Here is a 288,358-nt window from a genome sequence, read left to right on the forward strand (position 1 = left end):
AGCCCGTAAACAGACATATATAACACCCACAGGCCATACACAGACATATATCACACACACAGTCCGTACACAGACATATATCACACACACAACCCGTACACAGACATATATCACACACACAGTCCATGCACAGGCATATATCACACTAACACACAGCCCGTACACAGACATATATCACACACGCAGCCTGTACACACATAATATATCACACACACACAGCCCATACACAGACATATCACACACGCAGCCAGTACACAGATATATATAACACACACAGCCCGCACACAGACATATATCACACAAACAGCCAGTACACAGACATATATCGCACACACAGTCCGTACACAGGCATATATCACACACACAGCCCGTACACAGACATATATCACACACACAGCCCGTACACAGGCAGCCTGTACACAGACATATATCGCACACACAGGCCGTACACAGACATATATCACACACACAGCCCGTACACAGACATATATCACACAAACAGCCCGTACACAGACATATATCACACACACAGTCCTTACACAGACATATATCACACTAACACACAGCCCGTACACAGACATATATCACACACACAGTCCGTACACAGATAATATATCACACACACACAGCCCATACACAGACATATATCACACACGCAGCCCGTACACAGATATATATAACACACACAGCCCGCACACAGACATATATCATACACACACAGCCCGTACACAGACACATATCACACACACGCACAGCCCATACAGACATATATCTCACACACACACACACAGCCCGTACAGACATATATCAGACACACACAGCCCGTACACAGACACATATCACACACACCGCCCTTACACAGACATATATCACACACACAGCCCATGCACAGACATATATAACACACACAGTCCGTGCACAGGCATATATTACACAAACACACAGCCCGTACACAGACATATATCACACACACAGCCCATATACAGAGACATATATCACACACACGGCCTGTACACAGACATATATCACACAAACAGCCCGTACACAAGCATATATCACACACCCAGCCCGTACAGACATATGTCACACACACACAGCCCGCACACAGACATATATCACACACACAGCCCGTACAGACATATATCTCACACAGCACGTACACAAACATATATCACACACACAGCCCGTACAGACGTATATCACACACACAGCCCGTAAACAGACATATATAACACCCACAGGCCATACACAGACATATATCACACACACAGTACGTACACAGACATATATCACACACACAACCCGTACAGACATATATCACACACACAACCCGTACACAGACATATATCACACACACAGTCCTTGCACAGGCATATATCACACTAACACACAGCCCGTACACAGACATATATCACACACGCAGCCTGTACACAGATAATATATCACACACACACAGCCCATACACAGACATATCACACACGCAGCCCGTACACAGATATATATAACACACACAGCCCGCACACAGACATATATCACACACACGGCCCGTACACAGACATATATCACACACCGGGCCCGTACACAGACGTATATCACACACACAGCCCGTACACAAGCATATATCACACACCCAGCCCGTACACAGACATATGTCACACACACACAGCCCGCACACAGACATATATCACACACACAGCCCGTACACAGACATATAACTCACACTGCCCGTACACAGATATATATCACACACACACAGCCTGCACACAGACATATATCACACTCACAGCCCGTACACAGACATATATCACACTCACAGCCCGTACACAGACATATATCACACACACACACTTCCCGTACAGACACATAACTCACACTGCCCGTACACAGATATATATCACACACACACAACCCGTACACAGACATATATAACACCCACAGTCCATACACAGACGTATATCACACACACAGCCCGTACACAAACATATATCACACACACAGCCCGTACAGACGTATATCACACACACAGCCCGTAAACAGACATGTATAACAACCACAGGCCATACACAGACATATATCACACACACAACCCGTACACAGACACAGATCACACACACACACAGCTCCTACACAGACATATATCACACACACAGTCCGTACAGACATATATCTCACACAGTCCTTACACAGACATATATCACACACACAGTCCGTACACATACATATCACACACGCAGCCCGTACACAGGCAGCCTGTACACAGACATATATCGCACACAAGCAGCCTGTACACAGACATATATCGCACACAGCCCATACACAGACATATATCACACACAACCTGTACAGACATATATCACACACACAGCCCGTACAGACATATATCACACACACAGCCCGTACAGACATATATCTCACACATACACAGCCAGCCCGTACACAGACATATATCGCACACACAGCCCGTACACAGGCAGCCTGTACACAGACATATATCGCACACAGCCCATACACAGACATATATCACACACAACCTGTACAGACATATATCACACACACAGCCCGTACAGACATATATCACACACACAGCCCGTACAGACATATATATCTCACACACACACACACACAGCCCGTACACAGCCATATATCACACACACAGCCCATACACAGACATATATCACACACACAGCCTGTACACAGACATATATCACACACACAGCCCGGACACAGACATATATCACACAAACAGCCCGTACACAGGCATATATCACACACACAGCCCGTACACAGATATATATTACACAGCCTGTACAGACATATATCACACACGCAGCCCGTACAGACATATATCACACATGCAGCCCGTACAGACATATATCTCACACACACACACAGCCCATACAGACAGCCCGTACAGACACATATCGCACAAACAGCCCGTACAGACAGCCTGTACACAGCCATATATCACGTAGACATATATCACACACACAGACCGTACACAGACATATCACACACACAGTCCGTACACAGACATAATCACACACACAGCCCGTACAGACAAATATCACACACACAGTCCGTAGGCATACAAATTGGCAGGAAATAGCAGCGAACCCGGGGACTGGGAGAAATTTAGAACTCAGCAGAGGAGGACAAAGGGTTTGATTAGGGCAGGGAAAATGGAGTACGAGAAGAAGCTTGCAGGGAACATTAAGACGGATTGCAAAAGTTTCTATAGATATGTAAAGAGAAAAAGGTTAGTAAAAACAAACGTAGGTCCCCTGCAGTCAGAATCAGGGGAAGTCATAACGGGGAACAAAGAAATGGCGGACCAATTGAACAAGTACTTTGGTTCGGTATTCACTGAGGAGGACACAAACAACCTTCCGGATATAAAAGGGGTCGGAGGGTCTAGTAAGGAGGAGGAACTGAGGGAAATCCTTATTAGTCAGGAAATTGTGTTGGGGAAATTGATGGGATTGAAGGCCGATAAATCCCCAGGGCCTGATGGACTGCATCCCAGAGTACTTAAGGAAGTGGCCTTGGAAATAGTGGATGCATTGACAGTCATTTTCCAACATTCCATTGACTCTGGATCAGTTCCTATGGAGTGGAGGGTAGCCAATGTAACCCCACTTTTTAAAAAAGGAGGGAGAGAGAAAACAGGGAATTACAGACCGGTCAGCCTGACATCGGTAGTGGGTAAAATGATGGAATCAATTATTAAGGATGTCATAGCAGTGCATTTGGAAAGAGGTAATATGATAGGTCCAAGTCAACATGGATTTGTGAAAGGGAAATCATGCTTGACAAATCTTCTGGAATTTTTTGAGGATGTTTCCAGTAGAGTGGACAAGGGAGAACCAGTTGATGTGGTATATTTGGACTTTCAGAAGGCTTTCGACAAGGTCCCACACAAGAGATTAATGTGCAAAGTTAAAGCACATGGGATTGGGGGTAGTGTGCTGACATGGATTGAGAACTGGTTGTCAGACAGGAAGCAAAGAGTAGGAGTAAATGGGGACTTTTCAGAATGGCAGGCAGTGACTAGTGGGGTACCGCAAGGTTCTGTGCTGGGGCCCCAGCTGTTTACACTGTACATTAATGATTTAGACGAGGGGATTAAATGTAGTATCTCCAAATTTGCGGATGACACTAAGTTGGGTGGCAGTGTGAGCTGCAAGGAGGATTCTATGAGGCTGCAGAGCGACTTGGATAGGTTAGGTGAGTGAGCAAATGCATGGCAGATGAAGTATAATGTGGATAAATGTGAGGTTATCCACTTTGGTGGTAAAAACAGAGAGACAGACTATTATCTGAATGGTGACAGATTAGGAAAAGGGGAGGTGCAAAGAGACCTGGGTGTCATGGTACATCAGTCATTGAAGGTTGGCATGCAGGTACAGTAGGCGGTTAAGAAAGCAAATGGCATGTTGGCCTTCATAGCGAGGGGATTTGAGTACAAGGGCAGGGAGGTGTTGCTACAATTGTACAGGGCCTTGGTGAGGCCACACCTGGAGTATTGTGTACAGTTTTGGTCTCCTAACCTGAGGAAGGACATTCTTGCTATTGAGGGAGTGCAGCGAAGGTTCACCAGACTGATTCCCGGGATGGCGGGACTGACCTATCAAGAAAGACTGGATCAACTGGGCTTGTATTCACTGGAGTTCAGAAGAATGAGAGGGGACCTCATAGAAACGTTTAAAATTCTGACGGGGTTAGACATGTTAGATGCAGGAAGAATGTTCCCAATGTTGGGGAAGTCCAGAACCAGGGGACACAGTCTAAGGATAAGGGGGAAGCCATTTAGGACCGAGATGAGGAGGAATTTCTTCACCCAGAGAGTGGTGAACCTGTGGAATTCTCTACCACAGAAAGTTGTTGAGGCCAATTCACTAAATATATTCAAAAAGGAGTTAGATGAAATCCTTACTACTAGGGGAATCAAGGGGTATGGTGAGAAAGCAGGAATGGGGTACTGAAGTTGCATGTTCAGCCATGAACTCATTGAATGGCGGTGCAGGCTAGAAGGGCCGAATGGCCTACTCCTGCACCTATTTTCTATCTTTCTATGTTTCTATATCACACACACAGCCCGTACACAGACACATATCACACACACACAGCCCGTACACAGACATATATTATACACCCAGCCCGTACACAGACATATGTCACACACACACTGCCCGTACACACATATATATCACACACACAGCCCATACAGACATATAACTCACACTGCCCGTACACAGATATATATCACACACACACAACCCGTACACAGACATATATAACAACCACAGGCCATACACAGACGTATATCACACACACAGCCCGTACACAAACATATATCACACACACAGCCCGTACAGACGTATATCACACACACAGCCCGTAAACAGACATATATAACACCCACAGGCCATACACAGACATATATCACACACACAGCCCGTACACAGACACAGATCACACACACACACAGCCCCTACACAGACATATATCACACACACAGCCAATGCACAGACAGATATCACACACACAGTCCGTACAGACATATATCTCACACACACACTGCCCATACACAGACAGCCCGTACACAGACATATATCGCACACACAGGCCGTACACTGGCATATATCACACACACAGTCCGTACACAGACATATATCACACACACAGCCCGTACACAGACATATATCAAACACACAGGCCGTACACAGGCATATATCACACACACAGTCCGTACACAGACATATATCACACAAACAGCCCGTACACAGACATATATCACATACAAACAGCCCGTACAGACATATATCTCACACATACACAGCCAGCCCGTACACAGACATATATCGCACACACAGGCCGTACACAGGCATGTATCACACACACAGCCCATACACAGACATATATCACACACAGCCTGTACAGACATATATCACACACACACAGCCCATACAGACATATATCACACACACAGCCCATACACAGACATATATCACACACAGCCTGTACAGACATATATCACACACACACAGCCCGTACAGACATATATCACACACACAGCCCGTACACAGACATATATCACACACACAGCCTGTACACAGATATATATCACACACACAGCCCGGACACTGACATATATCACACAAACAGCCCGTACACAGACATATATCACACACACAGTCCGTACAGACATATCACACACACGCAGCCCGTACACAGACATATATCACACACGCAGCCCGCACACAGACATATATCACACACACACAGCCCGTACACAGACATATATCACACACAGGCCGTACACAGATATATATCACACACACACAGCCTGTACACAGACATATATCGCACGCACAGGCCGTACACAGGCATATATCACACACACAGCCCATACACAGACATATATCGCACGCACAGGCCGTACACAGGCATATATCACACACACAGCCCGTACACAGATATATATTACACAGCCTGTACAGACATATATGACACACGCAGTCCGTACAGACATATATCACACACGCAGTCCGTACAGACATATATCTCACACACACACACAGCCCGTACAGACATATATCGCACAAACAGCCCGTACAGACAGCCTGTACACAGCCATATATCACGTAGACATATATCACACACACAGCCCGTACACAGACATATCACACACACAGTCCGTACACAGACATATCACACACACAGTCCGTACACAGACATATCACACACACAGTCCGTACACAGACATAATCACACACACAGCCCGTACAGACAAATATCACACACACAGTCCGTAGGCATACAAATTGGCAGGAAATAGCAGCGGACCCGGGGACTGGGAGAAATTTAGAACTCAGCAGAGGAGGACAAAGGGTTTGATTAGGGCAGGGAAAATGGAGTATGAGTAGAAGCTTGCAGGGAACATTAAGACGGATTGCAAAAGTTTCTATAGATATGTAAAGAGAAAAAGGTTAGTAAAAACAAACGTAGGTCCCCTGCAGTCAGAATCAGGAGAAGTCATAACGGGGAACAAAGAAATGGCGGACCAATTGAACAAGTACTTTGGTTCGGTATTCACTGAGGAGGACACAAACAACCTTCCGGATATAAAAGGGGTCGGAGGGTCTAGTAAGGAGGAGGAACTGAGGGAAATCCTTATTAGTCGGGAAATTGTGTTGGGGAAATTGATGGGATTGAAGGCCGATAAATCCCCAGGGCCTGATGGACTGCATCCCAGAGTACTTAAGGAGGTGGCCTTGGAAATAGTGGATGCATTGACAGTCATTTTCCAACATTCCATTGACTCTGGATCAGTTCCTATGGAGTGGAGGGTAGCCAATGTAACCCCACTTTTTAAAAAAGGAGGGAGAGAGAAAACAGGGAATTACAGACCGGTCAGCCTGACATCGGTAGTGGGTAAAATGATGGAATCAATTATTAAGGATGTCATAGCAGTGCATTTGGAAAGAGGTAATATGATAGGTCCAAGTCAACATGGATTTGTGAAAGGGAAATCATGCTTGACAAATCTTCTGGAATTTTTTGAGGATGTTTCCAGTAGAGTGGACAAGGGAGAACCAGTTGATGTGGTATATTTGGACTTTCAGAAGGCTTTCGACAAGGTCCCACACAAGAGATTAATGTGCAAAGTTAAAGCACATGGGATTGGGGGTAGTGTGCTGACATGGATTGAGAACTGGTTGTCAGACAGGAAGCAAAGAGTAGGAGTAAATGGGGACTTTTCAGAATGGCAGGCAATGACTAGTGGGGTACCGCAAGGTTCTGTGCTGGGGCCCCAGCTGTTTACACTGTACATTAATGATTTAGACGAGGGGATTAAATGTAGTATCTCCAAATTTGCGGATGACACTAAGTTGGGTGACAGTGTGAGCTGCAAGGAGGATTCTATGAGGCTGCAGAGCGACTTGGATAGGTTAGGTGAGTGGGCAAATGCATGGCAAATGAAGTATAATGTGAATAAATGTGAGGTTATCCACTTTGGTGGTAAAAACAGAGAGACAGACTATTATCTGAATGGTGACAGATTAGGAAAAGGGGAGGTGCAAAGAGACCTGGGTGTCATGGTACATTAGTCATTGAAGGTTGGCATGCAGGTACAGCAGGCGGTTAAGAAAGCAAATGGCATGTTGGCCTTCATAGCGAGGGGATTTGGGTACAAGGGCAGGGAGGTGTTGCTACAATTGTACAGGGCCTTGGTGAGGCCACACCTGGAGTATTGTGTACAGTTTTGGTCTCCTAACCTGAGGAAGGACATTCTTGCTATTGAGGGAGTGCAGCGAAGGTTCACCAGACTGATTCCCGGGATGGCGGGACTGACCTATCAAGAAAGACTGGATCAACTGGGCTTGTATTCACTGGAGTTCAGAAGAATGAGAGGGGACCTCATAGAAACGTTTAAAATTCTGACGGGGTTAGACAGGTTAGATGCAGGAAGAATGTTCCCAATGTTGGGGAAGTCCAGAACCAGGGGACACAGTCTAAGGATAAGGGGGAAGCCATTTAGGACCGAGATGAGGAGGAATTTCTTCACCCAGAGAGTGGTGAACCTGTGGAATTCTCTACCACAGAAAGTTGTTGAGGCCAAATCACTAAATATATTCAAAAAGAAGTTAGATGAAGTCCTTACTACTAGGGGAATCACAGGGTATGGTGAGAAAGCAGGAATGGGGTACTGAAGTTGCATGTTCAGCCATGAACTCATTGAATGGCGGTGCAGGCTAGAGGGGCCGAATGGCCTACTCCTGCACCTATTTTCTATGTTTCTATGACATATATCACACACGCAGCCCATACAGACATATATCACACACACAGCCCGTACACAGACATATCACACACAAACAGCCCGTACAAACATATATCACACACACAGCCCGTATACAGACATATCACACACAGTCCATACAGACATATCACACACACACACAGCCCGTACACAGACATATATCTCACACACACAGGCCATACACAGGCATATATATATCACACAGCCCGTACTCAGACATATATCACACAAACACAGCCCGTACACAGCCATATATCACACACAGTCCATACAGACATATATCACACGCACACAGCCAGTACACGGACATATATCACACGCACACAGCCCGTACACAGACATATATCGTGTACACAGGCATATATATCACACACAGCCAGTACTCAAACATATATCACACAAACACAGCCCGTACACAGACATATATCACACACACAGGTTTCCAATTTACCGACATCAGACGCGCTCAGGCCTTTGGGAAGCTCGTGGATTCAAATCAGGAACCACGTGACTGTCGAGGCCCCGTCTCCGACTGTGGGAGTGGGCGGGGCGATGCTGGAGCTTTGCCGGGCAGCGATTGGTGCGGCAAGCTCTCAATCAGCTGCTTTCACCCAATAGCAGCGACGGGGCACATCTACCCCTTCAGCGCAATATGCGCATGCACTTGATCCCCGGATGCTGACGGTTGGCGAAGGGAGAAAAATGGCGGAAATTTAGCGAAAGGGGGATTGGAGCCTCTGAGGGTGAGTGTCCCGGGGAGAGAGGGAGCCGGGGGCTGAGGGTGAGTGTCCCGGGGGGGAGAAGGAGAGGGAGCCGGGGGCTGAGGGAGAGTGTCCCGGGGGGGAGAGGGAGCCGTGGGCTGAGGGTGAGTGTCTCGGGGGGTAGAGGGAGCCGGGGGCTGAGGGAGAGTGTCCAGGGGGGGAGAAGGAGAGGGAGCCGGGGGCTGAGGGAGCGTGTCCCGGGGGGAGAGGGAGCCGTGGGCTGAGGGTGAGTGTCTCGGGGGGAGAGGGAGCCGTGGGCTGAGGGTGAGTGTCTCGGGGGGAGAAGGAGAGGGAGCCGGGGGGCTGAGGGTGAGTGTCCCGGGGGAGAAGGAGAGGGAGCCGGGGGCTGAGGGTGAGTGTCTCGGGGGGGAGAGGGAGCCGGGGGCTGAGGGAGAGTGTCCCGGGGGGAGAAGGAGAGGGAGCCGGGGGGCTGAGGGTGAGTGTCCCGGGGGAGAAGGAGAGGGAGCCGGGGGCTGAGGGAGCGTGTCCCGGGGGCTGAGGGTGAATGTCCCGGGGGGAGAAGGAGAGGGAGCCGGGGGCTGAGGGTGGGTGTCCCGGGGAGAGAGGGAGCCGGGGGCTGAGGATGAGTGTCCCGGGGGGCGAAGGAGAGGGAGCCGGGGGCTGAGGGTGAGTGTCCCGGGGGAGAAGGAGAGGGAGCCGGGGTCTGAGGGTGAGTGTCCCGGGGTCTGAGGGTGAGGGAGCCGGGGGGCTGAGGGAGAGGGAGCCGGGGGGCTGAGGGAGAGTGCCCCGGGGAGAGAGGGAGAGGGCGCCGGGGGCTGAGGGAGAGTGTCCCGGGGGGAGAGGGAGCCGGGGGCTGAGGGTGAATGTCCCGGGGGGAGAAGGAGAGGGAGCCGGGGGCTGAGGGTGAGTGTCCCCGGGGGCTGAGGGAGAGTGTCCCCGGGGGAGAGGGAGCCGGGGTCTGAGGGTGAGTATCCCGGGGGTAGACCCTTTCACGAGACCCTTTCTCTGTTTATATTACACCCGACCCTGTCCCTGTTTATATTACACCGGACCCTGTCCCTGTTTATATTACACCGGACCCTGTCCCTGTTTATATTACGCTAGACCCTGTCTCATTTATATTACGCTAGACCCTGTCTCTGTTGATATTACACTGGACCCAGTCCCTGTTTATATCGCACTAGACAAAGTATCTGTTAATATTGCATACTCCCTGTCTCTGTTCATTATACGAGACGCTGTATAATGAACAGTGACAGGGAGTAATGTAACATGAACAGATATACAGTTTATACTGCGCAAGACACTCTCACTCTTTATATTACACTCACTCTGTCTCTGTTTATATTACATAGAAGCTGACTCTGTTTATATTACAAAGAACCTGTCTCTGTTTATATGACACTGGACTCTGGCCCTGTTTAAATTACACTGGATTCTGTCTCTGTTTATGAAGCACAAAACCGTGTCCCTGTTTATGTTACACTAGCCCCTGGCCTTATTTATATTACACTAGTCCCTGTCTCTGTTTATATTACACGAGACCCTCTCTCTGTTTATATTACACAAGAACCTGTCTCTGTTTATATTATACCGGACCCTGTCCCTGTTTATATTACACTGGGCCCTGTCTCTGTTTATATTACACTGGACCCTGTCTGTTTATATTACACTGGACCATGTCTTTGTTTATATTACACTGGATCTTGTCTCTGTTTATATTACACTGGGCCCAGTTTCTGTTTATATTACACTGCAGTCTGTCTCTGTTTATGAAGCACGACACTGTGTCCCTGTTTATATTGCACTAGCCCCTGTCTCTGTTTATATTACACTGGACCCTGTCCCTGTTTATATTACACTGGACACTGTCCCTGTTTATATTACACTGGACCCTGTCCCTGTTTATATTACACTGGACCCTGTTCCTGTTTATATTACACTAGACCCTGTCCCTGTTTAAATTACACTGAAGTCTGTCTCTGTTTATGAAGCACGACACCGTGTCCCTATTTGTGTAATACTGGCCCCTGGCCATGTTTATATTACACTTGACCCTGTCTCTGTTTATATTACACTGGACCCTGTCACTGTTTATATTGCACTGGACCCTGTTCCTGTTTAAATTACACTGGAGTCGGTCTCTGTTTATGAAGCACGATATCGTGTCCCTGTTTATATTGCACTCGGCCCTGTATCTATTTATATTACACCGGATCCTGTCTCTGTTTATATTACACTAGACCCTGTCGCTGTTTATATTACACTAGACCCTGTCTCTGTTTATATTACACTGGACCCTGTCTCTGTTTATATTCCTGTTTATATTACACCAGACCCTGTCTCCGTTAATATTACACTGGAACTTGTCTCTGTTTATATTATACGAGTCCCTGTTTATATTACACTAGACCCTGTCTCTGTTTATATTCCTGTTTATATTACGCCAGACCCTGTCTCTGTTGATATTACACTGGACCCTGTCCCTGTTTAGATTGCACTAGGCCCTGTCTCTGTTTATATTACACAAGATCCTGTCTCTGTTTATCTTGCACTCGATCCTGTCTCTGTTTATGTTACACTAGACCCTGCCTCTGTTTATATTACGCTAGGCCCTGTCTCTGTTTATATTACACTAGGCCCTGTCTCTGTTTATAGGCCCTGTCTCTCTTTATATTACACCAGGCCCTGTCTCTGTTTATATTACACCAGACCCTGTCCCTGTATATATTACACTAGATCCTGTCTCTTTTTATATTACACTAGACCCTGTCTCTGTTTATGTTACACTGGACCCTGTCTCTGTTTATATTACACTGGACCATGTCTCTGTTTATATTACACTAGACCTTGTCTCTGTTTATATTACACTGGACCATGTCTCTGTTTATATTACACTAGACCCTGTCTCTTTTTATATTACACTGGACCATGTCACTGTTTATATTGCACTAGACCCTGTCCCTGTTTATATTACACTAGACCCCGTCTCTGTTTATATTCCTGTTTATATTACACCAGACCCTGTCTCTGTTTATATTACACTGGACCCTGTCTCTATTTATATTATACGAGTCCCTGTTTATATTACACTAGACCCTGTCTCTGTTTATATTCCTGTTTATATTACACCAGACCCTGTCTCTGTTTATATTACACTAGACCCTGTCTCTCTTTATATTACACAAGATCCTGTCTCTGTTTATCTTGCACTAGATCCTGTCTCTGTTTAAATTACACTGGAGTCGGTCTCTGTTTATGAAGCACGACATCGTGTCCCTGTTTATATTGCACTCGGCCCTGTATCTATTTATATTACACCGTATCCTGTCTCTGTTTATATTACACTAGACCCTGTCGCTGTTTATATTACACTAGACCTTGTCTCTGTTTATATTACACTGGACCCTGTCTCTGTTTATATTCCTGTTTATATTACACCAGACCCTGTCTCTGTTTATATTACACTGGAACTTGTCTCTGTTTATATTATACGAGTCCCTGTTTATATTACACTAGACCCTGTCTCTGTTTATATTACACTGGACCCTGTCCCTGTTTAGATTGCACTAGGCCCTGTCTCTGCTTATATTACACAAGATCCTGTCTCTGTTTATCTTGCACTCGATCCTGTCTCTGTTTATGTTACACTAGACCCTGCCTCTGTTTATATTACGCTAGGCCCTGTCTCTGTTTATATTACACTTGGCCCTGTCTCTGTTTATAGGCCCTGTCTCTCTTTATATTACATGAGATCGTGTCTCTGTTTATATTACACTAGACCCTGTCCCTGTATATATTACACGAGATCGTGTGTCTGTTTATGTTACACCAGACCCTGTCCCTGTTTATATTGCTCTGGACCCTGTCCCTGTTTATATTACTCTGGACCTTGTCTCTGTTGAGATTACAATCGACCCTGTCTCTGTTTATATTACACTTGACCCTGTCTCTTTTCATATTACACTCGACACTGTCTCTGTTTATATTGCACTGAACCCTATCTCTGTTTATATTGCACTGGACCCTGTCTCTGTTTATATTACACTGGACCCTGTCTCTGTTTATATTACACTGGACCCTTTCTCTGTTTATATTACACTAGACCCTGTCCCTGTTTATATTACACTAGATCCTGTCTCTTTTTATATTACACTCGACCCTGTCTCTGTTTATGTTACACTGGACCCTGTCTCTTTTCATATTACACTAGACCCTGTCTCTATTTATATTGCACTGAACACTGTCTCTGTTTATATTGCACTGAACCCTGTCTCTGTTTATATTGCACTGAATGCTGTCTCTGTTTATATTACACTGGACCATGTCTCTGTTTATATTGGACAAGATCCTGTCCCTGTTTATATTACACTGGACCATGTCTCTTTTCATTTAAACTAGACCATGTCTCTGTTTATATTGCACTGGACCCTGTCTCTGTTTATATTACACCGGACCCTGTCTCTGTTTATATTACGCTGGACCCTGTCCCTGTTTATATTATACTGGGCCCTGTCCCTGTTTATATTACACTGGACCCTTTCTCTGTTTATATTACACTGGACCCTGTCCCATAGAAACATAGAAAATAGGTGCAGGAGTAGGCCATTCGGCCCTTCTAGCTTGCACCGCCATTCAATGAGTTCATGGCTGAACATTCAACTTCAGTACCCCATTCCTGCTTTCTCGCCATACCCCTTGATCCCCCTAGCAGTAAGGACCTCATCTAACTCCTTTTTGAATATATTTAGTGAATTGGCCTCAACAACTTTCTGTGGTAGAGAATTCCACAGGTTCACCACTCTCTGGGTGAAGAAGTTCCTCCGCATCTCGGTCCTAAATGGCTTACCCCTTATCCTTAGACTGTGACCCCTGGTTCTGGACTTCCCCAACATTGGGAACATTCTTCCTGCATCTAACCTGTCTAACCCCGTCAGAATTTTATATGTTTCTATGAGGTCCCCTCTCATTCTTCTGAACTCCAGTGAATACAAGCCCAGTTGATCCAGTCTTTCTTGATAGGTCAGTCCCGCCATCCCGGGAATCAGTCTGGTGAACCTTCGCTGCACTCCCTCAATAGCAAGAATGTCCTTCCTCAGGTTAGGAGACCAAAACTGTGCACAATACTCCAGGTGTGGCCTCACCAAGGCCCTGTACAATTGTAGTAACACCTCCCTGCCCCTGTACTCAAATCCCCTTGCTATGAAGGCCAACATGCCATTTGCTTTCTTAACCGCCTGCTGCACCTGCATGCCAACCTTCAATGACTGATGTACCATGACACCCAGGTCTCTTTGCACCTCCCCTTTTCCTAATCTGTCACCATTCAGATAATAGTCTGTCTCTCTGTTTTTACCACCAAAGTGGATAACCTCACATTTATCCACATTATACTTCATCTGCCATTCATTTGCTCACTCACCTAACCTATCCAAGTCGCTCTGCAGCCTCACAGCATCCTCCTCGCAGCTCACACTGCCACCCAACTTAGTGTCATCCGCAAATTTGGAGATACTACATTTAATCCCCTCATCTAAATCATTAATGTACAGTGTAAACAGCTGGGGCCCCAGCACAGAACCTTGCGGTACCCCACTAGTCACTGCCTGCCATTCTGAAAAGTACCCATTTACTCCTACTCTTTGCTTCCTGTCTGACAACCAGTTCTCAATCCATGTCAGTACACTACCCCCAATCCCATGTGCTCTAACTTTGCACATCAATCTCTTGTGTGGGACCTTGTCGAACGCCTTCTGAAAGTCCAAATATACCACATCAACTGGTTCTCCCTTATCCACTCTACTGGAAACATCCTCAAAAAATTCCAGAAGATTTGTCAAGCATGATTTCCCTTTCACAAATCCATGCTGACTTGGACCTATCATGTCACCTCTTTCCAAATGCACTGCTATGACATCCTTAATAATTGATTCCATCATTTTACCCACTACCGATGTCAGGCTGACCGGTCTATAATTCCCTGTTTTCTCTCTCCCTCCTTTTTTAAAAAGTGGGGTTACATTGGCTACCCTCCACTCCATAGGAACTGATCCAGAGTCAATGGAATGTTGGAAAATGACTGTCAACGCATCCACTATTTCCAAGGCCACCTCCTTAAGTACTCTGGGATGCAGTCCATCAGGCCCTGGGGATTTATCGGCCTTCAATCCCATCAATTTCCCCAACACAATTTCCCGGCTAATAAGGATTTCCCTCAGTTCCTCCTCCTTACTAGACCCCCCGACCCCTTTTATAACCGGAAGGTTGTTCGTGTCCTCCTTCGTGAATACCGAACCAAAGTACTTGTTCAATTGGTCCGCCATTTCTTTGTTCCCAGTTATGACTTCCCCTGATTCTGACTGCAGGGGACCTACATTTGTCTTTACTAACCTTTTTCTCTTTACATATCTATAGAAACTTTTGCAATCCGTCTTAATGTTCCCTGCAAGCTTCTTCTCATACTCCATTTTCCCTGCCCTAATCAAACCCTTTGTCCTCCTCTGCTGAGTTCTAAATTTCTCCCAGTCCCCAGGTTCGCTGCTATTTCTGGCCAATTTGTATGCCACTTCCTTGGCTTTAATACTATCCCTGATTTCCCTTGATAGCCACGGTTGAGCCACCTTTTATTTCTATGCCAGACAGGAATGTACAATTGTTGTAATTCATCCATACGGTCTCTAAATGTCTGCCATTGCCCATCCACTGTCAACCCCTTAAGTATCATTCGCCAATCCATCTCAGCCAATTCACGCCTCATACCTTCAAAGTTAGCCTTCTTTAAGTTCTGGACCATGGTCTCTGAATTAACTGTTTCATTCTCCATCCCTGTTTATATTACGCTGGACCTTCTCCCTGTTTATATTACGCTGGACCTTCTCCCTGTTTATATTGCACTTGAACCTGTGTCTGTTTATATTAAGCTCGTACCTGTCTCTGTTTATATTACACGAGTCCCTATCCCTGTTTATGTTACACTAGACCCTGTCTCTGTTTATATTCCTGTTTATATTACACTGGACCCTGTCCCTGTTTATTTTATACTCGACCCTGTCCCAGTTTGTATCACACATGACCCTGTCTTTGTCGATATTACACTGGACCCTATCCCTGTTTATATTACACTGGACCCTGTCCCTGTTTATATTACACTGGACCCTGTCCCTGTTTATATTGCACTCTGCCCTTTCTCTGTTAATATTACACGAGTCCAGATCCCTGTTTATGTTACACTAGACCCTGTCTCTGTTTATATTCCTGATAATATTACACTGGACCCTGTCCCTGTTTATATTACACTGGACCCTGTCCCTGTTTATATTACACTGGACCCTGTCCCTGTTTATATTACACTGGACCCTGTCCCTGTTTATATTACACTGGACCCTGTCACTGTTTATATTACACTGGACCCTGTCACTGTTTATATTACACTGGACCCTGTCACTGTTTGTATTACACTGGACCCTGTCTCTGTTGAAATTACACTGGACCCTGTCCCTTGTTAAATTACACTCGACCCTGTCTCTGTTTATGTTACACTAGGCCCTGTCTCTGTTTATATTACACGAGGCCCTGTCTCTGTTTATAGGCCCTGTCTCTGTTTATATTACACCATGCACTGTCCCTGTTGGTATCACACTAGACCCTGTTCCTGTTTATATCACACTCGACCCTGTCCCTGTTTATTTCACACTAGACCCCGTCCCTGTTTGTATCACGCTGGACCCTGTCTTTGTTTATTTTGCACTAGATCCTGTCCCTGTTTATATTACGCTGGACCCCGTCCCTGTTTATATTACGTTGGACCCTGTCCCTGTTTATATTACGCTGGACCCTGTCCCTGTTTATATTACGCTGGACCCTGTCCCTGTTTATATTACGCTGGACCCTGTCCCTGTTTATATTACGCTGGACCCTGTCCATGTTTATATTACGCTGGACCCTGTCCCTGTTTATATTATGCTGGACAATGTTCCTGTTTATATTACGCTGGATCGTGTCCCTGTTTATATTACGCTGGACCCTGTCCCTGTTTATATTACACTAGACCCTGTCCCTGTTTCTATCACACTGGACCCGGTCTCTGTTTATATTACACTGGACCCGGTCTCTGTTTATATTACACTGGACCCGGTCTCTGTTAATGTCACACTAGATCCTGTCCCTGTTTATATTACACTAGACCCTGTCTGTGTTTATATTACACGGGACCCTGCCCCTGTTTATATTACGATGGACCCTGTCCCTGTTTATATTATGCTCGACCTTGTCCTTGTTTATATTACGCTCAACCCTGTCCCTGTTTATTTTACGCTCAACCCTGTCCCCTGTTTATATTGCACTCGAACCGGTCTCTGTTTATATTACACTCGAACCTGTCCCTGTTTATATCACACTGGACCCTGTCCCTGTTTATATTACACTAGACTATGTCTCTGTTTATATTACACTCAACTATGTCTCTGTTTATATTACACAAGACCCTGTCCCTGTTTATATTGCACGAGACCCTGTCCCTGTTTATATTGCACTCGGCCCTGTCTCTGTTTATATTGCACAAGACCCTGTCTCTGTTCATATTACACTCGATTCTGTCTCTGTTTATCTTACACGAGACCTTGTCTCTATTTATATTACACTAGGCCCGGTCTCTGTTTATATTGCACTCGGCCCGGTCTCTGTTTATATTGCACTCGGCCCGGTCTCTGTTTATATTACACTAGGCCCTGTCTCTGTTTATAATCACTAGATCCTGTCTCTGTTTATATTGCACTCGACCCTGTTTCTGTTTACATTACACTCGACTCTGTCTCTGTTTATATTGCTCTAGTCCCTGTCGCTTTTTATATTACGCTACACCCTGTCCCTGTTTATATTACATTAGACCCTGTCTATGTTTATATTACCCTAAACAGTACCAAAGAGTGACTGACGGTGTCTGTCCTACACACAGCTGTCAATCCTACACTGACACACACTGCCATAGAGTGAGTGGCAGTGTCTGTCCTATACACACCTGTCAATCACTCACTGACACACAGTACCAGAGAGTGAGTGACAGTGTCTGTCCTGTACACACCTGTCAATCCTACACTGACACACAGTACCACAAAGTGACCGATAAAGTGTCTAGTCTATCCTAATCAAGCAATGTAAAACTATCTCATTGGACCAATGAGTGACAGAAACAATCTCTGTCCCTTTTCACCAGACCAGTGAGTGTAGAACTGAACCCAGCCAGAGTCAGCACCTTCAGGGTGGGGAATCAGTGAATGTGGAACTGAACCCAGCCCGAGTCAGCACCTTCAGGGGAGTGAGAGGGAGGGGAATCAGTGCGTGTAGAACTGAACCCAACCAGTGATGGTCATGATAATTAGGAGCATAGGACAAGCTGCCTTCAGACGTGCGATGTGTTTGAATTTCAGGACAGGCAGGAGGAAGACTCGATGGGGCAGGGATTTACTGCTTTCGAGGAACAAGAGAGGAAAGAATGTTTCATAGAATCTAGAATTGTCTGTTGTGAATTTCTGTCCTGCACTTGCAGTAATGATTTTTGTAAACTCCTTTTCCAGGGTATCAGAAGGGCAGGATTTGCAGACCGGGAACTCAATCCAAACATCACGTCAAGATCTGATGGAATCACTCGATTCACCAGGACCTGAATATCATTGACCTTTGAATGTGGAAGGAGAAATATTTGTCTGTTCTGTCTGGAAACAGATTTCACACATCAGTGTGACTGGAAAAGCACTGAGACACACACATCCGAGTGAGTGTGTTCCAGTGCACTGACTGTGGAAAGAGCTTTAACCAGTTACATTGCCTGACAAAACATCGCACCATTCACAGCGGGGAGAAACTGTACACGTGTTCAGTATGTGGACCAGGCTTCAACTGATCATCCAACCTGGAGAGACACAAGGAGACCCGCAGCATGGAGAAACCGTGGGAATGTGGGGACTGTGGGAAGGGATTCAATTACCAATCTGAGCTGGAAGTTCATCGGCGCAGTCACACTGGGGAGAGGCCGTTTACCTGCTCTGGGTGTGGGAGGGGATTCAGTACATCATCCAACCTGCTGATACCAGCGAATTCACACTGGGGAGAGGCCATTCACCTGCTCCGTGTGTGGGAAGGGATTCCCTCTGTCATCCTGCCTGCTGAGACACCAGCGAATTCACACTGGGGAGAGGCCATTCACCTGCTCCGTGTGTGGGTCGGGATTCCCTGTCTCATCCCACCTGCTGAGACACCAGCGAGTTCACACTGTGGAGAGACCGTTTACCTGCTCCGTGTGTGGGAAGCGATACACTTGCTCATCCCACCTGCTGAGACACCAGCGAGTTCACACTGGGGAGAGGCCATTTACCTGCTCCGAGTGTGGGAAGGGATGCACTCAATTATCCAACCTGCTGACATACCAGCGATTTCACACTGGGGAGAGGCCATTCACCTGCTCTCAGTGTGGGAAGGGATTCCTTGTCTCATCCCACCTGCTGACACACCAGCGAGTTCACACTGGGGTGAGGCAGTTCACTTGGTCCGAGTGTGGGAAGCGATACACTCGCTCATCCCACCTGCTGAGACACCAGCGAGTTCACACTGGGGAGAGGCTATTTACCTGCTCCGAGTTTGGGAAGGGATGCACTCAATTATCCAACCTGCTGAGGCACCAGCGAGTTCACAACTGACTGCAGGGTTTGGATTCTGCTGCTGTCCCAGACTGAATCGTGTCCATTCTGACAGTTGGGCTTGCTTTCTGCTGATACTGATCACCCGTATAATTGGGCTGGAGTTTAATATTTGAGATATTTCACCAAATTAATCAACGGGAATAAGGTCAGATAAAAAAATAACGCTGATTGTGTTTGCATCCATACTTCACTCTTTAAAAAACATAAGAAATAGGAGCAGGAGTCGGCCATCGTCCACTTGAGCCTGCTCTGCCATTTAATAAGATCATGGCTGATCTGATCTTGGGCACAGCTCCACTTCCTTGCCCACTCCCCATAACCCTTCACTCCATTATCGTTCAAAAATCTGTCTATCTCCACCTTAAATCTATTCAATGACCCAGCTTCCACAGCTCTCTGGAGCAGAGAATTCCAAACATTTATGACCCTCTGAGAAAATAAATTTCTCCTCATTTCCATTCTAAATCGGTAACCCCTTATTCTCAAACTATGCCCCCTAGTTCTAGATTTCCCCACGAGAGGAAACATCCTCTCTTCATCTACCTTGTCGAACCCCCTCAGTATCTTTATGAGCTTTTCAATAAGATCATCTCTCATTCTTCTAAACTCCCAATGAGTATAGGCCCAACCTGCTCAACCTTTCTTCATAAGTCAATCCCTTCACCTCAGGAATCAAACTAGTGAAGCTTCTCTGAACTGTCTCCAATGTAAGCATATCCCGCCTTAAATAATTAGATCAAAACTGTACCCAGTACGCTAGGTGTGGCCTCACCAATAACCTGTACAGTTGTAGCTTACTTCTCTGCTTTTATACTCTATCCCCCTTGCAATAAAGGCCAACATTCCATTTGCCTTCCTAATCACTTGCTGTACCTGCATACTGACTTTTTGTGTTTCATGCACAACTACCCCCAGGTCTCTCTGTTGTCGAAATCTCGACCTCCGAAAAGAATGACTCCGACACTTACAGCTCCGGTCGAAGTTTCTTTAATTTACTTGCTCGCAAGGGGTAGGTTACACTCAGTCAAGGGCTAAGTGAACACCTCCGCAATGGTTCAGTTTAACAAGATATTTATACAGTAAAACCCAAGTTATGGCCTCTCCCTGTGTATTGCTCTGTCTCACAGTCATTGAATACAGATAAAGAGTTAATTACTATATCCTGGTCCTGACATGGTATCCAGATATTTCCTTTTGTCAGGGTTATCAGTTGGCCAGCCGGCCATTACTCCATGAGTCATAGGTAATGGGCTATCACCTGTCTTGTATTGTGTCAGGATTGTTCCAATTTCCTGGTCAGTTTATCTGTTTGCATCAAATGGATGAGGTCTCGGAAAGAGATAATGGCTAGAAGATAAGGGTGGGGTGACATGGAACTCCTGTAGTGTAGACAATAGGAAAGCACCATGGGGGGGTACTTGTCTCAGCATGACTTGTCTCCTAGCTGCCTCAAACCAGGTTTAGCTGTTTATGCAAGCTGACTGCTAAAATGCAGAAAGTTCTGGAAGGGCCAGGACTCCATTTTGATCAAAAGGCACACAAATACCGTATGGTATCAGCTTCGATAAAAATACATTTCCACATTCCCCCATTTTGTCCTTCACAAGGACAACTTAATCCATTCTGATCTTGTACAGTCTCTCCATTTCCATTTCCACACAAGAGCCTTCAGCAGTTGTTGTTTCCATAACTCTAGCCGTGGTCTCGGTAGGTAACATAGTTTCTCCCACCCTGGCACAGCAACACTTAACGATGACAAATAATAGATACAGGGCGAAGACTATCAGCAGGAATATGATCAAACCCTGTACCACAGATTTCCCCAGGGCTCCCAACCATCCTGATGCCCAACCCCACAAGGTGATACCGTCCTGGCCAACTGTCTGTTTATACTCTATTACCTTTTTCCTGATTTTTTCAGCTAGACTGCCGATATCTTCTGATTTATCTGGGATATACGTACAGCATTCTTCACCTGTTAATGCGCATGTTCCTCCCTCCTTGGCTAGGAGATAATCTGAGGCCATACGATTTTGGAGAGCCACTGTTCGAATAGCTACCATTTCGTCATTTATCCCTTCAAAGGCTTGGGAATTTGCGTTGGCTACTGATTCCACTAAGTTAGCCAGTTCCCGTAACTGCCATTCGGTCGATGCTATTCCATAGGGTGGCACCATTACCTTGAATATTCCGTTTAGCCACGTCAAATCCCGTTTTAATCTATGACTTCCATAGGCCTCCCTTAGAGTCCTTACTGATCTGATGAGGGGTACCACATACCCTAAGTAACAGGACCCTGTCCAGTTGGCCGGTAACCATAGGTAGGCTTTATGGCCACAAATAAAGTAAGTGCAATTATAGGACGTCAGCTCCTGGTCCTTTCGCACTGTCCCTACTCGAGTGGTCTCACCTTCCCACCCTTCACCTGGGGCTTTGTTATGGACTGTTGTCCAGCCAACGGTTGCTATCTTTCTCTCAGTGGGATTAATTGTGGCTTGCCATTTAATCATTTGGGAACACTTGCTGCGTCCCATTTCTGGTCCTGTAGTCTCATTACTCACTAGGCATATTATACCTTCAGGATTTCCTATTCTGGGAGTAATGCTTAGGAAGGGAGGCTGATGGTTATTATCATAATTGGGCTGGTACCATCCCTGGAAGGCTGTAAGTTTATACCCTGCCGACCTCCATTCTGTTTGCTCCTTCGTTTCTGGTCCCTTAGTTAGTTTTGTCCTATTTTGCACTGTCAACCATTCTACCATTTCTGATTCGTTAAAGGGGACAGACCTCAGGGGAATACCCCCTTCAGAGTGGACAGGTACATGGGAACATATCCAACAACTCGCGAAGTTTCTTTCTTAAGCATACTTATGACTCAGTGCCATAAATACGTTTACGTGCAATTCCCTTCGGTGGCGGGTCTGTACCCCTTGTGTAATCAATAATGTGAAGCAAAACCCTGTCAAGCCCAGCACCATCAGTCCCCATAGTCCATACAGTTCCTTATTCAGTCTTCCTTTTTCTGTTCCTCTGGTTCCTTCTTCCCTTCCTCCTGGTCGGGTGTCCGTTTGCAATGGGATGCGTGGATCCATGTTGGTCTTTCCTTTACCTTGATTGCAGTATTGGTCGCCAGCAAGACCTGGTATGGTCCTTCGAATCTTGGCTGTAGTCTGCTTTTTCTTTTAAAAATCTTGATGTAAACGAATTCCCCTGGCTCCAGGTTATGACACTTCCCTTCCGCTGGCTTGACTTGGGCTTCCTTTACCTGTGAATGAAAGCTGGAAATACATTTGGTTAGTGCAATACAATAATTCAACATATTTTCCTCCATTTTGTGGATGTCCATCTGTTTTGCAGTAAATGGTGCTGTAAAAGGTAGTCGTTGGGGACGTCCCATAACTATCTCATGCGGTGACAGGCCTGTTGTTCTGTTGGTTGCAGATCGCATTACCATCAAAGCTAAGGGCAGCAGTTCTGTCCATTTCAGTCCAGTGTCATTGCATAGTTTTGCCAGTTTATTTTTAAGCATTCCATTATATCTTTCAACAAGTCCAGCTGATTGTGGATGATAACTGCAATGAAAACGTTGATTAATCTGTAAAGCTTTACACATTTCTCTTATAACAGTTCCTGTGAAATGTGACCCGTTATCACTAGAAAGCTTAGCAGGGATTCTGAAGCGCGGTACAATTTCTTTTAACAAACATTTAGCAACAGTAGTGGCATCGGCTTTCTTACATGGAAAGGCTTCAATCCATCTAGGGAACACATCTACAATAACTAATACATACTTGAATCCCATACACATAGGTAATTCAATAAAATCCATTTGTAAATGTACAAAAGGCCCGACTGGATTTGGGTGGGAGGCAGATTCTACTTTTTCCGTCTTACCCGGATTCATTGTTTGACAGGTAACACAATTTTCACAGATTTGTTTTGCAATTGCTGAAATACCTGGTGCATACCAAGTTGCCAAAATATAATCTGCCAATCCCCCTTTGCCCGCATGTGTGAATGTATGAACACATCGGGCAATCCATGGAAGTAAGGATCTGGGGGCCACCAAGCGGCCATCATGGTGAACCCATATTCCTTCTGGATTTTTATAACATTGATCCTTCGTCCAGGTCACCACCTCCTCCATACTGGCCTGTGTCTGAAAGGCCAGCACGTCATTAATAGTGGGTGGCGGGTCTGAGCATTTTTTTTCCTTAGTGGGAACAATGACACCTGCATCCCCCCTTTAGACAGAGCTGCTGACTTAGCTGCATTATCAGCTCTGGCGTTCCCAAGTGCCACCTCATTCGACTGGCCTGTATGTGCTTGGCATTTGATAATGGCAAGTTTCAAGGGGCATTGAATGGCTCGCAGAAGATTTTCCACTTGTTCTGCATTTTTGATAGGGGTTCCTGAAGAAGCCAGGTACCCGCGAATCTTCCAAATTTGTCCATAGTCATGTGATACCCCAAAAGCATACCTGGAGTCAGTGTAGATATTAACTGTGTGTCCTTCAGCCAGAATACAGGCTTGAGTTAACGCAAACAATTCGGCTTGTTGGGCTGAAAAGGAGTCTGGAAGAGAGGCTGTTTCGACAACATTAAACTGAGTTACAATTGCATAAGCCGCTCTAGGTTGGCCGCTATCATTTCGTAGGGCTGATCCGTCAACATAGTACATTAGATCAGGGTTACACATTGGTACATCTGTTAGATTGGTACGTGGTTTAGTCTCTAATTCGGTTACCATTTCACATGAATGGGGTTCGCCGTCTTCTTCCGTGGGGAGTAGAGTGGCTGGATTTAAGGTAGTGATAAGGTTTTGATAAGGTTCGGATTTGATGACCGTTCGACCTCATATTTAGTGGTTCTTGCGGAGGTTAGGTGTTGGGTGGCACACTTAGTAAGTAAAATCTCAACAGAGTGTGGGATATACAAAATGGTCTGATGATTTAGAGTTATTTTCTGAGCCTGTTGCATAATAAGCTGCTGCCAATGAAGGAAGACATCCTGGTAGTCGGCATGCCACTGGGTCTACTGAAATATGCTACCGGTGTGCTGCCTGTCCCCATGTAACTGAGTCAAAACAGATTGTGCAAAACCCGACTTGTGATGCACAAATAAGTTGAATAGCTTAGTGTAATCTGGTAATCCCAAGGCTGGTGCTGAAGTGAGGGACTGCTTAAGGTTCTGGAAAGCATTCCGGGATACTTCATTCCACATCCTTTAAGCATTGTGAGAATATAGTAGATTCATTCACAGCTCGTAGGTCATGGACAAACTTCCATTTGTGTGGGCTTCTGAACTGGACGAATCTGTGTGTTACACGGACTTCTCATTTATGCTTATAGTGATTCACAGATCACAGAATGTAAAGTACTTGTTTTCTAATTTTATTAAAAGGCTTCCAAACCCAAGATTTTTCCAATACACCCAAAATGTTGATCAAGGAGATCACCTGAAATATCTCAAAATCCCAATTCAACTATTATACTGCCACTCTTTATCAAAAAAATCCTCTTACTGAGCTAGAAGCTTTTGTACCAAGATTTTACACCAAGGACAATGAGAGTGTACTCCCCCAGCCTGCACCTCGAGAGACCCACAAAGGCTTTTAAAAAAAAAAAGGCACTACAACTTTTAACCACCGGGACCATGTCTCAACAAACCTATCCTTTGTGCATTTCCGAGCTCCGTAACCTCTCATCCGAATAAATCCACACCTGCGCTTCTAACTTAAAATGTCTTAAACTTCCCACATACAGGACAACACTATGAAGGGTTAAAAAACTTCACTTTGTTTGAAAAAGTGGGTGGAGCTAAAACAAACAGGCAGCTCCACAACCTTTCCAAACAGGTTTCCAGACACAAGGAAGAAACCACAGAAGCACTCTCATTCAAAGACAAGACATTCATGCACTCTTATTCAAAGACAAGACATTCACAAGTCTCTCCATTCAATAAAGCTTTTTCTTTTGCTAGCTTCATTTTTTTATTTGAATCCATAAGTCACTATCAGGTTCTCTTTTTTTTTTACATTTGATTTACTTTCTCTGTTAATTTTACATGGGCTTGAAGAATCGGAACCCAGGCCTTTTCTATTACTGTCCTTTTTTTTTCTACCTGGATATCTGTTTATAAGACACTCCTCGAGACAAGTTGTTCTCTCTAAATTAAATGAACCATCGGGTGGAAATGGCCTGTTTTCACCCTTAGTCCACTTTACCGTTTTTTGTTTCTTTGGTCAATTGAAGACTGACCACAATTCTGGAGCATGACATAGGTTGGTGTGTTTTTTGTGGTGTTTTAACTTGCTCCGGCATCCATTCTGGATGATTAAGATTTTCCACAGTTTCTGATCTCACAATCCTTTCGGCCAACCGAGTTCTCTACGCCCACTTCTCCTGGCCGTTACGTGGCCTGAAAAGGCTCTTAATTTGGGCTCAGTCTGGGTGTGAGAGATATGTTGGCACGAACCAACTGTAGTTGATCAATCAGTTACTGTTTCTTTTCTTAATCAATTCTTGTGTTTTTTTTTTTCCGAATCACAACTTTCCCGAGTGACTCTTCCCGTTTCTCTAATGGCAATGACTCACAAAGGTATTGCACACAACAGTAGTACAAGGACAACAAACAATATTCCCGCGAGTACACAAATCATAACCTTACACCTTATTTAAACAAATTCTCAGTCTGCGTTGTACGCCACTACAGACCGAGTCCTTAACTTATCCAAATAAAAACTGATAAAACTTAAGGTTCCGGACCCAAACTCTTTGATCGATTGCGCTTTCTTTTTTTTCTAGTCTTATCACATAAGAACCCCTTCCGAATTAAAAACAATAAAAATCTTATCACATAAGAACCTGGAACCCTTAGCGCTCCCTTACCTACTGAAACCTTCCCCGGGCTGTTTCGAGATTTTTTCCAGAACCTGTTCTCTTCTGCTGGCGAGCTGAGAAAGAAATGGTTATAAAAAAAAATACCTTTAGCTTTTAAATATCGAGTCTTGTAGATTGCAGTACCTCCCCTGTGGACAACAGATTACATATGCGATTCAACAGTGAAGAAACCTCTTGTGAGCAAAAGGCTCACCTTGTTTGGCCACTGAAGCCTTTCACTGGAGAGGCACTATGCCAGTATCCGTTTTACTCACAGGACAGAGAGTATGCATCTCGGTGGAACCTCCAAGTAATAACTGTCGAAATCTCGACCTCCGAAAAGAATGACTCCGACACTTACAGCTCCGGTCGAAGTTTCTTTAATTTACTTGCTCGCAAGGGGTAGGTTACACTCAGTCAAGGGCTAAGTGAACACCTCCGCAATGGTTCAGTTTAACAAGATATTTATACAGTAAAACCCAAGTTATGGCCTCTCCCTGTGTATTGCTCTGTCTCACAGTCAGTGAATACAGATAAAGAGTTAATTACTATATCCTGGTCCTGACATGGTATCCAGATATTTCCTTTTGTCAGGGTTATCAGTTGGCCAGCCGGCCATTACTCCATGAGTCATAGGTAATGGGTTATCACCTGTCTTGTATTGTGTCAGGATTGTTCCAATTTCCTGGTCAGTTTATCTGTTTGCATCAAATGGATGAGGTCTCGGAAAGAAGATAATGGCTAGAAGATAAGGGTGGGGTGACATGGAACTCCTGTAGTGTAGACAATAGGAAAGCACCATGGGGGGGGGGGGGTACTTGTCTCAGCATGACTTGTCTCCTAGCTGTCTGATGGCCATCAGCCATCTCAAACCAGGTTTAGCTGTTTATGCAAGCTGACTGCTAAAATGCAGAAAGTTCTGGAAGAGCCACGACTCCATTTTGATCAAAAGGCACACAAATACCGTATGGTATCAGCTTAGATAAAAATAAATTTCCACACTGTACTGCAGCACTTTGCAATTTTTCTCCATTTAAATTATAATTTGCTTTTCTAATTTTTCTGCCAAAGTGGATAACCTCACATTTTCCCACATTATACTCCATCTGCCAAATTTTTGCCCACTCACTTAGTCTGTCTATATCCCGTTACAGATTGTTTGTGTCCTCCTCACAATTTGCTTTCCCACCCATCTTTGTATCACCAGGAAACATGGCTACATTAAACTTGATCCCCTCATCCGAGACATTAATATAGATTATAAATAGGTGAGGCCCCAGCACCGATCCCTGCGGCACTTCACCAGTTACTGATTGCCAACCAGAAAATGACCCATTTATCCCAACTCTCTGTTTTCTGTTAGTTAACCAATCCTCTATCCATGCTAATATATTACCCCCAAACCAAGTGAACTTTTATCTTGTCAAATGCCTTCTATCCAGATACACCACATCCACTGGTTGCCCTTATCCACCCTGCTCGTGACATCCTCAAAGTACTCCAGCAAATTTGTGAAATGAGAGTTCCTTTTCATAAAACCATGCTGAATCTGCTCGACTGTATTGTGCTTTTCCAAATCTCCCGCGACTGCTTCCTTAATAACAGACTCCAGCATTTTTCCAATGACAGATGTTAGGCTAATTGATCTATAGATTCCTGCTTTTTGTCTGCCTCCTTTTGTAAGGACAAAGCAGCCCACTTGATTGGCCCTGCATCCACCACATTAAACATTCACTCCCTCCACCACTGGCGCACCGTGGCTGCAGTGTGTAACATCTACAAGATGCACTGCAGCAACTCTCCAAGGCTTCGTTGGCAGCACCTCCCAAACCTGCCACCTAGAAGGACAAGGGCAGCAGGCGCATGGAAACAGCATCACCTGCAAGTTCCCCTCCAAGTTACTCATCATCCTGATTTGGAAATATATCGGCTGTTCCTTCATAGTCGCTGGGTCAAAATCCTGGCACTCCCTCGCTAACAGCACTGTGGGAGCACCTTCACCACATGGACTGCAGCGGTTCAAGAATGCAGCTCACTCTCACTTCTCCGGGTCGATTAGGGATGGACAATATATGCTGACCTGGAGAGGGCAATAAATGCTGGCCTGGAGAGGGCCACCCACATCTGAAGAATGAATAAAGAAAGGAATCAAATTAATCAGAATGCACCAGATTAAAGTGACAATTCATTTGACCCAGACTCATTGGAAGTGAATAGTATTAAGATCGATCCGGAGAAAGGGGCAGGGGAAACACAGATACAAACAGAGACACAAATGTAGGCACACAGACATAAGCACAGACATATATCACGCACACACAAGTAGAGTCATCCCCTCAAACACACACAAAGCCCGTACACAGACATATATTGCACACACAGCCCTACACACATATATCACACACACACAGCCCGTTCACAGATATATATCACACACACACAGCCCGTTTACAAACATATATCACACACACACAGCCCGTACACAGGCATATAATCACACACAGCCTGTACACAGACATATATCTCACACACAGCCCGTACACAGACATATATCACGTACACAGACATATATCACACACACAGCCCGTACACAGCCATCACACACACAGCCCATACACAAACATATATCTCACACACTCACAGCCCGTACACAGACATATACCACAAACACAGCCTGTACACAGACATATATCATACACACAGCCGTACGCAGACATATATCACACACATTAAGCGCGTACAGATATATATGACACACACAGCGCATACAGACATATATTACTTGCCATAGAGGGAGTACAGCGAATGTTCACCAGACTGATTTTTGGGATGGTAGGACTGTCATATGAGAAGAGATTGGGTCGACGAGTCCTGCAGTCACCAGAGTTTAGAAGAATGAGAGGGGATCTCATTGAAACGTATAAAATTCTGACTGGGTTGGATAGATTGGATGCTGGGAAGATGTTTCCCCTGGGTGGGAAGTCCAGAACAAGGGGTTACAGTCTAAGGATATGGGGTCGGAAATTTAGGACCAAGATGAGGAGAATTTTTTGAACCTGTGGAATTCTCTACCACAGAAGACTGTGGAGGCCAAGTCACTGAATATATTTAAGAGGGACTTAGATTTCTAGAAACAAAAGACATCAAGGGGTATGGGAAAAAAGCGGGACTATGGTGTTGAGATAGAGGATCAGCCATGATCATATTGAATGGTGGTGCAGACTCGAAAGGCCGAATGGCCTACTACTGCTCCTAGTTTCTATGTTTCTGTATATCACACATACACAGCCCGTACAGATATATATCACATACTCAGCCCGTACACAGACATATATCACACACACAGCCCGTAGACAGACATATCTCAAACAGACATATCTCACACACTCAGCCCGTACACATACATATATCACACACACAGCCCATACAGATATATATCACATACTCAGCCCGTACACATACATATATCACACACACAGCCCATACAGACATATATCACACACACAGCCCGTACAGACATATATTACACACACAACCTGTACACAGATATACATCACACACACATGCCAGTACACAGACATATATCACACACACAGCCCGTACACAGACATATCTCACACATAGGGGGAGACGCACGAACGACCATTCTCGGGGCCCTCCCCGCTCCTGATGCTAGTTTACATGACGTCACACAGACTGCGTTGCTACGTTACGGACGTCACACGCGCTGGGGCGGTTACGCGGCAGGTTTCAAATCAGGAACCACGTGACTGGGAGCGGCCCCGCCTCTGGCTGTGGGAGTGGGCGGGGCGTTTCTGGAGCTGGGAGCGGCCGCCATTGGTCGGGCTGCTGTTAATTCTCTGTCTTCACCGAATAGTAGCGTCGGATCACATTGATCCCTAAGCGCGCTCTGAACTCCCAATGCGCGTGTCATACATCCCCGGATGTTGACGGTTGGTGAAAGAAAACCAAATGGCGGAAAGTCAGCGGAGAGAGATCGAAGCCGCTGAGGGTGAGTGTTCCCCGGTGAGAGGGAGCCGGGGGCCGGACTGTGGGGAAAGTGCAGGGCCCAGAATGGGAGCGGATCCTCCAGCTGTACCTGCTCTGGGAGTGTTTGATAGGACAGTGTAGAGGGAGCTTTACTGTGCATTAACTTATACACATTGCAGTTTAGGAGAATTGGGTGAACTTATTGAAATATAGAAAATAGGTGCAGGAGTCGGCCATTCGACCCTGCACCACCATTCAATAAGATCATGGCTGATCATTCCCTCAGTACCCCTTTCCTGCTTTCTCTCCATACCCCTTGATCCCCTTTAGCCGTAAGGGCCATATCTAACTCCCTCATGATCGGTCCAAGTCAGCATAGATTTATGAAAGTGAAATCATACTTGTCAAATCTTCTAGAACTTTTTGAGGATGTAACTAGTAGAGTGGACAAGGGAGAACCTGTGGCTGTGGTGTATTTGGACTTTCAAAAAGCTTTTGATAAGGTCCCACACAAGAGATGGTTGTGCAAAATTAAAGCACATGGTATTGGAAGTAATGTACTGACGTGGATAGAGAACTGGTTGGCAGGCAGGAAGCAGAGAATCAGGATAAACGGGTCCTTTTCAGAATGGCAGGCAGTGACTAGTGGGGTGCCGCAGGGCTCAGTGCTGGGACCCCAGTTCTTTACAATATACATCAATGATTTGGATGAAGGAATTGAGTAATATCTCCAAGTTTGCAGATGACACTAAACTGGGTGGCGGTGTGAGCTGTGAGGAGGACACTAAGAGGCTGCAGGGTGACTTGGACAGGTTAGGTGAGTGGGCAAATGCATGACAGATGCAGTATAATGTGGATGAATGAAAGGTTATCCACTTTGGTGGCAAAAACGTGAAGGTAGAATATTATCTGGATGGTGGCAGATTAGGAAACGGAGAGGTGCAATGGGACCTGGGTGTCATGGTACATAAGTCATTGAAAGTTGGCATGCAGGGATAGCAGGCGGTGAAGGCGTCAAATAGCATGTTGGCGGCCTTCATTGCTAGGGGATTTGAGTATAGCAGCAGGGAGATCTTACTGCAGTTGTACAGGGCCTTGGTGAGGCCTCACCTCTAATATTGTGTTCAGTTTTGCTCACCTAATCTGAGGAAGGATGTTCTTGCTATTGAGGGAGTGCAGTGAAGGTTCACCAGACTGAATGGCAGGACTGACATATGAGGAAAAACTGGATTGGCTGTGCCTGTATTCACTGGAGTTTAGAAAAATGAGAAGGGATCTCATAGAAACATATAAAATTCTGGACCGGTTAAATGCAGGAAGAATGTTCCCGATATTGATGAAATCCAGAACCAGGGGTCACAGTCTAAGGATAAGGGGAAGCCATTTAGGACCGCGATGAGGAGAAACTTCTTCATCAGAGTTGTGAACCGGTGAAATTCTCTACCGCAGAGAGTTTTTGATGCCAGTCCATTCGATATGTTCAAGAGGGAGTTAGATATGGCCCTTATGGCTAAAGGGATCAAGGGGTATGGAGCGAAAGCAGGAAATGGATACTGAGGTGAATGATCAGCCATGATATTGAATGGTGGTGCAGGCTTGAAGGGCCGAATCGCCTACTCCTGCACCTATTTTCTATGTTTCTATTTTTAATAATTGATTCCAACATTTTCCACACCACTAATGTCAGGCTAACCAGTCTATAATTCCCTGTTTTCTCTCCCTCCTTTTTCATAGTGGTGTTACATTAGCTACCCTCCAGTCCATAGGAACTGATCCAGAGTTGATAGACTGCTGGAAAATGATTACCAATGCATCCACTATTTCTTGGGCCACTTCCTCAACTACTCTGGGATGCAGACTATCAGGCCCAGGGGATTTATCGGCCTTCAATCCCATCAATTTCCAAAACACAATTTCCTGACTAATAAGGATGTCCTTCAGTTCCTCCTTCTCTCTAGACCCCTAGTATTTCCAGAAGGTTCTTTGTGTCTTCCTTCATGAAGACAGACCAAAGTATTTGTTCAATTGGTCTGCCATTTCTTTGTTCCCCATTATAAATTCTCCTGATTCTGACTGCAAGGGACCTACATTTGTCTTCACTAATCTTCTTTTTCTCTTCACGTATCTATAGAAGCTTTTGCAGTCAGTTTTTATGTTCCCAGTAAGCTTCTTCTCATACTCTATTTTCCCCCTCCTAATTAAACCCTTTGTCCTCCTCTGCTGAATTCTAAATTTCTCCCAGTCCTCAGGTTTGCTGCTTTATTTTGGCCAATTTATTCCTTGGATTTAACACTATTCTTAATTTCCCTTGTTAGCCATGGTTGAGCTACCTTCCCTGTTTTATTTTTACTCCAGACCAGGATGTACAATTGTTGAAGTTCACCCATGTGATCTTTAAATGTTTTTCTTTGCCAATTAACCATCAACCCTTTAATTATCATTCGCCAGTCTATTCTAGCCAATTCACACCTCATACCATTGAAGTTACCTTTCCCTAAGTTCAGGACCCTGGTCGCTGAATTAACTGTCACTCTCCATCTTAATAAAGAAATCTACCATATTATGGTCACTCTTCCCCAAGGGGCCTTGCACAACAAGATTGCTAATTAGTCCTTTCTCATTATATATCACCCAGTCTAGGATGGCCAGCTCTCTGGTTGGTTCCTCGACATATTGGTCGAGAAAACCATCCCTAATACACTCCAGGAAATCCTCCTTCACTGTATTGCTACCAGTTTGGTTAGCCCAATCTATATGTTGATTAATGTCGCCCATGATAACTGCTGTACCCTTATTGCATGCATCCCTAATATCTTGTTTGATGCTGTCCCCAACCTCACTACTACTGTTTGATGGTCTGCACACAACTCCCACTAAAGTTTTCTGCCCTTTGGTATTCCGCAGCTCTACCCATACAGATTCCACATAGTCCAAGCTGATGTCCTTCCCTATTGCGTTAATTTCCTCTTTAACCAGCAATGCTGCCCCACCTTCTTTTCCCTTCTGTCTATCCCTCCTGAATGTTGAATAACCCTGGATGTTGAATTCCCAGCCTTGGTCACCCTGGAGCCATATCTCCATAATGCCAATTATATCATATTCAATAATAGCTGCCTGCACAGTTAATTCCTCCTCCTTATTTCGAATACTCCTCACATTGAGGCACAGAGCCTTCAGGCTTGTCTTTTTAACACCCTTTGCCCTTTTAAAATTTTGTTCTAATGTGGTCATTTTTGATTTTCACCTTGGGTTTCTCTTCCCTCCACTTTTACTTTTCTTCTTTCTATCTTTTGCTTCTGCCCTAATTCTACTTCCCTCTGTCTCCCTGGATAGGTTCCCATCCCCTGCCATATTAGTTTAACCGCTCCCCAATAGCAGGAGCAAACACTCCCCGAGGACATTGGTTCCGGTCCTGCCCAGGTGCAGACCTTCCGGTTTGTACTGGTTCCACCTCCCCCAGAACCGGCTCCAATGTCTCAGGAATTTGAATCCCTCACTCTTGCACCATTCCTCAAGCCATGTATTCATCTTGGCTAACCTGCAATTCCTACTCAGACTAGCATGTGGGACTGGTAGTAATCCTGAGGTTATTACCTTTGAGGTCCTACTTATTAATTTAACTCCTAGCTCCCTAAATTCAGCTTGTAGGACCTCATCCTGTTTTTTACCTATATGCACCACGACAACTGGCTGTTCACCCTCCCCCTCAAATGTCCTGCAGCTGCTCTGAGACATCCTTGACCCTTCCACCAGTGAGGCAACATACCATCCTGGAGTCTGATTTGCGGCCACAGAAACGTCTATCTATTCCTCTTACAATAGAATCCCCAACAACTGTAGCTCTCCCACTCTTTTTCCTGCCCTCCTGTGCAGCAGAGCCACCCATGGTGCCATAAATTTGGCTGCTGCTGCCCTCCCCTAGTGAGTCACTCTCCCGCACCCCCCCCACTCCCTACAGCACCCAAGGCGGTGTATCTGTTTTGGAGGGGGATGACCGCAAGGGACCCCTGCACTACCTTCCTTCCACTGCTCTTCCTAATGGTCGCCCATTCCCTATCTACCTGAGTAACCTTTAGCTGTGGTGTGACCAACTCATTAAACATGCTATTCACGACATCCTTAGCATTGCGGATGCTCCAGAGCGAATCCATGCGCAGCTCCAGTGCCGCAAATGGTCTGTCAGGTGCTGCAGCAGGATACACTTCCTGCACATGTAGTCGTCAGGGACATTGGAAGCATACCTGAGTTCCCACATCGCACAGGAGGAGCATGACACGTGTCTTGAACTCTCCTGCCATGACTTCACCCTTCATTAATTTAATTTGGCAACAATGTCAAAGGTTACCGACTGATAAGGGAAACGAAAAAGAAGAAAAACTACTCACCAATCACTTACCCCCTTGGCTGTGACGTTGCCCTTCGATTTCTTTTTACTTCTTTGCCTTCTTTCGCTGCTGCAGCTAGCCTCCTCGATGACTCACCGCTCCTCCGACTGCTAGGCCTTTCATAGACCTCTCCCGGACTCCCGCACCGCCTCCTCCGATCTGCTGCCGCTCCGACTGCTGGGCCTTTTATAGACCTCCCCCGGACTCCTGCATCCAGTACATTGGCACTCAGCAACCGGTCCCTTGCCCTGAGGAACCGGTCCCTTGCCCTGAGGAACCGGTCCCTTGCCCCTGAGCAACCAGTCCCTTGGCCCTTAGCAACCAGTCCCTTGGCCCTTAGCAACCAGTCCCTTAGGCCTCAGCCACCCGTCCCTTGTCCCTCAGCAACCGATCTCTTGGCCCTCAGCAACCGGTCCCTTGGCCCTTACCAACCGGTCACTTGGCCCTCTGCCACCAGTGCCAAGGCTCTCAGCAAACGGTTACTTGGCCCTTCGTACCCAACCATTGGATCTAAGCAATCCGTCCCTTGGCCCTGAACCACCATGGCTTTCCCCTCGGCAACTTACAGCTTTGCCCTCAGCCACCGGTCCCTTGGCCCTCAGCCACCGGTCCCTTGGCCCTCAGCCACCGGTCCCTTGGCCCTCAGCCCTTGGTCCTGAGCCCTCACAACTCTTAATGATGCCGCCCATAATTTTCTATATTGAAGTTCATAACCTCAGGAACAGAAATGGTATAGAGCAGGGCGGGGAACAGAGTAACATTGGTAATGACAGGGTAATGTAGAGGGAGCTCTGTATTGTACCGGCCCTAGGAGTGCTCGATGCTGACACTCTGTATAAAGTCGAGGTAGGAACAGAAGCAGGCCATTCAGCCCCTCGAGCCTGTTCCCCCATTCAGTGAGATCATCTTTGATCTGCCGTGGCTCTGTATCCTTTTACACCCTTGCCTGACAAACATCTATTGATCTCAGATTTAAAATTATTTCAGTGCTAGCACCTGCTGCTTTTTGTGTGAGAGAATCCCACACTTCTACCACCCTTTATGTGAAGAAGTGTTTCCGAACTTCTTTCCTGAATGGCCTGGCTTTGATTTTCAGGTTGTGCCCCCTTCTCCTGGAATCCTCCGCCAACAGAAAACGTTTCTCTCGATTTACCTTAACAATTCCTTTTCACATCCTAAAAACCTGAATCAAATGGACTCACCCCTTAACCTTCTGTATTCTGGGAATTCAAGCCCAGTTTATATAATTTCTCCTCATAATTTAACCCTTGGAGCCTAAGTAATAGTCTGGTGAATCAGTGCTGTGCTCCCTCCCTGAGGCGTGGTGCCCAGAACTGACTGTAGTTCTCCAGATGGGGTCTTTCCAGAGCTCTGTACAGCTGGAGCACCAACAATCCATTAGCCCTTTGTTATTTTTGTACCTATCCCCGAGCTTTCACTGATTTAACTACTTGGGCCCCTAAATCTCTCTGCTCATCCACAGCTCCTAGCTTCTCGCCAGTTACAGATGTGTGTGCACGTGTCTGTGTGTATGTGTGTGCACGTGTCTGTATGTGTGTGTGGGTCTCTGTGTGTGTGTGTGTGTGTCTGTGTATGTGTGTGCACCTGTCTGTGTATGTCTGCCGATCTGTTTGCATGTCTGTGTTCCACCTTCCCCTTATTCCGTTCCTTTCTAAATACTGTTCAGTACCAATATGTCTGGCCATTCACCTCCCCAGAAAATGCTGAATTTTCTGTTTAAATTGCTGTATTCTGATTATTTGATTCTGGTATTTAAGAGCAGTAAACATCTCCTGGAAACCCTCAGAATGAATCTCTATTTGGAATAATTCACCAGTCCGGCGACTGCCCCAACTCACCCTACGTATCTGCCTGTCCCGCTATCGTTCCCCGGTGAGTTACAGACTGAAACAGTGAAGGGGTTACATAGGGTAGATGTTGCGATGATTTTACCCTGTGTGGGGAGTCCAAAACTAGTGGTCATAAATATTAGATACTCACTAATAAATCCAATCAGGAATTCAGGAGAAGCCTTTTCAATCCGAGAGGTTAGAATATAGAGCTTGCTAGCACATCGAGTAGTTAAGGTGAATGGCAGAGTGCCTTTAAGGGGAAGCCAGCTGAGTACATGAGGCAGAAAGGAATGAAATATATGATGATTGGGTGAGGTGTAGTAAGGTGGGTGGAGACTCGTGTGGAGAGTAAACTCCGGCATGAACTAGTTAGGCTGAATGGCCTGTTTCTGTGTTATAAATTCAATGTCATTCTATGGTGAATTCTGAAAAGTCACAGTACAGCACTCGAAACAATCTTCAGCAATGGGCTGGGTGTCACGGGGTCAAACCTTCGACCTTTCACCCCTACCAATCTGAAGATCTTGTGTAAAATGGATGTGGGGAGTTCAGACACAGTCCTTAGTGAGAGGTCAGATTTGTACCAAACAAGGCCCTAAATCTTGCAATGCTACGGGGAAAGGGCGGGAAAGTGGGACCAGCTGAGATATTCTTGCAGAGAGCTAGCACGGGCTAAATGGTCTCCTTCTGTGCTGTAACCATTCTAGGATTCTATGAAATCGGCAGACTAGCTGTTGCATGCTGATCAAGTGCCTTCAAAAGCCTATTTAAAACCTATCTGGTTTAAATTCACTACAGACATAACCCATTCTCTCCTGGTCCTTCCGTATGTGTGGGTGTGTGGTTGTGTGTTTGTTTCTGTGTGTGGGTATGTGTTTGAGTGTGTGTGCGTGTGCTTCTGTATGTGGGTGTGTTTCGGTGTGTGGATGTGTTTCTGGAGGCCTGTGTATGTGTTTTCCCACCATTGAAGCACTGACCACACTTGATCAGCTCTGCTGGGCAGGCCACATTGTCTGCATGCCAGACACGAGGTTCCCAAAGCAAGCGCTCTACTCTGAACTCCTTCACGGCAAACAAGCCAAAGGTGTGGCAGAGGAAACGTTACAAGGAGACCCTGAAAGCCTCCCTGATAAAGTGCAACATTCCCACCGACACCTGGTAGTCCCTGGCCAAAGACCGCCCTAAGTGGAGGAAGTGCATCCGGGAGGGCGCTGAGCACCTCGAGTCTCATTGCCGAGAGCATGCAGAAATCAAGCGCAGTGTCGAAATCTCGACCTCCGAAAAGAATGACTCTGACACTTACAGCTCCGGTCGAAGTTTCTTTAATTTACTTGCTCGCACGGGGTAGGTTACACTCCGTCAAGGGCTAACTGAACACCTCCGAAATGGTTCAGTTTAACAAGATATTTATACAGTAAAACCCAAGTTATGGCCTCTCCCTGTGTATTGCTCTGTCTCACAGTCAGTGAATACAGATAAAGAGTTAATTACTATATCCTGGTCCTGACATGGTATCCAGATATTTCCTTTTGTCAGGGTTATCAGTTGGCCAGCCGGCCATTACTCCATGAGTCATAGGTAATGGGCTATCACCTGTCTTGTATTGTGTCAGGATTGTTCCAATTTCCTGGTCAGTTTATCTGTTTGCATCAAATGGATGAGGTCTCGGAAAGAAGATAATGGCTAGAAGATAAGGGTGGGGTGACATGGAACTCCTGTAGTGTAGACAATAGGAGAGCACCATGGGGGGAGGGGGTTATTTGTCTCAGCATGACTTGTCTCCTAGCTGTCTGATGGCCATCAGCCATCTCAAACCAGGTTTAGCTGTTTATGCAAGCTGACTGCTAAAATGCAGAAAGTTCTGGAAGGGCCAGGACTCCATTTTGATCAAAAAGCACACAAATACCGTATGGTATCAGCTTAGATAAAAATACATTTCCACAGCAGGCAGCGGAAAGAGCGTGTGGCAAACCTGTCCCACCCACCCTTTCCCTCAACGACTATCTGTCCCACGTGTGTCAGGGACTGTGGTTCTCGTATTGGACTGTTCAGTCACCTAAGGACTCATTTTAAGAGTGGAAGCAAGTCTTCTTTGATTCTAAGGGACTGCGTATGATGATTGATGTATGTGTTTCTGTATGTGTGGGTATGTATGTCTATGTCTGTTTCTGTACGTGTGTTTCTGCATGTGTGGATATATGTGTCTGTGTGTTTCTGTACATGTATTTCTGCAAGTGTGTGTATGTGTTTCAGTTTGTATATGTATGTGTGTCTATATACAGACACACAGAACTCTACCTAACTAAACTCTATCAATCTGAGTCTTGAATTTTTCAATTGGGCATCAGCCTCAACAGACTATTTAGGGAGAGAATTCCAGATTTGTGCTACCCTCTGTGTGAACAAGTGCTTCCTGACATCACACCTGAACGGCCCAGCTTTAATGTGAAGGTTGTGCACCTTTTTCTGATGGTTGCTAAGGGCTGAGGGCCAAAGCACCTGTTGCTCAGAGTCAAGGGACCGTTTCCTTGGGGCCAAGGGACCGTTTCCTTGGGGCCAAGGGACCGTTTCCTTGGGGCCAAGGGACCGTTTCCTTGGGGCCAAGGGACCGTTTCCTTGGGGCCAAGGGACCGTTTCCTTGGGGCCAAGGGACCGTTTCCTTAGGGCCAAGGGACCGTTTCCTTAGGGCCAAGGGACCGGTTGCTGAGAACCAAAGGACCGGTTGTTGAGGGCCAAGGGACCAGTTGCTGAGTGCTAAAGACTGGTTGCTACGTGGCAACAGTTGGCTGCTAATGGCCAAGGGACCGGTTGCTGAGTGCCAATGGACTGGATGCTAAGAGAAAAACAACCGATGACTGAGGGCTGAGGATCGGGCGGCTGAGTCTCAAGGGTCTTGTCGCTGAGGGCCAAAGTACCGGTTGCTAAGGGCGAAGGGACCGGTGGCTGAGGGCCAAAGGACCAGTTGCTCAGGACAAAGGGACCTGTTGCTTAGGCTCAAGGGACGGGTTCATTCGGGCAAAGGGACTGGTTGCTAAGCACCAAGGGACCAGTTGCTAAGGGATAAGAGGCTGATTGCTTAGTTCCAAGAGACTGGATGCTAAGAGCAAAACAACCAGTGACTGATGGCTAAGGATCGGGCGGCTGAGTGTCAAGGGACTTGTCGCTGAGGGCCAAAGCACAGGTTGGTAAAGGCCAAATGTTGGTTGCTGTGGGCCAAGGAACCATTTGCTAAGGGAGAAAAGACTGAGTGCCCAGGGACCGGTGGCTGAGTGCCCAGGGACCGGTGGCTGAGTGCCCAGGGACCAATTGCGAAGTGCCTAAAGAACAATTGCTAAGGGCCAAGGGACTGATCCCGATGTTGGGGAAGTCCAGTCTAAGGATAAGGGGTAGGCCATTTAGGACTGAGATGAGGAGAAACTTCTTCACTCAGAGAGTTGTAAACCTGTGGAATTCTCTAACACAGAGAGTTGTTGATGCCAGTTCATTAGATATATTCAAGGGGAAGTTAGTTATGGCCCTTAAAGCTAAATGGATAAAAGGGTATGGAGAGAAAGCAGGAAAGAGGTACTGAGGTGAATGATCAGCCATGATCTTATTGAATGGTGGTGCAGGCTCGAAGGACCGAATGGTCTACTTCTGCAACTATTTTTCTATGTTTCTATGTTACACTGGGTCTGAATGTATTACATTCACACACTGAGGGAAGGGAAGGGGGAGGGTTACACTGGGTCTGGATGTATTACATTCACACATTGAGGGAAGGGAAGGGAAGGGAAGGGGGAGGGTTACACTGGGTCTGGATGTATTACATTCACACATTAAGGGAAGGGGGAGGGTTACACAGGGTCTGGATGTATTACATTCACACACTGAGGGAAGGGAAGTGGGAGCAGAGGTATTTTATATATACTCACGAATCGACAGTATAATTTCAAAGTATAAGGATGACCCCAAATTCGGGATACAGTTAATACTGAGGAGGCCTGTGAAAATACGCAATGTTAATGAACTTGTATGTTGGGCATGGAAATGGGAAATTAATTCCAATATAGATAGGTGTGAGGTGGTGCATCTTGGTAGGGTGAATAAAGAGGTTGGTAAATGAGTGTTTAAATGAAGGAGAGCAGCAAAGGGAATGGGGGGGACAGATACACAAATAATGAAAAGCAGGTTAAAAGGCCATGAAAATGCAAACCAAGCACTGGGGTCCGTTTCGAGAGTAAGGAATTGCAAAGCAGAGAAGTTATGTTCAATCTATATAGACCCTTGGATAGACCAGACTTGGAGTGCTGTGTACAGTCCTGCTCTCCATACTACACAAAGCACATAGAGACACTGGGGAAGGTGCAACACACATTGAGAACGATGATACCAGAACTGAGAGGTTTACATATCCAGAATGACTGAACATGCTGGGGCTCATTCTCTAGAGAAGACAAGGCTGAAGGATGATCTAATAGAGACGTTTAAAATTATGAAGGAGTTTAATCGGGTCAATGTAAAGCAGATGTTACCATGTGTGGGAGTCCAACACTAGATCATAAATATAAACTACTCACTAATAAATCCAATAAGGAATTCAGGAGAAAGCTCTTTATTCAGAGAGTGGTTGGAAAGTACAGCTTGCTAATACGTGGGGTAGTTGAGGTGAGCAGCATAGATGCCTTTAAGGGGAAGCCAGATCAGAATATAAGGGAGAAAGGAATCGAAGGATATGATAGGCTGAATGAAGTAAGTTGGGAGGTGGTGGTGTGGAGCATTATCACCGACATGGACCTGTGGGGCTGAATGGTCTGTTTCTTTACTGTAAATAATATATAATTTTCTGGTGAATTCTGAAAAGACATGATACAGCACTCGAAACAAACTTCAGTAAGGGCCTAGGTGTCACAGAGGGTCACCTTGCACCCCTACTGATCTGAACAACTTGCACAAAATGAATGTGGGGAATTCAAAGACAGTCCTCAGTGAGGGATCAGATGTGTGTGTGTGGTATGTAACAAGCTCTGAGTCTGGAACCTTTCAGTTGAGGGAGAGTGTTCCCGATTCCCACTACCCTTTGTGTGAAGAAATGCTTCCTGACATCACACCTGAACAGCCGAGCTTTAACTTTAAGGTTATGCCCCTTGTTCTGGTCTCCCAGCAGATGAAATAGTATCCCTGTATCATCTTAAACACCCCACTAATATCAGCCTTCATTTTATATATTAAAGGAAATAAAATGCTCGTCTGTGCCACCTTAATCCTTTTAACCCCCTTTATCATTCTGATGAATCTGTGCTGAACCCCCGCCAAAGGTAATACATTATTCATGAGGTTTGAGGTCCAGAACTGTATGCAGTGCTCTCGATGGAATCATCCCTTGCATGGTTTAGTATCCGTGGATACAATTCATCCACTCCTGAGGATTTATCATCTTTACGTTTTACTAGTTTAGAAATTCAGCAACAGAAATGGTCTGGAGTGGGATGGGGGACAGAGTAACATTGGTAATGTCAAGGTAATGTAGAGGGAGCTCAATAGCTCACCAGTTCTGGCTACTGCTCCAGCTCGCCCTACGTATCTGTCTGTCCCACTATCCTTCCTCGGTGGGTCTGAATGTTGCAGACTGACACAGTGAAAGATCCAGTGACTGATTCCCACCAGCCCGAGCTCTCCACGTTCTCACTGATGAAACCTCTGTTCACGGGAAGCAGGCTCTGTTTGATTGTTTAGGTTCTGTAACCCCTGGCCCTGTATTACTGCTGTCAGAACAATGGTCTGTATTCAGAAATCAACCTTACTGCATTGATCACAGCTTTATATCCGTGTCTTGTTTCTCATCAGGATCAGTGTCTGAGGACATGGTGTTCGGAGGAGGAATGAGGCTGGGCGATGATTTGGAAATCGCAGGAAGTGTGAAGAGGAAACCACTGCAGGGAATCTCTGCAGTGCCTAATAACACATTCAAAAAGGTAATTCTATAAGACAGGTGTATCAGAGTATTAGCACTGACTGTTCAGGGTCCAAGATATCTCACTTGAACGGGTTTCTTGAGGCAGATTGGAAATAGACCCACAGACCGTTTGATGGGACAGTGTCGAGGGAGATTTACTCTCTCTCTATCGCGTGGTTCCTCAATTTCGTTTATTTCTCTCTTTCACTATCTGCCTCATTTTATTTCTCTCTCTCTCTACCTCACTCTCTTCTCTCCACCTCTGTTTCATCTACAATTGCTCTCTCTCCCCTCCTCATTTTCTCTCTCATTCACCTTTTCTCACCTCTCTTTACCTCGCATTTCTCTCTGCCTCGCTGTCTCACTCTACCTTTCTAATCTCTGCTTAGTGGTCCGTCATTCTGCTTCACGCTCAGTCCCTCTTTCCACCTCTTTTGTCACTCTCTCTTCTCTGCCTCAGTCTCTCTCTCGTCATCCCAGCCGCTGTTTCCTTTTTCCTTCCTCTCTAAAACTCTGCCTCATTCTCTCTCTCCAACTCCCTTGGATTCTTGTCTCTCTCCCTGTGTGTCTCACTTATTTTGCTGCTTGTTTCCTCACACTCTCCCCTTCTCTGTCAGTCTTTCTTTATCTTACTCTCCCTTCTCTCTTGCTATCTTTGTCTCTCCTTCTGTCTTTCTCCATTCTGTCTCTGTTTCTTCCCTCTCTCCCCTGTGTCTCACACTCCCCCACTTCTCCCGTTTTCTCTCTCTATCTACCGGGATTCCTGATGTAACAGGACTGTATGAACCAAAGGCTTTAACACACCCAGCCCGTGCTCTAAACACATTGCATGAGCTGATCACATCTTCTGCAGCCCCCAGTTTTAAAATGTGCTGCCCAGGATGTGCCGGGCCCCACCAGGGGCTTGGAAACCTGCAAGATTTAGCGGTTAATCTAGAGGGAAGTTTGCTTTAGGTTCCAATGTGTGTCTCTACATCTAATCCAGTCCCATTTCCAAACTCATTTTATTACATTACATGGTTCAGTGACACATCCGCCCACATATGTACACGTTGCCTCCGATGTGCTTCTCCGTTTTATATTTGACAGCTGGTCTCTGTTTTTGAAGCAGTTCGGTCATTTTGTAAATTTATCTGAAATGTTTGAACATTTGGCAAGCAATTCCTGCTGATCTGCTGAACGGATTTCCATATAGGACACAGATGTCTCGAAGGAGCAGGCTTTCCAGTCACGTTTAAAGTGTTATTCTCCAGACCGCCTAGCAGTGGAGGCAAACTTGGGGGAAATATGTTGGCACATTTATAAAATGAGTAAAATACACAGTAGAGGTGTTTAAAGTTATGAAGGGGCCAAGGGACCGGTTGCTAAGGGCCAAGGGACCGGTTGCTAAGGGCCAAGGGACCGGTGACTGAGGGCAAAGCCATGGTGGTTCAGGGCCAAGGGACCGGCTGCTTCGAGCCAATGGTTGGGTACTAATGGCCAAGTGAATGGTTGCCAAAGGCCTTGGCACTGGTGGCAGAGGGCCAAGAGACCTGTTGCTAAGGGCCTAGAGACTAGTTGCTAAGGGCCGAGGGAGCTGGTGCAACAGGCCAAGGGTCTGGTTGCTAAGGGCCGAAGGCCTGGTTGCGAAGGGCCAAGGGGCCAGTTGCTGTGGACTTAGGATCAGGTGACTGAGCATGAAGGGACTGGTGGCTGAGGGCCAAGGCACTGGTTGCTATGGGCCAATGTTGGTTGCTGTGGGGCAAGAGACCGGTTGCTACGGGCCAACAAAACAGTTGCTAAGGGCCAAGGGCCTGGTTACTTCGTTCCAAGGGACCAGTTGCTAAGGGCCAAGGGACCGGTGACTGAGGGCCAAGGGACCGGTGACTGAGGGCCAAGGGACCGGTTGCTTCTAGGTGCCTTGCTGCTAGGAGCGATACGACTGGTGGCTGAGGGCTAAGGATCGCGTGGCTGAGCGCGAAGGGACTGGTGGCTGAGGGCCAAGTGCCTTGCTGCTAAGAGTGAAACAACAGTGGCTGAGAGCTGAGGAAACGTTGCTCAGGGCGAAGAGACCAGTGGCTGAGGGGGGAGAAAGGTCAGAGAGTCCCATTGACTCCGATGCACACTGCTCCTGGGGATGGACTGGGGAGAAAGGTCAGAGGGAGTCCCATTGACTCAGATACACACTAGTCCTGGGAATGGACTGGGGAGAAAGGTCAGATAGAGTCCCATTGATTCAGATACACACTGGTCCTGGGGGACTGGGGAGAAAGGTCAGATAGTCCTATTGCCTCAGATACACACTGGTCCTGGGGGACTGGGGGGAAAGGTCAGAGAGAGTCCCATTGACTCAGATGCACACTGATCCTGGGGGACTGGGGAGAAAGGTCAGGTAGTCCCATTGACTCAGATACACACTAGACCTGGCGGACTGAGGGGAAAGGTCAGAGAATCCCATTGACTCAGATACACACTGGTCCTTGGGGGGCTGGGGAGAAAGGTCAGACAGTCCCATTGATTCAGATACACACTGATCCTGGGGATGGACTGAGGAGAAAGGTCAGAGAGAGTCCCATTGACCCAGATACACACTGGTCCTGGGGGACTGGGTGGAAAGGTCAGAGAGAGTCCCATTGACTCAGATACACACTGGTCCTGGGGATGGACTGGGGAGAAAGGTCAGAGCGAGTCACATTGACTCAGATACACACTGGTCCTGGGGGAGGACTGAGGAGAAAGGTCAGAGAGAGTCCCATTGACTCAGATACACACTGGTCCTGGGGATGGACTGCGGTGAAAGGTCAGAGAGTATAAATTCCTGGATTCTTTTACCTCAATCTGGTTCAGTAAAATTACTGAGTCGAATACCTCTTGTGCTTTGAACAAAGCTGTCTTTATTACCGGCCAGTAAGACCTATCAGACGGAAGATATACTCTCTGGATAGAGCGTACACACTCCCTAAGGATAGATGAAGTTACATCGTAAAGCGTTAACAGTTATACAGTTTTGAAATCAGATAACAAAATACAAATGGATTGACAGTCTAACTCAGCCACTCATTAGTCAATCTATATGAGATGTTTTTCTTGAAAGCTCAAGCATTGCCTCTAAATGTTCCAATCTAGTGGTGTGACTATTAGCTGAGACCTTGCAATTCTGCAGATTTATTTCATGTTACAATTAGATGTTATTGGCAGGATTAGTGACTTGAAACCTTGAGAAAGACTGTTAGCTATGCTGATGTTGCACTATTTGCAATCTGACATTCTCCCAGTTATTCTTCCATGGCTTATACATTTTCATATATCCCGTTTACTTTACTGTCCTTAATTCCATATATTCTGTTCAGATATCCACAAGAGTACCATTGACTCAGATACACACTGGTCCTGGGGATGGATTGGGGAGAAAGGTCAGAGAGTCCCATTGATTCAGATACACACTGGTCCTGGGGGACTGGGGAGTTAGGTCAGATAGTCCCATTGACTCAGATACACACTGGTCCTGGGGATGCATTGGGGAGAAAGGTCAGAGCGAGTCCCGTTGACTCAGATACACACTGGTACTGGGGGACTGGGGAGAAAGGTCCGATCGAGTCCCATTCATTAAGATACACACTGGTCCTGGCGGACTGGGGAGAAAGGTCAGAGAGAGTCCCATTGACTCAGATACACACTGGTCCTAGGGGACTGGGGGGAAAGGTCAGATAGAGTCCCATTGACTCAGATACACACTGGTCCTGGGGGACTGGGGAGAAAGGTCAGAGTCCCATTGACTTAGATACACACTAGTCCTGGGGGACTGAGGAGAACGGTCAGAGAGTCCCATTGACTCAGATACACACTGGTCCTGGGGGACTAGGGAGAAAGGTCAAATAGAGTCCCATTGATTCAGATACACACTGGTGCTGGGGGACTGGGGTGAAAGGTCAGAGAGAGTCCCATTGACTCAGATAAACACTGGTCCTGGGGGACTGGGGAGAAAGGTCAGAGAGAGTCCCATTGACTCAGATACACACTGGTCCTGGGGGACTGGGGGGAAAGGTCAGAGAGTCCCATTGACTCTGATACACACTGGTCCTGGGGATGGACATGGGAGAAAGGTCAGAGAGAGTCCCATTGACTCAGATACACACTGGTACTGGGGGACTGGGGAGAAAGGTCCGATCGAGTCCCATTCATTCAGATACACACTGGTGCTGGGGGACTGGGGAGAAAGGTCAGAGAGTCCCATTGACTTAGATACACACTGGAACTTGGGGACTGGGGGGAAAGGGTCAGAGCGAGTCCCATTGACTCAGATACACACTGATCCTGGGGGACTGGGGAGAAAGGTCAGGTAGTCCCATTGACTCAGATACACACTAGACCTGGCGGACTGAGGGGAAAGGTCGGAGAGTCCCATTGACTCAGATACACACTGGTCCTTGGGGGACTGGAGAGAAAGGTCAAATAGAGTCCCATTGATTCAGATACACACTGGTCCTGGGGGACTGGGGAGAAAGGTCAGAGAGTCCCATTGACTCAGATGCACACTGATCCTGCGGATGGATTGGGGTGAAAGGTCAGAGCGAGTCCCATTGACCCCGATACACATTGGTTCTAGGGGACTGGGGGGAAAGGTCAGATCGAGTCCCATTGACTCAGATACACATTGGTCCTGGGGGACTGGGGAGAAAGGTCAGAGAGTCCCATTGATTCAGATACACACTGGTCCTGGGGGACTGGGGAGAAAGGTCAGGTAGTCCCATTGACTCAGATACACACTAGACCTGGCGGACTGAGGGGAAAGGTCGGAGAGTCCCATTGACTCAGATACACACTGGTCCTTGGGGGACTGGGGAGAAAGGTCAAATAGAGTCCCATTGACTCAGATACACACTGGACCTGGGGATGGATTGGGGAGAAAGGTCAGAGAGTCCCATTGCCTGGGATACACACTGGTCCTGGGGATGGACTGGGGAGAAAGGTCAGAGCGAGTCCCATTGACTCAGATACACACTGGTCCTGGGGGACTGGGGAGAAAGGTCAGAGAGAGTCCCATTGAATCAGCTACACACTGGTCCTGGGGGACTGGGGAGAAAGGTCAGAGAGTCCCATTGACTCAGATGCACACTGATCCTGGGGGACTGGGGAGAAAGGTCAGAGAGAGTCCCATTGACTCAGATGCACACTGATCCTGGGGATGGACTGAGGAGAAAGGTCAGAGAGTCCCATTGCCTGGGATACACACTGGTCCTGGGGATGGACTGGGGAGAAAGGTCAGAGCGAGTCCCATTGATTCAGATACACACTGGTCCTGGGGGACTGGGGAGAAAGGTCAGAGAGTCCCATTGATTCAGATACACACTGGTGCTGGGGGACTGGGGAGAAAGGTCAGAGAGTCCCATTGACTCAGATACACACTGGTCCTGGGGATGGACTGCGGTGAAAGGTCAGAGAGTATAAATTCCTGGATTCTTTTACCTCAATCTGGTTCAGTAAAATTACTGAGTCGAATACCTCTTGTGCTTTGAACAAAGCTGTCTTTATTACCGGCCAGTAAGACCTATCAGACAGAAGATATACTCTCTGGATAGAGCGTACACACTCCCTAAGGATAGGTGAAGTTACATCGTAAAGCGTTAACAGTTATACAGTTTTGAAATCAGATAACAAAATACAAATGGATTGACAGTCTAACTCAGCCACTCATTAGTCAATCTATATGAGATGTTTTTCTTGAAAGCTCAAGCATTGCCTCTAAATGTTCCAATCTAGTGGTGTGACTATTAGCTGAGACCTTGCAATTCTGCAGATTTATTTCATGTTACAATTAGATGTTATTGGCAGGATTAGTGACTTGAAACCTTGAGAAAGACTGTTAGCTATGCTGATGTTGCACTATTTGCAATCTGACATTCTCCCAGCTATTCTTCCATGGCTTATACATTTTCATATATCCCGTTTACTTTACTGTCCTGAATTCCATATATTCCGTTCAGATATCCACAAGAGTACCATTGACTCAGATACACACTGGTCCTGGGGATGCATTGGGGAGAAAGGTCAGAGAGTCCCATTGATTCAGATACACACTGGTCCTGGGGATGCATTGGGGAGAAAGGTCAGAGCGAGTCCCGTTGACTCAGATACACACTGGTCCTGGGGGACTGGGGAGTTAGGTCAGATAGTCGCATTGACTCAGATACACACTAGACCTGGCGGACTCAGGGGAAAGGTCAGAGAGTCCCATTGACTCAGATACACACTGGTCCTGGGGATGGATTGGGGAGAAAGGTCAGAGCGAGTCGCATTGACTCAGTAACACACTGGTCCTGGGGGACTGGGGGGAAACGTCAGAGAGAGTCCCATTGACTCAGATACACACTGGTTCTGGGGGAATGGGTAGAAAGGTCAGAGTGTCCCATTCATTCAGATACACACTGGTCCTGGGGGACTGGGGGGAAATGTCAGAGAGAGTCCCATTGACTCAGATACACACTGGTTCTGGGGGAATGGGTAGAAAGGTCAGAGTGTCCCATTGACTCAGATACACACTGGTATGGGGACTGGGGTGAAAGGTCAGAGCAAGTCCCATTGACCCCGATACACACTGGTCCTAGGGTACTGGGGGGGAAAGGTCAGATAGAGTCCCATTGACTCAGATACACACTGGTCCTGGAGGACTGGGGAGAAAGGTCAGAGTCCCATTGACTCAGCTACACACTGGTCCTGGGGGACTGGGGAGAAAGGTCAGAGAGAGTCCCATTGACTCAGATACACACTGGTCCTGGGGATGGACTGGGGGAGAAAGGTCAGAGAGTCCCATTGACTCAGATACACACTGGTCCTGGGGATGGACTGGGGAGAAAGGTCAGAGAGTCCCATTGACTCAGATACACACTGGTCCTGGGGGACTGGAGGGAAAGGTCAGAGAGAGAGTCCGATTGACTCAGATACACACTGGTCCTGGGGATGGATTGGGGAGAAAGGTCAGAGCGAGTCCCATTGACCCAGATACACACTGGTTCTGGGGGACTGGGGAGAAAGGTCAGATAGAGTCCCATTGATTCAGATACACACTGGTCCTGGGGGACTGGGTAGATAGGTCAGAGAGTCCCATTGACTCAGATACACACTGGTCCTGGGGGACTGGGGAGAAAGGTCAGAAAGTCCCATTGACCCAGATACACACTGGTCCTGGGGATGGATTTGGGAGAAAGGTCAGAGCGAGTCCCATTGACTCAGATACACACTGGTCCTGGGAATGGACTGGGGAGAAAGGTCAGAGCGAGTCCCATTGACTCAGATACACACTGGTCCTGGGGGACTGGGGATAAAGGTCCGATCGACTCCCATTGACCCAGATACACACTGGTCCTGGGGGACTGGGGAGAAAGGTCAGAGCGAGTCCCGTTGACTCAGATACACACTGGTCCTGGGAATGGACTGGGGAGAAAGGTCAGAGCGAGTCCCATTGGCTCAGATACACACTGGTCCTGGAGGACTGGGGGGAAAGGTCAAATAGAGTCCCATTGATTCAGATACACACTGGTGCTGGGGGACTGGCGTGAAAGGTCAGAGAGAGTCCCATTGACTCAGATAAACACTGGTCCTGGGGGACTGGGGAGAAAGGTCAAATAGAGTCCCATTGATTCAGATACACACTGGTGCTGGGGGACTGGCGTGAAAGGTCAGAGAGAGTCCCATTGACTCACATAAACACTGGTCCTGGGGACTGACTGGGGAGAAAGGTCAGAGAATCCAATTCACTCTGATACACACTGGTCCTGGGGATGGACTGGGGAGAAAGGTCAGAGAGTCCCATTGACTCAGATACACACTGGACCTGGGAATGGATTGGGGAGAAAGGTCAGAGAGTCGCATTGACGCAGATGAACAGTGGTCCTGGGGGACTGGGGAGAAAGGTCAGAGAGAGTCCCAATGCCTGGGATACACACTGGTCCTGGGGATGGACTGGGGAGAAAGGTCAGAGCGAGTCCCATTGACTCAGATACACACTGGTCCTGGGGGACTGGGGAGAAAGGTCAGAGAGTCCCATTGATTCAGATACACACTGGTGCTGGGGGACTGGGGAGAAAGGTCAGAGAGTCCCATTGACTCAGATACACACTGGTCCTGGGGATGGACTGCGGTGAAAGGTCAGAGCGTATAAATTCCTGGATTCTTTTACCTCAATCTGGTTCAGTAAAATTACTGAGTCGAATACCTCTTGTGCTTTGAACAAAGCTGTCTTTATTACCGGCCAGTAAGACCTATCAGACAGAAGATATACTCTCTGGATAGAGCGTACACACTCCCTAAGGATAGGTGAAGTTACATCGTAAAGCGTTAACAGTTATACAGTTTTGAAATCAGATAACAAAATACAAATGGATTGACAGTCTAACTCAGCCACTCATTAGTCAATCTATATGAGATGTTTTTCTTGAAAGCTCAAGCATTGCCTCTAAATGTTCCAATCTAGTGGTGTGACTATTAGCTGAGACCTTGCAATTCTGCAGATTTATTTCATGTTACAATTAGATGTTATTGGCAGGATTAGTGACTTGAAACCTTGAGAAAGACTGTTAGCTATGCTGATGTTGCACTATTTGCAATCTGACATTCTCCCAGCTATTCTTCCATGGCTTATACATTTTCATATATCCCGTTTACTTTACTGTCCTTAATTCCATATATTCTGTTCAGATATCCACCAGAGTACCATTGACTCAGATACACACTGGTCCTGGGGGACTGGGTGGAAAGGGCAGAGAGAGTCCCATTGACTCAGATACACACTGGTCCTGGGGGACTTGGGAGAAAGGTCAGAGAGTCCCATTGACTTAGATACACACTAGTCCTGGGGGACTGAGGAGAACGGTCAGATAGAGTCCCATTGATTCAGATACACACTGGTGCTGGGGGACTGGGGAGCAAGGTCAGAGAGAGTCCGATTGACTCAGATACACACTGGTCCTGGGGGACTGGGGAGAAAGGTCAGAGAGTCCCATTGATTCAGATACACATTGGTCCTGGGGGACTGGGGAGAAAGGTCAGATAGTCCCATTGACTCAGATACACACTGGTCCTGGGGATGCATTGGGGAGAAAGGTCAGAGCGAGTCCCGTTGACTCAGATACACACGGGGACTGGGGAGAAAGGTCAGAGAGAGTCCCATTCATTCAGATACACATTGGTCCTGGGGGACTGGGGAGAAAGGTCAGAGAGAGTCCCATTGACTCAGATGCACACTGCTCTTGTGGATGGACTGGGGAGAAAGGTCAGAGAGTCGCATTGACTCAGATGAACAGTGGTCCTGGGGGACTGGGGAGAAAGGTCAGAGAGAGTCCCATTGACTCAGATACACACTGGTCCTTGTGGACTGGGGGGAAATGGAAGAGAGAGTCCCATTGACTCAGATACACACTGGTCCTGGGGGACTGGGGGGAAAGGTCAGAGAGTCCGATTGACACAGATACACACTGGGACTGGGGGGAAAGGTCAGAGTGAGTCCCATTGACTCCGATACACACTGGTCCTGGGGATGGATTGGGGCGAAAGGTCAGAGCGAGTCCCATTGACTCAGATACACACTGGTCCTGGGGATGGACTGGGGAGAAAGGTCAGAGTCCCATTGACTCAGCTACACACTGGTCCTGGGGGACTGGGGAGAGAAAGGTCAGAGAGTCCCATTGACTTAGATACACACTAGTCCTGGGGGACTGAGGAGAACGGTCAGATAGAGTCCCATTGATTCAGATACACACTGGTGCTGGCGGACTGGGGAGAAAGGTCAGAGAGAGTCCCATTGACTCAGATACACACTGGACCTGGGAATGGATTGGGGAGAAAGGTCAGAGAGTCGCATTGACGCAGATGAACAGTGGTCCTGGGGGACTGGGGAGAAAGGTCAGAGAGAGTCCCAATGCCTGGGATACACACTGGTCCTGGGGATGGACTGGGGAGAAAGGTCAGAGCGAGTCCCATTGACTCAGATACACACTGGTCCTGGGGGACTGGGGAGAAAGGTCAGAGAGTCCCATTGATTCAGATACACACTGGTGCTGGGGGACTGGGGAGAAAGGTCAGAGAGTCCCATTGACTCAGATACACACTGGTCCTGGGGATGGACTGCGGTGAAAGGTCAGAGCGTATAAATTCCTGGATTCTTTTACCTCAATCTGGTTCAGTAAAATTACTGAGTCGAATACCTCTTGTGCTTTGAACAAAGCTGTCTTTATTACCGGCCAGTAAGACCTATCAGACAGAAGATATACTCTCTGGATAGAGCGTACACACTCCCTAAGGATAGGTGAAGTTACATCGTAAAGCGTTAACAGTTATACAGTTTTGAAATCAGATAACAAAATACAAATGGATTGACAGTCTAACTCAGCCACTCATTAGTCAATCTATATGAGATGTTTTTCTTGAAAGCTCAAGCATTGCCTCTAAATGTTCCAATCTAGTGGTGTGACTATTAGCTGAGACCTTGCAATTCTGCAGATTTATTTCATGTTACAATTAGATGTTATTGGCAGGATTAGTGACTTGAAACCTTGAGAAAGACTGTTAGCTATGCTGATGTTGCACTATTTGCAATCTGACATTCTCCCAGCTATTCTTCCATGGCTTATACATTTTCATATATCCCGTTTACTTTACTGTCCTTAATTCCATATATTCTGTTCAGATATCCACCAGAGTACCATTGACTCAGATACACACTGGTCCTGGGGGACTGGGTGGAAAGGGCAGAGAGAGTCCCATTGACTCAGATACACACTGGTCCTGGGGGACTTGGGAGAAAGGTCAGAGAGTCCCATTGACTTAGATACACACTAGTCCTGGGGGACTGAGGAGAACGGTCAGATAGAGTCCCATTGATTCAGATACACACTGGTGCTGGGGGACTGGGGAGCAAGGTCAGAGAGAGTCCGATTGACTCAGATACACACTGGTCCTGGGGGACTGGGGAGAAAGGTCAGAGAGTCCCATTGATTCAGATACACATTGGTCCTGGGGGACTGGGGAGAAAGGTCAGATAGTCCCATTGACTCAGATACACACTGGTCCTGGGGATGCATTGGGGAGAAAGGTCAGAGCGAGTCCCGTTGACTCAGATACACACGGGGACTGGGGAGAAAGGTCAGAGAGAGTCCCATTCATTCAGATACACATTGGTCCTGGGGGACTGGGGAGAAAGGTCAGAGAGAGTCCCATTGACTCAGATGCACACTGCTCTTGTGGATGGACTGGGGAGAAAGGTCAGAGAGTCGCATTGACTCAGATGAACAGTGGTCCTGGGGGACTGGGGAGAAAGGTCAGAGAGAGTCCCATTGACTCAGATACACACTGGTCCTTGTGGACTGGGGGGAAATGGAAGAGAGAGTCCCATTGACTCAGATACACACTGGTCCTGGGGGACTGGGGGGAAAGGTCAGAGAGTCCGATTGACACAGATACACACTGGGACTGGGGGGAAAGGTCAGAGTGAGTCCCATTGACTCCGATACACACTGGTCCTGGGGATGGATTGGGGCGAAAGGTCAGAGCGAGTCCCATTGACTCAGATACACACTGGTCCTGGGGATGGACTGGGGAGAAAGGTCAGAGTCCCATTGACTCAGCTACACACTGGTCCTGGGGGACTGGGGAGAGAAAGGTCAGAGAGTCCCATTGACTTAGATACACACTAGTCCTGGGGGACTGAGGAGAACGGTCAGATAGAGTCCCATTGATTCAGATACACACTGGTGCTGGCGGACTGGGGAGAAAGGTCAGAGAGAGTCCCATTGACTCAGATACACACTGGTCCTGGGGGGACTGGGGAGTAAGGTCAGGTAAAGTCCCATTGACTCAGATACACACTGGTCCTGGGGGACTGGGGAGAAAGGTCAGAGCGAGTCCCATTGACTCAGATACACACTGGTCCTGGGGGATTGGGGGGAAAGGTCAGAGAGAGTCCCAGTGACTCAGATACACACTGGTCCTTGTGGACTGGGGGGAAATGGAAGAGAGAGTCCGATTGACTCAGCTGCACATTGGTCCTCGGGAAGACTGGGGGGAAAGTTCAGAGAAAGTCCCATTGACTCCGATTCACACTGGTCCTGTGGGACTGGGGGGAAAGGTCAGAGTGAGTCCCATTGACTCCGATACACACTGGTCCTGGGGATGGATTGGGGAGAAAGGTCAGAGAGAGTCCCATTGACTCAGATACACACTGGTCCTGGGGATGGACTGGGGGAGAAAGGTCAGAGAGTCCCATTGACTCAGATACACACTGGTCCTGGGGGACTGGGGAGAAAGGTCAGATAGAGTCCCATTGATTCAGATACACATTGGTCCTGGGGGACTGGGGAGGAAGGTCAGAGAGTCCCATTGACTCAGATGCACACTGCTCCTGTGGATATCTGAACGGAATATATGGAATTAAGGACAGTAAAGTAAACGGGATATATGAAAATGTGTAAGCCATGGAAGAATAGCTGGGAGAATGTCAGATTGCAAATAGTGCAACATCAGCATAGCTAACAGTCTGTCTCAAGGTTTCAAGTCACTAATCCTGCCAATAATATATAATTGTAACATGAAATACATCTGCAGAATTGCAAGGTCTCAGTAAATAGTCACACCATTAGATTGAAACATTTGGAGGCAATACTTGAGCTTTCAAGAAGAACATCTCATATGGATTGACTAATGAGTGGCTGAGTTGGACTGTCAATCCATTTGTATTTTGTTATCTGATTTCAAAACTGTATAACTGTTAACGCTTTACGATGTAACTTCACCTATCCGTAGGGAGTGTGTACGCTCTATCCAGAGAGTATATCTTCTGTCTGATAGGTCTTACTGGCCGGTAATAAAGACTGCTTTGTTCAAAGCACAAGAGGTATTCGACTCAGTAATTTTACTGAACCAGATTGAGGTAAAAGAATCCGGGAATTAACATTTGGTGTCAGAAGTGGGATCTCAACGGACGACTGCCGAAAACTTGCGAATTAAGAGCCAGACTAGCCTTGGACGAGACGAGGGGAAAATGGCCACTGGAGTGAGTATGATTTCAATACTGCTCCAGTTTCCCCCGGTTTCAAAAGTCTGAGGAAAGTTTAGCCACTCGCTGGTTCTCAGGTAGTGTCTGAACGAGATCCAGGACAATCTGGTGAATACCTTTCAAACTTAGAATAGGGATAGAGATAGGGAAATTGCGCGATGACTCAAACCAAGCGGCGACTTGGAAAGGGAAAGATAGTTAGAGCTAGATAGGGATAGATGATCAATCATGGATCCAAAAAAAAAAAATTAATAGGAAAGAAAAGAGACTCTTGTGAATGTCTGTTTAAATGAGAAATGCTTCTGTGACTTTTACTGTAAAAAAAAAAGCCGGGGAGTTGTGGTTTGTTTTATCTCAAACAGAATGAAAGTTTCTTTTAACCCTTCGTAGTGTTGTCCTGTATGTGGGAAGTTTAAGAGTGTGAACCTTATTGAATTACGTATATTCGGATGATAAGTTGCGGAGCCAGGAAATGCCCAAAGAATAGATTTGTTAAAAAAGAAAAAATTACATGGTCCCGGTGGTTAAAAAAAAAAGAAAAACTTGTTGAAAGCAAACATTCAGAGAAGGCACAGCAAAACAACTGAGATGGATTCAAAAGGATTTAAAAAAAAAAAAATTATATTAAATAACACGACCTTGAGGCTGGAACAATTGAGATAACGAAAAGCAGTCCACAGCCTACGTGCCAGACTTCTCTCTAGTTATAAAAAAAAGTAACGTACTAAATAGGTGCTGAAAGAAAAAAAATGTTCTGAGATTTTAAATTATGAAAAATATAAAATCACTCCTGTCCAATTGGCAGAAAAACTCCATTAAATTAGGGCTTTCATTGACTGATTGAATTTAAACTGCGCAGTAACGCGAAAGGATAGGGAAATTTGGAGACTGAAAGAAATTAATTGAGGCTCATAAGAAATCAAAATTAGAAAATTAGGCTCACAGGGAATAAAATGGGGATTTAAATAGAAGATAGGTGTTCAACTCAGGTACGACGTCGACCTTGTATATCACTTGGCCCGTCTAGGCTCTGATTGAATTTAAAAAAAAAAAACCCCGCAGCAACTCGGAAGGTAGGGCCGAAGCGAACACGCAGTAACGTAAACGCGCAGTGACGCCGACGCGTAGTGACGCAGAGGCGCAGCAACGCGAATCGCGAAAGTCAGTGCTAATGGCAGTAAGTCTGTAAGTCTTAAAGTGTTTAGAGTTTTAAGTAAAGTTAAAGTATCTTAACTCGCGCGGCGACGCGAGCCACGGGTCGACGCGGATTGCGCGGCGACGTGAACTGCGAGGCAACGCGGATTGCGCGGCGACGTGAACTGCGAGGCGACGTGATAGTTTAGTATTGAAATCGCGTGGCGACGCGAACCGCGCGGCGACGCGGGTAAGTGTTAGCATTAGTAAAGTTTGGTTATTTGGAGTTAGTTAAAGTCCGTGTTAGTTCTGTAAAGTCTGTCTATTTTTAAGTTTGTTTAAATTGCATGACGACACGAACGCGTAGCGACACAGTAATACGAGGGGCAGTGTGAAAATGGGTAATCAGTTAGATAAAACCACGGATGCGGATAATCCGCTACAAAAGCTATGTGAGGAATTCCCTGAAAGAGCTGAAGACTTTAGAAAATTATCAGGAGCCCTGAACAAATCATTAGGGGATGACCAGTGGCCTCTAAGTGACACTAGAAGCGTAGAGGTAAAAAAAAAGCACAGGGATTAATTTGGAGAAGGGGACGAGGAAAAGGGGATAAAAAAAATGTAATTGCAACCTGTCAGAAATTAAAAGATGCATCACTTCTATCGAGTTGGCAAACAAATGCTATTAAATTAGGACTTGCATTGACAGAGGGAACACATGTTAAAACTGTAGACGTCTTTTTAAAAAAAAAAAGAGAATGTGCGCACGAGAAACTTGCTAAGAGATCCTCTGGGACCTCTGAGAAAGGTATTGATCAACTACAAGTTAAAATGGCTGGCTTTGTGTTAACCGAGGCTGATGATGAAATTGATGAGTGGCCACTGACTCAGCGCCCAACGGCGCCTCCCGCATCCCCTGGCCTCTTGCTCCAGTCCTCTTCCCAACACCCTCCACCTAACACTCCGGTAAAAAGAGTTAGGAACAACCACATATCACCAAAGCAACAAACCCAAACTGACTCCTCATCCTCTGATAGCGATTCGGATCCCCAGTTCACAGGCAATATAGCCGAAAGGACCAGATCTCACACTCGAAAGGGCAGAACTATATCTCAACATCACAAACAGTCCCGTAAATCTTCTAGTCAACCTACCAGTCCAAGTTGTGAAAGACATAGCAAACACCCCCGCCGATCGAGACGCAGAACTGTCAAGCAGTCAGACAGCTCTGAAACATCCTCCGGCCTAGAAATGATTTCCAAGATCCCAAAGTCCCGACACCAATTCCCTGTCAGACCAATGCCAAACCCTGATGCACAACAAGCTGCAGACCACCTCTCTATAGATGTCTGTGATCTTCAAACAACTATTTGATTGCTCACGCTATCCGGACAGATGGAAAGGGCAGTTAGATATTATTGGCAGAAAAAGAAAGGGGAGGGGGGAGGTGCGCCCCCAACCCGGGTCAAGACTGAATACGTGACTAGAAAGGAAGAGCCATCTCGGGAGGAAGGATCAATAGAACCGTAGTGTGGCATACAGGATTGGATGGATAAGCAAGGATACGGTTATACTAAACAACCAAATGGCCCGAGGCCTGCTAATAAACCTCCCTATTGTCCCCGGCATGGTATGGGAAGAGGCCAGGACTGGGTAAGAGGAATTGACTGTTTTAATTGTGGGCAGGAAGGACATTGGAATAAAAATTGCCCCTACCGTCAGCATGGAAAAGGAAGAGGAGGAAGAGGAGGGGGCAAGGGGGGAGAGGAGGATCTTGCACTAACTTCTCCCAGAACAACCCCTTTGGTCAATTGTCCCCCGATTGACTACGCAGCTTGATTGTGCAGGGATCCTCCCCGGACGACGAACCCATTCTGAATGAGTGGCAACCCTTTTCGATAGATACGGGAGCCTTCATGTCTTCTGTACAATCAAAGCTTAAACTCCCTGCTTCTACTGAAACACAGGAACTTTCAGGATTCCTGGGACAAATCTCGACATTCCCGGTGTCAGAACTAGTTAAAGTGGGTTACCAAGAAGAATTGGTAGAACATCGATTTGTCATCACTACCAATTTGGACTGTAACTTGATGACTAGAGACCTCCTTTGAAAATTCCAGTTGCATTTGGAGTATGGAGATTATTGTAAAACAGGAAACCCTTAAGCGGCAGTATTATACCACTAGAACCCCTCAGTGGTGGTCTCTGGACCTGCCGCAGGCACCCTATCACGTGACCCTAGCATACGATCCCAGTGGAAAGAATCAGGACCTGCAGAACTTTTATCAGGATCACGAAGGGGAAGTGAAGGGAATTCTATTAAGGGCTAGAGTGACTGGACTGGAAAGAGAGGCAGATTTTGTGGAAGTGGATAAGAATCTGTGGAAACAGCCCCTAACAATGGCACCGCATATTGCTCGTGAAGTATTAGCCCCTCACCATGCTAAAGATTTGGGAGTTATGGTACGCAACATAGATGAGGCTGACCCTACCAGCCGGGATGTGCAAATTGTAAAACATGGCCGAACAGTCCAATTTCATGGGGACCCCGAGAAGGTCTTAAGGACTCTACAGCATCATACTGGCTCCGGCATACCTGACTATGTGGATCCTCATGTGTGGGCAGAGAACCCCTCCCAAGTGGGTTATACTCCCATTGATCCGATTGAGATCTCAGTGCAGGGCAATCCGACAGAACCCACTGAAATCACAGGCAATCCTAAACTGACTTTTTGGCACTATACTGCAATTAATCCGGCCTGTTTTCTTACTGAGCCACCCCAAGATGAGGAAGAACCCAGTCATGATTGTTTATGTTTGTTCACGGAAGTACTTCTATTAATCCAGAAGATACACGAATCTCAGGATACGCCATAGTAAACCAGGAGAATCAGGTCTTGGAATCTGCTGCTTTGAAACCGCCTATTCTGCTCAACAAGCTGAACTATTCGCCCTCACCCAAGCCTGTACCTTGGCCAAAGATCTCAAAGTCAATATCTATACCGACTCTAGGTATGCCTTTGGGGTAGCGCATGATTTCGGACAATTATGGAAAAATAGGGGATTCCTAACCTCACAGGGGAATGAGATATCTCATAAACAGCTAGTATCTGATTTGTTGCAAGCCCTCATGTTCCCCAAACGCATTGCCATTGTACCAAGAGGCCAAACAGGCCTCTCATGACCAACAGATGGTAGTGCCCAAAATGATGAGTCAGACTAAAAATCCTGCGAAGGATAAGTTAGCCTCGGAAAAACCAATGCCAACCATCCAAGATGTTCTAAAAGCACAGGGGGACGCTCCTGAAAAAGATAAACTGTTGTGGAAATATTATGCATGTACTTATGACAATGTTTCTAAACTCTGGACCACTCCTGCGGAACAGACTTGCATGTCTGACGAGTTGGCCTCATGGGTTACAGAATGTCTGCATTTTGCTACTCATTGTGGAGCAAGGGCAACAAGTGATACGCTTTTGGCTACTTGGTGGCACCCTAGACTCCAGGCGCTCACCCAGAACATCAGTAGTCATTGCCTGATTGGCCAGCAACATATTCCAGGGAAGGGAGTCCCCTGTGATTGGGGTAAAACGCCCCTACCCGAAGGTCCCTTTGAGACATTTCAGTTGAACTACATTGAGTTGCAAAAAGTTCAGTGTTACAGATATGTGTTAGTAATAGTAGATGTGTTTAGCAGATGGATTGAAGCCTACCCTAACCTGGACAATAAGACTCAGACTGTTGTTAAGGTGTTAATGAGGGAAATTGTTCCTAGATATGAGATCTCAGCTAGACTGATGACCACCTATGTTCTTTCTCTGACTCAGGCTCTGCGACTAGTTCACAACCAGGTTCAAGATGCTCACCTCGACCTCCCAGTTTTACCCGAATTGTCCCTCGTGGCACCAGGGAAGTATGGATTCGGAAGGGATTAGAGCCACAATAGGAGGGGCCTTTTTAGGTGTCACTCACTACCCCCACTGCAGCCAAGGTTGAGGGGAAAAGTGCCTGGGTTCACCTGCACCACTGCAAGCTCATCACCATTTAAACAAATTTTGCTGGTTAGTCTAATTCCTGTTTCTGTTCCAGATCTCCTCCTCCCTATAGCTGAACAAGGCAGTTGAAGGAGGATCAGTTTGAACTCTTACCTGTCAGACAGCCAAATACACTGACGGAGACCTGAAGGGAAACGTGAAAACAGAACTCTTTTTATCAGCTAAATAATTGGACTATTTATAAGATGAGACTGTGTCTGTATGCTACTGTCTGCATAATAGTGTTGATATGATAGTTTTGGCGCACGGGAAGGAAGACAAAGGCGAGAGCTCCATGTAAACACCTTTTTGTATATATCTTGCGTTTATGCGGAAAAAGGGTGCTTCACTAGAAGCTGGGTGTGTTCACATATCCCTATACATTCCAAAGGGGGAATTCCTTTGCGCACCGTTCCCCTGACCCTAACTGAGACTGTTAGATGGATTCAAAGAAACGATATTGGAACAGGTAGCTAACCGCACTGCTGAGGCTCTGGAGGGCATCACAGCTGAAATGGTAGCGATAAGGACCGTAGCATTACAAAACCGAATGGCCCTCGATTACCTGTTAGCTGAGAAAGGGGGAACGTGTGCCCTGATAGGATCTGAATGTTGCACTTACATTCCTGATAGTTCAGAAAACATAACCCACCTTGCCGATCACATAAGGAGGGAGGTGAAAAAGTTATCCACACCAGCAAAAGAACTTAGCAGGTTTGATTGGTTTCTGGGTGGATCTTGGAGATCCTATCTAAGACATGGGGCAATTGTTCTCCTCATAATAATTACCTGCTGTTTGATTGTTGGTTGCCTTAACCTCTGCTGTAAAGCAATGACAAGGTTAGCAGACCCTCTTGTGGTCAAGGGTTCCCGGGTTATGATCCAACAAACTAGAGAACTACTCAACAATGCAATACTCATAGAATGATCCTAAATGTTATCATAGAATGATAAAAGGGGGGATGTGGATATCTGAACGGAATATATGGAATTAAGGACAGTAAAGTAAACGGGATGTATGAAAATGTATAAGCCATGGAAGAATAGCTGGGAGAATGTCAGATTGCAAATAGTGCAACATCAGCATAGCTAACAGTCTGTCTCAAGGTTTCAAGTCACTAATCCTGCCAATAATATATAATTGTAACATGAAATACATCTGCAGAATTGCAAGGTCTCAGTAAATAGTCACACCATTAGATTGAAACATTTGGAGGCAATACTTGAGCTTTCAAGAAGAACATCTCATATAGATTGACTAATGAGTGGCTGAGTTAGACTGTCAATCCATTTGTATTTTGTTATCTGATTTCAAAACTGTATAACTGTTAACGCTTTACGATGTAACTTCACCTATCCTTAGGGAGTGTGTACGCTCTATCCAGAGAGTATATCTTCTGTCTGATAGGTCTTACTGGCCGGTAATAAAGACAGCTTTGTTCAAAGCACAAGAGGTATTCGACTCAGTAATTTTACTGAACCAGATTGAGGTAAAAGAATCCGGGAATTAACATTCCTTGGGATGGACTGGGGAGAAAGGTCAGAGAGTCCCATTGACTCAGATACACACTGGTCCTTGGGGACTGGGGGGGGAAGTTCAGAGAAAGTCCCATTGACTCAGATACACGCTGGTCCTGGGGGACTGGGGGGAAAGGTCAGAGGGAGTCCCATTGACTCAGCTGCACATTGGTCCTGGGGAAGACTGGGGGGAAAGTTCAGAGAAAGTCCCATTGACTCAGAAACACACTGGTACTGGGGGACTGGGGGGAAAGGTCAGAGTGAGTCCCATTGACTCAGATACACACTGGTCCTGGGAATGGACTGGGGAGAAAGGTCAGAGCGAGTCCCATTGACTCAGATACACACTGGTCCTGGGGGACAGGGGAGAAAGGTCAGATCGACTCCCATTCATTCAGATACACACTGGTCCTGGGGGACTGGGGAGAAAGGTCAGAGAGAGTCCCATTGACTCAGATGCACACTGCTCCTTGGGATGGACTGGGGAGAAAGGTCAGAGAGTCCCATTGACTCAGATGAACAATGGTCCTGGATGACTGGGGAGAAAGGTCAGAGAGAGTCCCATTGACCCCGATACACACTGGTCCTAGGGGACTGGGGGGGAAGTTCAGAGAAAGTCCCATTGACTCAGAAACACACTGGTCTTGGGGGACTGGGGGGAAAGGTCAGAGAGACTCCGATTGACTCAGATACACACTGGTCCTGGGGGACTGGGGGGGAAAGGTCAGAGCGAGTCCCATTGACCCCGATACACACTGGTCCTAGGGGACTGGGGGGAAAGGTCAGATAGAATCCCATTGACTCAGATAAACACTGGTCCTGGGGATGGACTGTGGAGAAAGGTCAGAGTCCCATTGACTCAGCTACACACTGGTCCTGGGGTACTGGGGAGAAAGGTCAGAGAGAGTCCCATTGACTCAGATACACACTGGTCCTGGAGATGGACAGGGGAGAAAGGTCAGAGAGAGTCCCATTGACTCAGATACACACTGGTCCTGGGGATGGACTGGGGAGAAAGGTCAGAGAGAGTCCCATTGACTCAGATACACACTGGTCCTGGGGATGGACTGGGGAGAAAGGTCAGAGAGAGTCCCATTGATTCAGATACACATTGGTCCTGGGGGACTGGGGAGGAAGGTCAGAGAGTCCCATTGACTCAGATACACACTGGTCCTGGGGGACTGGGGAGAAAGGTCAGAGAGAGTCCCATTGACTCAGATGCACACTGCTCCTTGGGATGGACTGGGGAGAAAGGTCAGAGAGTCCCATTGACTCAGATGAACAATGGTCCTGGATGACTGGGGAGAAAGGTCAGAGAGAGTCCCATTGACTTAGATACACACTGGTCCTGGGGGACTGGGGGGAAAGGTCAGAGAGACTCCGATTGACTCAGATACACACTGGTCCTGGGGATGGATTGGGGAGAAAGGTCAGAGCGAGTCCCATTGACTCAGATACACACTGGTCCTGGGGAAGACTGGGAGGAAAGTTCAGAGTGAGTCCCATTGACTCCGATACACACTGGTCCTGGGGATGGATTGGGGAGAAAGGTCAGAGCGAGTCCCATTAACTCAGATACACACTGGTCCTGGGAATGGACTGGGGAGAAAGGTCAGAGAGTCTCGCATTGACTCAGTAACACACTGGTCCTGGGGGACTGAGGAGAAAGGTCAGAGAGAGTCCCATTGACTTAGATACACACTGATCCTGGGGATTGACTGAGGAGAAAGGTCAGAGAGTCCCATTGACTGGGACACACACTTGTCCTGGGGGAGTGGGGAGAAAGGTCAGAGAGAGTCCCATTGACTCAGATACACACTGGTCCTGGGGATGGACTGTGGAGAAAGGTCAGACTCCCATTGACTCAGCTACACACTGGTCCTGGGGATGGACAGGGGAGAAAGGTCAGAGAGTCCCATTGACTCAGATAGACACTGGTCCTGGGGAAGACTGGGGGGAAAGTTCAGAGTGAGTCCCATTGACTCCGATACACACTGGTCCTGGGGATGGATTGAGGAGGAAGGTCAGAGCGAGTCCCATTGACTCAGATACACACTGGTCCTGGGAATGGACTGGGGAGAAAGGTCAGATAGAGTCGCATTGACTCAGATAAACACTGGTACTGGGTGACTGGGGAGAAAGGTCCAATCGAGTCCCATTCATTCAGATACACACTGGTCATGGGGGACTGGGCGGAAAGGTCAGAGGGAGTCCCATTGACTCAGATACACACTGGTCATGGGGGACTGGGCGGAAAGGTCAGAGGGAGTCCCATTGACTCAGATACACACTGGTCCTGGGGGTCTGGGTGGAAAGGTCAGAGAGAGTCCCATTGACTCAGTGCACACTGGTCCTGGGGGACAGGGGAGAAAGGTCCGATCGACTCCCATTCATTCAGATACACACTGGTCCTGGGGGACTGCGGGGAAAGGTCAGAGAGTCCCATTGACTCTGAAACACACTGGTCCTGGGGATGGACAGGGGAGAAAGGTCAGAGAGAGTCCCGTTGACTCAGATACACACTGGTCCTGGGGATGGATTGGGGTGAAAGGTCAGAGCGAGTCCCATTGACCCCGATACACACTGGTCCTGGGGGACTGGGGGGAAAGGTCAGAGAAGTTCCATTGATCCAGATACACACTGGTTCTGGGGGACTGGGGGGAAAGGTCAGAGAGAGTCCCATTGACTCAGATACACACTGGTCCTGGGGATGGACTGGGGAGAAAGGTCAGAGAGTCCCATTGACTCAGATACACACTGGTCCTGGGGGACTGGGGAGAAAGGTCAGAGAGAGAGTTCCATTAACTCAGATGCACACTGGTGCTTGTGGACTGGGGGGAAATGGAAGAGAGAGTCCCATTGACTCAGATACACACTGGTCCTGGTGGACTGGGGGGAAAGGTCAGAGAGAGTCCGATTGACTCAGATACACACTGGTCCTGGGGATGGATTGGGGAGAAAGGTCAGAGCGAGTCCCATTGACTCAGATACACACTGGTCCTGGGGGATTGGGGGGAAAGGTCAGAGAGAGTCCCATTGAATCAGATACACACTGGTGCTGGGGGACTGGGGTGAAAGGTCAGAGAGTCCCATTGACTCTGATACACACTGGTCCTGGGGATGGACAGGGGAGAAAGGTCAGAGAGAGTCCCATTGACTCAGATGCACACTGGTCCTGTGGACGGACTGGGGAGAAAGGTCAGAGAGTTCCATTGACTCTGATACACACTGGTCCTGGGGATGGACAGGGGAGAAAGGTCAGAGAGAGTCCCGTTGACTCAGATACACACTGGTCCTGGGGATGGATTGGGGTGAAAGGTCAGAGCGAGTCCCATTGACCCCGATACACACTGGTCCTGGGGGGACTGGGGAGTAAGGTCAGGTAGAGTCCCATTGACTCAGATGCACACTGGTCCTGGGGATGGATTGGGGAGAAAGGTCAGAGCGAGTCCCATTGACTCAGATACACACTGGTCCTGGGGGATTGGGGGGAAAGGTCAGAGGGAGTCCCATTGACTCAGATACACACTGGTCCTGGGGGACTGGGGAGAAAGGTCAGAGAGAGTCCCATTGACTTAGATGCACACTGCTCCTTGGGATGGACTGGGGAGAAAGGTCAGAGAGTCCCATTGCCTCAGATACACACTGGTACTGGGGGACTGGGGAGAAAGGTCCGATCGAGTCCCAATCATTCAGATACACACTGGTCCTGGGGGACTGGGGAGAAAGGTCAGAGAGAGTCCCATTGACTCAGAAACACACTGATCCTGGGGATGGACTGAGGAGAAAGGTCAGAGAGTCCCATTGACTGGGATACACACTGGTCCTGGGGGACTGGGGAGAAAGGTCAGAGAGAGTCCCATTGACTCAGATACACACTGGTCATGGGGGACTGGGCGGAAAGGTCAGAGGGAGTCCCATTGACTCAGATACACACTGGTCCTGGGGAACTGGGTGGAAAGGTCAGAGAGAGTCCCATTGACTCAGATGCACACTGGTCCTGCGGATGGATTGGGGAGAAAGGTCAGAGGGAGTCCCATTGACTCAGATACACACTGGTCATGGGGGACTGGGCGGACTGGTCATGGGGGACTGGGCGGAAAGGTCAGAGGGAGTCCCATTGACTCAGATACACACTGGTCCTGGGGGACTGGGGAGAAAGGTCAGAGAGAGTCCCATTGACTCAGATACACACTGCTCCTTGGGATGGACTTGGGAGAAAGGTCAGAGAGTCCCATTGACTCAGATGAACAATGGTCCTGGGGGACTGGGGAGAAAGGTCCGATCGACTCCCATTCATTCAGATACACACTGGTCCTGGGGGACTGGGCGGAAAGGTCAGAGGGAGTCCCATTGACTCAGATACACACTGGTCCTGGGGGACTGGGTGGAAAGGTCAGAGAGAGTCCCATTAATTCAGATGCACACTGGTCCTGGGCGTCAGGGGAGAAATATCCGATCGACTCCCATTCATTCAGATACACACAGGTTCTGAGGGATTGGGGGGAAAGGTCAGAGCGAGTCCCATTGACTCAGATACACACTGGTCCTCGGGGACTGGGGGGAAAGGTCAGAGCGAGTCCCATTGACCCCGATACACACTGGTCCTAGGGGACTGGGGGGAAAGGTCAGATAGAGTCCCATTGACTCAGATACACACTGGTCCTGGGGGACTGGGGGGAAAGGTCAGAGCGAGTCCCATTGACCACGATACACACTGGTCCTGGGGGACTGGGGAGAAAGGTCAGAGCGAGTCCCATTGACCCCGATACACACTGGTCCTGGGGGACTGGGGAGAAAGGTCAGATAGAGTCCCATTTATTCAGATACACACTGGTCCTGGAGGACTGGGGGGAAAGGTCAGAGAGAGTCCCATTGACCCAGATACACACTGGTACTGGGGGACTGGGGGGAAAGTTCAGAGTGAGTCCCATTGACTCCGATACACTCTGGTCCTGGGGATGGATTGGGGAGAAAGGTCAGAGCGAGTCTCATTGACTCAGATACACACTGGTCCTGGGAATGGACTGGGGAGAAAGGTCAGAGAGAGTCCCATTGACTCAGATACACACTGGTCCTGGGGATGGACTGGGGAGAAATGTCAGAGCGAGTCCCATTGACTCAGATGCACACTGCTCCTGTGGATGGACTGAGGAGAAAGGTCAGAGAGTCGCATTGACTCAGATGAACAATGGTCCTGGGGATGGACTGGGGGGAAAGGTCAGAGCGAGTCCCATTGACCCCGATACACACTGGTCCTAGGGGACTGGGGAGAAAGGTCAGAGAGAGTCCCATTGACTCAGATACACACTGGTCCTGGAGGACTGGAGGGAAAGGTCAAAGCGAGTCCCATTGACCCCGATACACACTGGTCCTGGGGGACTGGGGAGAAAGGTCAGATAGAGTTCCATTTATTCAGATACACACTGGTCCTGGGGGACTGGGGGGAAAGGTCAGAGAGAGTCCCATTGACCCCGATACACACTGGTCCTGGGGGGACTGGGGAGTAAGGTCAGGTAAAGTCCCATTGACTCAGATGCACACTGCTCCTTGGGATGGACTGGGGAGAAAGGTCAGAGAGTCCCGTTGACTCAGATACGCACTGGTACTGGGGGACTGGGGAGAAAGGTCAGAGAGAGTCCCATTAACTCAGAAACACAATGATCCTGGGGATGGACTGAGGAGAAAGGTCAGAGCGAGTCCCATTGACTCAGATACACACTGGTCCTGTGAGACTGGGGAGAAAGGTCAGAGAGAGTCCCATTGACTCAGATACACACTGCTCCTTGGGATGGACTTGGGAGAAAGTTCAGAGAGTCCCATTGACTCAGATGAACAATGGTCCTGGGGGACTGGGGAGAAAGGTCCGATCGACTCCCATTCATTCAGATACACACTGGTCCTGGGGGACTGAGCGGAAAGGTCAGAGGGAGTCCCATTGACTCAGATACACACTGGTCCTGGGGGACTGGGTGGAAAGGTCAGAGAGAGTCCCATTAATTCAGATGCACACTGGTCCTGGGGGTCAGGGGAGAAATATCCGATCGACTCCCATTCATTCAGATACACACAGGTTCTGAGGGACTGGGGGGAAAGGTCAGAGCGAGTCCCATTGACTCAGATACACACTGGTCCTCGGGGACTGGGGGGAAAGGTCAGAGCGAGTCCCATTGACCCCGATACACACTGGTCCTAGGGGACTGGGGGGAAAGGTCAGATAGAGTCCCATTGACTCAGATACACACTGTTCCTGGGGGACTGGGGGGAAAGGTCAGAGCGAGTCCCATTGACCCCGATACACACTGGTCCTGGGGGACTGGGGAGAAAGGTCAGAGCGAGTCCCATTGACCCCGATACACACTGGTGCTGGGGGACTGGGGAGAAAGGTCAGATAGAGTCCCATTGACTCAGATACACACTGTTCCTGGGGGACTGGGGGGAAAGGTCAGAGCGAGTCCCATTGACCCCGATACACACTGGTCCTGGGGGACTGGGGAGAAAGGTCAGAGCGAGTCCCATTGACCCCGATACACACTGGTGCTGGGGGACTGGGGAGAAAGGTCAGATAGAGTCCCATTTATTCAGATACACACTGGTCCTGGGGGACTGGGGGGAAAGGTCAGAGAGAGTCCCATTGACCCAGATACACACTGGTACTGGGGGACAGGGGGGAAAGGTCAGAGTGAGTCCCATTGACTCCGATACACACTGGTCCTGGGGATGGATTGGGGAGAAAGGTCAGAGCGAGTTCCATTGACTCAGATACACACTGGTCCTGGGAATGGACTGGGGAGAAAGGTCAGAGAGAGTCCCATTGACTCAGATACACACTGGTCCTGGGGGACTCGGGGGAAAGGTCAGAGCGAGTCCCATTGACCCCGATACATACTGGTCCTAGGGGACTGGGGAGAAAGGTCAGAGAGAGTCCCATTGACTCAGATACACACTGGTCCTGGAGGACTGGGGGGAAAGGTCAGAGCGAGTCCCATTGACCCCGATACACACTGGTCCTGGGGGACTGGGGAGAAAGGTCAGATAGAGTCCCATTTATTCAGATACACACTGGTCCTGGGGGACTGGGGGGAAAGGTCAGAGAGAGTCCCATTGACCCAGATACACACTGGTACTGGGGGACTGGGGGGAAAGGTCAGAGTGATTCCCATTGACTCCGATACACACTGGTCCTGGGGATGGATTGGGGAGAAAGGTCAGAGCGAGTCCCATTGACCCCGATACACACTGGTCCTGGGGGACTGGGGAGAAAGGTCAGATAGAGTCCCATTTATTCAGATACACACTGGTCCTGGGGGACTGGGGGGAAAGGTCAGAGAGAGTCTCATTGACTCAGATACACACTGGTACTGGGGGACTGGGGAGAAAGGTCCGATCGAGTCCCATTCATTCAGATACACACTGGTCATGGGGGACAGGGCGGAAAGGTCAGAGGGAGTCCCATTGACTCAGATACACACTGGTCATGGGGGACTGGGTGGAAAGGTCAGAGGGAGTCCCATTGACTCAGATACACACTGGTCCTGGGGGACTGGGTGGAAAGGTCAGAGAGAGTCCCATTGACTCAGATGCACACTGGTCCTGGGGGACAGGGGAGAAAGGTCCGATCGACTCCCATTCATTCAGATGCACACTGGTCCTGGGGGACTGGGGGGAAAGGTCAGAGAAGTCCCATTGACCCAGATACACACTGGTTCTGAGGGACTGGGGGGAAAGGTCAGAGCGAGTCCCATTGACTCTGATACACACTGGTCCTGGGGGACTGGCTGGAAAGGTCAGAGAGTCCCATTGACTCAGATACACACTGGTCCTGGAGGACTGGGGAGTAAGGTCAGAGAGTCCCATTGACTCAGATACACACTGGTCCTGGGGGACTGGGAAGAAAGGTCAGAGAGAGTCCCATTGACTCAGATACACACTGGTCCTAGGGGACTGGGGGGAAAGGTCAGAGAGAGTCCCATTGACTCAGATACATACTGGTCCTGGGGGACTGGGGAGAAAGGTCAGAGTGTCCCATTGACTCAGCTACACACTGGTCCTGGGGGACTGGGGTGAAAGGTCAGAGCGAGTCCCATTGACCCCGATACACACTGGTCCTAGGGGACTGGGGGGAAAGGTCAGAGAGAGTCCCATTGACTCAGATACACACTGGTCCTGGGGATGGACAGGGGAGAAAGGTCAGAGAGAGTCCCATTGACTCAGATACACACTGGTCCTGGGGATGGACTGGGGAGAAAGGTCAGAGAGTCCCATTGACTCAGATACACACTGGGACTGGGGAGAAAGGTCAGAGTCCCATTGATTCAGATACACACTGGTCCCGGGGAACTGGGTAGAAAGGTCAGAGAGTCCCATTGACTTAGATACACACTGGTACTGGGGGACTGGGGAGAAAGGTCCGATCGAGTCCCAATCATTCAGATACACACTGGTCCTGGGGGACTGGGGAGAAAGGTCAGAGAGAGTCCCATTGACTCAGAAACACACTGATCCTGGGGATGGACTGAGGAGAAAGGTCAGAGAGTCCCATTGACTGGGATACACACTGGTCCTGGGGGACTGGGGAGAAAGGTCAGAGAGAGTCCCATTGACTCAGATACACACTGGTCATGGGGGACTGGGCGGAAAGGTCAGAGGGAGTCCCATTGACTCAGATACACACTGGTCCTGGGGAACTGGGTGGAAAGGTCAGAGAGAGTCCCATTGACTCAGATGCACACTGGTCCTGCGGATGGATTGGGGAGAAAGGTCAGAGGAAGTCCCATTGACTCAGATACACACTGGTCATGGGGGACTGGGCGGACTGGTCATGGGGGACTGGGCGGAAAGGTCAGAGGGAGTCCCATTGACTCAGATACACACTGGTCCTGGGGGACTGGGGAGAAAGGTCAGAGAGAGTCCCATTGACTCAGATACACACTGCTCCTTGGGATGGACTTGGGAGAAAGGTCAGAGAGTCCCATTGACTCAGATGAACAATGGTCCTGGGGGACTGGGGAGAAAGGTCCGATCGACTCCCATTCATTCAGATACACACTGGTCCTGGGGGACTGGGCGGAAAGGTCAGAGGGAGTCCCATTGACTCAGATACACACTGGTCCTGGGGGACTGGGTGGAAAGGTCAGAGAGAGTCCCATTAATTCAGATGCACACTGGTCCTGGGCGTCAGGGGAGAAATATCCGATCGACTCCCATTCATTCAGATACACACAGGTTCTGAGGGATTGGGGGGAAAGGTCAGAGCGAGTCCCATTGACTCAGATACACACTGGTCCTCGGGGACTGGGGGGAAAGGTCAGAGCGAGTCCCATTGACCCCGATACACACTGGTCCTAGGGGACTGGGGGGAAAGGTCAGATAGAGTCCCATTGACTCAGATACACACTGGTCCTGGGGGACTGGGGGGAAAGGTCAGAGCGAGTCCCATTGACCACGATACACACTGGTCCTGGGGGACTGGGGAGAAAGGTCAGAGCGAGTCCCATTGACCCCGATACACACTGGTCCTGGGGGACTGGGGAGAAAGGTCAGATAGAGTCCCATTTATTCAGATACACACTGGTCCTGGAGGACTGGGGGGAAAGGTCAGAGAGAGTCCCATTGACCCAGATACACACTGGTACTGGGGGACTGGGGGGAAAGTTCAGAGTGAGTCCCATTGACTCCGATACACTCTGGTCCTGGGGATGGATTGGGGAGAAAGGTCAGAGCGAGTCTCATTGACTCAGATACACACTGGTCCTGGGAATGGACTGGGGAGAAAGGTCAGAGAGAGTCCCATTGACTCAGATACACACTGGTCCTGGGGATGGACTGGGGAGAAATGTCAGAGCGAGTCCCATTGACTCAGATGCACACTGCTCCTGTGGATGGACTGAGGAGAAAGGTCAGAGAGTCGCATTGACTCAGATGAACAATGGTCCTGGGGATGGACTGGGGGGAAAGGTCAGAGCGAGTCCCATTGACCCCGATACACACTGGTCCTAGGGGACTGGGGAGAAAGGTCAGAGAGAGTCCCATTGACTCAGATACACACTGGTCCTGGAGGACTGGAGGGAAAGGTCAAAGCGAGTCCCATTGACCCCGATACACACTGGTCCTGGGGGACTGGGGAGAAAGGTCAGATAGAGTTCCATTTATTCAGATACACACTGGTCCTGGGGGACTGGGGGGAAAGGTCAGAGAGAGTCCCATTGACCCCGATACACACTGGTCCTGGGGGGACTGGGGAGTAAGGTCAGGTAAAGTCCCATTGACTCAGATGCACACTGCTCCTTGGGATGGACTGGGGAGAAAGGTCAGAGAGTCCCGTTGACTCAGATACGCACTGGTACTGGGGGACTGGGGAGAAAGGTCAGAGAGAGTCCCATTAACTCAGAAACACAATGATCCTGGGGATGGACTGAGGAGAAAGGTCAGAGCGAGTCCCATTGACTCAGATACACACTGGTCCTGTGAGACTGGGGAGAAAGGTCAGAGAGAGTCCCATTGACTCAGATACACACTGCTCCTTGGGATGGACTTGGGAGAAAGTTCAGAGAGTCCCATTGACTCAGATGAACAATGGTCCTGGGGGACTGGGAAGAAAGGTCCGATCGACTCCCATTCATTCAGATACACACTGGTCCTGGGGGACTGAGCGGAAAGGTCAGAGGGAGTCCCATTGACTCAGATACACACTGGTCCTGGGGGACTGGGTGGAAAGGTCAGAGAGAGTCCCATTAATTCAGATGCACACTGGTCCTGGGGGTCAGGGGAGAAATATCCGATCGACTCCCATTCATTCAGATACACACAGGTTCTGAGGGACTGGGGGGAAAGGTCAGAGCGAGTCCCATTGACTCAGATACACACTGGTCCTCGGGGACTGGGGGGAAAGGTCAGAGCGAGTCCCATTGACCCCGATACACACTGGTCCTAGGGGACTGGGGGGAAAGGTCAGATAGAGTCCCATTGACTCAGATACACACTGTTCCTGGGGGACTGGGGGGAAAGGTCAGAGCGAGTCCCATTGACCCCGATACACACTGGTCCTGGGGGACTGGGGAGAAAGGTCAGAGCGAGTCCCATTGACCCCGATACACACTGGTGCTGGGGGACTGGGGAGAAAGGTCAGATAGAGTCCCATTGACTCAGATACACACTGTTCCTGGGGGACTGGGGGGAAAGGTCAGAGCGAGTCCCATTGACCCCGATACACACTGGTCCTGGGGGACTGGGGAGAAAGGTCAGAGCGAGTCCCATTGACCCCGATACACACTGGTGCTGGGGGACTGGGGAGAAAGGTCAGATAGAGTCCCATTTATTCAGATACACACTGGTCCTGGGGGACTGGGGGGAAAGGTCAGAGAGAGTCCCATTGACCCAGATACACACTGGTACTGGGGGACAGGGGGGAAAGGTCAGAGTGAGTCCCATTGACTCCGATACACACTGGTCCTGGGGATGGATTGGGGAGAAAGGTCAGAGCGAGTTCCATTGACTCAGATACACACTGGTCCTGGGAATGGACTGGGGAGAAAGGTCAGAGAGAGTCCCATTGACTCAGATACACACTGGTCCTGGGGGACTCGGGGGAAAGGTCAGAGCGAGTCCCATTGACCCCGATACATACTGGTCCTAGGGGACTGGGGAGAAAGGTCAGAGAGAGTCCCATTGACTCAGATACACACTGGTCCTGGAGGACTGGGGGGAAAGGTCAGAGCGAGTCCCATTGACCCCGATACACACTGGTCCTGGGGGACTGGGGAGAAAGGTCAGATAGAGTCCCATTTATTCAGATACACACTGGTCCTGGGGGACTGGGGGGAAAGGTCAGAGAGAGTCCCATTGACCCAGATACACACTGGTACTGGGGGACTGGGGGGAAAGGTCAGAGTGATTCCCATTGACTCCGATACACACTGGTCCTGGGGATGGATTGGGGAGAAAGGTCAGAGCGAGTCCCATTGACTCAGATACACACTGGTCCTGGGAATGGACTGGGGAGAAAGGTCAGAGCGAGTCCCATTGACCCCGATACACACTGGTCCTGGGGGACTGGGGAGAAAGGTCAGATAGAGTCCCATTTATTCAGATACACACTGGTCCTGGGGGACTGGGGGGAAAGGTCAGAGAGAGTCTCATTGACTCAGATACACACTGGTACTGGGGGACTGGGGAGAAAGGTCCGATCGAGTCCCATTCATTCAGATACACACTGGTCATGGGGGACAGGGCGGAAAGGTCAGAGGGAGTCCCATTGACTCAGATACACACTGGTCATGGGGGACTGGGTGGAAAGGTCAGAGGGAGTCCCATTGACTCAGATACACACTGGTCCTGGGGGACTGGGTGGAAAGGTCAGAGAGAGTCCCATTGACTCAGATGCACACTGGTCCTGGGGGACAGGGGAGAAAGGTCCGATCGACTCCCATTCATTCAGATGCACACTGGTCCTGGGGGACTGGGGGGAAAGGTCAGAGAAGTCCCATTGACCCAGATACACACTGGTTCTGAGGGACTGGGGGGAAAGGTCAGAGCGAGTCCCATTGACTCTGATACACACTGGTCCTGGGGGACTGGCTGGAAAGGTCAGAGAGTCCCATTGACTCAGATACACACTGGTCCTGGAGGACTGGGGAGTAAGGTCAGAGAGTCCCATTGACTCAGATACACACTGGTCCTGGGGGACTGGGAAGAAAGGTCAGAGAGAGTCCCATTGACTCAGATACACACTGGTCCTAGGGGACTGGGGGGAAAGGTCAGAGAGAGTCCCATTGACTCAGATACACACTGGTCCTGGGGGACTGGGGAGAAAGGTCAGAGTGTCCCATTGACTCAGCTACACACTGGTCCTGGGGGACTGGGGTGAAAGGTCAGAGCGAGTCCCATTGACCCCGATACACACTGGTCCTAGGGGACTGGGGGGAAAGGTCAGAGAGAGTCCCATTGACTCAGATACACACTGGTCCTGGGGATGGACAGGGGAGAAAGGTCAGAGAGAGTCCCATTGACTCAGATACACACTGGTCCTGGGGATGGACTGGGGAGAAAGGTCAGAGAGTCCCATTGACTCAGATACACACTGGGACTGGGGAGAAAGGTCAGAGTCCCATTGATTCAGATACACACTGGTCCCGGGGGACTGGGTAGAAAGGTCAGAGAGTCCCATTGACTTAGATACACACTAGTCCTGGGGGACTGAGGAGAACGGTCAGATAGAGTCCCATTGATTCAGATACACACTGGTGCTGGGGGACTGGGGAGAAAGGTCAAATAGAGTCCCATTGAATCAGATACACACTGGTGCTGGGGGACTGGGGTGAAAGGTCCGATCGAGTCCCATTCATTCAGATACACACTGGTCATGGGGGACTGGGCGGAAAGGTCAGAGGGAGTCCCATTGACTCAGATACACACTGGTCCTGGGGGACTGGGTGGAAAGATCAGAGAGAGTCCCATTGACTCAGATGCACACTGGTCCTGGTGATGGATTGGGGAGAAAGGTCAGAAAGTCCCATTGACTGGGATACACACTGGTCCTGGGGGACTGGGGAGAAAGGTCAGAGAAGTCCCAATGATCCAGATACACACTGGTTCTGGGGGACTGGGGGGAAAGGTCAGAGAGAGTCCCATTGACTCTGATACACACTGTCCTGGGCACTGGGGGGAAAGGTCAGGTAGTCCCATTGACTCAGATACACACTAGACCTGGCGGACTGAGGGGAAAGGTCAGAGAGTCCAATTGACTCAGATACACACTGGTCCTGGGGGACTAGGGAGAAAGGTCAGAGAGTCCCATTGACTCAGATACACACTGGTCCTGGGGATGGACTGGGGAGAAAGGTCAGAGAGTGTCCCATTGACTCAGATACACACTGGTCCTGGGGATGGACTGGGGAGAAAGGTCAGAGAGTCCCAATGACTCAGATACACACTGGTCCTGGGGGACTGGGGAGAAAGGTCAGAGAGAGAGTTCCATTAACTCAGATGCACACTGGTGCTTGTGGACTGGGGGGAAATGGAAGAGAGAGTCCCATTGACTCAGATACACACTGGTTCTGGTGGACTGGGGGGAAAGGTCAGAGAGAGTCCGATTGACTCAGATACACACTGGTCCTGGGGATGGATTGGGGAGAAAGGTCAGAGCGAGTCCCATTGACTCAGATACACACTGGTCCTGGGGGACTGGGGGGAAAGGTCAGAGAGAGTCCCATTGACCCAGATACACACTGGTAATGGGGGACAGGGGGGAAAGGTCAGAGTGAGTCCCATTGACTCCGATACACACTGGTCCTGGGGATGGATTGGAGAGAAAGGTCAGAGCGAGTTCCATTGACTCAGATACACACTGGTCCTGGGAATGGACTGGGGAGAAAGGTCAGAGAGAGTCCCATTGACTCAGATACACACTGGTCCTGGGGGACTCGGGGGAAAGGTCAGAGCGAGTCCCATTGACCCCGATACATACTGGTCCTAGGGGACTGGGGAGAAAGGTCAGAGAGAGTCCCATTGACTCAGATACACACTGGTCCTGGAGGACTGGGGGGAAAGGTCAGAGCGAGTCCCATTGACCCCGATACACACTGGTCCTGGGGGACTGGGGAGAAAGGTCAGATAGAGTCCCATTTATTCAGATACACACTGGTCCTGGGGGACTGGGGGGAAAGGTCAGAGAGAGTCCCATTGACCCAGATACACACTGGTACTGGGGGACTGGGGGGAAAGGTCAGAGTGATTCCCATTGACTCCGATACACACTGGTCCTGGGGATGGATTGGGGAGAAAGGTCAGAGCGAGTCCCATTGACTCAGATACACACTGGTCCTGGGAATGGACTGGGGAGAAAGGTCAGAGCGAGTCCCATTGACCCCGATACACACTGGTCCTGGGGGACTGGGGAGAAAGGTCAGATAGAGTCCCATTTATTCAGATACACACTGGTCCTGGGGGACTGGGGGGAAAGGTCAGAGAGAGTCTCATTGACTCAGATACACACTGGTACTGGGGGACTGGGGAGAAAGGTCCGATCGAGTCCCATTCATTCAGATACACACTGGTCATGGGGGACAGGGCGGAAAGGTCAGAGGGAGTCCCATTGACTCAGATACACACTGGTCATGGGGGACTGGGTGGAAAGGTCAGAGGGAGTCCCATTGACTCAGATACACACTGGTCCTGGGGGACTGGGTGGAAAGGTCAGAGAGAGTCCCATTGACTCAGATGCACACTGGTCCTGGGGGACAGGGGAGAAAGGTCCGATCGACTCCCATTCATTCAGATGCACACTGGTCCTGGGGGACTGGGGGGAAAGGTCAGAGAAGTCCCATTGACCCAGATACACACTGGTTCTGAGGGACTGGGGGGAAAGGTCAGAGCGAGTCCCATTGACTCTGATACACACTGGTCCTGGGGGACTGGCTGGAAAGGTCAGAGAGTCCCATTGACTCAGATACACACTGGTCCTGGAGGACTGGGGAGTAAGGTCAGAGAGTCCCATTGACTCAGATACACACTGGTCCTGGGGGACTGGGAAGAAAGGTCAGAGAGAGTCCCATTGACTCAGATACACACTGGTCCTAGGGGACTGGGGGGAAAGGTCAGAGAGAGTCCCATTGACTCAGATACACACTGGTCCTGGGGGACTGGGGAGAAAGGTCAGAGTGTCCCATTGACTCAGCTACACACTGGTCCTGGGGGACTGGGGTGAAAGGTCAGAGCGAGTCCCATTGACCCCGATACACACTGGTCCTAGGGGACTGGGGGGAAAGGTCAGAGAGAGTCCCATTGACTCAGATACACACTGGTCCTGGGGATGGACAGGGGAGAAAGGTCAGAGAGAGTCCCATTGACTCAGATACACACTGGTCCTGGGGATGGACTGGGGAGAAAGGTCAGAGAGTCCCATTGACTCAGATACACACTGGGACTGGGGAGAAAGGTCAGAGTCCCATTGATTCAGATACACACTGGTCCCGGGGGACTGGGTAGAAAGGTCAGAGAGTCCCATTGACTTAGATACACACTAGTCCTGGGGGACTGAGGAGAACGGTCAGATAGAGTCCCATTGATTCAGATACACACTGGTGCTGGGGGACTGGGGAGAAAGGTCAAATAGAGTCCCATTGAATCAGATACACACTGGTGCTGGGGGACTGGGGTGAAAGGTCCGATCGAGTCCCATTCATTCAGATACACACTGGTCATGGGGGACTGGGCGGAAAGGTCAGAGGGAGTCCCATTGACTCAGATACACACTGGTCCTGGGGGACTGGGTGGAAAGATCTGAGAGAGTCCCATTGACTCAGATGCACACTGGTCCTGGTGATGGATTGGGGAGAAAGGTCAGAAAGTCCCATTGACTGGGATACACACTGGTCCTGGGGGACTGGGGAGAAAGGTCAGAGAAGTCCCAATGATCCAGATACACACTGGTTCTGGGGGACTGGGGGGAAAGGTCAGAGAGAGTCCCATTGACTCTGATACACACTGGTCCTGGGCACTGGGGGGAAAGGTCAGGTAGTCCCATTGACTCAGATACACACTAGACCTGGCGGACTGAGGGGAAAGGTCAGAGAGTCCAATTGACTCAGATACACACTGGTCCTGGGGGACTAGGGAGAAAGGTCAGAGAGTCCCATTGACTCAGATACACACTGGTCCTGGGGATGGACTGGGGAGAAAGGTCAGAGAGTGTCCCATTGACTCAGATACACACTGGTCCTGGGGATGGACTGGGGAGAAAGGTCAGAGAGTCCCAATGACTCAGATACACACTGGTCCTGGGGGACTGGGGAGAAAGGTCAGAGAGAGAGTTCCATTAACTCAGATGCACACTGGTGCTTGTGGACTGGGGGGAAATGGAAGAGAGAGTCCCATTGACTCAGATACACACTGGTTCTGGTGGACTGGGGGGAAAGGTCAGAGAGAGTCCGATTGACTCAGATACACACTGGTCCTGGGGATGGATTGGGGAGAAAGGTCAGAGCGAGTCCCATTGACTCAGATACACACTGGTCCTGGGGGACTGGGGGGAAAGGTCAGAGAGAGTCCCATTGACCCAGATACACACTGGTAATGGGGGACAGGGGGGAAAGGTCAGAGTGAGTCCCATTGACTCCGATACACACTGGTCCTGGGGATGGATTGGGGAGAAAGGTCAGAGCGAGTTCCATTGACTCAGATACACACTGGTCCTGGGAATGGACTGGGGAGAAAGGTCAGAGAGAGTCCCATTGACTCAGATACACACTGGTCCTGGGGGACTCGGGGGAAAGGTCAGAGCGAGTCCCATTGACCCCGATACATACTGGTCCTAGGGGACTGGGGAGAAAGGTCAGAGAGAGTCCCATTGACTCAGATACACACTGGTCCTGGAGGACTGGGGGGAAAGGTCAGAGCGAGTCCCATTGACCCCGATACACACTGGTCCTGGGGGACTGGGGAGAAAGGTCAGATAGAGTCCCATTTATTCAGATACACACTGGTCCTGGGGGACTGGGGGGAAAGGTCAGAGAGAGTCCCATTGACCCAGATACACACTGGTACTGGGGGACTGGGGGGAAAGGTCAGAGTGATTCCCATTGACTCCGATACACACTGGTCCTGGGGATGGATTGGGGAGAAAGGTCAGAGCGAGTCCCATTGACTCAGATACACACTGGTCCTGGGAATGGACTGGGGAGAAAGGTCAGAGCGAGTCCCATTGACCCCGATACACACTGGTCCTGGGGGACTGGGGAGAAAGGTCAGATAGAGTCCCATTTATTCAGATACACACTGGTCCTGGGGGACTGGGGGGAAAGGTCAGAGAGAGTCTCATTGACTCAGATACACACTGGTACTGGGGGACTGGGGAGAAAGGTCCGATCGAGTCCCATTCATTCAGATACACACTGGTCATGGGGGACAGGGCGGAAAGGTCAGAGGGAGTCCCATTGACTCAGATACACACTGGTCATGGGGCACTGGGTGGAAAGGTCAGAGGGAGTCCCATTGACTCAGATACACACTGGTCCTGGGGGACTGGGTGGAAAGGTCAGAGAGAGTCCCATTGACTCAGATGCACACTGGTCCTGGGGGACAGGGGAGAAAGGTCCGATCGACTCCCATTCATTCAGATGCACACTGGTCCTGGGGGACTGGGGGGAAAGGTCAGAGAAGTCCCATTGACCCAGATACACACTGGTTCTGAGGGACTGGGGGGAAAGGTCAGAGCGAGTCCCATTGACTCTGATACACACTGGTCCTGGGGGACTGGCTGGAAAGGTCAGAGAGTCCCATTGACTCAGATACACACTGGTCCTGGAGGACTGGGGAGTAAGGTCAGAGAGTCCCATTGACTCAGATACACACTGGTCCTGGGGGACTGGGAAGAAAGGTCAGAGAGAGTCCCATTGACTCAGATACACACTGGTCCTAGGGGACTGGGGGGAAAGGTCAAATAGAGTCCCATTGAATCAGATACACACTGGTGCTGGGGGACTGGGGTGAAAGGTCCGATCGAGTCCCATTCATTCAGATACACACTGGTCATGGGGGACTGGGCGGAAAGGTCAGAGGGAGTCCCATTGACTCAGATACACACTGGTCCTGGGGGACTGGGTGGAAAGATCAGAGAGAGTCCCATTGACTCAGATGCACACTGGTCCTGGTGATGGATTGGGGAGAAAGGTCAGAAAGTCCCATTGACTGGGATACACACTGGTCCTGGGGGACTGGGGAGAAAGGTCAGAGAAGTCCCAATGATCCAGATACACACTGGTTCTGGGGGACTGGGGGGAAAGGTCAGAGAGAGTCCCATTGACTCTGATACACACTGGTCCTGGGCACTGGGGGGAAAGGTCAGGTAGTCCCATTGACTCAGATACACACTAGACCTGGCGGACTGAGGGGAAAGGTCAGAGAGTCCAATTGACTCAGATACACACTGGTCCTGGGGGACTAGGGAGAAAGGTCAGAGAGTCCCATTGACTCAGATACACACTGGTCCTGGGGATGGACTGGGGAGAAAGGTCAGAGAGTGTCCCATTGACTCAGATACACACTGGTCCTGGGGATGGACTGGGGAGAAAGGTCAGAGAGTCCCAATGACTCAGATACACACTGGTCCTGGGGGACTGGGGAGAAAGGTCAGAGAGAGAGTTCCATTAACTCAGATGCACACTGGTGCTTGTGGACTGGGGGGAAATGGAAGAGAGAGTCCCATTGACTCAGATACACACTGGTCCTGGGGATGGACTGGGGAGAAAGGTCAGAGAGTCCCAATGACTCAGATACACACTGGTCCTGGGGGACTGGGTGGAAAGGTCAGAGAGAGTCCCATTGACTCAGATGCACACTGGTCCTGGGGGACAGGGGAGAAAGGTCCGATCGACTCCCATTCATTCAGATGCACACTGGTCCTGGGGGACTGGGGGGAAAGGTCAGAGAAGTCCCATTGACCCAGATACACACTGGTTCTGAGGGACTGGGGGGAAAGGTCAGAGCGAGTCCCATTGACTCTGATACACACTGGTCCTGGGGGACTGGCTGGAAAGGTCAGAGAGTCCCATTGACTCAGATACACACTGGTCCTGGAGGACTGGGGAGTAAGGTCAGAGAGTCCCATTGACTCAGATACACACTGGTCCTGGGGGACTGGGAAGAAAGGTCAGAGAGAGTCCCATTGACTCAGATACACACTGGTCCTAGGGGACTGGGGGGAAAGGTCAGAGAGAGTCCCATTGACTCAGATACACACTGGTCCTGGGGGACTGGGGAGAAAGGTCAGAGTGTCCCATTGACTCAGCTACACACTGGTCCTGGGGGACTGGGGTGAAAGGTCAGAGCGAGTCCCATTGACCCCGATACACACTGGTCCTAGGGGACTGGGGGGAAAGGTCAGAGAGAGTCCCATTGACTCAGATACACACTGGTCCTGGGGATGGACAGGGGAGAAAGGTCAGAGAGAGTCCCATTGACTCAGATACACACTGGTCCTGGGGATGGACTGGGGAGAAAGGTCAGAGAGTCCCATTGACTCAGATACACACTGGGACTGGGGAGAAAGGTCAGAGTCCCATTGATTCAGATACACACTGGTCCCGGGGGACTGGGTAGAAAGGTCAGAGAGTCCCATTGACTTAGATACACACTAGTCCTGGGGGACTGAGGAGAACGGTCAGATAGAGTCCCATTGATTCAGATACACACTGGTGCTGGGGGACTGGGGAGAAAGGTCAAATAGAGTCCCATTGAATCAGATACACACTGGTGCTGGGGGACTGGGGTGAAAGGTCCGATCGAGTCCCATTCATTCAGATACACACTGGTCATGGGGGACTGGGCGGAAAGGTCAGAGGGAGTCCCATTGACTCAGATACACACTGGTCCTGGGGGACTGGGTGGAAAGATCAGAGAGAGTCCCATTGACTCAGATGCACACTGGTCCTGGTGATGGATTGGGGAGAAAGGTCAGAAAGTCCCATTGACTGGGATACACACTGGTCCTGGGGGACTGGGGAGAAAGGTCAGAGAAGTCCCAATGATCCAGATACACACTGGTTCTGGGGGACTGGGGGGAAAGGTCAGAGAGAGTCCCATTGACTCTGATACACACTGGTCCTGGGCACTGGGGGGAAAGGTCAGGTAGTCCCATTGACTCAGATACACACTAGACCTGGCGGACTGAGGGGAAAGGTCAGAGAGTCCAATTGACTCAGATACACACTGGTCCTGGGGGACTAGGGAGAAAGGTCAGAGAGTCCCATTGACTCAGATACACACTGGTCCTGGGGATGGACTGGGGAGAAAGGTCAGAGAGTGTCCCATTGACTCAGATACACACTGGTCCTGGGGATGGACTGGGGAGAAAGGTCAGAGAGTCCCAATGACTCAGATACACACTGGTCCTGGGGGACTGGGGAGAAAGGTCAGAGAGAGAGTTCCATTAACTCAGATGCACACTGGTGCTTGTGGACTGGGGGGAAATGGAAGAGAGAGTCCCATTGACTCAGATACACACTGGTTCTGGTGGACTGGGGGGAAAGGTCAGAGAGAGTCCGATTGACTCAGATACACACTGGTCCTGGGGATGGATTGGGGAGAAAGGTCAGAGCGAGTCCCATTGACTCAGATACACACTGGTCCTGGGGGATTGGGGGGAAAGGTCAGAGAGAGTCCCATTGACCCAGATACACACTGGTACTGAGGGACTGGGGTGAAAGGTCAGAGAGTCCCATTGACTCAGATGCACACTGGTCCTGGGGACGGACTGGGGAGAAAGGTCAGAGAGTCCCATTGACTCTGATACACACTGGTCCTGGGGATGGACAGGGGAGAAAGGTCAGAGCGAGTCCCATTGACCCCGATACACACTGGTCCTGGGGGGACTGGGGAGTAAGGTCAGGTAGAGTCCCATTGACTCACATACACACTGGTCCTGGGGGACTGGGGAGAAAGGTCAGAGAGAGTCCCATTGACTCAGATGCACACTGCTCCTTGGGATGGACTGGGGAGAAAGGTCAGAGAGTCCCATTGACTCAGATGAACAATGGTCCTGGGGGACTGGGGAGAAAGGTCAGAGCGAGTCCCATTGACCCCGATACACACTGGTCCTAGGGGACTGGGGGGAAAGGTCAGATAGAGTCCCATTGACTCAGATACACACTGGTCCTGGGGGACTGGGGAGAAAGGTCGGAGTGTCCCATTGACTCAGCTACACACTGGTCCTGGGGGACTGGGGAGAAAGGTCAGAGAGAGTCCCATTGACTCAGATACACACTGGTCCTGGGGATGGACAGGGGAGAAACGTCAGAGAGAGTCCCATTGACTTAGATACACACTAGTCCTGGGGGACTGGGGGGAAAGGTCAGAGAAGTCCCATTGACCCAGATACACACTCGTTCTGGGGGTCTGCGGGGAAAGGTCAGGTCGTCCCATTGACTCAGATACACACTAGACCTGGCGGACTGAGGGGAAAGGTCAGAGAGTCCCATTGACTCAGATACACACTGTTCCTTGGTGGACTGGGGAGAAAGGTCAAATAGAGTCCCATTGATTCAGATGCACACTGGTCCTGGGGGACTGGGGAGAAAGGTCAGAGAGTCCCATTGACTCAGATACACATTGGTCCTGGGGATGGATTGGGGAGAAAGGTCAGAGCGAGTCCCATTGACTCAGATACACACTGGTCCTGGGGGATTGGGGGGAAAGGTCAGAGAGTGTCCCATTGACTCAGATACACACTGGTCCTGGGGGACTGGGTAGAAAGGTCAGAGAGTCCCATTGACTGGGATACACACTGGTCCTGGGGGTCTGGGGAGAAAGGTCAGAGAGAGTCCCATTGACTCAGATACACACTGGTCATGGGGGACTGGGCGGAAAGGTCAGAGGGAGTCCCATTGACTCAGATACACACTGGTCCTGGGGGACTGGGTGGAAAGGTCAGCGAGAGTCCCATTGACTCAGATACACACTGGTCCTGGGGGACTGGGGAGAAAGGTCAGAGAGAGTCCCATTGACTCAGATACACACTGGTCATGGAGGACTGGGGGGAAAGGTCAGAGCGAGTCCCATTGACCCCGATACACACTGGTCCTGGGGGACTGGGGAGAAAGGTCAGATAGAGTCCCATTTATTCAGATACACACTGGTCCTGGGGGACTGGGGGGAAAGGTCAGAGAGAGTCCCATTGACCCAGATACACACTGGTACTGGGGGACTGGGGGGAAAGGTCAGAGTGATTCCCATTGACTCCGATACACACTGGTCCTGGGGATGGATTGGGGAGAAAGGTCAGAGCGAGTCCCATTGACTCAGATACACACTGGTCCTGGGAATGGACTGGGGAGAAAGGTCAGAGCGAGTCCCATTGACCCCGATACACACTGGTCCTGGGGGACTGGGGAGAAAGGTCAGATAGAGTCCCATTTATTCAGATACACACTGGTCCTGGGGGACTGGGGGGAAAGGTCAGAGAGAGTCTCATTGACTCAGATACACACTGGTACTGGGGGACTGGGGAGAAAGGTCCGATCGAGTCCCATTCATTCAGATACACACTGGTCATGGGGGACAGGGCGGAAAGGTCAGAGGGAGTCCCATTGACTCAGATACACACTGGTCATGGGGGACTGGGTGGAAAGGTCAGAGGGAGTCCCATTGACTCAGATACACACTGGTCCTGGGGGACTGGGTGGAAAGGTCAGAGAGAGTCCCATTGACTCAGATGCACACTGGTCCTGGGGGACAGGGGAGAAAGGTCCGATCGACTCCCATTCATTCAGATGCACACTGGTCCTGGGGGACTGGGGGGAAAGGTCAGAGAAGTCCCATTGACCCAGATACACACTGGTTCTGAGGGACTGGGGGGAAAGGTCAGAGCGAGTCCCATTGACTCTGATACACACTGGTCCTGGGTGACTGGCTGGAAAGGTCAGAGAGTCCCATTGACTCAGATACACACTGGTCCTGGAGGACTGGGGAGTAAGGTCAAATAGAGTCCCATTGAATCAGATACACACTGGTGCTGGGGGACTGGGGTGAAAGGTCCGATCGAGTCCCATTCATTCAGATACACACTGGTCATGGGGGACTGGGCGGAAAGGTCAGAGGGAGTCCCATTGACTCAGATACACACTGGTCCTGGGGGACTGGGTGGAAAGATCAGAGAGAGTCCCATTGACTCAGATGCACACTGGTCCTGGTGATGGATTGGGGAGAAAGGTCAGAAAGTCCCATTGACTGGGATACACACTGGTCCTGGGGGACTGGGGAGAAAGGTCAGAGAAGTCCCAATGATCCAGATACACACTGGTTCTGGGGGACTGGGGGGAAAGGTCAGAGAGAGTCCCATTGACTCTGATACACACTGGTCCTGGGCACTGGGGGGAAAGGTCAGGTAGTCCCATTGACTCAGATACACACTAGACCTGGCGGACTGAGGGGAAAGGTCAGAGAGTCCAATTGACTCAGATACACACTGGTCCTGGGGGACTAGGGAGAAAGGTCAGAGAGTCCCATTGACTCAGATACACACTGGTCCTGGGGATGGACTGGGGAGAAAGGTCAGAGAGTGTCCCATTGACTCAGATACACACTGGTCCTGGGGATGGACTGGGGAGAAAGGTCAGAGAGTCCCAATGACTCAGATACACACTGGTCCTGGGGGACTGGGGAGAAAGGTCAGAGAGAGAGTTCCATTAACTCAGATGCACACTGGTGCTTGTGGACTGGGGGGAAATGGAAGAGAGAGTCCCATTGACTCAGATACACACTGGTTCTGGTGGACTGGGGGGAAAGGTCAGAGAGAGTCCGATTGACTCAGATACACACTGGTCCTGGGGATGGATTGGGGAGAAAGGTCAGAGCGAGTCCCATTGACTCAGATACACACTGGTCCTGGGGGATTGGGGGGAAAGGTCAGAGAGAGTCCCATTGACCCAGATACACACTGGTACTGAGGGACTGGGGTGAAAGGTCAGAGAGTCCCATTGACTCAGATACACACTGGTCCTGGGGGACTGGGGGGAAAGGTCAGAGAGAGTCCCATTGACCCAGATACACACTGGTATGGGGACTGGGGAGAAAGGTCAGAGTCCCATTGACTCAGATGCACACTGGTCCTGGGGACGGACTGGGGAGAAAGGTCAGAGAGTCCCATTGACTCTGATACACACTGGTCCTGGGGATGGACAGGGGAGAAAGGTCAGAGCGAGTCCCATTGACCCCGATACACACTGGTCCTGGGGGGACTGGGGAGTAAGGTCAGGTAGAGTCCCATTGACTCACATACACACTGGTCCTGGGGGACTGGGGAGAAAGGTCAGAGAGAGTCCCATTGACTCAGATGCACACTGCTCCTTGGGATGGACTGGGGAGAAAGGTCAGAGAGTCCCATTGACTCAGATGAACAATGGTCCTGGGGGACTGGGGAGAAAGGTCAGAGCGAGTCCCATTGACCCCGATACACACTGGTCCTAGGGGACTGGGGGGAAAGGTCAGATAGAGTCCCATTGACTCAGATACACACTGGTCCTGGGGGACTGGGGAGAAAGGTCGGAGTGTCCCATTGACTCAGCTACACACTGGTCCTGGGGGACTGGGGAGAAAGGTCAGAGAGAGTCCCATTGACTCAGATACACACTGGTCCTGGGGATGGACAGGGGAGAAACGTCAGAGAGAGTCCCATTGACTTAGATACACACTAGTCCTGGGGGACTGGGGGGAAAGGTCAGAGAAGTCCCATTGACCCAGATACACACTCGTTCTGGGGGTCTGCGGGGAAAGGTCAGGTCGTCCCATTGACTCAGATACACACTAGACCTGGCGGACTGAGGGGAAAGGTCAGAGAGTCCCATTGACTCAGATACACACTGTTCCTTGGTGGACTGGGGAGAAAGGTCAAATAGAGTCCCATTGATTCAGATGCACACTGGTCCTGGGGGACTGGGGAGAAAGGTCAGAGAGTCCCATTGACTCAGATACACATTGGTCCTGGGGATGGATTGGGGAGAAAGGTCAGAGCGAGTCCCATTGACTCAGATACACACTGGTCCTGGGGGATTGGGGGGAAAGGTCAGAGAGTGTCCCATTGACTCAGATACACACTGGTCCTGGGGGACTGGGTAGAAAGGTCAGAGAGTCCCATTGACTGGGATACACACTGGTCCTGGGGGTCTGGGGAGAAAGGTCAGAGAGAGTCCCATTGACTCAGATACACACTGGTCATGGGGGACTGGGCGGAAAGGTCAGAGGGAGTCCCATTGACTCAGATACACACTGGTCCTGGGGGACTGGGTGGAAAGGTCAGCGAGAGTCCCATTGACTCAGATACACACTGGTCCTGGGGGACTGGGGAGAAAGGTCAGAGAGAGTCCCATTGACTCAGATGCACACTGCTCCTTGGGATGGACTTGGGAGAAAGGTCAGAGAGTCCCATTGACTCAGATGAACAATGGTCCTGGGGGACTGGGGAGAAAGGTCCGATCGACTCCCATTCATTCAGATACACACTGGTCCTGGGGGACTGGGCGGAAAGGTCAGAGGAGTCCCATTGACTCAGATACACACTGGTCCTGGGGGACTGGGTGGAAAGGTCAGAGAGAGTCCCATTAATTCAGATGCACACTGGTCCTGGGGGTCAGGGGAGAAATATCCGATCGACTCCCATTCATTCAGATACACACAGGTTCTGAGGGACTGAGGGGAAAGGTCAGAGCGAGTCCCATTGACTCAGATACACACTGGTCCTCGGGGACTGGGGGGAAAGGTCAGAGCGAGTCCCATTGACCCCGATACACACTGGTCCTAGGGGACTGGGGGAAAGGTCAGATAGAGTCCCATTGACTCAGATACACACTGGTCCTGGGGGACTGGGGGGAAAGGTCAGAGCGAGTCCCATTGACCCCGATACACACTGGTCCTGGGGGACTGGGGAGAAAGGTCAGAGCGAGTCCCATTGACCCCGATACACACTGGTGCTGGGGGACTGGGGAGAAAGGTCAGATAGAGTCCCATTTATTCAGATACACACTGGTCCTGGAGGACTGGGGGGAAAGGTCAGAGAGAGTCCCATTGACCCAGATACACACTGGTAATGGGGGACAGGGGGGAAAGGTCAGAGTGAGTCCCATTGACTCCGATACACACTGGTCCTGGGGATGGATTGGGGAGAAAGGTCAGAGCGAGTCCCATTGACTCAGATATACACTGGTCCTGGGATTGGACTGGGGAGAAAGGTCAGAGAGAGTCCCATTGACTCAGATACACACTGGTCCTGGGGGACTGGGTGGAAAGGTCAGAGCGAGTCCCATTGACCCCGAAACACACTGGTCCTAGGGGACTGGGGAGAAAGGTCAGAGAGAGTCCCATTGACTCAGATACACACTGGTCCTGGAGGAGTGGGGGGAAAGGTCAGAGCGAGTCCCATTGACCCCGATACATACTGGTCCTGGGGGACAGGGGAGAAAGGTCAGATAGAGTCCCATTTATTCAGATACACACTGGTCCTGGGGGACTGGGGGGAAAGGTCAGAGAGAGTCCCATTGACCCAGATACACACTGGTACTGGGGGACTGGGGGGAAAGGTCAGAGTGAGTCCCATTGACTCTGATACACACTGGTCCTGGGGATGGATTGGGGAGAAAGGTCAGAGCGAGTCCCATTGACTCAGATACACACTGGTCCTGGGAATGGACTGGGGAGAAAGGTCAGAGAGAGTCTCATTGACTCAGATACACACTGGTACTGGGGGACTGGGGAGAAAGGTCCGATCGAGTCCCATTCATTCAGATACACACTGGTCATGGGGGACATGGCGGAAAGGTCAGAGGGAGTCCCATTGACTCAGATACACACTGGTCATGGGGGACTGGGTGGAAAGGTCAGAGGGAGTCCCATTGACTCAGATACACACTGGTCCTGGGGGACTGGGTGGAAAGGTCAGAGAGAGTCCCATTGACTCAGATGCACACTGGTCCTGGGGGACAGGGGAGAAAGGTCCGATCGACTCCCATTCATTCAGATACACACTGGTCCTGGGGGACTGCAGGGAAAGGTCAGAGAAGTCCCATTGACCCAGATACACACTGGTTCTGAGGGACTGGGGGGAAAGGTCAGAGCGAGTCCCATTGACTCTGATACACACTGGTCATGAGGGACTGGGGGGAAAGGTCAGAGAGTCCCATTGACTCAGATACACACTGGTCCTGGAGGACTGGGGAGTAAGGTCAGAGAGTCCCATTGACTCAGATACACACTGGTCCTGGGGGACTGGGAAGAAAGGTCAGAGAGAGTCCCATTGACTCAGATACACACTGGTCCTAGGGGACTGGGGGGAAAGGTCAGAGAGAGTCCCATTGACTCAGATACTCACTGGTCCTGGGGGACTGGGGAGAAAGGTCAGAGCGAGTCCCATTGACCCCGATACACACTCGTCCTAGGGGACTGGGGGGAAAGGTCAGAGAGAGTCCCATTGACTCAGATACTCACTGGTCCTGGGGATGGACAGGGGAGAAAGGTCAGAGAGAGTCCCATTGACTCAGATACACACTGGTCCTGGGGATGGACTGGGGAGAAAGGTCAGAGAGTCCCATTGACTCAGATGCACACTGGGACTGGGGAGAAAGGTCAGAGTCCCATTGATTCAGATACACACTGGTCCCGGGGGACTGGGTAGAAAGGTCAGAGAGTCCCATTGACTTAGATACACACTAGTCCTGGGGGACTGAGGAGAACGGTCAGATAGAGTCCCATTGATTCAGATACACACTGGTGCTGGGGGACTGGGGAGAAAGGTCAAATAGAGTCCCATTGAATCAGATACACACTGGTGCTGGGGGACTGGGGTGAAAGGTCCGATCGAGTCCCATTCATTCAGATACACACTGGTCATGGGGGACTGGGCGGAAAGGTCAGAGGGAGTCCCATTGACTCAGATACACACTGGTCCTGGGGGACTGGGTGGAAAGATCAGAGAGAGTCCCATTGACTCAGATGCACACTGGTCCTGGGGATGGATTGGGGAGAAAGGTCAGAGAAGTCCCATTGACTGGGATACACACTGGTCCTGGGGGACTGGGGAGAAAGGTCAGAGAAGTCCCAATGATCCAGATACACACTGGTTCTGGGGGACTGCGGGGAAAGGTCAGAGAGAGTCCCATTGACTCTGATACACACTGGTCCTGGGCACTGGGGGGAAAGGTCAGGTAGTCCCATTGACTCAGATACACACTAGACCTGGCGGACTGAGGGGAAAGGTCAGAGAGTCCAATTGACTCAGATACACACTGGTCCTGGGGGACGAGGGAGAAAGGTCAGAGAGTCCCATTGACTCAGATACACACTGGTCCTGGGGATGGACTGGGGAGAAAGGTCAGAGAGTGTCCCATTGACTCAGATACACACTGGTCCTGGGGATGGACTGGGGAGAAAGGTCAGAGAGTCCCAATGACTCAGATACACACTGGTCCTGGGGGACTGGGGAGAAAGGTCAGAGAGAGAGTTCCATTAACTCAGATGCACACTGGTGCTTGTGGACTGGGGAGAAAGGTCAGAGTCCCATTGACTCAGATGCACACTGGTCCTGGGGACGGACTGGGGAGAAAGGTCAGAGAGTCCCATTGACTCTGATACACACTGGTCCTGGGGATGGACAGGGGAGAAAGGTCAGAGCGAGTCCCATTGACCCCGATACACACTGTTCCTGGGGGGACTGGGGAGTAAGGTCAGGTAGAGTCCCATTGACTCACATACACACTGGTCCTGGGGGACTGGGGAGAAAGGTCAGAGAGAGTCCCATTGACTCAGATGCACACTGCTCCTTGGGATGGACTGGGGAGAAAGGTCAGAGAGTCCCATTGACTCAGATACACACTGGTCCTGGGGGACTGGGGAGAAAGGTCGGAGTGTCCCATTGACTCAGCTACACACTGGTCCTGGGGGACTGGGGAGAAAGGTCAGAGAGAGTCCCATTGACTCAGATACACACTGGTCCTGGGGATGGACAGGGGAGAAACGTCAGAGAGAGTCCCATTGACTTAGATACACACCAGTCCTGGGGGACTGGGGGGAAAGGTCAGAGAAGTCCCATTGACCCAGATACACACTCGTTCTGGGGGTCTGGGGGGAAAGGTCAGGTCGTCCCATTGACTCAGATACACACTAGACCTGGCGGACTGAGGGGAAAGGTCAGAGAGTCCCATTGACTCAGATACACACTGTTCCTTGGTGGACTGGGGAGAAAGGTCAAATAGAGTCCCATTGATTCAGATGCACACTGGTCCTGGGGGACTGGGGAGAAAGGTCAGAGAGTCCCATTGACTCAGATACACATTGGTCCTGGGGATGGATTGGGGAGAAAGGTCAGAGCGAGTCCCATTGACTCAGATACACACTGGTCCTGGGGGATTGGGGGGAAAGGTCAGAGAGAGTCCCATTGACTCAGATACACACTGGTCCTGGGGGAATGGGGGGGAAGTTCAGAGAAAGTCCCATTGACTCAGAAACACACTGGTCCTGGGAGACTGGAGGGAAAGGTCAGAGAGAGTCCGATTGACTCAGATACACACTGGTCCTGGGGATGGATTGGGGAGAAAGGTCAGAGCGAGTCCCATTGACTCAGATACACACTGGTCCTGGGGGATTGGGGGGAAAGGTCAGAGAGTGTCCCATTGACTCAGATACACACTGGTCCTGGGGGACTGGGTAGAAAGGTCAGAGAGTCCCATTGACTGGGATACACACTGGTCCTGGGGGTCTGGGGAGAAAGGTCAGAGAGAGTCCCATTGACTCAGATACACACTGGTCATGGGGGACTGGGCGGAAAGGTCAGAGGGAGTCCCATTGACTCAGATACACACTGGTCCTGGGGGACTGGGCGGAAATGTCAGAGGGAGTCCCATTGACTCAGATACACACTGGTCCTGGGGGACTGGGGAGAAAGGTCAGAGAGAGTCCCATTGACTCAGATGCACACTGCTCCTTGGGATGGACTTGGGAGAAAGGTCAGAGAGTCCCATTGACTCAGATGAACAATGGTCCTGGGGGACTGGGGAGAAAGGTCCCATCGACTCCTATTCATTCAGATACACACAGGTTCTGAGGGACTGGGGGGAAAGGTCAGAGCGAGTCCCATTGACCCCGATACACACTGGTCCTAGGGGACTGGGGGGAAAGGTCAGATAGAGTCCCATTGACTCAGATACACACTGGTCCTGGGGGACTGGGGGGAAAGGTCAGAGCGAGTCCCATTGACCCCGATACACACTGGTCCTGGGGGACTGGGGAGAAAGGTCAGAGCGAGTCCCATTGACCCCGATACACACTGGTCCTGGGGGACTGGGGAGAAAGGTCAGATAGAGTCCCATTTATTCAGATACACACTGGTCCTGGGGGACTGGGGGGAAAGGTCAGAGAGAGTCCCATTGACCCAGATACACACTGGGACTGGGGGGAAAGGTCAGAGCGAGTCCCATTGACTCCGATACACACTGGTCCTAGGGGACTGGGGAGAAAGGTCAGAGAGAGTCCCATTGACTCAGATACACACTGGTCCTGGAGGACTGGGGGGAAAGGTCAGAGCGAGTCCCATTGACCCCGATATACACTGGTCCTGGGGGACAGGGGAGAAAGGTCAGATAGAGTCCCATTTATTCAGATACACATTGGTCCTGGGGGACTGGGGGGAAAGGTCAGAGAGAGTCCCATTGACCCAGATACACACTGGTACTGGGGGACTGGGGGGAAAGGTCAGAGTGAGTCCCATTGACTCCGATACACACTGGTCCTGGGGATGGATTGGGGAGAAAGGTCAGAGCGAGTCCCATTGACTCAGATACACACTGGTCCTGGGGGACTGGGTAGAAAGGTCAGAGAGTCCCATTGACTGGGATACACACTGGTCCTGGGGGTCTGGGGAGAAAGGTCAGAGAGAGTCCCATTGACTCAGATACACGCTGGTCATGGGGGACTGGCCGGAAAGGTCAGAGGGAGTCCCATTCACTCAGATACACACTGGTCCTGGGGGACTGGGTGGAAAGGTCAGAGAGAGTCCCATTGACTCAGATACACACTGGTCCTGGGGGACTGGGGAGAAAGGTCAGATAGAGTCCCATTTATTCAGATACACACTGGTGCTGGGGAACTTGGGGGAAAGGTCAGAGAGAGTCCCATTGACCCAGAGACACACTGGGACTGGGGAGAAAGGTCAGAGAGAGTCCCATTGACTCAGATACACACTGGTCCTGGAGGACTGGGGGGAAAGGTCAGAGCGAGTCCCATTGACCCCGATACACACTGGTCCTGGGGGACTGGGGAGAAAGGTCAGATAGAGTCCCATTTATTCAGATACACACTGGTCCTGGGGGACTGGGGGGAAAGGTCAGAGAGAGTCCCATTGACCCAGATACACACTGGGACTGGGGGGAAAGGTCAGAGTGAGTCCCATTGACTCCGATACACACTGGTCCTGGGAATGGACTGGGGAGAAAGGTCAGAGAGAGTCCCATTGACTCAGATACACACTGGTCCTGGGGGACTGGGGGGAAAGGTCAGAGCGAGTCCCATTGACCCCGATACACACTGGTCCTAGGCGACTGGGGAGAAAGGTCAGAGAGAGTCCCATTGACTCAGATACACACTGGTCCTGGAGGACTGGGGGGAAAGGTCAGAGGGAGTCCCATTGACCCCGATATACACTGGTCCTGGGGGACAGGGGAGAAAGGTCAGATAGAGTCCCATTTATTCAGATACACATTTGTCCTGGGGGACTGGGGGGAAAGGTCAGAGAGAGTCCCATTGACCCAGATACACACTGGTACTGGGGGACTGGGGGGAAAGGTCAGAGTGAGTCCCATTGACTCCGATACACACTGGTCCTGGGGATGGATTGGGGAGAAAGGTCAGAGCGAGTCCCATTGACTCAGATACACACTGGTACTGGGAGACTGGGGAGAAAGATCCGATCGAGTCCCATTCATTCAGATACACACTGCTCATGGGGGACTGGGCGGAAAGGTCAGAGGGAGTCCCATTGACTCAGATACACACTGGTCATGGGGGACTGGGCGGAAAGGTCAGAGGGAGTCCCATTGACTCAGATACACACTGGTCCTGGTGGACTGGGTGGAAAGGTCAGAGAGAGTCCCATTGACTCAGATGCACACTGGTCCTGGGGGACAGGGGAGAAAGGTCCGATCGACTCCCATTCATTCAGATACACACTGGTCCTGGGGGACTGGGTAGAAAGGTCAGAGAGTCCCATTGACTCAGAAACACACTGTTCCTGGGGATGGACTGAGGAGAAAGGTCAGAGAGTCCCATTGACTGGGATACACACTGGTCCTGGGGGTCTGGGGAGAAAGGTCAGAGAGAGTCCCATTGACTCAGATACACACTGGTCATGGGGGACTGGGCGGAAAGGTCAGAGAGTCCCATTGACTCAGATACACACTGGTCCTGGGGGACTGGGGAGAAAGGTCAGAGAGAGTCCCATTGACTCAGATGAACAATGGTCCTGGGGGACTGGGGAGAAAGGTCCGATCGACTCCCATTCATTCAGATACACACTGGTCCTGGGGATGGATTGGGGAGAAAGGTCAGAGAGTGTCCCATTGACTCAGATGCACACTGCTCCTGTGGATGGACTGGGGGGAAACGTCAGAGAGTCGCATTGACTCAGATGAACAATGGTCCTGGGGGACTGGGGAGAAAGGTCAGAGAGAGTCCGATTGACTCAGCTGCACATTGGTCCTGGGGAAGACTAGGGGGAAAGTTCAGAGAGAGTCCCATTGACCCAGATACACACTGGTCCTGGGGGACTGGGGGGAAACGTCAGAGAGAGTCCCATTGACCCAGATACACACTGGGACTGGGGGGAAAGGTCAGAGTGAGTCCCATTGACTCAGATACACACTGGTCCTGGGGATGGACAGGGGAGAAAGGTCAGAGAGAGTCCCATTGACTCAGATACACACTGGTCCTGGGGATGGACTGGGGAGAAAGGTCAGAGAGTCCCATTGACTTAGATACACACTAGTCCTGAGGGACTGAGGAGAACGGTCAGATAGAGTCCCATTGATTCAGATACACACTGGTGCTGGGGGACTGGGGAGAAAGGTCAAATAGAGTCCCATTGAATCAGATACACACTGGTCCTGGGGGACTGGGGTGGAAGGTCAGAGAGTCCCATTGACTCAGATACACACTGGTCCTGGGGGACTGGGGAGAAAGGTCAGAGAGAGTCCCATTGACTCAGATGCACACTGCTCCTTGGGATGGACTGGGGAGAAAGGTCAGAGAGTCCCATTGACTCAGATGAACAATGGTCCTGGGGGACTGGGGAGAAAGGTCAGAGAGAGTCCCATTGACTCAGATACACACTGGTCCTTGTGGACTGAGGGGGAAGTTCAGAGAAAGTCCCATTGACTCAGAAACACACTGGTCCTGGGGGACTGGGGGGAAAGTTCAGAGAGACTCCGATTGACTCAGAAACACACTGGTCCTGGGGATGGATTGGGGAGAAAGGTCAGAGCGAGTCCCATTGCCTCAGATACACACTGGTCCTGGGGGATTGGGGGGAAAGGTCAGAGCGAGTCCCATTGACTCAGATACACACTGGTCCTGGGAATGGACTGGGGAGAAAGGTCAGAGAGAGTCCCATTGACTCAGATACACACTGGTCCTGCGGGACTGGGTCGAAAGGTCAGAGAGTCCCATTGACTCAGATACACACTGGTCCTGGGGGACTGGGGAGAAAGGTCCGATCGAGTCCCATTCATTCAGATACACACTGGTCCTGGGGGACTGGGGAGAAAGGTCAGAGAGAGTCCCATTGACTCAGATACACACTGATCCTGGGGATGGACTGAGGAGAAAGGTCAGAGAGTCCCATTGACTGGGATACACACTTGTCCTGGGGGACTGGGGGGAAAGGTCAGATAGAGTCCCATTGATTCAGATACACACTGTTGCTGGGGGAATGGGGAGAAAGGTCAGAGAGAGTCCCATTGACTCAGATACACACTGGTCCTTGTGGACTGGGGGGAAAGGTCAGAGAGAGTCCGATTGACTCAGATACACACTGGTCCTGGGGATGGACTGAGGAGAAAGGTCAGAGGGACTCCCATTCACTCAACTGCACACTGCTCCTTGGGATGGACTGGGGAGAAAGTTCAGAGAAAGTCCCATTGACTCAGGAACACACTGGTACTGGGGGACTGGGGGGAAAGGTCAGAGTGAGTCCCATTGACTCCGATACACACTGGTCCTGGGGGACTGGGGGGAAAGGTCAGAGAGAGTCCCATTGACCCAGATACACACTGGTCCTGGGGGACTGGGTGGAAAGGTCAGAGAGAGTCCCATTGACTCAGATGCACACTGGTCATGGGGGACTGGGCGGAAAGGTCAGAGGGAGTCCCATTGACTCAGATACACACTGGTACTGGGGGACTGGGGGGAAAGGTCAGAGAGAGTCCGATTGACTCAGATACACACTGGTCCTGGGGATGGACTGAGGAGAAAGGTCAGAGAGAGTCCCATTGACTCAGATGCACACTGCTCCTTGGGATGGACTGGGGGGAATGTTCAGAGAAAGTCCCATTGACTCAGAAACACACTGGTACTGGGGGACTGGGGGGAAAGGTCAGAGTGAGTCCCATTGACTCCGATACACACTGGTCCTGGGGGACTGGGGGGAAAGGTCAGAGAGTCCCATTGACTAAGATGCACACTAGTCCTGGGGGACTGAGGAGAAGGTTAGATAGAGTCCCATTGATTCAGATACACACTGGTCCTGGGGGACTGGGGGGAAAGGTCAGAGAGAGTCCCATTGACCCAGATACACACTGGTACGGGGACTGGGGAGAAAGGCGAGAGAGAGTCCGATTGACTCAGATACACACTGGTCCTGGGGATGGACTGGGGAGAAAGGTCAGAGAGTCCCATTGACTCAGATACACACTGGTCCTGGGGGACTGGGGAGAAAGGTCAGAGAGAGTTCCATTGACTCAGATACACACTGGTCCTGGGGGACTGGGCGGAAAGGTCAGGTAGTCCCATTGACTCAGATACACACTCGACCTGGCGGACTGAGGGGAAAGGTCAGAGAGTCCCATTGACTCAGATACACACTGGTCCTTGGGGGACTGGGGAGAAAGGTCAAATAGAGCCCCATTGATTCAGATACACACTGGTCCTGGGGATGGACTGGGGAGAAAGGTCAGAGAGTGTCCCATTGACTCAGATGCACACTGCTCCTGTGGATGGACTGGGGGGAAACGTCAGAGAGTCGCATTGACTCAGATGAACAATGGTCCTGGGGGACTGGGGAGAAAGGTCAGAGAGATTCCGATTGACTCAGCTGCACATTGGTCCTGGGGAAGACTAGGGGGAAAGTTCAGAGAGAGTCCCATTGACCCAGATACACACTGGTCCTGGGGGACTGGGGGGAAAGGTCAGAGAGAGTCCCATTGACCCAGATACACACTGGGACTGGGGGGAAAGGTCAGAGTGAGTCCCATTGACTCAGATACACACTGGTCCTGGGGATGGACAGGGGAGAAAGGTCAGAGAGAGTCCCATTGACTCAGATACACACTGGTCCTGGGGATGGACTGGGGAGAAAGGTCAGAGAGTCCCATTGACTTAGATACACACTAGTCCTGGGGGACTGAGGAGAACGGTCAGATAGAGTCCCATTGATTCAGATGCACACTGGTGCTGGGGGACTGGGGAGAAAGGTCAAATAGAGTCCCATTGAATCAGATACACACTGGTCCTGGGGGACTGGGGTGGAAGGTCAGAGAGTCCCATTGACTCAGATACACACTGGTCCTGGGGGACTGGGGAGAAAGGTCAGAGAGAGTCCCATTGACTCAGATGCACACTGCTCCTTGGGATGGACTGGGGAGAAAGGTCAGAGAGTCCCATTGACTCAGATGAACAATGGTCCTGGGGGACTGGGGAGAAAGGTCAGAGAGAGTCCCATTGACTCAGATACACACTGGTCCTTGTGGACTGAGGGGGCAGTTCAGAGAAAGTCCCATTGACTCAGAAACACACTGGTCCTGGGGGACGGGGGGGAAAGTTCAGAGAGACTCCGATTGACTCAGAAACACACTGGTCCTGGGGATGGATTGGGGAGAAAGGTCAGAGCGAGTCCGATTGACTCAGCTGCACATTGGTCCTGGGGAAGACTAGGGGGAAAGTTCAGAGAGAGTCCCATTGACCCAGATACACACTGGTCCTGGGGGACTGGGGGGAAACGTCAGAGAGAGTCCCATTGACCCAGATACACATTGGTCCTGGGGAAGACTAGGGGGAAAGTTCAGAGAGAGTCCCATTGACCCAGATACACACTGGTCCTGGGGGACTGGGGGGAAACGTCAGAGAGAGTCCCATTGACCCAGATACACACTGGGACTGGGGGGAAAGGTCAGAGTGAGTCCCATTGACTCAGATACACACTGGTCCTGGGGATGGACAGGGGAGAAAGGTCAGAGAGAGTCCCATTGACTCAGATACACACTGGTCCTGGGGATGGACTGGGGAGAAAGGTCAGAGAGTCCCATTGACTTAGATACACACTAGTCCTGAGGGACTGAGGAGAACGGTCAGATAGAGTCCCATTGATTCAGATACACACTGGTGCTGGGGGACTGGGGAGAAAGGTCAAATAGAGTCCCATTGAATCAGATACACACTGGTCCTGGGGGACTGGGGTGGAAGGTCAGAGAGTCCCATTGACTCAGATACACACTGGTCCTGGGGGACTGGGGAGAAAGGTCAGAGAGAGTCCCATTGACTCAGATGCACACTGCTCCTTGGGATGGACTGGGGAGAAAGGTCAGAGAGTCCCATTGACTCAGATGAACAATGGTCCTGGGGGACTGGGGAGAAAGGTCAGAGAGAGTCCCATTGACTCAGATACACACTGGTCCTTGTGGACTGAGGGGGAAGTTCAGAGAAAGTCCCATTGACTCAGAAACACACTGGTCCTGGGGGACTGGGGGGAAAGTTCAGAGAGACTCCGATTGACTCAGAAACACACTGGTCCTGGGGATGGATTGGGGAGAAAGGTCAGAGCGAGTCCCATTGCCTCAGATACACACTGGTCCTGGGGGATTGGGGGGAAAGGTCAGAGCGAGTCCCATTGACTCAGATACACACTGGTCCTGGGAATGGACTGGGGAGAAAGGTCAGAGAGAGTCCCATTGACTCAGATACACACTGGTCCTGCGGGACTGGGTCGAAAGGTCAGAGAGTCCCATTGACTCAGATACACACTGGTCCTGGGGGACTGGGGAGAAAGGTCCGATCGAGTCCCATTCATTCAGATACACACTGGTCCTGGGGGACTGGGGAGAAAGGTCAGAGAGAGTCCCATTGACTCAGATACACACTGATCCTGGGGATGGACTGAGGAGAAAGGTCAGAGAGTCCCATTGACTGGGATACACACTTGTCCTGGGGGACTGGGGGGAAAGGTCAGATAGAGTCCCATTGATTCAGATACACACTGTTGCTGGGGGAATGGGGAGAAAGGTCAGAGAGAGTCCCATTGACTCAGATACACACTGGTCCTTGTGGACTGGGGGGAAAGGTCAGAGAGAGTCCGATTGACTCAGATACACACTGGTCCTGGGGATGGACTGAGGAGAAAGGTCAGAGGGACTCCCATTCACTCAACTGCACACTGCTCCTTGGGATGGACTGGGGAGAAAGTTCAGAGAAAGTCCCATTGACTCAGGAACACACTGGTACTGGGGGACTGGGGGGAAAGGTCAGAGTGAGTCCCATTGACTCCGATACACACTGGTCCTGGGGGACTGGGGGGAAAGGTCAGAGAGAGTCCCATTGACCCAGATACACACTGGTCCTGGGGGACTGGGTGGAAAGGTCAGAGAGAGTCCCATTGACTCAGATGCACACTGGTCATGGGGGACTGGGCGGAAAGGTCAGAGGGAGTCCCATTGACTCAGATACACACTGGTACTGGGGGACTGGGGGGAAAGGTCAGAGAGAGTCCGATTGACTCAGAAACACACTGGTCCTGGGGATGGATTGGGGAGAAAGGTCAGAGCGAGTCCCATTGCCTCAGATACACACTGGTCCTGGGGGATTGGGGGGAAAGGTCAGAGCGAGTCCCATTGACTCAGATACACACTGGTCCTGGGAATGGACTGGGGAGAAAGGTCAGAGAGAGTCCCATTGACTCAGATACACACTGGTCCTGGGGATGGATTGGGGAGAAAGGTCAGAGCGAGTCCCATTGCCTCAGATACACACTGGTCCTGGGGGATTGGGGGGAAAGGTCAGAGCGAGTCCCATTCATTCAGATACACACTGGTCCTGGGGGACTGGGGAGAAAGGTCAGAGAGAGTCCCATTGACTCAGATACACACTGATCCTGGGGATGGACTGAGGAGAAAGGTCAGAGAGTCCCATTGACTGGGATACACACTTGTCCTGGGGGACTGGGGGGAAAGGTCAGATAGAGTCCCATTGATTCAGATACACACTGTTGCTGGGGGAATGGGGAGAAAGGTCAGAGAGAGTCCCATTGACTCAGATACACACTGGTCCTTGTGGACTGGGGGGAAAGGTCAGAGAGAGTCCGATTGACTCAGATACACACTGGTCCTGGGGATGGACTGAGGAGAAAGGTCAGAGGGACTCCCATTCACTCAACTGCACACTGCTCCTTGGGATGGACTGGGGAGAAAGTTCAGAGAAAGTCCCATTGACTCAGGAACACACTGGTACTGGGGGACTGGGGGGAAAGGTCAGAGTGAGTCCCATTGACTCCGATACACACTGGTCCTGGGGGACTGGGGGGAAAGGTCAGAGAGAGTCCCATTGACCCAGATACACACTGGTCCTGGGGGACTGGGGGGAAAGGTCAGAGAGAGTCCGATTGACTCAGAAACACACTGGTCCTGGGGATGGATTGGGGAGAAAGGTCAGAGCGAGTCCCATTGCCTCAGATACACACTGGTCCTGGGGGATTGGGGGGAAAGGTCAGAGCGAGTCCCATTGACTCAGATACACACTGGTCCTGGGAATGGACTGGGGAGAAAGGTCAGAGAGAGTCCCATTGACTCAGATACACACTGGTCCTGCGGGACTGGGTCGAAAGGTCAGAGAGAGTCCCATTGACTCAGATACACACTGGTCCTTGTGGACTGGGGGGAAAGGTCAGAGAGAGTCCGATTGACTCAGATACACACTGGTCCTGGGGATGGACTGAGGAGAAAGGTCAGAGGGACTCCCATTCACTCAACTGCACACTGCTCCTTGGGATGGACTGGGGAGAAAGTTCAGAGAAAGTCCCATTGACTCAGGAACACACTGGTACTGGGGGACTGGGGGGAAAGGTCAGAGTGAGTCCCATTGACTCCGATACACACTGGTCCTGGGGGACTGGGGGGAAAGGTCAGAGAGAGTCCCATTGACCCAGATACACACTGGTCCTGGGGGACTGGGTGGAAAGGTCAGAGAGAGTCCCATTGACTCAGATGCACACTGGTCATGGGGGACTGGGCGGAAAGGTCAGAGGGAGTCCCATTGACTCAGATACACACTGGTACTGGGGGACTGGGGGGAAAGGTCAGAGAGAGTCCGATTGACTCAGAAACACACTGGTCCTGGGGATGGATTGGGGAGAAAGGTCAGAGCGAGTCCCATTGCCTCAGATACACACTGGTCCTGGGGGATTGGGGGGAAAGGTCAGAGCGAGTCCCATTGACTCAGATACACACTGGTCCTGGGAATGGACTGGGGAGAAAGGTCAGAGAGAGTCCCATTGACTCAGATACACACTGGTCCTGCGGGACTGGGTCGAAAGGTCAGAGAGTCCCATTGACTCAGATACACACTGGTCCTGGGGGACTGGGGAGAAAGGTCCGATCGAGTCCCATTCATTCAGATACACACTGGTCCTGGGGGACTGGGGAGAAAGGTCAGAGAGAGTCCCATTGACTCAGATACACACTGATCCTGGGGATGGACTGAGGAGAAAGGTCAGAGAGTCCCATTGACTGGGATACACACTTGTCCTGGGGGACTGGGGGGAAAGGTCAGATAGAGTCCCATTGATTCAGATACACACTGTTGCTGGGGGAATGGGGAGAAAGGTCAGAGAGAGTCCCATTGACTCAGATACACACTGGTCCTTGTGGACTGGGGGGAAAGGTCAGAGAGAGTCCGATTGACTCAGATACACACTGGTCCTGGGGATGGACTGAGGAGAAAGGTCAGAGGGACTCCCATTCACTCAACTGCACACTGCTCCTTGGGATGGACTGGGGAGAAAGTTCAGAGAAAGTCCCATTGACTCAGGAACACACTGGTACTGGGGGACTGGGGGGAAAGGTCAGAGTGAGTCCCATTGACTCCGATACACACTGGTCCTGGGGGACTGGGGGGAAAGGTCAGAGAGAGTCCCATTGACCCAGATACACACTGGTCCTGGGGGACTGGGTGGAAAGGTCAGAGAGAGTCCCATTGACTCAGATGCACACTGGTCATGGGGGACTGGGCGGAAAGGTCAGAGGGAGTCCCATTGACTCAGATACACACTGGTACTGGGGGACTGGGGGGAAAGGTCAGAGAGAGTCCGATTGACTCAGATACACACTGGTCCTGGGGATGGACTGAGGAGAAAGGTCAGAGAGAGTCCCATTGACTCAGATGCACACTGCTCCTTGGGATGGACTGGGGGGAATGTTCAGAGAAAGTCCCATTGACTCAGAAACACACTGGTACTGGGGGACTGGGGGGAAAGGTCAGAGTGAGTCCCATTGACTCCGATACACACTGGTCCTGGGGGACTGGGGGGAAAGGTCAGAGAGTCCCATTGACTAAGATGCACACTAGTCCTGGGGGACTGAGGAGAAGGTTAGATAGAGTCCCATTGATTCAGATACACACTGGTCCTGGGGGACTGGGGGGAAAGGTCAGAGAGAGTCCCATTGACCCAGATACACACTGGTACGGGGACTGGGGAGAAAGGCGAGAGAGAGTCCGATTGACTCAGATACACACTGGTCCTGGGGATGGACTGGGGAGAAAGGTCAGAGAGTCCCATTGACTCAGATACACACTGGTCCTGGGGGACTGGGGAGAAAGGTCAGAGAGAGTTCCATTGACTCAGATACACACTGGTCCTGGGGGACTGGGCGGAAAGGTCAGGTAGTCCCATTGACTCAGATACACACTCGACCTGGCGGACTGAGGGGAAAGGTCAGAGAGTCCCATTGACTCAGATACACACTGGTCCTTGGGGGACTGGGGAGAAAGGTCAAATAGAGCCCCATTGATTCAGATACACACTGGTCCTGGGGATGGACTGGGGAGAAAGGTCAGAGAGTGTCCCATTGACTCAGATGCACACTGCTCCTGTGGATGGACTGGGGGGAAACGTCAGAGAGTCGCATTGACTCAGATGAACAATGGTCCTGGGGGACTGGGGAGAAAGGTCAGAGAGATTCCGATTGACTCAGCTGCACATTGGTCCTGGGGAAGACTAGGGGGAAAGTTCAGAGAGAGTCCCATTGACCCAGATACACACTGGTCCTGGGGGACTGGGGGGAAAGGTCAGAGAGAGTCCCATTGACCCAGATACACACTGGGACTGGGGGGAAAGGTCAGAGTGAGTCCCATTGACTCAGATACACACTGGTCCTGGGGATGGACAGGGGAGAAAGGTCAGAGAGAGTCCCATTGACTCAGATACACACTGGTCCTGGGGATGGACTGGGGAGAAAGGTCAGAGAGTCCCATTGACTTAGATACACACTAGTCCTGGGGGACTGAGGAGAACGGTCAGATAGAGTCCCATTGATTCAGATGCACACTGGTGCTGGGGGACTGGGGAGAAAGGTCAAATAGAGTCCCATTGAATCAGATACACACTGGTCCTGGGGGACTGGGGTGGAAGGTCAGAGAGTCCCATTGACTCAGATACACACTGGTCCTGGGGGACTGGGGAGAAAGGTCAGAGAGAGTCCCATTGACTCAGATGCACACTGCTCCTTGGGATGGACTGGGGAGAAAGGTCAGAGAGTCCCATTGACTCAGATGAACAATGGTCCTGGGGGACTGGGGAGAAAGGTCAGAGAGAGTCCCATTGACTCAGATACACACTGGTCCTTGTGGACTGAGGGGGCAGTTCAGAGAAAGTCCCATTGACTCAGAAACACACTGGTCCTGGGGGACGGGGGGGAAAGTTCAGAGAGACTCCGATTGACTCAGAAACACACTGGTCCTGGGGATGGATTGGGGAGAAAGGTCAGAGCGAGTCCCATTGACTCAGATACACACTGGTCCTGGGGGATTGGGGGGAAAGGTCAGAGCGAGTCCCATTGACTCAGATACACACTGGTCCTGGGGATGGATTGGGGAGAAAGGTCAGAGAGTGTCCCATTGACTCAGATGCACACTGCTCCTGTGGATGGACTGGGGGAGAAACGTCAGAGAGTCGCATTGACTCAGATGAACAATGGTCCTGGGGGACTGGGGAGAAAGGTCAGAGAGAGTCCGATTGACTCAGCTGCACATTGGTCCTGGGGAAGACTAGGGGGAAAGTTCAGAGAGAGTCCCATTGACCCAGATACACACTGGTCCTGGGGGACTGGGGGGAAACGTCAGAGAGAGTCCCATTGACCCAGATACACACTGGGACTGGGGGGAAAGGTCAGAGTGAGTCCCATTGACTCAGATACACACTGGTCCTGGGGATGGACAGGGGAGAAAGGTCAGAGAGAGTCCCATTGACTCAGATACACACTGGTCCTGGGGATGGACTGGGGAGAAAGGTCAGAGAGTCCCATTGACTTAGATACACACTAGTCCTGAGGGACTGAGGAGAACGGTCAGATAGAGTCCCATTGATTCAGATACACACTGGTGCTGGGGGACTGGGGAGAAAGGTCAAATAGAGTCCCATTGAATCAGATACACACTGGTCCTGGGGGACTGGGGTGGAAGGTCAGAGAGTCCCATTGACTCAGATACACACTGGTCCTGGGGGACTGGGGAGAAAGGTCAGAGAGAGTCCCATTGACTCAGATGCACACTGCTCCTTGGGATGGACTGGGGAGAAAGGTCAGAGAGTCCCATTGACTCAGATGAACAATGGTCCTGGGGGACTGGGGAGAAAGGTCAGAGAGAGTCCCATTGACTCAGATACACACTGATCCTGGGGATGGACTGAGGAGAAAGGTCAGAGAGTCCCATTGACTGGGATACACACTTGTCCTGGGGGACTGGGGGGAAAGGTCAGATAGAGTCCCATTGATTCAGATACACACTGTTGCTGGGGGAATGGGGAGAAAGGTCAGAGAGAGTCCCATTGACTCAGATACACACTGGTCCTTGTGGACTGGGGGGAAAGGTCAGAGAGAGTCCGATTGACTCAGATACACACTGGTCCTGGGGATGGACTGAGGAGAAAGGTCAGAGGGACTCCCATTCACTCAACTGCACACTGCTCCTTGGGATGGACTGGGGAGAAAGTTCAGAGAAAGTCCCATTGACTCAGGAACACACTGGTACTGGGGGACTGGGGGGAAAGGTCAGAGTGAGTCCCATTGACTCCGATACACACTGGTCCTGGGGGACTGGGGGGAAAGGTCAGAGAGAGTCCCATTGACCCAGATACACACTGGTCCTGGGGGACTGGGTGGAAAGGTCAGAGAGAGTCCCATTGACTCAGATGCACACTGGTCATGGGGGACTGGGCGGAAAGGTCAGAGGGAGTCCCATTGACTCAGATACACACTGGTACTGGGGGACTGGGGCGAAAGGTCAGAGAGAGTCCGATTGACTCAGATACACACTGGTCCTGGGGATGGACTGAGGAGAAAGGTCAGAGAGAGTCCCATTGACTCAGATGCACACTGCTCCTTGGGATGGACTGGGGGGAATGTTCAGAGAAAGTCCCATTGACTCAGAAACACACTGGTACTGGGGGACTGGGGGGAAAGGTCAGAGTGAGTCCCATTGACTCCGATACACACTGGTCCTGGGGGACTGGGGGGAAAGGTCAGAGAGTCCCATTGACTAAGATGCACACTAGTCCTGGGGGACTGAGGAGAAGGTTAGATAGAGTCCCATTGATTCAGATACACACTGGTCCTGGGGGACTGGGGGGAAAGGTCAGAGAGAGTCCCATTGACCCAGATACACACTGGTACGGGGACTGGGGAGAAAGGCGAGAGAGAGTCCGATTGACTCAGATACACACTGGTCCTGGGGATGGACTGGGGAGAAAGGTCAGAGAGTCCCATTGACTCAGATACACACTGGTCCTGGGGGACTGGGGAGAAAGGTCAGAGAGAGTCCCATTGACTCAGATACACACTGGTCCTGGGGGACTGGGCGGAAAGGTCAGGTAGTCCCATTGACTCAGATACACACTCGACCTGGCGGACTGAGGGGAAAGGTCAGAGAGTCCCATTGACTCAGATACACACTGGTCCTTGGGGGACTGGGGAGAAAGGTCAAATAGAGCCCCATTGATTCAGATACACACTGGTCCTGGGGATGGACTGGGGAGAAAGGTCAGAGAGTGTCCCATTGACTCAGATGCACACTGCTCCTGTGGATGGACTGGGGGGAAACGTCAGAGAGTCGCATTGACTCAGATGAACAATGGTCCTGGGGGACTGGGGAGAAAGGTCAGAGAGATTCCGATTGACTCAGCTGCACATTGGTCCTGGGGAAGACTAGGGGGAAAGTTCAGAGAGAGTCCCATTGACCCAGATACACACTGGTCCTGGGGGACTGGGGGGAAAGGTCAGAGAGAGTCCCATTGACCCAGATACACACTGGGACTGGGGGGAAAGGTCAGAGTGAGTCCCATTGACTCAGATACACACTGGTCCTGGGGATGGACAGGGGAGAAAGGTCAGAGAGAGTCCCATTGACTCAGATACACACTGGTCCTGGGGATGGACTGGGGAGAAAGGTCAGAGAGTCCCATTGACTTAGATACACACTAGTCCTGGGGGACTGAGGAGAACGGTCAGATAGAGTCCCATTGATTCAGATGCACACTGGTGCTGGGGGACTGGGGAGAAAGGTCAAATAGAGTCCCATTGAATCAGATACACACTGGTCCTGGGGGACTGGGGTGGAAGGTCAGAGAGTCCCATTGACTCAGATACACACTGGTCCTGGGGGACTGGGGAGAAAGGTCAGAGAGAGTCCCATTGACTCAGATGCACACTGCTCCTTGGGATGGACTGGGGAGAAAGGTCAGAGAGTCCCATTGACTCAGATGAACAATGGTCCTGGGGGACTGGGGAGAAAGGTCAGAGAGAGTCCCATTGACTCAGATACACACTGGTCCTTGTGGACTGAGGGGGCAGTTCAGAGAAAGTCCCATTGACTCAGAAACACACTGGTCCTGGGGGACGGGGGGGAAAGTTCAGAGAGACTCCGATTGACTCAGAAACACACTGGTCCTGGGGATGGATTGGGGAGAAAGGTCAGAGCGAGTCCCATTGACTCAGATACACACTGGTCCTGGGGGATTGGGGGGAAAGGTCAGAGCGAGTCCCATTGACTCAGATACACACTGGTCCTGGGGATGGATTGGGGAGAAAGGTCAGAGAGTGTCCCATTGACTCAGATGCACACTGCTCCTGTGGATGGACTGGGGGGAAACGTCAGAGAGTCGCATTGACTCAGATGAACAATGGTCCTGGGGGACTGGGGAGAAAGGTCAGAGAGAGTCCGATTGACTCAGCTGCACATTGGTCCTGGGGAAGACTAGGGGGAAAGTTCAGAGAGAGTCCCATTGACCCAGATACACACTGGTCCTGGGGGACTGGGGGGAAACGTCAGAGAGAGTCCCATTGACCCAGATACACACTGGGACTGGGGGGAAAGGTCAGAGTGAGTCCCATTGACTCAGATACACACTGGTCCTGGGGATGGACAGGGGAGAAAGGTCAGAGAGAGTCCCATTGACTCAGATACACACTGGTCCTGGGGATGGACTGGGGAGAAAGATCAGAGAGTCCCATTGACTTAGATACACACTAGTCCTGAGGGACTGAGGAGAACGGTCAGATAGAGTCCCATTGATTCAGATACACACTGGTGCTGGGGGACTGGGGAGAAAGGTCAAATAGAGTCCCATTGAATCAGATACACACTGGTCCTGGGGGACTGGGGTGGAAGGTCAGAGAGTCCCATTGACTCAGATACACACTGGTCCTGGGGGACTGGGGAGAAAGGTCAGAGAGAGTCCCATTGACTCAGATGCACACTGCTCCTTGGGATGGACTGGGGAGAAAGGTCAGAGAGTCCCATTGACTCAGATGAACAATGGTCCTGGGGGACTGGGGAGAAAGGTCAGAGAGAGTCCCATTGACTCAGATACACACTGATCCTGGGGATGGACTGAGGAGAAAGGTCAGAGAGTCCCATTGACTGGGATACACACTTGTCCTGGGGGACTGGGGGGAAAGGTCAGATAGAGTCCCATTGATTCAGATACACACTGTTGCTGGGGGAATGGGGAGAAAGGTCAGAGAGAGTCCCATTGACTCAGATACACACTGGTCCTTGTGGACTGGGGGGAAAGGTCAGAGAGAGTCCGATTGACTCAGATACACACTGGTCCTGGGGATGGACTGAGGAGAAAGGTCAGAGGGACTCCCATTCACTCAACTGCACACTGCTCCTTGGGATGGACTGGGGAGAAAGTTCAGAGAAAGTCCCATTGACTCAGGAACACACTGGTACTGGGGGACTGGGGGGAAAGGTCAGAGTGAGTCCCATTGACTCCGATACACACTGGTCCTGGGGGACTGGGGGGAAAGGTCAGAGAGAGTCCCATTGACCCAGATACACACTGGTCCTGGGGGACTGGGTGGAAAGGTCAGAGAGAGTCCCATTGACTCAGATGCACACTGGTCATGGGGGACTGGGCGGAAAGGTCAGAGGGAGTCCCATTGACTCAGATACACACTGGTACTGGGGGACTGGGGGGAAAGGTCAGAGAGAGTCCGATTGACTCAGATACACACTGGTCCTGGGGATGGACTGAGGAGAAAGGTCAGAGAGAGTCCCATTGACTCAGATGCACACTGCTCCTTGGGATGGACTGGGGGGAATGTTCAGAGAAAGTCCCATTGACTCAGAAACACACTGGTACTGGGGGACTGGGGGGAAAGGTCAGAGTGAGTCCCATTGACTCCGATACACACTGGTCCTGGGGGACTGGGGGGAAAGGTCAGAGAGTCCCATTGACTAAGATGCACACTAGTCCTGGGGGACTGAGGAGAAGGTTAGATAGAGTCCCATTGATTCAGATACACACTGGTCCTGGGGGACTGGGGGGAAAGGTCAGAGAGAGTCCCATTGACCCAGATACACACTGGTACGGGGACTGGGGAGAAAGGCGAGAGAGAGTCCGATTGACTCAGATACACACTGGTCCTGGGGATGGACTGGGGAGAAAGGTCAGAGAGTCCCATTGACTCAGATACACACTGGTCCTGGGGGACTGGGGAGAAAGGTCAGAGAGAGTCCCATTGACTCAGATACACACTGGTCCTGGGGGACTGGGCGGAAAGGTCAGGTAGTCCCATTGACTCAGATACACACTCGACCTGGCGGACTGAGGGGAAAGGTCAGAGAGTCCCATTGACTCAGATACACACTGGTCCTGGGGATGGACTGGGGAGAAAGGTCAGAGAGTGTCCCATTGACTCAGATGCACACTGCTCCTGTGGATGGACTGGGGGGAAACGTCAGAGAGTCGCATTGACTCAGATGAACAATGGTCCTGGGGGACTGGGGAGAAAGGTCAGAGAGATTCCGATTGACTCAGCTGCACATTGGTCCTGGGGAAGACTAGGGGGAAAGTTCAGAGAGAGTCCCATTGACCCAGATACACACTGGTCCTGGGGGACTGGGGGGAAAGGTCAGAGAGAGTCCCATTGACCCAGATACACACTGGGACTGGGGGGAAAGGTCAGAGTGAGTCCCATTGACTCAGATACACACTGGTCCTGGGGATGGACAGGGGAGAAAGGTCAGAGAGAGTCCCATTGACTCAGATACACACTGGTCCTGGGGATGGACTGGGGAGAAAGGTCAGAGAGTCCCATTGACTTAGATACACACTAGTCCTGAGGGACTGAGGAGAACGGTCAGATAGAGTCCCATTGATTCAGATACACACTGGTGCTGGGGGACTGGGGAGAAAGGTCAAATAGAGTCCCATTGAATCAGATACACACTGGTCCTGGGGGACTGGGGTGGAAGGTCAGAGAGTCCCATTGACTCAGATACACACTGGTCCTGGGGGACTGGGGAGAAAGGTCAGAGAGAGTCCCATTGACTCAGATGCACACTGCTCCTTGGGATGGACTGGGGAGAAAGGTCAGAGAGTCCCATTGACTCAGATGAACAATGGTCCTGGGGGACTGGGGAGAAAGGTCAGAGAGAGTCCCATTGACTCAGATACACACTGATCCTGGGGATGGACTGAGGAGAAAGGTCAGAGAGTCCCATTGACTGGGATACACACTTGTCCTGGGGGACTGGGGGGAAAGGTCAGATAGAGTCCCATTGATTCAGATACACACTGTTGCTGGGGGAATGGGGAGAAAGGTCAGAGAGAGTCCCATTGACTCAGATACACACTGGTCCTTGTGGACTGGGGGGAAAGGTCAGAGAGAGTCCGATTGACTCAGATACACACTGGTCCTGGGGATGGACTGAGGAGAAAGGTCAGAGGGACTCCCATTCACTCAACTGCACACTGCTCCTTGGGATGGACTGGGGAGAAAGTTCAGAGAAAGTCCCATTGACTCAGGAACACACTGGTACTGGGGGACTGGGGGGAAAGGTCAGAGTGAGTCCCATTGACTCCGATACACACTGGTCCTGGGGGACTGGGGGGAAAGGTCAGAGAGAGTCCCATTGACCCAGATACACACTGGTCCTGGGGGACTGGGTGGAAAGGTCAGAGAGAGTCCCATTGACTCAGATGCACACTGGTCATGGGGGACTGGGCGGAAAGGTCAGAGGGAGTCCCATTGACTCAGATACACACTGGTACTGGGGGACTGGGGGGAAAGGTCAGAGAGAGTCCGATTGACTCAGATACACACTGGTCCTGGGGATGGACTGAGGAGAAAGGTCAGAGAGAGTCCCATTGACTCAGATGCACACTGCTCCTTGGGATGGACTGGGGGGAATGTTCAGAGAAAGTCCCATTGACTCAGAAACACACTGGTACTGGGGGACTGGGGGGAAAGGTCAGAGTGAGTCCCATTGACTCCGATACACACTGGTCCTGGGGGACTGGGGGGAAAGGTCAGAGAGTCCCATTGACTAAGATGCACACTAGTCCTGGGGGACTGAGGAGAAGGTTAGATAGAGTCCCATTGATTCAGATACACACTGGTCCTGGGGGACTGGGGGGAAAGGTCAGAGAGAGTCCCATTGACCCAGATACACACTGGTACGGGGACTGGGGAGAAAGGCGAGAGAGAGTCCGATTGACTCAGATACACACTGGTCCTGGGGATGGACTGGGGAGAAAGGTCAGAGAGTCCCATTGACTCAGATACACACTGGTCCTGGGGGACTGGGGAGAAAGGTCAGAGAGAGTCCCATTGACTCAGATACACACTGGTCCTGGGGGACTGGGCGGAAAGGTCAGGTAGTCCCATTGACTCAGATACACACTCGACCTGGCGGACTGAGGGGAAAGGTCAGAGAGTCCCATTGACTCAGATACACACTGGTCCTTGGGGGACTGGGGAGAAAGGTCAAATAGAGCCCCATTGATTCAGATACACACTGGTCCTGGGGATGGACTGGGGAGAAAGGTCAGAGAGTGTCCCATTGACTCAGATGCACACTGCTCCTGTGGATGGACTGGGGGGAAACGTCAGAGAGTCGCATTGACTCAGATGAACAATGGTCCTGGGGGACTGGGGAGAAAGGTCAGAGAGATTCCGATTGACTCAGCTGCACATTGGTCCTGGGGAAGACTAGGGGGAAAGTTCAGAGAGAGTCCCATTGACCCAGATACACACTGGTCCTGGGGGACTGGGGGGAAAGGTCAGAGAGAGTCCCATTGACCCAGATACACACTGGGACTGGGGGGAAAGGTCAGAGTGAGTCCCATTGACTCAGATACACACTGGTCCTGGGGATGGACAGGGGAGAAAGGTCAGAGAGAGTCCCATTGACTCAGATACACACTGGTCCTGGGGATGGACTGGGGAAAAAGGTCAGAGAGTCCCATTGACTTAGATACACACTAGTCCTGGGGGACTGAGGAGAACGGTCAGATAGAGTCCCATTGATTCAGATACACACTGGTGCTGGGGGACTGGGGAGAAAGGTCAAATAGAGTCCCATTGAATCAGATACACACTGGTCCTGGGGGACTGGGGTGGAAGGTCAGAGAGTCCCATTGACTCAGATACACACTGGTCCTGGGGGACTGGGGAGAAAGGTCAGAGAGAGTCCCATTGACTCAGATGCACACTGCTCCTTGGGATGGACTGGGGAGAAAGGTCAGAGAGTCCCATTGACTCAGATGAACAATGGTCCTGGGGGACTGGGGAGAAAGGTCAGAGAGAGTCCCATTGACTCAGATACACACTGGTCCTTGTGGACTGAGGGGGAAGTTCAGAGAAAGTCCCATTGACTCAGAAACACACTGGTGTTGGGGGACGGGGGGGAAAGTTCAGAGAGACTCCGATTGACTCAGAAACACACTGGTCCTGGGGATGGATTGGGGAGAAAGGTCAGAGCGAGTCCCATTGACTCAGATACACACTGGTCCTGGGGGATTGGGGGGAAAGGTCAGAGCGAGTCCCATTGACTCAGATACACACTGGTCCTGGGAATGGACTGGGGAGAAAGGTCAGAGAGAGTCCCATTGACTCAGATACACACTGGTCCTGCGGGACTGGGTCGAAAGGTCAGAGAGTCCCATTGACTCAGATACACACTGGTCCTGGGGGACTGGGGAGAAAGGTCCGATCGAGTCCCATTCATTCAGATACACACTGGTCCTGGGGGACTGGGGAGAAAGGTCAGAGAGAGTCCCATTGACTCAGATACACACTGATCCTGGGGATGGACTGAGGAGAAAGGTCAGAGAGTCCCATTGACTGGGATACACACTTGTCCTGGGGGACTGGGGGGAAAGGTCAGATAGAGTCCCATTGATTCAGATACACACTGTTGCTGGGGGAATGGGGAGAAAGGTCAGAGAGAGTCCCATTGACTCAAATACACACTGGTCCTTGTGGACTGGGGGGAAAGGTCAGAGAGAGTCCGATTGACTCAGATACACACTGGTCCTGGGGATGGACTGAGGAGAAAGGTCAGAGGGACTCCCATTCACTCAACTGCACACTGCTCCTTGGGATGGACTGGGGAGAAAGTTCAGATAGAGTCCCATTGATTCAGATACACACTGGTGCTGGGGGACTGGGGAGAAAGGTCAAATAGAGTCCCATTGAATCAGATACACACTGGTCCTGGGGGACTGGGGTGGAAGGTCAGAGAGTCCCATTGACTCAGATACACACTGGTCCTGGGGGACTGGGGAGAAAGGTCAGAGAGAGTCCCATTGACTCAGATGCACACTGCTCCTTGGGATGGACTGGGGAGAAAGGTCAGAGAGTCCCATTGACTCAGATGAACAATGGTCCTGGGGGACTGGGGAGAAAGGTCAGAGAGAGTCCCATTGACTCAGATACACACTGGTCCTTGTGGACTGAGGGGGAAGTTCAGAGAAAGTCCCATTGACTCAGAAACACACTGGTCCTGGAGGACGGGGGGGAAAGTTCAGAGAGACTCCGATTGACTCAGAAACACACTGGTCCTGGGGATGGATTGGGGAGAAAGGTCAGAGCGAGTCCCATTGACTCAGATACACACTGGTCCTGGGGGATTGGGGGGAAAGGTCAGAGCGAGTCCCATTGACTCAGATACACACTGGTCCTGGGAATGGACTGGGGAGAAAGGTCAGAGAGAGTCCCATTGACTCAGATACACACTGGTCCTGCGGGACTGGGTCGAAAGGTCAGAGAGTCCCATTGACTCAGATACACACTGGTCCTGGGGGACTGGGGAGAAAGGTCCGATCGAGTCCCATTCATTCAGATACACACTGGTCCTGGGGGACTGGGGAGAAAGGTCAGAGAGAGTCCCATTGACTCAGATACACACTGATCCTGGGGATGGACTGAGGAGAAAGGTCAGAGGGACTCCCATTCACTCAACTGCACACTGCTCCTTGGGATGGACTGGGGAGAAAGTTCAGAGAAAGTCCCATTGACTCAGGAACACACTGGTACTGGGGGACTGGGGGGAAAGGTCAGAGTGAGTCCCATTGACTCCGATACACACTGGTCCTGGGGGACTGGGGGGAAAGGTCAGAGAGAGTCCCATTGACCCAGATACACACTGGTCCTGGGGGACTGGGTGGAAAGGTCAGAGAGAGTCCCATTGACTCAGATGCACACTGGTCATGGGGGACTGGGCGGAAAGGTCAGAGGGAGTCCCATTGACTCAGATACACACTGGTACTGGGGAACTGGGGGGAAAGGTCAGAGAGAGTCCGATTGACTGGGATACACACTTGTCCTGGGGGACTGGGGGGAAAGGTCAGATAGAGTCCCATTGATTCAGATACACACTGTTGCTGGGGGAATGGGGAGAAAGGTCAGAGAGAGTCCCATTGACTCAGATACACACTGGTCCTTGTGGACTGGGGGGAAAGGTCAGAGAGAGTCCGATTGACTCAGATACACACTGGTCCTGGGGATGGACTGAGGAGAAAGGTCAGAGGGACTCCCATTCACTCAACTGCACACTGCTCCTTGGGATGGACTGGGGAGAAAGTTCAGAGAAAATCCCATTGACTCAGGAACACACTGGTACTGGGGGACTGGGGGGAAAGGTCAGAGTGAGTCCCATTGACACCGATACACACTGGTCCTGGGGGACTGGGGGGAAAGGTCAGAGAGAGTCCCATTGACCCAGATACACACTGGTCCTGGGGGACTGGGTGGAAAGGTCAGAGAGAGTCCCATTGACTCAGATGCACACTGGTCATGGGGGACTGGGCGGAAAGGTCAGAGGGAGTCCCATTGACTCAGATACACACTGGTACTGGGGGACTGGGGGGAAAGGTCAGAGAGAGTCCGATTGACTCAGATACACACTGGTCCTGGGGATGGACTGAGGAGAAAGGTCAGAGAGAGTCCCATTGACTCAGATGCACACTGCTCCTTGGGATGGACTGGGGGGAATGTTCAGAGAAAGTCCCATTGACTCAGAAACACACTGGTCCTGGGGGACTGGGGGAAAAGGTCAGAGAGTCCCATTGACTAAGATGCACACTAGTCCTGGGGGACTGAGGAGAAGGTTAGATAGAGTCCCATTGATTCAGATACACACTGGTCCTGGGGGACTGGGGGGAAAGGTCAGAGAGAGTCCCATTGACCCAGATACACACTGGTACGGGGACTGGGGAGAAAGGCGAGAGAGAGTCCGATTGACTCAGATACACACTGGTCCTGGGGATGGACTGGGGAGAAAGGTCAGAGAGTCCCATTGACTCAGATACACACTGGTCCTGGGGGACTGGGGAGAAAGGTCAGAGAGAGTCCCATTGACTCAGATACACACTGGTCCTGGGGGACTGGGCGGAAAGGTCAGGTAGTCCCATTGACTCAGATACACACTGGTCATGGGGGACTGGGCGGAAAGGTCAGAGGGAGTCCCATTGACTCCGATACACACTGGTCCTGGGGATGGATTGGGGAGAAAGGTCAGAGCGAGTCCCATTGACTCAGATACACACTGGTACTGGGAGACTGGGGAGAAAGGTCCGATCGAGTCCCATTCATTCAGATACACACCGATCATGGGGGACTGGGCGGAAAGGTCAGAGGGAGTCCCATTGACTCAGATACACACTGGTCATGGGGGACTGGGCGGAAAGGTCAGAGGGAGTCCCATTGACTCAGATACACACTGGTGCTGGTGGACTGGGTGGAAAGGTCAGAGAGAGTCCCATTGACTCAGATGCACACTGGTCCTGGGGGACAGGGGAGAAAGGTCCGATCGACTCCCATTCATTCAGATACACACTGGTCCTGGGGGACTGGGGGGAAAGGTCAGAGAAGTCCCATTGACCCAGATACACACTGGTTCTGAGGGACTGCGGGGAAAGGTCAGAGCGAGTCCCATTGACTCAGATACACACTGGTCCTAGGGGACTGGGGGGAAAGGTCAGAGAGAGTCCCATTGACTCAGATACACACTGGTCCTGGGGGACTGGGGAGAAAGGTCAGAGTGTCCCATTGACTCAGCTACACACTGGTCCTGGGGGACTGGGGTGAAAGGTCAGAGCGAGTCCCATTGACCCCGATACACACTGGTCCTAGGGGACTGGGGGGAAAGGTCAGAGAGAGTCCCATTGACTTAGATACACACTGGTCCTGGGGGACTGGGGAGAAAGGTCATAGTGTCCCATTGACTCAGCTACACACTGGTCCTGGGGGACTGGGGAGAAAGGTCAGAGAGAGTCCCATTGACTCAGATACACACTGGTCCTGGGGATGGACAGGGGAGAAAGGGCAGAGAGAGTCCCATTGACTCAGATACACACTGGTCCTGGGGATGGACTGGGGAGAAAGGTCAGAGAGTCCCATTGACTCAGATACACACTGGGACTGGGGAGAAAGGTCAGAGAGTCCCATTGACTTAGATACACACTAGTCCTGGGGGACTGAGGAGAACGGTCAGATAGAGTCCCATTGATTCAGATACACACTGGTGCTGGGGGACTGGTGAGAAAGATCAAATAGTGTCCCATTGAATCAGATACACACTGGTGCTGGGGGACTGGGGTGAAAGGTCCGATCGAGTCCCATTCATTCAGATACACACTGGTCATGCGGGACCGGGCGGAAAGGTCAGAAAGTCCCATTGACTGGGATACACACTGGTCCTGGGGGACTGGGGGGAAAGTTCAGAGAAGTCCCATTGATCCAGATACACACTGGTTCTGGGGGACTGGGGGGAAAGGTCAGAGAGAGTCCGATTGACTCTGATACACACTGGTCCTGGGCACTGGGGGGAAAGGTCAGGTAGTCCCATTGACTCAGATACACACTAGACCTGGCGGACTGAGGGGAAAGGTCAGAGAGTCCAATTGACTCAGATACACACTGGTCCTGGGGAACTGGGTGGAAAGGTCAGAGGGAGTCCCATTGACTCAGATACACACTGGTCCTGGGGGACAGGGTGGAAAGGTCAGAGAGAGTCCCATTGACTCAGATGCACACTGGTCCTGGGGATGGATTGGGGAGAAAGGTCAGAGAGTCCCATTCACTGGGATACACACTGGTCCTGGGGGACTGGGGGGAAAGGTCAGAGAAGTCCCATTGACCCAGATACACACTCGTTCTGGGGGTCTGGGGGGAAAGGTCAGAGAGTCCCATTGACTCAGATACACACTGGTCCTTGGGGGACTGGGGAGAAAGGTCAAATAGAGTCCCATTGATTCAGATGCACACTGGTCCTGGGGGACTGGGGAGAAAGGTCAGAGAGTCCCATTGACTCAGATACACACTGGTCCTGGGGATGTAATAGGGAGAAAGGTCAGAGCGAGTCCCATTGACTCAGATACACACTGGTCCTGGGGGATTGGGGGGAAAGGTCAGAGAGAGTCCCATTGACTCAGATACACACTGGTCCTGGGGGACTGGGGGGGAAGTTCAGAGAAAGTCCCATTGACTCAGAAACACACTGGTCCTGGGGGACTGGAGGGAAAGGTCAGAGAGAGTCCGATTGACTCAGATACACACTGGTCCTGGGGATGGATTGGGGTGAAAGGTCAGAGCGAGTCCCATTGACTCAGATACACACTGGTCCTGGGGGATTGGGGGGAAAGGTCAGAGAGTGTCCCATTGACTCAGATACACACTGGTCCTGGGGACTGGGTAGAAAGGTCAGAGAGTCCCATTGACTCAGAAACACACTGTTCCTGGGGATGGACTGAGGAGAAAGGTCAGAGAGTCCCATTGACTGGGATACACACTGGTCCTGGGGGTCTGGGGAGAAAGGTCAGAGAGAGTCCCATTGACTCAGATACACACTGGTCATGGGGGACTGGGCGGAAAGGTCAGAGAGTCCCATTGACTCAGATACACACTGGTCCTGGGGGACTGGGGAGAAAGGTCAGAGAGAGTCCCATTGACTCAGATGAACAATGGTCCTGGGGGACTGGGGAGAAAGGTCCGATCGACTCCCATTCATTCAGATACACACTGGTCCTGGGGATGGATTGGGGAGAAAGGTCAGAGAGTGTCCCATTGACTCAGATGCACACTGCTCCTGTGGATGGACTGGGGGGAAACGTCAGAGAGTCGCATTGACTCAGATGAACAATGGTCCTGGGGGACTGGGGAGAAAGGTCAGAGAGAGTCCGATTGACTCAGCTGCACATTGGTCCTGGGGAAGACTAGGGGGAAAGTTCAGAGAGAGTCCCATTGACCCAGATACACACTGGTCCTGGGGGACTGGGGGGAAACGTCAGAGAGAGTCCCATTGACCCAGATACATACTGGGACTGGGGGGAAAGGTCAGAGTGAGTCCCATTGACTCAGATACACACTGGTCCTGGGGATGGACAGGGGAGAAAGGTCAGAGAGAGTCCCATTGACTCAGATACACACTGGTCCTGGGGATGGACTCGGGAGAAAGGTCAGAGAGTCCCATTGACTTAGATACACACTAGTCCTGAGGGACTGAGGAGAACGGTCAGATCGAGTCCCATTGATTCAGATACACACTGGTGCTGGGGGACTGGGGAGAAAGGTCAAATAGAGTCCCATTGAATCAGATACACACTGGTCCTGGGGGACTGGGGTGGAAGGTCAGAGAGTCCCATTGACTCAGATACACACTGGTCCTGGGGGACTGGGGAGAAAGGTCAGAGAGAGTCCCATTGACTCAGATGCACACTGCTCCTTGGGATGGACTGGGGAGAAAGGTCAGAGAGTCCCATTGACTCAGATGAACAATGGTCCTGGGGGACTGGGGAGAAAGGTCAGAGAGAGTCCCATTGACTCAGATACACACTGGTCCTTGTGGACTGAGGGGGAAGTTCAGAGAAAGTCCCATTGACTCAGAAACACACTGGTCCTGGGGGACGGGGGGGAAAGTTCAGAGAGACTCCGATTGACTCAGCAACACACTGGTCCTGGGGATGGATTGGGGAGAAAGGTCAGAGCGAGTCCCATTGACTCAGATACACACTGGTCCTGGGGGACAGGGTGGAAAGGTCAGAGAGAGTCCCATTGACTCAGATGCACACTGGTCCTGGGGATGGATTGGGGAGAAAGGTCAGAGAGTCCCATTCACTGGGATACACACTGGTCCTGGGGGACTGGGGGGAAAGGTCAGAGAAGTCCCATTGACCCAGATACACACTCGTTCTGGGGGTCTGGGGGGAAAGGTCAGAGAGTCCCATTGACTCAGATACACACTGGTCCTTGGGGGACTGGGGAGAAAGGTCAAATAGAGTCCCATTGATTCAGATGCACACTGGTCCTGGGGGACTGGGGAGAAAGGTCAGAGAGTCCCATTGACTCAGATACACACTGGTCCTGGGGATGTAATAGGGAGAAAGGTCAGAGCGAGTCCCATTGACTCAGATACACACTGGTCCTGGGGGATTGGGGGGAAAGGTCAGAGAGAGTCCCATTGACTCAGATACACACTGGTCCTGGGGGACTGGGGGGGAAGTTCAGAGAAAGTCCCATTGACTCAGAAACACACTGGTCCTGGGGGACTGGAGGGAAAGGTCAGAGAGAGTCCGATTGACTCAGATACACACTGGTCCTGGGGATGGATTGGGGTGAAAGGTCAGAGCGAGTCCCATTGACTCAGATACACACTGGTCCTGGGGGATTGGGGGGAAAGGTCAGAGAGTGTCCCATTGACTCAGATACACACTGGTCCTGGGGACTGGGTAGAAAGGTCAGAGAGTCCCATTGACTCAGAAACACACTGTTCCTGGGGATGGACTGAGGAGAAAGGTCAGAGAGTCCCATTGACTGGGATACACACTGGTCCTGGGGGTCTGGGGAGAAAGGTCAGAGAGAGTCCCATTGACTCAGATACACACTGGTCATGGGGGACTGGGCGGAAAGGTCAGAGAGTCCCATTGACTCAGATACACACTGGTCCTGGGGGACTGGGGAGAAAGGTCAGAGAGAGTCCCATTGACTCAGATGAACAATGGTCCTGGGGGACTGGGGAGAAAGGTCCGATCGACTCCCATTCATTCAGATACACACTGGTCCTGGGGATGGATTGGGGAGAAAGGTCAGAGAGTGTCCCATTGACTCAGATGCACACTGCTCCTGTGGATGGACTGGGGGGAAACGTCAGAGAGTCGCATTGACTCAGATGAACAATGGTCCTGGGGGACTGGGGAGAAAGGTCAGAGAGAGTCCGATTGACTCAGCTGCACATTGGTCCTGGGGAAGACTAGGGGGAAAGTTCAGAGAGAGTCCCATTGACCCAGATACACACTGGTCCTGGGGGACTGGGGGGAAACGTCAGAGAGAGTCCCATTGACCCAGATACATACTGGGACTGGGGGGAAAGGTCAGAGTGAGTCCCATTGACTCAGATACACACTGGTCCTGGGGATGGACAGGGGAGAAAGGTCAGAGAGAGTCCCATTGACTCAGATACACACTGGTCCTGGGGATGGACTCGGGAGAAAGGTCAGAGAGTCCCATTGACTTAGATACACACTAGTCCTGAGGGACTGAGGAGAACGGTCAGATCGAGTCCCATTGATTCAGATACACACTGGTGCTGGGGGACTGGGGAGAAAGGTCAAATAGAGTCCCATTGAATCAGATACACACTGGTCCTGGGGGACTGGGGTGGAAGGTCAGAGAGTCCCATTGACTCAGATACACACTGGTCCTGGGGGACTGGGGAGAAAGGTCAGAGAGAGTCCCATTGACTCAGATGCACACTGCTCCTTGGGATGGACTGGGGAGAAAGGTCAGAGAGTCCCATTGACTCAGATGAACAATGGTCCTGGGGGACTGGGGAGAAAGGTCAGAGAGAGTCCCATTGACTCAGATACACACTGGTCCTTGTGGACTGAGGGGGAAGTTCAGAGAAAGTCCCATTGACTCAGAAACACACTGGTCCTGGGGGACGGGGGGGAAAGTTCAGAGAGACTCCGATTGACTCAGCAACACACTGGTCCTGGGGATGGATTGGGGAGAAAGGTCAGAGCGAGTCCCATTGACTCAGATACACACTGGTCCTGGGGGATTGGGGGGAAAGGTCAGAGCGAGTCCCATTGACTCAGATACACACTGGTCCTGGGAATGGACTGGGGAGAAAGGTCAGAGAGAGTCCCATTGACTCAGATACACACTGGTCCTGCGGGACTGGGTCGAAAGGTCAGAGAGTCCCATTGACTCAGATACACACTGGTCCTGGGGGACTGGGGAGAAAGGTCCGATCGAGTCCCATTCATTCAGATACACACTGGTCCTGGGGGACTGGGGAGAAAGGTCAGAGAGAGTCCCATTGACTCAGATACACACTGATCCTGGGGATGGACTGAGGAGAAAGGTCAGAGAGTCCCATTGACTGGGATACACACTTGTCCTGGGGGACTGGGGGGAAAGGTCAGATAGAGTCCCATTGATTCAGATACACACTGTTGCTGGGGGAATGGGGAGAAAGGTCAGAGAGAGTCCCATTGACTCAGATACACACTGGTCCTTGTGGACTGGGGGGAAAGGTCAGAGAGAGTCCGATTGACTCAGATACACACTGGTCCTGGGGATGGACTGAGGAGAAAGGTCAGAGGGACTCCCATTCACTCAACTGCACACTGCTCCTTGGGATGGACTGGGGAGAAAGTTCAGATAGAGTCCCATTGATTCAGATACACACTGGTGCTGGGGGACTGGGGAGAAAGGTCAAATAGAGTCCCATTGAATCAGATACACACTGGTCCTGGGGGACTGGGGTGGAAGGTCAGAGAGTCCCATTGACTCAGATACACACTGGTCCTGGGGGACTGGGGAGAAAGGTCAGAGAGAGTCCCATTGACTCAGATGCACACTGCTCCTTGGGATGGACTGGGGAGAAAGGTCAGAGAGTCCCATTGACTCAGATGAACAATGGTCCTGGGGGACTGGGGAGAAAGGTCAGAGAGAGTCCCATTGACTCAGATACACACTGGTCCTTGTGGACTGAGGGGAAGTTCAGAGAAAGTCCCATTGACTCAGAAACACACTGGTCCTGGGGGACGGGGGGGAAAGTTCAGAGAGACTCCGATTGACTCAGAAACACACTGGTCCTGGGGATGGATTGGGGAGAAAGGTCAGAGCGAGTCCCATTGACTCAGATACACACTGGTCCTGGGGGATTGGGGGGAAAGGTCAGAGCGAGTCCCATTGACTCAGATACACACTGGTCCTGGGAATGGACTGGGGAGAAAGGTCAGAGAGAGTCCCATTGACTCAGATACACACTGGTCCTGCGGGACTGGGTCGAAAGGTCAGAGAGTCCCATTGACTCAGATACACACTGGTCCTGGGGGACTGGGGAGAAAGGTCCGATCGAGTCCCATTCATTCAGATACACACTGGTCCTGGGGGACTGGGGAGAAAGGTCAGAGAGAGTCCCATTGACTCAGATACACACTGATCCTGGGGATGGACTGAGGAGAAAGGTCAGAGAGTCCCATTGACTGGGATACACACTTGTCCTGGGGGACTGGGGGGAAAGGTCAGATAGAGTCCCATTGATTCAGATACACACTGTTGCTGGGGGAATGGGGAGAAAGGTCAGAGAGAGTCCCATTGACTCAGATACACACTGGTCCTTGTGGACTGGGGGGAAAGGTCAGAGAGAGTCCGATTGACTCAGATACACACTGGTCCTGGGGATGGACTGAGGAGAAAGGTCAGAGGGACTCCCATTCACTCAACTGCACACTGCTCCTTGGGATGGACTGGGGAGAAAGTTCAGAGAAAGTCCCATTGACTCAGGAACACACTGGTACTGGAGGACTGGGGGGAAAGGTCAGAGTGAGTCCCATTGACTCCGATACACACTGGTCCTGGGGGACTGGGGGGAAAGGTCAGAGAGAGTCCCATTGACCCAGATACACACTGGTCCTGGGGGACTGGGTGGAAAGGTCAGAGAGAGTCCCATTGACTCAGATGCACACTGGTCATGGGGGACTGGGCGGAAAGGTCAGAGGGAGTCCCATTGACTCAGATACACACTGGTACTGGGGGACTGGGGGGAAAGGTCAGAGAGAGTCCGATTGACTCAGATACACACTGGTCCTGGGGATGGACTGAGGAGAAAGGTCAGAGAGAGTCCCATTGACTCAGATGCACACTGCTCCTTGGGATGGACTGGGGGGAATGTTCAGAGAAAGTCCCATTGACTCAGAAACACACTGGTACTGGGGGACTGGGGGGAAAGGTCAGAGTGAGTCCCATTGACTCCGATACACACTGGTCCTGGGGGACTGGGGGGAAAGGTCAGAGAGTCCCATTGACTAAGATGCACACTAGTCCTGGGGGACTGAGGAGAAGGTTAGATAGAGTCCCATTGATTCAGATACACACTGGTCCTGGGGGACTGGGGGGAAAGGTCAGAGAGAGTCCCATTGACCCAGATACACACTGGTACGGGGACTGGGGAGAAAGGCGAGAGAGAGTCCGATTGACTCAGATACACACTGGTCCTGGGGATGGACTGGGGAGAAAGGTCAGAGAGTCCCATTGACTCAGATACACACTGGTCCTGGGGGACTGGGGAGAAAGGTCAGAGAGAGTCCCATTGACTCAGATACACACTGGTCCTGGGGGACTGGGCGGAAAGGTCAGGTAGTCCCATTGACTCAGATACACACTGGTCATGGGGGACTGGGCGGAAAGGTCAGAGGGAGTCCCATTGACTCCGATACACACTGGTCCTGGGGATGGATTGGGGAGAAAGGTCAGAGCGAGTCCCATTGACTCAGATACACACTGGTACTGGGAGACTGGGGAGAAAGGTCCGATCGAGTCCCATTCATTCAGATACACACCGATCATGGGGGACTGGGCGGAAAGGTCAGAGGGAGTCCCATTGACTCAGATACACACTGGTCATGGGGGACTGGGCGGAAAGGTCAGAGGGAGTCCCATTGACTCAGATACACACTGGTGCTGGTGGACTGGGTGGAAAGGTCAGAGAGAGTCCCATTGACTCAGATGCACACTGGTCCTGGGGGACAGGGGAGAAAGGTCCGATCGACTCCCATTCATTCAGATACACACTGGTCCTGGGGGACTGGGGGGAAAGGTCAGAGAAGTCCCATTGACCCAGATACACACTGGTTCTGAGGGACTGCGGGGAAAGGTCAGAGCGAGTCCCATTGACTCAGATACACACTGGTCCTAGGGGACTGGGGGGAAAGGTCAGAGAGAGTCCCATTGACTCAGATACACACTGGTCCTGGGGGACTGGGGAGAAAGGTCAGAGTGTCCCATTGACTCAGCTACACACTGGTCCTGGGGGACTGGGGTGAAAGGTCAGAGCGAGTCCCATTGACCCCGATACACACTGGTCCTAGGGGACTGGGGGGAAAGGTCAGAGAGAGTCCCATTGACTCAGATACACACTGGTCCTGGGGGACTGGGGAGAAAGGTCAGAGTGTCCCATTGACTCAGCTACACACTGGTCCTGGGGGACAGGGGAGAAAGGTCAGAGAGAGTCCCATTGACTCAGATACACACTGGTCCTGGGGATGGACTGGGGAGAAAGGTCAGAGAGTCCCATTGACTCAGATACACACTGGGACTGGGGAGAAAGGTCAGAGAGTCCCATTGACTTAGATACACACTAGTCCTGGGGGACTGAGGAGAACGGTCAGATAGAGTCCCATTGATTCAGATACACACTGGTGCTGGGGGACTGGTGAGAAAGATCAAATAGTGTCCCATTGAATCAGATACACACTGGTGCTGGGGGACTGGGGTGAAAGGTCCGATCGAGTCCCATTCATTCAGATACACACTGGTCATGCGGGACCGGGCGGAAAGGTCAGAAAGTCCCATTGACTGGGATACACACTGGTCCTGGGGGACTGGGGGGAAAGTTCAGAGAAGTCCCATTGATCCAGATACACACTGGTTCTGGGGGACTGGGGGGAAAGGTCAGAGAGAGTCCGATTGACTCTGATACACACTGGTCCTGGGCACTGGGGGGAAAGGTCAGGTAGTCCCATTGACTCAGATACACACTAGACCTGGCGGACTGAGGGGAAAGGTCAGAGAGTCCAATTGACTCAGATACACACTGGTCCTGGGGGACGAGGGAGAAAGGTCAGAGAGAGTCCCATTCATTCAGATACACACTGGTCATGGGGAACTGGGTGGAAAGGTCAGAGGGAGTCCCATTGACTCAGATACACACTGGTCCTGGGGGACAGGGTGGAAAGGTCAGAGAGAGTCCCATTGACTCAGATGCACACTGGTCCTGGGGATGGATTGGGGAGAAAGGTCAGAGAGTCCCATTCACTGGGATACACACTGGTCCTGGGGGACTGGGGGGAAAGGTCAGAGAAGTCCCATTGACCCAGATACACACTCGTTCTGGGGGTCTGGGGGGAAAGGTCAGAGAGTCCCATTGACTCAGATACACACTGGTCCTTGGGGGACTGGGGAGAAAGGTCAAATAGAGTCCCATTGATTCAGATGCACACTGGTCCTGGGGGACTGGGGAGAAAGGTCAGAGAGTCCCATTGACTCAGATACACACTGGTCCTGGGGATGGAATAGGGAGAAAGGTCAGAGCGAGTCCCATTGACTCAGATACACACTGGTCCTGGGGGATTGGGGGGAAAGGTCAGAGAGAGTCCCATTGACTCAGATACACACTGGTCCTGGGGGACTGGGGGGGAAGTTCAGAGAAAGTCCCATTGACTCAGAAACACACTGGTCCTGGGGGACTGGAGGGAAAGGTCAGAGAGAGTCCGATTGACTCAGATACACACTGGTCCTGGGGATGGATTGGGGTGAAAGGTCAGAGCGAGTCCCATTGACTCAGATACACACTGGTCCTGGGGGATTGGGGGGAAAGGTCAGAGAGTGTCCCATTGACTCAGATACACACTGGTCCTGGGGACTGGGTAGAAAGGTCAGAGAGTCCCATTGACTCAGAAACACACTGTTCCTGGGGATGGACTGAGGAGAAAGGTCAGAGAGTCCCATTGACTGGGATACACACTGGTCCTGGGGGTCTGGGGAGAAAGGTCAGAGAGAGTCCCATTGACTCAGATACACACTGGTCATGGGGGACTGGGCGGAAAGGTCAGAGAGTCCCATTGACTCAGATACACACTGGTCCTGGGGGACTGGGGAGAAAGGTCAGAGAGAGTCCCATTGACTCAGATGAACAATGGTCCTGGGGGACTGGGGAGAAAGGTCCGATCGACTCCCATTCATTCAGATACACACTGGTCCTGGGGATGGATTGGGGAGAAAGGTCAGAGAGTGTCCCATTGACTCAGATGCACACTGCTCCTGTGGATGGACTGGGGGGAAACGTCAGAGAGTCGCATTGACTCAGATGAACAATGGTCCTGGGGGACTGGGGAGAAAGGTCAGAGAGAGTCCGATTGACTCAGCTGCACATTGGTCCTGGGGAAGACTAGGGGGAAAGTTCAGAGAGAGTCCCATTGACCCAGATACACACTGGTCCTGGGGGACTGGGGGGAAACGTCAGAGAGAGTCCCATTGACCCAGATACACACTGGGACTGGGGGGAAAGGTCAGAGTGAGTCCCATTGACTCAGATACACACTGGTCCTGGGGATGGACAGGGGAGAAAGGTCAGAGAGAGTCCCATTGACTCAGATACACACTGGTCCTGGGGATGGACTGGGGAGAAAGGTCAGAGAGTCCCATTGACTTAGATACACACTAGTCCTGAGGGACTGAGGAGAACGGTCAGATAGAGTCCCATTGATTCAGATACACACTGGTGCTGGGGGACTGGGGAGAAAGGTCAAATAGAGTCCCATTGAATCAGATACACACTGGTCCTGGGGGACTGGTGTGGAAGGTCAGAGAGTCCCATTGACTCAGATACACACTGGTCCTGGGGGACTGGGGAGAAAGGTCAGAGAGAGTCCCATTGACTCAGATGCACACTGCTCCTTGGGATGGACTGGGGAGAAAGGTCAGAGAGTCCCATTGACTCAGATGAACAATGGTCCTGGGGGACTGGGGAGAAAGGTCAGAGATAGTCCCATTGACTCAGATACACACTGGTCCTTGTGGACTGAGGGGGAAGTTCAGAGAAAGTCCCATTGACTCAGAAACACACTGGTCCTGGGGGACTGGGGGGAAAGTTCAGAGAGACTCCGATTGACTCAGAAACACACTGGTCCTGGGGATGGATTGGGGAGAAAGGTCAGAGCGAGTCCCATTGCCTCAGATACACACTGGTCCTGGGGGATTGGGGGGAAAGGTCAGAGCGAGTCCCATTGACTCAGATACACACTGGTCCTGGGAATGGACTGGGGAGAAAGGTCAGAGAGAGTCCCATTGACTCAGATACACACTGGTCCTGCGGGACTGGGTCGAAAGGTCAGAGAGTCCCATTGACTCAGATACACACTGGTCCTGGGGGACTGGGGAGAAAGGTCCGATCGAGTCCCATTCATTCAGATACACACTGGTCCTGGGGGACTGGGGAGAAAGGTCAGAGAGAGTCCCATTGACTCAGATACACACTGATCCTGGGGATGGACTGAGGAGAAAGGTCAGAGAGTCCCATTGACTGGGATACACACTTGTCCTGGGGGACTGGGGGGAAAGGTCAGATAGAGTCCCATTGATTCAGATACACACTGTTGCTGGGGGAATGGGGAGAAAGGTCAGAGAGAGTCCCATTGACTCAGATACACACTGGTCCTTGTGGACTGGGGGGAAAGGTCAGAGAGAGTCCGATTGACTCAGATACACACTGGTCCTGGGGATGGACTGAGGAGAAAGGTCAGAGGGACTCCCATTCACTCAACTGCACACTGCTCCTTGGGATGGACTGGGGAGAAAGTTCAGAGAAAGTCCCATTGACTCAGGAACACACTGGTACTGGGGGACTGGGGGGAAAGGTCAGAGTGAGTCCCATTGACTCCGATACACACTGGTCCTGGGGGACTGGGGGGAAAGGTCAGAGAGAGTCCCATTGACCCAGATACACACTGGTCCTGGGGGACTGGGTGGAAAGGTCAGAGAGAGTCCCATTGACTCAGATGCACACTGGTCATGGGGGACTGGGCGGAAAGGTCAGAGGGAGTCCCATTGACTCAGATACACACTGGTACTGGGGGACTGGGGGGAAAGGTCAGAGAGAGTCCGATTGACTCAGATACACACTGGTCCTGGGGATGGACTGAGGAGAAAGGTCAGAGAGAGTCCCATTGACTCAGATGCACACTGCTCCTTGGGATGGACTGGGGGGAATGTTCAGAGAAAGTCCCATTGACTCAGAAACACACTGGTACTGGGGGACTGGGGGGAAAGGTCAGAGTGAGTCCCATTGACTCCGATACACACTGGTCCTGGGGGACTGGGGGGAAAGGTCAAAGAGTCCCATTGACTAAGATGCACACTAGTCCTGGGGGACTGAGGAGAAGGTTAGATAGAGTCCCATTGATTCAGATACACACTGGTCCTGGGGGACTGGGGGGAAAGGTCAGAGAGAGTCCCATTGACCCAGATACACACTGGTACGGGGACTGGGGAGAAAGGCGAGAGAGAGTCCGATTGACTCAGATACACACTGGTCCTGGGGATGGACTGGGGAGAAAGGTCAGAGAGTCCCATTGACTCAGATACACACTGGTCCTGGGGGACTGGGGAGAAAGGTCAGAGAGAGTCCCATTGACTCAGATACACACTGGTCCTGGGGGACTGGGCGGAAAGGTCAGGTAGTCCCATTGACTCAGATACACACTCGACCTGGCGGACTGAGGGGAAAGGTCAGAGAGTCCCATTGACTCAGATACACACTGGTCCTTGGGGGACTGGGGAGAAAGGTCAAATAGAGCCCCATTGATTCAGATACACACTGGTCCTGGGGATGGACTGGGGAGAAAGGTCAGAGAGTGTCCCATTGACTCAGATGCACACTGCTCCTGTGGATGGACTGGGGGGAAACGTCAGAGAGTCGCATTGACTCAGATGAACAATGGTCCTGGGGGACTGGGGAGAAAGGTCAGAGAGATTCCGATTGACTCAGCTGCACATTGGTCCTGGGGAAGACTAGGGGGAAAGTTCAGAGAGAGTCCCATTGACCCCGATACACACTGGTCCTGGGGGACTAGGGAGAAAGGTCAGAGAGAGTCCCATTCATTCAGATACACACTGGTCATGGGGAACTGGGTGGAAAGGTCAGAGGGAGTCCCATTGACTCAGATACACACTGGTCCTGGGGGACAGGGTGGAAAGGTCAGAGAGAGTCCCATTGACTCAGATGCACATTGGTCCTGGGGATGGATTGGGGAGAAAGGTCAGAGAGTCCCATTCACTGGGATACACACTGGTCCTGGGGGACTGGGGGGAAAGGTCAGAGAAGTCCCATTGACCCAGATACACACTCGTTCTGGGGGTCTGGGGGGAAAGGTCAGAGAGTCCCATTGACTCAGATACACACTGGTCCTTGGGGGACTGGGGAGAAAGGTCAAATAGAGTCCCATTGATTCAGATGCACACTGCTCCTGGGGGACTGGGGAGAAAGGTCAGAGAGTCCCATTGACTCAGATACACACTGGTCCTGGGGATGGAATAGGGAGAAAGGTCAGAGCGAGTCCCATTGACTCAGATACACACTGGTCCTGGGGGATTGGGGGGAAAGGTCAGAGAGAGTCCCATTGACTCAGATACACACTGGTCCTGGGGGACTGGGGGGGAAGTTCAGAGAAAGTCCCATTGACTCAGAAACACACTGGTCCTGGGGGACTGGAGGGAAAGGTCAGAGAGAGTCCGATTGACTCAGATACACACTGGTCCTGGGGATGGATTGGGGTGAAAGGTCAGAGCGAGTCCCATTGACTCAGATACACACTGGTCCTGGGGGATTGGGGGGAAAGGTCAGAGAGTGTCCCATTGACTCAGATACACACTGGTCCTGGGGACTGGGTAGAAAGGTCAGAGAGTCCCATTGACTCAGAAACACACTGTTCCTGGGGATGGACTGAGGAGAAAGGTCAGAGAGTCCCATTGACTGGGATACACACTGGTCCTGGGGGTCTGGGGAGAAAGGTCAGAGAGAGTCCCATTGACTCAGATACACACTGGTCATGGGGGACTGGGCGGAAAGGTCAGAGAGTCCCATTGACTCAGATACACACTGGTCCTGGGGGACTGGGGAGAAAGGTCAGAGAGAGTCCCATTGACTCAGATGAACAATGGTCCTGGGGGACTGGGGAGAAAGGTCCGATCGACTCCCATTCATTCAGATACACACTGGTCCTGGGGATGGATTGGGGAGAAAGGTCAGAGAGTGTCCCATTGACTCAGATGCACACTGCTCCTGTGGATGGACTGGGGGGAAACGTCAGAGAGTCGCATTGACTCAGATGAACAATGGTCCTGGGGGACTGGGGAGAAAGGTCAGAGAGAGTCCGATTGACTCAGCTGCACATTGGTCCTGGGGAAGACTAGGGGGAAAGTTCAGAGAGAGTCCCATTGACCCAGATACACACTGGTCCTGGGGGACTGGGGGGAAACGTCAGAGAGAGTCCCATTGACCCAGATACACACTGGGACTGGGGGGAAAGGTCAGAGTGAGTCCCATTGACTCAGATACACACTGGTCCTGGGGATGGACAGGGGAGAAAGGTCAGAGAGAGTCCCATTGACTCAGATACACACTGGTCCTGGGGATGGACTGGGGAGAAAGGTCAGAGAGTCCCATTGACTTAGATACACACTAGTCCTGAGGGACTGAGGAGAACGGTCAGATAGAGTCCCATTGATTCAGATACACACTGGTCCTGGGGGACTGGGGTGGAAGGTCAGAGAGTCCCATTGACTCAGATACACACTGGTCCTGGGGGACTGGGGAGAAAGGTCAGAGAGAGTCCCATTGACTCAGATGCACACTGCTCCTTGGGATGGACTGGGGAGAAAGGTCAGAGAGTCCCATTGACTCAGATGAACAATGGTCCTGGGGGACTGGGGAGAAAGGTCAGAGAGAGTCCCATTGACTCAGATACACACTGGTCCTTGTGGACTGAGGGGGAAGTTCAGAGAAAGTCCCATTGACTCAGAAACACACTGGTCCTGGGGGACTGGGGGGAAAGTTCAGAGAGACTCCGATTGACTCAGAAACACACTGGTCCTGGGGATGGATTGGGGAGAAAGGTCAGAGCGAGTCCCATTGCCTCAGATACACACTGGTCCTGGGGGATTGGGGGGAAAGGTCAGAGCGAGTCCCATTGACTCAGATACACACTGGTCCTGGGAATGGACTGGGGAGAAAGGTCAGAGAGAGTCCCATTGACTCAGATACACACTGGTCCTGCGGGACTGGGTCGAAAGGTCAGAGAGTCCCATTGACTCAGATACACACTGGTCCTGGGGGACTGGGGAGAAAGGTCCGATCGAGTCCCATTCATTCAGATACACACTGGTCCTGGGGGACTGGGGAGAAAGGTCAGAGAGAGTCCCATTGACTCAGATACACACTGATCCTGGGGATGGACTGAGGAGAAAGGTCAGAGAGTCCCATTGACTGGGATACACACTTGTCCTGGGGGACTGGGGGGAAAGGTCAGATAGAGTCCCATTGATTCAGATACACACTGTTGCTGGGGGAATGGGGAGAAAGGTCAGAGAGAGTCCCATTGACTCAGATACACACTGGTCCTTGTGGACTGGGGGGAAAGGTCAGAGAGAGTCCGATTGACTCAGATACACACTGGTCCTGGTGATGGACTGAGGAGAAAGGTCAGAGGGACTCCCATTCACTCAACTGCACACTGCTCCTTGGGATGGACTGGGGAGAAAGTTCAGAGAAAGTCCCATTGACTCAGGAACACACTGGTACTGGGGGACTGGGGGGAAAGGTCAGAGTGAGTCCCATTGACTCCGATACACACTGGTCCTGGGGGACTGGGGGGAAAGGTCAGAGAGAGTCCCATTGACCCAGATACACACTGGTCCTGGGGGACTGGGTGGAAAGGTCAGAGAGAGTCCCATTGACTCAGATGCACACTGGTCATGGGGGACTGGGCGGAAAGGTCAGAGGGAGTCCCATTGACTCAGATACACACTGGTACTGGGGGACTGGGGGGAAAGGTCAGAGAGAGTCCGATTGACTCAGATACACACTGGTCCTGGGGATGGACTGAGGAGAAAGGTCAGAGAGAGTCCCATTGACTCAGATGCAGACTGCTCCTTGGGATGGACTGGGGGGAATGTTCAGAGAAAGTCCCATTGACTCAGAAACACACTGGTACTGGGGGACTGGGAGGAAAGGTCAGAGTGAGTCCCATTGACTCCGATACACACTGGTCCTGGGGGACTGGGGGGAAAGGTCAAAGAGTCCCATTGACTAAGATGCACACTAGTCCTGGGGGACTGAGGAGAAGGTTAGATAGAGTCCCATTGATTCAGATACACACTGGTCCTGGGGGACTGGGGGGAAAGGTCAGAGAGAGTCCCATTGACCCAGATACACACTGGTACGGGGACTGGGGAGAAAGGCGAGAGAGAGTCCGATTGACTCAGATACACACTGGTCCTGGGGATGGACTGGGGAGAAAGGTCAGAGAGTCCCATTGACTCAGATACACACTGGTCCTGGGGGACTGGGGAGAAAGGTCAGAGAGAGTCCCATTGACTCAGATACACACTGGTCCTGGGGGACTGGGCGGAAAGGTCAGGTAGTCCCATTGACTCAGATACACACTCGACCTGGCGGACTGAGGGGAAAGGTCAGAGAGTCCCATTGACTCAGATACACACTGGTCCTTGGGGGACTGGGGAGAAAGGTCAAATAGAGTCCCATTGATTCAGATACACACTGGTCCTGGGGGACTGGGGAGAAAGGTCAGAGAGAGTCCCATTGACTCAGATACACACTGGTCCTGGGGATGGACTGGGGAGAAAGGTCAGAGAGTGTCCCATTGACTCAGATACACACTGCTCCTGTGGATGGACTGGGGGGAAACGTCAGAGAGTCGCATTGACTCAGATGAACAATGGTCCTGGGGGACTGGGGAGAAAGGTCAGAGAGAGTCCGATTGACTCAGCTGCACATTGGTCCTGGGGAAGACTAGGGGGAAAGTTCAGAGAGAGTCCCATTGACCCAGATACACACTGGTACGGGGACTGGGGAGAAAGGCGAGAGAGAGTCCGATTGACTCAGATACACACTGGTCCTGGGGATGGACTGGGGAGAAAGGTCAGAGAGTCCCATTGACTCAGATACACACTGGTCCTGGGGGACTGGGGAGAAAGGTCAGAGAGAGTCCCATTGACTCAGATACACACTGGTCCTGGGGGACTGGGCGGAAAGGTCAGGTAGTCCCATTGACTCAGATACACACTCGACCTGGCGGACTGAGGGGAAAGGTCAGAGAGTCCCATTGACTCAGATACACACTGGTCCTTGGGGGACTGGGGAGAAAGGTCAAATAGAGCCCCATTGATTCAGATACACACTGGTCCTGGGGATGGACTGGGGAGAAAGGTCAGAGAGTGTCCCATTGACTCAGATGCACACTGCTCCTGTGGATGGACTGGGGGGAAACGTCAGAGAGTCGCATTGACTCAGATGAACAATGGTCCTGGGGGACTGGGGAGAAAGGTCAGAGAGATTCCGATTGACTCAGCTGCACATTGGTCCTGGGGAAGACTAGGGGGAAAGTTCAGAGAGAGTCCCATTGACCCAGATACACACTGGTCCTGGGGGACTGGGGGGAAAGGTCAGAGAGAGTCCCATTGACCCAGATACACACTGGGACTGGGGGGAAAGGTCAGAGTGAGTCCCATTGACTCAGATACACACTGGTCCTGGGGATGGACAGGGGAGAAAGGTCAGAGAGAGTCCCATTGACTCAGATACACACTGGTCCTGGGGATGGACTGGGGAGAAAGGTCAGAGAGTCCCATTGACTTAGATACACACTAGTCCTGGGGGACTGAGGAGAACGGTCAGATAGAGTCCCATTGATTCAGATACACACTGGTGCTGGGGGACTGGGGAGAAAGGTCAAATAGAGTCCCATTGAATCAGATACACACTGGTCCTGGGGGACTGGGGTGGAAGGTCAGAGAGTCCCATTGACTCAGATACACACTGGTCCTGGGGGACTGGGGAGAAAGGTCTGAGAGAGTCCCATTGACTCAGATGCACACTGCTCCTTGGGATGGACTGGGGAGAAAGGTCAGAGAGTCCCATTGACTCAGATGAACAATGGTCCTGGGGGACTGGGGAGAAAGGTCAGAGAGAGTCCCATTGACTCAGATACACACTGGTCCTTGTGGACTGAGGGGGAAGTTCAGAGAAAGTCCCATTGACTCAGAAACACACTGGTCCTGGGGGACGGGGGGGAAAGTTCAGAGAGACTCCGATTGACTCAGCAACACACTGGTCCTGGGGATGGATTGGGGAGAAAGGTCAGAGCGAGTCCCATTGACTCAGATACACACTGGTCCTGGGGGATTGGGGGGAAAGGTCAGAGCGAGTCCCATTGACTCAGATACACACTGGTCCTGGGAATGGACTGGGGAGAAAGGTCAGAGAGAGTCCCATTGACTCAGATACACACTGGTCCTGCGGGACTGGGTCGAAAGGTCAGAGAGTCCCATTGACTCAGATACACACTGGTCCTGGGGGACTGGGGAGAAAGGTCCGATCGAGTCCCATTCATTCAGATACACACTGGTCCTGGGGGACTGGGGAGAAAGGTCAGAGAGAGTCCCATTGACTCAGATACACACTGATCCTGGGGATGGACTGAGGAGAAAGGTCAGAGAGTCCCATTGACTGGGATACACACTTGTCCTGGGGGACTGGGGGGAAAGGTCAGATAGAGTCCCATTGATTCAGATACACACTGTTGCTGGGGGAATGGGGAGAAAGGTCAGAGAGAGTCCCATTGACTCAGATACACACTGGTCCTTGTGGACTGGGGGGAAAGGTCAGAGAGAGTCCGATTGACTCAGATACACACTGGTCCTGGGGATGGACTGAGGAGAAAGGTCAGAGGGACTCCCATTCACTCAACTGCACACTGCTCCTTGGGATGGACTGGGGAGAAAGTTCAGAGAAAGTCCCATTGACTCAGGAACACACTGGTACTGGGGGACTGGGGGGAAAGGTCAGAGTGAGTCCCATTGACTCCGATACACACTGATCCTGGGGGACTAGGGGGAAAGGTCAGAGAGAGTCCCATTGACCCAGATACACACTGGTCCTGGGGGACTGGGTGGAAAGGTCAGAGAGAGTCCCATTGACTCAGATGCACACTGGTCATGGGGGACTGGGCGGAAAGGTCAGAGGGAGTCCCATTGACTCAGATACACACTGGTACTGGGGGAAAGGGGGGAAAGGTCAGAGAGAGTCCGATTGACTCAGATACACACTGGTCCTGGGGATGGACTGAGGAGAAAGGTCAGAGAGAGTCCCATTGACTCAGATGCACACTGCTCATTGGGATGGACTAGGGGGAATGTTCAGAGAAAGTCCCATTGACTCAGAAACACACTGGTACTGGGGGACTGGGGGGAAAGGTCAGAGTGAGTCCCATTGACTCCGATACACACTGGTCCTGGGGGACTGGGGGGAAAGGTCAGAGAGTCCCATTGACTAAGATGCACACTAGTCCTGGGGGACTGAGGAGAAGGTTAGATAGAGTCCCATTGATTCAGATACACACTAGTCCTGGGGGACTGGGGGGAAAGGTCAGAGAGAGTCCCATTGACCCAGATACACACTGGTACGGGGACTGGGGAGAAAGGCGAGAGAGAGTCCGATTGACTCAGATACACACTGGTCCTGGGGATGGACTGGGGAGAAAGGTCAGAGAGTCCCATTGACTCAGATACACACTGGTCCTGGGGGACTGGGGAGAAAGGTCAGAGAGAGTCCCATTGACTCAGATACACACTGGTCCTGGGGGACTGGGCGGAAAGGTCAGGTAGTCCCATTGACTCAGATACACACTCGACCTGGCGGACTGAGGGGAAAGGTCAGAGAGTCCCATTGACTCAGATACACACTGGTCCTTGGGGGACTGGGGAGAAAGGTCAAATAGAGTCCCATTGATTCAGATACACACTGGTCCTGGGGGACTGGGGAGAAAGGTCAGAGAGAGTCCCATTGACTCAGATACACACTGGTCCTGGGGATGGACTGGGGAGAAAGGTCAGAGAGTGTCCCATTGACTCAGATACACACTGCTCCTGTGGATGGACTGGGGGGAAACGTCAGAGAGTCGCATTGACTCAGATGAACAATGGTCCTGGGGGACTGGGGAGAAAGGTCAGAGAGAGTCCGATTGACTCAGCTGCACATTGGTCCTGGGGAAGACTAGGGGGAAAGTTCAGAGAGAGTCCCATTGACCCAGATACACACTGGTCCTGGGGGACTGGGGGGAAAGGTCAGAGAGAGTCCCATTGACCCAGATACACACTGGGACTGGGGGGAAAGGTCAGAGTGAGTCCCATTGACTCAGATACACACTGGTCCTGGGGATGGACAGGGGAGAAAGGTCAGAGAGAGTCCCATTGACTTAGATACACACTAGTCCTGGGGGACTGAGGAGAACGGTCAGATAGAGTCCCATTGATTCAGATACACACTGGTGCTGGGGGACTGGGGAGAAAGGTCAAATAGAGTCCCATTGAATCAGATACACACTGGTCCTGGGGGACTGGGGGTGGAAGGTCAGAGAGTCCCATTGACTCAGATACACACTGGTCCTGGGGGACTGGGGAGAAAGGTCAGAGAGAGTCCCATTGACTCAGATGCACACTGCTCCTTGGGATGGACTGGGGAGAAAGGTCAGAGAGTCCCATTGACTCAGATGAACAATGGTCCTGGGGGACTGGGGAGAAAGGTCAGAGAGAGTCCCATTGACTCAGATACACACTGGTCCTTGTGGACTGAGGGGGAAGTTCAGAGAAAGTCCCATTGACTCAGAAACACACTGGTCCTGGGGGACGGGGGGGAAAGTTCAGAGAGACTCCGATTGACTCAGAAACACACTGGTCCTGGGGATGGATTGGGGAGAAAGGTCAGAGCGAGTCCCATTGCCTCAGATACACACTGGTCCTGGGGGATTGGGGGGAAAGGTCAGAGAGTGTCCCATTGACTCAGATACACACTGGTCCTGGGGATGGATTGGGGTGAAAGGTCAGAGCGAGTCCCATTGACTCAGATACACACTGGTCCTGGGGGATTGGGGGGAAAGGTCAGAGAGTGTCCCATTGACTCAGATACACACTGGTCCTGGGGACTGGGTAGAAAGGTCAGAGAGTCCCATTGACTCAGAAACACACTGTTCCTGGGGATGGACTGAGGAGAAAGGTCAGAGAGTCCCATTGACTGGGATACACACTGGTCCTGGGGGTCTGGGGAGAAAGGTCAGAGAGAGTCCCATTGACTCAGATACACACTGGTCATGGGGGACTGGGCGGAAAGGTCAGAGAGTCCCATTGACTCAGATACACACTGGTCCTGGGGGACTGGGGAGAAAGGTCCGATCGACTCCCATTCATTCAGATACACACTGGTCCTGGGGATGGATTGGGGAGAAAGGTCAGAGAGTGTCCCATTGACTCAGATGCACACTGCTCCTGTGGATGGACTGGGGGGAAACGTCAGAGAGTCGCATTGACTCAGATGAACAATGGTCCTGGGGGACTGGGGAGAAAGGTCAGAGAGAGTCCGATTGACTCAGCTGCACATTGGTCCTGGGGAAGACTAGGGGGAAAGTTCAGAGAGAGTCCCATTGACCCAGATACACACTGGTCCTGGGGGACTGGGGGGAAACGTCAGAGAGAGTCCCATTGACCCAGATACACACTGGGACTGGGGGGAAAGGTCAGAGTGAGTCCCATTGACTCAGATACACACTGGTCCTGGGGATGGACAGGGGAGAAAGGTCAGAGAGAGTCCCATTGACTCAGATACACACTGGTCCTGGGGATGGACTGGGGAGAAAGGTCAGAGAGTCCCATTGACTTAGATACACACTAGTCCTGAAGGACTGAGGAGAACGGTCAGATAGAGTCCCATTGATTCAGATACACACTGGTGCTGGGGGACTGGGGAGAAAGGTCAAATAGAGTCCCATTGAATCAGATACACACTGGTCCTGGGGGACTGGTGTGGAAGGTCAGAGAGTCCCATTGACTCAGATACACACTGGTCCTGGGGGACTGGGGAGAAAGGTCAGAGAGAGTCCCATTGACTCAGATGCACACTGCTCCTTGGGATGGACTGGGGAGAAAGGTCAGAGAGTCCCATTGACTCAGATGAACAATGGTCCTGGGGGACTGGGGAGAAAGGTCAGAGAGAGTCCCATTGACTCAGATACACACTGGTCCTTGTGGACTGAGGGGGAAGTTCAGAGAAAGTCCCATTGACTCAGAAACACACTGGTCCTGGGGGACTGGGGGGAAAGTTCAGAGAGACTCCGATTGACTCAGAAACACACTGGTCCTGGGGGATTGGGGGGAAAGGTCAGAGCGAGTCCCATTGACTCAGATACACACTGGTCCTGGGAATGGACTGGGGAGAAAGGTCAGAGAGAGTCCCATTGACTCAGATACACACTGGTCCTGCGGGACTGGGTCGAAAGGTCAGAGAGTCCCATTGACTCAGATACACACTGGTCCTGGGGGACTGGGGAGAAAGGTCCGATCGAGTCCCATTCATTCAGATACACACTGGTCCTGGGGGACTGGGGAGAAAGGTCAGAGAGAGTCCCATTGACTCAGATACACACTGATCCTGGGGATGGACTGAGGAGAAAGGTCAGAGAGTCCCATTGACTGGGATACACACTTGTCCTGGGGGACTGGGGGGAAAGGTCAGATAGAGTCCCATTGATTCAGATACACACTGTTGCTGGGGGAATGGGGAGAAAGGTCAGAGAGAGTCCCATTGACTCAGATACACACTGGTCCTTGTGGACTGGGGGGAAAGGTCAGAGAGAGTCCGATTGACTCAGATACACACTGGTCCTGGGGATGGACTGAGGAGAAAGGTCAGAGGGACTCCCATTCACTCAACTGCACACTGCTCCTTGGGATGGATTGGTGAGAAAGTTCAGAGAAAGTCCCATTGACTCAGGAACACACTGGTACTGGGGGACTGGGGGGAAAGGTCAGAGTGAGTCCCATTGACTCCGATACACACTGGTCCTGGGGGACTGGGGGGAAAGATCAGAGAGAGTCCCATTGACCCAGATACACACTGGTCCTGGGGGACTGGGTGGAAAGGTCAGAGAGAGTCCCATTGACTCAGATGCACACTGGTCATGGGGGACTGGGCGGAAAGGTCAGAGGGAGTCCCATTGACTCAGATACACACTGGTACTGGGGGACTGGGGGGAAAGGTCAGAGAGAGTCCGATTGACTCAGATACACACTGGTCCTGGGGATGGACTGAGGAGAAAGGTCAGAGAGAGTCCCATTGACTCAGATGCACACTGCTCCTTGGGATGGACTGGGGGGAATGTTCAGAGAAAGTCCCATTGACTCAGAAACACACTGGTACTGGGGGACTGGGGGGAAAGGTCAGAGTGAGTCCCATTGACTCCGATACACACTGGTCCTGGGGGACTGGGGGGAAAGGTCAGAGAGTCCCATTGACTAAGATGCACACTAGTCCTGGGGGACTGAGGAGAAGGTTAGAAAGAGTCCCATTGATTCAGATACACACTGGTCCTGGGGGACTGGGGGGAAAGGTCAGAGAGAGTCCCATTGACCCAGATACACACTGGTACGGGGACTGGGGAGAAAGGCGAGAGAGAGTCCGATTGACTCAGATACACACTGGTCCTGGGGATGGACTGGGGAGAAAGGTCAGAGAGTCCCATTGACTCAGATACACACTGGTCCTGGGGGACTGGGGAGAAAGGTCAGAGAGAGTCCCATTGACTCAGATACACACTGGTCCTGGGAATGGACTGGGGAGAAAGGTCAGAGAGAGTCCCATTGACTCAGATACACACTGGTCCTGCGGGACTGGGTCGAAAGGTCAGAGAGTCCCATTGACTCAGATACACACTGGTCCTGGGGGACTGGGGAGAAAGGTCCGATCGAGTCCCATTCATTCAGATACACACTGATCCTGGGGATGGACTGAGGAGAAAGGTCAGAGAGTCCCATTGACTGGGATACACACTTGTCCTGGGGGACTGGGGGGAAAGGTCAGATAGAGTCCCATTGATTCAGATACACACTGTTGCTGGGGGAATGGGGAGAAAGGTCAGAGAGAGTCCCATTGACTCAGATACACACTGGTCCTTGTGGACTGGGGGGAAAGGTCAGAGAGAGTCCGATTGACTCAGATACACACTGGTCCTGGGGATGGACTGAGGAGAAAGGTCAGAGGGACTCCCATTCACTCAACTGCACACTGCTCCTTGGGATGGACTGGGGAGAAAGTTCAGATAGAGTCCCATTGATTCAGATACACACTGGTGCTGGGGGACTGGGGAGAAAGGTCAAATAGAGTCCCATTGAATCAGATACACACTGGTCCTGGGGGACTGGGGTGGAAGGTCAGAGAGTCCCATTGACTCAGATACACACTGGTCCTGGGGGACTGGGGAGAAAGGTCAGAGAGAGTCCCATTGACTCAGATGCACACTGCTCCTTGGGATGGACTGGGGAGAAAGGTCAGAGAGTCCCATTGACTCAGATGAACAATGGTCCTGGGGGACTGGGGAGAAAGGTCAGAGAGAGTCCCATTGACTCAGATACACACTGGTCCTGGGGATGGACTGAGGAGAAAGGTCAGAGAGAGTCCCATTGACTCAGAAACACACTGGTACTGGTGGACTGGGGGGAAAGGTCAGAGTGAGTCCCATTGACTCCGATACACACTGGTCCTGGGGGACTGGGGGGAAAGGTCAGAGAGTCCCATTGACTAAGATGCACACTAGTCCTGGGGGACTGAGGAGAAGGTTAGATAGAGTCCCATTGATTCAGATACACACTAGTCCTGGGGGACTGGGGGGAAAGGTCAGAGAGAGTCCCATTGACCCAGATACACACTGGTACGGGGACTGGGGAGAAAGGCGAGAGAGAGTCCGATTGACTCAGATACACACTGGTCCTGGGGATGGACTGGGGAGAAAGGTCAGAGAGTCCCATTGACTCAGATACACACTGGTCCTGGGGGACTGGGGAGAAAGGTCAGAGAGAGTCCCATTGACTCAGATACACACTGGTCCTGGGGGACTGGGCGGAAAGGTCAGGTAGTCCCATTGACTCAGATACACACTCGACCTGGCGGACTGAGGGGAAAGGTCAGAGAGTCCCATTGACTCAGATACACACTGGTCCTTGGGGGACTGGGGAGAAAGGTCAAATAGAGTCCCATTGATTCAGATACACACTGGTCCTGGGGGACTGGGGAGAAAGGTCAGAGAGAGTCCCATTGACTCAGATACACACTGGTCCTGGGGATGGACTGGGGAGAAAGGTCAGAGAGTGTCCCATTGACTCAGATACACACTGCTCCTGTGGATGGACTGGGGGGAAACGTCAGAGAGTCGCATTGACTCAGATGAACAATGGTCCTGGGGGACTGGGGAGAAAGGTCAGAGAGAGTCCGATTGACTCAGCTGCACATTGGTCCTGGGGAAGACTAGGGGGAAAGTTCAGAGAGAGTCCCATTGACCCAGATACACACTGGTCCTGGGGGACTGGGGGGAAAGGTCAGAGAGAGTCCCATTGACCCAGATACACACTGGGACTGGGGGGAAAGGTCAGAGTGAGTCCCATTGACTCAGATACACACTGGTCCTGGGGATGGACAGGGGAGAAAGGTCAGAGAGAGTCCCATTGACTCAGATACACACTGGTCCTGGGGATGGACTGGGGAGAAAGGTCAGAGAGTCCCATTGACTTAGATACACACTAGTCCTGGGGGACTGAGGAGAACGGTCAGATAGAGTCCCATTGATTCAGATACACACTGGTGCTGGGGGACTGGGGAGAAAGGTCAAATAGAGTCCCATTGAATCAGATACACACTGGTCCTGGGGGACTGGGGTGGAAGGTCAGAGAGTCCCATTGACTCAGATACACACTGGTCCTGGGGGACTGGGGAGAAAGGTCAGAGAGAGTCCCATTGACTCAGATGCACACTGCTCCTTGGGATGGACTGGGGAGAAAGGTCAGAGAGTCCCATTGACTCAGATGAACAATGGTCCTGGGGGACTGGGGAGAAAGGTCAGAGAGAGTCCCATTGACTCAGATACACACTGGTCCTGGGGGACTGGGGAGAAAGGTCCGATCGAGTCCCATTCATTGAGATACACACTGGTCCTGGGGGACTGGGGAGAAAGGTCAGAGAGAGTCCCATTGACTCAGATACACACTGATCCTGGGGATGGACTGAGGAGAAAGGTCAGAGAGTCCCATTGACTGGGATACACACTTGTCCTGGGGGACTGGGGGGAAAGGTCAGATAGAGTCCCATTGATTCAGATACACACTGTTGCTGGGGGAATGGGGAGAAAGGTCAGAGAGAGTCCCATTGACTCAGATACACACTGGTCCTTGTGGACTGGGGGGAAAGGTCAGAGAGAGTCCGATTGACTCAGATACACACTGGTCCTGGGGATGGACTGAGGAGAAAGGTCAGAGGGACTCCCATTCACTCAACTGCACACTGCTCCTTGGGATGGACTGGGGAGAAAGTTCAGAGAAAGTCCCATTGACTCAGGAACACACTGGTACTGGGGGACTGGGGGGAAAGGTCAGAGTGAGTCCCATTGACTCCGATACACACTGATCCTGGGGGACTGGGGGGAAAGGTCAGAGAGAGTCCCATTGACCCAGATACACACTGGTCCTGGGGGACTGGGTGGAAAGGTCAGAGAGAGTCCCATTGACTCAGATGCACACTGGTCATGGGGGACTGGGCGGAAAGGTCAGAGGGAGTCCCATTGACTCAGATACACACTGGTACTGGGGGACTGGGGGGAAAGGTCAGAGAGAGTCCGATTGACTCAGATACACACTGGTCCTGGGGATGGACTGAGGAGAAAGGTCAGAGAGAGTCCCATTGACTCAGATGCACACTGCTCCTTGGGATGGACTAGGGGGAATGTTCAGAGAAAGTCCCATTGACTCAGAAACACACTGGTACTGGGGGACTGGGGGGAAAGGTCAGAGTGAGTCCCATTGACTCCGATACACACTGGTCCTGGGGGACTGGGGGGAAAGGTCAGAGAGTCCCATTGACTAAGATGCACACTAGTCCTGGGGGACTGAGGAGAAGGTTAGATAGAGTCCCATTGATTCAGATACACACTAGTCCTGGGGGACTGGGGGGAAAGGTCAGAGAGAGTCCCATTGACCCAGATACACACTGGTACGGGGACTGGGGAGAAAGGCGAGAGAGAGTCCGATTGACTCAGATACACACTGGTCCTGGGGATGGACTGGGGAGAAAGGTCAGAGAGTCCCATTGACTCAGATACACACTGGTCCTGGGGGACTGGGGAGAAAGGTCAGAGAGAGTCCCATTGACTCAGATACACACTGGTCCTGGGGGACTGGGCGGAAAGGTCAGGTAGTCCCATTGACTCAGATACACACTCGACCTGGCGGACTGAGGGGAAAGGTCAGAGAGTCCCATTGACTCAGATACACACTGGTCCTTGGGGGACTGGGGAGAAAGGTCAAATAGAGTCCCATTGATTCAGATACACACTGGTCCTGGGGGACTGGGGAGAAAGGTCAGAGAGAGTCCCATTGACTCAGATACACACTGGTCCTGGGGATGGACTGGGGAGAAAGGTCAGAGAGTGTCCCATTGACTCAGATACACACTGCTCCTGTGGATGGACTGGGGGGAAACGTCAGAGAGTCGCATTGACTCAGATGAACAATGGTCCTGGGGGACTGGGGAGAAAGGTCAGAGAGAGTCCGATTGACTCAGCTGCACATTGGTCCTGGGGAAGACTAGGGGGAAAGTTCAGAGAGAGTCCCATTGACCCAGATACACACTGGTCCTGGGGGACTGGGGGGAAAGGTCAGAGAGAGTCCCATTGACCCAGATACACACTGGGACTGGGGGGAAAGGTCAGAGTGAGTCCCATTGACTCAGATACACACTGGTCCTGGGGATGGACAGGGGAGAAAGGTCAGAGAGAGTCCCATTGACTCAGATACACACTGGTCCTGGGGATGGACTGGGGAGAAAGGTCAGAGAGTCCCATTGACTTAGATACACACTAGTCCTGGGGGACTGAGGAGAACGGTCAGATAGAGTCCCATTGATTCAGATACACACTGGTGCTGGGGGACTGGGGAGAAAGGTCAAATAGAGTCCCATTGAATCAGATACACACTGGTCCTGGGGGACTGGGGTGGAAGGTCAGAGAGTCCCATTGACTCAGATACACACTGGTCCTGGGGGACTGGGGAGAAAGGTCAGAGAGAGTCCCATTGACTCAGATGCACACTGCTCCTTGGGATGGACTGGGGAGAAAGGTCAGAGAGTCCCATTGACTCAGATGAACAATGGTCCTGGGGGACTGGGGAGAAAGGTCAGAGAGAGTCCCATTGACTCAGATACACACTGGTCCTTGTGGACTGAGGGGGAAGTTCAGAGAAAGTCCCATTGACTCAGAAACACACTGGTCCTGGGGGACGGGGGGGAAAGTTCAGAGAGACTCCGATTGACTCAGAAACACACTGGTCCTGGGGATGGATTGGGGAGAAAGGTCAGAGCGAGTCCCATTGACTCAGATACACACTGGTCCTGGGGGATTGGGGGGAAAGGTCAGAGCGAGTCCCATTGACTCAGATACACACTGGTCCTGGGAATGGACTGGGGAGAAAGGTCAGAGAGAGTCCCATTGACTCAGATACACACTGGTCCTGCGGGACTGGGTCGAAAGGTCAGAGAGTCCCATTGACTCAGATACACACTGGTCCTGGGGGACTGGGGAGAAAGGTCCGATCGAGTCCCATTCATTCAGATACACACTGGTCCTGGGGGACTGGGGAGAAAGGTCAGAGAGAGTCCCATTGACTCAGATACACACTGATCCTGGGGATGGACTGAGGAGAAAGGTCAGAGAGTCCCATTGACTGGGATACACACTTGTCCTGGGGGACTGGGGGGAAAGGTCAGATAGAGTCCCATTGATTCAGATACACACTGTTGCTGGGGGAATGGGGAGAAAGGTCAGAGAGAGTCCCATTGACTCAGATACACACTGGTCCTTGTGGACTGGGGGGAAAGGTCAGAGAGAGTCCGATTGACTCAGATACACACTGGTCCTGGGGATGGACTGAGGAGAAAGGTCAGAGGGACTCCCATTCACTCAACTGCACACTGCTCCTTGGGATGGACTGGGGAGAAAGTTCAGATAGAGTCCCATTGATTCAGATACACACTGGTCCTGGCGGACGGGGGGGAAAGTTCAGAGAGACTCCGATTGACTCAGATACACACTGGTCCTGGGGGATTGGGGGGAAAGGTCAGAGCGAGTCCCATTGACTCAGATACACACTGGTCCTGGGAATGGACTGGGGAGAAAGGTCAGAGAGAGTCCCATTGACTCAGATACACACTGGTCCTGCGGGACTGGGTCGAAAGGTCAGAGAGTCCCATTGACTCAGATACACACTGGTCCTGGGGGACTGGGGAGAAAGGTCCGATCGAGTCCCATTCATTGAGATACACACTGGTCCTGGGGGACTGGGGAGAAAGGTCAGAGAGAGTCCCATTGACTCAGATACACACTGATCCTGGGGATGGACTGAGGAGAAAGGTCAGAGAGTCCCATTGACTGGGATACACACTTGTCCTGGGGGACTGGGGGGAAAGGTCAGATAGAGTCCCATTGATTCAGATACACACTGTTGCTGGGGGAATGGGGAGAAAGGTCAGAGAGAGTCCCATTGACTCAGATACACACTGGTCCTTGTGGACTGGGGGGAAAGGTCAGAGAGAGTCCGATTGACTCAGATACACACTGGTCCTGGGGATGGACTGAGGAGAAAGGTCAGAGGGACTCCCATTCACTCAACTGCACACTGCTCCTTGGGATGGACTGGGGAGAAAGTTCAGAGAAAGTCCCATTGATTCAGATACACACTGGTGCTGGGGGACTGGGGAGAAAGGTCAAATAGAGTCCCATTGAATCAGATACACACTGGTCCTGGGGGACTGGGGTGGAAGGTCAGAGAGTCCCATTGACTCAGATACACACTGGTCCTGGGGGACTGGGGAGAAAGGTCAGAGAGAGTCCCATTGACTCAGATGCACACTGCTCCTTGGGATGGACTGGGGAGAAAGGTCAGAGAGTCCCATTGACTCAGATGAACAATGGTCCTGGGGGACTGGGGAGAAAGGTCAGAGAGAGTCCCATTGACTCAGATACACACTGGTCCTGGGGATGGACTGAGGAGAAAGGTCAGAGAGAGTCCCATTGACTCAGATGCACACTGCTCCTTGGGATGGACTGGGGGGAATGTTCAGAGAAAGTCCCATTGACTCAGAAACACACTGGTACTGGTGGACTGGGGGGAAAGGTCAGAGTGAGTCCCATTGACTCCGATACACACTGGTCCTGGGGGACTGGGGGGAAAGGTCAGAGAGTCCCATTGACTAAGATGCACACTAGTCCTGGGGGACTGAGGAGAAGGTTAGATAGAGTCCCATTGATTCAGATACACACTAGTCCTGGGGGACTGGGGGGAAAGGTCAGAGAGAGTCCCATTGACCCAGATACACACTGGTACGGGGACTGGGGAGAAAGGCGAGAGAGAGTCCGATTGACTCAGATACACACTGGTCCTGGGGATGGACTGGGGAGAAAGGTCAGAGAGTCCCATTGACTCAGATACACACTGGTCCTGGGGGACTGGGGAGAAAGGTCAGAGAGAGTCCCATTGACTCAGATACACACTGGTCCTGGGGGACTGGGCGGAAAGGTCAGGTAGTCCCATTGACTCAGATACACACTCGACCTGGCGGACTGAGGGGAAAGGTCAGAGAGTCCCATTGACTCAGATACACACTGGTCCTTGGGGGACTGGGGAGAAAGGTCAAATAGAGTCCCATTGATTCAGATACACACTGGTCCTGGGGGACTGGGGAGAAAGGTCAGAGAGAGTCCCATTGACTCAGATACACACTGGTCCTGGGGATGGACTGGGGAGAAAGGTCAGAGAGTGTCCCATTGACTCAGATACACACTGCTCCTGTGGATGGACTGGGGGGAAACGTCAGAGAGTCGCATTGACTCAGATGAACAATGGTCCTGGGGGACTGGGGAGAAAGGTCAGAGAGAGTCCGATTGACTCAGCTGCACATTGGTCCTGGGGAAGACTAGGGGGAAAGTTCAGAGAGAGTCCCATTGACCCAGATACACACTGGTCCTGGGGGACTGGGGGGAAAGGTCAGAGAGAGTCCCATTGACCCAGATACACACTGGGACTGGGGGGAAAGGTCAGAGTGAGTCCCATTGACTCAGATACACACTGGTCCTGGGGATGGACAGGGGAGAAAGGTCAGAGAGAGTCCCATTGACTCAGATACACACTGGTCCTGGGGATGGACTGGGGAGAAAGGTCAGAGAGTCCCATTGACTTAGATACACACTAGTCCTGGGGGACTGAGGAGAACGGTCAGATAGAGTCCCATTGATTCAGATACACACTGGTGCTGGGGGACTGGGGAGAAAGGTCAAATAGAGTCCCATTGAATCAGATACACACTGGTCCTGGGGGACTGGGGTGGAAGGTCAGAGAGTCCCATTGACTCAGATACACACTGGTCCTGGGGGACTGGGGAGAAAGGTCAGAGAGAGTCCCATTGACTCAGATGCACACTGCTCCTTGGGATGGACTGGGGAGAAAGGTCAGAGAGTCCCATTGACTCAGATGAACAATGGTCCTGGGGGACTGGGGAGAAAGGTCAGAGAGAGTCCCATTGACTCAGATACACACTGGTCCTTGTGGACTGAGGGGGAAGTTCAGAGAAAGTCCCATTGACTCAGAAACACACTGGTCCTGGGGGACGGGGGGGAAAGTTCAGAGAGACTCCGATTGACTCAGAAACACACTGGTCCTGGGGATGGATTGGGGAGAAAGGTCAGAGCGAGTCCCATTGCCTCAGATACACACTGGTCCTGGGGGATTGGGGGGAAAGGTCAGAGAGTGTCCCATTGACTCAGATACACACTGGTCATGGGGGACTGGGCGGAAAGGTCAGAGAGTCCCATTGACTCAGATACACACTGGTCCTGGGGGACTGGGGAGAAAGGTCCGATCGACTCCCATTCATTCAGATACACACTGGTCCTGGGGATGGATTGGGGAGAAAGGTCAGAGAGTGTCCCATTGACTCAGATGCACACTGCTCCTGTGGATGGACTGGGGGGAAACGTCAGAGAGTCGCATTGACTCAGATGAACAATGGTCCTGGGGGACTGGGGAGAAAGGTCAGAGAGAGTCCGATTGACTCAGCTGCACATTGGTCCTGGGGAAGACTAGGGGGAAAGTTCAGAGAGAGTCCCATTGACCCAGATACACACTGGTCCTGGGGGACTGGGGGGAAACGTCAGAGAGAGTCCCATTGACCCAGATACACACTGGGACTGGGGGGAAAGGTCAGAGTGAGTCCCATTGACTCAGATACACACTGGTCCTGGGGATGGACAGGGGAGAAAGGTCAGAGAGAGTCCCATTGACTCAGATACACACTGGTCCTGGGGATGGACTGGGGAGAAAGGTCAGAGAGTCCCATTGACTTAGATACACACTAGTCCTGAGGGACTGAGGAGAACGGTCAGATAGAGTCCCATTGATTCAGATACACACTGGTGCTGGGGGACTGGGGAGAAAGGTCAAATAGAGTCCCATTGAATCAGATACACACTGGTCCTGGGGGACTGGTGTGGAAGGTCAGAGAGTCCCATTGACTCAGATACACACTGGTCCTGGGGGACTGGGGAGAAAGGTCAGAGAGAGTCCCATTGACTCAGATGCACACTGCTCCTTGGGATGGACTGGGGAGAAAGGTCAGAGAGTCCCATTGACTCAGATGAACAATGGTCCTGGGGGACTGGGGAGAAAGGTCAGAGAGAGTCCCATTGACTCAGATACACACTGGTCCTTGTGGACTGAGGGGGAAGTTCAGAGAAAGTCCCATTGACTCAGAAACACACTGGTCCTGGGGGACTGGGGGGAAAGTTCAGAGAGACTCCGATTGACTCAGAAACACACTGGTCCTGGGGATGGATTGGGGAGAAAGGTCAGAGCGAGTCCCATTGCCTCAGATACACACTGGTCCTGGGGGATTGGGGGGAAAGGTCAGAGCGAGTCCCATTGACTCAGATACACACTGGTCCTGGGAATGGACTGGGGAGAAAGGTCAGAGAGAGTCCCATTGACTCAGATACACACTGGTCCTGCGGGACTGGGTCGAAAGGTCAGAGAGTCCCATTGACTCAGATACACACTGGTCCTGGGGGACTGGGGAGAAAGGTCCGATCGAGTCCCATTCATTCAGATACACACTGGTCCTGGGGGACTGGGGAGAAAGGTCAGAGAGAGTCCCATTGACTCAGATACACACTGATCCTGGGGATGGACTGAGGAGAAAGGTCAGAGAGTCCCATTGACTGGGATACACACTTGTCCTGGGGGACTGGGGGGAAAGGTCAGATAGAGTCCCATTGATTCAGATACACACTGTTGCTGGGGGAATGGGGAGAAAGGTCAGAGAGAGTCCCATTGACTCAGATACACACTGGTCCTTGTGGACTGGGGGGAAAGGTCAGAGAGAGTCCGATTGACTCAGATACACACTGGTCCTGGGGATGGACTGAGGAGAAAGGTCAGAGGGACTCCCATTCACTCAACTGCACACTGCTCCTTGGGATGGATTGGTGAGAAAGTTCAGAGAAAGTCCCATTGACTCAGGAACACACTGGTACTGGGGGACTGGGGGGAAAGGTCAGAGTGAGTCCCATTGACTCCGATACACACTGGTCCTGGGGGACTGGGGGGAAAGATCAGAGAGAGTCCCATTGACCCAGATACACACTGGTCCTGGGGGACTGGGTGGAAAGGTCAGAGAGAGTCCCATTGACTCAGATGCACACTGGTCATGGGGGACTGGGCGGAAAGGTCAGAGGGAGTCCCATTGACTCAGATACACACTGGTACTGGGGGACTGGGGGGAAAGGTCAGAGAGAGTCCGATTGACTCAGATACACACTGGTCCTGGGGATGGACTGAGGAGAAAGGTCAGAGAGAGTCCCATTGACTCAGATGCACACTGCTCCTTGGGATGGACTGGGGGGAATGTTCAGAGAAAGTCCCATTGACTCAGAAACACACTGGTACTGGGGGACTGGGGGGAAAGGTCAGAGTGAGTCCCATTGACTCCGATACACACTGGTCCTGGGGGACTGGGGGGAAAGGTCAGAGAGTCCCATTGACTAAGATGCACACTAGTCCTGGGGGACTGAGGAGAAGGTTAGAAAGAGTCCCATTGATTCAGATACACACTGGTCCTGGGGGACTGGGGGGAAAGGTCAGAGAGAGTCCCATTGACCCAGATACACACTGGTACGGGGACTGGGGAGAAAGGCGAGAGAGAGTCCGATTGACTCAGATACACACTGGTCCTGGGGATGGACTGGGGAGAAAGGTCAGAGAGTCCCATTGACTCAGATACACACTGGTCCTGGGGGACTGGGGAGAAAGGTCAGAGAGAGTCCCATTGACTCAGATACACACTGGTCCTGGGAATGGACTGGGGAGAAAGGTCAGAGAGAGTCCCATTGACTCAGATACACACTGGTCCTGCGGGACTGGGTCGAAAGGTCAGAGAGTCCCATTGACTCAGATACACACTGGTCCTGGGGGACTGGGGAGAAAGGTCCGATCGAGTCCCATTCATTCAGATATACACTGGTCCTGGGGGACTGGGGAGAAAGGTCAGAGAGAGTCCCATTGACTCAGATACACACTGATCCTGGGGATGGACTGAGGAGAAAGGTCAGAGAGTCCCATTGACTGGGATACACACTTGTCCTGGGGGACTGGGGGGAAAGGTCAGATAGAGTCCCATTGATTCAGATACACACTGTTGCTGGGGGAATGGGGAGAAAGGTCAGAGAGAGTCCCATTGACTCAGATACACACTGGTCCTTGTGGACTGGGGGGAAAGGTCAGAGAGAGTCCGATTGACTCAGATACACACTGGTCCTGGGGATGGACTGAGGAGAAAGGTCAGAGGGACTCCCATTCACTCAACTGCACACTGCTCCTTGGGATGGACTGGGGAGAAAGTTCAGATAGAGTCCCATTGATTCAGATACACACTGGTGCTGGGGGACTGGGGAGAAAGGTCAAATAGAGTCCCATTGAATCAGATACACACTGGTCCTGGGGGACTGGGGTGGAAGGTCAGAGAGTCCCATTGACTCAGATACACACTGGTCCTGGGGGACTGGGGAGAAAGGTCAGAGAGAGTCCCATTGACTCAGATGCACACTGCTCCTTGGGATGGACTGGGGAGAAAGGTCAGAGAGTCCCATTGACTCAGATGAACAATGGTCCTGGGGGACTGGGGAGAAAGGTCAGAGAGAGTCCCATTGACTCAGATACACACTGGTCCTGGGGATGGACTGAGGAGAAAGGTCAGAGAGAGTCCCATTGACTCAGATGCACACTGCTCCTTGGGATGGACTGGGGGGAATGTTCAGAGAAAGTCCCATTGACTCAGAAACACACTGGTACTGGTGGACTGGGGGGAAAGGTCAGAGTGAGTCCCATTGACTCCGATACACACTGGTCCTGGGGGACTGGGGGGAAAGGTCAGAGAGTCCCATTGACTAAGATGCACACTAGTCCTGGGGGACTGAGGAGAAGGTTAGATAGAGTCCCATTGATTCAGATACACACTAGTCCTGGGGGACTGGGGGGAAAGGTCAGAGAGAGTCCCATTGACCCAGATACACACTGGTACGGGGACTGGGGAGAAAGGCGAGAGAGAGTCCGATTGACTCAGATACACACTGGTCCTGGGGATGGACTGGGGAGAAAGGTCAGAGAGTCCCATTGACTCAGATACACACTGGTCCTGGGGGACTGGGGAGAAAGGTCAGAGAGAGTCCCATTGACTCAGATACACACTGGTCCTGGGGGACTGGGCGGAAAGGTCAGGTAGTCCCATTGACTCAGATACACACTCGACCTGGCGGACTGAGGGGAAAGGTCAGAGAGTCCCATTGACTCAGATACACACTGGTCCTTGGGGGACTGGGGAGAAAGGTCAAATAGAGTCCCATTGATTCAGATACACACTGGTCCTGGGGGACTGGGGAGAAAGGTCAGAGAGAGTCCCATTGACTCAGATACACACTGGTCCTGGGGATGGACTGGGGAGAAAGGTCAGAGAGTGTCCCATTGACTCAGATACACACTGCTCCTGTGGATGGACTGGGGGGAAACGTCAGAGAGTCGCATTGACTCAGATGAACAATGGTCCTGGGGGACTGGGGAGAAAGGTCAGAGAGAGTCCGATTGACTCAGCTGCACATTGGTCCTGGGGAAGACTAGGGGGAAAGTTCAGAGAGAGTCCCATTGACCCAGATACACACTGGTCCTGGGGGACTGGGGGGAAAGGTCAGAGAGAGTCCCATTGACCCAGATACACACTGGGACTGGGGGGAAAGGTCAGAGTGAGTCCCATTGACTCAGATACACACTGGTCCTGGGGATGGACAGGGGAGAAAGGTCAGAGAGAGTCCCATTGACTCAGATACACACTGGTCCTGGGGATGGACTGGGGAGAAAGGTCAGAGAGTCCCATTGACTTAGATACACACTAGTCCTGGGGGACTGAGGAGAACGGTCAGATAGAGTCCCATTGATTCAGATACACACTGGTGCTGGGGGACTGGGGAGAAAGGTCAAATAGAGTCCCATTGAATCAGATACACACTGGTCCTGGGGGACTGGGGTGGAAGGTCAGAGAGTCCCATTGACTCAGATACACACTGGTCCTGGGGGACTGGGGAGAAAGGTCAGAGAGAGTCCCATTGACTCAGATGCACACTGCTCCTTGGGATGGACTGGGGAGAAAGGTCAGAGAGTCCCATTGACTCAGATGAACAATGGTCCTGGGGGACTGGGGAGAAAGGTCAGAGAGAGTCCCATTGACTCAGATACACACTGGTCCTTGTGGACTGAGGGGGAAGTTCAGAGAAAGTCCCATTGACTCAGAAACACACTGGTCCTGGGGGACGGGGGGGAAAGTTCAGAGAGACTCCGATTGACTCAGAAACACACTGGTCCTGGGGATGGATTGGGGAGAAAGGTCAGAGCGAGTCCCATTGACTCAGATACACACTGGTCCTGGGGGATTGGGGGGAAAGGTCAGAGCGAGTCCCATTGACTCAGATACACACTGGTCCTGGGAATGGACTGGGGAGAAAGGTCAGAGAGAGTCCCATTGACTCAGATACACACTGGTCCTGCGGGACTGGGTCGAAAGGTCAGAGAGTCCCATTGACTCAGATACACACTGGTCCTGGGGGACTGGGGAGAAAGGTCCGATCGAGTCCCATTCATTCAGATACACACTGGTCCTGGGGGACTGGGGAGAAAGGTCAGAGAGAGTCCCATTGACTCAGATACACACTGATCCTGGGGATGGACTGAGGAGAAAGGTCAGAGAGTCCCATTGACTGGGATACACACTTGTCCTGGGGGACTGGGGGGAAAGGTCAGATAGAGTCCCATTGATTCAGATACACACTGTTGCTGGGGGAATGGGGAGAAAGGTCAGAGAGAGTCCCATTGACTCAGATACACACTGGTCCTTGTGGACTGGGGGGAAAGGTCAGAGAGAGTCCGATTGACTCAGATACACACTGGTCCTGGGGATGGACTGAGGAGAAAGGTCAGAGGGACTCCCATTCACTCAACTGCACACTGCTCCTTGGGATGGACTGGGGAGAAAGTTCAGATAGAGTCCCATTGATTCAGATACACACTGGTCCTGGCGGACGGGGGGGAAAGTTCAGAGAGACTCCGATTGACTCAGAAACACACTGGTCCTGGGGATGGATTGGGGAGAAAGGTCAGAGCGAGTCCCATTGACTCAGATACACACTGGTCCTGGGGGATTGGGGGGAAAGGTCAGAGCGAGTCCCATTGACTCAGATACACACTGGTCCTGGGAATGGACTGGGGAGAAAGGTCAGAGAGAGTCCCATTGACTCAGATACACACTGGTCCTGCGGGACTGGATCGAAAGGTCAGAGAGTCCCATTGACTCAGATACACACTGGTCCTGGGGGACTGGGGAGAAAGGTCCGATCGAGTCCCATTCATTCAGATACACACTGGTCCTGGGGGACTGGGGAGAAAGGTCAGAGAGAGTCCCATTGACTCAGATACACACTGGTCCTGGGAGATTGGGGGGAAAGGTCAGAGAGAGTCCCATTGACTCAGATACATACTGGTCCTTGTGGACTGGGGGGAAAGGTCAGAGAGAGTCCGATTGACTCAGATACACACTGGTCCTGGGGATGGACTGAGGAGAAAGGTCAGAGGGACTCCCATTCACTCAACTGCACACTGCTCCTTGGGATGGACTGGGGAGAAAGTTCAGAGAAAGTCCCATTGACTCAGGAACACACTGGTACTGGGGGACTGGGGGGAAAGGTCAGAGTGAGTCCCATTGACTCCGATACACACTGGTCCTGGGGGACTGGGGGGAAAGGTCAGAGAGAGTCCCATTGACCCAAATACACACTGGTACTGGGGGACTGGGGGGAAAGGTCAGAGCGAGTCCCATTGACCCCGATACACACTGGTCCTGGGGGACTGGGTCGAAAGGTCAGAGAGTCCCATTGACTCAGATACACACTGGTCCTGGGGGACTGGGGAGAAAGGTCCGATCGAGTCCCATTCATTCAGATACACACTGGTCCTGGGGGACTGGGGAGAAAGGTCAGAGAGAGTCCCATTGACTCAGATACACACTGATCCTGGGGATGGACTGAGGAGAAAGGTCAGAGAGTCCCATTGACTGGGATACACACTTGTCCTGGGGGACTGGGGGGAAAGGTCAGATAGAGTCCCATTGATTCAGATACACACTGTTGCTGGGGGAATGGGGAGAAAGGTCAGAGAGAGTCCCATTGACTCAGATACACACTGGTCCTTGTGGACTGGGGGGAAAGGTCAGAGAGAGTCCGATTGACTCAGATACACACTGGTCCTGGGGATGGACTGAGGAGAAAGGTCAGAGGGACTCCCATTCACTCAACTGCACACTGCTCCTTGGGATGGACTGGGGAGAAAGTTCAGATAGAGTCCCATTGATTCAGATACACACTGGTCCTGGCGGACGGGGGGGAAAGTTCAGAGAGACTCCGATTGACTCAGAAACACACTGGTCCTGGGGATGGATTGGGGAGAAAGGTCAGAGCGAGTCCCATTGACTCAGATACACACTGGTCCTGGGGGATTGGGGGGAAAGGTCAGAGCGAGTCCCATTGACTCAGATACACACTGGTCCTGGGAATGGACTGGGGAGAAAGGTCAGAGAGAGTCCCATTGACTCAGATACACACTGGTCCTGCGGGACTGGGTCGAAAGGTCAGAGAGTCCCATTGACTCAGATACACACTGGTCCTGGGGGACTGGGGAGAAAGGTCCGATCGAGTCCCATTCATTCAGATACACACTGGTCCTGGGGGACTGGGGAGAAAGGTCAGAGAGAGTCCCATTGACTCAGATACACACTGGTCCTGGGAGATTGGGGGGAAAGGTCAGAGAGAGTCCCATTGACTCAGATACATACTGGTCCTTGTGGACTGGGGGGAAAGGTCAGAGAGAGTCCGATTGACTCAGATACACACTGGTCCTGGGGATGGACTGAGGAGAAAGGTCAGAGGGACTCCCATTCACTCAACTGCACACTGCTCCTTGGGATGGACTGGGGAGAAAGTTCAGAGAAAGTCCCATTGACTCAGGAACACACTGGTACTGGGGGACTGGGGGGAAAGGTCAGAGTGAGTCCCATTGACTCCGATACACACTGGTCCTGGGGGACTGGGGGGAAAGGTCAGAGAGAGTCCCATTGACCCAAATACACACTGGTACTGGGGGACTGGGGGGAAAGGTCAGAGCGAGTCCCATTGACCCCGATACACACTGGTCCTGGGGGACTGGGGAGAAAGGTCAGAGAGTCCCATTGACTCAGATACACACTGGTCCTGGAGGACTGGGGAGTAAGGTCAGATAGAGTCCCATTGATTCAGATACACACTGGTCCTGGGGGACTGGGGAGAAAGGTCAGAGAGAGTCCCATTGACTCAGATACACACTGATCCTGGGGATGGACTGAGGAGAAAGGTCAGAGAGTCCCATTGACTGGGATACACACTTGTCCTGGGGGACTGGGGGGAAAGGTCAGATAGAGTCCCATTGATTCAGATACACACTGTTGCTGGGGGAATGGGGAGAAAGGTCAGAGAGAGTCCCATTGACTCAGATACACACTGGTCCTTGTGGACTGGGGGGAAAGGTCAGAGAGAGTCCGATTGACTCAGATACACACTGGTCCTGGGGATGGACTGAGGAGAAAGGTCAGAGGGACTCCCATTCACTCAACTGCACACTGCTCCTTGGGATGGACTGGGGAGAAAGTTCAGATAGAGTCCCATTGATTCAGATACACACTGGTGCTGGGGGACTGGGGAGAAAGGTCAAATAGAGTCCCATTGAATCAGATACACACTGGTCCTGGGGGACTGGGGTGGAAGGTCAGAGAGTCCCATTGACTCAGATACACACTGGTCCTGGGGGACTGGGGAGAAAGGTCAGAGAGAGTCCCATTGACTCAGATGCACACTGCTCCTTGGGATGGACTGGGGAGAAAGGTCAGAGAGTCCCATTGACTCAGATGAACAATGGTCCTGGGGGACTGGGGAGAAAGGTCAGAGAGAGTCCCATTGACTCAGATACACACTGGTCCTTGTGGACTGAGGGGGAAGTTCAGAGAAAGTCCCATTGACTCAGAAACACACTGGTCCTGGGGGACGGGGGGGAAAGTTCAGAGAGACTCCGATTGACTCAGAAACACACTGGTCCTGGGGATGGATTGGGGAGAAAGGTCAGAGCGAGTCCCATTGACTCAGATACACACTGGTCCTGGGGGATTGGGGGGAAAGGTCAGAGCGAGTCCCATTGACTCAGATACACACTGGTCCTGGGAATGGACTGGGGAGAAAGGTCAGAGAGAGTCCCATTGACTCAGATACACACTGGTCCTGCGGGACTGGGTCGAAAGGTCAGAGAGTCCCATTGACTCAGATACACACTGGTCCTGGGGGACTGGGGAGAAAGGTCCGATCGAGTCCCATTCATTCAGATACACACTGGTCCTGGGGGACTGGGGAGAAAGGTCAGAGAGAGTCCCATTGACTCAGATACACACTGATCCTGGGGGATTGGGGGGAAAGGTCAGAGAGAGTCCCATTGACTCAGATACACACTGGTCCTTGTGGACTGGGGGGAAAGGTCAGAGAGAGTCCGATTGACTCAGATACACACTGGTCCTGGGGATGGACTGAGGAGAAAGGTCAGAGGGACTCCCATTCACTCAACTGCACACTGCTCCTTGGGATGGACTGGGGAGAAAGTTCAGAGAAAGTCCCATTGACTCAGGAACACACTGGTACTGGGGGACTGGGGGGAAAGGTCAGAGTGAGTCCCATTGACTCCGATACACACTGGTCCTGGGGGACTGGGGGGAAAGGTCAGAGAGAGTCCCATTGACCCAGATACACACTGGTACTGGGGGACTGGGGGGAAAGGTCAGAGCGAGTCCCATTGACCCCGATACACACTGGTCCTGGGGGACTGGGGAGAAAGGTCAGAGAGTCCCATTGACTCAGATACACACTGGTCCTGGAGGACTGGGGAGTAAGGTCAGATAGAGTCCCATTGATTCAGATACACACTGGTCCTGGGGGACTGGGGAGAAAGGTCAGAGAGTCGCATTGACTCAGATGAACAATGGTCCTGGGGGACTGAGGAGTAAGGTCAGAGAGAGTCCCATTGACTCAGATACACACTGGTCCTTGTGGACTGGGGGGAAATGGAAGAGAGAGTCCCATTGACTCAGATACACACTGGTCCTGGGGATGGACTGGGGAGAAAGGTCAGAGAGAGTCCCATTGACTCAGATACACACTGGTCCTGGGGGACTGGGGGGAAAGGTCAGAGCGAGTCCCATTGACCCCGATACACACTGCTCCTAGGGGACTGGGGAGAAAGGTCAGAGAGAGTCCCATTGACTCAGATACACACTGGTCCTGGAGGACTGGAGGGAAAGGTCAGAGCGAGTCCCATTGACCCCGATACACACTGGTCCTGGGGGACTGGGGAGAAAGGTCAGATAGAGTCCCATTTATTCAGATACACACTGGTCCTGGGGGACTGGGGGGAAAGGTCAGAGAGAGTCCCATTGACCCAGATACACACTGGTCCTGGGGGACTGGGGAGAAAGGTCAGATAGAGTCCCATTGACTCAGATACACACTGGTCCTGGGGGACTGGGGAGAAAGGTCAGAGAGAGTCCCATTGACTCAGATGCACACTGCTCCTTGGGATGGACTGGGGAGAAAGGTCAGAGAGTCCCATTGAATCAGATGAACAATGGTCCTGGGGGACTGGGGAGAAAGGTCAGAGCGAGTCCCATTGACCCCGATACACACTGGTCCTAGGGGACTGGGGGGAAAGGTCAGATAGAGTCCCATTGACTCAGATACACACTGGTCCTGGGGGACTGGGGAGAAAGGTCGGAGTGTCCCATTGACTCAGCTACACACTGGTCCTGGGGGACTGGGGAGAAAGGTCAGAGAGAGTCCCATTGACTCAGATACACACTGGTCCTGGGGATGGACAGGGGAGAAACGTCAGAGAGAGTCCCATTGACTTAGATACACACTAGTCCTGGGGGACTGGGGGGAAAGGTCAGAGAAGTCCCATTGACCCAGATACACACTCGTTCTGGGGGTCTGCGGGGAAAGGTCAGGTCGTCCCATTGACTCAGATACACACTAGACCTGGCGGACTGAGGGGAAAGGTCAGAGAGTCCCATTGACTCAGATGCACACTGTTCCTTGGTGGACTGGGGAGAAAGGTCAAATAGAGTCCCATTGATTCAGATGCACACTGGTCCTGGGGGACTGGGGAGAAAGGTCAGAGAGTCCCATTGACTCAGATACACATTGGTCCTGGGGATGGATTGGGGAGAAAGGTCAGAGCGAGTCCCATTGACTCAGATACACACTGGTCCTGGGGGATTGGGGGGAAAGGTCAGAGAGTGTCCCATTGACTCAGATACACACTGGTCCTGGGGGACTGGGTAGAAAGGTCAGAGAGTCCCATTGACTGGGATACACACTGGTCCTGGGGGTCTGGGGAGAAAGGTCAGAGAGAGTCCCATTGACTCAGATACACACTGGTCATGGGGGACTGGGCGGAAAGGTCAGAGGGAGTCCCATTGACTCAGATACACACTGGTCCTGGGGGACTGGGTGGAAAGGTCAGCGAGAGTCCCATTGACTCAGATACACACTGGTCCTGGGGGACTGGGGAGAAAGGTCAGAGAGAGTCCCATTGACTCAGATGCACACTGCTCCTTGGGATGGACTTGGGAGAAAGGTCAGAGAGTCCCATTGACTCAGATGAACAATGGTCCTGGGGGACTGGGGAGAAAGGTCCGATCGACTCCCATTCATTCAGATACACACTGGTCCTGGGGGACTGGGCGGAAAGGTCAGAGGAGTCCCATTGACTCAGATACACACTGGTCCTGGGGGACTGGGTGGAAAGGTCAGAGAGAGTCCCATTAATTCAGATGCACACTGGTCCTGGGGGTCAGGGGAGAAATATCCGATCGACTCCCATTCATTCAGATACACACAGGTTCTGAGGGATTGAGGGGAAAGGTCAGAGCGAGTCCCATTGACTCAGATACACACTGGTCCTCGGGGACTGGGGGGAAAGGTCAGAGCGAGTCCCATTGACCCCGATACACACTGGTCCTAGGGGACTGGGGGAAAGGTCAGATAGAGTCCCATTGACTCAGATACACACTGGTCCTGGGGGACTGGGGGGAAAGGTCAGAGCGAGTCCCATTGACCCCGATACACACTGGTCCTGGGGGACTGGGGAGAAAGGTCAGAGCGAGTCCCATTGACCCCGATACACACTGGTGCTGGGGGACTGGGGAGAAAGGTCAGAGTGAGTCCCATTGACTCCGATACACACTGGTCCTGGGGGACTGGGGAGAAAGGTCCGATCGAGTCCCATTTATTCAGATACACACTGGTCCTGGGGGACTGGGGGGAAAGGTCAGAGAGAGTCCCATTGACCCAGATACACACTGGTAATGGGGGACAGGGGGGAAAGGTCAGAGTGAGTCCCATTGACTCCGATACACACTGGTCCTGGGGATGGATTGGGGAGAAAGGTCAGAGCGAGTCCCATTGACTCAGATATACACTGGTCCTGGGAATGGACTGGGGAGAAAGGTCAGAGAGAGTCCCATTGACTCAGATACACACTGGTCCTGGGGGACTGGGGGGAAAGGTCAGAGCGAGTCCCATTGACCCCGAAACACACTGGTCCTAGGGGACTGGGGAGAAAGGTCAGAGAGAGTCCCATTGACTCAGATACACACTGGTCCTGGAGGAGTGGGGGGAAAGGTCAGAGCGAGTCCCATTGACCCCGATACACACTGGTCCTGGGGGACAGGGGAGAAAGGTCAGATAGAGTCCCATTCATTCAGATACACACTGGTCCTGGGGGACTGGGGGGAAAGGTCAGAGAGAGTCCCATTGACCCAGATACACACTGGTACTGGGGGACTGGGGGGAAAGGTCAGAGTGAGTCCCATTGACTCCGATACACACTGGTCCTGGGGATGGATTGGGGAGAAAGGTCAGAGCGAGTCCCATTGACTCAGATACACACTGGTCCTGGGAATGGACTGGGGAGAAAGGTCAGAGAGAGTCTCATTGACTCAGATACACACTGGTACTGGGGGACTGGGGAGAAAGGTCCGATCGAGTCCCATTCATTCAGATACACACTGGTCATGGGGGACATGGCGGATAGGTCAGAGGGAGTCCCATTGACTCAGATGCACACTGGTCCTGGGGGACTGGGTGGAAAGGTCAGAGAGAGTCCCATTGACTCAGATGCACACTGGTCCTGGGGGACAGGGGAGAAAGGTCCGATCGACTCCCATTCATTCAGATACACACTGGTCCTGGGGGACTGCGGGGAAAGGTCAGAGAAGTCCCATTGACCCAGATACACACTGGTTCTGAGGGACTGGGGGGAAAGGTCAGAGCGAGTCCCATTGACTCTGATACACACTGGTCCTGAGGGACTGGGGGGAAAGGTCAGAGAGTCCCATTGACTCAGATACACACTGGTCCTGGAGGACTGGGGAGTAAGGTCAGAGAGTCCCATTGACTCAGATACACACTGGTCCTGGGGGACTGGGAAGAAAGGTCAGAGAGAGTCCCATTGACTCAGATACACACTGGTCCTAGGGGACTGGGGGGAAAGGTCAGAGAGAGTCCCATTGACTCAGATACTCACTGGTCCTGGGGATGGACAGGAGAGAAAGGTCAGAGAGAGTCCCATTGACTCAGCTACACACTGGTCCTGGGGGACTGGGGTGAAAGGTCAGAGCGAGTCCCATTGACCCCGATACACACTGGTCCTAGGGGACTGGGGGGAAAGGTCAGAGAGAGTCCCATTGACTCAGATACTCACTGGTCCTGGGGATGGACAGGGGAGAAAGGTCAGAGAGAGTCCCATTGACTCAGATACACACTGGTCCTTGGGATGGACTGGGGAGAAAGGTCAGAGAGTCCCATTGACTCAGATGCACACTGGGACTGGGGAGAAAGGTCAGAGTCCCATTGATTCAGATACACACTGGTCCCGGGGGACTGGGTAGAAAGGTCAGAGAGTCCCATTGACTTAGATACACACTAGTCCTGGGGGACTGAGGAGAACGGTCAGATAGAGTCCCATTGATTCAGATACACACTGGTGCTGGTGGACTGGGGAGAAAGGTCAAATAGAGTCCCATTGAATCAGATACACACTGGTGCTGGGGGACTGGGGTGAAAGGTCCGATCGAGTCCCATTCATTCAGATACACACTGGTCATGGGGGACTGGGCGGAAAGGTCAGAGGGAGTCCCATTGACTCAGATACACACTGGTCCTGGGGGACTGGGTGGAAAGATCAGAGAGAGTCCCATTGACTCAGATGCACACTGGTCCTGGGGATGGATTGGGGAGAAAGGTCAGAGAAGTCCCATTGACTGGGATACACACTGGTCCTGGGGGACTGGGGAGAAAGGTCAGAGAAGTCCCAATGATCCAGATACACACTGGTTCTGGGGGACTGGGGGGAAAGGTCAGAGAGAGTCCCATTGACTCTGATACACACTGGTCCTGGGCACTGGGGGGAAAGGTCAGGTAGTCCCATTGACTCAGATACACACTAGACCTGGCGGACTGAGGGGAAAGGTCAGAGAGTCCAATTGACTCAGATACACACTGGTCCTGGGGGACGAGGGAGAAAGGTCAGAGAGTCCCATTGACTCAGATACACACTGGTCCTGGGGATGGACTGGGGAGAAAGGTCAGAGAGTGTCCCATTGACTCAGATACACACTGGTCCTGGGGATGGACTGGGGAGAAAGGTCAGAGAGTCCCAATGACTCAGATACACACTGGTCCTGGGGGACTGGGGAGAAAGGTCAGAGAGAGAGTTCCATTAACTCAGATGCACACTGGTGCTTGTGGACTGGGGAGAAAGGTCAGAGTCCCATTGACTCAGATGCACACTGGTCCTGGGGACGGACTGGGGAGAAAGGTCAGAGAGTCCCATTGACTCTGATACACACTGGTCCTGGGGATGGACAGGGGAGAAAGGTCAGAGCGAGTCCCATTGACCCCGATACACACTGGTCCTGGGGGGACTGGGGAGTAAGGTCAGGTAGAGTCCCATTGACTCACATACACACTGGTCCTGGGGGACTGGGGAGAAAGGTCAGAGAGAGTCCCATTGACTCAGATGCACACTGCTCCTTGGGATGGACTGGGGAGAAAGGTCAGAGAGTCCCATTGACTCAGATGAACAATGGTCCTGGGGGACTGGGGAGAAAGGTCAGAGCGAGTCCCATTGACCCCGATACACACTGGTCCTAGGGGACTGGGGGGAAAGGTCAGATAGAGTCCCATTGACTCAGATACACACTGGTCCTGGGGGACTGGGGAGAAAGGTCGGAGTGTCCCATTGACTCAGCTACACACTGGTCCTGGGGGACTGGGGAGAAAGGTCAGAGAGAGTCCCATTGACTCAGATACACACTGGTCCTGGGGATGGACAGGGGAGAAATGTCAGAGAGAGTCCCATTGACTTAGATACACACTAGTCCTGGGGGACTGGGGGGAAAGGTCAGAGAAGTCCCACTGACCCAGATACACACTCGTTCTGGGGGTCTGGGGGGAAAGGTCAGGTCGTCCCATTGACTCAGATACACACTAGACCTGGCGGACTGAGGGGAAAGGTCAGAGAGTCCCATTGACTCAGATACACACTGTTCCTTGGTGGACTGGGGAGAAAGGTCAAATAGAGTCCCATTGATTCAGATGCACACTGGCCCTCGGGACTGGGGAGAAAGGTCAGAGAGTCCCATTGACTCAGATACACATTGGTCCTGGGGATGGATTGGGGAGAAAGGTCAGAGCGAGTCCCATTGACTCAGATACACACTGGTCCTGGGGGATTGGGGGGAAAGGTCAGAGAGAGTCCCATTGACTCAGATACACACTGGTCCTGGGGGAATGGGGGGGAAGTTCAGAGAAAGTCCCATTGACTCAGAAACACACTGGTCCTGGGAGACTGGAGGGAAAGGTCAGAGAGAGTCCGATTGACTCAGATACACACTGGTCCTGGGGATGGATTGGGGAGAAAGGTCAGAGCGAGTCCCATTGACTCAGATACACACTGGTCCTGGGGGATTGGGGGGAAAGGTCAGAGAGTGTCCCATTGACTCAGATACACACTGGTCCTGGGGGACTGGGTAGAAAGGTCAGAGAGTCCCATTGACTGGGATACACACTGGTCCTGGGGGTCTGGGAGAAAGGTCAGAGAGAGTCCCATTGACTCAGATACACACTGGTCATGGGGGACTGGGCGGAAAGGTCAGAGGGAGTCCCATTGACTCAGATACACACTGGTCCTGGGGGACTGGGTGGAAAGGTCAGAGAGAGTCCCATTGACTCAGATACACACTGGTCCTGGGGGACTGGGGAGAAAGGTCAGAGAGAGTCCCATTGACTCAGATGCACACTGCTCCTTGGGATGGACTTGGGAGAAAGGTCAGAGAGTCCCATTGACTCAGATGAACAATGGTCCTGGGGGACTGGGGAGAAAGGTCCCATCGACTCCCATTCATTCAGATACACACAGGTTCTGAGGGACTGGGGGGAAAGGTCAGAGCGAGTCCCATTGACCCCGATACACACTGGTCCTAGGGGACTGGGGGGAAAGGTCAGATAGAGTCCCATTGACTCAGATACACACTGGTCCTGGGGGACTGGGGGGAAAGGTCAGAGCGAGTCCCATTGACCCCGATACACACTGGTCCTGGGGGACTGGGGAGAAAGGTCAGAGCGAGTCCCATTGACCCCGATACACACTGGTCCTGGGGGACTGGGGAGAAAGGTCAGATAGAGTCCCATTTATTCAGATACACACTGGTCCTGGGGGACTGGGGGGAAAGGTCAGAGAGAGTCCCATTGACCCAGATACACACTGGGACTGGGGGGAAAGGTCAGAGTGAGTCCCATTGACTCCGATACACACTGGTCCTGGGAATGGACTGGTAGAAAGGTCAGAGAGAGTCCCATTGACTCAGATACACACTGGTCCTGGGGGACTGGGGGGAAAGGTCAGAGCGAGTCCCATTGACCCCGATACACACTGGTCCTAGGGGACTGGGGAGAAAGCTCAGAGAGAGTCCCATTGACTCAGATACACACTGGTCCTGGAGGACTGGGGGGAAAGGTCAGAGCGAGTCCCATTGACCCCGATATACACTGGTCCTGGGGGACAGGGGAGAAAGGTCAGATAGAGTCCCATTTATTCAGATACACATTGGTCCTGGGGGACTGGGGGGAAAGGTCAGAGAGAGTCCCATTGACCCAGATACACACTGGTACTGGGGGACTGGGGGGAAAGGTCAGAGTGAGTCCCATTGACTCCGCTACACACTGGTCCTGGGGATGGATTGGGGAGAAAGGTCAGAGCGAGTCCCATTGACTCAGATACACACTGGTCCTGGGGGACTGGGTAGAAAGGTCAGAGAGTCCCATTGACTGGGATACACACTGGTCCTGGGGGTCTGGGGAGAAAGGTCAGAGAGAGTCCCATTGACTCAGATACACGCTGGTCATGGGGGACTGGCCGGAAAGGTCAGAGGGAGTCCCATTGACTCAGATACACACTGGTCCTGGGGGACTGGGTGGAAAGGTCAGAGAGAGTCCCATTGACTCAGATACACACTGGTCCTGGGGGACTGGGGAGAAAGATCAGATAGAGTCCCATTTATTCAGATACACACTGGTGCTGGGGGACTTGGGGGAAAGGTCAGAGAGAGTCCCATTGACCCAGAGACACACTGGGACTGGGGGGAAAGGTCAGAGTGAGTCCCATTGACTCCGATACACACTTATCCTGGGAATGGACTGGGGAGAAAGGTCAGAGAGAGTCCCATTGACTCAGATACACACTGGTCCTGGGGGACTGGGGGGAAAGGTCAGAGCGAGTCCCATTGACCCCGATACACACTGGTCCTAGGGGACTGGGGAGAAAGGTCAGAGAGAGTCCCATTGACTCAGATACACACTGGTCCTGGAGGACTGGAGGGAAAGGTCAGAGCGAGTCCCATTGACCCCGATACACACTGGTCCTGGGGGACTGGGGAGAAAGGTCAGATAGAGTCCCATTTATTCAGATACACACTGGTCCTGGGGGACTGGGGGGAAAGGTCAGAGAGAGTCCCATTGACCCAGATACACACTGGTACTGGGGGACTGGGGGGAAAGGTCAGAGTGAGTCCCATTGACTCCGATACACACTGGTCCTGGGGATGGATTGGGGAGAAAGGTCAGAGCGAGTCCCATTGACTCAGATACACACTGGTACTGGGAGACTGGGGAGAAAGGTCCGATCGAGTCCCATTCATTCAGATACACACTGGTCATGGGGGACTGGGCGGAAAGGTCAGAGGGAGTCCCATTGACTCAGATACACACTGGTCATGGGGGACTGGGCGGAAAGGTCAGAGGGAGTCCCATTGACTCAGATACACACTGGTCCTGGTGGACTGGGTGGAAAGGTCAGAGAGAGTCCCATTGACTCAGATGCACACTGGTCCTGGGGGACAGGGGAGAAAGGTCCGATCGACTCCCATTCATTCAGATACACACTGGTCCTGGGGGACTGGGGGGAAAGGTCAGAGAAGTCCCATTGACCCAGATACACACTGGTTCTGAGGGACAGCGGGGAAAGGTCAGAGCGAGTCCCATTGACTCAGATACACACTGGTCCTAGGGGACTGGGGGGAAAGGTCAGAGAGAGTCCCATTGACTCAGATACACACTGGTCCTGGGGGACTGGGGAGAAAGGTCAGAGTGTCCCATTGACTCAGCTACACACTGGACCTGGGGGACTGGGGTGAAAGGTCAGAGCGAGTCCCATTGACCCCGATACACACTGGTCCTAGGGGACTGGGGGGAAAGGTCAGAGAGAGTCCCATTGACTCAGATACACACTGGTCCTGGGGGACTGGGGAGAAAGGTCAGAGTGTCCCATTGACTCAGCTACACACTGGTCCTGGGGGACTGGGGAGAAAGGTCAGAGAGAGTCCCATTGACTCAGATACACACTGGTCTTGGGGATGGACAGGGGAGAAAGGGCAGAGAGAGTCCCATTGACTCAGATACACACTGGTCCTGGGGATGGACTGGGGAGAAAGGTCAGAGAGTCCCATTGACTCAGATACACACTGGGACTGGGGAGAAAGGTCAGAGAGTCCCATTGACTTAGATACACACTAGTCCTGGGGGACTGAGGAGAACGGTCAGATAGAGTCCCATTGATTCAGATACACACTGGTGCTGGGGGACTGGGGAGAAAGATCAAATAGTGTCCCATTGAATCAGATACACACTGGTGCTGGGGGACTGGGGTGAAAGGTCCGATCGAGTCCCATTCATTCAGATACACACTGGTCATGCGGGACCGGGCGGAAAGGTCAGAAAGTCCCATTGACTGGGATACACACTGGTCCTGGGGGACTGGGGGGAAAGTTCAGAGAAGTCCCATTGATCCAGATACACACTGGTTCTGGGGGACTGGGGGGAAAGGTCAGAGAGAGTCCGATTGACTCTGATACACACTGGTCCTGGGCACTGGGGGGAAAGGTCAGGTAGTCCCATTGACTCAGATACACACTAGACCTGGCGGACTGAGGGGAAAGGTCAGAGAGTCCAATTGACTCAGATACACACTGGTCCTGGGGGACGAGGGAGAAAGGTCAGAGAGAGTCCCATTCATTCAGATACACACTGGTCATGGGGAACTGGGTGGAAAGGTCAGAGGGAGTCCCATTGACTCAGATACACACTGGTCCTGGGGGACAGGGTGGAAAGGTCAGAGAGAGTCCCATTGACTCAGATGCACACTGGTCCTGGGGATGGATTGGGGAGAAAGGTCAGAGAGTCCCATTCACTGGGATACACACTGGTCCTGGGGGACTGGGGGGAAAGGTCAGAGAAGTCCCATTGACCCAGATACACACTCGTTCTGGGGGTCTGGGGGGAAAGGTCAGAGAGTCCCATTGACTCAGATACACACTGGTCCTTGGGGGACTGGGGAGAAAGGTCAAATAGAGTCCCATTGATTCAGATGCACACTGGTCCTGGGGGACTGGGGAGAAAGGTCAGAGAGTCCCATTGACTCAGATACACACTGGTCCTGGGGATGGAATAGGGAGAAAGGTCAGAGCGAGTCCCATTGACTCAGATACACACTGGTCCTGGGGGATTGGGGGGAAAGGTCAGAGAGAGTCCCATTGACTCAGATACACACTGGTCCTGGGGGACTGGGGGGGAAGTTCAGAGAAAGTCCCATTGACTCAGAAACACACTGGTCCTGGGGGACTGGAGGGAAAGGTCAGAGAGAGTCCGATTGACTCAGATACACACTGGTCCTGGGGATGGATTGGGGTGAAAGGTCAGAGCGAGTCCCATTGACTCAGATACACACTGGTCCTGGGGGATTGGGGGGAAAGGTCAGAGAGTGTCCCATTGACTCAGATACACACTGGTCCTGGGGACTGGGTAGAAAGGTCAGAGAGTCCCATTGACTCAGAAACACACTGTTCCTGGGGATGGACTGAGGAGAAAGGTCAGAGAGTCCCATTGACTGGGATACACACTGGTCCTGGGGGTCTGGGGAGAAAGGTCAGAGAGAGTCCCATTGACTCAGATACACACTGGTCATGGGGGACTGGGCGGAAAGGTCAGAGAGTCCCATTGACTCAGATGAACAATGGTCCTGGGGGACTGGGGAGAAAGGTCAGAGAGAGTCCCATTGACTCAGATACACACTGGTCCTTGTGGACTGAGGGGGAAGTTCAGAGAAAGTCCCATTGACTCAGAAACACACTGGTCCTGGGGGACTGGGGGGAAAGTTCAGAGAGACTCCGATTGACTCAGAAACACACTGGTCCTGGGGATGGATTGGGGAGAAAGGTCAGAGCGAGTCCCATTGCCTCAGATACACACTGGTCCTGGGGGATTGGGGGGAAAGGTCAGAGCGAGTCCCATTGACTCAGATACACACTGGTCCTGGGAATGGACTGGGGAGAAAGGTCAGAGAGAGTCCCATTGACTCAGATACACACTGGTCCTGCGGGATTGGGTCGAAAGGTCAGAGAGTCCCATTGACTCAGATACACACTGGTCCTGGGGGACTGGGGAGAAAGGTCAGAGAAAGTCCCATTGACTCAGATACACACTGATCCTGGGGATGGACTGAGGAGAAAGGTCAGAGAGTCCCATTGACTGGGATACACACTTGTCCTGGGGGACTGGGGGGAAAGGTCAGATAGAGTCCCATTGATTCAGATACACACTGTTGCTGGGGGAATGGGGAGAAAGGTCAGAGAGAGTCCCATTGACTCAGATACACACTGGTCCTTGTGGACTGGGGGGAAAGGTCAGAGAGAGTCCGATTGACTCAGATACACACTGGTCCTGGGGATGGACTGAGGAGAAAGGTCAGAGGGACTCCCATTCACTCAACTGCACACTGCTCCTTGGGATGGACTGGGGAGAAAGTTCAGAGAAAGTCCCATTGACTCAGGAACACACTGGTACTGGGGGACTGGGGGGAAAGGTCAGAGTGAGTCCCATTGACTCCGATACACACTGGTCCTGGGGGACTGGGGGGAAAGGTCAGAGAGAGTCCCATTGACCCAGATACACACTGGTCCTGGGGGACTGGGTGGAAAGGTCAGAGAGAGTCCCATTGACTCAGATGCACACTGGTCATGGGGGACTGGGCGGAAAGGTCAGAGGGAGTCCCATTGACTCAGATACACACTGGTACTGGGGGACTGGGGGGAAAGGTCAGAGAGAGTCCGATTGACTCAGATACACACTGGTCCTGGGGATGGACTGAGGAGAAAGGTCAGAGAGAGTCCCATTGACTCAGATGCACACTGCTCCTTGGGATGGACTGCGGGGAATGTTCAGAGAAAGTCCCATTGACTCAGAAACACACTGGTACTGGGGGACTGGGGGGAAAGGTCAGAGTGAGTCCCATTGACTCCGATACACACTGGTCCTGGGGGACTGGGGGGAAAGGTCAGAGAGTCCCATTGACTAAGATGCACACTAATCCTGGGGGACTGAGGAGAAGGTTAGATAGAGTCCCATTGATTCAGATACACACTGGTCCTGGGGGACTGGGGGGAAAGGTCAGAGAGAGTCCCATTGACCCAGATACACACTGGTACGGGGACTGGGGAGAAAGGCGAGAGAGAGTCCGATTGACTCAGATACACACTGGTCCTGGGGATGGACTGGGGAGAAAGGTCAGTGAGTCCCATTGACTCAGATACACACTGGTCCTGGGGGACTGGGGAGAAAGGTCAGAGAGAGTCCCATTGACTCAGATACACACTGGTCCTGGGGGACTGGGCGGAAAGGTCAGGTAGTCCCATTCACTCAGATACACACTCGACCTGGCGGACTGAGGGGAAAGGTCAGAGAGTCCCATTGACTCAGATACACACTGGTCCTTGGGGGACTGGGGAGAAAGGTCAAATAGAGCCCCATTGATTCAGATACACACTGGTCCTGGGGATGGACTGGGAAGAAAGGTCAGAGAGTGTCCCATTGACTCAGATGCACACTGCTCCTGTGGATGGACTGGGGGGAAACGTCAGAGAGTCGCATTGACTCAGATGAACAATGGTCCTGGGGGACTGGGGAGAAAGGTCAGAGAGATTCCAATTGACTCAGCTGCACATTGGTCCTGGGGAAGACTAGGGGGAAAGTTCAGAGAGAGTCCCATTGACCCAGATACACACTGGTCCTGGGGGACTGGGGGGAAAGGTCAGAGAGAGTCCCATTGACCCAGATACACACTGGGACTGGGGGGAAAGGTCAGAGTGAGTCCCATTGACTCAGATACACACTGATCCTGGGGATGGACTGAGGAGAAAGGTCAGAGAGTCCCATTGACTGGGATACACACTTGTCCTGGGGGACTGGGGGGAAAGGTCAGATAGAGTCCCATTGATTCAGATACACACTGTTGCTGGGGGAATGGGGAGAAAGGTCAGAGAGAGTCCCATTGACTCAGATACACACTGGTCCTTGTGGACTGGGGGGAAAGGTCAGAGAGAGTCCGATTGACTCAGATACACACTGGTCCTGGGGATGGACTGAGGAGAAAGGTCAGAGGGACTCCCATTCACTCAACTGCACACTGCTCCTTGGGATGGACTGGGGAGAAAGTTCAGAGAAAGTCCCATTGACTCAGGAACACACTGGTACTGGGGGACTGGGGGGAAAGGTCAGAGTGAGTCCCATTGACTCCGATACACACTGGTCCTGGGGGACTGGGGGGAAAGGTCAGAGAGAGTCCCATTGACCCAGATACACACTGGTCCTGGGGGACTGGGTGGAAAGGTCAGAGAGAGTCCCATTGACTCAGATGCACACTGGTCATGGGGGACTGGGCGGAAAGGTCAGAGGGAGTCCCATTGACTCAGATACACACTGGTACTGGGGGACTGGGGGGAAAGGTCAGAGAGAGTCCGATTGACTCAGATACACACTGGTCCTGGGGATGGACAGAGGAGAAAGGTCAGAGAGAGTCCCATTGACTCAGATGCACACTGCTCCTTGGGATGGACTGCGGGGAATGTTCAGAGAAAGTCCCATTGACTCAGAAACACACTGGTACTGGGGGACTGGGGGGAAAGGTCAGAGTGAGTCCCATTGACTCCGATACACACTGGTCCTGGGGGACTGGGGGGAAAGGTCAGAGAGTCCCATTGACTAAGATGCACACTAATCCTGGGGGACTGAGGAGAAGGTTAGATAGAGTCCCATTGATTCAGATACACACTGGTCCTGGGGGACTGGGGGGAAAGGTCAGAGAGAGTCCCATTGACCCAGATACACACTGGTACGGGGACTGGGGAGAAAGGCGAGAGAGAGTCCGATTGACTCAGATACACACTGGTCCTGGGGATGGACTGGGGAGAAAGGTCAGTGAGTCCCATTGACTCAGATACACACTGGTCCTGGGGGACTGGGGAGAAAGGTCAGAGAGAGTCCCATTGACTCAGATACACACTGGTCCTGGGGGACTGGGCGGAAAGGTCAGGTAGTCCCATTCACTCAGATACACACTCGACCTGGCGGACTGAGGGGAAAGGTCAGAGAGTCCCATTGACTCAGATACACACTGGTCCTTGGGGGACTGGGGAGAAAGGTCAAATAGAGCCCCATTGATTCAGATACACACTGGTCCTGGGGATGGACTGGGAAGAAAGGTCAGAGAGTGTCCCATTGACTCAGATGCACACTGCTCCTGTGGATGGACTGGGGGGAAACGTCAGAGAGTCGCATTGACTCAGATGAACAATGGTCCTGGGGGACTGGGGAGAAAGGTCAGAGAGATTCCGATTGACTCAGCTGCACATTGGTCCTGGGGAAGACTAGGGGGAAAGTTCAGAGAGAGTCCCATTGACCCAGATACACACTGGTCCTGGGGGACTGGGGGGAAAGGTCAGAGAGAGTCCCATTGACCCAGATACACACTGGGACTGGGGGGAAAGGTCAGAGTGAGTCCCATTGACTCAGATACACACTGATCCTGGGGATGGACTGAGGAGAAAGGTCAGAGAGTCCCATTGACTGGGATACACACTTGTCCTGGGGGACTGGGGGGAAAGGTCAGATAGAGTCCCATTGATTCAGATACACACTGTTGCTGGGGGAATGGGGAGAAAGGTCAGAGAGAGTCCCATTGACTCAGATACACACTGGTCCTTGTGGACTGGGGGGAAAGGTCAGAGAGAGTCCGATTGACTCAGATACACACTGGTCCTGGGGATGGACTGAGGAGAAAGGTCAGAGGGACTCCCATTCACTCAACTGCACACTGCTCCTTGGGATGGACTGGGGAGAAAGTTCAGAGAAAGTCCCATTGACTCAGGAACACACTGGTACTGGGGGACTGGGGGGAAAGGTCAGAGTGAGTCCCATTGACTCCGATACACACTGGTCCTGGGGGACTGGGGGGAAAGGTCAGAGAGAGTCCCATTGACCCAGATACACACTGGTCCTGGGGGACTGGGTGGAAAGGTCAGAGAGAGTCCCATTGACTCAGATGCACACTGGTCATGGGGGACTGGGCGGAAAGGTCAGAGGGAGTCCCATTGACTCAGATACACACTGGTACTGGGGATGGACAGAGGAGAAAGGTCAGAGAGAGTCCCATTGACTCAGATGCACACTGCTCCTTGGGATGGACTGCGGGGAATGTTCAGAGAAAGTCCCATTGACTCAGAAACACACTGGTACTGGGGGACTGGGGGGAAAGGTCAGAGTGAGTCCCATTGACTCCGATACACACTGGTCCTGGGGGACTGGGGGGAAAGGTCAGAGAGTCCCATTGACTAAGATGCACACTAGTCCTGGGGGACTGAGGAGAAGGTTAGATAGAGTCCATTGACTCAGATACACACTGGTCCTGGGGGACTGGGCGGAAAGGTCAGGTAGTCCCATTCACTCAGATACACACTCGACCTGGCGGACTGAGGGGAAAGGTCAGAGAGTCCCATTGACTCAGATACACACTGGTCCTTGGGGGACTGGGGAGAAAGGTCAAATAGAGCCCCATTGATTCAGATACACACTGGTCCTGGGGATGGACTGGGAAGAAAGGTCAGAGAGTGTCCCATTGACTCAGATGCACACTGCTCCTGTGGATGGACTGGGGGGAAACGTCAGAGAGTCGCATTGACTCAGATGAACAATGGTCCTGGGGGACTGGGGAGAAAGGTCAGAGAGATTCCGATTGACTCAGCTGCACATTGGTCCTGGGGAAGACTAGGGGGAAAGTTCAGAGAGAGTCCCATTGACCCAGATACACACTGGTCCTGGGGGACTGGGGGGAAAGGTCAGAGAGAGTCCCATTGACCCAGATACACACTGGGACTGGGGGGAAAGGTCAGAGTGAGTCCCATTGACTCAGATACACACTGGTCCTGGGGATGGACAGGGGAGAAAGGTCAGAGAGAGTCCCATTGACTCAGATACACACTGGTCCTGGGGATGGACTGGGGAGAAAGGTCAGAGAGTCCCATTGACTTAGATACACACTAGTCCTGGGGGACTGAGGAGAACGGTCAGATAGAGTCCCATTGATTCAGATACACACTGGTGCTGGGGGACTGGGGAGAAAGGTCAAATAGAGTCCCATTGAATCAGATACACACTGGTCCTGGGGGACTGGGGTGGAAGGTCAGAGAGTCCCATTGACTCAGATACACACTGGTCCTGGGGGACTGGGGAGAAAGGTCAGAGAGAGTCCCATTGACTCAGATGCACACTCCTCCTTGGGATGGACTGGGGAGAAAGGTCAGAGAGTCCCATTGACTCAGATGAACAATGGTCCTGGGGGACTGGGGAGAAAGGTCAGAGAGATTCCCATTGACTCAGATACACACTGGTCCTTGTGGACTGAGGTGGAAGTTCAGAGAAAGTCCCATTGACTCAGAAACACACTGGTCCTGGGGGACGGGGGGGAAAGTTCAAAGAGACTCCGATTGACTCAGAAACACACTGGTCCTGGGGATGGATTGGGGAGAAAGGTCAGAGCGAGTCCCATTGACTCAGATACACACTGGTCCTGGGGGATTGGGGGGAAAGGTCAGAGCGAGTCCCATTGACTCAGATACACACTGGTCCTGGGAATGGACTGGGGAGAAAGGTCAGAGAGAGTCCCATTGACTCAGATACACACTGGTCCTGCGGGACTGGGTCGAAAGGTCAGAGAGTCCCATTGACTCAGATACACACTGGTCCTGGGGGACTGGGGAGAAAGGTCCGATCGAGTCCCATTCATTCAGATACACACTGGTCCTGGGGGACTGGGGAGAAAGGTCAGAGAGAGTCCCATTGACTCAGATACACACTGATCCTGGGGATGGACTGAGGAGAAAGGTCAGAGAGTCCCATTGACTGGGATACACACTTGTCCTGGGGGACTGAGGGGAAAGGTCAGATAGAGTCCCATTGATTCAGATACACACTGTTGCTGGGGGAATGGGGAGAAAGGTCAGAGAGAGTCCCATTGACTCAGATACACACTGGTCCTTGTGGACTGGGGGGAAAGGTCAGAGAGAGTCCGATTGACTCAGATACACACTGGTCCTGGGGATGGACTGAGGAGAAAGGTCAGAGGGACTCCCATTCACTCAACTGCACACTGCTCCTTGGGATGGACTGGGGAGAAAGTTCAGATAGAGTCCCATTGATTCAGATACACACTGGTGCTGGGGGACTGGGGAGAAAGGTCAAATAGAGTCCCATTGAATCAGATACACACTGGTCCTGGGGGACTGGGGAGAAAGGTCAGAGAGAGTCCCATTGACTCAGATGCACACTGCTCCTTGGGATGGACTGGGGAGAAAGGTCAGAGAGTCCCATTGACTCAGATGAACAATGGTCCTGGGGGACTGGGGAGAAAGGTCAGAGAGAGTCCCATTGACTCAGATACACACTGGTCCTTGTGGACTGAGGGGGAAGTTCAGAGAAAGTCCCATTGACTCAGAAACACACTGGTCCTGGGGGACGGGGGGGAAAGTTCAGAGAGACTCCGATTGACTCAGAAACACACTGGTCCTGGGGATGGATTGGGGAGAAAGGTCAGAGCGAGTCCCATTGACTCAGATACACACTGGTCCTGGGGGATTGGGGGGAAAGGTCAGAGCGAGTCCCATTGACTCAGATACACACTGGTCCTGGGAATGGACTGGGGAGAAAGGTCAGAGAGAGTCCCATTGACTCAGATATACACTGGTCCTGCGGGACTGGGTCGAAAGGTCAGAGAGTCCCATTGACTCAGATACACACTGGTCCTGGGGGACTGGGGAGAAAGGTCCGATCGAGTCCCATTCATTCAGATACACACTGGTCCTGGGGGACTGGGGAGAAAGGTCAGAGAGAGTCCCATTGACTCAGATACACACTGATCCTGGGGATGGACTGAGGAGAAAGGTCAGAGAGTCCCATTGACTGGGATACACACTTGTCCTGGGGGACAGTGGGGAAAGGTCAGATAGAGTCCCATTGATTCAGATACACACTGTTGCTGGGGGAATGGGGAGAATGGTCAGAGAGAGTCCCATTGACTCAGATACACACTGGTCCTTGTGGACTGGGGGGAAAGGTCAGAGAGAGTCCGATTGACTCAGATACACACTGGTCCTGGGGATGGACTGAGGAGAAAGGTCAGAGGGACTCCCATTCACTCAACTGCACACTGCTCCTTGGGATGGACTGGGGAGAAAGTTCAGAGAAAGTCCCATTGACTCAGGAACACACTGGTACTGGGGGACTGGGGGGAAAGGTCAGAGTGAGTCCCATTGACTCCGATACACACTGGTCCTGGGGGACTGGGGGGAAAGGTCAGAGAGAGTCCCATTGACCCAGATACACACTGGTCCTGGGGGACTGGGTGGAAAGGTCAGAGAGAGTCCCATTGACTCAGATGCACACTGGTCATGGGGGACTGGGCGGAAAGCTCAGAGGGAGTCCCATTGATTCAAATACACACTGGTACTGGGGGACTGGGGGGAAAGGTCAGAGAGAGTCCGATTGACTCAGATACACACTGGTCCTGGGGATGGACTGAGGAGAAAGGTCAGAGAGAGTCCCATTGACTCAGATGCACACTGCTCCTTGGGATGGACTGGGGGGAATGTTCAGAGAAAGTCCCATTGACTCAGAAACACACTGGTACTGGGGGACTGGGGGGAAAGGTCAGAGTGAGTCCCATTGACTCCGATACACACTGGTCCTGGGGGACTGGGGGGAAAGGTCAGAGAGTCCCATTGACTAAGATGCACACTAGTCCTGGGGGACTGAGGAGAAGGTTAGATAGAGTCCCATTGATTCAGATACACACTAGTCCTGGGGGACTGGGGGGAAAGGTCAGAGAGAGTCCCATTGACCCAGATACACACTGGTACGGGGACTGGGGAGAAAGGCGAGAGAGAGTCCGATTGACTCAGATACACACTGGTCCTGGGGATGGACTGGGGAGAAAGGTCAGAGAGTCCCATTGACTCAGATACACACTGGTCCTGGGGGACTGGGGAGAAAGGTCAGAGAGAGTCCCATTGACTCAGATACACACTGGTCCTGGGGGACTGGGCGGAAAGGTCAGGTAGTCCCATTGACTCAGATACACACTCGACCTGGCGGACTGAGGGGAAAGGTCAGAGAGTCCCATTGACTCAGATACACACTGGTCCTTGGGGGACTGGGGAGAAAGGTCAAATAGAGTCCCATTGATTCAGATACACACTGGTCCTGGGGGACTGGGGAGAAAGGTCAGAGAGAGTCCCATTGACTCAGATACACACTGGTCCTGGGGATGGACTGGGGAGAAAGGTCAGAGAGTGTCCCATTGACTCAGATACACACTGCTCCTGTGGATGGACTGGGGGGAAACGTCAGAGAGTCGCATTGACTCAGATGAACAATGGTCCTGGGGGACTGGGGAGAAAGGTCAGAGAGAGTCCGATTGACTCAGCTGCACATTGGTCCTGGGGAAGACTAGGGGGAAAGTTCAGAGAGAGTCCCATTGACCCAGATACACACTGGTCCTGGGGGACTGGGGGGAAAGGTCAGAGAGAGTCCCATTGACCCAGATACACACTGGGACTGGGGGGAAAGGTCAGAGTGAGTCCCATTGACTCAGATACACACTGGTCCTGGGGATGGACAGGGGAGAAAGGTCAGAGAGAGTCCCATTGACTCAGATACACACTGGTCCTGGGGATGGACTGGGGAGAAAGGTCAGAGAGTCCCATTGACTTAGATACACACTAGTCCTGGGGGACTGAGGAGAACGGTCAGATAGAGTCCCATTGATTCAGATACACACTGGTGCTGGGGGACTGGGGAGAAAGGTCAAATAGAGTCCCATTGAATCAGATACACACTGGTCCTGGGGGACTGGGGTGGAAGGTCAGAGAGTCCCATTGACTCAGATACACACTGGTCCTGGGGGACTGGGGAGAAAGGTCAGAGAGAGTCCCATTGACTCAGATGCACACTGCTCCTTGGGATGGACTGGGGAGAAAGGTCAGAGAGTCCCATTGACTCAGATGAACAATGGTCCTGGGGGACTGGGGAGAAAGGTCAGAGAGAGTCCCATTGACTCAGATACACACTGGTCCTTGTGGACTGAGGGGGAAGTTCAGAGAAAGTCCCATTGACTCAGAAACACACTGGTCCTGGGGGACGGGGGGGAAAGTTCAGAGAGACTCCGATTGACTCAGAAACACACTGGTCCTGGGGATGGATTGGGGAGAAAGGTCAGAGCGAGTGCCATTGACTCAGATACACACTGGTCCTGGGGGATTGGGGGGAAAGGTCAGAGCGAGTCACATTGACTCAGATACACACTGGTCCTGGGAATGGACTGGGGAGAAAGGTCAGAGAGAGTCCCATTGACTCAGATACACACTGGTCCTGCGGGACTGGGTCGAAAGGTCAGAGAGTCCCATTGACTCAGATACACACTGGTCCTGGGGGACTGGGGAGAAAGGTCCGATCGAGTCCCATTCATTCAGATACACACTGGTCCTGGGGGACTGGGGAGAAAGGTCAGAGAGAGTCCCATTGACTCAGATACACACTGATCCTGGGGATGGACTGAGGAGAAAGGTCAGAGAGTCCCATTGACTGGGATACACACTTGTCCTGGGGGACTGGGGGGAAAGGTCAGATAGAGTCCCATTGATTCAGATACACACTGTTGCTGGGGGAATGGGGAGAAAGGTCAGAGAGAGTCCCATTGACTCAGATACACACTGGTCCTTGTGGACTGGGGGGAAAGGTCAGAGAGAGTCCGATTGACTCAGATACACACTGGTCCTGGGGATGGACTGAGGAGAAAGGTCAGAGGGACTCCCATTCACTCAACTGCACACTGCTCCTTGGGATGGACTGGGGAGAAAGTTCAGAGAAAGTCCCATTGACTCAGGAACACACTGGTACTGGGGGACTGGGGGGAAAGGTCAGAGTGAGTCCCATTGACTCCGATACACACTGGTCCTGGGGGACTGGGGGGAAAGGTCAGAGAGAGTCCCATTGACCCAGATACACACTGGTCCTGGGGGACTGGGTGGAAAGGTCAGAGAGAGTCCCATTGACTCAGATGCACACTGGTCATGGGGGACTGGGCGGAAAGGTCAGAGGGAGTCCCATTGACTCAGATACACACTGGTACTGGGGGACTGGGGGGAAAGGTCAGAGAGAGTCCGATTGACTCAGATACACACTGGTCCTGGGGATGGACTGAGGAGAAAGGTCAGAGAGAGTCCCATTGACTCAGATGCACACTGCTCCTTGGGATGGACTGGGGGGAATGTTCAGAGAAAGTCCCATTGACTCAGAAACACACTGGTACTGGGGGACGGGGGGGAAAGTTCAGAGAGACTCCGATTGACTCAGAAACACACTGGTCCTGGGGATGGATTGGGGAGAAAGGTCAGAGCGAGTCCCATTGACTCAGATACACACTGGTCCTGGGGGACTGGGGGGAAAGGTCAGAGAGAGTCCCATTGACCCAGATACACACTGGGACTGGGGGGAAAGGTCAGAGTGAGTCCCATTGACTCAGATACACACTGGTCCTGGGGATGGACAGGGGAGAAAGGTCAGAGAGAGTCCCATTGACTCAGATACACACTGGTCCTGGGGATGGACTGGGGAGAAAGGTCAGAGAGTCCCATTGACTTAGATACACACTAGTCCTGGGGGACTGAGGAGAACGGTCAGATAGAGTCCCATTGATTCAGATACACACTGGTGCTGGGGGACTGGGGAGAAAGGTCAAATAGAGTCCCATTGAATCAGATACACACTGGTCCTGGGGGACTGGGGTGGAAGGTCAGAGAGTCCCATTGACTCAGATACACACTGGTCCTGGGGGACTGGGGAGAAAGGTCAGAGAGAGTCCCATTGACTCAGATGCACACTGCTCCTTGGGATGGACTGCGGAGAAAGGTCAGAGAGTCCCATTGACTCAGATGAACAATGGTCCTGGGGGACTGGGGAGAAAGGTCAGAGAGAGTCCCATTGACTCAGATACACACTGGTCCTTGTGGACTGAGGGGGAAGTTCAGAGAAAGTCCCATTGACTCAGAAACACACTGGTCCTGGGGGACGGGGGGGAAAGTTCAGAGAGACTCCGATTGACTCAGAAACACACTGGTCCTGGGGATGGATTGGGGAGAAAGGTCAGAGCGAGTCCCATTGACTCAGATACACACTGGTCCTGGGGGATTGGGGGGAAAGGTCAGAGAGTGTCCCATTGACTCAGATACACACTGGTCCTGGGGATAGATTGGGGTGAAAGGTCAGAGCGAGTCCCATTGACTCAGATACACACTGGTCCTGGGGGATTGGGGGGAAAGGTCAGAGAGTGTCCCATTGACTCAGATACACACTGGTCCTGGGGACTGGGTAGAAAGGTCAGAGAGTCCCATTGACTCAGAAACACACTGTTCCTGGGGATGGACTGAGGAGAAAGGTCAGAGAGTCCCATTGACTGGGATACACACTGGTCCTGGGGGTCTGGGGAGAAAGGTCAGAGAGAGTCCCATTGACTCAGATACACACTGGTCATGGGGGACTGGGCGGAAAGGTCAGAGAGTCCCATTGACTCAGATACACACTGGTCCTGGGGGACTGGGGAGAAAGGTCAGTGAGAGTCCCATTGACTCAGATGAACAATGGTCCTGGGGGACTGGGGAGAAAGGTCCGATCGACTCCCATTCATTCAGATACACACTGGTCCTGGGGATGGATTGGGGAGAAAGGTCAGAGAGTGTCCCATTGACTCAGATGCACACTGCTCCTGTGGATGGACTGGGGGGAAACGTCAGAGAGTCGCATTGACTCAGATGAACAATGGTCCTGGGGGACTGGGGAGAAAGGTCAGAGAGAGTCCGATTGACTCAGCTGCACATTGGTCCTGGGGAAGACTAGGGGGAAAGTTCAGAGAGAGTCCCATTGACCCAGATACACACTGGTCCTGGGGGACTGGGGGGAAAGGTCAGAGAGAGTCCCATTGACCCAGATACACACTGGGACTGGGGGGAAAGGTCAGAGTGAGTCCCATTGACTCAGATACACACTGGTCCTGGGGATGGACAGGGGAGAAAGGTCAGAGAGAGTCCCATTGACTCAGATACACACTGGTCCTGGGGATGGACTGGGGAGAAAGGTCAGAGAGTCCCATTGACTTAGATACACACTAGTCCTGAGGGACTGAGGAGAACGGTCAGATAGAGTCCCATTGATTCAGATACACACTGGTGCTGGGGGACTGGGGAGAAAGGTCAAATAGAGTCCCATTGAATCAGATACACACTGGTCCTGGGGGACTGGTGTGGAAGGTCAGAGAGTCCCATTGACTCAGATACACACTGGTCCTGGGGGACTGGGGAGAAAGGTCAGAGAGAGTCCCATTGACTCAGATGCACACTGCTCCTTGGGATGGACTGGGGAGAAAGGTCAGAGAGTCCCATTGACTCAGATGAACAATGGTCCTGGGGGACTGGGGAGAAAGGTCAGAGAGAGTCCCATTGACTCAGATACACACTGGTCCTTGTGGACTGAGGGGGAAGTTCAGAGAAAGTCCCATTGACTCAGAAACACACTGGTCCTGGGGGACTGGGGGGAAAGTTCAGAGAGACTCCGATTGACTCAGAAACACACTGGTCCTGGGGATGGATTGAGGAGAAAGGTCAGAGCGAGTCCCATTGCCTCAGATACACACTGGTCCTGGGGGATTGGGGGGAAAGGTCAGAGCGAGTCCCATTGACTCAGATACACACTGGTCCTGGGAATGGACTGGGGAGAAAGGTCAGAGAGAGTCCCATTGACTCAGATACACACTGGTCCTGCGGGACTGGGTCGAAAGGTCAGAGAGTCCCATTGACTCAGATACACACTGGTCCTGGGGGACTGGGGAGAAAGGTCCGATCGAGTCCCATTCATTCAGATACACACTGGCCCTGGGGGACTGGGGAGAAAGGTCAGAGAGAGTCCCATTGACTCAGATACACACTGATCCTGGGGATGGACTGAGGAGAAAGGTCAGAGAGTCCCATTGACTGGGATACACACTTGTCCTGGGGGACTGGGGGGAAAGGTCAGATAGAGTCCCATTGATTCAGATACACACTGTTGCTGGGGGAATGGGGAGAAAGGTCAGAGAGAGTCCCATTGACTCAGATACACACTGGTCCTTGTGGACTGGGGGGAAAGGTCAGAGAGAGTCCGATTGACTCAGATACACACTGGTCCTGGGGATGGACTGAGGAGAAAGGTCAGAGGGACTCCCATTCACTCAACTGCACACTGCTCCTTGGGATGGACTGGGGAGAAAGTTCAGAGAAAGTCCCATTGACTCAGGAACACACTGGTACTGGGGGACTGGGGGGAAAGGTCAGAGTGAGTCCCATTGACTCCGATACACACTGGTCCTGGGGGACTGGGGGGAAAGGTCAGAGAGAGTCCCATTGACCCAGATACACACTGGTCCTGGGGGACTGGGTGGAAAGGTCAGAGAGAGTCCCATTGACTCAGATGCACACTGGTCATGGGGGACTGGGCGGAAAGGTCAGAGGGAGTCCCATTGACTCAGATACACACTGGTACTGGGGGACTGGGGGGAAAGGTCAGAGAGAGTCCGATTGACTCAGATACACACTGGTCCTGGGGATGGACTGAGGAGAAAGGTCAGAGAGAGTCCCATTGACTCAGATGCACACTGCTCCTTGGGATGGACTGGGGGGAATGTTCAGAGAAAGTCCCATTGACTCAGAAACACACTGGTACTGGGGGACTGGGGGGAAAGGTCAGAGTGAGTCCCATTGACTAAGATGCACACTAGTCCTGGGGGACTGAGGAGAAGGTTAGATAGAGTCCCATTGATTCAGATACACACTGGTCCTGGGGGACTGGGGGGAAAGGTCAGAGAGAGTCCCATTGACCCAGATACACACTGGTACGGGGACTGGGGAGAAAGGCGAGAGAGAGTCCGATTGACTCAGATACACACTGGTCCTGGGGATGGACTGGGGAGAAAGGTCAGAGAGTCCCATTGACTCAGATACACACTGGTCCTGGGGGACTGGGGAGAAAGGTCAGAGAGAGTCCCATTGACTCAGATACACACTCGACCTGGCGGACTGAGGGGAAAGGTCAGAGAGTCCCATTGACTTAGATACACACTGGTCCTTGGGGGACTGGGGAGAAAGGTCAAATAGAGTCCCATTGATTCAGATACACACTGGTCCTGGGGGACTGGGGAGAAAGGTCAGAGAGAGTCCCATTGACTCAGATACACACTCGACCTGGCGGACTGGGGAGAAAGGTCAGAGAGAGTCCCATTGACTCAGATACACACTGGTCCTGGGGATGGACTGGGGAGAAAGGTCAGAGAGTGTCCCATTGACTCAGATACACACTGCTCCTGTGGATGGACTGGGGGGAAACGTCAGAGAGTCGCATTGACTCAGATGAACAATGGTCCTGGGGGACTGGGGAGAAAGGTCAGAGAGAGTCCGATTGACTCAGCTGCACATTGGTCCTGGGGAAGACTAGGGGGAAAGTTCAGAGAGAGTCCCATTGACCCAGATACACACTGGTCCTGGGGGACTGGGGGGAAAGGTCAGAGAGAATCCCATTGACCCAGATACACACTGGGACTGGGGGGAAAGGTCAGAGTGAGTCCCATTGACTCAGATACACACTGGTCCTGGGGATGGACAGGGGAGAAAGGTCAGAGAGAGTCCCATTGACTCAGATACACACTGGTCCTGGGGATGGACTGGGGAGAAAGGTCAGAGAGTCCCATTGACTTAGATACACACTAGTCCTGGGGGACTGAGGAGAACGGTCAGATAGAGTCCCATTGATTCAGATACACACTGGTGCTGGGGGACTGGGGAGAAAGGTCAAATAGAGTCCCATTGAATCAGATACACACTGGTCCTGGGGGACTGGGGTGGAAGGTTAGAGAGTCCCATTGACTCAGATACACACTGGTCCTGGGGGACTGGGGAGAAAGGTCAGAGAGAGTCCCATTGACTCAGATGCACACTGCTCCTTGGGATGGACTGGGGAGAAAGGTCAGAGAGTCCCATTGACTCAGATGAACAATGGTCCTGGGGGACTAGGGAGAAAGGTCAGAGAGAGTCCCATTGACTCAGATACACACTGGTCCTTGTGGACTGAGGGGGAAGTTCAGAGAAAGTCCCATTGACTCAGAAACACACTGGTCCTGGGGGACGGGGGGGAAAGTTCAGAGAGACTCCGATTGACTCAGAAACACACTGGTCCTGGGGATGGATTGGGGAGAAAGGTCAGAGCGAGTCCCATTGACTCAGATACACACTGGTCCTGGGGGATTGGGGGGAAAGGTCAGAGCGAGTCACATTGACTCAGATACACACTGGTCCTGGGAATGGACTGGGGAGAAAGGTCAGAGAGAGTCCCATTGACTCAGATACACACTGGTCCTGCGGGACTGGGTCGAAAGGTCAGAGAGTCCCATTGACTCAGATACACACTGGTCCTGGGGGACTGGGGAGAAAGGTCCGATCGAGTCCCATTCATTCAGATACACACTGGTCCTGGGGGACTGCGGAGAAAGGTCAGAGAGAGTCCCATTGACTCAGATACACACTGATCCTGGGGATGGACTGAGGAGAAAGGTCAGAGAGTCCCATTGACTGGGATACACACTTGTCCTGGGGGACTGGGGGGAAAGGTCAGATAGAGTCCCATTGATTCAGATACACACTGTTGCTGGGGGAATGGGGAGAAAGGTCAGAGAGAGTCCCATTGACTCAGATACACACTGGTCCTTGTGGACTGGGGGGAAAGGTCAGAGAGAGTCCGATTGACTCAGATACACACTGGTCCTGGGGATGGACTGAGGAGAAAGGTCCAGAGGGACTCCCATTCACTCAACTGCACACTGCTCCTTGGGATGGACTGGGGAGAAAGTTCAGAGAAAGTCCCATTGACTCAGGAACACACTGGTACTGGGGGACTGGGGGGAAAGGTCAGAGTGAGTCCCATTGACTCCGATACACACTGGTCCTGGGGGACTGGGGGGAAAGGTCAGAGAGAGTCCCATTGACCCAGATACACACTGGTCCTGGGGGACTGGGTGGAAAGGTCAGAGAGAGTCCCATTGACTCAGATGCACACTGGTCATGGGGGACTGGGCGGAAAGGTCAGAGGGAGTCCCATTGACTCAGATACACACTGGTACTGGGGGACTGGGGGGAAAGGTCAGAGTGAGTCCCATTGACTCCGATACACACTGGTCCTGGGGGACTGGGGGGAAAGGTCAGAGAGAGTCCCATTGACCCAGATACACACTGGTCCTGGGGGACTGGGTGGAAAGGTCAGAGAGGGTCCCATTGACTCAGATGCACACTGGTCATGGGGGACTGGGCGGAAAGGTCAGAGAGAGTCCCATTGACTCAGATGCACACTGGTCATGGGGGACTGGGCGGAAAGGTCAGAGGGAGTCCCATTGACTCAGATACACACTGGTACTGGGGGACTGGGGGGAAAGGTCAGAGAGAGTCCGATTGACTCAGATACACACTGGTCCTGGGGATGGACTGAGGAGAAAGGTCAGAGAGAGTCCCATTGACTCAGATGCACACTGCTCCTTGGGATGGACTGGGGGGAATGTTCAGAGAAAGTCCCATTGACTCAGAAACACACTGGTACTGGGGGACTGGGGGGAAAGGTCAGAGTGAGTCCCATTGACTCCGATACACACTGGTCCTGGGGGACTGGGGGGAAAGGTCAGAGAGTCCCATTGACTAAGATGCACACTAGTCCTGGGGGACTGAGGAGAAGGTTAGATAGAGTCCCATTGATTCAGATACACACTAGTCCTGGGGGACTGGGGGGAAAGGTCAGAGAGAGTCCCATTGACCCAGATACACACTGGTACGGGGACTGGGGAGAAAGGCGAGAGAGAGTCCGATTGACTCAGATACACACTGGTCCTGGGGATGGACTGGGGAGAAAGGTCAGAGAGTCCCATTGACTCAGATACACACTGGTCCTGGGGGACTGGGGAGAAAGGTCAGAGAGAGTCCCATTGACTCAGATACACACTGGTCCTGGGGGACTGGGCGGAAAGGTCAGGTAGTCCCATTGACTCAGATACACACTCGACCTGGCGGACTGAGGGGAAAGGTCAGAGAGTCCCATTGACTCAGATACACACTGGTCCTTGGGGGACTGGGGAGAAAGGTCAAATAGAGTCCCATTGATTCAGATACACACTGGTCCTGGGGGACTAGGGAGAAAGGTCAGAGAGTGTCCCATTGACTCAGATACACACTGCTCCTGTGGATGGACTGGGGGGAAACGTCAGAGAGTCGCATTGACTCAGATGAACAATGGTCCTGGGGGACTGGGGAGAAAGGTCAGAGAGAGTCCGATTGACTCAGCTGCACATTGGTCCTGGGGAAGACTAGGGGGAAAGTTCAGAGAGAGTCCCATTGACCCAGATACACACTGGTCCTGGGGGACTGGGGGGAAAGGTCAGAGAGAGTCCCATTGACCCAGATACACACTGGGACTGGGGATGGACAGGGGAGAAAGGTCAGAGAGAGTCCCATTGACTCAGATACACACTGGTCCTGGGGATGGACTGGGGAGAAAGGTCAGAGAGTCCCATTGACTTAGATACACACTAGTCCTGGGGGACTGAGGAGAACGGTCAGATAGAGTCCCATTGATTCAGATACACACTGGTGCTGGGGGACTGGGGAGAAAGGTCAAATAGAGTCCCATTGAATCAGATACACACTGGTCCTGGGGGACTGGGGTGGAAGGTCAGAGAGTCCCATTGACTCAGATACACACTGGTCCTGGGGGACTGGGGAGAAAGGTCAGAGAGAGTCCCATTGACTCAGATGCACACTGCTCCTTGGGATGGACTGGGGAGAAAGGTCAGAGAGTCCCATTGACTCAGATGAACAATGGTCCTGGGGGACTGGGGAGAAAGGTCAGAGAGAGTCCCATTGACTCAGATACACACTGGTCCTTGTGGACTGAGGGGGAAGTTCAGAGAAAGTCCCATTGACTCAGAAACACACTGGTCCTGGGGGACGGGGGGGAAAGTTCAGAGAGACTCCGATTGACTCAGAAACACACTGGTCCTGGGGATGGATTGGGGAGAAAGGTCAGAGCGAGTCCCATTGACTCAGATACACACTGGTCCTGGGGGATTGGGGGGAAAGGTCAGAGCGAGTCCCATTGACTCAGATACACACTGGTCCTGGGGGACTGGGGAGAAAGGTCCGATCGAGTCCCATTCATTCAGATACACACTGGTCCTGGGGGACTGGGGAGAAAGGTCAGAGAGAGTCCCATTGACTCAGATACACACTGATCCTGGGGATGGACTGAGGAGAAAGGTCAGAGAGTCCCATTGACTGGGATACACACTTGTCCTGGGGGACTGGGGGGAAAGGTCAGATAGAGTCCCATTGATTCAGATACACACTGTTGCTGGGGGAATGGGGAGAAAGGTCAGAGAGAGTCCCATTGACTCAGATACACACTGGTCCTGGGGATGGACTGAGGAGAAAGGTCAGAGGGACTCCCATTCACTCAACTGCACACTGCTCCTTAAGATGGACTGGGGAGAAAGTTCAGATAGAGTCCAATTGATTCAGATACACACTGGTGCTGGGGGACTGGGGAGAAAGGTCAAATAGAGTCCCATTGAATCAGATACACACTGGTCCTGGGGGACTGGGGTGGAAGGTCAGAGAGTCCCATTGACTCAGATACACACTGGTCCTGGGGGACTGGGGAGAAAGGTCAGAGAGAGTCCCATTGACTCAGATGCACACTGCTCCTTGGGATGGACTGGGGAGAAAGGTCAGAGAGTCCCATTGACTCAGATGAACAATGGTCCTGGGGGACTGGGGAGAAAGGTCAGAGAGAGTCCCATTGACTCAGATACACACTGATCCTGGGGATGGACTGAGGAGAAAGGTCAGAGAGTCCCATTGACTGGGATACACACTTGTCCTGGGGGACTGGGGGGAAAGGTCAGATAGAGTCCCATTGATTCAGATACACACTGTTGCTGGGGGAATGGGGAGAAAGGTCAGAGAGAGTCCCATTGACTCAGATACACACTGGTCCTGGGGGACGGGGGGGAAAGGTCAGAGAGACTCCGATTGACTCAGATACACACTGGTCCTGGGGATGGATTGGGGAGAAAGGTCAGAGCGAGTCCCATTGACTCAGATACACACTGGTCCTGGGGGATTGGGGGGAAAGGTCAGAGCGAGTCCCATTGACTCAGATACACACTGGTCCTGGGAATGGACTGGGGAGAAAGGTCAGAGAGAGTCCCATTGACTCAGATACACACTGGTCCTGCGGGACTGGGTCGAAAGGTCAGAGAGTCCCATTGACTCAGATACACACTGGTCCTGGGGGACTGGGGAGAAAGGTCCGATCGAGTCCCATTCATTCAGATACACACTGGTCCTGGGGGACTGGGGAGAAAGGTCAGAGAGAGTCCCATTGACTCAGATACACACTGATCCTGGGGATGGACTGAGGAGAAAGGTCAGAGAGTCCCATTGACTGGGATACACACTTGTCCTGGGGGACTGGGGGGAAAGGTCAGATAGAGTCCCATTGATTCAGATACACACTGTTGCTGGGGGAATGGGGAGAAAGGTCAGAGAGAGTCCCATTGACTCAGATACACACTGGTCCTTGTGGACTGGGGGGAAAGGTCAGAGAGAGTCCGATTGACTCAGATACACACTGGTCCTGGGGATGGACTGAGGAGAAAGGTCAGAGGGACTCCCATTCACTCAACTGCACACTGCTCCTTGGGATGGACTGGGGAGAAAGTTCAGAGAAAGTCCCATTGACTCAGGAACACACTGGTACTGGGGGACTGGGGGGAAAGGTCAGAGTGAGTCCCATTGACTCCGATACACACTGGTCCTGGAGGACTGGGGGGAAAGGTCAGAGAGAGTCCCATTGACCCAGATACACACTGGTCCTGGGGGACTGGGTGGAAAGGTCAGAGAGAGTCCCATTGACTCAGATGCACACTGGTCATGGGGGACTGGGCGGAAAGGTCAGAGGGAGTCCCATTGACTCAGATACACACTGGTACTGGGGGACTGGGGGGAAAGGTCAGAGAGAGTCCGATTGACTCAGATACACACTGGTCCTGGGGATGGACTGAGGAGAAAGGTCAGAGAGAGTCCCATTGACTCAGATGCACACTGCTCCTTGGGATGGACTGGGGGGAATGTTCAGAGAAAGTCCCATTGACTCAGAAACACACTGGTACTGGGGGACTGGGGGGAAAGGTCAGAGTGAGTCCCATTGACTCCGATACACACTGGTCCTGGGGGACTGGGGGGAAAGGTCAGAGAGTCCCATTGACTAAGATGCACACTAGTCCTGGGGGACTGAGGAGAAGGCTAGATAGAGTCCCATTGATTCAGATACACACTGGTCCTGGGGGACTGGGGGGAAAGGTCAGAGAGAGTCCCATTGACCCAGATACACACTGGTACGGGGACTGGGGAGAAAGGCGAGAGAGAGTCCGATTGACTCAGATACACACTGGTCCTGGGGATGGACTGGGGAGAAAGGTCAGAGAGTCCCATTGACTCAGATACACACTGGTCCTGGGGGACTGGGGAGAAAGGTCAGAGAGAGTCCCATTGACTCAGATACACACTGGTCCTGGGGGACTGGGCGGAAAGGTCAGGTAGTCCCATTGACTCAGATACACACTCGACCTGGCGGACTGAGGGGAAAGGTCAGAGAGTCCCATTGACTCAGATACACACTGGTCCTTGGGGGACTGGGGAGAAAGGTCAAATAGAGTCCCATTGATTCAGATACACACTGGTCCTGGGGGACTGGGGAGAAAGGTCAGAGAGAGTCCCATTGACTCAGATACACACTGGTCCTGGGGATGGACTGGGGAGAAAGGTCAGAGAGTGTCCCATTGACTCAGATACACACTGGTCCTGTGGATGGACTGGGGGGAAACGTCAGAGAGTCGCATTGACTCAGATGAACAATGGTCCTGGGGGACTGGGGAGAAAGGTCAGAGAGAGTCCGATTGACTCAGCTGCACATTGGTCCTGGGGAAGACTAGGGGGAAAGTTCAGAGAGAGTCCCATTGACCCAGATACACACTGGTCCTGGGGGACTGGGGGGAAAGGTCAGAGAGAGTCCCATTGACCCAGATACACACTGGGACTGGGGGGAAAGGTCAGAGTGAGTCCCATTGACTCAGATACACACTGGTCCTGGGGATGGACAGGGGAGAAAGGTCAGAGAGAGTCCCATTGACTCAGATACACACTGGTCCTGGGGATGGACTGGGGAGAAAGGTCAGAGAGTCCCATTGACTTAGATACACACTAGTCCTGGGGGACTGAGGAGAACGGTCAGATAGAGTCCCATTGATTCAGATACACACTGGTGCTGGGGGACTGGGGAGAAAGGTCAAATAGAGTCCCATTGAATCAGATACACACTGGTCCTGGGGGACTGGGGTGGAAGGTCAGAGAGTCCCATTGACTCAGATACACACTGGTCCTGGGGGACTGGGGAGAAAGGTCAGAGAGAGTCCCATTGACTCAGATGCACACTGCTCCTTGGGATGGACTGGGGAGAAAGGTCAGAGAGTCCCATTGACTCAGATGAACAATGGTCCTGGGGGACTGGGGAGAAAGGTCAGAGAGAGTCCCATTGACTCAGATACACACTGGTCCTTGTGGACTGAGGGGGAAGTTCAGAGAAAGTCCCATTGACTCAGAAACACACTGGTCCTGGGGGACGGGGGGGAAAGTTCAGAGAGACTCCGATTGACTCAGAAACACACTGGTCCTGGGGATGGATTGGGGAGAAAGGTCAGAGCGAGTCCCATTGACTCAGATACACACTGGTCCTGGGGGATTGGGGGGAAAGGTCAGAGCGAGTCACATTGACTCAGATACACACTGGTCCTGGGAATGGACTGGGGAGAAAGGTCAGAGAGAGTCCCATTGACTCAGATACACACTGGTCCTGGGGGATTGGGGGGAAAGGTCAGAGCGAGTCCCATTGACTCAGATACACACTGGTCCTGGGAATGGACTGGGGAGAAAGGTCAGAGAGAGTCCCATTGACTCAGATACACACTGGTCCTGGGGGACTGGGGGGAAAGGTCAGAGCGAGTCCCATTGACCCCGATACACACTGGTCCTAGGGGACTGGGGAGAAAGGTCAGATAGAGTCCCATTTATTCAGATACACACTGGTCCTGGGGGACTGGGGGGAAAGGTCAGAGAGAGTCCCATTGACCCAGATACACACTGGTCCTGGGGGACTGGGGAGAAAGGTCAGATAGAGTCCCATTGACTCAGATACACACTGGTCCTGGGGATGGACTGGGGAGAAATGTCAGAGCGAGTCCCATTGACTCAGATGCACACTGCTCCTGTGGATGGACTGAGGAGAAAGGTCAGAGAGTCGCATTGACTCAGATGAACAATGGTCCTGGGGGACTGGGGGGAAAGGTCAGAGCGAGTCCCATTGACCCCGATACACACTGGTCCTAGGGGACTGGGGAGAAAGGTCAGAGAGAGTCCCATTGACTCAGATACACACTGGTCCTGGAGGACTGGAGGGAAAGGTCAGAGCGAGTCCCATTGACCCCGATACACACTGGTCCTGGGGGACTGGGGAGAAAGGTCAGATAGAGTCCCATTTATTCAGATACACACTGGTCCTGGGGGACTGGGGGGAAAGGTCAGAGAGAGTCCCATTGACCCAGATACACACTGGTACTGGGGGACTGGGGGGAAAGGTCAGAGTGAGTCCCATTGACTCCGATACACACTGGTCCTGGGGATGGATTGGGGAGAAAGGTCAGAGCGAGTCCCATTGACTCAGATTCACACTGGTCCTGGGAATGGACTGGGGAGAAAGGTCAGAGAGAGTCTCATTGACTCAGATACACACTGGTACTGGGGGACTGGGGAGAAAGGTCCAATCGAGTCCCATTCATTCAGATACACACTGGTCATGGGGGACTGGGCGGAAAGGTCAGAGGGAGTCCCATTGACTCAGATACACACTGGTCATGGGGGACTGGGCGGAAAGGTCAGAGGGAGTCCCATTGACCCAGATACACACTGGTCCTGGGGGTCTGTGTGGAAAGGTCAGAGAGAGTCCCATTGACTCAGAGGCACACTGGTCCTGGGGGACAGGGGAGAAAGGTCCGATCGACTCCCATTCATTCAGATACACACTGGTCCTGGGGGACTGGGGGGAAAGGTCAGAGAGTCCCATTGACTCTGATACACACTGGTCCTGGGGATGGACAGGGGAGAAAGGTCAGAGAGAGTCCCATTGACTCAGATGCACACTGGTCCTGGGGACGGACTGGGGAGAAAGGTCAGAGAGTCCCATTGACTCTGATACACACTGGTCCTGGGGACGGACAGGGGAGAAAGGTCAGAGAGAGTCCCGTTGACTCAGATACACACTGGTCCTGGGGATGGATTGGGGTGAAAGGTCAGAGCGAGTCCCATTGACCCCGATACACACTGGTCCTGGGGGGACTGGGGAGTAAGGTCAGGTAGAGTCCCATTGACTCAGATGCACACTGCTCCTGTGGATGGACTGAGGAGAAAGGTCAGAGAGTCGCATTGACTCAGATGAACAATGGTCCTGGGGGACTGGGGATGAAGGGCAGAGAGAGTCCCATTGACTCAGATACACACTGGTCCTTGTGGACTGGGTGGAAATGGAAGAGAGAGTCCCATTGACTCAGATACACACTGGTCCTGCGGGACTGTGGGGAAAGATCAGAGAGAGTCCGATTGACTCAGCTGCACATTGGTCCTGGGGAAGACTGGGGGGAAAGTTCAGAGAGAGTCCCATTGACCCAGATACACACTGATCCTGGGGGACTGGGGGGAAACGTCAGAGAGAGTCCCATTGACTCATATACACACTGGTCCTGGGGGACTGGGGAGAAAGGTCAGAAATTCCCATTGACTCAGATACACACTGGTCCTGGGGGACTGGGGGGAAAGGTCAGAGAGAGTCCCATTGACTCAGATGCACACTGGTCCTGGAGACGGACTGGGGAGAAAGGTCAGAGAGTCCCATTGACTCTGATACACACTGGTCCTGGGGATGGACAGGGGAGAAAGGTCAGAGAGAGTCCCGTTGACTCGGATACACACTGGTCCTGGGGATGGATTGGGGTGAAAGGTCAGAGCGAGTCCCATTGAACCCGATACACACTGGTCCTGGGGGGACTGGGGAGTAAGGTCAGGTAGAGTCCCATTGACTCAGATACACACTGGTCCTGGGGGACTGGGGAGAAAGGTCAGAGAGAGTCCCATTGACTCAGATGCACACTGCTCCTTCGGATGGACTGGGGAGAAAGGTCAGAGAGTCCCATTGACTCAGATGAAAAATGGTCCTGGGGGACTGGGGAGAAAGGTCAGAGAGAGTCCCATTGACTCAGATACACACTGGTCCTTGTAGACTGGGGGTGAAGTTCAGAGAAAGTCCCATTGACTCAGAAACACACTGGTCCTGGGGGATTGGGGGGAAAGGTCAGAGAGCGTCCCATTGACTCAGATACACACTGGTCCTGGGGGACTGGGGAGAAAGGTCAGAGAGAGTCCCATTGACTCAGATACACACTGGTCATGGGGGACTGGGCGGAAAGGTCAGAGGGAGTCCCATTGACTCAGATACACACTGGTCCTGGGGGACTGGGTGGAAAGGTCAGAGAGAGTCCCATTGACCCAGATACACACTGGTATGGGGACTGGGGTGAAAGGTCAGAGCGAGTCCCATTGACTCATATACACACTGGTCCTCGGGGACTGGGGGGAAAGGTCAGAGAGAGTCCCATTGACTCAGATACACACTGGTCCTGGGGGACTGGGGAGAAAGGTCAGAGAGAGTCCCATTGACTCAGATACACACTGGTCCTGGGGATGGACAGGGGAGAAAGGTCAGAGAGAGTCCCATTGACTCAGATACACACTGGTCCTGGGGATGGACTGGGGAGAAAGGTCAGAGAGTCCCATTGACTCAGATACACACTGGTCCTGGGGGACTGGGAAGAAAGGTCAGAGAGTCCCATTGATTCAGATACACACTGGTCCTGGGGGACTGGGGAGAAAGGTCAGAGAGACCCATTGACTTAGATACACACTAGTCCTGGGGGACTGAGGAGAACGGTCAGATAGAGTCCCATTGATTCAGATACACACTGGTGCTGGGGGACTGGGGAGAAAGGTCAGAGTGTCCGTTTGACTCAGCTACGCACTGGTCCTGGGGGACTGGGGAGAAAGGTCAGAGAGAGTCCCATTGACTCAGATACACACTGGTCCTGGGGATGGACAGGGGAGAAAGGTCAGAGAGAGTCCCATTGACTCAGATACACACTGGTCCTGGGGATGGACTGGGGAGAAAGGTCAGAGAGTCCCATTGACTCAGATACACACTGGTCCTGGGGAACTGGGAAGAAAGGTCAGAGAGTCCCATTGATTCAGATACACACTGGTCCTGGGGGACAGGGGAGAAAGGTCAGAGAGACCCATTGACTTAGATACACACTAGTCCTGGGGGACTGAGGAGAACGGTCAGATAGAGTCCCATTGATTCAGATACACACTGGTGCTGGGGGACTGGGGAGAAAGGTCAAATAGAGTCCCATTGAATCAGATACACACTGGTGCTGGGGGACTGGGGTGAAAGGTCCGATCGAGTCCCATTCATTCAGATACACACTGGTCATGGGGGACTGGGCGGAAAGGTCAGAGGGAGTCCCATTGACTCAGATACACACTGGTCCTGGGGGACTGGGTGGAAAGATCAGAGAGAGTCCCATTGACTCAGATGCACACTGGTCCTGGGGATGGATTGGGGAGAAAGGTCAGAGAGTCCCATTGACTGGGATATACACTGGTCCTGGGGGACTGGGGGGAAAGGTCAGAGAGAGTCCCATTGACTCTGATACACACTGGTCCTGGGGCACTGGGGGGAAAGGTCAGGTAGTCCCATTGACTCAGATACACATTAGACCTGGCGGAATGAGGGGAAAGGTCAGAGAGTCCCATTGACTCAGATACACACTGGTCCTGGGGGACTGGGGAGAAAGGTCAGAGAGTCCCATTGACTCAGATACACACTGGTCCTGGGGATGGACTGGGGAGAAAGGTCAGAGAGTGTCCCATTGACTCAGATACACACTGGTCCTGGGGATGGACTGGGGAGAAAGGTCAGAGTCCCATTGACTCAGATACACACTGGTCCTGGGGGACTGGGGAGAAAGGTCAGAGAGAGAGTTCCATTAACTCAGATGCACACTGGTGCTTGTGGACTGGGGGGAAATGGAAGAGAGAGTCCCATTGCCTCAGATACACATTGGTCCTGGTGGACTGGGGGGAAAGGTCAGAGAGAGTCCGATTGACTCAGATACACACTGGTCCTGGGGATGGATTGGGGAGAAAGGTCAGAGCGAGTCCCATTGACTCAGATACACACTGGTCCTGGGGGATTGGGGGGAAAGATCAGAGAGAGTCCCATTGACCCAGATACACACTGGTACTGGGGGATTGGGGTGAAAGGTCAGAGAGTCCCATTGACTCAGATACACACTGGTCCTGGGGGACTGGGGGGAAAGGTCAGAGAGTCCCATTGACCCAGATACACACTGGTATGGGGACTGGGGAGAAAGGTCAGAGAGTCCCATTGACTCAGATACACACTGGTCCTGGGGGACTGGGGAGAACGGTCAAATAGAGTCCCATTGAATCAGATGCACACTGGTGCTGGGGGACTGGGGTGAAAGGTCAGAGAGAGTCCCATTGACTCTGATACACACTGGTCCTGGGGATGGACAGGGGAGAAAGGTCAGAGAGAGTCCCATTGACTCAGATGCACACTGGTCCTGGGGACGGACTGGGGAGAAAGGTCAGAGAGTCCCATTGACTCTGATACACACTGGTCCTGGGGATGGACAGGGGAGAAAGGTCAGAGAGAGTCCCATTGACTCTGATACACACTGGTCCTGGGGATGGACAGGGGAGAAAGATCAAATAGAGTCCCATTGAATCAGATACACACTGGTCCTGGGGGACTGGGGGGAAAGGTTAGAGCGAGTCCCATTGACCCCGATACACACTGGTCCTGGGGGACTGGGGAGAAAGGTCAGAGAGAGTCCCATTGACTCAGATACACACTGGTCCTTGTGGACTGGGTGGAAATGGAAGAGAGAGTCCCATTGACTCAGATACACACTGGTCCTGCGGGACTGTGGGGAAAGATCAGAGAGAGTCCGATTGACTCAGCTGCACATTGGTCCTGGGGAAGACTGGGGGGAAAGTTCAGAGAGAGTCCCATTGACCCAGATACACACTGGTCCTGGGGGACTGGGGGGAAACGTCAGAGAGAGTCCCATTGACTCATATGCACACTGGTCCTGGGGGACTGGGGAGAAAGGTCAGAAAGTCCCATTGACTCAGATACACACTGACCCTGGGGGACTGGGGGGAAAGGTCAGAGAGAGTCCCATTGACCCAGATACACACTGGTATGGGGACTGGGGTGAAAGGTCAGAGCGAGTCCCATTGACCCCGATACACACTGGTCCTCGGGGACTGGGGGGAAAGGTCAGAGAGAGTCCCATTGACTCAGATACACACTGGTCCTGGGGGACTGGGGAGAAAGGTCAGAGTGTCCCATTGACTCAACTACACACTGGTCCTGGGGGACTGGGGAGAAAGGTCAGAGAGAGTCCCATTGACTCAGATACACACTGGTCCTGGGGATGGATTGGGGAGAAAGGTCAGAGCGAGTCCCATTGACTCAGATACACACTGGTCCTGGGGGACTGGGGGGAAAGGTTAGAGCGAGTCCCATTGACCCCGATACACACTTGTCCTGGGGGACTGGGGGGAAAGGTCAGATAGAGTCCCATTGATTCAGATACACACTGTTGCTGGGGGAATGGGGAGAAAGGTCAGAGAGAGTCCCATTGACTCAGATGCACACTGGTCCTGGGGGACTGGGGAGAAAGGTCAGAAAGTCCCATTGACTCAGATACACACTGGTCCTGGGGGACTGGGGGGAAAGGTCAGAGAAGTCCCATTGACCCAGATACACACTGGTCCTGGGGATGGATTGGGGAGAAAGGTCAGAGCGAGTCCCATTGACTCAGATACACACTGGTCCTGGGGGACTGGGGGGAAAGGTTAGAGCGAGTCCCATTGACCCCGATACACACTGGTCCTGGGGGACTGGGGAGAAAGGTCAGAGAGAGTCCCATTGACTCAGATACACACTGGTCCTTGTGGACTGGGTGGAAATGGAAGAGAGAGTCCCATTGACTCAGATACACACTGGTCCTGCGGGACTGTGGGGAAAGATCAGAGAGAGTCCGATTGACTCAGCTGCACATTGGTCCTGGGGAAGACTGGGGGGAAAGTTCAGAGAGAGTCCCATTGACCCAGATACACACTGGTCCTGGGGGACTGGGGGGAAACGTCAGAGAGAGTCCCATTGACTCATATACACACTGGTCCTGGGGGACTGGGGGGAAAGGTCAGAGAGAGTCCCATTGACCCAGATACACACTGGTATGGGGACTGGGGTGAAAGGTCAGAGCGAGTCCCATTGACCCCGATACACACTGGTCCTCGGGGACTGGGGGGAAAGGTCAGAGAGAGTCCCATTGACTCAGATACACACTGGTCCTGGGGGACTGGGGAGAAAGGTCAGAGTGTCCCATTGACTCAGCTACACACTGGTCCTGGGGGACTGGGGAGAACGGTCAGAGAGAGTCCCATTGACTCAGATACACACTGGTCCTGGGGATGGACAGGGGAGAAAGGTCAGAGAGAGTCCCATTGACTCAGATACACACTGGTCCTGGGGATGGACTGGGGAGAAAGGTCAGAGAGTCCCATTGACTCAGATACACACTGGTCCTGGGGGACTGGGAAGAAAGGTCAGAGAGTCCCATTGATTCAGATACACACTGGTCCTGGGGGACTGGGGAGAAAGGTCAGAGAGTCCCATTGACTTAGATACACACTAGTCCTGGGGGACTGAGGAGAACGGTCAGATAGAGTCCCATTGATTCAGATACACACTGGTGCTGGGGGACTGGGGAGAAAGGTCAAATAGAGTCCCATTGAATCAGATACACACTGGTGCTGGGGGACTGGGGTGAAAGGTCCGATCGAGTCCCATTCATTCAGATACACACTGGTCATGAGGGACTGGGCGGAAAGGTCAGAGAGAGTCCCATTGACTCGGATACACACTGGTCCTGGGGGACTGGGTGGAAAGATCAGAGAGAGTCCCATTGACTCAGATGCACACTGGTCCTGGGGATGGATTGAGGAGAAAGGTCAGAGAGTCCCATTGACTGGGATATACACTGGTCCTGGGGGACTGGGGGGAAAGGTCAGAGAGAGTCCCATTGACTCTGATACACACTGGTCCTGGGGCACTGGGGGGAAAGGTCAGGTAGTCCCATTGACTCAGATACACATTAGACCTGGCGGAATGAGGGGAAAGGTCAGAGAGTCCCATTGACTCAGATACACACTGGTCCTGGGGGACTGGGGAGAAAGGTCAGAGAGTCCCATTGACTCAGATACACACTGGTCCTGGGGATGGACTGGGGAGAAAGGTCAGAGAGTGTCCCATTGACTCAGATACACACTGGTCCTGGGGATGGACTGGGGAGAAAGGTCAGAGAGTCCCATTGACTCAGATACACACTGGTCCTGGGGGACTGGGGAGAAAGGTCAGAGAGAGAGTTCCATTAACTCAGATGCACACTGGTGCTTGTGGACTGGGGGGAAATGGAAGAGAGAGTCCCATTGCCTCAGATACACATTGGTCCTGGTGGACTGGGGGGAAAGGTCAGAGAGAGTCCGATTGACTCAGATACACACTGGTCCTGGGGATGGATTGGGGAGAAAGGTCAGAGTGAGTCCCATTGACTCAGATACACACTGGTCCTGGGGGATTGGGGGGAAAGATCAGAGAGAGTCCCATTGACCCAGACACACACTGGTACTGGGGGATTGGGGTGAAGTGTCAGAGAGTCCCATTGACTCAGATACACACTGGTCCTGGGGGACTGGGGGGAAAGGTCAGAGAGTCCCATTGACCCAGATACACACTGGTATGGGGACTGGGGAGAAAGGTCAGAGAGTCCCATTGACTCAGATACACACTGGTCCTGGGGGACTGGGGAGAACGGTCAAATAGAGTCCCATTGAATCAGATACACACTGGTGCTGGGTGACTGGGGTGAAAGGTCAGAGAGAGTCCCATTGACTCTGATACACACTGGTCCTGGGGATGGACAGGGGAGAAAGGTCAGAGAGAGTCCCATTGACTCAGATGCACACTGGTCCTGGGGACGGACTGGGGAGAAAGGTCAGAGAGTCCCATTGACTCTGATACACACTGGTCCTGGGGATGGACAGGGGAGAAAGGTCAGAGAGAGTCCCGTTGACTCGGATACACACTGGTCCTGGGGATGGATTGGGGTGAAAGGTCAGAGCGAGTCCCATTGAACCCGATACACACTGGTCCTGGGAGGACTGGGGAGTAAGGTCAGGTAGAGTCCCATTGACTCAGATACACACTGGTCCTGGGGGACTGGGGAGAAAGGTCAGAGAGAGTCCCATTGACTCAGATGCACACTGCTCCTTGGGATGGACTGGGGAGAAAGGTCAGAGAGTCCCATTGACTCAGATGAACAATGGTCCTGGGGGACTGGGGAGAAAGGTCAGAGAGAGTCCCATTGACTCAGATACACACTGGTCCTTGTAGACTGGAGGTGAAGTTCAGAGAAAGTCCCATTGACTGAGAAACACACTGGTCCTGGGGGATTGGGGGGAAAGGTCAGAGAGCGTCCCATTGACTCAGATACACACTGGTCCTGGGGGACTGGGGAGAAAGGTCAGAGAGAGTCCCATTGACTCAGATACACACTGGTCATGGGGGACTGGGCGGAAAGGTCAGAGGGAGTCCCATTGACTCAGATACACACTGGTCCTGGGGGACTGGGTGGAAAGGTCAGAGAGAGTCCCATTGACTCTGATACACACTGGTCCTGGGGATGGACAGGGGAGAAAGGTCAGAGAGAGTCCCATTGACTCAGATGCACACTGGTCCTGGGGACGGACTGGGGAGAAAGGTCAGAGAGTCCCATTGACTCTGATACACACTGGTCCTGGGGATGGACAGGGGAGAAAGGTCAGAGAGAGTCCCATTGACTCTGATACACACTGGTCCTGGGGATGGACAGGGGAGAAAGGTCAAATAGAGTCCCATTGAATCAGATACACACTGGTCCTGGGGGACTGGGGGGAAAGGTTAGAGCGAGTCCCATTGACCCCGATACACACTGGTCCTGGGGGACTGGGGAGAAAGGTCAGAGAGAGTCCCATTGACTCAGATACACACTGGTCCTTGTGGACTGGGTGGAAATGGAAGAGAGAGTCCCATTGACTCAGATACACACTGGTCCTGCGGGACTGTGGGGAAAGATCAGAGAGAGTCCGATTGACTCAGCTGCACATTGGTCCTGGGGAAGACTGGGGGGAAAGTTCAGAGAGAGTCCCATTGACCCAGATACACACTGGTCCTGGGGGACTGGGGGGAAACGTCAGAGAGAGTCCCATTGACTCATATGCACACTGGTCCTGGGGGACTGGGGAGAAAGGTCAGAAAGTCCCATTGACTCAGATACACACTGACCCTGGGGGACTGGGGGGAAAGGTCAGAGAGAGTCCCATTGACCCAGATACACACTGGTATGGGGACTGGGGTGAAAGGTCAGAGCGAGTCCCATTGACCCCGATACACACTGGTCCTCGGGGACTGGGGGGAAAGGTCAGAGAGAGTCCCATTGACTCAGATACACACTGGTCCTGGGGGACTGGGGAGAAAGGTCAGAGTGTCCCATTGACTCAACTACACACTGGTCCTGGGGGACTGGGGAGAAAGGTCAGAGAGAGTCCCATTGACTCAGATACACACTGGTCCTGGGGATGGATTGGGGAGAAAGGTCAGAGCGAGTCCCATTGACTCAGATACACACTGGTCCTGGGGGACTGGGGGGAAAGGTTAGAGCGAGTCCCATTGACCCCGATACACACTTGTCCTGGGGGACTGGGGGGAAAGGTCAGATAGAGTCCCATTGATTCAGATACACACTGTTGCTGGGGGAATGGGGAGAAAGGTCAGAGAGAGTCCCATTGACTCAGATGCACACTGGTCCTGGGGGACTGGGGAGAAAGGTCAGAAAGTCCCATTGACTCAGATACACACTGGTCCTGGGGGACTGGGGGGAAAGGTCAGAGAAGTCCCATTGACCCAGATACACACTGGTCCTGGGGATGGATTGGGGAGAAAGGTCAGAGCGAGTCCCATTGACTCAGATACACACTGGTCCTGGGGGACTGGGGGGAAAGGTTAGAGCGAGTCCCATTGACCCCGATACACACTGGTCCTGGGGGACTGGGGAGAAAGGTCAGAGAGAGTCCCATTGACTCAGATACACACTGGTCCTTGTGGACTGGGTGGAAATGGAAGAGAGAGTCCCATTGACTCAGATACACACTGGTCCTGCGGGACTGTGGGGAAAGATCAGAGAGAGTCCGATTGACTCAGCTGCACATTGGTCCTGGGGAAGACTGGGGGGAAAGTTCAGAGAGAGTCCCATTGACCCAGATACACACTGGTCCTGGGGGACTGGGGGGAAACGTCAGAGAGAGTCCCATTGACTCATATACACACTGGTCCTGGGGGACTGGGGGGAAAGGTCAGAGAGAGTCCCATTGACCCAGATACACACTGGTATGGGGACTGGGGTGAAAGGTCAGAGCGAGTCCCATTGACCCCGATACACACTGGTCCTCGGGGACTGGGGGGAAAGGTCAGAGAGAGTCCCATTGACTCAGATACACACTGGTCCTGGGGGACTGGGGAGAAAGGTCAGAGTGTCCCATTGACTCAGCTACACACTGGTCCTGGGGGACTGGGGAGAACGGTCAGAGAGAGTCCCATTGACTCAGATACACACTGGTCCTGGGGATGGACAGGGGAGAAAGGTCAGAGAGAGTCCCATTGACTCAGATACACACTGGTCCTGGGGATGGACTGGGGAGAAAGGTCAGAGAGTCCCATTGACTCAGATACACACTGGTCCTGGGGGACTGGGAAGAAAGGTCAGAGAGTCCCATTGATTCAGATACACACTGGTCCTGGGGGACTGGGGAGAAAGGTCAGAGAGTCCCATTGACTTAGATACACACTAGTCCTGGGGGACTGAGGAGAACGGTCAGATAGAGTCCCATTGATTCAGATACACACTGGTGCTGGGGGACTGGGGAGAAAGGTCAAATAGAGTCCCATTGAATCAGATACACACTGGTGCTGGGGGACTGGGGTGAAAGGTCCGATCGAGTCCCATTCATTCAAATACACACTGGTCATGAGGGACTGGGCGGAAAGGTCAGAGAGAGTCCCATTGACTCGGATACACACTGGTCCTGGGGGACTGGGTGGAAAGATCAGAGAGAGTCCCATTGACTCAGATGCACACTGGTCCTGGGGATGGATTGAGGAGAAAGGTCAGAGAGTCCCATTGACTGGGATATACACTGGTCCTGGGGGACTGGGGGGAAAGGTCAGAGAGAGTCCCATTGACTCTGATACACACTGGTCCTGGGGCACTGGGGGGAAAGGTCAGGTAGTCCCATTGACTCAGATACACATTAGACCTGGCGGAATGAGGGGAAAGGTCAGAGAGTCCCATTGACTCAGATACACACTGGTCCTGGGGGACTGGGGAGAAAGGTCAGAGAGTCCCATTGACTCAGATACACACTGGTCCTGGGGATGGACTGGGGAGAAAGGTCAGAGAGTGTCCCATTGACTCAGATACACACTGGTCCTGGGGATGGACTGGGGAGAAAGGTCAGAGAGTCCCATTGACTCAGATACACACTGGTCCTGGGGGACTGGGGAGAAAGGTCAGAGAGAGAGTTCCATTAACTCAGATGCACACTGGTGCTTGTGGACTGGGGGGAAATGGAAGAGAGAGTCCCATTGCCTCAGATACACATTGGTCCTGGTGGACTGGGGGGAAAGGTCAGAGAGAGTCCGATTGACTCAGATACACACTGGTCCTGGGGATGGATTGGGGAGAAAGGTCAGAGTGAGTCCCATTGACTCAGATACACACTGGTCCTGGGGGATTGTGGGGAAAGATCAGAGAGAGTCCCATTGACCCAGACACACACTGGTACTGGGGGATTGGGGTGAAGGGTCAGAGAGTCCCATTGACTCAGATACACACTGGTCCTGGGGGACTGGGGGGAAAGGTCAGAGAGTCCCATTGACCCAGATACACACTGGTATGGGGACTGGGGAGAAAGGTCAGAGAGTCCCATTGACTCAGATACACACTGGTCCTGGGGGACTGGGGAGAACGGTCAAATAGAGTCCCATTGAATCAGATACACACTGGTGCTGGGTGACTGGGGTGAAAGGTCAGAGAGAGTCCCATTGACTCTGATACACACTGGTCCTGGGGATGGACAGGGGAGAAAGGTCAGAGAGAGTCCCATTGACTCAGATGCACACTGGTCCTGGGGACGGACTGGGGAGAAAGGTCAGAGAGTCCCATTGACTCTGATACACACTGGTCCTGGGGATGGACAGGGGAGAAAGGTCAGAGAGAGTCCCGTTGACTCGGATACACACTGGTCCTGGGGATGGATTGGGGTGAAAGGTCAGAGCGAGTCCCATTGAACCCGATACACACTGGTCCTGGGAGGACTGGGGAGTAAGGTCAGGTAGAGTCCCATTGACTCAGATACACACTGGTCCTGGGGGACTGGGGAGAAAGGTCAGAGAGAGTCCCATTGACTCAGATGCACACTGCTCCTTGGGATGGACTGGGGAGAAAGGTCAGAGAGTCCCATTGACTCAGATGAACAATGGTCCTGGGGGACTGGGGAGAAAGGTCAGAGAGAGTCCCATTGACTCAGATACACACTGGTCCTTGTAGACTGGAGGTGAAGTTCAGAGAAAGTCCCATTGACTGAGAAACACACTGGTCCTGGGGGATTGGGGGGAAAGGTCAGAGAGCGTCCCATTGACTCAGATACACACTGGTCCTGGGGGACTGGGGAGAAAGGTCAGAGAGAGTCCCATTGACTCAGATACACACTGGTCATGGGGGACTGGGCGGAAAGGTCAGAGGGAGTCCCATTGACTCAGATACACACTGGTCCTGGGGGACTGGGTGGAAAGGTCAGAGAGAGTCCCATTGACTCAGATGAACAATGGTCCTGGGGGACTGGGGAGAAAGGTCCGATCGACTCCCATTCATTCAGATACACACTGGTCCTGGGGGACTGGGGAGAAAGGTCAGAAAGTCCCATTGACTCAGATACACACTGGTCCTGGGGGACTGGGGGGAAAGGTCAGAGAAGTCCCATTGACCCAGATACACACTGGTCCTGGGGATGGATTGGGGAGAAAGGTCAGAGCGAGTCCCATTGACTCAGATACACACTGGTCCTGGGGGACTGGGGGGAAAGGTTAGAGCGAGTCCCATTGACCCCGATACACACTGGTCCTGGGGGACTGGGGAGAAAGGTCAGAGAGAGTCCCATTGACTCAGATACACACTGATCCTGGGGATGGACTGAGGAGAAAGGTCAGAGAGTCCCATTGACTGGGATACACACTTGTCCTGGGGATGGACTGGGGGGAAAGGTCAGATAGAGTCCCATTGATTCAGATACACACTGTTGCTGGGGGAATGGGGAGAAAGTTCAGAGAGAGTCCCATTGACTCAGATGCACACTGGTCCTGGGGGACAGGGGAGAAAGGTCCGATCGACTCCCATTCATTCAGATACACACTGGTCCTGGGGGACTGGGGGGAAAGGTCAGAAAGTTCCATTGACTCAGATACACACTGGTCCTGGGGGACTGGGGAGAACGGTCAGAGAGAGTCCGATTGACTCAGCTGCACATTGGTCCTGGGGAAGACTGGGGGGAAAGTTCAGAGAGAGTCCCATTGACCCAGATACACACTGGTCCTGGGGGACTGGGGGGAAACGTCAGAGAGAGTCCCATTGACTCATATACACACTGGTCCTGGGGGACTGGGGGGAAAGGTCAGAGAGAGTCCCATTGACCCAGATACACACTGGTATGGGGACTGGGGTGAAAGGTCAGAGCGAGTCCCATTGACCCCGATACACACTGGTCCTCGGGGACTGGGGGGAAAGGTCAGAGAGAGTCCCATTGACTCAGATACACACTGGTCCTGGGGGACTGGGGAGAAAGGTCAGAGTGTCCCATTGACTCAGCTACACACTGGTCCTGGGGGACTGGGGAGAACGGTCAGAGAGAGTCCCATTGACTCAGATACACACTGGTCCTGGGGATGGACAGGGGAGAAAGGTCAGAGAGAGTCCCATTGACTCAGATACACACTGGTCCTGGGGATGGACTGGGGAGAAAGGTCAGAGAGTCCCATTGACTCAGATACACACTGGTCCTGGGGGACTGGGAAGAAAAGTCAGAGAGTCCCATTGATTCAGATACACACTGGTCCTGGGGGACTGGGGAGAAAGGTCAGAGAGTCCCATTGACTTAGATACACACTAGTCCTGGGGGACTGAGGAGAACGGTCAGATAGAGTCCCATTGATTCAGATACACACTGGTGCTGGGGGACTGGGGAGAAAGGTCAAATAGAGTCCCATTGAATCAGATACACACTGGTGCTGGGGGACTGGGGTGAAAGGTCCGATCGAGTCCCATTCATTCAGATACACACTGGTCATGAGGGACTGGGCGGAAAGGTCAGAGAGAGTCCCATTGACTCGGATACACACTGGTCCTGGGGATGGATTGAGGAGAAAGGTCAGAGAGTCCCATTGACTGGGATATACACTGGTCCTGGGGGACTGGGGGGAAAGGTCAGAGAGAGTCCCATTGACTCTGATACACACTGGTCCTGGGGCACTGGGGGGAAAGGTCAGGTAGTCCCATTGACTCAGATACACATTAGACCTGGCGGAATGAGGGGAAAGGTCAGAGAGTCCCATTGACTCAGATACACACTGGTCCTGGGGGACTGGGGAGAAAGGTCAGAGAGTCCCATTGACTCAGATACACACTGGTCCTGGGGATGGACTGGGGAGAAAGGTCAGAGAGTGTCCCATTGACTCAGATACACACTGGTCCTGGGGATGGACTGGGGAGAAAGGTCAGAGAGTCCCATTGACTCAGATACACACTGGTCCTGGGGGACTGGGGAGAAAGGTCAGAGAGAGAGTTCCATTAACTCAGATGCACACTGGTGCTTGTGGACTGGGGGGAAATGGAAGAGAGAGTCCCATTGCCTCAGATACACATTGGTCCTGGTGGACTGGGGGGAAAGGTCAGAGAGAGTCCGATTGACTCAGATACACACTGGTCCTGGGGATGGATTGGGGAGAAAGGTCAGAGCGAGTCCCATTGACTCAGATACACACTGGTCCTGGGGGATTGGGGGGAAAGATCAGAGAGAGTCCCATTGACCCAGACACACACTGGTACTGGGGGATTGGGGTGAAGGGTCAGAGAGTCCCATTGACTCAGATACACACTGGTCCTGGGGGACTGGGGGGAAAGGTCAGAGAGTCCCATTGACCCAGATACACACTGGTATGGGGACTGGGGAGAAAGGTCAGAGAGTCCCATTGACTCAGATACACACTGGTCCTGGGGGACTGGGGAGAACGGTCAAATAGAGTCCCATTGAATCAGATACACACTGGTGCTGGGTGACTGGGGTGAAAGGTCAGAGAGAGTCCCATTGACTCTGATACACACTGGTCCTGGGGATGGACAGGGGAGAAAGGTCAGAGAGAGTCCCATTGACTCAGATGCACACTGGTCCTGGGGACGGACTGGGGAGAAAGGTCAGAGAATCCCATTGACTCTGATACACACTGGTCCTGGGGATGGACAGGGGAGAAAGGTCAGAGAGAGTCCCGTTGACTCGGATACACACTGGTCCTGGGGATGGATTGGGGTGAAAGGTCAGAGCGAGTCCCATTGAACCCGATACACACTGGTCCTGGGAGGACTGGGGAGTAAGGTCAGGTAGAGTCCCATTGACTCAGATACACACTGGTCCTGGGGGACTGGGGAGAAAGGTCAGAGAGAGTCCCATTGACTCAGATGCACACTGCTCCTTGGGATGGACTGGGGAGAAAGGTCAGAGAGTCCCATTGACTCAGATGAACAATGGTCCTGGGGGACTGGGGAGAAAGGTCAGAGAGAGTCCCATTGACTCAGATACACACTGGTCCTTGTAGACTGGAGGTGAAGTTCAGAGAAAGTCCCATTGACTCAGAAACACACTGGTCCTGGGGGATTGGGGGGAAAGGTCAGAGAGCGTCCCATTGGCTCAGATACACACTGGTCCTGGGGGACTGGGGAGAAAGGTCAGAGAGAGTCCCATTGACTCAGATACACACTGGTCATGGGGGACTGGGCGGAAAGGTCAGAGGGAGTCCCATTGACTCAGATACACACTGGTCCTGGGGGACTGGGTGGAAAGGTCAGAGAGAGTCCCATTGACTCAGATGAACAATGGTCCTGGGGGACTGGGGAGAAAGGTCCGATCGACTCCCATTCATTCAGATACACACTGGTCCTGGGGGACTGGGGAGAAAGGTCAGAAAGTCCCATTGACTCAGATACACACTGGTCCTGGGGGACTGGGGGGAAAGGTCAGAGAAGTCCCATTGACCCAGATACACACTGGTCCTGGGGATGGATTGGGGAGAAAGGTCAGAGCGAGTCCCATTGACTCAGATACACACTGGTCCTGGGGGACTGGGAGGAAAGGTTAGAGCGAGTCCCATTGACCCCGATACACACTGGTCCTGGGGGACTGGGGAGAAAGGTCAGAGAGAGTCCCATTGACTCAGATACACACTGATCCTGGGGATGGACTGAGGAGAAAGGTCAGAGAGTCCCATTGACTGGGATACACACTTGTCCTGGGGGACTGGGGGGAAAGGTCAGATAGAGTCCCATTGATTCAGATACACACTGTTGCTGGGGGAATGGGGAGAAAGGTCAGAGAGAGTCCCATTGACTCAGATGCACACTGGTCCTGGGGGACAGGGGAGAAAGGTCCGATCGACTCCCATTCATTCAGATACACACTGGTCCTGGGGGACTGGGGGGAAAGGTCAGAAAGTTCCATTGACTCAGATACACACTGGTCCTGGGGGACTGGGGAGAACGGTCAGAGAGAGTCCGATTGACTCAGATACACACTGGTCCTGGGGATGGATTGGGGAGAAAGGTCAGAGCGAGTCCCATTGACTCAGATACACACTGGTCCTAGTGGACTGGGGGGAAATGGAAGAGAGAGTCCCATTGACTCAGAGACACACTGGTCCTGGGGGACTGGGGGGAAAGGTCAGAGAGAGTCCGATTGACTCAGATACACACTGGTCCTGGGGATGGACTGAGGAGAAAGGTCAGAGGGAGTCCCATTGACTCAGCTGCACATTGGTCCTAGGGAAGACTGGGGGGAAAGTTCAGAGAAAGTCCCATTGACTCAGATGCACACTGGTCCTGGGGGACTGGGGAGAAAGGTCCGATCGACTCCCATTCATTCAGATACACACTGGTCCTGGGGGACTGGAGGGAAAGGTCAGAGTGAGTCCCATTGACTCCGATACACACTGGTCCTGGGGATGGATTGGGGAGAAAGGTCAGAGCGAGTCCAATTGACTCAGATACACACTGGTCCTGGGAATGGACTGGGGAGAAAGGTCAGAGTGAGTCCCATTGACTCCGATACACACTGGTCCTGGGGATGGATTGGGGAGAAAGGTCAGAGCGAGTCCCATTGACTCAGATACACACTGGTCCTGGGAATGGTCTGGGGAGAAAGGTCAGAGAGAGTCCCATTGACTCAGATGCACACTGGTCCTGGGGGACTGGGGAGAAAGGTCCGATCGACTCCCATTCATTCAGATACACACTGGTCCTGGGGGACTGGGGAGAAAGGTCAGAAAGTCCCATTGACTCAGATACACACTGGTCCTGGGGGACTGGGGGGAAAGGTCAGAGAAGTCCCATTGACCCAGATACACACTGGTCCTGGGGATGGATTGGGGAGAAAGGTCAGATAGAGTCCCATTGACTCAGATACACACTGGTCCTGGGTGACTGGGGGGAAAGGTCAGAGAGAGTCCCATTGACTCAGATACACACTGGTCCTGGGGGACTGAGCGGATAGGTCAGGTAGTCCCATTGACTCAGATACACACTCGACCTGGCGGACTGAGGGGAAATGTCAGAGAGTCCCATTGACTCAGATACACACTGGTCCTGGGGGACTGGGGGGAAAGGTCAGATAGAGTCCCATTGACTCAGATATACACTGGTCCTGGGGGACTGGGGAGAAAGGTCAGAGAGTCCCATTGACTTAGATACACACTAGTCCTGGGGGACTGAGGAGAACGGTCAGATAGAGTCCCATTGATTCAGATACACACTGGTCCTTGTGGACTGGGGGGAAATGGAAGAGAGAGTCCCATTGACTCAGATACACACTGGTACTGGGGGACTGGGTAGAAAGGTCCAATCGAGTCCCATTGACTCAGATGCACACTGGTCCTGGGGGACAGGGGATAAAGGTCAGAGCGAGTCCCATTGATTCAGATACACACTGGTCCTGGGGGACTGGGGAGAAAGGTCAGAGAGTCCCATTGACTCAGATACACACTGGTCCTGGGGATGGACTGGGGAGAAAGGTCAGAGAGTGTCCCATTGACTCAGATGCACACTGCTCCTGTGGATAGACTGAGGAGAAAGGTCAGAGAGTCGCATTGACTCAGATGAACAATGGTCCTGGGGGACTGGGGAGTAAGGTCAGAGAGAGTCCCATTGACTCAGATACACACTGGTCCTGGTGGACTGGGGGGAAATGGAAGAGAGAGTCCCATTGACTCAGATACACACTGGTCCTGGGGGACTGGGGGGAAAGGTCAGAGAGAGTCCGATTGACTCAGCTGCACATTGGTCCTGGGGAAGACTGGAGGGAAAGTTCAGAGAGAGTCCCATTGACCCAGATACACACTGGTCCTGGGGGACTGGGGAGAAAGTTCAGAGAGTCCCATTGACTTAGATACACACTAGTCCTGGGGGATTGAGGAGAACGGTCAGATAGAGTCCCATTGACTCAGATAAACACTGGTCCTGGGGACGGACTGGGGAGAAAGGTCAGAGAGTCCCATTGACTCTGATACACACTGGTCCTGGGGATGGACTGGGGAGAAAGGTCCGATCGAGTCCCATTCATTCAGATACACACTGGTCATGGGGGACTGGGCGGAAAGGTCAGAGGGAGTCCCATTGACTCAGATACACACTGGTCCTGGGGGACTGGGTGGAAAGGTCAGAGAGAGTCCCATTGACTCAGATGCACACTGGTCCTGGGGATGGATTGGGGAGAAAGGTCAGAGAGTCCCATTGACTCAGATACACACTAGACCTGGCGGACTGAGGGCAAAGGTCAGAGAGTCCCATTGACACAGATACACACTGGTCCTGGGGGACTGGGGAGAAAGGTCAGAGAGAGAGTTCCATTGACTCAGATGTACACTGGTGCTTGTGGACTGGGGGGAAATGGAAGAGAGAGTCCCATTAACTCAGATACACACTGGTCCTGGGGGACTGGGGGGAAAGGTCAGAGAGAGTCAGATTGACTCAGATACACACTGGTCCTGGGGATGGATTGGGGAGAAAGGTCAAAGCGAGTCCCATTGACTCAGATATACACTGGTCCTGGGGGATTGGGGGGAAAGGTCAGAGAGAGTCCCATTGATCCCGATACACACTGGTCCTAGGAGACTGGGGGGAAAGGTCAGATAGACTCCCATTGACTCAGATAGACACTGGTCCTGGGGGACTGGGGAGAAAGGTCAGAGATTCCCATTGATTCAGATACAAACTGGTCCTGGGGGACTGGGAAGAAAGGTCAGAGTCCCATTGACCCAGATACACACTGGTCCTGGGGGACTGGGGAGTAAGGTCAGATAGAGTCCCATTGATTCAGATACACACTGGTGCTGGGGGAATGGGGAGAAAGGTCAGAGAGAGTCCCATTGACTCAGATACACACTGGTACTGGGGGACTGGGGGAAAAGGTCAGAGAGAGTCCCATTGACCCAGATACACACTGGTACTGGGGGACTGGGGGGAAAGGTCAGAGTGAGTCCCATTGACTCCGATACACAATGGTCCTGGGGATGGACTGGGGAGAAAGGTCAGAGAGAGTCGCATTGACTCAGATACACACTGGTCCTTGTGGACTGGGGGGAAAGGTTAGAGAGAGTCCCATTGACCCAGATACACACTGGTACTGGGGGACTGGGAGGAAAGGTCAGTGTGAGTCCCATTGACTCAGATACACACTGGTCCTGGGAATGGACTGGGGAGAAAGGTCAGAGAGAGTCCCATTGACTCAGAAACACACTGATCCTGGGGATGGACTGAGGAGAAAGGTTAGAGAGTCCCATTGACTCAGATACACACTGGTCCTGGGGGACTGGGGAGAAAGGTCAGAGAGAGTCCCATTGACTCAGATGCACACTGCTCCTTGGGATGGACTGAGGAGAAAGGTCAGACGGAGTCCCATTGACTCAGCTGCACATTGGTCCTGGGGAAGACGGGGGGGAAAGTTCAGAGAAAGTCCCATTGACTCAGGAACACACTGGTACTGGGGGACTGGGTTGAAAGGTCAGAGTGAGTCCCATTGACTCCGATACACACTGGTCCTGGGAATGGACTGAGGAGAAAGGTCAGAGAGTCCCAATTATTCAGATACACACTGGTCCTGGGGGACTGGGGGGAAAGGTCAGAGAGTCCCATTGACCCAGATACACACTGGTACTGGGGGACTGGGGGGAAAGGTCAGAGAGAGTCCCATTGACTCAGATACACACTGGTCCTTGTGGACTAGGGGGAAAGTTCACAGAAAGTCCCATTGACTCCGAAACACACTGGTCCTGGGGGATTGGGGAGAATGGTCAGAAAGAGTCCCATTTATTCAGATACACACTGCTCCTGGGGGACTGGGGGGAAAGGTCAGAGAGAGTCCCATTGACCCAGATACACACTGGTACTGGGGGACTGGGCGGAAAGGTCAGAGGCGGTCCCATTGACTCAGATACACACTGGTCCTGGGGGACTGGGTGAAAAGATCAGAGAGAGTCCCATTGACTCAGATGCACACTGGTCCTGGGGATGGATTGGGGAGAAAGGTCAGAGAGTCCCATTGACTGGGATACACACTGGTCCTGGGGGACTGGGGGGAAAGGTCAGAGAAGTCCCATTGATCCAGATACACACTGGTTCTGGGGGACTGGGGGGAAAGGTCAGAGAGAGTCCCATTGACTCTGATACACACTGGTCCTGGGGCACTGGGGGGAAAGGTCAGGTAGTCCCATTGACTCAGATACACACTAGACCTGGCGGACTGAGGGGAAAGGTCAGAGAGTCCCATTGACTCAGATACACACTGGTCCTGGGGACTGGGGAGAAAGGTCAGAGAGAGAGTTCCATTAACTCAGATGCACACTGGTGCTTGTGGACTGGGGGGAAATGGAAGAGAGAGTCCCATTGACTCAGATACACATTGGTCCTGGTGGACTGGGGGGAAAGGTCAGAGAGAGTCCGATTGACTCAGATACACACTGGTCCTGGGGGATTGGGGGGAAAGGTCAGAGAGAGTCCCATTGACCCAGATACACACTGGTACTGGGGGATTGGGGTGAAAGGTCAGAGAGTCCCATTGACTCAGATACACACTGGTCCTGGGGGACTGGGGGGAAAGGTCAGAGAGTCCCATTGACCCAGATACACACTTGAATGGGGACTGGGGAGAAAGTTAAGAGAGTCCCATTGACTCAGATACACACTGGTCCTGGGGGACTGAGGAGAACGGTCAAATAGAGTCCCATTGAATCAGATACACACTGGTGCTGGGGGACTGGTGTGAAAGGTCAGAGAGAGTCCCACTGACTCTGATACACACTGGTCCTGGGGATGGACAGGGGAGAAAGGTCAGAGAGAGTCCCATTGACTCAGATGCACACTGGTCCTGGGGACGGACTGGGGAGAAAGGTCAGAGAGTCCCATTGACTCTGATACACACTGGTCCTGGGGATGGACAGGGGAGAAAGGTCAGAGAGAGTCCCGTTGACTCGGATACACACTGGTCCTGGGGATGGATTGGGGTGAAAGGTCAGAGCGAGTCCCATTGACCCCGATACACACTGGTCCTGGGGGGACTGGGGAGTAAGGTCAGAGAGGGTCCCATTGACTCAGATGCACACTGCTCCTTGGGATGGACTGGGGAGAAAGGTCAGAGAGTCCCATTGACTCAGATGAACAATGGCCCTGGGGGACTGGGGAGAAAGGTCAGAGAGAGTCCCATTGACTCAGATACACACTGGTCCTTGTAGACTGGGGGTGAAGTTCAGAGAAAGTCCCATTGACTCAGAAACACACTGGTCCTGGGGGATTGGGCGGAAAGGTCAGAGAGAGTCCCATTGTCTCAGATACACACTGGTGCTGGGGGACTGGGGAGAAAGGTCAGAGAGAGTCCCATTGACTCAGATACACACTGGTCATGGGGGACTGGGCGGAAAGGTCAGAGGGAATCCCATTGACTCAGACACACACTGGTCCTGGGGATGGACTGGGGAGAAAGGTCAGAGAGTGTCCCATTGACTCAGATGCACACCGCTCCTGTGGATGGACTGAGGAGAAAGGTCAGAGAGTCGCATTGACTCAGATGAACAATGGTCCTGGGGGACTGGGGAGAAAGGTCAGAGAGAGTCCCATTGACTCAGATACACACTGGTCCTTGTGGACTGGGTGGAAATGGAAGAGAGAGTCCCATTGACTCAGATACACACTGTTCCTGCGGGACTGTGGGGAAAGGTCATAGAGAGTCCGATTGACTCAGCTGCACATTGATCCTGGGGAAGACTGGGGGGAAAGTTCAGAGAGAGTCCCATTGACCCAGATACACACTGGTCCTGGGGGACTGGGGGGAAACGTCAGAGAGAGTCCCATTGACTCATATACACACTGGTCCTGGGGGACTGGGGAGAAAGGTCAGAAAGTCCCATTGACTCAGATACACACTGGTCCTGGGGGACTGGGGGGAAAGGTCAGAGAGAGTCCCATTGACCCAGATACACACTGGTATGGGGACTGGGGTGAAAGGTCAGAGCGAGTCCCATTGACCCCGATACACACTGGTCCTCGGGGACTGGGGGGAAAGGTCAGAGAGCGTCCCATTGACTCAGATACACACTGGTCCTGGGGGACTGGGGAGAAAGGTCAGAGAGTCCCATTGATTCAGATACAAACTGGTCCTGGGGGACTGGGAAGAAAGGTCAGAGTCCCATTGACCCAGATACACACTGGTCCTGGGGGACTGGGGAGTAAGGTCAGATAGAGTCCCATTGATTCAGATACACACTGGTGCTGGGGGAATGGGGAGAAAGGTCAGAGAGAGTCCCATTGACTCAGATACACACTGGTACTGGGGGACTGGGAGGAAAGGTCAGAGAGAGTCCCATTGACCCAGATACACACTGGTACTGGGGGACTGGGGGGAAAGGTCAGAGTGAGTCCCATTGACTCCGATACACAATGGTCCTGGGGATGGACTGGGGAGAAAGGTCAGAGAGAGTCGCATTGACTCAGATACACACTGGTCCTTGTGGACTGGGGGGAAAGGTTAGAGAGAGTCCCATTGACCCAGATACACACTGGTACTGGGGGACTGGGGGGAAAGGTCAGTGTGAGTCCCATTGACTCAGATACACACTGGTCCTGGGAATGGACTGGGGAGAAAGGTCAGAGAGAGTCCCATTGACTCAGAAACACACTGATCCTGGGGATGGACTGAGGAGAAAGGTTAGAGAGTCCCATTGACTCAGATACACACTGGTCCTGGGGGACTGGGGAGAAAGGTCAGAGAGAGTCCCATTGACTCAGATGCACACTGCTCCTTGGGATGGACTGAGGAGAAAGGTCAGACGGAGTCCCATTGACTCAGCTGCACATTGGTCCTGGGGAAGACGGGGGGGAAAGTTCAGAGAAAGTCCCATTGACTCAGGAACACACTGGTACTGGGGGACTGGGTTGAAAGGTCAGAGTGAGTCCCATTGACTCCGATACACACTGGTCCTGGGAATGGACTGAGGAGAAAGGTCAGAGAGTCCCAATTATTCAGATACACACTGGTCCTGGGGGACTGGGGGGAAAGGTCAGAGAGTCCCATTGACCCAGATACACACTGGTACTGGGGGACTGGGGGGAAAGGTCAGAGAGAGTCCCATTGACTCAGATACACACTGGTCCTTGTGGACTGGGGGGAAAGTTCACAGAAAGTCCCATTGACTCAGAAACACACTGGTCCTGGGGGATTGGGGAGAATGGTCAGAAAGAGTCCCATTTAATCAGATACACACTGCTCCTGGCGGACTGGGGGGAAAGGTCAGAGAGAGTCCCATTGACCCAGATACACACTGGTACTGGGGGACTGGGCGCAAAGGTCAGAGAGAGTCCCATTGACTCAGATACACACTGGTCCTGGGGATGGACTGGGGAGAAAGGTCAGAGAGTGTCCCATTGACTCAGATGCACACTGCTCCTGTGGATGGACTTAGGAGAAAGGTCAGAGAGTCGCATTGACTCAGATGAACAATTGTCCTGGGGGACTGGGGAGAAAGGTCAGAGAGAGTCCCATTGACTCAGATACACACTGGTCCTTGTGGACTGGGTGGAAATGGAAGAGAGAGTCCCATTGACTCAGATACACACTGGTCCTGCGGGACTGTGGGGAAAGGTCATGGAGAGTCCGATTGACTCAGCTGCACATTGGTCCTGGGGAAGACTGGGGGAAAAGTTCAGAGAGAGTCCCATTGACCCAGATACACACTGGTCCTGGGGGACTGGGGGGAAACGTCAGAGAGAGTCCCATTGACTCATATACACACTGGTCCTGGGGGACTGGGGAGAAAGGTCAGAAAGTCCCATTGACTCAGATACACACTGGTCCTGGGGGACTGGGGGGAAAGGTCAGAGAGAGTCCCATTGACCCAGATACACACTGGTATGGGGACTGGGGTGAAAGGTCAGAGCGAGTCCCATTGACCCCGATACACACTGGTCCTCGGGGACTGGGGGGAAAGGTCAGAGAGAGTCCCATTGACTCAGATACACACTGGTCCTGGGGGACTGGGGAGAAAGGTCAGAGTGTCCCATTGACTCAGCTACACACTGGTCCTGGGGGACTGGGGAGAAAGGTCAGAGAGAGTCCCATTGACTCAGATACACACTGGTCCTGGGGAAAGACAGGGGAGAAAGGTCAGAGAGAGTCCCATTGACTCAGATACACACTGGTCCTGGGGATGGACTGGGGAGAAAGGTCAGAGAGTCCCATTGACTCAGATACACACTGGTCCTGGGGGACTGGGGAGAAAGGTCAGAGAGTCCCATTGATTCAGATACACACTGGTCCTGGGGGACTGGGGAGAAAGGTCAGAGAGTCCCATTGACTTAGATACACACTAGTCCTGGGGGACTGAGGAGAACGGTCAGATAGAGTCCCATTGATTCAGGTACACACTGGTGCTGGGGGACTGGGGAGAAAGGTCAAATAGAGTCCCATTGAATCAGATACACACTGGTGCTGGGGGACTGGGGTGAAAGGTCCGATCGAGTCCCATTCATTCAGATACACACTGGTCATGGGGGACTGGGCGGAAAGGTCAGAGGCAGTCCCATTTACTCAGATACACACTGGTCCTGCGGGACTGGGTGAAAAGATCAGAGAGAGTCCCATTGACTCAGATGCACACTGGTCCTGGGGATGGATTGGGGAGAAAGGTCAGAGAGTCCCATTGACTGGGATACACACTGGTCCTGGGGGACTGGGGGGAAAGGTCAGAGAAGTCCCATTGATCCAGATACACACTGGTTCTGGGGGACTGGGGGAAAGGTCAGAGAGAGTCCCATTGACTCTGATACACACTGGTCCTGGGGCACTGGGGGGAAAGGTCAGGTAGTCCCATTGACTCAGATACACACTAGACCTGGCGGACTGAGGGGAAAGGTCAGAGAGTCCCATTGACTCAGATACACACTGGTCCTGGGCGACTGGGGAGAAAGGTCAGAGAGAGAGTTCCATTAACTCAGATGCACACTGGTGCTTGTGGACTGGGGGGAAATGGAAGAGAGAGTCCCATTGACTCAGATACACATTGGTCCTGGTGGACTTGGGGGAAAGGTCAGAGAGAGTCCGATTGACTCTGATACACACTGGTCCTGGGGATGGACAGGGGAGAAAGGTCAGAGAGAGTCCCGTTGACTCGGATACACACTGGTCCTGGGGATGGATTGGGGTGAAAGGTCAGAGCGAGTCCCATTGACCCCGATACACACTGGTCCTGGTGGGACTGGGGAGTAAGGTCAGAGAGAGTCCCATTGACTCAGATGCACACTGCTCCTTGGGATGGACTGGGGAGAAAGGTCAGAGAGTCCCATTGACTCAGATGAACAATGGTCCTGGGGGACTGGGGAGAAAGGTTAGAGAGAGTCCCATTGACTCAGATACAAACTGGTCATTGTAGACTGGGGGTGAAGTTCAGAGAAAGTCCCTTTGACTCAGAAACACACTGGTCCTGGGGGATTGGGCGGAAAGGTCAGAGAGAGTCCCATTGACTCAGATACACACTGGTCCTGGGGGACTGGGGAGAAAGGTCAGAGAGAGTCCCATTGACTCAGATACACACTGGTCCTGGGGGACTGGGCGGAAAGGTCAGAGGGAGTCCCATTGACTCAGATACACACTGGTCCTGGGGGACTGGGGGGAAGGGTTAGAGCGAGTCCCATTGACCCCGATACACACTGGTCCGGGGGACTGGGGAGAAAGGTCAGAGAGTCCCATTGACTTCGATACACACTCGTCCTGGGGGACTGAGGAGAACGGTCAGATAAAGTCCCATTGATTAAGATACACACTGGTGCTGGGGGAATGGGGAGAAAGGTCAGAGAGAGTCCCATTGACTCAGATACACACTGGTACTGGGGGACTGGGGAGAATGGTCAGAAAGAGTCCCATTGACTCAGTAACACACTGGTCCTGGGGGACTGGGGAGTAAGTTCCAATCGAGTCCCATTCATTCCGATACACACTGGTCATGGGGGACTGGGCGGAAAGGTCAGAGGGAGTCCCATTGACTCAGATACACACTGGTCCTGGGGGACTGGGTGGAAAGGTCAGAGAGAGTCCCATTGACTCAGATGCACACTGGTCCTGGGGGACTGGGTGGAAAGGTCAGAGAGAGTCCCGTTGACTCGGATACACACTGGTCCTGGGGATGGATTGGGGTGAAAGGTCAGAGCGAGTCCCATTGACCCCGATACACACTGGTCCTGGGGGGACTGGGGAGTAAGGTCAGAGAGAGTCCCATTGACTCAGATGCACACTGCTCCTTGGGATGGACTGGGGAGAAAGGTCAGAGAGTCCCATTGACTCAGATGAACAATGGTCCTGGGGGACTGGGGAGAAAGGTCAGAGAGAGTCCCATTGACTCAGATACACACTGGTCCTTGTAGACTGGGGGTGAAGTTCAGAGAAAGTCCCATTGACTCAGATACACACTGGTCCTGGGGGACTGGGGAGAAAGGTCAAATAGAGTCCCATTGATTCAGATACACACTGGTCCTGGGGGACTGGGGAGAAAGGTCAGAGAAAGAGTTCCATTGACTCAGATGCACACTGGTGCTTGTGGACTGGGGGGAAATCGAAGCGAGAGACCCATTGACTCAGATACACACTAGACCTGGCGGACTGAGGGGAAATGTCAGAGAGTCCCATTGACTCAGATACACACTGGTCCTTGGGGGACTGGGGAGAAAGGTCAAATAGAGTCCCATTGATTCAGATACACACTGGTCCTGGGGGACTGGGGAGAAAGGTCAGAGAGTCCCATTGACTCAGATACACACTGGTCCTGGGGATGGACTGGGGAGAAAGATCAGAGTGTCCCGTTGACTCAGATACACACTGGTCCTGGGGGACTGGGGAGAAAGGTCAGAGAGTCCCATTGACTCAGATACACACTGGTCCTGGGGATGGACTGGGGAGAAAGGTCAGAGAGTCCCATTGACTCAGATACACACTGGTCCTGGGGGACTGGGGGGAAAGGTCAGAGAGAGTCCGATTGACTCAGATACACACTGGTCCTGGGGGACTGGGGGGAAAGGTCAGAGAGTCCCATTGACCCAGATACACACTGGTCCTGGGGGACTGGGGAGTAAGGTCAGAGAGAGTCCCATTGACTCAGATACACACTGGTCCTGGGGGACAGGGGAGAAAGGTCCGATCGAATCCCATTAATTCAGATACATACTGGTCCTTGTGGACTGGGGAGAAAGGTCAGAGAGAGTCCCATTGACTTAGATACACACTGATCTTGGGGATGGACTGAGGAGAAAGGTCAGAGAGTCCCATTGACTCAGATACACACTGGTCCTGGGGGACTGGGGAGAAAGGTCAGAAAGTCCCATTGACTCAGATACACACTGGTCCTGGGGGACTGGGGGGAAAGGTTAGAGCGAGTCCCATTGACCCCGATACACACTGGTCCGGGGGACTGGGGAGAAAGGTCAGAGAGTCCCATTGACTTCGATACACACTCGTCCTGGGGGACTGAGGAGAACGGTCAGATAAAGTCCCATTGATTCAGATAGACACTGGTGCTGGGGGAATGGGGAGAAAGGTCAGAGAGAGTCCCATTGACTCAGATACACACTGGTACTGGGGGACTGGGGAGAATGGTCAGAAAGAGTCCCATTGACTCAGTAACACACTGGTCCTGGGGGACTGGGGAGAAAGTTCCAATCGAGTCCCATTCATTCCGATACACACTGGTCATGGGGGACTGGGCGGAAAGGTCAGAGGGAGTCCCATTGACTCAGATACACACTGGTCTTGGAGGACTGGGTGGAAAGGTCAGAGAGAGTCCCATTGACTCAGATGCACACTGGTCCTGGGGGACTGGGTGGAAAGGTCAGAGAGAGTCCCGTTGACTCGGATACACACTGGTCCTGGGGATGGATTGGGGTGAAAGGTCAGAGCGAGTCCCATTGACCCCGATACACACTGGTCCTGGGGGGACTGGGGAGTAAGGTCAGAGAGAGTCCCATTGACTCAGATGCACACTGCTCCTTGGGATGGACTGGGGAGAAAGGTCAGAGAGTCCCATTGACTCAGATGAACAATGGTCCTGGGGGACTGGGGAGAAAGGTCAGAGAGAGTCCCATTGACTCAGATACACACTGGTCCTTGTAGACTGGGGGTGAAGTTCAGAGAAAGTCCCATTGACTCAGATACACACTGGTCCTGGGGGACTGGGGAGAAAGGTCAAATAGAGTCCCATTGATTCAGATACACACTGGTCCTGGGGGACTGGGGAGAAAGGTCAGAGAGAGAGTTCCATTGACTCAGATGCACACTGGTGCTTGTGGACTGGGGGGAAATCGAAGCGAGAGTCCCATTGACTCAGATACACACTAGACCTGGCGGACTGAGGGGAAAGGTCAGAGAGTCCCATTGACTCAGATACACACTGGTCCTTGGGGGACTGGGGAGAAAGGTCAAATAGAGTCCCATTGATTCAGATACACACTGGTCCTGGGGGACTGGGGAGAAAGGTCAGAGAGTCCCATTGACTCAGATACACACTGGTCCTGGGGATGGACTGGGGAGAAAGATCAGAGTGTCCCGTTGACTCAGATACACACTGGTCCTGGGGGACTGGGGAGAAAGGTCAGAGAGTCCCATTGACTCAGATACACACTGGTCCTGGGGATGGACTGGGGAGAAAGGTCAGAGAGTCCCATTGACTCAGATACACACTGGTCCTGGGGGACTGGGGGGAAAGGTCAGAGAGAGTCCGATTGGCTCAGATACACACTGGTCCTGGGGGACTGGGGGGAAAGGTCAGAGAGTCCCATTGACCCAGATACACACTGGTCCTGGGGGACTGGGGAGTAAGGTCAGAGAGAGTCCCATTGACTCAGATACACACTGGTCCTGGGGGACAGGGGAGAAAGGTCCGATCGAATCCCATTAATTCAGATACACACTGGTCCTTGTGGACTGGGGAGAAAGGTCAGAGAGAGTCCCATTGACTTAGATACACACTGATCTTGGGGATGGACTGAGGAGAAAGGTCAGAGAGTCCCATTGACTCAGATACACACTGGTCCTGGGGGACTGGGGGGAAAGGTCAGAGAAGTCCCATTGACCCAGATACACACTGGTTCTGGGGGACTGGGGGAAAGGTCAGAGAGAGTCCCATTGACTCTGATACACACTGGTCTTGGGGCACTGGTGGGAAAGGTCAGGTAGTCCCATTGACTCAGATACACACTAGACCTGGCGGACTGAGGGGAAAGGTCAGAGAGTCCCATTGACTCAGATACACACTGGTCCTTGGGGGACTGGGGAGAAAGGTCAGAGAGAGTCCGATTGACTCCGATACACACTGGTCCTGGGGATGGATTGGGGAGAAAGGTCAGAGCGAGTCCCATTGACTTAGATACACACTGGTCCTGGGGGACTGGGGAGAAAGGTCAGAGAGTCCCATTGACCCAGATACACACTGGTCCTGGGGGACGGGGGAGTAACGTCAGATAGAATCCCATTGACTTAGATACACGCTAGTCCTGGGGGACTGAGGAGAAAGGTCAAATAGAGTCCCATTGATTCAGATACACACTGGTCCTGGGGCACTGGGGAGAAAGGTCAGAGTGTCCCATTGACTCAGATACACACTGGTCCTGGGGGACTGGGGTGAAAGGTCAGAGAGAGTCCCATTGACTCAGATAAACACTGGTCCTGGGGATGGATAGGGGAGAAAGGTCAGAGAGAGTCCCATTGACTCAGATACAGACTGGTCCTGGGGGACTGGGGAGAAAGGTCAGATAGTCCAATTGACTCAGATACACGCTAGACCTGGCGGACTGAGGAGAAAGGTCAGAAAGTCCCATTGACTCAGATACACACTGATCCTGGGGGACTGGGGAGAAAGGTCAGAGAGAGTCCCATTGACTCAGATGCACACTGCTCCTTGGGATGGACTGGGGAGAAAGGTCAGAGTCCCATTGACTCAGATGAACAATGGTCCTGGGGGACTGGGGAGAAAGGTCAGAGAGAGTCCCATTGACTCAGATACACACTTGTCCTGGGGATGGACTGAGAAGAAAGGTGAGAGAGTCCCATTGACTCAGATACACACTGATCGTGGGGGACTGGGGAGAATGGTCAGGGAGTCCCATTAACTCAGATACACACTGGTCTTGGGGATGGACTGGGGAGAAAGGTCAGAGAGAGTCCCATTGACTCAGATACACACTGGTCCTGTGGATGGACTGGTGAAATTGGTCAGAGAGAGTCCCAATCCACGTTACTTTATCAATATTTATGTAATGTTCTGTCTCGCATAATTAGATCTCGGGTAAATGATGGAGTGATGGAGAAATGTCTACAGCTGGAAGTGAGCAGGGTTTGCAGACTGAGGAACAACAACAAGTGAACTATCTGTTGCTGAAAACCTCATCTCTGCCTTTGCTATCTCTAGACTTGAATATTCCATCATTCTCCTGGCCGGCCTCCCTTCTTGCACCCTCTGTAAACTTGCACTCATCCAAAACCCTGTTGCTCATTTGCTAACTCCTCACAAATTAATGCGAGAGAATAACTTCAACTGCTGTTTGGAAAAATTACTGATCCGAGACTGAATCGCTTGTAAAGGAAAGGACGCTGACAGTTAATGTGCATGAGCGTGTGTCTGCACACACACAAGTGGAGAATTGTGATTGTAAACAGCAGCTAACTCTACCAATTATATATTTGTAGTGTTTTGAGATTGTAAGACACCTAAAGATAATGCAACAAATCAATGTTACGTATCCCCTGACTGTGAAGGTACACAATTCATTCTACATTCGTGCTATCAGTGGATCAGTGGGAAATGTCCTCACCCCCCACAGTGCTCATTCATCATCGTTGCAGGCAGTCTGTCAGAATAGAGGAAAACTTGCTTCCACTCTAAAAGTGAGTCCTTAGGTGACTGCACAATCCAATACGGGAACCACAGTCTCTGTCACAGGTGGGACAGACAGTGGTTGAGGGAAAGGGTGGGTGGGACTGGTTTGCCGCACACTCCTTCCGCTGCCTGCGCTTGATTTCTACATGCTCTCGGCGACGAGACTCGAGGTGCTCAGTGCCCTCCCGGATGCACTTAGGGCAGTCTTTATCCAGGGACTCCCAGGTGTCGGTGGTGATGTTGCATTTCATCAAGGAGGCTTTGTGGGTATCCTTGAAACATTTCCTCCGTCCACCTTGGGCTCGTTTGCCGTTAAGGAGTTCCGAGTAGGGCGCTTGCTTTGGGAGTTTTGTGTCAGTTTTGGAGACAATGTGCCTGCCCAGTGGAGTTCATTAGTCAGGTGCTGACACCATGAGATATGGTCAATATATTCAAATAGAAGCAGCAACCAGTTCACATCTCCCGGAACACACGGACATAGAGACCAGAGGAATTACACCCAGCTATATGTTGTGTATGTGGATGGATATAATATTCATAAAATGCCATAATTTAATATCCCAACTCAAAAATATTAAACACATATTTGTGAATAAAAATAAAAAACATTAAATGGCGGAGCAGGCTTGAGGGGCCAGATGGCCTACTCCTATTTTTTATGTTCTTATGCCAGACTATGTAACACTGAGTGAAGGATCATTTAATTCATCAATGATCACCCGCTCCACATATTCCTGCTGAATATTCCCTACCTCGGGGATGATGGTTTGGGCCTGCGTTGTGAGTAAATCTCACCAATGGGCGCTCCCAGTGCGGAGTCTCGGACGACGGGAGCCCACCTGGAACTGGGCTGTGGAGATCAGTGGGACTCACTGGATTTCATTGGACAACTGTCTGTGTCACACCTGATGTGGAGAGTTGATCATAACACTCGGGAAATGTTCTATCCCAGAGCTAACCGCTGTTGTACTGGTGGGGGAGGAGGGACTGGGTACCATGTTTAACAAGGCAATGTCCTCCTTCCCATTTTAATATTTCCCTCTAACCCTCCTATTAATATTATATTTATTACAGAGCATCAGAACCTGGGAACGCCTGTCACCGCCATGGCTGAAGGTCCAAACAGGGGAGAAGATCCAACATCTTCAACAAGAATGAGAATGGACACAGCAAGGTTCACATCACCACTCCCAGAGCAGGTACAGCACGGGTTACATATGGAGTAAAGCTCCCTATACACTGTCCCATCAAACACTCCCAGAGCAGGTACAGCACGGGTTCGATACAGAGTAAAGCTCCCTCTACACTGTCCCATCAAACACTCCCAGGGCAGGGACAGCACGAGTTCGATACAGAGTAAAGCTCCCTCTACACTGTCCCATCAAACACTCCCAGGACAGGGACAGCATGGGTTAGATACAGAATAAAGCTCTCTCTACACTGTCCCATCATGCACTCCCAGGGCAGGTACAGCACGGGTTAGATACAGAGTAAAGCTCCCTCTACACTATCCCATCAAACACTCCCAGGGCAGGTACAGCACAGGTTAGATACAGATTAAAGCTCCCTCTACAATGTCCCTTCGCACACTCTCGGAGCAGGTACAGCACGGGTCATATACAGATTAAAGCTCTGTCTACAGTATCCCATCAAATACTCTCAGTACAGGAACAGCACGGGTTAGATACACAGTAAAGCACCCCCTACTCTGTCCCATCAAACATTCCGAGGACAGGTACAACATGAGTTAAATGCGGCGTAAAGCTCCCTCTGCACTGTTGCATCAAACAACTCCAGGGCAGGTACTGCACGGGTTAGATATAGGGTAAAGCTCACTCAATGCAGTCAAACCAAACAACCCCAGGGTAGTTGCAGCCTGGGTTAGATATCGAGTTAAGCTCCCTGTACACTGTCCCATCAAACACTCCCAGGGGAGGTACAGCAGGGGTTACATACAGATTAAAGCTCCTCTATGCTGTCCCATCAAAGACTTCCAGGGCAGGTACAGCACGGGTTAGATACAGAGTAAAGCTCCCTCTACACTGTCCCATCAAATACTTCCAGGGGAGGTACAGCACGGATTAGTTACAGAGTAAAGCTCCCTCTACTCTATTCCATGAAACAGTCTCCAGATGGCTATGGCACGGGGTTAATACAGAGTAAGGCTCCCTCTACAGTGTCCCATCAAACACTCCCAGGACAGGTACAGCACGGGGTTCGATGCAGAGTAAAGCTCCCTCTACAATGTCCCATCAAACACTCCCAGGACAAGTACAGCATGTGTTAGATACAGAGTAAAGCTCCCTCTGCACTGTCCCATCAAACACTCCCAGGGCAAGTACAGCATGTGTTAGATGCAGTGTAAAGCTCCCTCTACACTGTCCCATCAAACACTTCCAGGCAGGTACAGCACGGGTTAGATATAGGGTAAAGCTCACTCAATGCTGTCAAACCAAACAACCCCAGGGTAGTTACAGCCTGGGTTAGGTACAGAGTAAAGCTCCCTCTACACTGCCCCATCAAACACTCGGCAGGTACATCACACGTTGGATATAGAGGAAAGCTCCTTCTGCACTGTTCCACTAAACAGTCCCAGGGGCAAATATAGCATTGGTTGGAGACAGAGTAAAGCTCCCTCTGCACTGTCCAATTTCCAGGACAGGTACAGCAAGGGTTAGATACAGAGTAAAGCTCCCTCTACACTGTCCCATCAAACATTCCCAAACACATACAGCAGGGGTTACATGCTGAGTGAAGCTCCCTCTACAATGTCCCATTAAACAATCTCAGGACACCTACCACACAGGTTACATACATAGTAAGGCTCCCTCTGCACTAACCCATCAAACACTCCCAGTACAGGTACAACCCATGTTGGTATCTCACCTGGGCTATCTGTTGAGATTGCCCTTTCCTCAGATTGTTCCCTCTGTCTGTCCACCAGGTGTGGTGTGAGTTCCACATTGTAGTCTGCCTCTGGTTCTACAGTGTTGTTGGTGAATCTACTTTTGACTTGGTATACATGCCTCCGGCAGGTTTGGCCATTGTCCATTTGTACCACCAGTAGCCTGTTTCCTTCCTTGCCTGTTACTGTCCCTGCAAGCCATTTGGGACCCCTGCCATAGTTTAGCACAAACACTTTCTCCCCTATCTCATTCCACCTTCCCCTCGAATTTTGGTCATGGTGCTCAGTTAGCTTCCTGCGCTTTGCCTCAATGATTTCATGCATGTCTGGGAGGATTAACGAGAGCCTTGTCTTCAAGGTCCATTTCATCAATAGTTGCGCGGGGGGATCCCCAGTCAGTGAATGCAGACGAGATCTGTATGCCAGCAGCAGTCGCGACAGGCGGCCCTGCAGCATGGGACCTTGGATTTTAAGCATGCCTTGTTTGATGATTTGCACTGCTCGCTCTGCCTGGCCATTGGAGGCCAGCTTGAACGGTGCCGTCTTAACGTGATTTATGCCGTGGTCAACTATAAAATCTTGGAATTCTACGCTGGTGAAGCATGGACCAATATGTCAGGAATGCCATGCGTTGCAAACATGGTTCCAAGGCTCTCCACAGTGGTGAAGGTGGTGCTCGAGTTTAAAATGGTTCATTCGATCCACATTGAAAATGCATCGACGACTATGAGGAACATTTTGCCCATGAATGGACCCGCATAGTCTACGTGCACCCGCGATCATGGTTTGGTGGGCCAGGGGCTCAGGGGGGCCTCCCTGGGGTCATTACTGAGTTGGGCACAAATGGTGCACGGTCGGACGCAGAGCTCCAAGTCCGCGTCAATGCCCGGCCACCAGACGTGGGATCTGGCTATGGCCTTCATGAGAACGATCCCCGGGTGCTCGTGGTGGAGCTCCCAGACAAACGCCTCTCTGCCTCGCAGAGGCATAACTACTCGGCTGCCCCACATCAGGCAGTCTGCATGTGCCTATGGAAAGGTTTGAGCCTCTGCCCAGTCACCAGTTAAGACACATCTTTTGACGAAGGATAATATGGGATCGCTGGTTGTCCAGGCTCCGATTTGGCGAGCCATCATGGGCGAACCTGTGGACTCAAAGGCATTGATTGCCATGACTATCTCACAGTTCTGTTCGTCAGACCCTTCCGTGGTCACCAGAGGTAGCCTGCTAAGCGTGTCGTCACAGTTGTCTGTGCCTGGTCTGTGCCTTATTATGTAATCGTAAGACACCAGCATAAGTGCCCACCGTTGAATGCGTGCCAAGGCGTTAGCATTTATTGCCTTGTTCTCAGATAGCAGGGACGTGAGGGGCTTGTGGTCGGTTTCTAACGCGAACTTGGCCCCCGAAAAGGTATTGGTGCATCTTTTTGACACCGTACACGCACGCGAGCGCCTTAATCTCCACCATACCATACACGCGCTCCACCCGCAAAACTAACCTGGAGGCATAAGCAATAGGTTGTAATTTACCCTCACCATTGGCATGCTGGAAAATGCACCCGACCCATACGCAGACGCATCACATGCTATTCTCAGACTATGCCACCTAGTTCTAGATTCCCCTACAAGAGGAAACAGATCAGTGGAGGAGCTAAAGACATGAAAAAGGAAATATTTGAACAATTATTTTGATGCAAGAAATACTGCAAGGTATGTTAGTAACAAGTAATTATAATCAACAAACCCATCAAAATTAGCAAAGGCAATTACAAAGATCAGAACATTTCAAAGGTGATCACATGCAATATCTGTGGAGTTCTACTAACTACATTCAAAAATCATTAAACAATACACAAAATAGCAGAATTTCAATCTTAAGCCAGATTGTTCTTTCAAGTGTTGGTGGAAAGGAACATCAAACCAGTGTAAAGTGAGACACGCTGGTTCAGTCTATGACACTCAAACGAAAAAAAGCTTGGAATTTGATGTGATAAAAGATGAACTGCGTGAGAAGTGAAATAATGTAGAATAAGTAAAGGCCCAAAAGGAAACATTAATTAATCTCCTCTTATTATGGATAAATCAAATATTCGACACACGGTGTTTGAAACAAGCTGATTTATTCAATATTTATACAGAACATTAATCTCCAGCCCAGGTATAGGGATTATTAAGAGCAGCAGAAGCAAACTCTAACTGCCAGAATGAACATGGTTCAGTGCCCAATGCAATCAGAGTCATCATCATAGGCAATCCCTCCAAGCGAGGATGACTTGCTTCCACGCTAAAAAGGAATGAGTTCACAGGTGTTTCAATTAAGGATCTAATATTCCAGATCCCGAACTACATCTTGGAGGGTGGAAGATGCCTGTGCTTGGATTTTTTTAATGTGTGGTGGTCGTTGCACACCAGCCACCACACGGGCTTGACAGAGCCAGGTCTTGGTCCAGTGGCAAGGATTACCCAAGACGACTAGAGACCAGCTCTGCTGCACGGACGGAGCACGCACACAAATAGCAGTTTGGGTTGGCCTGTGCTGCCCTGGGCCCGGGTCACTTCCTTCTACAAACTCCTGCTCCTTCATCCCTCCTGCTGTACCTACTCGCACTGCAAAGAGCGACCTGACTTCGCAGCCGTCACCCTCCTGCAGTGGTATGCCGCCACACGCTGCTCCCTCTGATGGCCCCGGCCTGCTTGGACCGCGCCTATTTCCGGGCCGGGCCGGGCCGCCGCACGCTACTCCCTCTAATGTAACATTTCAATCACAGTAAATCCTGTTCCATTCACTAACATCGGCTTTCAATGGCGGTGTATTGCCAGCATTCCCCGAGATGGAGAATATGCCGAACCCAGACTACAATGGCCCAGTACGCAGGCGCGGGACCTGCCTGTGTTTGGAGCATGCGCGGCGCGTTTAATGGCGGAGCGGACATGGTGAATATCTGCTGCGCAAAAGAGGTCTTTTTCAGCGGGGTGGAGGGGAGTAATGGACCAGCCGGTAGGCGGGGAGGCTTCATAAATAACTGGTGCTCGCCAGAAGCCCGGAATAATAACCTGAATATCGGCGACTGTAGCCTCGAGGCTTTCTCCCGGTCACAGGCCCAGGGTAACGGCGGCCATATTTGTACAGGAAGGTAAGTTCAGTGCTCCGCCATCTTGATTCAGTCAGCAGCCAAGCGCATGCGCGGCCATCTTGGTGCAGGAGCAACCTAATGTGTGTCATGTCTGTTTCCAACCGGTCCTCCTGGGTAAAGCAACAACTTTAGTTATTTTATTCTCTCCATTTCTCACCATCTCTCCGAAAGGCACTGCTCAGTGCTATGCTTACGGTTTACGTCCCAGACAATTGTAACAGGAAAGCCCCAGAGCTGTTCACTCCCTGGGTTAGAATCCCCATGTACAGTCCCAGCTTTGGAATCCCCAAGTACAGTCCCTGGGTTATAAGAACATAAGAAAGCCGTGCAGGAGTAGGCCATTTGGCCCCTCGAGCCTGCTCCGCCATTCAATAAGATGATGGCTGATCTGATCATGGACTCAGCTCCACTTCACTGCCCGCTCCCCATTAACCATTACTCACTTATCGCTCAAAAATCTATCTCTGCCTGAAATATATTCAATGACCCAGCCTCCACAGCTCTCTGGGGCAGAGAATTGCATAGATTGACAATGCTCTGAGTGAAGGAATTTCTCCTCATCTCAGTTTAACTGGGGTGCCCCTTATTCTGAGACTATGCCCCCTAGTTTTAGTTTCCCCTATGAGTGCAAACACCCTCTCTGCTTCTACCTTGTCGAGCCCCCTCGTTATCTTGTATGTTTCGATAAGATCACCTCTCATTCTTCTGAATGCCAATGTGGAAAGACCCAACCTATCCTCATAAGACAACTCACCTCATCTCTGGAATCAACCTCTGAACAGCCTCCAATGCAAGTATATCCTTCCTTAAATACTGAGACCAAAATTACAAGCAGTACTCGAGGTGCGGCCTCACCAAAACCCTGTACAGTTGTAGCTTACAGTTCTGCTTTTTTACTTCCTAATTACTGGCTGTATCTGCATACTAATTTTTTGTGTTCTCATGCACAAGGATCCCCAGGTCTCTCTGTACTGCGGCACTTTGAAATTTTTCTCCATTTAAATTATAATTTGTTTTATACATTATTTATGCCAAAGTGGATAACCTCACATTTTCTCACATTATACTACACCTGCCAAATTTTTGCCCACTCATTTAACCTGTCTGTATCCCTTTGCAGATTTTTTGTGTGCTCACAATTTGCTTTCCCACCCATCTTTGTATCATTAGCAAATTTGGCTATATTAAACTTGGTCCTTTCATCCAAGTCATTAATATAGATTGTAAATAGTTGAGCACCCAGTAGCGATCCCTGCAGCACCACACTAGTCATCATTTGCCAACCGGAAAATGACCTATTTATCCCAACTCTCTGTTTTCTGTTAGTTAGCCAATCCTCTCGCCATGCTAATATACAGCCCCCAACCCCGTGAGTTTTTATCTTTTGCAGTAACCTCTTATGGTGCCACCTTATCAAATGCCTTCTGGAAATCCAAATACACCACATCCACTGGTTTCCCCCTTATCCACCCTGCTCCTTACATCGTCAAAGAACTCCAGAAAATTTGTCAAACATGATTTCCCTTTCATAAAACCATGCTGACTCTGCTTAATTGAATCATGCTTTGGTCCCGCTACTGATTCTGTAATAATGGACTCCAGCATTTTCCCAACGACAGATGTAAGGCGAACTGGTCTATAGTTACCTGCTTTTTTTCTGCCTCCTTTTTTTAAACCACATTTGTGGTTTTCCAATCTGTTGGGACCGCGCCAGAATCCAGGCAATGCATCTACTATCTCTGCTGTGACTTCTCGTAAATTTGTGGGATGTAAGCCATCAGGTCCAGGTGACTTGTCTGCCTTTAGTCCCATTATTTTACCGAGTACTATTAGTGATTGTATTAAGTTCCTCCCTCCATATAGCAGCTTGATTATCCACATCGCTATTAGTCTCTGTGACCGAATGTTTTACTCTAATTAAACTGATCTCGGACTGTTTCTGTCAGATATTAACTCCTGTACGGTCCCAGCAAACACTCCCACTCCCTCATCCCTCCGATGTTTCTGCAGGATTGTTTTGTGAAGACAGGCTCATGGAGAAAAGTACCCTGCATGGAATGATCCCAAATTGAGCATCTCCAAGGGACAAGGCTCCCAGCTTTAATCATTCTCTGTCCTTCCCCCCCCCCCCCCCCCCCCAGGCCCAGTTCGTTTACTCAGATTCTGATAAAAGTAAATAGGGAAAAGTGTACTTTGATTTTTACAGGCTGACTTAGTGCAGAGAGCTGCGCATGCACGATTCAGCCCCGCCTCCTGTGTCGATTTCCATTGAGCAGAAGAGCTCTCCCCTCCCCCAGCCCTGCCTGTGATCGCCATTCACTCAGTGAGCGGAAGAAGATGGTTTAAAACAGTCGGGAATGGAGACACCGCGGCCCCGGGATAAGGCAGTGAGAAGCAGCCTCCTTACAGCAGCGCAGTGCTTTGGGAGCGTGTTCGCAGATGGGCTCAGAGTTCAGCATTGAGTCCGGGGGAACGTCGGAGGGAATCGGGGGCTGTGTGTAAGAGGCAGAGTGGAGCAAGAACCAGTCTCAGTGAGTGGGGGAAGGGAGAGGCCATTCCCGGGCCGTGTGTGTCATGGGTAAGGGAAACAGAATGGGAAAAATCTGCTATGACAATCTGCTGCTTTCTCCAAACCAGTAGTGAACGTTCCTGGTTTAGTTCCATCGGGGGCTGTGTGTAAGAGGCAGAGTTGATCAGGAACTAGTTCCTGAACATGGTGTGAGTGGGGGAAGGGAAAGGCCATTCTCGGACAGTGTGAGGTAACAGAGAAAGTAAACCACCTCGCTCTTTCAAATCATTGCTGCTTTCTTTCCCCAAATCAGTAGTGAATGTTCCTGATTCAGTTCCAACCTCACCGTGTCTGTTGTTCTTGCACAGTGAGCAGTGGAAACACAGCCTGACAGTGAGGATGTGGGGAGTTTCACAAAGTGCATCTATTGCAGGCACCAGGAGAGGAGTGTGGGAGAAGATATTTTAAAGACAGGTTATATTGTTTCGGTGAGCTGAGTTCTCCAGAACCGTGTTGCTTGTGATCGAGAGGTACATTGTCGCTCCCTCAGATATATCATATTTCCCCCCGCATCGATATCTTAGAACTAATAATGTTCTCGTATTATTATTCTCAGAGCAAATTCTTCAACCAGCCAGAACAAATGTGATCTTTCCTCCACCTGGAACACAAGGAACAGTGCAGGCAGCTCCTTCTCGCACAGTAAGTAGATTATCACTCACAGAGCGCAGAGACACAGAACTAGCCTCAATCCCATTGTCATGGGCAGCAGAAGCTGTCAGTCCCACAGTGATCCAAAGTGGCAGAGTTACATTGTGAATCTTACAGCCACATGGAGCTACTGCTAGAATCAGATGCTGTTTCACCATTGAAACAGATCACACTGACAGGTACATTAAACACCCACATTCACTTGCCAGAAACTGACAGGTACATTAAACACCCACACTCACTTGCCAGAAACTGACAGGTACAGATTATACCCCACATTCACTTGCCAGAAACTGACAGGTACAGTGTAAAACATAAAACCACGTAAACTAATAGATACAAATTAAAGGCAGACTAACATACCAGAAACTTAGACACACAGCTTAAACCCCCATACACATTCCAAAACCTGTCCGATACAGAATAATACACACACTCGCATATCAGAGACTGAGAGATACAGTATAAAACCCACACTCACACATGACACTTTAAAATCCATATTCCCATAACATAAATTGACAAACAGTGAAATTCAAGTACTCACGAACCAGTAATTGACAGGTACAGGGTAAAGGCCTCTCATCCATACCAGAAACTGACAGGCACAACGGAAAGCCCACTCTCAATTAAGCAGAAACTGGCAGGTATAGAGTAAGGCCCACAATCACACATCAGAACTTGACAGGTACAGAATAAAACCCAGACTCCCATAACAGAAATGGAGATACAGAGAAAGGTCCACACTCACATACCAGAGATAGATAGATACAGGGTAAAACTCAGACTCATTTACCACAGATTCAGGATAAACACTCATCTCCATAACACAAATTGACAGTTAGAAAGTAAAACGAATACTCTATCAGGAATTGGTGGTGCACATTAAAACAATACTAACATACTGGAGAATGACGGGTATGGAGTAGAGCTCACATTCACATAACAGAGATGGACAGGTACAGCACAAAACACACACTCACAAACCAGGAATGGAAAGATACAGAATGAAATCCACATGCAATTACCAGAAATTGACAGGTACAGGATAAAACCCACACTCTCGTATCAGAAACTGACATACAGAGTAAAACCCTCATCCACGTACCAGAGATGGACAGATACAGAGTCAATTCCACACTCCCATACCAGACACCCGCAATATTAATTCTATATTTACCTGTCAATGGTTCAGAGAGTGAAAGAGTCAGTATCTATCTCTGACACTATGTGACAGGTGAGTGTTGGATAGATACTGCCTCTGTCATTCTCTGACACGATGTGACAGATTCTGATTGACAGGTGAGTGTGGGATGGACACTGCACCGAAGATTGAAAGTGGCAGTGTCCATCCCACACTCACCTGTCAATCAGAATCTGTCACATCGTGTCAGAGAATGACAGAGGCAGTATCTATCCAACACTCACCTGTCACATAGTGTCAGAGATTGAGAGAGGCAGTATCTATCCAACACTCACCTGTCACATAATGTCAGAGAATGAGAGAGGCAGTATCTATCCAACACTTACCTGTCACATAGTGTCAGAGAATGAGAGAGGCAGTATCTATCCAACACTCACCTGTCATCAGAATCTGTCACATGGAATGAGAGAATAACGGGCAGTATCTATTTTTTTTTTTTAAAACTCACCTGGCAATCCAGCTCTGCCTCACTGTACCAGAGATTGAGAGAAGCTATACCTATCCTATGTTAACAAATATATCCCATACTGATAGCAATATCAGAGAATGAGAGGTACAGTGTCTATCCCATATTCAGCAGACAATCCTACAATGCCACACAGTACCAGAGAGTGAATGACAGTGTCTGTCCTATACACACCTGTCAATCCTACACTGACGCACAGTACCAGAGAGTGAGTGGCAGTGTCTGTCCTATACACACCTGTCAATCCTACACTGACCACAGTATCAGACAGTGACACATAAGGTGTTTAGTCGAAATAACTAAACAATTTAAAACTGTCCCATTTTAACAATGAGTGATAGAAACAATATCAATCCCCTTTCACCGGAGCAGTTAGTGTAGAACTTAACCCAGCCAGTGTCAGCACCTTCAGAGGAGGAGAGGGAGGGGAACCAGTGAGTATAGAACTGAACCCAGCCAAAGTCAGTACCTTCAGGGGAGGGGAACCAGTGAGTGTCGAACTGAACCCAGCCAGAGTCAGTACCTTCAGGGGAGGGGAACCAGTGAGTGTCGAACTGAACCCAGCCAGAGTCAGTACCTTCAGGGGAGGGGAACCAGTGAGTGTAGAACTGAACCCAGCCAGAGTCAGCACCTTCAGGGGAGGGGAACCATTGAGTGCAGAGCAAAATCATGGGCTGCAGGATGATATCAATCTGCTGGTCAGGTGGGCAGAGCAGTGGCAAATGGAATTTAATTCAGTGGGAGGGCTAATAAGAAAATAGTATACACATTAAGCGGCAGGCCACTTAATAATGTAGATGAAGAAAGGGACTTTGGAATGCTTGTCCACAGATCCCGGAAAGTAACAGGCCAGGTAGATAAGGTGGTTAAGAAGGCAAACGGAACGCTTGCCTTTATTGGCCGAGGCATAGAATAGAAGATCAGGGAGGTTATGCTTAAATTGTATAATACTTTGGTTAGACGACAGCTGCAGTACTGCCTGCAGTTCTGGTCCCGTTTTATAGGAAGGACGTGATTGCACTGGAGAGGGTGCAGAGGAGATTTGCTAGGATGCTGCCTGGAATGGAGAATCTTAGTTATGAGGACAGATTGGATAGGCTGGGTTTGTTCTCATTGGAACATAGAGAGGAGACCTCATTGAAGTTTACAAAATATTGAGGGGCCTGGACATAGTGGATAGTAAGGGTCTATTTGCATTGGTGGAGGGGTCTATTACGAGGGCGCATAGTTTCCAGGTGGTTGGTGGAAGATTTAGAGGGGATTTGGGGGGGGGGGGCTTCTTTACGCAGAGGGTTGTGAGGATCTGGAACTCGCTGCCTGGAGTGTAGAATGTTTCAGTATAAGGGGTGTCACAATTGTGGTGAGACGGACTGGTTAGACTGGGTGCTCTTTGCCTTTCCGTCATTGTTCATAGGTTTATAAGTAACATTTAGGGCTGCTGACCGAGGGCCATGTGGCTCTTTGTCGACCGGCGCGGACACGATGGGCCGAAATGGCCTCCTTCTGCGCTGTAAATTTCTATGTTTCTATGTTTCTACAACTGAACCTAGCCAGAGTCAGCACCTTCAGGGGACGAGTGGGAGGGGAACCAGTGAGTGTAGAACTGAACCCAGCCAGAGTTGGAGCGGAGCACAAGCTGCCTTCAGATGTGCGATGTGTTTGAATTTCAGGACAGGCAGGGGTAAGTGTATGGGGCAGGGATTTACTGCTTTGGAGGAACAAAAGAGGAAAGAATGTTCCATAGAATCTGGAGTTGCCTGTTCTGAATTTCTGTCCTGTATTTGCAGTAATGATTTTTGTAAACTCCTTTTCCAGAAGGGCAGGATTTGTAGACAGGAATCTCAAACCAAACATCATGTCAAGATGTGATGGAATCACTCGATTCTTCAGAACCTGAATATCATCGGCCTTTGAATGTGGAAGGAGAAAAGTTTGTCTGTTCTGTCTGGGAACAGATTTCAAACTTCAGTGTGACTGGAAAAGCACCGAGACACACACACCCGACTGTGGAAAGAGCTTTAACCAGTTACACAGCCTGAAAAAACATTGCAGCATTCACAGCGGGGAGAAACCGTACACCTGTTCTGTGTGTGGACAAGGCTTCAACTGATCGTCCAACATGGAGAGACACAAGGACACCCGCACCATGGAAAAACCGTGGGAATGTGGGGACTGTGGGAAGAGATTCAATTACCCATCTGATCTGGAAGTTCATCATCGCAGTCACACTGGGGAGAGACCGTTCATCTGCTCTGAGTGTGGGAAGGGATTCACTACCTCATCCGCCCTGCTGAGACACCAGCGAGTTCACACTGGGGAGAGGCCGTTCACCTGCTCTGAGTGTGGGAAGGGATTCACTACCTCATCCCACCTGCTGACACACCAGCGAGTTCACACTGGGGAGAGGCCATTCACCTGCTCTGAGTGTGGGAAGGGATTCACTCGGTCATCTAGTTTGCTGCAGCACCAGCGAATTCACACTGGGGAGAGGCCGTTCACCTGCTCTGAGTGTGGGAAGGGATTCAATGAGTTATACCACCTGCTGACACACCAGCGAGTTCACACTGGGGAGAGACCATTTATCTGCTCCGTATGTGGGAAGGGATTCACTCAATCATCTATCCTGCTGATCCACCAGCGAGTTCACACTGGGGAGAGGCCATTCATCTGCTCCGTATGTGAGAAGGGATTCATTCAGTCATCTATCCTGCTGAGACACCAGCGAGTTCACACTGCGGAGAGGCCGTTCACCTGCTCTGAATGTGGGAAGGGATTCACTACATCATTCACCCTGCTGAGACACCAGCAAGTTCACACTGGGGCGAGACCGTTCACCTGCTCCGACTGTGGGAAGGGATTCACTCAGTTATCCAACCTGCTGCAACACCAGCGAGCTCACAAGTGACTGCAGGGTTTGGATTCTGTTGCTGTCTCAGATTGAATCGTGTCCATTCTGACAGTTGGGCTTTCTTTCTGCTGATATTGATTCCACCTATAACTGGGTTGGAGTTTAATATTCAGGATATTTGACCAATTAAGCAACGGAAAAAGGATCAGGTAAAAAGATAATGCTGATTGTGTTTGCATCCATACATCACCCTTTAAAAAACATAAGAAGTAGGCCACTGGCCACTCGAACCTGCTCTGCCATTTAATTAGATCATGGCTGATCTGACCTTGGGCACAGCTCCATTTCCCTGCCTGCTCACCATAATCCTTCACTCCATTATTGCTCAAAAATCTGGCGATCTCCACCTTAAATATATGCAATGACCCAGCCTCCACAACTCTGGGGCAGAGAAGTCCAAAGATTTACGGCCCTCTGAGAGAAGAAATTTCTCATCATCTCTGTTCTAAATCGGCTACCTCTGATTTTTAAACTATGCCCCCCCCCCCTAGTTCTAGATTGCCCCATGAGTGGAAACATGCTCTCTGCATCTACCTTGTTGAGTCCCGTCAGTATCATATGTTTCAATAAGGTCACCTCACATTCTTCTAAACTCCAACCTGCTCAACCTATCCCCATAAGTTAACCCCTTCAACTCAGGAATCAAACTAGTGAAACTTCTCTGAACTGTCTCCAATGCAATCCCTCCTCAAATAAGGTGATCAAAACTGTACGCAGTCTCACCAATACCCTGTACAGTTGCAGCAGGACTTCCCTGCTTTTATACTCCATCCTCCTTGCAATAAACTAACGTTGTGTTTCACACACAAGGACACCCAGGTCCGTCTGTACTGCAGCATTTTGTAATATCTCTATTTAAATAATAAATTGTATTTTTATTTTTCCTGCCAAAGTGGATAACCTCACACTTTCTCACATTATACTCCATCTGCCAAATATTAGCCCACTCACTTAGCCTGACTATATCCATTTGCAGATTCTTTGAGTCCTCCTCCAATTTGCTTTCCCATCCATCTTTGTATCATCAGCAAACTTGGCTACATTACACTCTGTCCATTCATCCAAGTCATTACTCTAGATTGTAAATAGTTGAGGCCGATCACTGCGGCACCCCACTAGTCATCATTTGCCAACCGGAAAATGATCCATTTATCCTGACTCTCTGTCTTCTATTAGTTAGCCCACCCTCTATCCGTGCTAATATATTACCCCCAAATCCGTGAACATTTATCTTTGCAATAACCAATGTGGCACCTATCGAAAGCCTTCTGGAAAACCAAATTGACCACATTCACTGGTTCCCTCTTATCCACCCTGCTCATTGCATTCTCAAAGAACTCGAGCAAATTTGTCAAACCTGATTTCCCTTTCATAAAACGATGCTGACTCTCTGCTTGTCTGTATTATGCTTTCCCAATTGTCCTGCTACTGTTTTCTCAACAATGGACTCCAGCTTTTCGCCAACAACAGATGTAGGCTATAGTTTCCTGTTTTCTGTCTCCCTCCTTTTTTAAATAGCGGTGTTACATTTGTGGTTTTCCAAACCGCTGGGACTGCTCCACAATCTAAGGAGTTTAGGCAGATTTCAATCAATGCATCCACTATCTCCGCAGCCACTTCTTTTAAGACCCGAGGATACAGGCCATCAGGTCCAGGGGATTTGTCTACCTTTAGTCCCATTATTTTACCGAATGCTTTTTCTTTAGTGTCAGTGATAGTTTTAAGTTACCCCTTCCCTATAGCCCTTGATTATCTATTATTGGGATGTATTTAGTATCTTTTACCTTGAAGACCGATACAAAATATCAGAAGGGTTTTATTCAAATACTGAAAGCTGCAACAACTGCAGTTAAAGTTTGTTAAACAATTGATAATAAAATGAATTGAATCTGCAGGTCAGTTTTGGATTTCTCTGGGATGGATGTGCCTTGAAATATCGCCAGTGTCCAGTAGATGATGCTGTACCTCCATGGAACTCAGACTGAGAGGAGCGTGACTGCAGGAGGAATGAGGGCAGCTCACGGTCAGACACTGAACATACTGCACCCCACAGGGTCATCACACACTGCCCCCTCGCCGGGGCAGCTCAGGGTCAGACACTGCACCCCACAGGGACATCACACACTGCCCCCTCCCTGGGGCAGCTCAGGGTCAGACACTGAACATACTGCACACTATCGGGGATGCACGAACTGCCCTACCTTGGGGGAGTCGCCGCTGGAGGGTCCACAGACAGAAGGGGAACTTCTCCAAACCTTCTGGTCATAAATCCTGAGTACGATCGATGCCAAATCCCCACATTCTGTGCTGCAGCCTGAGAAGCCACAGAGACCACGTGGGACCTCACAGACCCTGTAGAAGGCCCCAGACCCAGAGCTTTGGCCCATAGACATTGGACACTGGAGGCTGTGCACACAATTCCTCTTCCCGCCGGCCCCCACTCCCATGTTAGCTCCACTGTCACTAGGCTGCGGGAATTATATTTACCCACAGCAGCTCTCCTCCCCTGAAGATGCTGACTCTGACTGGGTACAGAAATACAAAGCAGTCTTCTTCAATTTCCAGCACACATTCAGGAAATGTGGCCCACTTACCGGGTATTGTACAGGACTGGAGCAGATAACAACTCCCTCAATTGTCCTTGTCCCTGCCTGACCCAGAACCAGGCCCCCCTCACCCTCCCCTGTCCCAGACTGACCCAGACCCCCCTCACCCTCCCCTGACCCAGAAGCCCCCCTCACCTGTCCCAGACTGACCCAGACCCCCCTTACCCACCCCTGTCCCAGACTGACCCCCCCCTCACCCTCCCCTGACCCAGACCCACCCTCCCCTGTCCCAGACGGACTCAGACACACCCCGCCCTCACCCTCCCCTGTACAGACTGAACCAGAATGACCCGCTCACCCTCCTCATCCCAGACTGAACCAGAAAAACCCCCTCACCCTCCACTGTTCAGACTTCCTAAAAGTTTTCGGTAAGAGTGCAGCACCTTGTGCAGCACATTGGATCGAAGCCTGGGAACATAAGACATAGGAGCAGGAGTAGGACATTTGGCCCCTCGGACTGCTCTGCCATTTAATAAGATCATGTCATGGATTCAGCTCCACTTTCCTGCCTGCTCCCCATAACCTTTTATTCTCTTATCACTCAAAAATCTGTCTTCTCTGCCTTATATATATTCAATGAGCCAGCCTCCACAGCTCTCTGGGGCAGAGTTTTCCACAGATTTACAAACCAGTTAAGCAGCAACATGAGAAATTTCGAAAAGCTCAACAAAGTAAAAAAATAACTCAATCTTCAGAAGCAGCGTAGAGTAGTGTGGCTAAGCAGCAGAACACATATGCAACATGAAACTTAGAAAAACTGAAAAAAGTAATGAATTAACTCGAAAATCTCTGAAACAGCGTAGAGTAATGTAGAACCCAGCACAACACATACGCAAGATGAGAAACTTCGCAAAACTCAAAAAAGTAATGAAATAACTAGAAAACCTCTGAAACAGTGTAGAGTTAGTTTAGAACCCAGCACAACTCATGTGCAACATGAGAAACTTCGAAAAACTCAAAAAAGTATACAAATAACTCGAAATCTTCTGAAGCAGCGTAGAGTAGTGCAGTTAAGCAGCACAACACATACACAACATGAGAAACTTCGAAAACCTCAAAAAACTAATAAAATACCTCGGAATCTTCTGTGACAGCGTAGAGTAGTGTAGAACGCAGCACAACCCATATGCACCAGGAGAAACTTCGAAAAACTCAAAAAAGTATACAAATAACTCAAAATCTTCTGAAGCAGCGTAGAGTAGTGCAGTTAAGCAGCACAACACATACACAACATGAGAAACTTCGAAAACCTCAAAAAACTAATAAAATACCTCGAAATCTTCTGAGACCGCGTACAGTAGTGTAGAACACAGCACAACACATATGCAACAGGAGAAAGTTCGAAAAACCCAAAAAAGTAATGAAATAACTCGAAAACCTCAGAAACAGTGTAGAGTTAGTTTCGAACCGAGCACAACCTATATGCACCAGGAGAAACTTTGAAAAACTCAAAAAAGTATAAAAATAACTCGAAATCTTCTGAAGCAGCGTAGAGTAGTGCAGTTAAGCAGCACAACACATACACAACATGAGAAACTTCGAAAACCTCAAAAAACTAATAAAATACCTCGAAATCTTCTGTGACAGCGTAGAGTAGTGTAGAACGCAGCACAACCCATATGCACCAGGAGAAACTTCGAAAAACTCAAAAAAGTATACAAATAACTCAAAATCTTCTGAAGCAGCGTAGAGTAGTGCAGTTAAGCAGCACAACACATATACAACATGAGAAACTTCGAAAACCTCAAAAAACTAATAAAATACCTCGAAATCTTCTGAGACCGCGTACAGTAGTGTAGAACACAGCACAACACATATGCAACAGGAGAAAGTTCGAAAAACCCAAAAAAGTAATGAAATAACTCGAAAACCTCAGAAACAGTGTAGAGTTAGTTTCGAACCGAGCACAACCTATATGCACCAGGAGAAACTTTGAAAAACTCAAAAAAGTATAAAAATAACTCGAAATCTTCTGAAGCAGCGTAGAGTAGTTAGTTAAGCAGCACAACACATAGGCAACATGAGAAACTTTGAAAAACTGAAAAGAGTAATGAAAAAACTCGAAAATCTCTGAAACAGCGTAGAGTAATGTAGAATCCAGCACAACACATACGCAACATGAGAAACTTCGCAAAACTCAAAAAAGTTATGAAATAACAAGAAAACCTCTGAAACAGTGTAGAGTTAGTTTAGATCCCAGCAAAACCTATATGCACCAGGAGAAACTTTGAAAACCTCAAAAAAGTATACAAATAACTCGAAATCTTCTGAAGCAGCGTAGAGCAGTGCAGTTAAGCAGCACAACACATACACAACATGAGAAACGTCGAAAAACTCAAAAAACTAACAAAATACCTCGAAATCTTCCGAGACAGCGTAGAGTAGTGTGGCTAAGCAGCAGAACACATATGCAACATGAGAAACTTAGACAAACTGAAAAAAGTAATGAAATAACTCGAAAATCTCTGAAACAGCGTAGAGTAATGTAGAACCCAGCACAACACATACGCAACAGGAGAAAGTTCGCAAATCTCAAAAAAGTAATGAAATAACTCGAAAACCTCAGAAACAGTGTAGAGTTAGTTTAAAACCCAGCACAACCTATATGCACCAGGGGACATTTCGAAAAACTCAAAAAAGTATAAAAATCACTCGAAATCTTCTGCAACAGCGTAGACTGGTGTAGAACACAGCTCAAAACATGTGCAACATGAGAAACTTCGAAAAACTCAAAAAAGTTTTAAAAAATCGAAATCTTTTGAAGCAGCATAGAGTAGTGTAGTTAAGCAGCACAACACGTACACAACATGAGAAACTTCGAAAAACTGAAAAGAGTAATGAAATAACTCGAAAATCTCTGAAACAGCGTAGAGTAATGTAGAACCCAGCACAACACATACGCAACATGAGAAACTTCGCAAAACTCAAAAAAGTAATGAAATAACTAGAAAACCTCTGAAACAGTGTAGAGTTAGTTTAGAACCCAGCACAACTCATGTGCAACATGAGAAACTTCGAAAAACTCAAAAAAGTATACAAATAACTCGAAATCTTCTGAAGCAGCGTAGAGTAGTGCAGTTAAGCAGCACAACACATACACAACATGAGAAACTTCGAAAACCTCAAAAAACTAATAAAATACCTCGAAATCTTCTGTGACAGTGTAGAGTAGTGTAGAACGCAGCACAACCCATATGCACCAGGAGAAACTTCGAAAAACTCAAAAAAGTATACAAATAACTCAAAATCTTCTGAAGCAGCGTAGAGTAGTGCAGTTAAGCAGCACAACACATACACAACATGAGAAACTTCGAAAACCTCAAAAAACTAATAAAATACCTCGAAATCTTCTGAGACCGCGTACAGTAGTGTAGAACACAGCACAACACATATGCAACAGGAGAAAGTTCGAAAAACCCAAAAAAGTAATGAAATAACTCGAAAACCTCAGAAACAGTGTAGAGTTAGTTTCGAACCGAGCACAACCTATATGCACCAGGAGAAACTTTGAAAAACTCAAAAAAGTATAAAAATAACTCGAAATCTTCTGAAGCAGCGTAGAGTAGTTAGTTAAGCAGCACAACACATAGGCAACATGAGAAACTTTGAAAAACTGAAAAGAGTAATGAAAAAACTCGAAAATCTCTGAAACAGCGTAGAGTAATGTAGAATCCAGCACAACACATACGCAACATGAGAAACTTCGCAAAACTCAAAAAAGTTATGAAATAACAAGAAAACCTCTGAAACAGTGTAGAGTTAGTTTAGATCCCAGCAAAACCTATATGCACCAGGAGAAACTTTGAAAACCTCAAAAAAGTATACAAATAACTCGAAATCTTCTGAAGCAGCGTAGAGCAGTGCAGTTAAGCAGCACAACACATACACAACATGAGAAACGTCGAAAAACTCAAAAAACTAACGAAATACCTCGAAATCTTCCGAGACAGCGTAGAGTAGTGTGGCTAAGCAGCAGAACACATATGCAACATGAGAAACTTAGACAAACTGAAAAAAGTAATGAAATAACTCGAAAATCTCTGAAACAGCGTAGAGTAATGTAGAACCCAGCACAACACATACGCAACAGGAGAAAGTTCGCAAAACTCAAAAAAGTAATGAAATAACTCGAAAACCTCAGAAACAGTGTAGAGTTAGTTTAAAACCCAGCACAACCTATATGCACCAGGGGACATTTCGAAAAACTCAAAAAAGTATAAAAATCACTCGAAATCTTCTGCAACAGCGTAGACTGGTGTAGAACACAGCTCAAAACATGTGCAACATGAGAAACTTCGAAAAACTCAAAAAAGTTTTAAAAAATCGAAATCTTTTGAAGCAGCATAGAGTAGTGTAGTTAAGCAGCACAACACGTACACAACATGAGAAACTTCGAAAAACTGAAAAGAGTAATGAAATAACTCGAAAATCTCTGAAACAGCGTAGAGTAATGTAGAACCCAGCACAACACATACGCAACATGAGAAACTTCGCAAAACTCAAAAAAGTAATGAAATAACTAGAAAACCTCTGAAACAGTGTAGAGTTAGTTTAGAACCCAGCACAACCTATATGCACCAGGAGACACTTCGAGAAACTCAAAAAAGTATACAAATAACTGGAAATCTTGTGAAGCAGCGTAGAGTAGTGTAGAACACAGCACAACACATACACAACATTAGAAACTTCGAAAAAATCAAAAAAGTATACAAATAACTCGAAATCTTCTGAAGCAGCGTAGTGTAGTGCTGTTAAGCAGCACAACACATACACAACATGAGAAACTTCGAAAACCTCAAAAAACTAATGAAATACCTCGAAATCTTCTGAGACAGCGTAGAGTAGTGCAGAACGCAGCACAACCCATATGCACCAGGAGAAAATTCGAAAAACTCAAAAAAGTATACAAATAACTCGAAATCTTCTGCAATAGCGTAGAGTAGTGTAGAACACAGCACAACACGTACGCAACAGGAGAAAGTTCGAGAAACCCAAAAAAGTAATGAAATAACTCGAAAACCTCTGAAACAGTGTAGAGTTAGTTTAGATCCCAGCAAAACCTATATGCACCAGGAGAAACTTCGAAAAACTCAAAAAAGTATACAAATAACTCGAAATCTTCTGAAGCAGCGGAGAGTAGTGTAGAACACAGCACAACACATACGCAACAGGAGAAAGTTCGAAAAACCCAAAAAAGTAATGAAATAACTCGAAAACCTCAGAAACAGTGTAGAGTTAGTTTCGAACCGAGCACAACCTATATGCACCAGGAGAAACTTCGAAAAACTCAAAAAAGTATACAAATAACTCGAAATCTTCTGAAGCAGCGTAGAGCAGTGCAGTTAAGCAGCACAACACACACACAACATGAGAAACGTCGAAAAACTCAAAAAACTAACGAAATACCTCGAAATCTTCCGAGACAGCGTAGAGTAATGTAGAACCCAGCACAACACATACGCAACAGGAGAAAGTTCGCAAAACTCAAAAAAGTAATGAAATAACTCGAAAACCTCTGAAACAGTGTAGAATTAGTTTAGATCCCAGCAAAACCTATATGCACCAGGAGAAACTTCGAAAAACTCAAAAAAGTATAAAAATAACTCGAAATCTTCTGAAGCAGCATAGAGTAGTTAGTTAAGCAGCACAACACATAGGCAACATGAGAAACTTTGAAAAACTGAAAAGAGTAATGAAAAAACTCGAAAATCTCTGAAACAGCGTAGAGTAATGTAGAATGCAGCACAACACATACGCAACATGAGAAACGTCGAAAAACTCAAAAAACTAACGAAATACCTCGAAATCTTCCGAGACAGCGTAGAGTAGTGTAGATAAGCAGCACAACACATATGCAACATGAGAAACTTAGACAAACTGAAAAAAGTAATGAAATAACTCAAAAATCTCTGAAACAGCGTAGAGTAATGTAGAACCCAGCACAACACATACGCAACAGGAGAAAGTTCGCAAAACTCAAAAAAGTGATGAAATAACTCAAAAACCTCAGAAACAGTGTAGAGTTAGTTTAAAACCCAGCACAACCTGTATGCACCAGGGGAAATTTCGAAAAACTCAAAAAAGTATAAAAATCACTCGAAATCTTCTGCAACAGCGTAGACTGGTGTAGAACACAGCTCAAAACATGTGCAACATGAGAAACTTCGAAAAACTCAAAAAAGTTTTTAAAAACTCGAAATCTTTTGAAGCAGCATAGAGTAGTGTAGTTAAACAGCACAACACGTACACAACATGAGAAACTTCGAAAAACTGAAAAGAGTAATGAAATAACTCGAAAATCTCTGAAACAGCGTAGAGTAATGTAGAACCCAGCACAACACATACGCAACATGAGAAACTTCGAAAAACTCAAAAAAGTTTTTAAAAACTCGAAATCTTTTGAAGCAGCATAGAGTAGTGTAGTTAAACAGCACAACACGTACACAACATGAGAAACTTCGCAAAACTCAAAAAAGTAATGAAATAACTAGAAAACCTCTGAAACAGTGTAGAGTTAGTTTAGAACCCAGCACAACCTATATGCACCAGGAGACACTTCGAGAAACTCAAAAAAGTATACAAATAACTGGAAATCTTGTGAAGCAGCGTAGAGTAGTGTAGAACACAGCACAACACATACGCAACATGAGAAACTTCGAAAAAATCAAAAAAGTGATGAAATAACTCGAAATCTTCTGAAGCAGCGTAGAGCAGTGCAGTTAAGCAGCACAACACATACACAACATGAGAAACGTCGAAAAACTCAAAAAACTAATGAAATACCTCGAAATCTTCTGAGACAGCGTAGAGTAGTGTAGAACGCAGCACAACCCATATGCACCAGGAGAAAATTCGGAAAACTCAAAAAATTATACAAATAACTCGAAATCTTCTGCAATAGCGTAGAGTAGTGTAGAACACAGCACAACACATACGCAACAGAAGAAATTTCGAAAAACTCAAAAAAGTATAAAAATCACACGAAATCTTCTGCAACAGCGTAGACTGGTGTAGGACACAGCTCAAAACATGTGCAACATGAGAAACTCCGAAAAACTCAAAAAAGTTTTAAAAAACTCGAAATCTTTTGAAGCAGCATAGAGTAGTGTAGTTAAGCAGCACAACACATACACAACATGAGAAACTTCGAAAACCTCAAAAAACTAATGAAATACCTCGAAATCTTCTGAGACAGCGTAGAGTAGTGTAGAACGCAGCACAACCCATATGCACCAGGAGAAACTTCGAAAAACTCAAAAAAGTATACAAATAACTCAAAATCTTCTGAAGCAGCGTAGAGTAGTGCAGTTAAGCAGCACAACACATACACAACATGAGAAACTTCGAAAACCTCAAAAAACTAATAAAATACCTCGAAATCTTCTGAGACCGCGTACAGTAGTGTAGAACACAGCACAACACATATGCAACAGGAGAAAGTTCGAAAAACCCAAAAAAGTAATGAAATAACTCGAAAACCTCAGAAACAGTGTAGAGTTAGTTTCGAACCGAGCACAACCTATATGCACCAGGAGAAACTTTGAAAAACTCAAAAAAGTATAAAAATAACTCGAAATCTTCTGAAGCAGCGTAGAGTAGTTAGTTAAGCAGCACAACACATAGGCAACATGAGAAACTTTGAAAAACTGAAAAGAGTAATGAAAAAACTCGAAAATCTCTGAAACAGCGTAGAGTAATGTAGAATCCAGCACAACACATACGCAACATGAGAAACTTCGCAAAACTCAAAAAAGTTATGAAATAACAAGAAAACCTCTGAAACAGTGTAGAGTTAGTTTAGATCCCAGCAAAACCTATATGCACCAGGAGAAACTTTGAAAACCTCAAAAAAGTATACAAATAACTCGAAATCTTCTGAAGCAGCGTAGAGCAGTGCAGTTAAGCAGCACAACACATACACAACATGAGAAACGTCGAAAAACTCAAAAAACTAACGAAATACCTCGAAATCTTCCGAGACAGCGTAGAGTAGTGTGGCTAAGCAGCAGAACACATATGCAACATGAGAAACTTAGACAAACTGAAAAAAGTAATGAAATAACTCGAAAATCTCTGAAACAGCGTAGAGTAATGTAGAACCCAGCACAACACATACGCAACAGGAGAAAGTTCGCAAAACTCAAAAAAGTAATGAAATAACTCGAAAACCTCAGAAACAGTGTAGAGTTAGTTTAAAACCCAGCACAACCTATATGCACCAGGGGACATTTCGAAAAACTCAAAAAAGTATAAAAATCACTCGAAATCTTCTGCAACAGCGTAGACTGGTGTAGAACACAGCTCAAAACATGTGCAACATGAGAAACTTCGAAAAACTCAAAAAAGTTTTAAAAAATCGAAATCTTTTGAAGCAGCATAGAGTAGTGTAGTTAAGCAGCACAACACGTACACAACATGAGAAACTTCGAAAAACTGAAAAGAGTAATGAAATAACTCGAAAATCTCTGAAACAGCGTAGAGTAATGTAGAACCCAGCACAACACATACGCAACATGAGAAACTTCGCAAAACTCAAAAAAGTAATGAAATAACTAGAAAGCCTCTGAAACAGTGTAGAGTTACTTTAGAACCCAGCACAACTCATGTGCAACATGAGAAACTTCGAAAAACTCAAAAAAGTATACAAATAACTCGAAATCTTCTGAAGCAGCGTAGAGTAGTGCAGTTAAGCAGCACAACACATACACAACATGAGAAACTTCGAAAACCTCAAAAAACTAATAAAATACCTCGAAATCTTCTGTGACAGTGTAGAGTAGTGTAGAACGCAGCACAACCCATATGCACCAGGAGAAACTTCGAAAAACTCAAAAAAGTATACAAATAACTCAAAATCTTCTGAAGCAGCGTAGAGTAGTGCAGTTAAGCAGCACAACACATACACAACATGAGAAACTTCGAAAACCTCAAAAAACTAATAAAATACCTCGAAATCTTCTGAGACCGCGTACAGTCGTGTAGAACACAGCACAACACATATGCAACAGGAGAAAGTTCGAAAAACCCAAAAAAGTAATGAAATAACTCGAAAACCTCAGAAACAGTGTAGAGTTAGTTTCGAACCGAGCACAACCTATATGCACCAGGAGAAACTTTGAAAAACTCAAAAAAGTATAAAAATAACTCGAAATCTTCTGAAGCAGCGTAGAGTAGTTAGTTAAGCAGCACAACACATAGGCAACATGAGAAACTTTGAAAAACTGAAAAGAGTAATGAAAAAACTCGAAAATCTCTGAAACAGCGTAGAGTAATGTAGAATCCAGCACAACACATACGCAACATGAGAAACTTCGCAAAACTCAAAAAAGTTATGAAATAACAAGAAAACCTCTGAAACAGTGTAGAGTTAGTTTAGATCCCAGCAAAACCTATATGCACCAGGAGAAACTTTGAAAACCTCAAAAAAGTATACAAATAACTCGAAATCTTCTGAAGCAGCGTAGAGCAGTGCAGTTAAGCAGCACAACACATACACAACATGAGAAACGTCGAAAAACTCAAAAAACTAACGAAATACCTCGAAATCTTCCGAGACAGCGTAGAGTAGTGTGGCTAAGCAGCAGAACACATATGCAACATGAGAAACTTAGACAAACTGAAAAAAGTAATGAAATAACTCGAAAATCTCTGAAACAGCGTAGAGTAATGTAGAACCCAGCACAACACATACGCAACAGGAGAAAGTTCGCAAAACTCAAAAAAGTAATGAAATAACTCGAAAACCTCAGAAACAGTGTAGAGTTAGTTTAAAACCCAGCACAACCTATATGCACCAGGGGACATTTCGAAAAACTCAAAAAAGTATAAAAATCACTCGAAATCTTCTGCAACAGCGTAGACTGGTGTAGAACACAGCTCAAAACATGTGCAACATGAGAAACTTCGAAAAACTCAAAAAAGTTTTTAAAAATCGAAATCTTTTGAAGCAGCATAGAGTAGTGTAGTTAAGCAGCACAACACGTACACAACATGAGAAACTTCGAAAAACTGAAAAGAGTAATGAAATAACTCGAAAATCTCTGAAACAGCGTAGAGTAATGTAGAACCCAGCACAACACATACGCAACATGAGAAACTTCGCAAAACTCAAAAAAGTAATGAAATAACTAGAAAACCTCTGAAACAGTGTAGAGTTAGTTTAGAACCCAGCACAACCTATATGCACCAGGAGACACTTCGAGAAACTCAAAAAAGTATACAAATAACTGGAAATCTTGTGAAGCAGCGTAGAGTAGTGTAGAACACAGCACAACACATACTCAACATTAGAAACTTCGAAAAAATCAAAAAAGTATACAAATAACTCGAAATCTTCTGAAGCAGCGTAGTGTAGTGCTGTTAAGCAGCACAACACATACACAACATGAGAAACTTCGAAAACCTCAAAAAACTAATGAAATACCTCGAAATCTTCTGAGACAGCGTAGAGTAGTGCAGAACGCAGCACAACCCATATGCACCAGGAGAAAATTCGAAAAACTCAAAAAAGTATACAAATAACTCGAAATCTTCTGCAATAGCGTAGAGTAGTGTAGAACACAGCACACGTACGCAACAGGAGAAAGTTCGAGAAACCCAAAAAAGTAATGAAATAACTCGAAAACCTCTGAAACAGTGTAGAGTTAGTTTAGATCCCAGCAAAACCTATATGCACCAGGAGAAACTTCGAAAAACTCAAAAAAGTATACAAATAACTCGAAATCTTCTGAAGCAGCGGAGAGTAGTGTAGAACACAGCACAACACATACGCAACAGGAGAAAGTTCGAAAAACCCAAAAAAGTAATGAAATAACTCGAAAACCTCAGAAACAGTGTAGAGTTAGTTTCGAACCGAGCACAACCTATATGCACCAGGAGAAACTTCGAAAAACTCAAAAAAGTATACAAATAACTCGAAATCTTCTGAAGCAGCGTAGAGCAGTGCAGTTAAGCAGCACAACACACACACAACATGAGAAACGTCGAAAAACTCAAAAAACTAACGAAATACCTCGAAATCTTCCGAGACAGCGTAGAGTAATGTAGAACCCAGCACAACACATACGCAACAGGAGAAAGTTCGCAAAACTCAAAAAAGTAATGAAATAACTCGAAAACCTCTGAAACAGTGTAGAATTAGTTTAGATCCCAGCAAAACCTATATGCACCAGGAGAAACTTCGAAAAACTCAAAAAAGTATAAAAATAACTCGAAATCTTCTGAAGCAGCATAGAGTAGTTAGTTAAGCAGCACAACACATAGGCAACATGAGAAACTTTGAAAAACTGAAAAGAGTAATGAAAAAACTCGAAAATCTCTGAAACAGCGTAGAGTAATGTAGAATGCAGCACAACACATACGCAACATGAGAAACGTCGAAAAACTCAAAAAACTAACGAAATACCTCGAAATCTTCCGAGACAGCGTAGAGTAGTGTAGATAAGCAGCACAACACATATGCAACATGAGAAACTTAGACAAACTGAAAAAAGTAATGAAATAACTCAAAAATCTCTGAAACAGCGTAGAGTAATGTAGAACCCAGCACAACACATACGCAACAGGAGAAAGTTCGCAAAACTCAAAAAAGTGATGAAATAACTCAAAAACCTCAGAAACAGTGTAGAGTTAGTTTAAAACCCAGCACAACCTGTATGCACCAGGGGAAATTTCGAAAAACTCAAAAAAGTATAAAAATCACTCGAAATCTTCTGCAACAGCGTAGACTGGTGTAGAACACAGCTCAAAACATGTGCAACATGAGAAACTTCGAAAAACTCAAAAAAGTTTTTAAAAACTCGAAATCTTTTGAAGCAGCATAGAGTAGTGTAGTTAAACAGCACAACACGTACACAACATGAGAAACTTCGAAAAACTGAAAAGAGTAATGAAATAACTCGAAAATCTCTGAAACAGCGTAGAGTAATGTAGAACCCAGCACAACACATACGCAACATGAGAAACTTCGCAAAACTCAAAAAAGTAATGAAATAACTAGAAAACCTCTGAAACAGTGTAGAGTTAGTTTAGAACCCAGCACAACCTATATGCACCAGGAGACACTTCGAGAAACTCAAAAAAGTATACAAATAACTGGAAATCTTGTGAAGCAGCGTAGAGTAGTGTAGAACACAGCACAACACATACGCAACATGAGAAACTTCGAAAAAATCAAAAAAGTATACAAATAACTCGAAATCTTCTGAAGCAGCGTAGAGCAGTGCAGTTAAGCAGCACAACACATACACAACATGAGAAACGTCGAAAAACTCAAAAAACTAATGAAATACCTCGAAATCTTCTGAGACAGCGTAGAGTAGTGTAGAACGCAGCACAACCCATATGCACCAGGAGAAAATTCGGAAAACTCAAAAAATTATACAAATAACTCGAAATCTTCTGCAATAGCGTAGAGTAGTGTAGAACACAGCACAACACATACGCAACAGAAGAAATTTCGAAAAACTCAAAAAAGTATAAAAATCACACGAAATCTTCTGCAACAGCGTAGACTGGTGTAGGACACAGCTCAAAACATGTGCAACATGAGAAACTCCGAAAAACTCAAAAAAGTTTTAAAAAACTCGAAATCTTTTGAAGCAGCATAGAGTAGTGTAGTTAAGCAGCACAACACATACACAACATGAGAAACTTCGAAAACCTCAAAAAACTAATGAAATACCTCGAAATCTTCTGAGACAGCGTAGAGTAGTGTAGAACGCAGCACAACCCATATGCACCAGGAGAAAATTCGAAAAACTCAAAAAATTATACAAATAACTCGAAATCTTCTGCAATAGCGTAGAGTAGTGTAGAACACAGCACAACACGTACGCAACAGGAGAAAGTTCGAGAAACCCAAAAAAGTAATGAAATAACTCGAAAACCTCTGAAACAGTGCAGAGTTAGTTTAGATCCCAGCAAAACCTATATGCACCAGGAGAAACTTCGAAAAACTCAAAAAAGTATACAAATAACTCGAAATCTTCTGCAATAGCGTAGAGTAGTGTAGAACACAGCACAACACATACGCAACAGGAGAAAGTTCGAGAAACCCAAAAAAGTAATGAAATAACTCGAAAACCTCTGAAACAGTGTAGAGTTAGTTTAGATCCCAGCAAAACCTATATGCACCAGGAGAAACTTCGAAAACCTCAAAAAACTAATAAAATACCTCGAAATCTTCTGAGACAGCGTACAGTAGTGTAGAACACAGCACAACACATACACAACATGAGAAACGTCGAAAACATCAAAAAACTAATGAAATACCTCGAAATCTTCTGCAATAGCGTAGAGTAGTGTAGAACGCAGCACAACCCATATGCACCTGGAGAAAATTCGAAAAACTCAAAAAATTATACAAATAACTCGAAATCTTCTGCAATAGCGTATAGTGTAGAACACAGCACAACACATACGCAACAGGAGAAAGTTCGAGAAACCCAAAAAAGTAATGAAATAACTCGAAAACCTCTGAAACAGTGTAGAGTTAGTTTAGATCCCAGCAAAACCTATATGCACCAGGAGAAACTTCGAAAAACTCAAAAAAGTATAAAAATAACTCGAAATCTTCTGAAGCAGCGTAGAGTAGTTAGTTAAGCAGCACAACACATAGGCAACATGAGAAACTTTGAAAAACTGAAAAGAGTAATGAAAAAACTCGAAAATCTCTGAAACAGCGTAGAGTAATGTAGAATGCAGCACAACACATACGCAACATGAGAAACTTCGCAAACCTCAAAAAAGTTATGAAATAACAAGAAAACCTCTGAAACAGTGTAGAGTTAGTTTAGATCCCAGCAAAACCTATATGCACCAGGAGAAACTTCGAAAACCTCAAAAAAGTATACAAATAACTCGAAATCTTCTGAAGCAGCGTAGAGCAGTGCAGTTAAGCAGCACAACACATACACAACATGAGAAACGTCGAAAAACTCAAAAAACTAACGAAATACCTCGAAATCTCCCGAGACAGCGTAGAGTAGTGTAGAACGCAGCACAACCCATATGCACCAGGAGAAAATTCGAAAAACTCAAAAAATTATACAAATAACTCGAAATCTTCTGCAAGAGCGTAGAGTAGTGTAGAACACAGCACAACACATACGCAACAGCAGAAAGTTCGAAAAACTCAAAAAAGTAATGAAATAACTCGAAAACCTCAGAAACAGTGTAGAGTTAGTTTAGATCCCAGCAAAACCTATATGCACCAGGAGAAACTTCTAAAAACTCAAAAAAGTATAAAAATAACTTGAAATCTTCTGAAGCAGCGTAGAGTAGTGTAGATGAGCAGCACAACACATATGCAACATGAGAAACTTCGACAAACTGAAAAAAGTAATGAAATAACTCGAAAATCTATGAAAAAGCATACAGTAATGTAGAACCCAGCACAACACATACGCAACAGGAGAAAGTTCGCAAAACTCAAAAAAGTAATGAAATAACTCGAAAACCTCAGAAACAGTGTAGAGTTAGTTTAAAGCCCAGCACAACCTATATGCAGCAGGGGAAATTTCGAAAAACTCAAAACAGTATAAAAATCACTCGAAATCTTCTGCAACAGCGTAGACTGGTGTAGAACACAGCTCAACACATGTGCAACATATAAACTTCGAAAAACTCAAAAAAGTATACAAATAACTCCAAATCTTCTGAAGCAGCGTAGAGTTGTGTAGCTAAGCAGCAGAACACATATGCAACATGAGAAACTTAGAAATACTGAAAAAAGTAATGAAATAACTCGAAAATCTCTGAAACAGCGTAGAGTAATGTAGAACCCAGCACAACACATACGCAACATGAGAAACTTCGCAAAATTCAAAAAAGTAATGAAATAACTCGAAAACCTCTGAAACAGTGTAGAGTTAGTTTAGATCCCAGCACAACCTATATGCACTAGGAGAAACTTCGAAAAACTCACAAAAGTATACAATTAACTGGAAATCTTGTGAAGCAGCGTAGAGTAGTGTAGAACACAGCACAACACATACGCAACATGAGAAACTTCGGAAAACTCAAAAAACTAATGAAATAACTCGAAATCTTCTGAAGCAGCGTAGAGTAGTGTAGAACACAGAACAACACATGTGCAACATGAGAAACTTCGAAAAACTCAAAAAAGTTATGAAATAACTCGAAAACCTCTGAAACAGTGTAGAGTTAGTTTAGATCCCAGCACAAACTATATGCACTAGGAGAAACTTCGAAAAACTCACAAAAGTATACAATTAACTGGAAGTCTTGTGAAGCAGCGTAGAGTAGTGTAGAACACAGCACAACACATACGCAACATGAGAAACATCGAAAAAATCAAAAAAGTGATGAAATAACTCGAAATCTTCTGAAGCAGCGTAGAGTAGTTAGTTAAGCTGCTTCACAAGATTTCCAGTTAATTGTATACTTTTTTGAGTTTTTCGAAGTTTCTCATGTTGCATATGTGTGCTTCTTAGCTACACTACTCTACGCTGCTTCAGAAGATTTCGAGTTATTTGTATACTTTTTTGAGCTTTTCGAAGTTTCTTCTGGTGCATATGGGTTGTGCTGTGTTCTAAACTAACTCAACACTGTTTCAGAGGTTTTCTAGTTATTTTATTACTTTTTTGAGTTTTGCGAAGTTTCTCATGTTGCGTATGTGTTGTGCTGTGTTCTACACTACTCTCTACACTGTTGCAGAAGATTTCGAGTTATTTGTATATTTATTTGAGCTTTTCGAAGTTTCTTCTGGTGCAATATGGGTTGTGCTGGGTTCTAAACTAACTCTACACTGTTTCAGAGATTTTCTAGTTATTTCATTACTTTTTTGAGTTTTGCGAAGTTTCTCATGTTGCGTATGTGTTGTGCTGGGTTCTACATTACTCTACGCTGTTTCAGAGATTTTCGAGTTATTGCATTACTTTTTTCAGTTTTTCTAAGTTTCATGTTGCATATGTGTTCTGCTGCTTAGCTACACTACTCTACGCTGCTGCAGAAGATTTCGAGTTATTTTTTACTTTTTGAGCTTTTCGAAGTTTCTCATGTTGCGTATGTGTTGTGCTGTGTTCTACACTACTCTACGCTGCTTCACAAGATTTCCAGTTATTTGTATACTTTTTTGAGTTTCTCGAAGTGTCTCCTGGTGCATATAGGTTGTGCTGGGTTCTAAACGAACTCTACACTGTTTCAGAGGTTTTCTAGTTATTTCATTACTTTTTTGAGTTTTGCGAAGTTTCTCATGTTGCGTATGTATTGTGCTGGGTTCTACATTACTCTACGCTGTTTCAGAGATTTTCGAGTTATTTCATTACTTTTTTCAGTTTTTCTAAGTTTCATGTTGCATATGTGTTCTGCTGCTTAGCTACACTACTCTACGCTGCTTCAGAAGATTACGAGTTATTTCATTACTTTTTTGATTTTTTCGAAGTTTCTCATGTTGCTCATGTGTTGTGCTGTGTTCTGCACTACTGTACACTGTTGCAGAGGATTTCGAGTTATTTGTATATTGTTTTGAGCTTTTCGAAGTTTCTTCTGGTGCATTTAGGTTGTGCTGGGTTCTAAACTAACTCTACACTGTTTCAGAGGTTTTCTAGTTATTTCATTACTTTTTTGAGTTTGCGAAGTTTCTCATGTTGCGTATGTATTGTGCTGGGTTCTACATTACTCTACGCTGTTTCAGAGATTTTCGAGTTATTTCATTACTTTTTTCAGTTTTTCTAAGTTTCATGTTGCATATGTGTTCTGCTGCTTAGCTACACTACTCTACGCTGCTTCAGAAGATTACGAGTTATTTCATTACTTTTTTGATTTTTTCGAAGTTTCTCATGTTGCACATGTGTTGTGCTGTGTTCTGCACTACTCCACACTGTTTCAGAGGTTTTCTAGTTATTTCATTACTTTTTTGAGTTTGCGAAGTTTCTCATGTTGCGTATGTTGTTGTGCTGGGTTCTACATTACTCTACGCTGTTTCAGAGATTTTCGAGTTATTTCATTACTTTTTCAGTTTTTCTAAGTTTCATGTTGCATATGTGTTCTGCTGCTTAGCTACAGTACTCTACGCTGCTTCAGAAGATTTCGAGTTATTTTTTTACTTTTTTGAGCTTTTCGAAGTTTCTTCTGGTGCATATGGGTTGTGCTGTGTTCTAAACTAACTCTACACTGTTTCAGAGGTTTTCTAGTTATTTCATTAGTTTTTTGATTTCTTCGAAATTTCTCATGTTGCACATGTGTTGTGCTGTGCTCTGCACTACTCTACGCTGTTGCAGAGGATTTCGAGTTATTTGCATATTTTTTTGAGCTTTTCGAAGTTTCTTCTGGTGCATTTAGGTTGTGCTGGGTTCTAAACTAACTCTACACTGTTTCTGAGGTTTTCGAGTTATTTCATTACTTTTTTGGGTTTCTCGAACTTTCTCCTGTTGCGTATGTGTGGTGCTGTGTTCTACACTACTCTACGCTATTGCAGAAGATTTCGAGTTATTTGTATAATTTTTTGAGTTTTTCGAATTTGCTCCTGGTGCATGTGGCTTGTGCTGCGTTCTACACTACTCTACGCTGTCTCAGATGATTTCGAGGTATTCCATTAGTTTTTTGAGGTTTTCGAAGTTTCTCATGTTGTGTATGTGTTGTGCTGTGTTCTACACTACTCTCCGCTGTTGCAGAAGATTTCGAGTTATTTGTATATTTATTTGAGCTTTTCGAAGTTTCTTCTGGTGCATATGGGTTGTGCTGGGTTCTAAACTAATTCTACACTGTTTCAGAGGTTTTCTAGTTATTTCATTACTTTTTTGAGTTTTGCGAAGTTTCTCATGTTGCGTATGTGTTGTGCTGGGTTCTAAACTAATTCTACACTGTTTCAGAGATTTTCGAGTTATTTCATTACTTTTTTCAGTTTTTCTAAGTTTCATGTTGCATATGTGTTCTGCTGCTTAGGTACACTACTCTACGCTGCTGCAGAAGATTTCGAGTTATTTTTTACTTTTTTGAGCTTTTCGAAGTTTCTCATGTTGCGTATGTGTTGAGCTGTGTTCGACACTACTCTACACTGTTGCAGAAGATTTCGAGTTATTTGTATACTTTTTTGAGTTTTTCGAAGTTTCCCCTGTGCATATGGGTTGTGCTGGGTTCTGAACTAACTCTACGCTGGTTCAGAGGTTTTCGAGTTATTTTTTTAAATTTTTGAGTTTTTCGAAGCTTTTCATGTTGCGTATGTGTTGTGCTGGGTTCTACATTAATCTACGCTGTTTCAGAGATTTTCGAGTTATTTCATTACTTTTTTCAGTTTTTCAAAGTTTCTCATGTTGCATATGTGTTGTGCTGGGTACTAAACTAACTCTACACTGCTTCTGAGGTTTTCGAGTTATTTCATAACTTTTTTGAGTTTTTCGAAGTTTCTCTGTTGCACATGTGTTGAGCTCTGTTCTACACTACTCTACACTGTTGCAGAAGATTTCGAGTTATTTGTATATTTATTTGAGCTTTTCGAAGTTTCTTTTGGTGCATATGGGTTGTGCTGGGTTTTAAACTAACTCCACACTGTTTCTGAGGTTTTCGAGTTATTTCATTACTTTTTTGAGTTTTGCGAACTTTCTCATGTTGCATATGGGTTGTGCTGTGTTTTAAACTAATTCTACACTGTTTCTGAGATTTTCGAGTTATTTCAGTACTTTTTTCAGTTTTCCTAAGTTTCTCATGTTGCATATGTAGATTAGCTACACTACTCTACGCTGCTGCAGAAGATTTCGTGTTATGTTTATACTTTTTTCAGTTTTTCGAAGTTTCTCATGTTGCGTATGTGTTGTGCTGTGTTCTACACCACTCTACGTTGCTTCACAAGATTTCCAGTTATTTGTATACTTTTTTGAGTTTCTCGAAGTGTCTCCTGGTGCATATAGGTTGTGCTGGGTTCTAATCTAACTCTACACTGTTTCAGAGGTTTTCTAGTTATTTCATTACTTTTTTGAGTTTTGCGAAGTTTCTCATGTTGCGTATGTGTTGTGCTGGGTTCTATATTACTCTACGCTGTTTCAGAGATTTTCGAGTTATTTTATTATTTTTTTCAGTTTTTCTAAGTTTCATGTTGCATATGTGTTCTGCTGCTTAGCTTCACTACTCTACGCTGCTTCAGAAGATTTCGAGTTATTTTTTTTACTTTTTTGAGCTTTTCGAAGTTTCTCATGTTGCGTATGTGTTGTGCTGTGTTCTGCACTACTCTACGCTGTTGCAGAAGATTGCGAGATATTTGTATACTTTTTTGTGTTTCTCGAAGTGTCTCCTGGTGCATATAGGTTATGCTGGGTTCTAAACTAACTCTACACTGTTTCAGAGGTTTTCTAGTTATTTCATTACTTTTTTGAGTTTTGCGAAGTTTCTCATGTTGCGTATGTGTTGTGCTGGGTTCTACATTACTCTACGCTGTTTCAGAGATTTTCGAGTTAATTCATTACTTTTTTCAGTTTTTCTAAGTTTCTCATGTTGTGTACGTGTTGTGCTGCTTAACTACACTACACTGTGTTCTACACTACTCTACGCAATTGCAGAAAATTTCGAGTTATTTGTATAATTTTTTGAGTTTTTCGAATTTTCTCCTGGTGCATGTGGCTTGTGCTGCGTTCTACACTACTCTACGCTGTCTCAGATGATTTCGAGGTATTCCATTAGTTTTTTGAGGTTTTCGAAGTTTCTCATGTTGTGTATGTGTTGTGCTGTGTTCTACACTACTCTACACTGTTGCAGAAGATTTCGAGTTTTTTGTATATTTATTTGAGCTTTTCGAAGTTTCTTCTGGTGCATATGGGTTGTGCTGGGTTTTAAACTAACTCTACACTGTTGCTGAGGTTTTCGAGTTATTTCATTACTTTTTTGAGTTTTGCGAACTTTCTCATGTTGCGTATGTGCTGTGCTGGGTTCTACATTACTCTACGCTGTATCAGAGATTTTCGAGTTATTTCATTACTTATTTCAGTTTTTCTAAGTTTCTCATGTTGCATATGTAGATTAGCTACACTACTCTACGCTGCTGCAGAAGATTTCGTGTTATGTTTATACTTTTTTCATTTTTTCGTAGTTTCTCATGTTGCATATGTGTTGTGCTGCTTAGCTACACTACTCTACGCTACTTCAGAAGATTTCGAGTTATTTGTATACTTTTTTGAGTTTTTCGAAGTTTCCCCTGCTGCATATAGGTTGTGCTGGGATCTAAACTAACTCTACACTGTTTCTGAGTTTTTCGAGTTATTTCATTACTTTTTTGAGTTTTTGGAAGTTTCTCATGCTGCGTATGTGTTGTGCTGGGTTCTACATTACTCTACGCGGTTGCAGAAGATTTCGAGTTATTTGTATACTTTTTTGAGTTTTTCGAAGTTTCCCCTTGTGCATATAGGTTGTGCTGGGTTCTAAACTAACTCTACACTGCTTCAGAGGTTTTCGAGTTATTTCATTACTTTTTTGAGTTTTTCGACGTTTCTCATGTTGCACATGTGTTGCTCTGTGTTCTACACTACTCTGCGCGGTTGCAGAAGATTTCGAGTTATTTGTATACTTTTTTGAGTTTTTCGAAGTTTCCCCTGGTGCATATAGGTTGTGCTGGGTTCTAAACTAACTCTACACTGCTTCAGAGGTTTTCGAGTTATTTCATTACTTTTTTAATTTTTTAGGCGTTTCTCATGTTGCACATGTGTTGCTCTGTGTTCTACACTACTCTACGCAGTTGCAGAAGATTTCGAGTTATTTGTATACTTTTTTGAGTTTTTCGAAGTTTCCCCTGTGCATATGGGTTGTGCTGGGTTCTGAACTAACTCTACGCTGGTTCAGAGGTTTTCGAGTAATTTTTTCAAATTTTTGATTTTTTCGAAGCTTTTCATGTTGCGTATGTGTTGTGCTGGGTTCTACATTAATCTACGCTGTTTCAGAGATTTTCGAGTTATTTCATTACTTTTTTCAGTTTTTCAAAGTTTCTCATGTTGCAAATGTGTTGTGCTGGGTACTAAACTAACTCTACACTGCTTCAGAGGTTTTCGAGTTATTTCATAACTTTTTTGAGTTTTTCGACGTTTCTCATGTTGCACATGTGTTGCTCTGTGTTCTACACTACTCTGCGCGGTTGCAGAAGATTTCGAGTTATTTGTATACTTTTTTGAGTTTTTCGAAGTTTCCCCTGGTGCATATAGGTTGTGCTGGGTTCTAAACTAACTCTACACTGCTTCAGAGGTTTTCGAGTTATTTCATTACTTTTTTAATTTTTTAGGCGTTTCTCATGTTGCACATGTGTTGAGCTCTGTTCTACACTACTCTACACTGTTGCAGAAGATTTCGAGTTATTTGTATATTTATTTGAGCTTTTCGAAGTTTCTTTTGGTGCATTTGGGTTGTGCTGGGTTTTAAACTAACTCCACACTGTTTCTGAGGTTTTCGAGTTATTTCATTACTTTTTTGAGTTTTGCGAACTTTCTCATGTTGCATATGGGTTGTGCTGTGTTTTAAACTAATTCTACACTGTTGCTGAGATTTTCGAGTTATTTCATTACTTTTTTCAGTTTTCCTAAGTTTCTCATGTTGCATATGTAGATTAGCTACACTACTCTACGCTGCTGCAGAAGATTTCGTGTTATGTTTATACTTTTTTCAGTTTTTCGAAGTTTCTCATGTTGCGTATGTGTTGTGCTGTGTTCTGCACCACTCTACGTTGCTTCACAAGATTTCCAGTTATTTGTATACTTTTTTGAGTTTCTCGAAGTGTCTCCTGGTGCATATAGGTTGTGCTGGGTTCTAATCTAACTCTACACTGTTTCAGAGGTTTTCTAGTTATTTCATTACTTTTTTGAGTTTTGCGAAGTTTCTCATGTTGCGTATGTGTTGTGCTGGGTTCTATATTACTCTACGCTGTTTCAGAGATTTTCGAGTTATTTTATTATTTTTTTCAGTTTTTCTAAGTTTCATGTTGCATATGTGTTCTGCTGCTTAGCTTCACTACTCTACGCTGCTTCAGAAGATTTCGAGTTATTTTTTTTACTTTTTTGAGCTTTTCGAAGTTTCTCATGTTGCGTATGTGTTGTGCTGTGTTCTGCACTACTCTACGCTGTTGCAGAAGATTTCGAGATATTTGTATACTTTTTTGTGTTTCTCGAAGTGTCTCCTGGTGCATATAGGTTGTGCTGGGTTCTAAACTAACTCTACACTGTTTCAGAGGTTTTCTAGTTATTTCATTACTTTTTTGAGTTTTGCGAAGTTTCTCATGTTGCGTATGTGTTGTGCTGGGTTCTACATTACTCTACGCTGTTTCAGAGATTTTCGAGTTAATTCATTACTTTTTTCAGTTTTTCTAAGTTTCTCATGTTGTGTACGTGTTGTGCTGCTTAACTACACTACACTGTGTTCTACACTACTCTACGCAATTGCAGAAAATTTCGAGTTATTTGTATAATTTTTTGAGTTTTTCGAATTTTCTCCTGGTGCATGTGGCTTGTGCTGCGTTCTACACTACTCTACGCTGTCTCAGATGATTTCGAGGTATTCCATTAGTTTTTTGAGGTTTTCGAAGTTTCTCATGTTGTGTATGTGTTGTGCTGTGTTCTACACTACTCTACACTGTTGCAGAAGATTTCGAGTTATTTGTATACTTTTTTGAGTTTTTCGAAGTTTCCCCTTGTGCATATAGGTTGTGCTGGGTTCTAAACTAACTCTACACTGCTTCAGAGGTTTTCGAGTTATTTCATTACTTTTTTGAGTTTTTCGACGTTTCTCATGTTGCACATGTGTTGCTCTGTGTTCTACACTACTCTGCGCGGTTGCAGAAGATTTCGAGTTATTTGTATACTTTTTTGAGTTTTTCGAAGTTTCCCCTGGTGCATGTAGGTTGTGCTGGGTTCTAAACTAACTCTACACTGCTTCAGAGGTTTTCGAGTTATTTCATTACTTTTTTAATTTTTTAGGCGTTTCTCATGTTGCACATGTGTTGCTCTGTGTTCTACACTACTCTACGCAGTTGCAGAAGATTTCGAGTTATTTGTATACTTTTTTGAGTTTTTCGAAGTTTCCCCTGTGCATATGGGTTGTGCTGGGTTCTGAACTAACTCTACGCTGGTTCAGAGGTTTTCGAGTAATTTTTTCAAATTTTTGATTTTTTCGAAGCTTTTCATGTTGCGTATGTGTTGTGCTGGGTTCTACATTAATCTACGCTGTTTCAGAGATTTTCGAGTTATTTCATTACTTTTTTCAGTTTTTCAAAGTTTCTCATGTTGCAAATGTGTTGTGCTGGGTACTAAACTAACTCTACACTGCTTCAGAGGTTTTCGAGTTATTTCATAACTTTTTTGAGTTTTTCGAAGTTTCTCATGTTGCACATGTGTTGAGCTCTGTTCTACACTACTCGACACTGTTGCAGAAGATTTCGAGTTATTTGTATATTTATTTGAGCTTTTCGAAGTTTCTTCTGGTGCATATGGGTTGTGCTGGGTTTTAAACTAACTCTACACTGTTTCTGAGATTTTCGAGTTATTTCATTACTTTTTTCAGTTTTTCTAAGTTTCTCATGTTGCATATGTAGATTAGCTACACTACTCTACGCTGCTGCAGAAGATTTCGTGTTATGTTTATACTTTTTTCAGTTTTTCTAAGTTTCATGTTGCATATGTGTTCTGCTGCTTAGCTACACTACTCTACGCTGCTGCAGAAGATTTCGAGTTATTTTATTACTTTTTTGAGTTTTTCGAAGTTTCTCATGTTGCGTATGTGTTGTGCTGTGTTCTACACTACTCTACGCTGCTTCAGAAGCTTTCGAGTTATTTCATAATTTTTTGAATTTTTCGAAGTTTCTCATGTTGCACATGTGTTGTGCTGTGTTCTACACTACTCTCCGCTGCTTCACAAGATTTCCAGTTAATTGTATACTTTCTTGAGTTTTTCGTAGTTTCACAAGGTGCATATGGGTTGTGCTGGGTTCTGAACTAACTCTACGCTGGTTCAGAGGTTTTCGAGTAATTTTTTCAAATTTTTGATTTTTTCGAAGCTTTTCATGTTGCGTATGTGTTGTGCTGGGTTCTACATTAATCTACGCTGTTTCAGAGATTTTCGAGTTATTTCATTACTTTTTTCAGTTTTTCAAAGTTTCTCATGTTGAATATGTGTTGTGCTGGGTACTAAACTAACTCTACACTGCTTCTGAGGTTTTCGAGTTATTTCATAACTTTTTTGAGTTTTTCGAAGTTTCTCTGTTGCACATGTGTTGAGCTCTGTTCTACACTACTCTACACTGTTGCAGAAGATTTCGAGTTATTTGTATATTTATTTGAGCTTTTCGAAGTTTCTTTTGGTGCATTTGGGTTGTGCTGGGTTTTAAACTAACTCCACACTGTTTCTGAGGTTTTCGAGTTATTTCATTACTTTTTTGAGTTTTGCGAACTTTCTCATGTTGCATATGGGTTGTGCTGTGTTTTAAACTAATTCTACACTGTTGCTGAGATTTTCGAGTTATTTCATTACTTTTTTCAGTTTTCCTAAGTTTCTCATGTTGCACATGTAGATTAGCTACACTACTCTACGCTGCTGCAGAAGATTTCGTGTTATGTTTATACTTTTTTCAGTTTTTCGAAGTTTCTCATGTTGCGTATGTGTTGTGCTGTGTTCTACACCACTCTACGTTGCTTCACAAGATTTCCAGTTATTTGTATACTTTTTTGAGTTTCTCGAAGTGTCTCCTGGTGCATATAGGTTGTGCTGGGCTCTAATCTAACTCTACACTGTTTCAGAGGTTTTCTAGTTATTTCATTACTTTTTTGAGTTTTGCGAAGTTTCTCATGTTGCGTATGTGTTGTGCTGGGTTCTATATTACTCTACGCTGTTTCAGAGATTTTCGAGTTATTTTATTATTTTTTTCAGTTTTTCTAAGTTTCATGTTGCATATGTGTTCTGCTGCTTAGCTTCACTACTCTACGCTGCTTCAGAAGATTTCGAGTTATTTTTTTTACTTTTTTGAGCTTTTCGAAGTTTCTCATGTTGCGTATGTGTTGTGCTGTGTTCTGCACTACTCTACGCTGTTGCAGAAGATTTCGAGATATTTGTATACTTTTTTGTGTTTCTCGAAGTGTCTCCTGGTGCATATAGGTTGTGCTGGGTTCTAAACTAACTCTACACTGTTTCAGAGGTTTTCTAGTTATTTCATTACTTTTTTGAGTTTTGCGAAGTTTCTCATGTTGCGTATGTGTTGTGCTGGGTTCTACATTACTCTACGCTGTTTCAGAGATTTTCGAGTTAATTCATTACTTTTTTCAGTTTTTCTAAGTTTCTCATGTTGTGTACGTGTTGTGCTGCTTAACTACACTACACTGTGTTCTACACTACTCTACGCAATTGCAGAAGATTTCGAGTTATTTGTATAATTTTTTGAGTTTTTCGAATTTTCTCCTGGTGCATGTGGCTTGTGCTGCGTTCTACACTACTCTACGCTGTCTCAGATGATTTCGAGGTATTCCATTAGTTTTTTGAGGTTTACGAAGTTTCTCATGTTGTGTATGTGTTGTGCTGTGTTCTACACTACTCTACACTGTTGCAGAAGATTTCGAGTTTTTTGTATATTTATTTGAGCTTTTCGAAGTTTCTTCTGGTGCATATGGGTTGTGCTGGGTTTTAAACTAACTCTACACTGTTGCTGAGGTTTTCGAGTTATTTCATTACTTTTTTGAGTTTTGCGAACTTTCTCATGTTGCGTATGTGCTGTGCTGGGTTCTACATTACTCTACGCTGTATCAGAGATTTTCGAGTTATTTCATTACTTATTTCAGTTTTTCTAAGTTTCTCATGTTGCATATGTAGATTAGCTACACTACTCTACGCTGCTGCAGAAGATTTCGTGTTATGTTTATACTTTTTTCATTTTTTCGTAGTTTCTCATGTTGCATATGTGTTGTGCTGCTTAGCTACACTACTCTACGCTACTTCAGAAGATTTCGAGTTATTTGTATACTTTTTTGAGTTTTTCGAAGTTTCCCCTGCTGCATATAGGTTGTGCTGGGATCTAAACTAACTCTACACTGTTTCTGAGTTTTTCGAGTTATTTCATTACTTTTTTGAGTTTTTGGAAGTTTCTCATGCTGCGTATGTGTTGTGCTGGGTTCGACATTACTCTACGCGGTTGCAGAAGATTTCAAGTTATTTGTATACTTTTTTGAGTTTTTCGAAGTTTCCCCTTGTGCATATAGGTTGTGCTGGGTTCTAAACTAACTCTACACTGCTTCAGAGGTTTTCGAGTTATTTCATTACTTTTTTAATTTTTTAGGCGTTTCTCATGTTGCACATGTGTTGCTCTGTGTTCTACACTACTCTACGCAATTGCAGAAAATTTCGAGTTATTTGTATAATTTTTTGAGTTTTTCGAATTTTCTCCTGGTGCATGTGGCTTGTGCTGCGTTCTACACTACTCTACGCTGTCTCAGATGATTTCGAGGTATTCCATTAGTTTTTTGAGGTTTTCGAAGTTTCTCATGTTGTGTATGTGTTGTGCTGTGTTCTACACTACTCTACACTGTTGCAGAAGATTTCGAGTTTTTTGTATATTTATTTGAGCTTTTCGAAGTTTCTTCTGGTGCATATGGGTTGTGCTGGGTTTTAAACTAACTCTACACTGTTGCTGAGGTTTTCGAGTTATTTCATTACTTTTTTGAGTTTTGCGAACTTTCTCATGTTGCGTATGTGCTGTGCTGGGTTCTACATTACTCTACGCTGTATCAGAGATTTTCGAGTTATTTCATTACTTATTTCAGTTTTTCTAAGTTTCTCATGTTGCATATGTAGATTAGCTACACTACTCTACGCTGTCTCAGATGATTTCGAGGTATTCCATTAGTTTTTTGAGGTTTTCGAAGTTTCTCATGTTGTGTATGTGTTGTGCTGTGTTCTACACTACTCTACACTGTTGCAGAAGATTTCGAGTTATTTGTATACTTTTTTGAGTTTTTCGAAGTTTCCCCTTGTGCATATAGGTTGTGCTGGGTTCTAAACTAACTCTACACTGCTTCAGAGGTTTTCGAGTTATTTCATTACTTTTTTGAGTTTTTCGACGTTTCTCATGTTGCACATGTGTTGCTCTGTGTTCTACACTACTCTGCGCGGTTGCAGAAGATTTCGAGTTATTTGTATACTTTTTTGAGTTTTTCGAAGTTTCCCCTGTGCATATGGGTTGTGCTGGGTTCTGAACTAACTCTACGCTGGTTCAGAGGTTTTCGAGTAATTTTTTCAAATTTTTGATTTTTTCGAAGCTTTTCATGTTGCGTATGTGTTGTGCTGGGTTCTACATTAATCTACGCTGTTTCAGAGATTTTCGAGTTATTTCATTACTTTTTTCAGTTTTTCAAAGTTTCTCATGTTGCAAATGTGTTGTGCTGGGTACTAAACTAACTCTACACTGCTTCAGAGGTTTTCGAGTTATTTCATAACTTTTTTGAGTTTTTCGAAGTTTCTCATGTTGCACATGTGTTGAGCTCTGTTCTACACTACTCGACACTGTTGCAGAAGATTTCGAGTTATTTGTATATTTATTTGAGCTTTTCGAAGTTTCTTCTGGTGCATATGGGTTGTGCTGGGTTTTAAACTAACTCTACACTGTTTCTGAGATTTTCGAGTTATTTCATTACTTTTTTCAGTTTTTCTAAGTTTCTCATGTTGCATATGTAGATTAGCTACACTACTCTACGCTGCTGCAGAAGATTTCGTGTTATGTTTATACTTTTTTCAGTTTTTCTAAGTTTCATGTTGCATATGTGTTCTGCTGCTTAGCTACACTACTCTACGCTGCTGCAGAAGATTTCGAGTTATTTTATTACTTTTTTGAGTTTTTCGAAGTTTCTCATGTTGCGTATGTGTTGTGCTGTGTTCTACACTACTCTACGCTGCTTCAGAAGCTTTCGAGTTATTTCATAATTTTTTGAATTTTTCGAAGTTTCTCATGTTGCACATGTGTTGTGCTGTGTTCTACACTACTCTCCGCTGCTTCACAAGATTTCCAGTTAATTGTATACTTTCTTGAGTTTTTCGTAGTTTCACAAGGTGCATATGGGTTGTGCTGGGTTCTGAACTAACTCTACGCTGGTTCAGAGGTTTTCGAGTAATTTTTTCAAATTTTTGATTTTTTCGAAGCTTTTCATGTTGCGTATGTGTTGTGCTGGGTTCTACATTAATCTACGCTGTTTCAGAGATTTTCGAGTTATTTCATTACTTTTTTCAGTTTTTCAAAGTTTCTCATGTTGCATATGTGTTGTGCTGGGTACTAAACTAACTCTACACTGCTTCTGAGGTTTTCGAGTTATTTCATAACTTTTTTGAGTTTTTCGAAGTTTCTCTGTTGCACATGTGTTGAGCTCTGTTCTACACTACTCTACACTGTTGCAGAAGATTTCGAGTTATTTGTATATTTATTTGAGCTTTTCGAAGTTTCTTTTGGTGCATTTGGGTTGTGCTGGGTTTTAAACTAACTCCACACTGTTTCTGAGGTTTTCGAGTTATTTCATTACTTTTTTGAGTTTTGCGAACTTTCTCATGTTGCATATGGGTTGTGCTGTGTTTTAAACTAATTCTACACTGTTGCTGAGATTTTCGAGTTATTTCATTACTTTTTTCAGTTTTCCTAAGTTTCTCATGTTGCATATGTAGATTAGCTACACTACTCTACGCTGCTGCAGAAGATTTCGTGTTATGTTTATACTTTTTTCAGTTTTTCGAAGTTTCTCATGTTGCGTATGTGTTGTGCTGTGTTCTACACCACTCTACGTTGCTTCACAAGATTTCCAGTTATTTGTATACTTTTTTGAGTTTCTCGAAGTGTCTCCTGGTGCATATAGGTTGTGCTGGGCTCTAATCTAACTCTACACTGTTTGAGGTTTTCTAGTTATTTCATTACTTTTTTGAGTTTTGCGAAGTTTCTCATGTTGCGTATGTGTTGTGCTGGGTTCTATATTACTCTACGCTGTTTCAGAGATTTTCGAGTTATTTTATTATTTTTTTCAGTTTTTCTAAGTTTCATGTTGCATATGTGTTCTGCTGCTTAGCTTCACTACTCTACGCTGCTTCAGAAGATTTCGAGTTATTTTTTTTACTTTTTTGAGCTTTTCGAAGTTTCTCATGTTGCGTATGTGTTGTGCTGTGTTCTGCACTACTCTACGCTGTTGCAGAAGATTTCGAGATATTTGTATACTTTTTTGTGTTTCTCGAAGTGTCTCCTGGTGCATATAGGTTGTGCTGGGTTCTAAACTAACTCTACACTGTTTCAGAGGTTTTCTAGTTATTTCATTACTTTTTTGAGTTTTGCGAAGTTTCTCATGTTGCGTATGTGTTGTGCTGGGTTCTACATTACACTACGCTGTTTCAGAGATTTTCGAGTTAATTCATTACTTTTTTCAGTTTTTCTAAGTTTCTCATGTTGTGTACGTGTTGTGCTGCTTAACTACACTACACTGTGTTCTACACTACTCTACGCAATTGCAGAAAATTTCGAGTTATTTGTATAATTTTTTGAGTTTTTCGAATTTTCTCCTGGTGCATGTGGCTTGTGCTGCGTTCTACACTACTCTACGCTGTCTCAGATGATTTCGAGGTATTCCATTAGTTTTTTGAGGTTTACGAAGTTTCTCATGTTGTGTATGTGTTGTGCTGTGTTCTACACTACTCTACACTGTTGCAGAAGATTTCGAGTTTTTTGTATATTTATTTGAGCTTTTCGAAGTTTCTTCTGGTGCATATGGGTTGTGCTGGGTTTTAAACTAACTCTACACTGTTGCTGAGGTTTTCGAGTTATTTCATTACTTTTTTGAGTTTTGCGAACTTTCTCATGTTGCGTATGTGCTGTGCTGGGTTCTACATTACTCTACGCTGTATCAGAGATTTTCGAGTTATTTCATTACTTATTTCAGTTTTTCTAAGTTTCTCATGTTGCATATGTAGATTAGCTACACTACTCTACGCTGCTGCAGAAGATTTCGTGTTATGTTTATACTTTTTTCATTTTTTCGTAGTTTCTCATGTTGCATATGTGTTGTGCTGCTTAGCTACACTACTCTACGCTACTTCAGAAGATTTCGAGTTATTTGTATACTTTTTTGAGTTTTTCGAAGTTTCCCCTGCTGCATATAGGTTGTGCTGGGATCTAAACTAACTCTACACTGTTTCTGAGTTTTTCGAGTTATTTCATTACTTTTTTGAGTTTTTGGAAGTTTCTCATGCTGCGTATGTGTTGTGCTGGGTTCGACATTACTCTACGCGGTTGCAGAAGATTTCAAGTTATTTGTATACTTTTTTGAGTTTTTCGAAGTTTCCCCTTGTGCATATAGGTTGTGCTGGGTTCTAAACTAACTCTACACTGCTTCAGAGGTTTTCGAGTTATTTCATTACTTTTTTGAGTTTTTCGACGTTTCTCATGTTGCACATGTGTTGCTCTGTGTTCTACACTACTCTGCGCGGTTGCAGAAGATTTCGAGTTATTTGTATACTTTTTTGAGTTTTTCGAAGTTTCCCCTGGTGCATATAGGTTGTGCTGGGTTCTAAACTAACTCTACACTGCTTCAGAGGTTTTCGAGTTATTTCATTACTTTTTTAATTTTTTAGGCGTTTCTCATGTTGCACATGTGTTGCTCTGTGTTCTACACTACTCTACGCAGTTGCAGAAGATTTCGAGTTATTTGTATACTTTTTTGAGTTTTTCGAAGTTTCCCCTGTGCATATGGGTTGTGCTGGGTTCTGAACTAACTCTACGCTGGTTCAGAGGTTTTCGAGTAATGTTTTCAAATTTTTGATTTATTCGAAGCTTTTCATGTTGCGTATGTGTTGTGCTGGGTTCTACATTAATCTACGCTGTTTCAGAGATTTTCGAGTTATTTCATTACTTTTTTCAGTTTTTCAAAGTTTCTCATGTTGCAAATGTGTTGTGCTGGGTACTAAACTAACTCTACACTGCTTCAGAGGTTTTCGAGTTATTTCATAACTTTTTTGAGTTTTTCGAAGTTTCTCATGTTGCACATGTGTTGAGCTCTGTTCTACACTACTCGACACTGTTGCAGAAGATTTCGAGTTATTTGTATATTTATTTGAGCTTTTCGAAGTTTCTTCTGGTGCATATGGGTTGTGCTGGGTTTTAAACTAACTCTACACTGTTTCTGAGATTTTCGAGTTATTTCATTACTTTTTTCAGTTTTTCTAAGTTTCTCATGTTGCATATGTAGATTAGCTACACTACTCTACGCTGCTGCAGAAGATTTCGTGTTATGTTTATACTTTTTTCAGTTTTTCTAAGTTTCATGTTGCATATGTGTTCTGCTGCTTAGCTACACTACTCTACGCTGCTGCAGAAGATTTCGAGTTATTTTATTACTTTTTTGAGTTTTTCGAAGTTTCTCATGTTGCGTATGTGTTGTGCTGTGTTCTACACTACTCTACGCTGCTTCAGAAGATTTCGAGTTATTTGTATATTTTTTTGAGCTTTTCGAAATTTCTTGTGGTGCATTTAGGTTGTGCTGGGTTCTAAACTAACTCTACACTGTTTCTGAGGTTTTCGAGTTATTTCATTACTTTTTTGGGTTTCTCGAACTTTCTCCTGTTGCGTATGTGTGGTGCTGTGTTCTACACTACTCTACGCTATTGCAGAAGATTTCGAGTTATTTGTATAATTTTTTGTGTTTTTCGAATTTGCTCCTGGTGCATGTGGCTTGTGCTGCGTTCTACACTACTCTACGCTGTCTCAGATGATTTCGAGGTATTCCATTAGTTTTTTGAGGTTTTCGAAGTTTCTCATGTTGTGTATGTGTTGTGCTGTGTTCTACACTACTCTACACTGTTGCAGAAGATTTCGAGTTATTTGTATATTTATTTGAGCTTTTCGAAGTTTCTTCTGGTGCATATGGGTTGTGCTGGGTTCTAAACTAACTCTACACTGTTTCTGAGGTTTTCGAGTTATTTCATTACTTTTTTGAGTTTTGCGAACTTTCTCATGTTGCGTATGTGCTGTGCTGGGTTCTACATTACTCTACGCTGTATCAGAGATTTTCGAGTTATTTCATTACTTTTTTCAGTTTTTCTAAGTTTCTCATGTTGCATATGTAGATTAGCTACACTACTCTACGCCGCTGCAGAAGATTTCGTGTTATGTTTATACTTTTTTCAGTTTTTCGAAGTTTCTCATGTTGCATATGTGTTGTGCTGCTTAGCTACACTACTCTACGCTGCTTCAGAAGATTTCGAGTTATTTGTATACTTTTTTGAGTTTTTCGAAGTTTCCCCTGCTGCATATAGGTTGTGCTGGGATCTAAACTAACTCTACACTGTTTCTGAGGTTTTCGAGTTATTTCATTACTTTTTTGAGTTTTTGGAAATTTCTCATGTTGCGTATGTGTTGTGCTGGGTTCTACATTACTCTACGCGGTTGCAGAAGATTTCGAGTTATTTGTATACTTTTTTGAGTTTTTCGAAGTTTCCCCTTGTGCATATAGGTTGTGCTGAACTAACTCTACGCTGGTTCAGAGGTTTTCGAGTTATTTTTTTAAATTTTTGAGTTTTTCGAAGCTTTTCATGTTGCGTATGTGTTGTGCTGGGTACTAAACTAACTCTACACTGCTTCAGAGGTTTTCGAGTTATTTCATAACTTTTTTGAGTTTTTCGAAGTTTCTCATGTTGCACATGTGTTGAGCTCTGTTCTACACTACTCGACACTGTTGCAGAAGATTTCGAGTTATTTGTATATTTATTTGAGCTTTTCGAAGTTTCTTCTGGTGCATATGGGTTGTGCTGGGTTCTCAACTAACTCTACACTGTTTCAGATGTTTTCTAGTTATTTCATTACTTTTTTGAGTTTTGCGAAGTTTCTCATGTTGCGTATGTGTTGTGCTGGGTTCTACATTACTCTACGCTGTTTCAGAGATTTTCGAGTTAATTCATTACTTTTTTCAGTTTTTCTAAGTTTCTCATGTTGCATATGTAGATTAGCTACACTACTCTACGCTGCTGCAGAAGATTTCGTGTTATGTTTATACTTTTTTCAGTTTTTCTAAGTTTCATGTTGCATATGTGTTCTGCTGCTTAGCTACACTATACGCTGCTGCAGAAGATTTCGAGTTATTTGTATACTTTTTTGAGCTTTTCGAAGTTTCTCATGTTGCGTATGTGTTGTGCTGTGTTCTACACTACTCTACGCTGCTTCAGAAGATTTCGAGTTATTTTATTACTTTTTTGAGTTTCTCGAAGTGTCTCCTGGTGCATATAGGTTGTGCTGGGTTCTAAACTAACTCTACACTGTTTCAGATGTTTTCTAGTTATTTCATTACTTTTTTGAGTTTTGCGAAGTTTCTCATGTTGCGTATGTGTTGTGCTGGGTTCTACATTACTCTACGCTGTTGCAGAAGATTTCGAGATATTTGTATACTTTTTTGTGTTTCTCGAAGTGTCTCCTGGTGCATATAGGTTGTGCTGGGTTCTAAACTAACTCTACACTGTTTCAGAGGTTTTCTAGTTATTTCATTACTTTTTTGAGTTTTGCGAAGTTTCTCATGTTGCGTATGTGTTGTGCTGGGTTCTACATTACTCTACGCTGTTTCAGAGATTTTCGAGTTAATTCATTACTTTTTTCAGTTTTTCTAAGTTTCTCATGTTGTGTACGTGTTGTGCTGCTTAACTACACTACACTGTGTTCTACACTACTCTACGCAATTGCAGAAAATTTCGAGTTATTTGTATAATTTTTTGAGTTTTTCGAATTTTCTCCTGGTGCATGTGGCTTGTGCTGCGTTCTACACTACTCTACGCTGTCTCAGATGATTTCGAGGTATTCCATTAGTTTTTTGAGGTTTACGAAGTTTCTCATGTTGTGTATGTGTTGTGCTGTGTTCTACACTACTCTACACTGTTGCAGAAGATTTCGAGTTTTTTGTATATTTATTTGAGCTTTTCGAAGTTTCTTCTGGTGCATATGGGTTGTGCTGGGTTTTAAACTAACTCTACACTGTTGCTGAGGTTTTCGAGTTATTTCATTACTTTTTTGAGTTTTGCGAACTTTCTCATGTTGCGTATGTGCTGTGCTGGGTTCTACATTACTCTACGCTGTATCAGAGATTTTCGAGTTATTTCATTACTTATTTCAGTTTTTCTAAGTTTCTCATGTTGCATATGTAGATTAGCTACACTACTCTACGCTGCTGCAGAAGATTTCGTGTTATGTTTATACTTTTTTCATTTTTTCGTAGTTTCTCATGTTGCATATGTGTTGTGCTGCTTAGCTACACTACTCTACGCTACTTCAGAAGATTTCGAGTTATTTGTATACTTTTTTGAGTTTTTCGAAGTTTCCCCTGCTGCATATAGGTTGTGCTGGGATCTAAACTAACTCTACACTGTTTCTGAGTTTTTCGAGTTATTTCATTACTTTTTTGAGTTTTTGGAAGTTTCTCATGCTGCGTATGTGTTGTGCTGGGTTCGACATTACTCTACGCGGTTGCAGAAGATTTCAAGTTATTTGTATACTTTTTTGAGTTTTTCGAAGTTTCCCCTTGTGCATATAGGTTGTGCTGGGTTCTAAACTAACTCTACACTGCTTCAGAGGTTTTCGAGTTATTTCATTACTTTTTTAATTTTTTAGGCGTTTCTCATGTTGCACATGTGTTGCTCTGTGTTCTACACTACTCTACGCAGTTGCAGAAGATTTCGAGTTATTTGTATACTTTTTTGAGTTTTTCGAAGTTTCCCCTGTGCATATGGGTTGTGCTGGGTTCTGAACTAACTCTACGCTGGTTCAGAGGTTTTCGAGTAATTTTTTCAAATTTTTGATTTTTTCGAAGCTTTTCATGTTGCGTATGTGTTGTGCTGGGTTCTACATTAATCTACGCTGTTTCAGAGATTTTCGAGTTATTTCATTACTTTTTTCAGTTTTTCAAAGTTTCTCATGTTGCAAATGTGTTGTGCTGGGTACTAAACTAACTCTACACTGCTTCAGAGGTTTTCGAGTTATTTCATAACTTTTTTGAGTTTTTCGAAGTTTCTCATGTTGCACATGTGTTGAGCTCTGTTCTACACTACTCGACACTGTTGCAGAAGATTTCGAGTTATTTGTATATTTATTTGAGCTTTTCGAAGTTTCTTCTGGTGCATATGGGTTGTGCTGGGTTTTAAACTAACTCTACACTGTTTCTGAGATTTTCGAGTTATTTCATTACTTTTTTCAGTTTTTCTAAGTTTCTCATGTTGCATATGTAGATTAGCTACACTACTCTACGCTGCTGCAGAAGATTTCGTGTTATGTTTATACTTTTTTCAGTTTTTCTAAGTTTCATGTTGCATATGTGTTCTGCTGCTTAGCTACACTACTCTACGCTGCTGCAGAAGATTTCGAGTTATTTTATTACTTTTTTGAGTTTTTCGAAGTTTCTCATGTTGCGTATGTGTTGTGCTGTGTTCTACACTACTCTACGCTGCTTCAGAAGCTTTCGAGTTATTTCATAATTTTTTTATTTTTTCGAAGTTTCTCATGTTGCTTATGTGTTGTGCTGTGTTCTACACTACTCTACGTTGCTTCACTTGATTTCCAGTTATTTGTATACTTTTTTGTGTTTCTCGAAGTGTCTCCTGGTGCATATAGGTTGTGCTGGGTTCTAAACTAACTCTACACTGTTTCAGAGGTTTTCTAGTTATTTCATTACTTTTTTGAGTTTTGCGAAGTTTCTCATGTTGCGTATGTGTTGTGCTGGGTTCTACATTACTCTACGCTGTTTCAGAGATTTTCGAGTTAATTCATTACTTTTTTCAGTTTTTCTAAGTTTCTCATGTTGTGTACGTGTTGTGCTGCTTAACTACACTACTCTACGCTGCTTCAGAAGATTTCGAGTTATTTGTATATTTTTTTGAGCTTTTCGAAATTTCTTGTGGTGCATTTAGGTTGTGCTGGGTTCTAAACTAACTCTACACTGTTTCTGAGGTTTTCGAGTTATTTCATTACTTTTTTGGGTTTCTCGAACTTTCTCCTGTTGCGTATGTGTGGTGCTGTGTTCTACACTACTCTACGCTATTGCAGAAGATTTCGAGTTATTTGTATAATTTTTTGAGTTTTTCGAATTTGCTCCTGGTGCATGTGGCTTGTGCTGCGTTCTACACTACTCTACGCTGTCTCAGATGATTTCGAGGTATTCCATTAGTTTTTTGAGGTTTTCGAAGTTTCTCATGTTGTGTATGTGTTGTGCTGTGTTCTACACTACTCTACACTGTTGCAGAAGATTTCGAGTTATTTGTATATTTATTTGAGCTTTTCGAAGTTTCTTCTGGTGCATATGGGTTGTGCTGGGTTTTAAACTGTTTCTGAGGTTTTCGAGTTATTTCATTACTTTTTTGAGTTTTGCGAACTTTCTCATGTTGCGTATGTGCTGTGCTGGGTTCTACATTACTCTACGCTGTATCAGAGATTTTCGAGTTATTTCATTACTTTTTTCAGTTTTTCTAAGTTTCTCATGTTGCAGATGTAGATTAGCTACACTACTCTACGCCGCTGCAGAAGATTTCGTGTTATGTTTATACTTTTTTCAGTTTTTCGAAGTTTCTCATGTTGCATATGTGTTGTGCTGCTTAGCTACACTACTCTACGCTGCTTCAGAAGATTTCGAGTTATTTGTATACTTTTTTGAGTTTTTCGAAGTTTCCCCTGCTGCATATAGGTTGTGCTGGGATCTAAACTAACTCTACACTGTTTCTGAGGTTTTCGAGTTATTTCATTACTTTTTTGAGTTTTTGGAAATTTCTCATGTTGCGTATGTGTTGTGCTGGGTTCTACATTACTCTACGCGGTTGCAGAAGATTTCGAGTTATTTGTATACTTTTTTGAGTTTTTTGAAGTTTCCCCTTGTGCATATAGGTTGTGCTGAACTAACTCTACGCTGTATGCTGTTTCAGTGATTGTCGAGTTATTTCATTACTTTTTTCACTTTTTCTAAGTTTCTCATGTTGCATATGTGTTGTTCTCTGTTCTACACTGCTCTACGCGGTTGCAGAAGATTCGAGTTGCTTGTATACTTTCTTGAGTTTTTCGAAGTTTCTCATATTGCACATGTGTTGTTCCGTGTTCTACACTACTCTACGCTGCTTCAGAAGATTTCGAGTTATTTCATTAGTTTTTTGAGTTTTCCGAATTTTCTCCTGGTGCCTATGGGTGGTGCTGGGTTCTGAACTAACTTTACACTGTTTCAGAGGTTTCCAGTTATTTCATTAGTTTTTTGAGTTTTCCGATGTTTCTTCTGGTGCATATGGGTTGTGCTGGGTTCTAAACTAACTCTACACTGTTTCTGAGTTTTTCGAGTTATTTCATTACTTTTTTGAGTTTTTCGAAGTTTCTCATGTTCCGTTTGTGTTGTGCTGGGTTCTACATTACTCTACGCGGTTGCAGAGGATTTCGAGTTATTTGTATACTTTTTTGAGTTTTTCGAAGTTTCCCCTGGTGCATATAGGTTGTGCTGGGTTCTAAACTAACTCTACACTGCTTCAGAGGTTTTCGAGTTATTTCATTACTTTTTAAATTTTTTTCGAAGTTTCTCATGTTGCACATGTGTTGAGCTCTGTTCTACACTACTCTACACTGTTGCAGAAGATTTCGAGTTATTTGTATATTTATTTGAGTTTTTCGTAGTTTCACCTGGTGCATATGGGTTGTGCTGGGTTCTGAACTAACTCTACGCTGGTTCAGAGGTTTTCGAGTTATTTTTTTAAATTTTTGAGTCTTTCGAAGCTTTTCATGTTGCGTATGTGTTGTGCTGGGTTCTACATTACTCTACGCTGCTTCAGAGATTTTCTAGTTATTTCATTACTTTTTTCAGTTTTTCTAAGTTTCTCAGGTTGCATATGTGTTGTGCTGGGTACTAAACTAACTCTACACTGCTTCAGAGGTTTTCGAGTTATTTCATAACTTTTTTGAGTTTTTCGAAGTTTCTCATGTTGCACATGTGTTGTTCTGTGTTCTACACTGTACGCGGTTGCAGAAGATTCGAGTTAATTGTATACTTTTTTGATTTTTTCGATGTTTCTCATGTTGCATATGTGTTGTGTTGTGTTCTACACTTATCTACGCGGTTGCAGAAGATTCGAGTTGTTTGTATACTTTCTTGAGTTTTTCGAAGTTTCTCCTGGTGCATATGGGTTGTGCTCGGTTCTAAACTAACTCTACGCTGCTTCAGAGGTTTTCGAGTTATTTCATTACTTTTTTGAGTTTTTCGACGTTTCTCATGTTGCACATGTGTTGTGCTGCTTAACTAACTGCTCTACGCTGCTTCAGAAGATTTCGAGTTATTTTTATACTTTTTTGAATTTTTCGTAGTTTCACATGGTGCATATGGGTTGTGCTGGGTGCTGAACTAACTCTACGCTGGTTCAGAGGTTTTCGAGTTATTTTTTTAAATTTTTGAGTCTTTCGAAGCTTTTCATGTTGCGTATATGTTGTGCTGGGTTCTACATTACTCTACGCTGCTTCAGAGATTTTCTAGTTATTTCATTACTTTTTTCAGTTTTTCAAAGTTTCTCAGGTTGCATATGTGTTGTGCTGGGTACTAAACTAACTCTACACTGCTTCAGAGGTTTTCGAGTTATTTCATAACTTTTTTGAGTTTTTCGAAGTTTCTCATGTTGCACATGTGTTGTTCTGTGTTCTACACTACTCTACGCGGTTGCAGAAGATTCGAGTTAATTGATTTTTGATTTTTTCGATGTTTCTCATGTTGCATATGTGTTGTGTTGTGTTCTACACTAGTCTACGCGGTTGCAGAAGATTCGAGTTGTTTGTATACTTTCTTGAGTTTTTCGAAGTTTCTCCTGGTGCATATGGGTTGTGCTGGGTTCTAAACTAACTCCACACTGCTTCAGAGGTTTTCGAGTTATTTCATTACTTTTTTGAGTTTTTCGACGTTTCTCATGTTGCCCATGTGTTGTGCTGCTTAACTAACTACTCTACGCTGCTTCAGAAGATTTCGAGTTATTTCATCACTTTTTTGATTTTTTCGATGTTTCTCATGTTGCGTATGTGTTGTGCTGTGTTCTACACTATTCTACGCTGCTTCACAAGATTTCCAGTTAATTGTATACTTTTTTGAGTTTTTCGAAGTTTCTCATTTTGCGAATGTGTTGTGCTGCTTAACTAACTACTCTACGCTGCTTCAGAAGATTTCGAGTTATTTCATCACTTTTTTGATTTTTTCGATGTTTCTCATGTTGCATATATGTTGTGCTGTGGTGTAGAACACAGAACAACACATACGCAACATGAAAAGCTTCGAAAGACTCAAAAATTAAAAAAAATAACTCAAAAACCTCTGAACCAGCGTAGAGTTAGTTCAGAACCCAGCACAACCCATATGCACCTTGTGAAACTACGACAAACTCAAGAAAGTATAAAAATAACTCGAAATCTTCTGAAGCAGCGTAGAGTAGTTAGGTAAGCAGCACAACACATGTGCAACATGAGAAACGTCGAAAAACTCAAAAAAGTAATGAAATAACTCGAAAACCTCTGAAGCAGTGTAGAGTTAGTTTAGAACCCAGCACAACCCATATGCACCAGGAGAAACTTCGAAAAACTCAAGAAAGTATACAAACAACTCGAATCTTCTGCAACCGCGTAGACTAGTGTAGAACACAACACAACACATATGCAACATGAGAAACTTCGAAAAACTCAAAAAAGTAAAAAAATAACTCGAAATCTTCTGAAGCAGCATAGAGTAGTGTAGTTACGCAGCACAACACATACACAACATGAGATACTTCGAAAAACTCAAAAAAGTATACAATTAACTGGTAATCTTGTGAAGCAGCGTAGAGTAGTGCAGAACACAGCACAGCATATACGCAACATGAGAAACATCGAAAAAATCAAAAAAGTGATGAAATAACTCGAAATCTTCTGAAGCAGCGCAGAGTAGTTACTTAAGCAGCACAACACATTCGCAACATGAGAAACATCGAAAAAAATCAAAAAAGTGATGAAATAACTCGAAATCTTCTGAAGCAGCGTAGAGTAGTTAGTTAAGCAGCACAACACATTCGCAACATGAGAAACTTCGAAAAACTCAAAAAAGTATACAATTAACTGGAAATCTTGTGAAGCAGCGTAGAGTAGTGTAGAACACAGCACAACACATACGCAACATGAGAAACATCGAAAAAATCAAAAAAGTAATGCAATAACTCGAAATCTTCTGAAGCAGCGTAGAGTAGTTAGTTAAGCAGCACAACACATTCGCAACATGAGAAACTTCGAAAAACTCAAAAAAGTATACATTTAACTGGAAATCTTCTGAAGCAGCGGAGTAGTGTAGAACACAGCACAACACATACGCAACATGAGAAACATCGAAAAAAACAAAAAAGTGATGAAATAACTCGAAATCTTCTGAAGCAGCGTAGAGTAGTTAGTTAAACAGCACAACACATTCGCAACATGAGAAACTTCGAAAAACTCAAGAAAGTATACAAACAACTCGAATCTTCTGCAACAGCGTAGAGTTGTGTAGAACACAGAACAACACATACGCAACATGAAAAGCTTCGAAAGACTCAAAAATTAAAAAAAATAACTCAAAAACCTCTGAACCAGCGTAGAGTTAGTTCAGAACCCAGCACAACCCATATGCACCTTGTGAAACTACGACAAACTCAAGAAAGTATAAAAATAACTCGAAATCTTCTGAAGCAGCGTAGAGTAGTTAGGTAAGCAGCACAACACATGTGCAACATGAGAAACGTCGAAAAACTCAAAAAAGTAATGAAATAACTCGAAAACCTATGGAGCAGTGTAGAGTTAGTTTAGAACCCAGCACAACCCATATGCACCAGGAGAAACTTCGAAAAACTCAAGAAAGTATACAAACAACTCGAATCTTCTGCAACCGCGTAGACTAGTGTAGAACACAACACAACACATATGCAACATGAGAAACTTCGAAAAACTCAAAAAAGTAAAAAAATAACTCGAAATCTTCTGAAGCAGCATAGAGTAGTGTAGTTACGCAGCACAACACATACACAACATGAGATACTTCGAAAAACTCAAAAAAGTATACAATTAACTGGTAATCTTGTGAAGCAGCGTAGAGTAGTGCAGAACACAGCACAACATATACGCAACATGAGAAACATCGAAAAAATCAAAAAAGTGATGAAATAACTCGAAATCTTCTGAAGCAGCGCAGAGTAGTTACTTAAGCAGCAGAACACATTCGCAACATGAGAAACTTCGAAAAACTCAAAAAAGTATACAATTAACTGGAAATCTTGTGAAGCAGCGTAGAATAGTGTAGAACACAGCACAACACATACGCAACATGAGAAACATCGAAAAAAATCAAAAAAGTGATGAAATAACTCGAAATCTTCTGAAGCAGCGTAGATTAGTTAGTTAAGCAGCACAACACATTCGCAACATGAGAAACTTCGAAAAACTCAAAAAAGTATACAATTAACTGGTAATCTTGTGAAGCAGCGTAGAGTAGTGCAGAACACAGCACAACATATACGCAACATGAGAAACATCGAAAAAATCAAAAAAGTGATGAAATAACTCGAAATCTTCTGAAGCAGCGCAGAGTAGTTACTTAAGCAGCACAACACATTCGCAACATGTGAAACTACGAAAAACTCAAGAAAGTATACAATTAACTGGAAATCTTGTGAAGCAGCGGAGAGTAGTGCAGAACACAGCACAACACATGTGCAACATGAGAAACTTCGAAAAATTCAAAAAAGTATAAAAATAACTCGAAATCTTCTGAAGCAGCGTAGAGTAGTTATTTAAGCAGCACAACACATGTGCAACATGAGAAACGTCGAAAAACTCAAAAAAGTAATGAAATAACTCGAAAACCTATGAAGCAGTGTAGAGTTAGTTTAGAACCCAGCACAACCCATATGCACCAGGAGAAACTTCGAAAAACTCAAGAAAGTATACAAACAACTCGAATCTTCTGCAACCGCGTAGACTAGTGTAGAACACAACACAACACATAAACAACATGAGAAACTTCGAAAAACTCAAAAAAGTAAAAAAATAATTCGAAATCTTCTGAAGCAGCATAGAGTAGTGCAGAACACAGCACAACATATACGCAACATGAGAAACATCGAAAAAATCAAAAAAGTGATGAAATAACTCGAAATCTTCTGAAGCAGCGTAGAGTAGTTAGTTAAGCAGCACAACACATTCGCAACATGAGAAACTTCGCAAAACTCAAGAAAGTATACAATTAACTGGAAATCTTGTGAAGCAGCGTAGAATAGTGTAGAACACAGCACAACACATACGCAACATGAGAAACATCGAAAAAATCAAAAAAGTGATGAAATAACTCGAAATCTTCTGAAGCAGCGCAGAGTAGTTACTTAAGCAGCACAACACATTCGCAACATGAGAAACTTCGAAAAACTCAAAAAAGTAAAAAATTAACTGGAAATCTTGTGAAGCAGCGTAGAGTAGTGCAGAACACAGCACAACACATACGCAACATGAGAAACATCGAAAAAAATCAAAAAAGTGATGAAATAACTCGAAATCTTCTGAAGCAGCGTAGAGTAGTTAGTTAAGCAGCACAACACATTCGCAACATGAGAAACTTCGAAAAACTCAAAAAAGTATACAATTAACTGGAAATCTTGTAAAGCAGCGTAGAGTAGTGTAGAACACAGCACAACACATACGCAACATAAGAAACATCGAAAAAATCAAAAAAGTAATGCAATAACTCGAAATCTTCTGAAGGAAGCGTAGAGTAGTTAGTTAAACAGCACAACACATTCGCAACATCAGAAACTTCGAAAAACTCAAGAAAGTATGCAAACAGCTCGAATCTTCTGCAACCGCGTATAGTGTAGAACACAGAACAACACATGTGCAACATGAGAAACTTCGAAAAACTCAAAAAAGTTATGAAATAACTCGAAAACCTCTGAAGCAGTGTAGAGTTAGTTTAGTACCCAGCACAACACATATGCAACCTGAGAAACTTAGAAAAACTGAAAAAAGTAATGAAATAACTAGAAAATCTCTGAAACAGCGTAGAGTAATGTAGAGCCCAGCACAACACATACGCAACATGAAAAGCTTCGAAAGACTCAAAAATTAAAAAAAGTAACTCGAAAACCTCTGAACCAGCGTAGAGTTAGTTCAGAACCCAGCACAACCCATATGCACCAGGAGAAACTACGAAAAGCTCAACAAAGTATACAAATAACTCGAAATCTTCTGCAACAGTGCAGAGTAGTGTAGAACCCAGCACGACCCATATGCAATATGAGAAACTTCGAAAAACTCAAAAAAGTATACAATTAACTGGAAATCTTGTGAAGCAGCGTAGAATAGTGTAGAACACAGCACAACACATACGCAACATGAGAAACATCGAAAAAAATCAAAAAAAATGATGAACTAACTCGAAATCTTCTGAAGCAGCGTAGAGTAGTTAGTTAAGCAGCACAACACATTCGCAACATGAGAAACTTCGAAAAACTCAAAAAAGTATACAATTAACTGGAAATCTTGTGAAGCAGCGGAGTAGTGTAGAACACAGCACAACACATACGCAACATGAGAAACATCGAAAAAAACAAAAAAGTGATGAAATAACTCGAAATCTTCTGAAGCAGCGTAGAGTAGTTAGTTAAACAGCACAACACATTCGCAACATGAGAAACTTCGAAAAACTCAAGAAAGTATACAAACAACTCGAATCTTCTGCAACAGCGTAGAGTTGTGTAGAACACAGAACAACACATACGCAACATGAAAAGCTTCGAAAGACTCAAAAATTAAAAAAAATAACTCAAAAACCTCTGAACCAGCGTAGAGTTAGTTCAGAACCCAGCACAACCCATATGCACCTTGTGAAACTACGACAAACTCAAGAAAGTATAAAAATAACTCGAAATCTTCTGAAGCAGCGTAGAGTAGTTAGGTAAGCAGCACAACACATGTGCAACATGAGAAACGTCGAAAAACTCAAAAAAGTAATGAAATAACTCGAAAACCTCTGAAGCAGTGTAGAGTTAGTTTAGAACCCAGCACAACCCATATGCACCAGGAGAAACTTCGAAAAACTCAAGAAAGTATACAAACAACTCGAATCTTCTGCAACCGCGTAGACTAGTGTAGAACACAACACAACACATATGCAACATGAGAAACTTCGAAAAACTCAAAAAAGTAAAAAAATAACTCGAAATCTTCTGAAGCAGCATAGAGTAGTGTAGTTACGCAGCACAACACATACACAACATGAGATACTTCGAAAAACTCAAAAAAGTATACAATTAACTGGTAATCTTGTGAAGCAGCGTAGAGTAGTGCAGAACACAGCACAACATATACGCAACATGAGAAACATCGAAAAAATCAAAAAAGTGATGAAATAACTCGAAATCTTCTGAAGCAGCGCAGAGTAGTTACTTAAGCAGCACAACACATTCGCAACATGAGAAACATCGAAAAAAATCAAAAAAGTGATGAAATAACTCGAAATCTTCTGAAGCAGCGTAGAGTAGTTAGTTAAGCAGCACAACACATTCGCAACATGAGAAACTTCGAAAAACTCAAAAAAGTATACAATTAACTGGAAATCTTGTGAAGCAGCGTAGAGTAGTGTAGAACACAGCACAACACATACGCAACATGAGAAACATCGAAAAAATCAAAAAAGTAATGCAATAACTCGAAATCTTCTGAAGCAGCGTAGAGTAGTTAGTTAAACAGCACAACACATTCGCAACATCAGAAACTTCGAAAAACTCAAGAAAGTATACAAACTCGAATCTTCTGCAACCGCGTAGAGTAGTGTAGAACACAGAACAACACATGTGCAACATGAGAAACTTCGAAAAACTCAAAAAAGTTATGAAATAACTCGAAAACCTCTGAAGCAGTGTAGAGTTAGTTTAGTACCCAGCACAACACATATGCAACATGAGAAACTTAGAAAAACTGAAAAAAGTAATGAAATAACTAGAAAATCTCTAAAACAGCGTAGAGTAATGTAGAGCCCAGCACAACACATACGCAACATGAAAAGCTTCGAAAGACTCAAGAATTTAAAAAAATAACTCGAAAACCTCTGAACCAGCGTAGAGTTAGTTCAGAACCCAGCACAACCCATATGCACCAGGAGAAACTACGAAAAGCTCAACAAAGTATACAAATAACTCGAAATCTTCTGCAACAGTGCAGAGTAGTGTAGAACCCAGCACGACCCATATGCACCAGGAGAAACTTCGAAAAACTCAAGAAAGTGTACAAACAACTCGAATCTTCTGCAACCGCGTAGACTAGTGTAGAATACAACACAACACATATGCAATATGAGAAACTTCGAAAAACTCAAAAAAGTATACAATTAACTGGAAATTTTGTGAAGCAGCGTAGAGTAGTGTAGAACACAGCACAACACATACGCAACATGAGAAACATCGAAAAAATCAAAAAAGTAATGCAATAACTCGAAATCTTCTGAAGCAGCGTAGAGTAGTTAGTTAAACAGCACAACACATTCGCAACATCAGAAACTTCGAAAAACTCAAGAAAGTATACAAACTCGAATCTTCTGCAACCGCGTAGAGTAGTGTAGAACACAGAACAACACATGTGCAACATGAGAAACTTCGAAAAACTCAGAAAAGTTATGAAATAACTCGAAAACCTCTGAAGCAGTGTAGAGTTAGTTTAGTACCCAGCACAACACATATGCAACATGAGAAACTTAGAAAAACTGAAAAAAGTAATGAAATAACTAGAAAATCTCTGAAACAGCGTAGAGTAATGTAGAGCCCAGCACAACACATACGCAACATGAAAAGCTTCGAAAGACTCAAGAATTTAAAAAAATAACTCGAAAACCTCTGAACCAGCGTAGAGTTAGTTCAGAACCCAGCACAACCCATATGCACCAGGAGAAACTACGAAAAGCTCAACAAAGTATACAAATAACTCGAAATCTTCTGCAACAGTGCAGAGTAGTGTAGAACCCAGCACGACCCATATGCACCAGGAGAAACTTCGAAAAACTCAAGAAAGTGTACAAACAGCTCGAATCTTCTGCAACCGCGTAGACTAGTGTAGAACACAACACAACACATATGCAATATGAGAAACTTCGAAAAACTCAAAAAAGTATACAATGAACTGGAAATCTTGTGAAGCAGCGTAGAATAGTGTAGAACACAGCACAACACATACGCAACATGAGAAACATCGAAAAAAATCAAAAAAATGATGAAATAACTCGAAATCTTCTGAAGCAGCGTAGAGTCGTTAGTTAAACAGCACAACACATTCGCAACATGAGAAACTTCGAAAAACTCAAGAAAGTATACAAACAACTCGAATCTTCTGCAACCGCGTAGAGTTGTGTAGAACACAGAACAACACATACGCAACATGAAAAGCTTCGAAAGACTCAAAAATTTAAAAAAATAACTCAAAAACCTCTGAACCAGCGTAGAGTTAGTTCAGAACCCAGCACAACCCATATGCACCTTGTGAAACTACGAAAAACTCAAGAAAGTATACAATTAACTGGAAATCTTGTGAAGCAGCGGAGAGTAGTGTAGAACACAGCACAACACATGTGCAACATGAGAAACGTCGAAAAACTCAAAAAAGTAATGAAATAACTCGAAAACCTCTGAAGCAGTGTAGAGTTAGTTTAGAACCCAGCACAACCCATATGCACCAGGAGAAACTTCGAAAAACTCAAGAAAGTATACAAACAACTCGAATCTTCTGCAACCGCGTAGACTAGTGTAGAACACAACACAACACATATGCAACATGAGAAACTTCGAAAAACTCAAAAAAG

General features: G+C 49.4%; 2 protein-coding genes and 1 long non-coding RNA gene across 5 annotated transcripts; 2 read left to right on the forward strand and 1 right to left on the reverse strand.

Annotated features, from left to right (window-relative positions):
• Positions 1-9,496: 9,496 nt before the first annotated feature.
• Positions 9,497-21,100, forward strand: LOC139273340 (uncharacterized). Its single transcript, XR_011595074.1, has 2 exons — positions 9,497-9,567; positions 19,119-21,100. It is a non-coding gene; the product is annotated as an uncharacterized lncRNA (long non-coding RNA).
• A 90-nt stretch (positions 21,101-21,190) lies between these two features.
• LOC139273339 (uncharacterized) lies at positions 21,191-30,796 on the reverse strand. The gene is made up of 3 exons (XM_070890166.1): positions 29,000-30,796; positions 27,130-27,194; positions 21,191-23,812 (listed from the first exon to the last, which is right to left on the reverse strand). Exons 1-3 carry the CDS (start codon positions 29,060-29,062, stop codon positions 23,248-23,250), a joined length of 693 nt encoding a protein of 230 aa, XP_070746267.1. The 5' UTR covers positions 29,063-30,796; the 3' UTR covers positions 21,191-23,247.
• Positions 30,797-30,949: 153 nt separating this feature from the next.
• On the forward strand, positions 30,950-240,847 carry LOC139273342 (zinc finger protein 432-like). Of its 3 annotated transcripts, XM_070890167.1 has the most exons (5): positions 30,950-31,132; positions 43,175-43,302; positions 226,192-226,316; positions 234,281-234,366; positions 237,861-240,847. In XM_070890167.1, the coding sequence occupies exon 5, from the start codon at positions 238,165-238,167 to the stop codon at positions 238,948-238,950; it is 786 nt and encodes a 261-aa protein (XP_070746268.1). In that variant the 5' UTR covers positions 30,950-31,132; positions 43,175-43,302; positions 226,192-226,316; positions 234,281-234,366; positions 237,861-238,164; the 3' UTR covers positions 238,951-240,847. The 3 variants fall into 3 exon arrangements, 2 of the variants coding, with proteins under 2 accessions (XP_070746268.1, XP_070746269.1); XR_011595075.1 differs by lacking the exons at positions 226,192-226,316; positions 234,281-234,366; positions 237,861-240,847 and adding an exon at positions 61,531-62,926 and having other exon boundaries at positions 30,954-31,132; XM_070890168.1 differs by lacking the exons at positions 30,950-31,132; positions 43,175-43,302; positions 226,192-226,316 and adding an exon at positions 230,948-231,155.
• Positions 240,848-288,358: the final 47,511 nt, after the last annotated feature.

The sequence above is a fragment of the Pristiophorus japonicus genome, chromosome 9 (assembly GCF_044704955.1).
Source record: "Pristiophorus japonicus isolate sPriJap1 chromosome 9, sPriJap1.hap1, whole genome shotgun sequence".
Taxonomy (NCBI): domain Eukaryota; kingdom Metazoa; phylum Chordata; class Chondrichthyes; family Pristiophoridae; genus Pristiophorus; species Pristiophorus japonicus.

What these genes read in the sequence shown, in the direction of transcription:
- LOC139273339 (XM_070890166.1), bottom strand. Translation starts at nt 29,062, where the DNA reads ATGAAGGAACAGCCGATATATTTCCAAATCAGGATGATGAGTAACTTG. An exon ending in ACTTGGAGGGGAACTTGCAG is followed by an intron (nt 27,195 to 28,999) that starts GTGATGCTGTTT and finishes TTTCTTTCTCAG; the next exon opens with CTCGCCAGCAGAAGAGAACA. An exon ending in CCCGGGGAAGGTTTCAGTAG is followed by an intron (nt 23,813 to 27,129) that starts GTAAGGGAGCGC and finishes TTTTCATTGCAG; the next exon opens with TTATCATCCACAATCAGCTG.
- LOC139273342 (XM_070890167.1), top strand. Translation starts at nt 238,165, where the DNA reads ATGGAGAGACACAAGGACACCCGCACCATGGAAAAACCGTGGGAATGT.